General features: G+C 41.8%; 5 protein-coding genes and 1 long non-coding RNA gene across 22 annotated transcripts; 3 read left to right on the top strand and 3 right to left on the bottom strand.

The window, feature by feature from the left end:
• The first annotated feature begins 56,170 nt into the window (after positions 1 to 56,170).
• LOC130171557 (uncharacterized) lies at positions 56,171 to 92,900 on the top strand. Its single transcript, XM_056379633.1, has 5 exons — positions 56,171 to 60,034; positions 73,351 to 73,541; positions 85,613 to 85,757; positions 87,679 to 87,984; positions 91,432 to 92,900. Exons 1-5 carry the CDS (start codon positions 58,421 to 58,423, stop codon positions 91,579 to 91,581), a joined length of 2,406 nt encoding a protein of 801 aa, XP_056235608.1. The 5' UTR covers positions 56,171 to 58,420; the 3' UTR covers positions 91,582 to 92,900.
• A 2,471-nt stretch (positions 92,901 to 95,371) lies between these two features.
• taf4b (TAF4B RNA polymerase II, TATA box binding protein (TBP)-associated factor) lies at positions 95,372 to 122,635 on the bottom strand. Of its 5 annotated transcripts, XM_056377757.1 has the most exons (17): positions 122,222 to 122,634; positions 121,783 to 121,875; positions 121,390 to 121,683; positions 120,967 to 121,088; positions 119,148 to 119,252; positions 118,379 to 118,507; positions 117,842 to 117,967; positions 117,290 to 117,379; positions 116,888 to 117,031; positions 116,163 to 116,295; positions 114,399 to 114,483; positions 114,022 to 114,182; positions 113,406 to 113,536; positions 110,245 to 110,370; positions 110,010 to 110,066; positions 103,620 to 103,727; positions 95,372 to 95,783 (listed from the first exon to the last, which is right to left on the bottom strand). In XM_056377757.1, exons 2-17 carry the CDS (start codon positions 121,868 to 121,870, stop codon positions 95,655 to 95,657), a joined length of 2,028 nt encoding a protein of 675 aa, XP_056233732.1. In that variant the 5' UTR covers positions 121,871 to 121,875; positions 122,222 to 122,634; the 3' UTR covers positions 95,372 to 95,654. The 5 variants fall into 5 exon arrangements, with proteins under 5 accessions (XP_056233732.1, XP_056233728.1, XP_056233731.1 ...); XM_056377753.1 differs by having other exon boundaries at positions 121,390 to 121,875; positions 122,222 to 122,635; XM_056377756.1 differs by having other exon boundaries at positions 117,842 to 117,964; positions 121,390 to 121,875; positions 122,222 to 122,635.
• Positions 122,636 to 124,154: 1,519 nt separating this feature from the next.
• Positions 124,155 to 128,421, bottom strand: ddx10 (DEAD (Asp-Glu-Ala-Asp) box polypeptide 10). The gene is made up of 2 exons (XM_056379462.1): positions 126,962 to 128,421; positions 124,155 to 125,943 (listed from the first exon to the last, which is right to left on the bottom strand). Exons 1-2 carry the CDS (start codon positions 128,309 to 128,311, stop codon positions 124,759 to 124,761), a joined length of 2,535 nt encoding a protein of 844 aa, XP_056235437.1. The 5' UTR covers positions 128,312 to 128,421; the 3' UTR covers positions 124,155 to 124,758.
• A 6,381-nt stretch (positions 128,422 to 134,802) lies between these two features.
• Positions 134,803 to 245,747, top strand: szt2 (SZT2 subunit of KICSTOR complex). Of its 11 annotated transcripts, none has more exons than XM_056379065.1 (75): positions 134,803 to 135,138; positions 136,258 to 136,383; positions 148,220 to 148,393; positions 149,824 to 149,994; positions 150,080 to 150,202; positions 150,753 to 150,915; positions 151,592 to 151,698; positions 152,098 to 152,308; positions 152,742 to 152,912; positions 152,996 to 153,227; positions 153,325 to 153,454; positions 155,571 to 155,716; positions 156,007 to 156,159; positions 156,634 to 156,748; positions 157,285 to 157,490; positions 157,729 to 157,965; positions 158,357 to 158,435; positions 158,545 to 158,633; positions 161,001 to 161,169; positions 161,365 to 161,482; positions 161,975 to 162,088; positions 162,789 to 162,992; positions 163,132 to 163,229; positions 163,789 to 163,927; positions 164,025 to 164,348; positions 165,126 to 165,330; positions 166,364 to 166,491; positions 167,951 to 168,218; positions 170,786 to 170,957; positions 171,083 to 171,175; positions 171,441 to 171,519; positions 172,119 to 172,409; positions 172,631 to 172,766; positions 175,978 to 176,094; positions 176,185 to 176,254; positions 177,345 to 177,530; positions 179,205 to 179,435; positions 180,200 to 180,452; positions 181,201 to 181,275; positions 183,196 to 183,334; positions 183,651 to 183,783; positions 184,308 to 184,428; positions 184,619 to 184,771; positions 185,772 to 185,874; positions 186,719 to 186,833; positions 188,136 to 188,223; positions 193,718 to 193,836; positions 194,013 to 194,177; positions 196,166 to 196,250; positions 200,797 to 200,847; positions 205,360 to 205,539; positions 207,941 to 208,132; positions 208,723 to 208,922; positions 210,077 to 210,243; positions 211,697 to 211,794; positions 212,710 to 212,842; positions 213,182 to 213,312; positions 215,738 to 215,785; positions 216,698 to 216,819; positions 217,354 to 217,539; positions 223,456 to 223,711; positions 223,833 to 223,912; positions 225,034 to 225,159; positions 225,795 to 225,997; positions 226,623 to 226,719; positions 227,549 to 227,629; positions 228,070 to 228,144; positions 234,944 to 235,036; positions 237,243 to 237,456; positions 238,457 to 238,634; positions 238,718 to 238,840; positions 239,085 to 239,601; positions 242,065 to 242,175; positions 243,411 to 243,479; positions 243,564 to 245,747. In XM_056379065.1, exons 1-75 carry the CDS (start codon positions 135,115 to 135,117, stop codon positions 243,705 to 243,707), a joined length of 11,223 nt encoding a protein of 3,740 aa, XP_056235040.1. In that variant the 5' UTR covers positions 134,803 to 135,114; the 3' UTR covers positions 243,708 to 245,747. The 11 variants fall into 11 exon arrangements, with proteins under 11 accessions (XP_056235040.1, XP_056235043.1, XP_056235042.1 ...); XM_056379068.1 differs by having other exon boundaries at positions 170,783 to 170,957; positions 205,360 to 205,533; XM_056379067.1 differs by having other exon boundaries at positions 170,783 to 170,957; positions 215,741 to 215,785.
• Positions 245,748 to 247,336: 1,589 nt separating this feature from the next.
• Positions 247,337 to 273,447, bottom strand: hyi (hydroxypyruvate isomerase). 3 transcript variants are annotated; one of them, XM_056379078.1, is made up of 8 exons: positions 272,602 to 273,447; positions 272,331 to 272,442; positions 255,565 to 255,679; positions 254,293 to 254,371; positions 248,932 to 248,981; positions 248,775 to 248,844; positions 247,732 to 247,866; positions 247,337 to 247,646 (listed from the first exon to the last, which is right to left on the bottom strand). In XM_056379078.1, the coding sequence occupies exons 1-8, from the start codon at positions 272,798 to 272,800 to the stop codon at positions 247,552 to 247,554; spliced, it is 855 nt and encodes a 284-aa protein (XP_056235053.1). In that variant the 5' UTR covers positions 272,801 to 273,447; the 3' UTR covers positions 247,337 to 247,551. The 3 variants fall into 3 exon arrangements, with proteins under 3 accessions (XP_056235053.1, XP_056235051.1, XP_056235054.1); XM_056379076.1 differs by having other exon boundaries at positions 247,337 to 247,649; positions 272,602 to 273,446; XM_056379079.1 differs by having other exon boundaries at positions 247,337 to 247,660; positions 272,602 to 273,407.
• An 11,142-nt stretch (positions 273,448 to 284,589) lies between these two features.
• Positions 284,590 to 287,566, top strand: LOC130171193 (uncharacterized). Its single transcript, XR_008828097.1, has 2 exons — positions 284,590 to 284,898; positions 285,387 to 287,566. It is a non-coding gene; the product is annotated as an uncharacterized LOC130171193 (long non-coding RNA).
• The last annotated feature ends 792 nt before the right edge of the window (positions 287,567 to 288,358 follow it).

The raw sequence follows: 288,358 nt of genomic DNA, 5'->3' as shown, positions 1-288,358 counted from the left end.
GAGTAAATGCAAGGTGTAATAATCATAAAGATGAAAATAATAATGAAATGAGCAGTGTGATGAGTTGGCAATGGTGGGAGAGAATATGTTATGGCTATACACTATGGCTATACAGCTAATGATACTACAGCTACGAATTAGGTTTGATAATTAAATATTGCTATATTTCGACATCAACCCAGTCATGAGCAGAGTGTTAAGACCGGCCTACTGTGAGTTGCGCTGTAGCTGGAGACCCTCGGCTGGAACCCAGGTGGCTGTGGTTGCCGTGGTAACCCTGGAGACGCGGGATCGAGGTGGATTCTCCTGGAAGCCGTGTCCCGTTATCACGATGACGGATTCTGCCGGTGTCTCAGCGGTTCAGCTCTGGTGGAGTTTGCCAGGAGACTTTCTGTCTCGGGAACTCTTGATTTCTGCTCGGCTTCTCTGCAGGCGGTCGTGCAGATGTTATCTGCTGGTGTCTCTTGCGGGTTGATGCGAAATAAACTCTAATGCTCTTCACTTTGGTTGGATAACTTTAGAGGTGACTGGCGTTGACCAGATGACTCTAAAGTTGTCAAAATCTTCAAAAAGGAAAACTTGATGATGATTAAAAGTTACAAAATTACTCTGAGGCACTTCTGTTGCTTTGGTCCAGTTGGTCTCGACTTGGCTTATAAAAATAAAAGATCGCGCATGTAGATAAAAATCATGTTACTTGTAGCTTGTGGCAAAGAAAAATAAAAGACGCGAAAAGTGCCAAAAATGACTAAGAGCCATGAGTTTGTGGCGAGCAGCTTAGAGCTAAGAGTTTACATGGCTACAGAGCCGGGCTTTGAGCCGGGACTCTGAGCTTTGAGCAAAGTTCTCAGCTTCTAGTTTCTGCAACGTTTCTCGCTTCTCGCATCTTCTTGTCTGTGAACTCTGAACTGGTTTTCGTGGCTTCTGGCTTAGGCTTTTGGCAATGTGTGAATTGTTCACGACTGTTTTATCCCCTGGGGGCTGGTGCATGTTTCATGGGCGTCACCCATCTTCTCCTGTGTTTCCACTTGGAGAAGAAAGTCATTTTCCACTGAACTTTAGAATAATTTAAATCTAGAGTTTACTTATAAACTCGCACAGATATATAGCAGAGAGGAGTAATAGGAGTGTTGATTTCATATTACATCCTTCAAACCTGGAATTAATTATGATACAAGTGGTTAATTGATCAAACAACAATATAAACATTTCCCAAAGCTAATAATCTATACATATGGATTACACAGCAGTTCTTCGACTGTAATAATAATAATATGGACATTCTGGAGGTCATGTAGTGTGTTACCTTGTGTGAAGGATGCTGACAGTATGGTCACATGAAGGGCCTTGTCTTAAAATCTACATGTTATATTTCAAACATTCTATGGTATAGAAGTTTGGGATTAAACTATTGCATAGGAACATCTCATAAGTTACAGAACAGTTAGATATTTAATTTTACATTCATCCTTTGATCTGTGTCTGTGAAGAGTGTTCTGCTGGTCACTACCCAGGATTGGAATGTGGGTTGTAGTTTATGACTCTTATCTAGAGAGGGACAGAGGAAGGGAGGTTGGTGTGTGTGTTCATGCATGGCACAGACAGGCCAGGACTCACACTTTAGTGTTAATCAGTCCTTTTGTTGTTACTTGTCCTATACAAAAAACAATCAAATATCATTAAACAAAGTCTTATTGTTACAAACTGGAGATTTTGCCTATATTCTCCAGTTGTCTGGTGTCCATTGGTTGATCCTCTGGAGCTGACCCTTTGACCTTTGGTCTGGTTCTGTGTCGTTCGGACATGCTGAAAGCATGGTCTGTTTGTGAGATAAGGGTCCATGGTCTCTTTTTCCTATCAATCTGATAGTTTGATGGTGGGAAGAGTCGCAAAGTGTCAATTTGGGGTCCGTAACTCTGCATGTCCTTATAATGAACTTCCTTAATGGCTTGTGACTGATGTCAGGCCACGTATGTACGCTACACAGTTAAGATGTTTCACTGACAAGCCTCAGTTTGAAAGGGATATTTCAACTGAATCTCTGTCCCACTCAGTCAAACCAAAGAAGTTCAAATCACCAGAGCAACCTCTGAGTGCAGGAAAGGGGCCACACAGGTGGGTCAGATTAACTAATTAGAGACACCTCTGATATCTGTGGCATTTATCAACCACTTTACTGACATTTCTGTCAAAGTCCAACTACAGACTACTCCAACACTAAATACAGACAATGATTTACACACATTTCAACTGTTTTTACTGGAAATATGTTTCAGTCCAGTTATATTCAGGAAACATTCCGCAGTTAATTTCAGTTTGTCATTCTAACTGACTCTACATTACATATATTGTAATTGGTAGATTACTTTGGAGCTACTTTTGACTCCACAGACAAGTACTTTATTTCACTGCTTGAGCAGAGTCTCCTTTCTCAGAAAACACAAGGCTTTAGCTGATAGGATTTGATAGTCTTTGATTGGCAAGCCAGAGGTTGTGAGGTGTAACTCAGCTGAGTCCAGGTCTCACTCAGTAGGAATTGAGCACTTAAGATCACCATGGCAACCTGTACAGATGAACAGACAGAGGTGATTCAGATCAACTAATTAGACAAATTATGTGAAGTCTGTGGTGTTTTTCAAACATTTGGCAGTTTTTATGCCTCCGCACTGGCGAAAGCCAGAGCCCAACACATATTGGTTTCAGGATGTCTGTCCATCCAGAAGGACAAGCGTCGCATTCTGGTTGACAAGATATCTCAGTAACGCCTTGACGGAACTTCATCAAATTATGCACAATTGTTCACTTAGACTGATTACATTTTGGTGGTCAAAGGTCAAGGTGACATGTTGGTTTCAGGAAGTCTGTCCATACATAAGCACAAATGTCCCATTATCGTGGACACGACATCTCAGTAACACCTTGACAGAACTTGTTCAAATTTGGCACAACTGTTCACTTCAAGGATAAAATGATTAGTTTTGGGGTTCAAAGGTCAAAATTCAAGGGTGTGGTAACCTCAAAACACACAGTTTTGGCCTTGTGAACATAATATCTCCAGAACACCTTGAGGGAACTTCATCAAATTTGGCACAAAAGTTTACTTGGACTCACGTATGGCCTGATCAGATTTTGGTGGTCAAAGTTGAAAGGTCAAGGCCACTGTGACCTAACAAATCATGATTTTGGCTTTGTGAACGCAATATCTCAAAATCCCTTCAAATTTTGCAGAAATGTCCACTTGCACTCTCGTATGAAGTGATTGGACTTTGGCTGTCAAAACTCAATAGTCAAGGTCACAGTGACCTCAGAATACACTTGTTAGCCATTACTCAAGACTAACACAGACAGGCAGCAGAGTTAGTGGCAACATCAGTTTTAATGTTACTTGCCGGCATTTAACAATGAAGCTCAGCTTCAGATTATTCTTGGCAGCCATCAATGCAGTTTAGCTTCCACTTAGGCAGAAACAGCAATCCCACCGCAATTGGCTAGAGTGCGTGAAGCAGTAAAAAATAACCTTTATTTTTATTTTTAACTCGAGCTCACGGCCAAACCGTAAAAAGGAGACAAATAATTCTTTCTGAAAATGTAGACATAGTTGTTGGGATTCATAAAATGTAACTTTGACAGGCAGGGTCTGCACAAAATTTAAACGGGGGTGCCGAGTCCGGCAGCAATACCTGTCTCACTCTCATTGACACCTAATGTAATCGTCTTTTTTTTTCAAAAGAATCTCACTCTGTCTTCGCACTGAGCTTACTCACTCACTTTAAGGAATATCTGAATAAAATCGAGACTGTAGAAACTTCTGGCTTCAGTGTCTGGCACGGTCTTTTCGGTTTATGAAAAGAAGTAACGGTTTTCTCATAATTTGCAATAGTTTGAAGCCATGTAGAAGCCAAATTCTGGGCAGATAAAACAGTCGTGAACAATTCACACATTGCCAAGAAGCCAAAAAGCCAAAACGAAGCCTAGATCAGAAGCCTATTCAGAAGCCTATTCTAAGCCAAAACCAGGCCTAGGCCTAAGTCAGACAAGAAGATGCGAGAAGCGAAAAACGATGCAGAAACTAGAAGCTGAGATCTTTGCTCAAAGCTCAGAGTCCCGGCTCAAAGCCCGGCTCTGTAGCCATGTAAACTCTTAGCTCTAAGCTGCTCGCCACAAACTCATGGCTCTTAGTCATTTTTGCACTTTTTGCGTCTTTTATTTTTCCTTGCCCCAAGCTACAAGTAACATGATTTTTATCTACATGCGCGATCTTTTATTTTTATAAGCCAAGTCGAGACCAACTGAACCAAAGCAACAGAAGTGCCTCAGAGTAATTTTGTATCTTTTAATCATCATCAAGTTTTCCTTTTTGAAGATTTTGACAACTTTAGAGTCATCTGGTCAACGCCATCTGGTCAACGCCCTCTAAAGTTATCCAACCAAAGTGAAGAGCATTAGAGTTTATTTCGCATCAACCCACAAGAGACACCAGCAGATAACATCTCTGCATGACCGCCTGCAGAGAAGCCGAGCAGAAATCAAGAGTTCCCGAGACAGAAAGTCTTTGGCAAACTCCACCAGAGCTGAACCGCTGAGACACCGGCATAATCCGTCATCGTGATAACGGGACACGGCCTCCAGGAGAATCCACCTCGATCCCGCGTCTCCAGGGTTACCACGGCAACCACAGCCACCTGGGCTCCAGCCGAGGGTCTCCAACTACAGCGCAACTCACAGTAGGCCGGTCTTAACACTCTGCTCATGACTGGGTTGATGTCGAAATATAGCAATATTTAATCATCAAACCTAATTCATAGATGTAGTATCATTAGCTGTATAGCCACAGTGTATAGCCATAACATATTCTCTCCCACCATTGCCAACTCATCACACTGCTCATTTCATTATTATTTTCATCTTTATGATTATTACAAGTTGCATTTTCTCTGTAGATAGTAGTTTAGCTAAATAAACTCCTTTATTTACACCCAGCTGTTGTCCTGTTGTATTCTTTTGACGTAGAGACTGGAGATCCATTGAATCGAGAAGTCATGGCTTCCGATATGAGATTGATAAATTTGGCAATGAAGTAATTCATTGTTGTCCTCCCAGAGGACTGGTGCCCCATTTCAACGAGAGTAAATCCTTAAATATGGCTTAACGCTACATATTTAATGGCGCCCCCCGTGAGGCGATTTTTAACATCACCGTCTCTACTACAAAAGAATATTTGATTCAGCTGCATATTGGCTTGGCTGCCTGTTGCTTGTTGTGTGTGAGCACTTAATGGTTAAACCTGTAACCTTGTCTGTACCTTCACGATTCAAGCTTAGCTTTAAGATTGTGAAGTTGTCTTTATAATTACGTGGACGCACGCTGATTATGAATATTGTTGATTATGAATATTGTTGATTATGAATATTGTTGATTATAAATATTGTTGAAGCGGGTTACTGCGCCGACAGTAACACCCAGACCAGTGGTGGCTGTAGTGTAGCTCTAAGCAACTCCGCCAGAAACACTGATCAAAGTGTTGAGGCTACAGCCCGTAGCTTTAAGCTATTTGTCAGAAATTGCATGCAACAGCGTGATGAGACGCTCATAGAAAAGGCCTGTTGTTTGGTACCGGCTATTGCGTGTCCCAATAGTCGTTAACCCGCCCTGAGTGTGGCTAAATTTATCCGCGTGTTCCGGTGGATTTAGACCGTCTCAGACCCTCCGTGCTAACCAGTCAGATTAGCTACCTGACCCGCTAGCAGCTGTAGCCGGCGCTGCCGTTACAGTAAAGAGGTTATCTCCCCCGTGTGATCAGACACACAGCGTTTGTGTCCCGAAAAGGGTGAAAATACCCGTGTTGTTGGACTGGGAGAAAATAAAGTATTTGAACTACTTGTTCGGAGTCCTTATGCGGACCCGTGTTGAAAATATCTGTGTTGAAAAATAGCTGTTTTTGAATGTAACTTTGTTACTGTGTGAATACCCTGTGGTCTGAGTAGTAACGCAATATAATTGTGTTTGATTGCTTTAAGTCCCAGATGATTTGTGTTGCAAACAGCGGTTACTTAAAGTAATTCTGGCTCTGTAAACACCCCCTTTGTATAAAATGTGTTAATGAATAAAGTGCTTGCTTGCTCGAAGTTCCAGAGAGGACTTTTGTTAAAACGTTGTGGTTACTGAACGTAACCGAACCCGGTAAACACTTTTGCGGTTGAAATTGTGCATGAAAATGCTTGTGCTTTACTGAACGTCCCAGACTGGACTTGCAGTGATGTTACAAATTTATTCAACATAATACCCACTCGCAAAGCGTGCTGGAGGCCGCCGCGCCTCGCTGCTTGTTATTTGAAACTTAGCAAAGAAGTTTCTCTGTCCGCTCTCTGAGTGAAGTGAATCTTTTCTCACCATGCTAACGCAGGTCTATCAGTGGGCGGTACTAAGGTCATCAATACTGACGTCACCTCACCCCCTCTCCTTGTAAAACAAGCTGATAAAAATCTGGCGTCACCTGGTGGCCGATTTGGTTAACTGAGTTTGAGGATTGAATTATTCAAACAATGAATGTGTGCATGCAACAGATTGAAATCTAATGCTGCTAACTTTGTTAATTCATAAGTTGCTACGTCAAAATCTTGCTGCTAGCTACTCACACTATTGAATTAACCCAGATTCTTAATTCTACATTTGAAGTGATTAATCTAACACACTTGTAGTTGTTAAACTTAAGGTTTTGATTCAATTGAAGCCTAATCGTTTTAAAACTGCTTATGGTTCTATGAATCTAGTAAGCTAACACACTAGTAACAGCATTAAGGAAAACTATTTTAGACAAATAGATTCAATTTAGCTTTTCTTCCTTTAGTATAAATCCCTATACTAACTCCAGATTTAGATTGCATTACCAAATTCTTATCAAGTGTCGACACTATTTGAATTTGAGATTTCACAAGTACCCTTATGTGTTTTCACACTATTATATCACTTCAAATTAAATTGTTCTCTCCTTTCAAAGGCATTTTTCCCACATTCTAGTAGGCTACATCAGTGAACATCACAGACTGATTTTAAGTTTTTTAAGCTGTAAAAACTTGCCAATATCTGACTCTTTTGATTCTCTATTCAGTGTGACTGCCCTTTTGCTGATGCTATTCAGTCTGCAATGCTTCCAGCTTTGATACTATAGGGTGGGCTTATCAATTGGATGCTCCAATTTTGGAAGTTATTGCACCTGGATCTGTTCAATTTTGAGTTCTACCCATAAGGTGATCACTGCTCACCAGTGACATCTTAGGAGGGGGTTCCACTTTTGACAGTAACGTGGGTCTTTAACCATCCAATTTTGAGTTCTATCCCTTTGAGGTCCAACTACCTTAGAGTTACTCACTGCTGAGGAATGCTTACTGTGTGATAAGGCATTAAAGTGGCACAACTGAGACTATAGTTTTAAGAGTGGCTTTCTTTTGGTGATTGATTCTCTCCTCCAGAGTAACTTTTCCTGTCGCCTGTGCACCTCAATCTGCTCTGCTCTCAGCTTTGACACTATAAGGTGATCCCTTCAATTGGAGGTTCCAATTTGACAGTTACTGTACCTGGCACAGTAACGTGGGTCTTTATCTGTTCAACTTTGAGTTCTATCCCTTGGAGGACTAACCACCTTAGAGTTACTCACTGCTGGGGTTTGTTGATTGTAAAGCAAGGCAACTACAGGACTAGCTCCCTCTGGTGGCTACTATTATAGCTTAATACATCGCTAAACAAGAACAATTTAGATTGGGTCTCTCATAACCCGTGTTGACCCCAACATTTGTGAGAACTAACAGTAAAACATACACAGGAACTATGTAGTTGTTTACAGAACAACTTGAAGGTTATACAGAACCTACTAATCACTGCTTTTAAAATTAACCTGCTTGTTCACTGTTTTCTTTCTCTCTTTCGAACTTTGACATTATAAATTAAACTCAGTAACCAAACCACCTATATGTCTACTCCTCTCAAATCAGACATGGCAGCTTCAGCTGCATTGAAAGCTTCAGGCTATGATGACTCCTTTGAAAACTTGGAGATTGCATTGATGGACATGACTGAAGAGTTGCTACCTGGCTATGCAACTAGAATCCAAAGCACTAACCCTTTGGACCTTGAACAAATAATGTCAGCACTCGTAGACGAGTCCCTGACTAAGCTACCAAAAGACATGGCACTGAGCAAAATGTTAGGTAGCCTGGCTGTTGTGTTAACTGCACAGCTCAGACATGCACACCATCGGTTAGAATGGGCAGGAAATAAGCTGAAGTCCTGCGCCCAACAAAATTTACAACTAAAAGGAGAAAACCAACTCCTTCAACAGCTTGAACAATCAGAACAGTCTTCAACACAGACTGAAACATTTATCAATGAGCTAAAAGCTCATAACAGAGCCTATGACCTGCAGCTTGATGCTCAACAAAAGCAGACCCAAAAGATGCAAGAAAAGTTGACTGAGGCTAGAGATAGACTCTCACAGGCCTACCAGCAACAAGAAATTAAAGAAAGGGAACTGGTAGCCGTTAGAAGAGAACTGCAATATTCTCTTAAGATGGACCAAACCCGACAACCATACCTGACTGAAACTTTCCAAGAGGTAAGAAAAGACGAGCAACCTAATAGGGGAGTTCAAGGAGGCGTGTCTCCTCACCTCTTCACACCTCTTAAGCCGGACCCCTTCGGGGCCAGCAGAACGCCTCTGGACTTGACTAGAGTGATTCCTCCTTCGAGTTCTTATCTATCTTCAGGCACCCACACATCACAGGGTCCTTCAGATCGAGAACTAGATAAGATTGCTCGCAATATATCACACTTTGAACCCAGTCCTGATTGTTCTAATGACATCACCACTTACTTGAAGGACATCGACTTTTACTTGCGAAGGTTCCAAAATGCTACTGCTGATGACAGGATGTACCTGATCAAGGTGACATCTAGTCATGAGGTCAGCAGATTCATTGAGCGCCAACCAAACCATGTCAGAGTGAACTATGACCTGCTCCGCCAAGCATTAGAACAGGAGTTCTCTGACCATACTTCACCAGCTTGCTTAACCGCTACTATAACAGTTAAGCAGGGAAGACAAGAACCTCCCCAGCAATACTACTATCGCCTTCTTCAGGCATACTTTGGCTCTAGAAACGAACAAGGGATGGAGGAAGACTTGAACTTCAAAACCCTCTTCATCCAAAACCTCCATCCTGGTACCAGTCGTCATCTTGGTGTCTTGGCAAACCCATGCCCCTCAACCAGCCAACGGCTAAGAGAACTCGCCTCGCTTGGATTTGCAAAACAAGTGCATTCCCACACTAAACAGTCAGAGCCTGCTACCATTTTTAGCCTCAGCACAAAATCCTTGCCCAGGGAGCTAGAAGGAGCTCCTGGTGCTACACTGCATGGCTCAGGCGCACGCCCTTCCAAAACTTATTGACCTGCTAAACAGCAGAAACATTTTCTGCCCCAACCAACTTATGAGGACCATAAGTCTTCCAAACCACATTGGTCTGACAAAGGTCAGAGACACTCAAGATTTAAGTCCAACTTTTGTGCCTCAAATCCCCACCGAAGCAGGTTCCCACCTAACCAATGGGAAAACCGTAAGGCTTTTGAGTATAAGGGACAGAAAAGGCAAAACCAAACCAAACTCCATCAGCATCAATCTGATGAGAACATGAACAAAGGCAAAAGCAAACGATCCTTTCAGCAAAAAACCAACAAAGCTGAAATTAAAACTAAAACATCTAGTCTTAGCCAAGAAGACCTAGAAACTATCAAGCGTCTTTTCAGTGACTGGCTTAAGGAAGAAAGCAAGAAAGCTGATCTCTTCCCAGTCACATTGGTAGCACCAAAGGCTACATTTCAACACAGTCTCTCAAACCAGCCCATCGAGGTGGTTGAAGAACTTTACCATGGCCCCAGTGGACCAGAGTCTGCTCTGCCCCAGAGCCAGAACTCAGAAGTCCAAAATAAATCAGAACAGGGGGGTGAAAACTCAATCCCTCCCAGCGCAGTCTCGGTGGCAAAACTGGACTTAGAAGACAAGTCCTTTAACAAGGACATGTCAGGTGTCCAACTTGAACCACCTGTCCAACAATTCTTAGGCCCCCTTAGTGAGAAAGGTGTTATGCGAAAACCACACCTGTCTATAACACTTGAAGACGCAATTGTACATGATGCACTCCTTGACACAGCAGCAGATGTCACTCTGATGTCATCAGCACTGTTCAGTAAGCTGCAAATGATAACACGCCTGTCAAACAAGGACTTGAAACTTCAAACTTGTTCGTTGGAGGTGCAACCGTATGCCCCCACCAGTGCCACATTGACAGCAATGTCAATGATGCAACTGACTATTGGACCAATGAGCCTGGTCCATCCAGTATACGTGTCTCCTCTTGATGCCATTCCTTTCCTCATTGGCAAAGACCTCCTAAACCGACTTAAACCTTTGATCGACTTGAAACGCTTGAAAATCTGGGCACAAGTCCGCCAGCCTCTTCCTGTCTCTTTTCCCCTAAACACTACAGCTCGGTGCTGTGCTCTTGAGGTCAAAGAGAACAAAACACTGACTCAACATGTCCCATCTGACCAACCGACTGACGTTTCAACCAAACATGGCGCTTTGGAGGGTACATCTAGGACATCCACCCTGGGGTCTCCACCTGACCCCTACTTTTGTTCCCACCCTCCCACCCCTGATTTCTGCGCTGTCACTCAACCTCAGACAGCTGCTGCGCCTTCTATATGTCTTAATGGCTCAACTAACGTTGCTGCCACGCCCACTTTCTTTGGTTCCTGCCATGAGGTCCATGTTTCTGAGTCGCTCACTTCTCCTATGCTCGTGGTGACTCAAAACCACAGGGGGGTGATGCCAATTCAGACGCACAAATCACCATGTGCAAGACACAGAAGGACCAAGGCCATTTCTGCTCTCGCCCAGAAACACTTGGAAAAGAGCATAAGAAATCACATGGCCTATTATGACCAAAAAGCTTCCCATGACAAACTCCAAGTGGGGGACACATGGCTGTATCACGCTCTCACTCAAACAACTGAAACAGCCAGTTCAAGCACAGGAAGACTTACCTGTAAGTCCTGGCCCCACATGTTCTCAGATGAACTTTCTGTTGTGCAAAACTCAGGAGAAGCTAACTCCCAAATGTCTCAACTGCACACAGTGCAAACCACACAAAGCCCTCATGAGACTCTTCTGGGACAATCTTGTCCCAATTAGGTCATAAATACTAACAAAATCTGTAATCTATTACTAGTAGTTGAGGTTTGACAACCGCTCACTACATGCTTTATGACAATTTTAGAATCAGACTATGAGCTACAGTGCACACTTGAAACATCCTAAGGTGCCAGGTGCGAGTATAAACAGTTAATCTTTAGTATTGGTTGTGTTGAAAAGAGCTGGTGTTGTGTTTTCAGTCAAACCCACCTTTCACAATCCTCTCTGCCATTTAAACGTATGGTATTTGTCGACTGCGTAAAATGTGTACAAGTGGGGGTGATTCACCAGGCTGCAAATACACTTATAAGATCCTGCTCAAGACCACAGGTGCAGTGGACACACTGCTATGCCGCTATCAATACTATAGGTTTTCTATGCTCACACACAACTGGTAACCGTGCTATTGCCTGCTATGCTTTGGGATAATGGTCCCACAATTGCCTAGCCATTGCAACATTTGACATGTTTAACTAGACATATTTTTCCCTCTTTCCCAGTGCAAGACACCTTAGTCAGTACCACAACAGACTGAGTTGATGTAAATAATGTAATAAATGTTAGATAACCCTGTATGACTAGTTAACCCCTGAGAAACTAGGCCCAATTAGTTTTAGCAACGTAGTAACCTCTAGAGGTTCCCTGTTTTTTTCCTCTTCTCAGGTATATACATCTACTGTATAACACCATGTACATTTATTTAGTTATTGTTTTTATTATGTTCCATAGTAAGATATAGGCCCCTTTTTGTCTAACTGCTAACCTAGCTGCCATAACAAAAGGTAACTCTCTTCAAGGAATAAGAGATAATGATCCAACCGTAAACTTTGCCTAGATTATAGAATAGCTACTCAGTTCATAGTTGTTTTCATTTTTGAAAAAAAAAAAGACATCAACTCTGATCATGATAGCAGTTGTTATGTGCCATGTTCCTGATGCCACGATGTCCTCGATTCGGCGGTCCAACGGTCCCTGGACAGCAACCATTGGACCGAGTGGGGGATATGTAGCGTACATACGTGGCCTGGCATCAGTCAAAAGCCATTAAGGAAGTTCATTATAAGGACATGCAGAGTTACGGACCCCCAATTGACACTTTGCGACTCTTTCCACCATCAAACTATCAGATTGATAGGAAACAGAGACAAAAGGACCCCTCTTCCACAAACAGACCATGCTGTTAGCATGGCCGAACGACACAGAACCAGACCAAAGGTCAAAGGGTCAGCTCCAGAGGATCAACCAATGGACACCAGACAACTGGAGAATATAGGCAAAATCTCCAGTTTGTAACAATAAGACTTTGTTTAATGATATTTGATTGTTTCTTGTATAGGACAAGTAACAACAGAAAGGACTGATTAACACTAAGGTGTGAATCCTGCTCTGTCTGTGCCATGCATGAACACACACACACAAACGCACACACACACACACCAACCTCTCTTCCTCTGTCCCTCTCTAGATAAGAGTCATAAACTACAACCCACATTCCAATCCTGGGTAGTGACCAGCAGAACTCTCTTCACAGACACAGATCAAAGGATGAATGTAAAATTAAATATCTAACTGTTCTGTAACTCATGAGATTTTCCTATGCAATAGCTTAACCCCAAACATAGAATGTTTGAAATGTAACATGTAGATTTTAAGACAAGGCCCTTCATGTGACCATACTGTCAGCATCCTTCACACAAGGTAACACAATACATGACCTCCAGAATGTGCATATTATTATTATTACAGTCGAAGAACTGCTGTGTAATCCATATGTATAGATTATTAGCTTTGGGAAATGTTTATATTGTTGTTTGACCAATTAACCACTTGTATCATAATTAATTCCAGGTTTGAAGGATGTAATATGAAATCAACACTCCTATTACTCCTCTCTGCCATTATTAGTGCAAGTAGTTTTATGTTATTTCATTTAATGTTTTGTGGCCATGGTGGAAGACGGATGTGCAAGTTTATAAGTAAACTCTAGATTTAAATTATTCCAAAGTTCAGTGGAAAATTACTCTCTTCTCAAAGTGGAAACACAGGAGAAGATGAGTAACGCCCCTGAAACATGCGCCAGCCCCCAGGGGATAAAACAGTCATGAACAATTCACACATTGCCAAGAAGCCAAAAAGCCAAAACGAAGCCTAGATCAGAAGCCTATTCTAAGCCAAAACCAGGCCTAGGGCTAAGTCAGACAAGAAGATGCAAGAAGCGAGAAACGTTGCAGAAACTAGAAGCTGAGATCTTTGCTCAAAGCTCAGAGTCCCGGCTCAAAGCCCAGCTCTGTAGCCATGTAAACTCTTAGCTCTAAGCTGCTCGCCACAAACTCATGGCTTTTAGTCATTTTTGCACTTTTCGCGTCTTTTATTTTTCTTTGCCACAAGCTCCAAGTAACATGATTTTTATCTACATGCGCGATCTTTTATTTTTATAAGCCAAGTCGAGACCAACTGAACCAAAACAACAGAAGTGCCTCAGAGTAATTTTGTAACTTTTAATCATCATCAAGTTTTCCTTTTTGAAGATTTTGACAACTTTAGAGTCATCTGGTCAACGCCAGTCTCCTCTAAAGTTATCCAACCAAAGTGAAGAGCATTACAGTTTATTTCGCATCAACCCACAAGAGACACCAGCAGATAACATCTGCACGACCGCCTGCAGAGAAGCCGAGCAGAAATCAAGAGTTCCCGAGACAGAAAGTCTCCTGGCAAACTCCACCAGAGCTGAACCGCTGAGACACCGGCAGAATCCGTCATCGTGATAACGGGACACGGCCTCCAGGAGAATCCACCTCGATCCCGCGTCTCCAGGGTTACCACGGCAACCACAGCCACCTGAGTTCCAGCCGAGGGTCTCCAGCTACAGCGCGACTCACAGTAGGCCGGTCTTAACACTCTGCTCATGACTGGGTTGATGTCGAAATACAGTAATATTTAATCATCAAACCTAATTCGTAGATGTAGTATCATTAGCTGTATAGCCATAGTGTATAGCCATAACATATCCTTTCCCACCATTGCCAACTCATCACACTGCTCATTTCATTATTATTTTCATCTTTATGATTATTACACCTTGCATTTACTCTGTAGATAGTAGTTTAGTTAAATAAACTCCTTTATTTACACCCAGCTGTTGTCCTATTGTATTCTTTTGACGTAGAGACTGGAGATCCATTGAATCGAGAAGTCATGGCTTCCGATATGAGATTGATAAATTTGGCAATGAAGTAATTCATTGTTGTCCTCCCAGAGGACTGGTGCCCCATTTCAACGAGAGTAAATCCTTAAATATGGCTTAACGCTACATATACATAGACAGGCAGTTAGCCAAATGTTTCCTGAATGAAATTTTGTCACATTACATTTATTCTAATTGGTGGATTACTTTTGGAGCTCATTCTGATTGGTGGATTACCTTTAACCAGTGTTTTCCAGGTGCTACCTTTTTCAAAGAGAAAGACAGGTGTGCACCCAGTGAGACAGAATTGTCACCATGGCAACCTCTAAGGGGCACACATCATGGTCAAATTACCTGATTAGAGACTCTTCTGATCTGTAGTGTTTATCAACCACTTTATTGACATTTCTGCAATGATTTACACACATCTCAACTGGTTTCACTGGAAATATGTTTCAGTCCAGTTTTAATCAGGAAGCAGTCAGCAGTTAATTTCAGTTTGTCATTCTAACTGACACAGAAACACACGTAAATACAAACAAGCAGAGAGGTACACAGAAAGACAGGCAGGATATGCTTTTTTTGCAGATCAACTTCTGTTAGGGCTTGCTAGTGTTGTGGGGCCAAATTGGGCGTTTGAAACCATCAGTATGAGGTTATTGTGGCGTCATGACAGCTCAAAAGGCTTTTTGAGGGACACGTGCAGTGACTGAGGTGAGTGTCAGAATGAGTCTCTACGACATGAATGAAACTGAAAGCAACGTCCTTGGTACAGATTGAAACAAGAGGAGTGAAGTACACGCACCAAGCAGCAGGCACATTCAAAATTTCTTCAGGAATTTTCTAGTTATTATTAGTAATATTAATAACCTGATGTAAGTGATGTATCGAATTCTGTTTAATGAGTCCTGATCATCTGTGTGTGTGTGTGTGTGTGTGTGTGTGTGTGTGTGTGTGTGTGTGTGTGTGTGTGTGTGAACCCCTGCAGCACAGACATTTAGCTATCAATGGGATCAATTGATATAACTGCAGTGTATGATTCTCAGCTGATTGGGAGTCACTCAGCTCTTCTCCTACATCTGCCTTTTTTTCAGGAGAAACTGTAGCATAACGGTGTACCTGCCCCCGTCTCAGTGGTGCCCATAGATTTTCCTCAGCCCATTCCTTCAGATCAATGCTCCTGACTTGCTTTTCTACCACTGAAATGTCAGGTGTTAGGCAGCAGAGCATGATGGGTTTTTCAGAGGATGTTTACAGGAGAGGCTGGAAGCTGATGTTCTACACATTCACCCAGATGAACTGGCACACACACACCATCACTGTACAGTAATGAAGTGATGTGATAACTCAGTCTTCCTCAGTAGTTGAATACTATTTCATGGATCCAGTCTCCTATAAATGACTTTGATGCTACTGTTCTGCAGAATGTCTTATCCTGGGATTTATGTTCAGTAGAGTGAAATTCATGTATGTAGAGTGTAGTAAAAGTGTGCAGGTTGGAGAGGTGAATGTTGCCTGTGGGTGAGTGTTATTTTTCCCTCAGTACTGGCTCTGGACCTCTGCTCAGAGTGCATGATAATAACATGATACTGAGTGGAGGTACAACATTAAGCTTCAATATGAAACTGAAGTTAAAACTGATGATGTTACATCACTTACTGTGATAATTGTGTTGATGCTTTTACAGTAAGTAAACAAAATTCTGTGAACTCGTGTTTGTATTGTATCATGACAGTAACAGAAATTTAAAAACCCTCCTGTAGGCAATAAAAGTATTTAAATCAAAATGCAAAACAATTAACACTAAACATTGAGTAACTTACAGACATTGCTGCTTTTAGTCTCTCCAGAGTCAACAGGCAGCAGGAACCAGGTAATATCCAATGGCTTCACTAAAGAAGTACTCATATTTGGTCCCTCTGAATCCAGAAGACTCTTTGTACTTAGCCAGATCACCTCAAACTATATATGAAGTCATGCAGAAAGCCTTGGTGTCATCCTTGACTCTGAGCTCTGCCTTGATAAACACATCACCTCTGTTGTTAAAATAGTAAATATCAGTTAAGAACCATTTCCATACTCCACGATATGGAGAAAGTAATCCACACCGTCATCACAGCTCCATTGGACTAACGTAATTATTTATATTCAGGCCTTCAACAGTCTTCATTATCTCACCTGCAGCTGGATGTTGACTGTCAGTAAAAAGCTTGAGCATATCACTCACTCCCTTTCAAGGCTCCACCTCACATCACAGACCTTATCCATTCTCAGCCCCTGGATCTCTCAGACCTGAAAGCTCATCCCTCCTGTACATCCCACCATCACAACTGAAACTGACTGAAACATTTTTCAGGCTTCTGGTTGTCCAACGTGACTTTACAGTTAGGGTTATACCGGTTGATGGTATAACATGTGTTTACATGTGGACAGATTTTTGAAAGAAAGGATACATTTAATAAATATCTGTTTATGTGTACTAGAACTGTCTGCAGCTCAGCATAGCATGTAAACAACAGCAGCAACATGAAATGAGACAATACTCTTACTGCAGCACAGAAATAGGACCTTGTTAAGAACTGTCAACTGACCCACTAGAAGGCTTTAATTTGAAAAGGTTACAGGAAGTAGTAAGTTGGTATCAACACATAATGCAGTAACTTTACCAGGGTAAACTTGAGTGACAAAAAATTAGACCTCTCGCTAAAATACCACTCTGACCAACTCCACATATCAAACAGAGGGAGTTAGACATAAAGGCCCTGCTCCAGAAGGTTGGATATCTACACCTACTTCTGGACATCAATGGCTGCTCCATCTCTCCATCCCCGGAAGTCCACATCCTGGGTGTTATCTTGGACTCAACTCTCTTGTAGCGTTAAGCCATATTTAAGGATTTACTCTCGTTGAAATGGGGCACCAGTCCTCTGGGAGGACAACAATGAATTACTTCATTGCCAAATTTATCAATCTCATATCGGAAGCCATGACTTCTCGATTCAATGGATCTCCAGTCTCTACGTCAAAAGAATACAATAGGACAACAACTGGGTGTAAATATTTATTTAGCTAAACTACTATCTACAGAGTAAATGCAAGGTGTAATAATCATAAAGATGAAAATAATAATGAAATGAGCAGTGTGATGAGTTGGCAATGGTGGAAGAGAATATGTTATGGCTATATACTATGACTATACAGCTAATGATACTACATCTACGAATTAGGGTTGATGATTAAATATTGCTATATTTCGACATCAACCCAGTCACATGCAGAGTGTTAAGACCAGCCTACTGTGAGTCGCGCTGTAGTTGGAGACCCTCGGCTGGAGCTCAGGTGGCTGTGGTTGCCGTGGTAACCCTGGAGATGCGGGATCGAGGTGGATTCTCCTGGAGGCCGTGTCCCGTTATCACGATGACGGATTCTGCCGGTGTCTCAGCGGTTCAGCTCCGGTGGAGTTTGCCAGGAGACTTTGTCTCGGGAACTCTTGATTTCTGCTCAGCTTCTCTGCAGGTGGTCGTGCAGATGTTATCTGCTGGCGTCTCTTGTGGGTTGATGCGAAATAAAACTCTAATGCTCTTCACTTTGGCTGGATAACTATAGAGGAGACTGGCGTTGACCAGATGACTCTAAAGTTGCCAAAATCTTCAAAAATGAAAACTTGATGATGATTAAAAGTTACAAAATTGCTCTGAGGCACTTCTGTTGCTTTGGTTCAGTTGGTCTCGACTTGGCTTATAAAAATAAAAGATCGCGCATGTAGATAAAAATCATGTTACTTGTAGCTTGTGGCAAAGAAAAATAAAAGACGCGAAAAGTGCCAAAAATGACTAAGAGCCATGAGTTTGTGGCAAGCAGCTTAGAGCTAAGAGTTTCCATGGCTACAGAGCCGGGCTTTGAGCCGGGACTCTGAGCTTTGAGCAAAGATCTCAGCTTCTAGTTTCTGCATCGTTTCTCGCATCTTCTTGTCTGACTTAGGCCTAGGCCTGGTTTTGGCTTAGAATAGGCTTCTGAATAGGCTTCGTTTTGGCTTTTTGGCTTCTTGGCAATGTGTGAATTGTTCACGACTGTTTTATCCCCTGGGGGTGGCGCATGTTTCAGGGGCGTTACCCTTCTTCTCCTGTGTTTCCACTTTGAGAAGAGAGTAATTTTCCACTGAATTTTGGAATAATTTAATTCTAGAGTTTACTTATAAACTCGCACATCCGGCTTCCACCATGACCACAAAACATTAAATGAAATAACATAAAACTACTTGCACTAATAATGGCAGAGAGGAGTAATAGGAGTGTTGATTTCATATTACATCCTTCAAACCTGGAATTAATTATGATACAAGTGGTTAATTGATCAAACAACAATATAAACATTTCCCAAAGCTAATAATCTATACATATGGATTACACAGCAGTTCTTCGACTGTAATTGTGGCCCTTTATGACTTAACTAAAAAATAAAATGCGACAGTGTAATAAATTAGGATAAAAGTGACAACGCCACCCTTTTGTTTTAAAAGAGGTAAGGGTCCTCTCAATAAATAACTAAAAACAGATAAAAGGATCGGTACAAAGTTAAAAGAGCAAGGTCATTAAAATGCAGTGTTCTGTTACAGTTTTTTTAATAAATAATTAGGAACCGGAACAAACAATTAGCCTAGCCAGGCAACAGAATAACCAATTATAGTGGTACCACAAATAACCACGATTTAAATGAACCAAATAAAACAATGTATACAACACAGGGAGAGGTGTATGGGGAACAGGAGTAGCCACGCCTGGGCCGATCATCTGACGCGCCGCTTTTTTCCTCCACGGGCCCTGCGGGGGATAAGAGCGGCCAGATAACTTGTTCTCTACCACAATTAACACACGGTCTCCGTTCGTGCCGTTCACAGTGCCTGTTTGTCGTCGTACTCACCGCGAAGGAGGAGATTTTACTCTCCTCCACTGCAGTTGTTACACACGGCACTGACGGCTTCCTCCTGGGGTCGAACGATCTGGTCTGCACGGCTGTTATCCCTCTCTGTTCCCCGCGGCTGATCTCCTCCGCTGTGTCTGCGTCCGTTGACGTCTCGATGCAACTACCTCCTAGAAAACGCTGTTCACCTGCTCTTATGCCAAACCCATTGTCTATGGAGGTACTCTCCTCTGATTGGCTGAGAGCCGAGCTGTCCAATTAACCAGGTGAACAGGCTTTACGCTGATTTGACCCACTTCTAATGTCTCAGTCCAGGGGGCGCAATGGCAGAAATGTCATAAAAAAACACACATCAATAAGAAACACACAAAACACTATTAATAAAATCTCAATGAAACAACTCATGCAGTAAACAAATCATGCAACAAACAAATAACTCAAAATAATCAACCCATAAGGAAATCAAGAATCAAATCCAAAATGAAAAACAAACACATTTCTGCCCTCTGACATCTCCCCCACGCTTTAAGGTTAGCAGTCCCTGCTACCTGAGGTCAAGTTCTCTGTACCTGGAAGGTGGCTGTCCAAGGTTAGGCCTTGTGGAGCGCCGGGGACCCTCTTCTACCAAGGGGCCAGGAAAGAACCCATAGAACATTGGTCCAGGTAGTCTCTCTGTCCCCACTACTGGTTCTGCGGTTACCTGAGGTGTCTCTGTGGAGGGAGCTATGCAAACTTTAAGTGAATTTCTATGGGCTGTTCTCTCCCTCCCCCCTTTCTCTGGTTGGATTCTATAGACCACACCTGTATCTCCCACCTGCTCTAGGACAACAAACGGTTCGGGGTCCCACCAAGCCTGGAGTTTCCCTTGTCCTTGCCCACCCCGACTACGAACCCACACTCTTTCACCTGGCAACAATGGTAAGGTGTTTGCTTTCTGGTCGTAGTGTTGTTTACGGCTGGAAGCTGCATCCCTCATTCTTTGACTAGCTGTGCGGTAGGCTGCAGAGAGGCGTTGTTGATGCTGTTGGACCCAATCTCCCACCCTGACACGGGACTGTTGTGGCTGTACCCCCAACCCAACATCGACAGGACGCCGTAAATGGCGACCAAACATAAGGAAGGACGGGGCATACCCAGTTGTACCATGCGGGATGTTGTTATAAGCATGTACTAATTCAGGTATGTACTCTGGCCAACGACCTTGCTTCTCTGTCTCAAGGGTACGAAGCATGTTCAACAGGGTCTGATTGAAACGCTCGACTCCACCATTACCAGCAGGGTGATATGGGGTGGTCCTGCTTTTAGTGATACCATAGGTGTCACACAGCTCCTTCATAAGGGCAGATTCAAAATTGGGCCCCCTGTCGGAATGGAAGCGGGCGGGACAGCCGAAAGGTTGAATAATGTTGGCCCATAAGGCCTTTACAGTGGTCTGAGCGGTCTGGTCTCGGGTAGGAATAGCCCAACTAAAACGGGTAAACAGATCTGTAGCTACCAGAATGTTCTGATACGCATCAGTGGGTCGACCTAGTGTGAGGAAATCTATTCCTATTACCTCTAGGGGGTAGGAGACTGCAAAAGGGTGCAGGGGGGCCCTAGGCTCTACTCTGTCCCTCTGCAGGCTACAGACAGCACAACCCTGGTGGAACTGACGTACCTCCCCCTCCATGCCTGGCCAGTAGAACCTCCGCCGGAGTTGGGCCAGGGTACGGTCGGGACCGGCGTGAGCGGCAGCTACGTGTAGCTCCCTCCAGACCTCTTCTCTCCTAGAGCTTGGGCAGACAACCTGGAAATACACTTCATGGGTGTGTGGATCAGTCACTTGACGGTATAATATGTGGCCTCTGACCTGTAGCTTTCTCTGCTGCCGGAACAACGCTCTTGCCCCTCGGGACCAAGTGCAGCGTTCTGCCACTGACGGTACTTTTTGCTGCTCCACACACCTCGCCACCATTTGGATATCTGCGTCTTGGGCTTGGGCATCCCGCCACTCATTGTCGGCCCACTCCTCAGGCCCTGCTGCTGGTGTGAGCTCCTCTGCTGCTGAGGTTACTGGGAAGCGAGATAAGGCATCTGCATTGGCATTGTTCTTACCTGGGCGATATTTGACATCATATGTGAATGATGCCAACTGGGCAACCCAGCGTTGTTCCACAGCCCCCAACTGGGCTGTCTGTATGTGGGCGACAGGGTTATTATCTGTGTACACTGTAAATTTTGCACCCGTCAAATAGTCTTTAAACTTTTCTGCCACAGCCCATTTCAGGGCAAGAAGTTCCAATTTGAACGAACTGTAATTGGCATCATTCTGTTCTGTGGGGTGTAGGCTGCGGCTGGCATAAGCTATTACACGCTCTTGCTGGTTTTGCACTTGTGCTAACACTGCACCCAACCCATGCTTACTAGCGTCTGTGTAAACTATGAATGGCTGGGAATAGTCTGCATAGGCCAACACAGGGGCCTGCGTGAGGGCAGCCTTCAGAGCATCAAAGGACTGTTGACACTGTGAAGACCAGGTTACCTTGCGGTTGTGCGATTTCTTGTCGGCTGGAATACCTGTCAACAGGCTGTTCAGGGGGCGGGCAACTGCAGCAAAAGCAGGCACGAAGCGTCTGTAATAGCCTGCCAGGCCTAAGAAGGCGCGGACCTCCCGGATGGTTGATGGGACTGGCCAATCCCTCACAGCCACTACTTTGTCAGGGTCAGGTCTCACACCTTCGCGGTCCACTACATGGCCCAGGAACTTGACTTGGCTCTGCAGTAGTTTGCACTTATCCAGCCGCAGTTTCAGCCCATGCCGCCCCAGCTTTTGGAACACTTGATCTAGATGCTGCATGTGAGAAGAGAAATCAGGTGAGTATATGATAATGTCATCTAGGTACACAAGTAAAGATTCTGTCAACTGACCACCCAAGCATTGTTGCATCAACCGTTGAAAAGTTGCTGGTGCGTTGCAGAGACCAAACAGCATTCGCTGAAACTCATATAGGCCAAGCGGGGTGGAAAAGGCGGTCTTTTCTTGGTCTCTGGGGTCCATGGCGACTTGCCAGTAGCCACTGGCCAAATCAAGGGTTGAAAACCACTGGGCATTGGTAAGGCTGGTCAGGGTCTCTTCAATTCGGGGTAGGGGAAATGCATTCTTGTGCGTCACAGCATTTAGCTTCTGGTAATCAACACAAAAGCGCCAACTCCCATCCTTTTTTTTGACCAGAACTATTGGGGCGGCCCATGGACTACAGCTCTCTTTAATGACACCTTTCTCTAGCATGTCAGCCAACAGGGTTTTCATCTCTTGGTACAGGGCAGGAGGTAGAGGGCGGTGCCGCTCACGGGTGGGGGCAGCATCTCCAGTGTGTATCTGGTGTTTTACGATGTCAGTCTGGCCGAAGTCCTCATCGTGGACTGCAAAGACCTTCTCCCACCTGCGTAGCAGTTCACCCAGCTCTTTCTGTTGCTGTGTCGAGAGATCAGGTCGCTGGGCCAGTTCACACATCTCCTGTGGTATTGGTCGTGCTGCACCACCGTCCTCCATGCCAACTATGGCCACCTCCACTGTTCCATCATCATCCAGTGACAGGTCCAAGTCGCAGGCTCCTCTCACCTCTGCGGCATCAACGCAGTACAGCCTGCCCAGTTTCTGGTAACGGCCTATAAAGAGGCTGTATGGGTGAGGGTTACACAAACGTACAGGAATTTTGCCACCTCTTACCGCAACCAATGAGCGGGCCAGTCCAAAGTCTTTGTTGTCTGGTAGGGCTTCGACCAGTGCATCGTAATCAGTTCCACATGGGCCCTTCCGAGCACGCCCCCACACAACCACCTCACTCCTTGGGGGGAGTCGTATACGCTGCCTGCCAGCAGCCCATACGCAGCCCAGCGACCCATCCTCCTCCCGAAAGCGTCAATCCGTTGGCAGAGAGCGAAGGCATCTCTCCATGCAGCTTGGTCCAAGCCCTGTCGGGGTGGAGAAATAGACTTTCCGGGCAATTTAAACAAGGTATTCCAACAGGCAGTGACCACATTCATTCATACAATCAAAGGGTGGGTGCAATGTTCATCTTTTACAACAACAACCCCCCTCCCTGGAATCTTGATCCCTTCCAGCTCAAATTCCAACACTGCGTAGCTAGTGTAAGGAATTGGGAGGCCATTAGCTGCTCTCAATCTGAAAACCACAGGTGCCTTTCCAAGCTTAGCCTGGGAGAAGTTATCTTCAAATAGACTCTGTTGCATTAAGGTTACCTGTGACCCTGTATCTAACAGGCCTTGTAGTTCAACACCCTCGATCTTTGTCTTAATAGTTGGACATTGCCCAATGAATGCCTCAGTGGTCCTCAATGTTGTTTTGTTTACCTCTGCCCCTTGGACCTCAGCGACAGGGAGTTCTAGTTTAAAGCTGGCTGACCTGCTGAAGGTGCCCGACAAAACCTGGCTATGTGTCCTGCACGCTTGCACTGGCGACAGATAGGCCTACCTTGCTCATCCCGCTCATTCCTGTAGGGGGGCGTGTATCGTCGCTCTGGTCGGACTGTTGGTGGTGGTGGTGGCGGCCCACAGCAGGTTGGAGGAGTGGCCTAATTTCCTTGATCAATTCTGTAGTGAGCCCTTGCATTTGTGCTTTGACATCCTCCATTATTTCTCTCCTCAGAGCCTCTTTCCAGTCAGCTTGCTGTGTTTGTTTGGAAACATGTGTGGGATTAACTGCATGACAGGTAACCTCTGTTTGCATACCTCCATGTTCCTCGTCTAACAGGAGTGCTTCCTGGCGTAGTGTGGTGAAATCGTCATCGGGATTCCTCCGTGCATATACTCTGAGGGCCTGGGCGAGCGGACCTTCACGGGGCCCCAGTAGTAGCTGGTCTCGCAGAACAGCATCGGAGGGGGTGGTGTCTGGGTCGTGCCGCCGCAGCCCGCAGTAGAGCTCTCTCAACTTGAGGATAAATGAGGAAACATCTTCTCCTGCCTGCTGTTTACAGCTAAAAAACTGTGACCTTACCACTGGGGCCGGGGTTTTATTACCATAAAGGGAGTCTAAATACCGAAATATCTTAGCTGCCTGGTCTCGCTCTGCCTCATCCAAGACACTAACCTGCCGTTTAGCATCATCTGTTAATGCACCAAGTAAAATGGCTACTTTCTTTGCCTCAGTTAATTCTTGTGAACCCAGCAACCCTTTAATTTGCTCTTTCCACTCACCATACTTCAAATCCCCACCTGGCCCTTTAAACTTGGGTAACCAAGGGGCACCCGGATATACAGGCATCATCATCATCATTTTTGTTTATATACACCGCTAAAATTCCGTTGCTCTTTGTACTTTGTATCCTGCCGACAACGCCAAATTATGTGGCCCTTTATGACTTAACTAAAAAATAAAATGCGACAGTGTAATAAATTAGGATAAAAGTGACAACGCCACCCTTTTGTTTTAAAAGAGGTAAGGGTCCTCTCAATAAATAACTAAAAACAGATAAAAGGATCGGTACAAAGTTAAAAGAGCAAGGTCATTAAAATGCAGTGTTCTGTTACAGTTTTTTTAATAAATAATTAGGAACCGGAACAAACAATTAGCCTAGCCAGGCAACAGAATAACCAATTATAGTGGTACCACAAATAACCACGATTTAAATGAACCAAATAAAACAATGTATACAACACAGGGAGAGGTGTAGGGGGAACAGGAGTAGCCACGCCTGGGCCGATCATCTGACGCGCCGCTTTTTTCCTCCACGGGCCCTGCGGGGGATAAGAGCGGCCAGATAACTTGTTCTCTACCACAATTAACACACGGTCTCTGTTCGTGCCGTTCACAGTGCCTGTTTGTCGTCGTACTCACCGCGAAGGAGGAGATTTTACTCTCCTCCACTGCAGTTGTTACACACGGCACTGACGGCTTCCTGCTGGGGTCGAACGATCTGGTCTGCACGGCTGTTATCCCTCTCCGTTCCCCGCGGCTGATCTCCTCCGCTGTGTCTGCGTCCGTTGACGTCTCGATGCAACTACCTCCTAGAAAACGCTGTTCACCTGCTCTTATGCCAAACCCATTGTCTATGGAGGTACTCTCCTCTGATTGGCTGAGAGCCGAGCTGTCCAATTAACCAGGTTAACAGGCTTTACGCTGATTTGACCCACTTCTAATGTCTCAGTCCAGGGGGCGCAGTGGCAGAAACGTCATAAAAAACACACATCAATAAGAAACACACAAAACACTATTAATAAAATCTCAATGAAACAACTCATGCAGTAAACAAATCATGCAACAAACAAATAACTCAAAATAATCAACCCATAAGGAAATCAAGAATCAAATCCAAAATGAAAAACAAACACATTTCTGCCCTCTGACATAATAATAATAATATGAACATTCTGGATGTCATGTAGTGTGTTACCTTGTGTGAAGGATGCTGACAGTATGGTCACATGAAGGGCCTTGTCTTAAAATCTACATGTTACATTTCAAACATTCTATGGGATAGAAGTTTGGGGTTAAACTATTGCATAGGAAAATCTCATGAGTTAGGGAACAGTTAGATATTTAATTTTACATTCATCCTTTGATCTGTGTCTGTGAAGAGAGTTCTGCTGGTCACTACCCAGGATTGGAATGTGGGTTGTAGTTTATGACTCTTATCTAGAGAGGGGCAGAGGAAGGGAGGTTGGTGCGTGTGTGTGTGTGTGTGTGTGTGTGTGTGTGTGTGTGTGTGTCCATGCATGGCACAGACAGGCCAGGATTCACACCTTAGTGTTAATCAGTCCTTTCTGTTGTTACTTGTCCTATACAAGAAACAATCAAATATCATTAAACAAAGTGTTATTGTTACAAACTGGAGATTTTGCCTATATTCTCCAGTTGTCTGATGTCCATTGGTTGATCCTCTGGAGCTGACCCTTTGACCTTTGGTCTGGTTCTGTGTCGTTCGGCCATGCTAACAGCACGGTCTGTTTGTGGAAGAGGGGTCTTTGGTCTCTGTTTCCTATCAATCTGATAGTTTGACGGTGGGAAGAGTCGCAAAGTGTCAATTGGGGGTCCGTAACTCTGCATGTCCTTATAATGAACTTCCTTAATGGCTTTTGACTGATGCCAGGCCACGTATGTACGCTACACTCTCATTCCAGGCACATGTAAGTTGATCACCAAATGCTTTTTCCACCTCAAAAACATCTCTCGACTCCGGCCATCACTCTCTGACTCTGTAGCTGAGCTCTATCTCACTCATCTCCTACAATCTCCTCCAATCATTGCCATCCTTATTCTGTCTCATCTTGTTTTCATTTATTTGTTCTTTATTCATTTTGTGTTTCTTTCCCTGTAAAGCGGCCTTGGGTACCTTGAAAGGTGCTACAAAAATCCAAGTTATTATTATTATTATTAAGGACTTGTTTTCCTCTGCAAGTAGACAAAGACCCTGCCCACTTTTTGAGGAAATACAGTAACTGTTGTGGATCGGCTGTTACCACCTTGTGATGGTAATAGAAACTGTTCACATCAGCAGCCAATGGGAAAAGACGAACACTCAGCTGACCAATGATTTACCTTCAGTCAGTCAGTTATGGGTGACGTGACACAGGTCAAAGACAAATGGGGTGACAACCAATGAGTTACTTGTATGTGTCATAGAAATAATGAGTATTTTTATTAGTATTTTGTTTAACATGACTTTAGACAAAGAATTGAAAAAAAATTAATTCAGATTGTGTTCTCTATTTAAAAGCCCAAATATGGGTTGGATACTTGACTTGATTTTTCCAGCTCTGGGCCCGTTGGGAAATACTAAATGCCTCCAGTGGTTTGACTGGTTTACCTCAGCAGGAGAGCAATAAACAGAGTTTCTCTTTCTCTGTAGCAGTGTGAACACATCTGTTTAGACCTGCTGTAGGTTTCCATTTGGTAAAGCCATAGCTTGACGCTCTATCATCCCTCTCGTCCACTTCGAAATCCACAAAATTCCAGGAGACCACTTGTAAAGTTAAATTCTTTACTTTACATCAAAAGGTGATACAAAACAAAATCTTTTCCACTTTCAAATAATAAAAGTCAATATACAAAAAAGGAGAGATAGAGAAATAGAGTTAGAGAAAGAGGTCAAAAAACTGTGTGGCTCTACTCTCTCTGCTTGTCCGAATGCCTTAATTACCTCTCGGTAACGCCCCTTAACTCCCTTTGCGTGGGATCATTAAAGGTCTAACCAAGTTCTACACAGTCCAATCAATTAGAAATGAAATGTTACATATTTTAAATTATAACGACACATTTTTAATCTAAAGAATCATATATTTACCTTTTTGATTACTGTAAATATTTAAATTATTCAACAATCAATGAACTGTGTTATTTAACCACTTAAACATCAACAAAAATGCTTTTAGGCTCCTACACCTGCAGTAAAAAAAAACAACACAGCTGCTTCCAGACCAATGTAACATTTGCAAAGGAAAAACTGGTTATGTGACAAAGTCCCATTCAGGTCAGTGATGTGTAATATTTACCAGACTCTCTGGTGACAGATTGGCACTGTGACTGACTAAAACAAAGACTTTGGTCAGAGTCTGGGTCTTAAAGCTTCTTGTCTGCAGTTTGACATCCTGACTGTTGTGTTTTCATTTATATGTCTACAGCTTTATACCACTAGGTGGCACAGTTGTTAAGCCAGTGCTAGTTGAGACAGTGGATCATCCCAGTTCCCTTTTGGATGGTTCCTCCCTGAGCCTCACCTAAGCTACGAATCACATTGACTCACCCGAGTCCTCTTCTCTCTGCTGTGAGGGGCCATGAGCGAAGATGAAGTCTTCACTGGTCCAACACAGATCAGACGGACCTGAAACCATATTATAACATCACTGCAGTGTTACACTCAAGTACACCAAAATAAAAGTTTTAGTTTTAGATTTGATTTGTTTTTCAAATCATCATATTGCATCAAATTAAATATAATGATGTAGGGTCAGTGGTTAGCACTGTAACCTCACAGCGGAGAGGTTCTGGGTTGGAACCCAGGGCCTGGGCCTTCCCCGCGACTCCATAAGGATAAGCAGTATGGATAATAAATGGATGGATTTGTGTTGACTAGGTCAATAAAAGAACCACAAATAATTTCCTTTATTCATTAGAAATATTTGCTCTGCAGGATCAGTTATTTCTGTTTTGAATCTGTATCATGGATAAAATATTCAGAGAGGAAAGTCTGATGTGCTTCACAAAAAATCTTTAATCCTTCATTTTATTATTATTATAGGATTATTGATGAAACACAGACCAAATGTCAGTACATTTTACATACAATAATGAAGAAATAAAAAAAAACATGTTGCATCTGAAAGATATGTGTCAGTGACTGAGAAGTGAAGTTCATTTGTACACTGTGGTTTGACTGATCTGAGCTCAGTATAAATACAGAACATAATAAACGTGCTATTTCGCAAACATGATGCAAAAGGCAATTAAAAAAAAAAAACACCACTGTGCTGGTCATACCTGTGCACCTGTCTGTTTATGTGGACACAGGGGTGTTTCTAGGAGTATACTAGGTCTGGAGCTAAGTCTAGACCATGACGGGCTGAGGCCAGGGTGTGTGCATGAGCAGTGACCGCCTGTAACACTACTGCCTAAATGTCATTTATAGTCATTTATATGACTACTGGAAACATTACATTTCATTTCACATTTTTTGGGGGTATTTTTTCCTTTATTCAGATAGTGAGGTGAGAGAGAGACAGGAAAGTCAGGGAGAGAAGAGGGAAAGACGGAATGATGCAGCAAAAGGGTCGGTTCAGATTCAAACCCATGGTGAGACACCAAGGCGCCCCTGAAATTACATTACAACAGTAATGTTGACACAATTGCTCTGAACAAAATGGATGTCTGAGAATTCTCTATATGGCACCAGTGTTTAATCCTTACAGAAAAATCATATGATTTCCCCATGTTTTCCACATGAGGACACACTTATATTTACATTGGATTACATGTGGACAGCATGTTACCACATTTTGTAACATCTCACATTTACTGCAGATTTTCAAAGTATCACTGTAACATTTCAACAAGTGCAGTAATGTGAGTACTGACGAACATGCAAACAAACAACAATGTACATGGGTCTCACATGTAATAGCATAGATTTGACATGTAATCCCATAAATTTCACATGTAATCCCACAGGGTTCACATGTAATCCCATAGATTTTACATGGGAATTTACATGGGCTTCACACATTACACAACAAAAAAGTTCCAAAACCACATATTTTCTACGTGTTGGCACATGTTTGATACATTTCACATGTGATTATAACATTCGTTCATTCATTTCTCATTTGCAGAAATGACATTGACATGTGGTCACATGTGATCACATCATATGTGAAATTGAAATTCATGTGTTTTTTGGTAAGGGTTGGATGAGCTGCAGCTCTCTGGTTGAGGACAGTGAAGAAAAGCTTCACACACATTTTTTGGCATCAAAGTCACCTTCTGCACTGGGAGATGAATTACTGTGCAATGTCAAAGGCATGAGTTTTTGCTTGTGAGACACAGTGGAACAATATGTTCACTGTGCTCAATAAGGGTTTATTTCTATCATTTGTTTTCCTTACTTACATTGGTAGGACACATTATGAAATATTTTAACAAGAAATATATTTGACTGGGCCCTTATTCACAAGCTCTTGAAGGGTTAGGTTAGGGCCAGCTGCAACAGCAGGGCCAGCCCTAAAATCTGGAGTGTCCCTGACTTTCTGACTGACTGACTGACTGACTGACTGACTGACTTACTGATCATTTCCATCATTTCCACCCCTGATCAGATGAGTGCCTCATCACTGATTTGGAGTTTCTGGATCAAACAGGTTCTATTCGAGCGGTGTTTACAGTTGCAGTGTAGCTAACTTTGCTCACTGTCTCTAGATTTAGAGACTTTTCCAACAAGAAATGGAAATTAAACAATACTCTTAATGCAGCATAGCAATAGAAGCCCTGTTAAGAAATAAAAGGTTTCTTTTTACTGAAACGGTGGACTGCTGTTAATGTGAAACAGATACACGAAGTGTTGAGGCTTCGTACTAAAATACTGCTATGACCAACTCTACATATCAAACAGAGAGAGCTAGACATAAAGACTTGCCTCTAATAAAAGTCTGTTACGCTCTGGAGCTGAAGTAATTAAAGACTAAACTATTGTGGATCAAGACGGAGGCTGTGCTCTGTGTGAGAGACTGAATAAGAAAGATATTGTGTCTTTTCTAACTTTCTCTCTGAGTGATCATGTTACAGTAAATACAGCTGAAATTACAGCTCAGTCTTCACAGTTATAAAATCAGGATTTCACCAGAGGCGGTCCAGACAGACACTAGATTCTGACCTAGTCTTGTTTTTATGAACAATGAAAAAAATGACTTTAATTGCTGCTATAATTTAAAAACTGTGCTAATATTGAAATGCTTTGAGAATTAAATACCCAATCAGCAGGACTAGAAAAGAACATTGTTTCCCACTGTTTCCAGCACACTATCAGAGAACATCTTACCAATACATTCAGTATCACCATATTTGCGATTTGCAATATGAATAAATTAACATTTCCTCAATATGTTGATAAAAAAACATGATTTATTCCCAATTACATTTCCTTCAAAACATCTTTGCTGTTACAAATTAATACAGTGAATTTTGAGTTCTGTAAAACACTTTGAAATGCCTTGTTGTTGATGTAACGTGATTTACAAATCACATGGTAATGGTGTCATGGTTTGTTTTTGGAGTTTTTGCACTTCCTGTTTTATTTTATAATTGGTTTCCTTGTGTGTCAGTGTTTTTGCTTCCTGTCTTGGTCCTGTGTCTGTGGTGATTGTCTGCCCCGCCCTAATGTGTTTCACCTTTGTTCAATCACCCTTGCCTCCCTTGTCTATATAGTCTTTGTTCTTCCCTTTGTCTGTGTCGGTTCGTAAGTTTTGTTCTGGGTTTGTTCATGTCAAGTTCACGTTTGTTAATAAACCTGCCTGCACCGTCTCCCATGTGTTGGCGGCATTTGGGTCCAACTTACCCCTCAAATCCATTGACAGAACCTCGCAAACCTTGACAGAAAACCGTGACAAATGGTATGTTTCCCTTTGTGTCACACCTGCTGCGCCTTTGACCCACACATGTGCCAAACATTCGTCATGCTGAACATTTAAAGTGTTGCCATTTAAACTGACAAGGAAAAGAAACAAAAAAAAATAAATTAACAACATAATTAACAGTCAATAACACAATGTTTTTAATTAGCACACACCTCTGTCCCCAAAAGCTGAGCCCTAACAACAGTATGTTACAGTTGGATGGCAACAGTGAGTCAAGCATATAGGTGTGGTTAAATAGTTTCAAAATTTCAACATTTAACAATATTAAATTACCACACCCTAAGAGCTGTCTACCCAATAAAATGGTCAGCTATCCATCAGTTACCCATCAGTCACAGGAGGAAGATAGTATAAGCTGGCCTTTGTCTTTGTAAGTACCTTTTACTCTGACTTTATTCACTTATTCATTCATTTGTTATTGTCACAGATTTTTGTTTACCCATTCCTTGTATTGCCATACCTGCTCCAATGTGCAGTTTTCCAACTTGACATGCTTTTTGAGAGATCCTTGTAGGAAAATTGTTGTTTTGAGGCAAACTAAACAAATGTTTTGATTTCCTCTATTTCTTTTTAATTACACAGTGACAACATGTGTAAGCTAATTCTGACTGCAGGTAAGGCACACTGATCAAGCAAATGATTAAAAGGAACAGTTCACCCAAATCAGTATGGTTTTATTTATCCAGGTCTTGGTTTTGGTTACACAATATGTTAGAGATTATTTTTTTGCTGTTGTGTAACAGGTAGATGAAAATTCCATTCACCTCCTTTTTTTGTTTTTAATTTGATGATCAGTTAAGATATGTTTTCAACCTCATGCTTACCGACTCTCACTTAAGTGGGTAAGTGAAATCACTTTGGGTAAGTTTATAACATGCATTAATTAATCCTAATCAACAGTCTTACTAAAAGATAAATATGTCCCTAAGCTAACAATTGTTGGGAAACAAGGGATTTGATCAAACCTCTCTCTTCAAAAACTAATTAAATCCATTTAAAACAAATTTTCAACCTCAGCCTCAGCCTCCGTCTCAGCCTCTTCCTCCAGGCTGGTGTGTTACTATAACAGCTTGGCTGAAAACAGCGCAAACGGCAGTAAGTTCAAGATTTCAGACGTTGATCTGAACCATTGTACCCATCTGATCTTGTGTTAATACTCTGGTCCCCAAGACATAAACTGACTTACAACTGTATCAGTTCTTTAATGCACTCAAAACCAGTTCAGGCCTGTATCCTCTCAATATTTTGGAAATTATTTTCAATTTTGTGATTTGTGAAAAGTCATAACTAAACTGTGATGCTCCCACAGCAATCCACTGCTCAAGACCCTGTTGGCAGATGGTGACACACATAGGTAAGTTACGTACAAATATATGTAGGTATATTTTTGTAAGCAAACAGCATTTAAACATGTTGGTATTTTCTTAAACGTGATGTTTTGTCTATTCATGTTGTATTTTTGTGCATCGGTTTCACACAAATGAGGTAGCACAAGGTGAAGTGTTTTGGTATTTTGATTATATTAATAAGTTTATTTCATGATTACATCATCAAATATTAAATGATGTGCTGGCAACAATTGGCAACAAGTGGCAGGAAGTCCTCGTAGCTCGTAGTTTTTTGCAATATATTTGTATATACTATATGCGTATATTTCAATTCATGTTTTTTATTCTACGTCGTTGTTTCGTCTGACGATGGAGAAGATAATGTAGACAAAGGAAGAACTCCTGGCTTTAAAGTTTACCAGATATGAAGTTAAACATCCCATACCGGCTGAGCTGAAGAAGCTGTACCTTGGATACAGAGCCGGGGCTAAGCTAAAGGCTAGGAGATGGAGATATATTATCCTTTTCCACCATCGATCCTCATGGGAAATGTCAACTGGCTAACAAGTGTGATGAACTGGAGGCACTTGTGAAGAACCAGCGAGCATATTGTGAGTGTAGTCTCAGGTGTTTCACGGAGACCTGGTTAAACGACAACACTCCTGACCGTTTTTTTGGACAGAGACACCAGAGCAAGTGTGAAGAATAAAGGTGGAGGACTGGTTCTGCTTGTGAACAATAGATGGTGCAACCCCGGTCACATCACAGTGAAGGAGAAGATCTGCTGTTGGGATATTGAACTGTTGGCAGTTGGTCTTAGACCGTACTATGTACCGAAGGAGTTCTTGCACATCGTCGCCATTGTTGTTTACATTCAACCACGAGCTGAGCCTGCAGTCGCGTGTGACGTCATCCACGAGACTGTTGCGAGAGTACAGACCCAGCACCCTGATGCATTCATTGCAATATCAGTGGATTTTAACCATGTCACTCTCACCTGACTGGCTTCACTCAGTATGTTGACTGTCCCACAAGGGAAAATAAGACATTGGATCTGTTGTATGCAAATGTCAAGGAGGCCTACACTGCTTCAGCTCTACCACCACTTGGCAGATCAGATCATAATCTGTTTTTTCTTCAGCCTTTCTACAAGCCCTGTGTACTGAGGCAGGCGGCAACCATCCGCTCATTCAGGAACTGGACCCCAGGGGCCAGTGAGTGTCTAAAAGACTGTTTTGAGTGCACAGATTGGAATGTACTGTTGGAGTCACAGGAAAATGATAAAAGCAAGGACCCTGACCTTGATAGAATGGTAGAATGTACCACAGACTACATTAACTTCTGTATGGGCACTGTAATACCAGCAAACTATACACTGCTTTCCAAACAACAAACCATGGATCACCAGTAACATCAAGACCCTCCTCAGCCAGAAAAAGGGGCCTTCAGGGATGGGGACAGGGAGAAGCTCAGGTTTGAGCAACATGAGCTGAAGAGGAGATAAAAGCAGACGAAAGAGGACTACCTCCTCCACTGTAAAGTGGAGGAGGTGAGGGCGGAGCTCAAGAGGCTACATCCTGGAAAGGCAACAGGCCTGGATGGTGTCCGAGGCTGTTAAAGGACTGTGCAGCCTAGCTGGTTGAGCCTCTCCAGAGGATCTTTAACTTAAGCCTACAAACAGGAGGGTCCCGGTGCAAAACATCATGTCTTGTTCCGGTACCTAAAGTAGGACGACAGGCTGAGATAAATGACTACAGACTGGTGGCCCTCACATCACACATCATGAAGAACCCGGAACATGCTCTAGACCCCCTACAGTTCGCCTACAAAGAACATATTGGAGTGGATGATGCCGTCCTTTACCTGCTCCACGGGCCCATTCTTACTTGGATGAGCCAGGTGGTTACATGAGGATTATGTTCTTTGATTTCTCAAGTGCATTTAACACCATCCAACCCCCCATTCTTAAAGAGAAGCTGGAAGGGATGGGGGTGGATCCCTGCTTCACGTCCTGGACTGTGGATTACCTGACAAGACAACCACAGTACGTCAGGCTATCTATCTATCTATCTATCTATCTATCTATCAGATACAAACAAAATGTTTGATGTAAATTTGAAGCAACTGCATAATAATGCAAACTAGAAAATTCCAGGGAAATTTTGAGTGCCACGGGGGCTACTGCCGAGATGAGTACATGATTTATTTCCAGTGTTCAAAAGTCACCCTGATCATATTCTGGCTTTGAGAAATGTCTTGATATAAAAGACTCTGATATAAAACAATGTCACATCCCTCCATCATGTATTATGTGGGAAATATCTCATATTCTGTGTTGTTTTTTTTAATAAAACAAGAGGCGACATGTCTTCAAACTGGCATTTAAAGGGTTAAAATCCTGAAAACTAAAACATTTGGTAGGTTTGAGCAGAACTGAAGTGGTTTAAGAGATTTATGCAAAAAAAAAGCAGAAAAAAATATTGATATATGATGATTTTATAGCATTTTCTTTGTGTGTCCTTTTTTGGACGCGAGGAACTCCAGAGGATACAAAATGTGTTACCAGTGTATAGTAGACCTGTAACAGTAACTGACATTAGATTTTAAAAATATGTCAAAAAAGACACTTTCTTGCAGAAATCCATACCTTCAGCTGTAACACAGCCAAAATGATCAGCAAATCAAAAAAGAAAAGTGAAGAAAATGTCCAAAAAAGGACAGAGGGACCCCTGAGGGTTAATAAATCCCATGAACCGCTATCTAAATTACCACTATTATGTTTTTTTCGGTGCTAAATTTAACATTACTGGGGAGGAGAGCAACGCGACTAGAAGTGACAGCGAGAGAGGGCTAGTAGCTTCTCCTCTCCTCTGTCTCAGCGGAGACCGTCACAACTTCATTCACTCTTTTAACAAAACAAAACAAAAAAAAAGCAACCAAGGAAGCACTAAATGGACTTACATATTTAAGACCTAACTAAATGTAATTTAAGACCTAACATGCGGCTAATGTAAAGCTAGCGGAGCTTGGAGAGTTGGTTATCTGGTTGCTAGGCGCACGCACGCACGCACACAGGTCAGGAGCTGCCGTTGCCATGGCAATGTGAAAATCTGCCCACAATTTGGCTTCTACATGGCTTCAAACAACTGCAAATTATGAGAAAACCGTTACTTCTTTTCAAAAACCGAAAAGACCGTGCCAGACACTGAAGCCAGAAGTTTCTACGGTCTCTATTTTATTCAGATATTCCTTAAAATGAGTGAGTAAGCTCAGTGCGAAGACAGAGAGAGATTCTTTTGAAAAAAAAAGACGATTACATTAGGTGTCAATGAGAGTGAGACAGGGATTGCTGCCAGACTCGGCACCCCCGTTTAAATTTTGTGCAGACCCTGCCTGTCAAAGTTACATTTTATGAATCCCAACAACTATGTCTACATTTTCAGAAAGAATTATTTGTCTCCTTTTTACGGTTTGGCCGTGAGCTCGAGTTAAAAATAAAAATAAAGGTTATTTTTTACTGCTTCACGCACTCTAGCCAACTGACGCTTTCACTCTAACTTTGAAGAAAAAGTGATTTGCACTCCTCCTTTGAGTGCTCATAGTGTGAAAAGTTTACATGTTATGTAAAAACAGTTCTGTCTTATTGAGAGAGCAGAAGTTTTCCTCCGTTTTATAGTTTGAATCACATTTCTACGTGCAGGTATGAGAGAGCTGGGTGACTCAGAAAAAAGGTGCAATTTTGTAGAAAAAAGGTGGGTTTCTAAAGAAAATTCCAATGCATTCCTAATGCATTATTTATTCCCAGTTCTTTGGGAATAACTTTGGGAAAAATTTGAATTTTAACACCAAAAGTCATAGCACCGTTTTCGGGATCAAGACGCACGTTTTGATGTATATATTACCGGGGTTTTCTCAAAGCTGCAGGACGAGTTACGCGCCAAAATTTGGCGGAAGAATAATAAACCCGAAAGAGAATATTAATAGATGCCTCGGAGCTGAGCACCCGTGGCACTAATAAACACTTAACGGTGTAATGTGTGAGATCTGGCCAGAATTTTATTTTCAAATTTTCAAAGAAAGAACTAACACTATCAATTGTATGTGAAGGAGTGATGTTATGACCAAGACTTCCATTAATTGTATTTCAGAGATATCCACTGAAATGAGCATGCTAACCAACTAGCTTTGTCCTGGGCCGTGTTGTAATACCACTTTATGACTCTAGATACTGTGTGCCTAATACTTTATTTATTTTAGCATATTCATATCTATCCTTACACACACGACAGACCTAACATGTTTCAATATAAGAACTTGTATGATCTAAACTAATTATCCAATCAAATGTTTGTCTGTATCAGGACCAGAATTCCAGTCCAGTCATCCAAAGTGATGGACCAGCACCTGTCTTTTATTCTGTGTCTGGCCTCATCAATCATCAACAACCACATTACAGTAACACCTTGCAGTACTACTCCTGCACAGAACACATATTGTCTATGCTGTGATCTTTTGCACATCCTGCTCAGCAGGAGTTTTGTCAACACTTATTTTACCTTTTTATTGTTATTTCCTGTTAATATGTTTATTGGATACTGCACCAAACACCAAGCCAAATATCTTGTAAGTAAAAACCTACCTGGCAATAAACCTTATTTTCTGATTCTGCCTTTGTGATGATGTCACATCATCCCTTCCTCATGCAGCTGTAGCCTGACACCCATGTGTCATGCAGTATCCCCTTGTCTTCATAATTTTATAGGTAAATAAAAACATACTATTTGTATTACAAGTACTCGATAGTAATACACAGTAAGTACACAATAATTTGTTTCAGTGCTATCAACAATTTTAACTATCAACAATAAATGCACATATAAATAAACAGTGGTGAAGAGGTGAAGTGCTGCCCCCTGTGGAGGTGGAGCAAGTAGCACGATCTTACACATTACACCTTATATATAATATAATGTGATGCTTCACTGTTGTTTTGTTGGGAAAATACTTGTATATATACTGACTGACTGTTTTGCTTGCTATTTTTAGACCTCACTCATCTACATGTAAATTTGAAAACAACATCAATAGACATTATCAGATGGATTTTCATAAGATCTCTTAAAGACATATGCCCCCATCCATATCTGTAAATAGAGATTATGATTTAAATTTATCATCAATCAATGTATAATATGAAGAACTTGTACTGTGTATGTACTAGGGATGTAACGATGCATCGCGAGACAAATACAAATGTGTGACGATTCAAATCGGCTGAGATGAAAAATGAATCGCAGAGAAGCTCAAGTCACCACCGTCTGAGCGAAAAAAACAGTTAAAAGGACAATCCACGCTGACAAACAGATTCGGAACCCCACTCGCCCAAACCCGTGCAAGGGCCAAGGAGATTACGATGTGCATCGGTGTTTTCATGGCAAAAGATATGAGGCCGCTTTCCGTAGTTGAAAATGAAGGATTTCGGCTGTTGGTCAACACACTGGAGCCCAAATACGCCCACACTTCAGCCAGACGGTGATGCCAGCGCTTTACAGGGAAACCAAAGCAAAGGTGGTTGAGGCCCTCAGAGGGGCAGCGTATCAATCACAACAGACGGCTGGACCTCCAGGGCGACCCAAGGTTATATAACCATCACAGCCCATGTGATCACCGCCGATTGGGAAATGGCGAACTTTGTCCTTCAAACTCACCCTCTTTTTGAAATGCACAGTGGGGTCAACAGTGCTGAAGTACTAAAAGAGGCTGTGACTGAATGGGAGCTGGAAAAGGCTCAACATGGAATTGCTGTCGTTACGGACAATGCAAGGAATATGGATGTTGCGGTGAGGGAGGCCGGGCTGGCACCTCATATCAAGTGTTTTGCCCACACGTTAAACTTGGCCACCCCAGCAGGTTTGAGTGTACCCCGCGCCACCCGTCTGCTGGGTCGGGTGAGACGGGTTGTAGCCTTCTTCCACCGAAGCCCCACAGCCACCGCTGTGTTCACATCCAAACAGAAAGCGCTACTCAACAAGGACGTAAACGAGCACAAGCTCATCATGGACGTTGCAACGTGCTGGAACAGCAGTCTGGATATGATTGAATCTATCTCGAACAGCAACCAGCCATGGCAGCAGCTCTCCTCAGCACAGACGTCCGACGAAATGCCCGTGAAATCGACACACTGGATAAGTCAGACAACCGTGATGCTGAGGACGTGGTTAGCCTTCTTAAACCTCTGAAGACAGCCACCACCATGCTTAGTGATGAAAAAACCCCAACTGTTTCAGCAGGGGACATTGTGAATGTGCAGAGATCTCAGCTTCTGCCTGAGAATGTTGATATGCTGATCTTCCTTAAAAAAAATAGTTTATTTGAAGAGATTTTATCTATTTGTATTATTCATATAGTTATTTTGATGTGGATCCAATTTTTTATTTATGATAAAATATAATTTCAGTTGCACTTTTAAGAACAGGACATATGCATTGTTTTGCACTTTTTACCTTACCTCAGAGAAATAAAAATGGATTCTCTTTAATTTGTTAAAGATAAGAGAAAATATATTTTGTAGTTTTCATATATTTAAATATATATGTTTTTTAAATATGCATTTATTGCATAGTTTGTGTTTTGCAGTTACACCCTACCTCAGAAATGTGTTTTTTGTCTGAGAAATAATTAGAGGAATCTTTTTCAGTCATAATTTGTCTGCAAGCTTATTCTGTTAAAAAAAAACGTGAGAAAATCATATCGTTAACCCAGTATCGGAAATCGTATCGAATCGTGAGTTGAGTGTATCGTTACATCCCTAGTATGTACCATTGTTATGAAGCGTCAAGCTTCAATCAGGAAGACTATCTCTATTCTCCCTCTCTCACCCTACTCCTTGTAAACAGCTGATTTCAGGTACTCGTGAACCAATAACATCGCGCCACGATCTCAACCAGCCAATCAAATGCAGGGTTCTGGTTCTCCTTTCTGCAATGATTTGATCTAATAAGCCTTACTTGATTAAATGTTTCCTCATATATAGACTGTGTCATTGTTGTATGTATGCTTCTTGGTTTATATCAAGCCATTACATGATTGTTTTTGTCTCACAATGAAATAATGAATAAGAAAATACCACTTTTGTTCAAAGTTTGGTTATTCAACAGATATGATACAATATCTGTAATGACACAATACACTGTGGAAACAAGCCACTGAGCTGCCATTCAAAGAAAATCCATTCGAATAAAGTTATGAATTAGGCAAGGCGTAGAAAAGGCCAGCACTCTTTCTGACCAATTAACACATGACCAACCAACTTTTTATTTAAACATTTTAAACCTTTTTACAAAACATTTCCTGACATACGACCGTAAGAATGGGTGATAAACCGCACAGTAGAGTGAGCTGCTACCAAATACAAACAAATAGTTAAATAATTAATGAAATTAGTAAATAAGTAGTAAAAAAAAGTAAATAAAAAAAAGGTTGAAATTAAATGAAAAACAGGTACCTCCATCATCATCATACCCAATCATGCATACACATACCTGAAAACACATGTGTACATATATGTGTAATTGGACTAGGCAAGGGTGCGTATCTTGCTTGTTTAATGTGATTTCCGCAGTTTGTAGATGATTATGTTTCTCTAATCTTTGATTATTGGTGAGATATTGGATCATTTGAACATTTATTGAAGTGAAACATGTGAGACATTGGTGGAGCTGTAACAAGTACCTAAAGCAGCTGACTCTGGTTTTTATTCTCTTAATGTTTTTTAATGGTAAACAGCTTTTTGGCACATTACCGCCACCCTCTGGTGCGTGAGCACTGTTCACTCTTGTCAGAGTTGGTGGCTGATGTTCTCCTTAATTATCTGCAAAAACAATGAGCGTGTTACAGCACATTCATTCACAACGCTGCAGCCCAGTGCTTCTCAACGTGCACTGAGGTGTTGTTAGTCAGCAAGTGAGGGTGAAACTGGTATGAAATCTAACACAATGTATTGTGGTGATCACCAGAGATTCATTGTGGTTAATAGTAAGAAGGTCAGTGGTACATAGAATTTGATAACCTCACATAATTCCCAGAATTGGGAATACCCACAACTATAACAGTTAAATTAAAATTATTATTATTAATAACATTTTAAGTCAGTTTCCTTCAGAATGGACTGTTGGTCTCCGGTTGATGATAATATATCTTTAAAAATCAGGCAGGAATTTCATTTAAGTGATCATGAACTGAAATAAAAAAAAATATTCTCTATTTCTCTCTCCCTTCTCACCAAATAAATTGTTTCCATCAATAAAGCAAAATTACATTGAAACTGACTGGTCTGCACATGACGTGTGTGTGCTTCTGTCAAACAGCAGGTGTCACTAACAGCCTGACTAAATAAGCAGCATCTCTCTTATAATCTTGTATTGGGATAAATTGTGTCTTAATCACCTTGATTGATCTTTGTGACGACGTGGAATTAGGGTGTAATGGCAGCTTTTAATAATTAATTAGTAACTAATAGAGCCTTCACAGAGAAGATGGAGATTATTGAGAGAGGGGCCAACCATCCTGGATTTGATTGAAACTGGTAAAGCAAGTTCAACATTAGCAGGCTACACCAGGCATTTTCAGACCAGCCCACGCAAGAAATCAGCTTGGTTGACAGGGTTTGCTAATTGGAAGTCATTTTGCATTTTGTTCTCAAATGAGAAGTTTCTGGAAGTCCAAAGGTTACAATGACCTAGGTTAAATTAGTGGCATGCTTGCATTAATAACTTTGGGGAGCACCTGTGTGGACCTCCAGTTGAATCAGCAGGCTGTGCTAGGCATTGAGCAGTACAATAAAAACATTAGTAACAATAGTAACATTCCTGGGGAGTCAGGACACTCTGAAGGAGAATCCTCCACCAACAGAGGGAACTACGTACAGCTGATCAACCTGCTGAGGAGATATGACATGAGCAGGGCCAGGCATCTGGAAACGAACATGTTTTTTGCAGGTATGTCACATTCAGAACCACCTAATTGATGCTGTTAGCATGGTAATGCTAGATCAAATGGCCAGATTAAACGTGAAGCTAGCTGAAAGATGCCTACTTTTCATCACTGTACTGTTACAACAGACATGTTTAATGCTGCCTGGCTGTCAACTGTGCTGTGGTATGTTTCTCTAGAAAGGGTTTCACAGGAGCATTTCTTCGGCATCTTCAACATGTATGAGAACCACACTGCTTCTGCATTGTCTCGGCATGTCTTTGATTTCGTACATCAGCTTACCTGCAGAGAGAAATTGATGGCGCAGACCGATGATGGAGCAGCAGTTATATCTGGAAAGCTGAATGGCTCATAGGCCGGAGTAAAGAAACGATTCCTGTACACCACATTAGTACATTGCTATGCACACATTTTAAATTTAGTCCTCTCGCAGGTTTGCAGCAGGAATAAGCATTGCAAGCTCTTCTTTTCCCTCTGAACGGGCTGGCATCTGTTTTCAGTGCATCTGCCAAACAAACAGGCACAATATGAGATAGTATAGAGAAGATTTTCCAGGGCTGCACCAACATGATGTAATTATACATTTAGGCTAGTTAATATGACAGAAGAGTGTCACGGGTTGTTGAGGTAAGTTGGACCCAAATGCAGCCAATACATGGGAGACGGTGTAGGCAGGTTTATTTAACAAAACGTGAACGTGACATGAACAAAACGTGAAGACAACAGGACGTGAACAAACCCAGAACTAAACAGACGAACCGACCCAGACAAAGTGGAGCACAAAGACTATATAGACACAGGAGGCAAGGTGATTGCACACAGGTGAAACACATCAGGGCGGGGCAGACAATCACTACACAGAAACAAGACCACGACAAGAAGCAAGAACACTGAGACACAAGGAACCAAATTACAAAATAAAACAGGAAGTGCAAAACGTCCAAAATAAAACAAAAAGTGTCTGCCATTACAAACCATGACAAAGAGCACTATAGTTCACTGATGGAGCTTTTCAGTGAGATCAGAAACAACGCTCAGAACTGGGATGACAGTTCTGTGCTTATGGCATGGGGCTTCCTTCTCCATTTTCCGTATGTAAAATTCAGGGTCTTCTTGAAAATCTTTGCAGACATCTGCTACTATGCTGGAGAAGTGAGGAGGGTGACAGAGCTTCTGGAGAGCAAGTGAGGCGAGTTCAACAACCATGGAATGAACTGAAGAGATCCAGGCTTGCTAAATTTCACCAGTCGTATACAGATGTCTTTGACACAGCTGTGTCCCAACTACATAAAATGTTTGGATCACTCGAAAAGTTGAATCTGGCTGAATTCTCAGAGTTGAGCAGAGCCTTTCCTGACGCAGCTTTTGCATCACTGAAAGAGATATATGGGCATTTCTTTGATGTTGTTCTCCTCCTCAATGAGCTCAGTGCTGTATTCATCGCCCACCTTGGCTAAAAAGAAGAGCTGAAGCATGGGGCAGATCTACAACTGTTTCTCAACTTTCCTGACTGTTGCCACAACTACATCAGTGGAGAGAATGGTTAATCTTCTGAAGAGGACTAAAAGTTTCATTTGAAACGCTGTCAGTCACTGTCAGGGCATTTGTCTGGTCTTGGCTAATGGCAATAGAGCAAAAGCTGCTGCGTAAACAGAGGGCAGAGTACATATTCTATGATAAAGTAATAGAATTCTTTGTCAAGAAGAACCAGAGTTTGTATACAGATAGTGTGCAATATAGTGCTGCCAACCCACCGGCCCTTTATTACAGAGGAGTAATGATATCATGATTTTCTACATAATTTTCAGTCAGATGCCCTGGTACAAATCCTCTGTAGACCAGACTTCGTAGACTGGGTCCTCTGAATCGGGACAAAGCTCTAGTCTTTGTTGAAGTTCTCTACAATAGTGAACTTCAACAAAACTGGGATTAATAAAGTCAAACCACACCAAACATTCATGACCTGGATGTTTGGAAGTCCACACAATAAATCAAAGGAGGTGTAATAATGTCTGTTGTGTTTGTTCAACTCTGGGTTACAGAATCATTCTCCATAACATTCCCCATTGCATCCACATGTACATTATTCTGTGAGTTTCCTGCACCAATAACAGGACATATTTGTACTTTGCACCAGGAGGACAGAAATATCTAAAGTGTGAAAATGTCTAGGAGGGTAAACAATGCACTTACTACATGCGTACTACAATGACGCATGCATTCATACGTGTCTGCTGTTTCAGTGTCAGAAATCTTGATCAGACATGGACAAGATGGACATTCTTTTAAAAGAATGAACCATGAACCTTGACCTTTGACAAAAATCTAAAATCAATTCATCTTTGAGTCCGAGTAAACATTTGTACAAAACATTAAGATATATGAAAAGAGGAAAAAAGCCTATAAAAAAACAATGAAGGAAACTATTAATAATCAATTTAAAGAGTTCTATTCGACACTAGAGCTGAACTATTAATTGTTTTTACGATAATATCGCAATATGATAAAACGCAATTTTCTAATTGCAAAGGCTGCGATTACACTCTGGTCACATGACATGCAAGTGAGAGTAGAGCAGTGGGCTAAAAAAGGGAGCAACAACTTGGCATGCTACACTTTGACATGTTGTACAATGGCCCCAGGCTTGACAGAACCTGGCACTGCGGAAACTTTAGTGTCTAAGAGGAGCAATACGTCGTGTGTTGTGTGGAACTATTTTGGCTTTAAAAAAGAAGATGCTGCACAGCGTTAGGTGTTATGCAGAACCTGCCTTGCTACCAGTGCTACATCACGTAGCAACACTACTAACCTGTATCATCACAACAATGCCATTTTTCCACCTACACCAACTGCTAACAGCTGCGATAGTCAGAAACCTTTACTATCAATTAGAATGAAATGTCACAGTATGGTACTACAACACACAGGAGAGACTGATTGACACATTGAAATGGTTGGGGATCAATTGTCGGAATTGATGATGAATTAGATTCTTACACTCCTGTACTCACATCTTGCGGGGCAAAATGTGATTTGTAGGACTGTGAAGAAGGATGTTTAAGGAATGTCAATCGTCTTCATGGATCAAAATGAGAAGATGGACATGTATGGCTTCACATATGTCCTTAGGTGGGACTCCCCAGGGATTTTTGCCACTTATTCAGCAACCACACATAGTGCCAGTGTTACAAGCGTGTGAGACACATGCAAAAGCATTGTGCACTCTCCTTGGTGGTGAGGAGACAATGGTCCATGGAGGTCGGCAGTACATGGGCTATTGTAATAGAGTAGGATATAATTGGTCAGTGAATGTGATCACAAATAAAAATTAAAAAAAGACTTATTTACTATCTAAACATGATAACTAAAACTAATGTTTTTATGGTTGTGTTTAGGCTCCTCTTGGCACTTGTTTAAGGTTGGGGAGCGACTGGGATCTAACTGTACTGTACTCGGCTCTGAGGATATGTTTACTGAAATAAAACTCACCTGCACTGAGAGACAAAACAAAAATCATGGTTTGTGTTTCCTGGTTATCAAAACATGTTAGAGTCTGACTGATAACTGCAAGTTAAAGTTCATGATGCAGCCTCCACCATCCACTCTTCATGTGATGTACACAAAGACACACACTTCAGTATACTAACGCACTTTGATAGGTCTCATATCACTGCAGTGAAATAATTATCCTCAGATACATGTGCACACACACATACATATGTATGGTATAATGGTAAAATAGCTTGTTCTAAATGAACTCACAAGCAAATGTTTAAATACATCCTCTCATCACCTCAAGCTTTGTGCAGATCCTCGTTTGTTCCAGCTTTTACACCTTAGTGTTAATTTCTTCAGCTTTTTGACAAGCCTCCAAGCTACAGCTTGTTCTTTGTATAAGTGCTTTTTCTGAACTTCTCCCTATCTCTGCAGATTAGTCAGGGAGCAAATTACCTACCTGCACAAAAAAAGCATAGTCCTACACAATTTGCTTTGCTTGGTGTACAGATCTTCTTTTGAAGACAGGCCATGTTATTTCACCCCAGCCCTGCAGCAGTCCTGGATGCAAATCCTCATAAAATTAAATTTAAAAAACTGCACATGTAGTCCAGGTGCTCTTATCAGCGTCTGCACAAACTGCATACAAATCAGGCGAGGATCACACACCACAGCAAAGGTCTCATGTAAAAAGCTGGCTAATTGCTAATTGGGTAGCAAGGTTCTGAAGCAGGCTCAGTTAACAAGAATTAAAATGCAGAGGCTCCTCATGCCTGTGAAGTGTCTCTGGCTTCCTGGTGACATGCCCCCAAGCAGAAACACACTGACAAACAGCAGAGCCACAGCAGAGACGGCTGCTTGTTCAGCTCTGAACACACAGCTGCTTTACAACATCACACAACAGCAAGACATGTCAAACTGACACTGACATGCAGCCATTACACTGAGATGGGATGTGTTTACTATACATGCACCAGATGGGAAGTCATCTTCAGTATGATATTCACAGCAGACAGATCTGTTCCTACACCCTGCCTCCACATTTACATCTATCATGTATGCGAGCTGTTTTGGTCCCACTCCGACCATCATTGCTACTCTCTACTGTCACTTTTGTATTGTTTTTATTTTTATATTTCATTTTTATTGTTGTTAATTAATTCTTAATATGTTTTTAATCTCAATTTGTGTAACTGTGTACGGTGTCCTTGAGTGCCAAGAAAGGCGCCTTTAAATAAAATGTATTATTATTATTATTATTATTATCAGTTCAAATGTGTTTTATATCACAACATGTGAAACACCACCTTCTCCCCTTTTCCCGTTTATGGACAATTTTGTGATATTTGTGGGTTAAACTTAAAGTCAAACTGAAGGTAAAATGTATTAATCAGCAGTTTGTGTTTTGACTTGCATATCTTACTTATATGGCTGAAATGTTAATCAATACAAAACAAGGAACAGCAAGCAGCAGTTTGACTGTACCATCAGCACTAGTGTTCTCCTGGGGGTGTGCAAGTTTTCGTACTGACTGACAATGTTGGTACTGTACTGATTGGTGCAATATTTGTGTGGGTGGTCACTGTTTTACTATACTAATTTCACTTCAATAACAGCCACAGTTGGCTGGAGGCCGGCACTGTTAGCCTCTGCCCCATCTTTTCTTTAAGCTCTCCTGTATCATCACTCCATCACTCTGACTGGATTCAGTGACAAGTTAATATTCATCTGCTGAAGTTACACAATCCACCATTCACTGTGAGTTTTTGACAGTGTGGTCATTTTCCATTACCACAAGTGAAAGAGAGACAACTAAACACTAGACAGAGGGAACCCTTTTTATAATGTGGGATGGACACAGCACAATACCAGACTGTTCAATATTCAATAAACTACAAAATTCCAGGGAAATTTTGAGTGCCACGGGGGCTACTGCCGGGATGAGTACATGATTTATTTCCAGTGTTCAAAAGTCACCCTGATCATATTCTGGTTTTGAGAAATGTCTTGATATAAAAGACTCTGATATAAAACAATGTCACATCCCTCCATCATGTATTATGTGGGAAATATCTCATATTCTGTGTTGTTTTTTTTAATAAAACAAGAGGCAATATGTCTTCAAACCGGCATTTAAAGGGTTAAAATCCTGAAAACTAATAAACATTTGGTAGGTTTGAGCAGAACTGAAGTGGTTTAAGAGATGTATGCAAAAAAAAGCAGAAAAAAATATTGATATATGATAATTTTATAGCATTTTCTTTGTGTGTCCTTTTTTGGACGCAAGGAACCCCAGAGGGTACAAAATGTGTTACCAGTGTATAATAGACCTGTAAAAGTAACTGACATTACCACTATTATGTTTTTTTCTGTGCTAAATTTAACATTACTGGGGAGGAGAGCAACGCGACTAGAAGTGACAGCGAGAGAGGGCTAGTAGCTTCTCCTCTCCTCTGTCTCAGCGGAGACCGTCACAACTTCATTCACTCTTTTAACAACAACAAAAAAAAAAGCAACGAAGGAAGCAGTAAATGGACTTACATATTTAAGACCTAACTAAATGTCATTTAAGACCTAACATGCGGCCAATGTAAAGCTAACAGAGCTTGGAGAGTTGGTTATCTGGTTGCTAGGCGCACGCACACACGCACACAGGTCAGGAGCTGCCGTTGCCATGGCAATGTGAAAATCTGCCCACAATTTGGCTTCTACATGGCTTCAAACAATTGCAAATTATGAGAAAACCGTTACTTCTTTTCAAAAACCGAAAAGACCGTGCCAGACACTGAAGCCAGAAGTTTCTTACAGTCTTTATTTTATTCAGATATTCCTTAAAATGAGTGAGGAAGCTCAGTGCGAAGACAGAGTGAGATTCTTTTGAAAAAAAAAGACGATTACATTAGGTGTCAATGAGAGTGAGACAGGTATTGCTGCCTGACTCGGCACCCCCGTTTAAATTTTGTGCAGACCCTGCCTGTCAAAGTTACATTTTATGAATCCCAACAACTATACAGTCTACATTTTCAGAAAGAATTATTTGTCTCCTTTTTACGGTTTGGCCGCGAGCTCGAGTTAAAAATAAAAATAAAGGTTATTTTTTACTGCTTCACGCACTCTAGCCAATTCACGCTGTCACTTTAACTTTGAATAAAACGTGATTTCCACTCCTCCTTTGAGTGCTCACAGTGTGAAAAGTTTACATGTTATGTAAAAACAGTTGTTGTGTTTTTGAGAGAGCAGAAGTTTTCCTCCGTTTTATAGTTTGAATCACATTTCTACGTGCAGGTATGAGAGAGCTGGGTGACTCAGAAAAAAGGTGAAATTTTGTAGAAAAAAGGTGAAATTTTGTGAGAAAATTCCAATGCATTCCTAATGCATTATTAGTGCCACGGGTGCTCAGCTCCGAGGCACTCCTCTCAGCTATTCTAGCTGTAGAGGAGTGCCTCGGGGCTTCGGGTTTATTATTCTTCCGCCAAATTTCGGCGCGTAACTCGTCCCGCACCTTTGAGAAAACCCTGGTAATATATACATCAAAACGTGCGTCTTGATCCCGCAAGGGGTGCTGTGACTTTTGGTGTTAAAATTAAAATTTTTCCCAAAGTTATTCCCAAAAAACTGGGAATAAATAATGCATTAGAAATGCATTGGAATTTTCTTTAGAAACCCACCTTTTTTCGACAAAATTGCACCTTTTTGCTGAGTCACCCAGCTCTCTCATACCTGCACGTAGAAATGTGATTCAAACTATAAAACGGAGGAAAACTTCTGCTCTCTCAAAAAGATAACAACTGTTTTTACATAACATGTAAACTTTTCAAACTGTGAGCACTCAAAGGAGGAGTGCAAATCACTTTTTCTTCAAAGTTAGAGTGAAAGCGTCAGTTGGCTAGAGTGCGTGAAGCAGTAAAAAATAAACTTTATTTTTATTTTTAACTCGAGCTCACGGCCAAACCGTAAAAAGGAGACAAATAATTCTTTCTGAAAATGTAGACATAGTTGTTGGGATTCATAAAATGTAACTTTGACAGGCAGGGTCTGCACAAAATTTAAACGGGGGTGCCGAGTCCGGCAGCAATACCTGTCTCACTCTCATTGACACCTAATGTAATCGTCTTTTTTTTTCAAAAGAATCTCTCTCTGTCTTCGCACTGAGCTTACGGACTCATTTTAAGGAATATCTGAATAAAATAGAGACTGTAGAAACTTCTGGCTTCAGTGTCTGGCACGGTCTTTTCAGTTTTTGAAAAGAAGTAACGGTTTTCTCATAATTTGCAGTTGTTTGAAGCCACGTAGAAGCCAAATTGTGGGCAGATTTTCACATTGCCATGGCAACGGCAGCTCCTGATCTGTGTGCGTGCCTGCGTGCGCCTAGCAACCAGATAACCAACTCTCCAAGCTCTGCTAGCTTTACATTAGCCGCATGTTAGGTCTTAAATGACATTTAGTTAGGTCTTAAATATGTAAGTCCATTTACTGCTTCCTTCGTTACCTTTTTTTTTGTTTTGTTAAAAGAGTGAATGAAGTTGTGACGGTCTCCGCTGAGACAGAGGAGAGGAGAAGCTACTAGCCCTCTCTCGCTGTCACTTCTAGTCGCGTTGCTCTCCTCCCCAGTAATGTTAAATTTAGCACAGAAAAAAACATAATAGTGGTAATTTAAATAGCGGTTCATGGGATTTATTAACCCTCAGGGGTCCCTCTTTTTTGGACATTTTCTTCACTTTTCTTTTTTGATTTGCTGATCATTTTGGCTGTGTTACAGCTGAAGGTATGGATTTCTGCAAGAAAGTGTCTTTTTTGACATATTTTTAAAATCTAATGTCAGTTACTGTTACAGGTCTATTATACACTGGTAACACATTTTGTACCCTCTGGGGTTCCTCGCGTCCAAAAAAGGACACACAAAGAAAATGCTATAAAATCATCATATATCAATATTTTTTTCTGCTTTTTTTGCATAAATCTCTTAAACCACTTCAGTTCTGCTCAAACCTATCAAATGTTTATTAGTTTTCAGGATTTTAACCTTTTAAATGCCAGTTTGAAGACATGTTGCCTCTTGTTTTATTGAAAAAACCAACACAGAATATGAGATATTTCCCACATAATACATGATGGAGGGATGTGACATTGTTTTATATCAGAGTCTTTTATATCAAGACATTTCTCAAAACCAGAATATGATCAGGGTGACTTTTGAACACTGGAAATAAATCGTGTACTCATCCCGGCAGTAGCCCCCGTGGCACTCAAAATTTCCCTGGAATTTTCTAGTTTATTCCTAGTATTTTGGGAATAACTTTGGGAAAAATTGGAATTTTAAGACCAAAAGTCATAGCACCTCTTTCGGGATCAAGACGCCGATTTGATGTATATATTAACGGGGTTTTCTCAAAGCTGCGGGACGAGTTACGCGCCAAAATTGGCGGAAGAATAATAATAAGCCCGAAGGAATATTAATAGATGCACCGCCCCGGGGCACTCCTCTCAGCTATTCTAGCTGTAGAGGAGTGCCTCGGAGCTGAGCACCCGTGGCACTAATGAATCAATAAAATATAAATATGAATAAACTGTATAAAGAAACATTAACTGTGAAATGATTTAAGAGGTCATTAAAACTCAAATTAAAATTCTAAAATTTTCATCATTTTTATCTTCTAAACAACAATTTAATACAAATAAATTGTTGCAGGCATATATTATTATTCTGCATGCTTATCAGTCTAGTCCCACAACTTTGAGAAAATCCAGACAATATATATATCAATGTGTGTGGCTCGATCAGGAATGGTGTACTGTCGACATAAATGGTGATAAAAAATTCCCATAGAGAATGAATAGGGAGATGTCCTCGAAACTACCAACTTTGGAGCTCTACTGCAACATCATATATAAATGTAGAAAAATGGTTGAAAAGTTAAATGGCTCACAAGACTTGAGACTATTTTGGGTTAAATCTGTATTTTGACAACTATTAAGTTTTACACAAAATTGCAGTTTATGTTTTGTGTCTTTTTTAGACCATTTCAGACTTTATAATGTGTGTGTAGTGCACAGAATGTTCAGAGCTAGAGTGGATGACATCATCACTATAGTGGAGTACCCTCCACCTCTCCCATTAACTGCAATACATTTTCAGGAGCTGTTTTCCCAAAATTGAAGAAGTGACATTTTTCTGTAACTCGCTCCTTTATCCCCCTGCAGTCCTGTCAGGGGACTCCCGTTGTTTTGAGGTTCATGTTCTAATTCTGCTGTTCTCTGTGCTAAGGTAGACACATTGTATGAAACAGGACAAAATTTTCTACTAATGAGGAAGCCATGACGTGTGAAGATTGAAATATGTGACTGTGAGGACGAGTTGAACAGAATTTGTTCAGGAGTTCTAGAGCTTCTCCCACTCTAGCAAAGATGTCATCCACTCTAGCCTTGAATATTCTGTGCAATACACACCCATTATAAACTCAAAAATGATCAGAAAAAAGCATAAAACTAAAACTGTTATAATTCAAAAACTGTTGTATATATCAAAAAGTTGAACACAAGTTTAAAAGCGCAAAGGCTTGTCTACAGATTAACCACTGAATGAAGTCTGTAGCTGAAAGTATGCTGAAGTAGTTAAAGTTTGAAAGAGGCTGAACCTTTCAAGGATTTGAACATGGTCTCCATGCATGACTACACAAGATGGCGGTAAACAAGCTCATGTAATCTAAAGGTACAAGGTTAGAGGGAAAAGGTTAGCTGCATGCAGGCTCTAGAACTGAGACGTACTACAGGTATTTGTGTGAACATACAAGTACTCAATTAACTGTATGACTGACCACAGCCTAAGCAAACATTTCAACAACAAGACATTAATCAACATGTACATTAACAAAGAATTAAGAATTAACACTTCTGCTGCTTAGCTGTACTGTGCTATGCTATGCTGTGCTAGGAGAGGTTAGGCTCAGTCAGTTAACGTTACCCAGTCCTTGGAACAAACAAAGAGGTCCTTTCCAGTGTTTTTGTAAAGTCCAGTGAGTTGGGAGGCTTCCTGGTGGAGTAAAGTCCTGTCTGGCTGTGTTGCTTTGCTGTTATCTCCTTTGTTCTCCTCACAGAGTTAGCTGTTCCACGCTAACTCTGCGGTGACATCTGTTGCTTGGAAAATCAGCTGGCCTTGTGTTGTAGCTGCTGATTCTGAAGAGAACTTGGTTTACACTCAGTTAATCCTAAGCAGGTCGCTACTGTTGAGGAGAAGAGTGTTTGCAGGCTGCTGTGAACAGGCCGGCGAGACAGCTGGTTTCTCAAGTACCAGGGCTGACCTGGGCTGGGGCCTTGGTGCTCCTTGAAGAGCCAAGAAGGGAAAGCAGAAGCTGCTCTCCTGAGCAAGCTGAGAAGAGAAGAGAGGAGAGGATGAACAGAGAAGGAGATCTGGTTTCGTTTTGTGACACCCTGACTGGTCACTGACCAACACTGACTGGTCAGTGAGGTCCCTGGGGGAGGGTCAGCTCCAGGTATGAACAGTGAGGAACTGTGGGCAAGTGAGTTCCTTTGTCTGTGGAGCAAAGAAACACCTGGTCTTTTGAATGAGTCCCAACCCAACAGTATCTACCTAGCTGCACATGCTACCTACCTAGCTGCACATGCTACCTTCCTAGCTGCACATGCTACCTACCTAGCTGGCTAACTAGCCAGGCAGGGTTGTGAGGTCAGTTTATTTCTCAGCATCAAGCTAAGGCTTTCAGAGTTAAAGGGGTTCAGTCAGTGTGTCTGTGCTGTAGCTTGAAGCTGAACAGCAGTATCAACCAAAACAGCAACATCAACCCACACATCCAGTTCATATGTGAACAAGAAAAGCAGCATGAGAGTGGGCATAAAGACATAATGTAGAGGGCAAGTGCTCACACAAACCAGTGTCTTCATTTAACTTGAACCACCACTTACAATGTCAGCCTCCTACACAGAGTACAACATCTCATCGTTGAGGAGGAGGACAGGAAGAGGGAGGTGCAGCAGATCTGAGGGGCATTTCTCTAAGGCCAAGAGTGAACTTCTATACTCAAATACTAAAGTCCAGTGTGGTGCCCACCCAGTATCCCTAGGAATATTCAGAACCAATGAGAGGAAACTATGTCTCCTTTATAGAGCAAGACAGATAAGGGTGGAGGTTAGGTGATGAATGGACATTCACCTCCTCTGACTTTCAGCCTGAGGACCAGCCAGCAGACCTCCAGTCAACATCTGCTTTTACTGTAATCACGAACTGTCTAACCTTAACAGAGGAAGTCAGGTGACACTATTATAGAATGACCAAAGATCCTCTATACAGAAGATATCGCATTACAGCCAGTGCCAATGGTATGAAATGGGACACAGTTCCGGTGTCCTAAATGGGCGTTGTCCCCCAACCCCTCCCTCAAGCCAAGGCAACTAGCATGAAATGTGACAGTACCTAATATTAAAATCTATCCCTGTCTAGACTTACTTCTCTGCATCCTTTGGGAATGAAAAGTCAGATACATTTTTCTTGTTATCACAGCCTATTGCTGCACAAAGCTCAGGCATTTTTAATACTAACTGATGGATTACTTGTCCCTGCCAAAAGAATACAACAATAAATGGTACAACATGGATACAGTACAAATTTGTTCCTTTTTTGTCACTGATTTTTATCTACTGATGACATCTGATCAGCCCAGTACAAAGTCATGTCAGTTTAATAGGCTAATACTCTGTTTTTAGCGATTGTTAAGCATTGAAACAAGTTTTAAAGTTTAATCCATAGTTTCACGTATAAGTAAGTCAATCCAAAAATAACTTTGGTCCATCTAAACATCTGGTTATCGGTTGACTAACAATGTTGGCAGTTGACAGATCTCGTGAGAGTATGGCACTGAGACAGAGGCCTCCGATAAAGTTAATTTTCTTTTCATCTGAAAAATGTCATTTTGATGTGGCTTGTGAAAAATGGGTCCACTATTTATTTTGGTTACTATACAGCAAAAGAATCAGTCATAAAAATAAATAATTGTCGGAAATGAAGCATCTCGGTTTCTCTACTGTCTCTGGAATGACCAAGTCCAGGGGACAATGTGGTGGATGGATGAGTCAACAAAACATCAGGCAGCCGCTGTTAGTTTCCTCTTTCCAACCATGAATATTCAAGACTGCTGTTCTTCCCTTAAATGTAACCCAGTGGTCTCCAACAGCCGTGGACCGGTACCAGGCCGTGGTATAATCACTACTGGGCTGCACTGAAAGGAGAAATTACTTTTTTTTTTTTTTATTGGTAAAATACAACAAATGCCTGATATTATTGAACTTGTTGCAGTGAAAATTTTCATTGAAACCGGTCCTTGTTGAAAAAAAGGTTGGGGACTGCTGATGTAACCAAGTGGTTATTATTGTAACCATGACGATGAAGGTCCCCTAACCTTAACAAAGTATGTAAACTAACCCAAACCATGGTCCCTAAACCAGGTTCTCCTTGTACTTAAATGTAACCAAACCAGAGACAGAACTAGTGTCATGTGTTGTTCTGGAGGACATACTGGTGCTGTAGTTTCATTTTGACTTGTTGTTAAACAAATATGCTGACTTGCTATTCTGTAATGTATATATGGTAATGTAATTTAGATTGAGTTTTACTGTCCCAAAAGGAAACTTGTTTTCACAGCCTTTACATAGGTCACACACTAACATACAGATTTACGCAATACGTGAGATATGCACTTGTTCACATTTACACATTCAAACTTGTATCCACATGTATGAATTCACACAAATATGTCTGGATGTACACAAACAGTGTCGATAATGCAATCTGTTCAGGGCTGCTGTAGCAGAAAAGCCCTGGCTCTTCTCCATGTTAAAGTCCTTTAGCTGTGACCACATGCCAGTAATGTGACCAGTTGAAGTGGCAATCAATGTCATCTGCTATTAAAAGCTAGGCATGTGATGACTCTGTCATTCACGTCTGAGACAGTGGGTGCATTTTGGAGGCAGAGTGTGTGATGCTGAGGTAGGTAACTGTGGCTGCGCATCAACAGATGGTGGGAGTTTGTACTGTATAGGACATGGAGTTTTCTATGATGATTAATGGATAGCAGTGATGTGTTGATTGAAACTGAGTTTAGGATATGTGAAGTGGGGTGTGTTTGATGTGAAGGTACATATCAGTGCACCACTTTGTGAAGTGAGAAAAGGACTGTTGATAGGTGATTTAGTGTCATTTCACAGTGCAAGTGTCATTGTACTGTTTGAAGTGTGTTTTGATACAGTTGTTTGTGTAGATGGTGAAGAGAACGAGACTGAGTTCATCCTTATTTATAAATGTCCTATCTCTTTTGTCTTTCTCTGAATCACAGTGTAATGATATGATGATCATCACTGTGACTCTCAGCAGCAGCAGACACAATGGTTTAATGTGAGATGATAAGCTGATGTAAGTCAAACAGCAATGAGAGCAGCACACGGGGTGCAGACTGTATATCAAGGTCATGTTTGCCCAGGGGAGCAACCATTGCTCTTAGCTGGGAGCAGGCACAGAGCGTGATGGGATACTATATTAAGAAGCTGCTAATATAACTGCACATGAGAAAAGGGAGTTTCAGACAAAGGATCAATGTTACTGCCTTCTCCAGATAAAGGACCAAATGGATGCATTTGAACAAGCATATCAGTGTGTGTCAGTGTACTGTACTTTGTTAGATTGTGAACATTAACAATGTGTCCTTCATCTTCCCAATAATGGTGCATGTATTATGACTGTATTGTATGATCAATGCTGAATAATCTACCGGCATATGAAAAGTGGGTAAACTATGACTGTTCTATGACTTGAATAAAGATACAAGTCCAAAGTCTGACGACCTAAACCACCATTTATTTTTTCTTTCCCCTCTGATAAGACCCACAGGACCTATAAATCACTGTTGAACAATAAATAACTGGTAACACTTTTATGCTGTGACAGTAGTGTGGTAAAGGTTTAGTTAGGTTTAGGCACAAAAACAAATCGGTTGAGATGAGAGGTCCTGTGTCATCATGGTTACAATGATAAACACATGGTTAAGGTTACAGAATGGTCATGGTTAAAGGAAACTGTATGTAGAAACAAACAGCTGTCTCCTGTGTTAGAGTCCAGTGTTTAGTTGACCTGTAAAAATGTTGCTTTGGGGCATTTGCTGAAATGACTGATGACTGATGATGACGCAGCTGTTATACAAAGCTTCTTGCACCAAGCATCAACCTCTGGGGCTGAAAAATGAAGCCAACACTACAGTCCCAAAAACTGCAGTTCCTCTAATCACCACCAGAGTCAATTTAGGTAACTTCCTCCTTCATTACAAATGTTTATATATAATTCACCTGTTTACATTTTATTAAGGCTTAAAGTTATGTATACTTGTGAGCGTGGCCTCTTTGAGTGACAGGTGGGTGTCGTCACAGTCCTCCGTCTGTTTAGCATCCCCTTTGCTTATTCAGTCAGTGAACGTGACCTCTCGATGTTTTTGGTGTTGGTTCTTATGGAGGTTTCTTCATGTAAATATCACAGATATTTTGACTTGTTGGTTAGCTGACTAACAGAACACGAGGAAGTCTGTGCTCCTGCTTTTAGAGGTGAGTGAAATTCTGGTATTATTCCATTTATATGTTAGCACTAATTAGCAGGTATGGTCTGCATTCATACTAGGCTTGTTAGCTTAACCTTTCAGGCTAATTAGCCGACGAATGAATTAGCCTTGGGTTAGCCTTCGAGCAAGATGACCAGTTGTGCTAACAATGCCAACAGGTTCTTATGCTTCCCACAGTTATCAAACCAGCATCATGCACCGAAGTCTCAGCTCCACACATGCCCTGCCTCTTTATAGCCGTGGTCTACAGGAGAAACCAGTGGGTGATGTCATGGATGCTATGTCCATCTTTATTTACAGTATGTGGCTTTCACAGATGACCTAAGGGGTTGTCTTTTATAAGAAGACAGTGGAGAGTTAAAGTGTTACTCCACCAATTTAGTAATACCCCTTCATTAAACAGGGGGACTGAAGAATCAAAAGTGGTTCAGAGTTCACTGTTGATCTTAGAAACAGAAGTTGAGATCAAGTGATGCACCTTTGTAACACAGGCTGTTAAACATGTGTTAAGGCAGTCCACATGCAGAAGCTCCTGCAGAGCCACAGAACAAATCAATCACCTGTTTCCACAGGCTGAGTAGAAGCCTGCTGATGGTGGTGGGTAACTTTGTCAGAGGTTCTTTGCATTTTCATGATGACCCTGAGCAGTTGTTGTTGTAATGTAAGTAATTCATGCACAACTTCAGAAATGTCTTACTCCACTTAATTGACTAGTTCATTTTTAAATCATTTACAAATCTGTGAGTCAACAGCATGTTTCCTGTTAGCTCTCTCTTGACATTAGAATTTTAATTTTACACATATGAAGAGAGACTCATTGATGATTAGTGATGTGAAAAATTAATATACAAATACGAGAAATCTTCCAGGCTTGGCTGGACCATTGTATTGTTAATGCTCCTCTACTAATACTACCCCACCACCACTTATTATTTATTACACAACTAGTACAGTAAGTGCATTTTTCATTATATTTGCTTGTTGTGGTTAGAACAGTATGTGAACGGTGATTGTGTTTGTACTCTTGCATAGTTCAACTATTTATGTACACACACACATACAGTGTGCATGCTCACACAAACGCACACAAAATCCAAGATAATGCTAATAATGCTATAAATAAAGAAATAGCAGCTCCTACACACAACTATTAAAACAAGCAAAAAAGACTAAATACACACTGATTTGTCATAATGATTACACACACTCAGGATATTATTTGTCAGTGTGGTGTAAAAGTGAAAATAAAGGGCTTTTATTTGGCACATGATGATCCTGGAGGTCACAGTCCTGCAGTCCTCTCATCCACCACATCACTGCTCTGCTGCTGGTCCCATATGCAGTCCAATACTGCAGCCTTCTGACAAGGAGCGCGCTTCCAAATTTACCCTCCCGCTGCGCTCGCTCCCTGTACCTTAAAAAAGCGCGTGCACGGTTGAAGGTCACTTAAACACAAAAGGCTTTCAGCGCTGCGGTCCAATATAGCGCATGCGCGCTGCCGGAGGACTGCTTCACAGACCGCAATATGGCGAGAATGCCTGCCAGCGGAGACACAGAGCAGGAACAGATGAGCTGCCCCGAGAAGAAGAGGGATGAGGATGACGAGGAGGAAGATGAAGATGAGATCCAGGAGGTCCAGATCACCGGGGAGTCGGAGGATGAGGAGTCCGACAGAGATGGTGTGGAGCTTGAGTGGGAGTCGGGGAGTACATTGCTGGAATCCAGCGGTTCTGCCGCGGAATCACAAGCGGTCGTTATGGGGAGTATGGACCGAGAAGAGGAGGAGGAGGAGGAGCAGGAGGCGGACACCTTCAGCAGCAGCATCCCTGCTGGGCTGGAGTCTCACCTGGAGGGAGATCTTCAGCGCTCAGAGCGGAACAGGCTGAGCGAGAACACCCGCCTGGCCACCCGGTATGCGGTGAGGATCTTCAGGGAGTACCTCAGCGAGAAAGCCCAAAGTCCAGACTTTGAAACTCTGGACAAGGAGGCACTCTGCGCGGTGCTGCGCTCCTTTTACTCGGAGGCGCGCTCTAAAAGTGGACAGTTGTACAGCAAGTCGTCCCTCATCAGCATCCGGAGCTCACTGAACCGGTACCTGAACGAGCCGCCCTACTGCCGCACCTTGGACCTCACCAAGGACCCCGAGCTGCGCAGTGCCAACCTGACCCTGGCCGCGGTCATACGGAGGCTGGAGGAGCAAGGCGCCGGTCCCGTGGTGCAGAAACAAGCCATCACGCGCTCGGACCTGAGGAAACTGTACGAGTCCTCCGTGTTAAACACCGGCACGCCGTTTGGGCTGCTAAACAAAGTCTGGTTCGAGACCTGTATGTATTTCTGTACCAGGGGACGGGAGAATCAGCGGGAGCTGGAAGAAGACTCGTTCGGCCTGGCAGTGGATGAGGACGGGCGAAAGTTTGTGTATTTCAAAGCTCTGGGACCGTACCACAAGTCCCGCTCCGCCGCCTGGACCAAGAAGCGTCCGGACTCAGAAGAGGACACCTTGCCGCGGATGTACGAGACGGGCACGGAGCAGTGTCCGTACGCCAGCTTCGTCCGGTACGTGTCCAAACGGAACCCGCTGTGCAGGGCGTTCTTCCAGCGGCCCCGGGACCACTGCTGCGCGAGCGACGTGACTTGGTATGAGAACAAAGCGATCGGTAAGAACCTGTTGGGTACGAGGATGCAGATGTTGTCGCGCGCCTCCAAGCTCTCCAAGACTTATACTAACCACTGCATCGGCGCCGTCTCCATAGCAACGCTAAATAGCATCGTGGGCGCCGCGGGCTCTAGGCCTAAGACGCTTTACGTTGCCTCGGAAACGGTCAACGGTCACGCGCAATCCCACCTCCAGCTTGTGATCCCGTACCTGCGCCGGGTCACGGACTCTGGGGATCTGAAACCGCAGCGGACAACAATCGCAGCTGCAGCGACAACAACAACAAACTCAGAATCAACAACAACAGCAGCAGCGAGGGGAGGCAGCAGAGAGGAGCAAGCGGGGGCTCCGCGCGCCAAGAAGCTGTGCGTGCGCCCCGGGACACGCGCAGAGTCTCCTGTGGAGCGGAACGAGAGCGAGTCAGCGTCGGCGAGAGCTACGGAGTCACATCCACAGCCTGCCGTCAGGTTGTCCGCCACACAGGTAAGACTGGGCACGTGATCAGCAGTTTGTGTGCCAACAGGTCGTGCGTAAAAAGTGTGAGTTGTGTGTAAGCAACACAGAGACCCCCCCCCACCCCACACACACACACACACACTTTTTCAGGTGAACTGCAGTAACAGGATCTGTTGATCCACACAAAAATCAACTCATTTGGTTGCATTATTTAATCTATTCCCAGCTGGCACTGGACATCACATCAATGTAACGTCAGAGAGGCGTTGGAAATGAAAAATCGGGTTGACGTCAAACCCAACGTGTGTTTGTCATCAACATCCAACGTTGGACAGACGTTGAATTTTGGTTGGAAATCAAAATTGGATATTCGTCATAACCCAACATTAGCTGTAAAATTATAACTTGAAAGAAAGATGATGAAATTGAGTTAGTATGGATCTTGTTTGCATCACGAACGTTTAACAGAGCCACATTTAAAGTTTTTTTTTGTTGTTGTTGTTTTTTTTGTCATTTTTGCCTTTATTGAGATAGTGAAATGAGAGACAGACAGGAAAGTCAGGGAGAAAGAGGGTTTGACAAGCAGCAAAGGGCCACAGGTCGGACTCGAACAAAAAGCCCACGAACAGAGCTGCATTTGAGTTGTAAATGAAAAATCAACAAGCTTAGAAATTTGGATGTCATACGTTAGACAGATGTCAAGATGTCAGACAGACCCAAAGTATTAATTTTAATATATAAGCATACTTCAGGCAGAAGGCGACAGCTGTTTCTGCTGTAGTTCTCTGGACAGTCTCTGTAAGAAATTTTTGAAACTGTAAATCTATGAGAATGTAAGTAGGCTACAGTAAGCAGTAAAAGCATTAAATTTCAGACATTCTTAGAGGTCACGCACATTTACCACAGTCTTCCATGTAAATGCTGTGATTTGGACTTTGGATGCTGTTCACAAACAGCGAGCAGCTGGCTATAGGCGAGAAAAGTGCCAGCAGCTTTGTTTTTTAAAGACGCCAAAGAATGGAAAAGACACCTATCCAGCAAGTTCACACTACAAACAATTAAAAAGCGGGCAGGTGGCCACTGTGCTAGTGGTTCCTGGTTTTTAGGAGGTAGACCCCCCTTCATGGTGAAATTCGCCATGACTTAATTTGTCATCAACCTGTAGATACAAAAGGAAAAAGGATTTAAAAGTCCAAATAATGGACTGATGCAAAAGAGCAGTAAGAATGTGAATGTGAAAAATCTCTATGTCTCTAAACATTTACTCACATTTACTACAAAAAAAAAAGGCCTAGAATACGAACGCGCTGGATTTTCTGCCTGCGGAAGGAGGCGACGACCTGACTTCGCTACTCTTCAAACAGGTGAACAGGGTTGCCACCCGTCCCGTATAATACGAGACAATTACGTATTTGAAAATAAAATGCTGACGTCTCCGCCTCCCGACAAAAATTGTAGTGCTTGTTTTCTCTGTACTTGTTGGATTTGAATCAATACGGGACAAAATTTGTCCCAAATTTTCGTTCATGTTATGTCCTCAAAGTGCTGTGAACAATTTTTTTTTTTTCAAATAAAAGGTGGCAACCCTACAGATGAATATTATCTCTTTTACATCCAAGCACATCCAGCTTCTTGAAAAGTTTCCCTAAATCAACGGTACATCCCATCGTGTATGTTCTTGCGGAAATGTCTCAAATCACAGATTACTCTGAAAAGAGAGTTCGTGAGGAGGAGAATCGCGAGGACTGGTGAAACAGTGCAGAGTGCAGACATCAGACATCATTCATTGTTCTAATATGGGAAAAGAAAAGGTGCCAGTGGAGGAGAGTATCAGAGGCCGAGTACCAAGTCTCTACACCTAGCAGTGTATTAACAGTGTATTAAAGCCGACTTTATCAAAATTTGCCAGGAAAATCCTCAAATTAAAATATTTCAACTGAATAGCATTCAATGATTAAAATGTTGCCCTTTCTATAAAAGTAAAACAAAACTTTTATTAGTCTACTATGTGTGAAGTCAAGACCAATCCCAACAGGCCATTTTACATTGCCTATGGACAGATGCCACATGAGAAATACAGAGGAGACTTGTTGATAACAATAATGATTTAGTGAGGAATAAAATTTTTCCCTATTTCCTTGTAGCCTGTCTCTTTGTCTCTTGTTTTTGTGTCCTGAATGTTATTAATGTTAAAGCCTAAACAACATGGCCAAGTTTTGAAAATAATGGTTTTACAAACTACAAAAAAAATGTTCTAACTAAAGCTACTCAACTGATTTTCAAACTTTTATTGTAGGCTAATTCGCCCAGCATTCTGTGTTGCTATAGTAGCATGTCAGTTTCCAGTTTGTGTACAATGCTTTATCAGAGTTTAGACTGCAGATGCTGTCGGTGTGTAATTTCATAACAGCAGATGTTTTTCTATTAGGACTAGAAGTACTTACAAAACAGTGTAGGTAAGACGGGAGGTAGAGCTTAAAATTCTGCCTGACTTTTCTGTTGAGACAAGCTTATGAGCCAACAGCGCAGTGCGCCACTCTCTCCCTTGTTAAAAGTTAATCTAGCTCACCCAGCAATCAACCTCTCTCTGTCTATGCAATCAGCAAATAATATTCCAACTAGATCATTCAAACAAGGTGGGATTTCCTAAAACTGGATCAAAATGTCACTGTTCTAAATTAAACTTTTATTTTCGCACAATTTCAGCAATGCCTGTGTGCTTGTAGTAAATACTAACTGTTGCAGGTAAATAATAATCTATCTCGTCTCTGAAAATGTAAAAAATATTTTTAAGTGTCACAGTCAACATAGTCGCCCTGTACTGCAGGATATCAGTCATTTCTGTTTTAGAGAAACAGATGTTTTAATAAACTTAATTTGAAACTGGTATTAACTTTAGTAATTAGTAGGCCCAGCCAAAATTGTCTCATCAAAATATTGTAACACTTTTCTAATACTAAACTAATACTTTTCTCTTTTTATCATGTTTAGGCAAGCACCTCTGAGCTCATTCACTGGGCTTTTGCTTTCTGAACCAGGCAGTCCTTGGAAAACTCGGTGAACTCTACGGCGATTTCCTGTCACTGGTTTTAGAAATATTTCTCTCAATTTTATGTCTGTAGACAAAACTCTTACATCATTTTTAAGTTAGTATTGCAATGCACTTAAGTCAAACTTTAGTAGGCCTATTTTAAGCTAGGTGGAAATGGTGCGAGTTCACAAAAACCCATAGCTGATCGATACTTGAGAACGCTAGCTTGCTATGTCCACAGAAAAAATAAAACTAATAAATGAAAGTTATCATACCAAAAAAAAAATTATATAACCTTACCTCTGCTCACGGTGACGGTCACGGTCCAAAACAGGTAGTCCAGAGAGAAAGGGAAACTTACCGACAACAGAAACCTGCAGAGGGAAACTTGCAGACCAAACAATCCTGACATCATGATCATACAAATACATAAACACACAGCTGTGGTTTCTCAATGGGAATGTCTCTCTGTTGCCATTGGTAACTATACCTGCTGATGAATTTACCCACCATGCATTATGGTAATGGCTGCAGGGTAAAGAATGCTTGTTCTCCTATCATCAAAGGTGCACACACACACACACACACACACACACACACCCTGAATAAGCATGTATACATGCATCCTGTGTGCAGTGTTTGTGTCTCTCTGTCTCCCTCACTCACACACACACAGATTTGTGTACTGTATGCAGCTCTACAGTTTTGTTGTGTAGCCTTCGTGGGGTGACTGGACTGTGTGCTTGTACACGCTGTCATTTTCAAATTTGTTGATATGATTTAAATAAACAACCACAAACAAAAGCAGTCAAAATGGGAAATAGTCAGAAACTAATATAATCAGATACACTGTCTTCAGTCATCATCTCTGGGTCCAGTGATGTCTAGAGTCTGGTCTTTATTACACAGTCTCACAGTCCGCACCTTCCTCTCTCCATCCTCCTCCTCCTCCTGCTCTGTGTGAGTCTCCTCACTTCTCATGTGATGGCTGGATTTGAAAGCATTTTAGAGACTTGGTTTCTAGTGGGAGGAGCTTTGAAGAGACCCATCACCTCTGTATTTGGAAAATCCTGGTTAAGGCCCTGACAGATGCTGTGAAGCGTTCATGTACTGTGGGAATTTTCATGTTCCCTGACTGGACAGAGTGTTTCATAGAAGAAACAGACAAATTCAGTGAAGACCTTCATGTTACAGCTGCAATGATGCTTCATAATGGACAGCCACAGAAAACAGTACACACTGGATGTTTTTGGCTCAGGACAACCACAGTCAAATCTTCAGAAAGATCACATAGTACTGGAGCAGCTGCACTGGGGGCTCTTCAATGTCACTTCTCTCTAACCAATCAAAATCAAGAAGGGGGCAGGACTTACAATAATATAACTGTCCACAATGGCAGAGGAGAAAATGATCCTGGCCGTCACTGAGCCTATTTATTAATGACCTGAAAGTCGGGGTCATGCAGGGATGTTGTCTGTCCGGATATCAGGTGAGTGTCATATTTCTGATCAGATAGCTACAGGTTAGGTTAGCTAACAAGTTAGCTAGCTGGCATTAATATTTACTGTTACTATGGTGACCAATAACCAATGTAGTTGGGCACACTGTGATGGTTAAGGTAGCAATGGATCTTGTAAGAGTTTTATATGGATCCTTTCGCAGTGGAGGACTGTGACAGGAAGTGGAAATAGTTTTAGATTCAGAGAGATTTAGTTTTAGAGACATATGCCGAGAAGATGCCTAAGGAACAGCTGAAGAAGAGTGGATCAGCCAGCAGGTTAAAATTAAGTGCTCAGCTTCCTGGAGCCCCATTCAACAGAGAGACTTCCCACCTCCAGCCTCTGTTCACAGAGGGAAGTAGCCCCCTCTGTCAAGACTGTCAAGTGAAATATCTGTAGCAATACATCTGAGTTCTACCATAAGAACTTAACAGTTGACCATAAAAGACACATAATTATGTTTTCTACAGACTTTGGACAGTGAGTTGGAGCTGCCACCCATCGCTTCCCAAAGATGTCTGCCTTAACACAAGTCACAGACAAAAGGATTATTAATCATATGTCTAAGTAGGGGGTGCCAGGTGTTGAAGGAGCCTTTGTTGTTCGGGTGTTCAGTGATGTTCACAGGAATCTGTCACTCTGTCAAACCTGGTGATGCTCTGCACTGCAGCTGGTGTGTGGGCCACATCAACATCTTAAGAGTCTTAGTGGAGAAACTTTTGGCCTTTACCTCAGGTGACACTCCCAACACCCTCCTGTACAACCTCCACTGGTTGTCTTCTCCTCAATCTGATGTTGTCCAGGATGCCACCGTCACTGCTCCTAGGACAGAGACATTTAACACTGTGTTGTATTTTAAAAGCTTCTTATATTATCAAATCTTTATCTGAAAAGTATCTAAAGCTGTCAGATAAATGTAGTGGAGTAAAAGGTAAAGTAAAATACTCCAGTAAAGTACAAGTACCTCAACACTGTACTTCACTACTTGAGTAAATGTACTTACTATCCACCACTGCCGGAGATAAAGCACACACTCTAACATTGAAGATGACGCTGCTTCCTGTGACGCAAAAATTTTTCCATGAGATCGATAATATTTCTCTGCTGTCTTTCCTGACTCTCCTTACTCTACATCTTCTAAATCTCTCTGATTCTACAATTGATTGGTTAATTGTCACTATCTTCTAACTTCACTGGGTGATTTTAAACAGAATTCTCTCTTTTTAAGTGGTTTCTTGTTTGCTTAGCTTAGTCTAGCTTAGCCTATCCCAATGGCCTTTCAGCTAACAATACCTCGCTGTTGTAACTATGGCTTGTGCTGACTGTTCCGCTTTCACAGAAAGGATGTCTCAACTAGAGAGACGTGTCTGTCAGCTAGAGCAGCTGTCTGCAGTCACCTCTCCTGACTGCTAACTGGTTTGCAACCCTTGCCAGCCCTGTTGGTAATCCTGTTGGCCTGGGTTCCTCTTCCACCTCTGGGGACAGGGTTAAGCTACGCACACTAGTTATAGGGGACTCCATTACCCGCAATGTTAGACTAGCTTCACCAGCCAGCGTTTACTGCCGACCTGGGGCCAGAGCCTCCGACATTGAAGCTAATCTTTGGGTGCTGCCATTCACACAGGGAGAAACAGGGTACCCAGGCACACTCCACTAGCTCCAGCTACAACCACATAGTTATTCATGTTGGTGCCAATGATATACAGATGAAGCAGTCAGAGATCACTAAAGCTAGCCTTACGAGGACGTTTCAGTTTGCCAGAAAGATTAGTTGGCATCGATTAACTGTCTCTGAACCGCTGGCTGGCCTGTCACTGTAGAGAGCAGAGATATAGTTTTGTAGATAACTGGCCTTTCTGGGGCTGCCCTGACCTGCTGAAATCATCTTACCAGAAAAGGGGCTGCTGTTTTGTCTAGCATTGTAGATAGGTGTTTACAGCAAGTTTGACACTTGGGACTTAGTGCCCAGCAGGTTGCAGGTGATTGGAGAGCCTGTTACGGTTTTAGGAAGTGCGGTTTTGGAGTCCACTAGTCTAGAATCTAAGTCTAGGGAGGAAAATCCCCATAGTATAGACAATCTGCCTGATTTGCCATATTTATAATATTGAGACTGTCTCCCTCTCCCACCACCATTCCTATAACTTGTGGCAACAAAGTATCACACAAAGCATCTGACACATTTCTCCAAAACAAGATCACTACTGTATCCTCCAACCATCACGTGCGCAGGCCCTCTAAAAAAGATGTCTTATTCCTATTAAGGCTTTGTCTACCAGAAGCCTCACTGACCAGCCTGTTGCTAGTAACTCCAGCCTTAAGAGGACCCTCAAATTTGGTTTCCTGAACATTAGATCATTGTCCAGTAAAGCATTACTAATAAATGACTTGATTCTTGAGCATAAGCTGGATATGATTGGTCTGTGGAACATGGCTTAAACCAAATGTTATCCTTCCTCTTATTGAGACTTCCCCACCTGATTATACCAATGCACATGCTGCTTTAGTCACTAAGCAAGGTGGGGGTGTGGCTTTAATCTATAAATCAGATTTCAGGCTAGTGACTAAACGGGAAGGGACCTTTAACTCTTTGGAAGCTCTTATATTGAAATCTTCTTCATCAGCTAAGATTAGCCCTCTCCAGGATGACAGACTACGACCATTTCATCTTGTGATACTTTACAGACCACCCGGCCCTTATTCACAGTTTTTGGAAGAATTTGGTGAATTTATCTCAGGTCTTGTCACTGACACGACAACATTCTAATAATTAGTGACTTTAATATTCACTTGAATAAGGCCTGGGATCCTCTAAGTAAAGCCTTTGAAGCACATATTGACACTTTTGGGTTCACCCAGTTTGTGGCTGAACCAACACTCTGCACTGACAACACAGGTATGTAGTCTGACTGTCTCCCGTCACTTCTGCAATCTCTGATCACTTTTTTATCAAGCTTGAGGCAACACTAGACTGTTCTCACATTACTAGTTTAAATGTATTTACCACACGACCGAGCATATCAAAATCTGAAGCACTCTGCTCATAGTGGCGTGTGTGTGTTAAAATATATGCATGCTCTCTCCACTGCTAGAGCAACCCACTTCTCTCAGTTAATCAGTAACAATAAACACAATCATAGATTTCTTTTTGACACTGTAGCTAAGCGGCAGCCGATTACTTTCTAGAATTTTTCAGTAATAAAATAGACGAGATTAGACATAAAATGTTTCTCAAGCTTCTACAAAACCAGCAGAGCATTATATTGAGTCCCTGTTAACTTCTCCTTTTCAAATTATTTGCAGTCATGGAATTTATTTAAAACAAAACTGAGATGCTGGTTTGCCTGACCCAACATAGACACCAGTTTGATCAAGTAACAATAAAGTCTAAGACTAATGCTGAAATCTTAATTCATGCTTTTGTTTCATCAAGACTTGATTAATTTTAACTTTTTGTTTTCTGGCCTGCCACGTGCTCGTATTAAACGTCTTCAAATGGTTCAGAATGCTGCAGCTTGAATTGTTACCAAATCCAGAAAGTTTGACCATATTACACTGATTTTAGCCTTCATTGGCTTCCTGTCCATATCAGATCAGACTTTAAGGTGCTTTTGATGGCATATAAGGTTCTAAATGTACTTGCTCCTTCATACCTGTGTGATCTGCTTAAACCTTATAGTCCATCTCATGCTCTCTGTTCCCAGAATTTAGGGTTCCTGTCTGTTTCCAGAGTTCAAAAGACATCAGCTGGCTGCACAGCCTTTTCCTATCGGGCCCCTCTACTCTGGAACAACCTCCCTGCTGATATCAGACTGTCTGACTCCATTCAGACTTTCAAATCTAAACTTAAAACATATTTTTATGCCTTAACTTCCAGCTCGCTTCTTATTCTTTTTCAAGCTCAGGCTCTGTACCTGTTGCCATCCTACCACCGGCGGATGGGCCTCAATCTCAATAAACCAGTAAACTCAGTACAAAATAGCCCAGGTTGTTCTGCCGAAGAGATCACTGTAAACTTCCTGAAAATCACTGCATCATTCTAACCATTTGTTTTTTCCCTCAAGCACATGAGCGCCCAGGCTGTGTGTCTCTTTCTCTCCTTCTCTATCTCCTTCCTGTTACTCTCCGCAGGTCTTCCCGCCTCCAGAGCTGTAGCTGTAGAGTCTGGATCTGGAACTGTAAACCACCTACTGCCCCCATGATCCTGTTTAACACCTGCTGCTAAACCTGCTAGAATTTACCAAAATTTACTATCATTAATAACAATGATTATTAATGTTGTTAGCTGTCATTACTATTTTTATCAGCAGGACCACTACAGTTGCAATTACATTACTACTGCTGTTACTGCCACTACTATCACTATTATTAATATTGCTATCATTGCACATGCTTGTTCTTTTCCTTTGTGCGATCTCTTGCTCTCACTCTTTCTCTCTTGCTTGCATGCTCTCTCTCTCTCTCTTGCTCTATCTATCTCTCCCAACCCAACTGGTTGAGGAAGATGGCCCCACCCACCCTGAGTCTGGTTCTGCTCGAGTTTTCTGCCTCTTAAAAGGAAGTCTTTCCTTGCCACTGTTCTTGGTGGGAATTGTTGGGTCTTTGTAAATAATATTATAAAGAGAAGGTCTAGAGCTGCTCTATTTGGAAAGTGCCTTGAGATAACATATGTTGTGAACTGGTGCTATACAAATAAAAATGATTTGACTTGACTTGACTCTGTGTCATTAGTGATTGAATGCAACCAAACAGAAATTAACCTTAAAAACTGAATGGAACATAATGTGACTGTAGCCACAGCGACTGTTGACACAACTCATCAGTTGACTAAAGGTAAATACAGAGCTGTTCAGAAGGGTGGATGGTCTGTATATACCTGGTCTGGACCAGTCCTCTAAACCTACCTCAAACTGGATCCTGTTCAGTTTGAAATGCCAGTCAGTGGTTCAGCTTCTTTCCTGCACAGTTTCAACTTCAAAGGTTCATCAACGGTCATGTCAAGAATTGCTACCAATGCCAGGATGCAATTTCTACTCATCATTTAGCCAACCTTTCTAAAGTAGACCTGATGTTCACAAAGAAGAAATGTTTGTAACCTAGCAACAATAAAAGCTTAAGAGAAGCAATCTGAAAATTAGGTCACAGGCGCCTTCAGCACAAACAATAGCGTCCTGTGGACAAAGCCTTTATAGCAGGCGCACCTGCATGTCACCTGTGCAGGAGAATCCATTTACCTTGACTCCTTCTACGATTGGTGGATAGTCCAGTAGATCAGCTAAATAAGTTATGACATCAAAATAAAAGTGGGTCACATGAGCAGGTGCAGAGAAGCCTGTCTATACACACACTGCTCATTTCTTGTTGTGTTGGCTTCTTTAAAGATTAAAGGATTTATTTTCTTTCCTGGTGGTGATGTGATTACTGGCATAAATATGGAGAGTGCTGCAAAGACTTCGGATGACAATATTGATAACTTATATTTTTATGAGAAACTCTTGATTTTTTATGTGTGGACTAAATGAATATAAATAATGGAGGAACAGACAGAGAGTCGGCAGGTAGAGAGTCTCCAGCACTTCACTTCCTGCTGGTTTAAGATGCTGGTAAATCTGTGTGCATAGTTACTGTGCAATGAATTTAGCAGTTAAAATATTGATAATTTATCCAAGCGAACAAGGTATAGTCAATATTGACAAACGTTTAAGCATTTATATCTTTGCTATGCTGCTTCTTACTAACATGATCAGGTCGCGGTAATGCGTTAAACATCAAAGATCCACAATAACAATGCAGACTGGCAGACTGACAGACTGAGTCTGAGTCCCCTGTTCAGCCGCATTAAGTGTGAATTACAGAAATAACTGTTGTGAAAATGAAACATCTAACTGTGCGTGGTTTCTGAAGCAGTCCTCCTTGAAGTGCAGGCGCACACTATAATGTTTGGAGCAGTGGAGAACCGTGAAAAAATTAAGTAGAGGACAGTTCAGTTTAAGAAAAGTTCTGGCAAGTCCTGGACTAGATGTCAGACCTCAGAATCAGAACTGAACAGGACCAGCTGAATTATAGCTGAACAGGTCTGAAAAGAGCAGTTTGGATGTTAATGAAAGAAAACAGCAGAACCGTGTAGAAAGAGCTGAGTAAGAGCCCAGAGGACCTGTGTTTCAGCCCACCACGCTGCCAAACAGCTTCTCTCTGAGCTTGTTGCTTTTATTATTGGCAGGCAGCTGGTGTTAGTGAGTAGCCTACAAGGCAATCTGGAGCAGCAGTCATATCTGTGTGGCTGACAGGCTGTCTTTGTATTTCCTCTGGCGTTGTCTGACAGTCCTGAGGCTCAGCTGTGATTCTCCAACATCAACACTCAAAAAGTTCACCTAGTGGAACAGTTCAAAGGATGTCACAAGGGGCATTGTGATTGGCTCATTGCAGAACAAGGTAGCCTTGGAGACACTTGGACTGGATTGAGAGGAACAGTCGTCCCACAGACCTGACATATATAATCTAAAATAAACTTCTGTATGAGCAGGGCATGTTAACCCCTCTGGGATCGTACTTACAGCTGCTTCTATACAATAAGACAAACAGCTCCTCTTCTCACATCCAGCAGACATGAAGCATCAGTATTGTCTCTGGACACCTGATAAACAAAAGTCCAGTATTCACTTTCAATGCTAAGAAGACAGTGTTCCTGAGAATATCTAGATCACACCAACCTTTTCCAACTCATGGCCCACTTGAAAATCTCAAAAATGTTGGCAGGCCACATCTGACCCTGTGTACAGAGGACAAATAATGTCTTGTCAGAGCACTTTTTATTTTAATGATTATGGTCAAACATCCAGGATTGAACTGAAAACAGGATATCAGATTTACTTTTTTATTTGATGGGGAGAGATCACTTGTCAATTCACCATCTATCTCTAGATTCTTTTTCCTCTTAATTCCTCCTGTTGTTAACTAGCTATCCATTTTGATACTCAAGTTTTTACTCAATCAGACTGAGATCGCAAACATGTGTGGTCTGTGGTCTGGCTGGCGATTATTATAGTGATAGGCCTTAATACGATGAACAATGTTCATTTAATTTCAAAACTTTAAAATAAATTTTTTTATAACTACATCGTTTGACCAAAATTTTACTGTTTTGTAATTGATTTGTCGGCCCGGCCCACAGGTTGGGAACCACTGATCCAGGTCCTCTAAATGCTTCGCTGTGTTAATCAACTGCTCTCTGACTGTGTCTGTCTGCTCTTTATCAATTATTTAAGTGTGATGCTGAACCAAAACAGTAATACAATTATTTGGAAGATGCAAAAATTTTCTGCAAAAAATTGTCTGTGGGTTTGTCTCTATGAGTGACATAGTTAATCTAAAACTTTTCACTGTGCAGCTTTAAAAGAGACTGAAGAGATCAGAGGTGAGGACCCTCCTACCCATGGCAGAGAAAACAAATCCTCCAAATGAAATGACAGCATATGTTTGTTGTCCATGTCTTTCGTTAAGGTTATGTGAGATGGTTAAATTAAAATCCAGAGGTTGTAGTCACCAAGAACCTGACACCTGGAGCCGGTTTCACAGAGATATCTCAGACTAGTCTGTAGTGTTGATCCAGTATGAATGTTGCTCATAGATGCAGCTCATAGGGTCATTTTAAGCCAAAAACATTAGACACCTTACCCCCATGCTACTTCAAGACCAGTATTATCATGATAATAATCAATGACATTGATACGGGTGACTGACCAGTCAAACCCAACAACAAAAAACAGGAAAACATGTCTGATAATTTGTGGTTTGCTAATATTGATATGGAGAGAGCAATGAGAAGGGAAAGAGTTTTTAGAGACTGCAAGATTTGTTTTTCCAAATCTGATTTTTTTTTTTTTTTTAGACTCTTCGCTGAATTTCCAAAGTAAAATGTCCTTGTTACTGTTGAATGCTTCCAGTAGACAAACATTTTCTGCTGAGGTAAATGAAGCTCAGTGTGGGTCCTTGGTCAGCCTTTTTTTTATATTGAAAAAAGTCTTAATTTACCCAGAATTCATTGTACCACAGGCTTTAAGAGTTTAAGAGAGTCAAAAACTAAACTGCTTTGTTCAACAGGTAAATTTAGACTCAGTCTATCTGCCAGTGTGTCTTACTATTTGTTCCATCTAAGACACAGCCAAAGTCTATCTTTGTGAAACTGGTCTCCTGTGTGAATGTGATGCGCCCTGATCACCTGACTTCTTCCTTCGCTACCCTCATTAATACCATGGTCACCAGGGGGCTTTGTCACCTGAGCATGAAGCGTTGCTCCTCTGTGGGAGGTCAGTCTGTAATGAGAATGTAATGTCTTGTGCTTTCTTCATATAACTTGTTTTTTGTTTTGTTTTTTGGTCATGAAACAGCTTGTGTTGAGGTGGTGCACTCTCACAGCCCACAGTAAAACATCAGCTGTGACTCTGCTGCATTTTGAGCCCATCATCTCTAACAAATGAACAAATGCAAATGTCTGACTGGTCTCTTTGATCTGACAACAACACTACTGCTAATAACACAATGGTCATTATATACTGGTAATAACACCACAGTCCTTGTGTGTGTGTGTGTGTGTGTGTGTGTGTGTGTGTGTGTGTGTGTGTGTGTGTGTTTGTGTGTGTGTGCGTGTGTTTGTGTGTGTGTGTGTGTGTGTGTGTGTGTGTGTGTGTGTGTGTGTGTGTGTGTGTGTGTGTTGTGTGTGTGTGCGTGTGTGTGTGTGTGTGTGTGTGTGTGTGTGTGTGTGTGTGTGTGTGTGTGTGTGTGTGTGTGTGTGTGTGTTTGTGTGCTTTGTGTCCCAGGACAGCTCTGGCAGTAGCAGCAGCATGTCCAGCCAGCAGCTGGTCTCTGTGCCTCCAGTGTCTCCTCTGGGCTCTGCCGGCATCCCCACACCAGCCCAGCTCACCAAAACCAACGCACCTGTCCACATCGATGTAGGAGGTCACATGTACACCAGCAGCCTGGCCACCCTCACCAAGTACCCTGAGTCACGGTGAGAGACACTCTAAAAATAAAAAACTTTATCTCGTGACAACATCTCACTTCAACTCATCATGGACATCATCCTTTGATTTGACCATTACTTTGAAAAGGCCTGAAGGAAACCCATATAACCTGAAAACCAAGCACCTGAACTAGATTTTAACAGGTGCATATCTGTCCCCTAATTTGCATATTCATTTGAAATATTTAACTTTAATTATCAAATTGAAGTGTTATTAAGTTTAGGATTTAACATTAATTAGGGATCTGAAATAATTTCAGTATTTGGACACTACAATTAATTCAATCAGATTTTGGGAAAATCAATGGATAAACTAATAGATTCTAATGTACTAAATGCCTCTTAAAATTCACAAAATAACATTACCTCCGTATATCGCTTAATTTGTGTTGCAAAGGAATTGAATTCTTCAGTCAAGGTGCAAATTAAGGGATTTAATTAATGGATTATGATACATTAAGAAATCTTTAATGGACTTTCTCTACAACTGAAAAGCTGTCCCTGAATTTTCACATCAAGTGAAAATTAAAAATATATATATTATAGTTATAATTATTTTCATTTTGTTTGTTACTTGTACACCACACAAATAATTAAAATCATTTATGTTACATTTATCCATTAATTGTAAATTAATTTAGCTGAACTTGAAATTGAGCTGACTGCCCTAAATTCTAATTACAATACATGAATCACATCACTATTAATGGGTAAAATTTGAAAATTAAATGATGCAGTCTTGTAGTGAACCACAGATACAACACTGAAGACTTCTATCTATCTATCTATATCTCTATCTCTATCTATCTATAAAAATATCAAACCACATACACTTCCTCTGAGAGTTGTCAGTGAGCTTCACTGCTCTCCACCGTTTCTGGCTGGTAGAAGTTCACATGACTCACTGCTCATCTTGACCTACATGAATGATTTCTATACATCCCAATGCTCCTGCAGTTTAATGACTGTAGCCTCTGTTGATCACTGCTGCTTCACAAACTCATATATAACAGAGGTCCGATCAGTATATCGGTCACAACACACAATTAAGAATAAAAGTTAAAAGGTTCTGGAACTTGGACCGGTTAGGAACCACTTTGAGTTAAAATAACCAAACACAGGTTTCTGGTAAAAAAGGGCAAACACTATTTATTTACACAAATCACAAGGATGCATTTCTGGTGGACTTTAAGATGGTGGTAGCACAACCGTCAATCGGGGGGGAGAGGGACCCACTCTTCCACAGCCTCACACCATTGCAAGCCTCCTGATATCTGGGAGAGAGTCAGAGTCAGAGTGAGAGACACATAGAGAATATTATTTACTTTCCTCTTCTTTTATTTGCCAGTGATCCTCCAAGGGTGAGTTTCAGGTAACTGGGAAGTCCATTTCCTTCAGGTGCCAACAATCCTCTAAGTGGGGGGGTTCCAGGTAAGTAGGGGAGTCCTCTTCTGCCCAACACAGCCCAGCACAACAGTCCAGCACAGCAGCTTCCTCCTCTCAGCCTCCTCACACACCATCTGAAAATCAGTTTTTCAAGCCACTCCACTCCACACTAATTAGTTCATTAAATTCACCTGTCACCTCAAGCTCCTCACGGTGCATTCAGGTGCACTGCCACTGTAGGGAAAATAAAGGACACCCACCTTTTGGAAACAAACTGATTGAGACCACCACATTATGACACTCCCCCACTTTTTCCTGTCCACATCCTCGGGGACCCAATTGTTCCTGTTGGTCCCAGTTGCAACGTCCCCCCTTCAGTTATATTTTGCACTCACCAGCCATAGCACTCTGGTGGCTGGCCTAGGTTTGTCCTCCATGAGCGTCGGGCTGGAGAAACCCGAGGATCATCTTCTCTGGCGTCATGGACCATCCTCTGGGGGGCTAACATCAGCCATTGAGTTGCCATGTCTGCAACGGAGTCACCGGCATCATCGTTGGCAGGTTGGGTTTCTTCCTGGACAGGGATATAGAAAGTACACAGACGTAACCTATTGCAGTGGATGGTTCGGAGGGGACCCTCCTTACCTTCTGGCCGTACCTGATATGTTGGCCCCCCAGGTGAGGCAGGTTGCTTGACTACCACATCAACATGGTGGACCACCGCTGCTGTAGGGGGACAAGAATCTGAGACATTACTTCTTTAGAAGCAGGGTCCTGGACCCACCGCATCAGCACTCCATCCACCATTGCAAGGCGATCCCACTGCCCGAGGAGCCGAGTCACTGCTGCTGGTTCCTTGCTACGCTCTATTTTTGTAGATGGCTGTCCTCTGCTGGTATACCTCAAGCGCTGAATGATAGGATCTTCCTCCTGTAATGGTTGCCAGTGACCAGGGGTCCGTACAGCATGCACTGTACATGTGTCGACTTCAGAGGATGGGAGCTTTGGACCTGTGGTGGAAGTCGAGATAGCACATCAGCATTAACATTTTCCTTTCCTGGCCTATACTTCACATCAAAGTGGTAATTAGCAAGCTGAGCCACCCAGTGTTGTTCAACGGCCCGCAGTCTAGCTGACTGGAGGTGGACAAGGGGATTATTATCTGTAAACACGGTGAACTGCGTGCCCCAGAGGAAATCTTTGAACTTGTCAGTTACAGCCCATTTTAAAGCAAGAAGTTCAAGCTTAAACGAACTATAATTGGCATCGTTCCATTCTGCTGGATGGAGGCTGCGGCTGGCATAGGCTATCACACGTTCTTTTCCGTCCTGAACCTGTGCAAGCACTGCACCCAAGCCTGTAAGGCTGGCATCAGTATAAACCCTGAAGGGGAGGGCAAAATCTGCAAAACCAAGGACCGGGGCTTGGGCAAGTGCCTCCTTCAGGGTTTTGAAGGACTCTTCACACTCTGTGGACCATTGTACCATAGCTTTCTTCTCACCTTTGGGGACACCGGTCAAAAGGGCATTGAGTGGCTGTGCGATCTTGGAAAAGTCAGCAATGAAGCGGCGGTAGTAGCCAGCAAAGCCAAGAAACGACCTCACTTGACTGACAGTCTGTGGTGTGACCCAGTTTTGTACACAAGCTATCTTTCCAGGGTCTGGCGACACTCCTTCCCCACTCACCACATGTCTGAGGAACTTCACCTGCCTCTGGAATAAAGCACATTTGTCAGGTCGTAGCTTCAAACCAAAACTAGACAATCTTTTAAATACCTTTTCGAGGTCGTTCATGTGGGTGTCGAAGTCAGCAGAGAAGACGATGACATCATCCAGGTATACTAATGCAGATTCAGAGACAAGACCCCCCAGGCACCTCTGCATCAGTCTCTGAAATGTTGCTGGAGCATTGCAGAGGCCAAAGGGCATGCGTTCAAACTCATAACCAAAATGGGGTGCAAAAGGCAGTTTTTTCTCTGTCTGGAGGTGCAACTTCCACCTGCCAGTACCCACTGGCCAGGTCAAGGGTGGAGTAGTATTCTGCCTTGGAAAGAGTGGTTAATGCCTCTTCAATGCGTGGTAATGGGTGGGCATCTTTATGGGTGACAGCATTTAGTTTGCGGTAGTCAACACAAAAGCGCAACTCACCACTCTTCTTGCAGACAAGGACGACGGGGTCGGCCCATGGGCTGGAGCTCTCCTTTATCACTCCGGCTTTCAACATGTCCTTCAGGAGGCCACAGACTTCCTGGTACATGGTTGGAGGGATGGGCCGATATCTCTCTCAGATCGGTGCCGCTACACCAGTGGGGATGTTGTGTTGCACCTGTCCTGTACAGCCGAAGTCCTCGTCATGCTTTGCAAACAAATGTCCCCAGTTCTGCAACATGGCCTGCATTTTCTCCTGCTGGATGTTAGTCAAGCCATCACCTTGGAAACATAGGTTCTGTACAATCTCATCCTTGCAGTCAGTGCTCACCCGTCCTACACCCACTTCCACAACACCAGGGCTGACTTCTTTTAGAATGAGGTCCTCCATTTCTCTTATGTCAGATGGGCAGGCTGAAGAAGTGGCAATAGGCTGGTAGCACTTTAACCATATAGGGTAAGGGGCCAGGTTTCTTACCCATACTGGTATTCGTCCACGGGTTGCAGTAGCTAACGCTCTAGCAGCAGAAACCAGCCCGGACTCTTCCAAGGGTTCTACCAATACACTATGCCCATCGAGGGCACTGGATGGCGCTCTCGTCCAGAGTAAGATCTCACTCTGACCTGGAACACAAACAGGAGACCGGTATGCTGGCCGTAGGGTCCCACTAGGGGGTGCCAAGTCAATGCATCTGCAAACCTCAAAGGACATTTCCCAGGCCCTTTCCACTGGGGTTGGGGCAGAAGCAAAGTTGTGTTTCACCTGTGGATCACATCCAACAGCACTGGATAATGTTCATACCCAACAAAGGTGGTTCATTTGGGTCACCAATTATATCTTTAGTGATGACGACTCCCAACTCACCCAGTGCCAGGTCCCCCACTTTCACATCCATCATGGCATAGCCTACATAGGGTATCTTGGTGTTGTTTGCGGCCCTTAGCCTCAGCCATGTCAAGTCTCCGACAGAACCTACTTCCTTCATGGGAAAAAAATGGTTAAAACAAGTTTCAGACATTAAAGTCACTGGTGAGCCCGTGTCCATTATACAACTCAGTTTTACCGTTAAAGGTCACGGGGACTTTAGGGCAGGACCCAACTACAGCTTCTCTGACAACTTTATTCTGGGCCACTGTATGGCTACCAGTCACTTGGCCCGTAGTGACTCGGTTCAGCAGTTTAAATCCTGCTGTTGGCATTCTCTAGCATAGTGGCCACTTACTCCACACTGCTTACATATGGGTCGGCCCTGCTCATCCCACCTTAAACCAGAACTTATAGTGTCTTTGTTGGAATTATGTTGCTGTGCATGTGCTCTTGGAGTGACTCTCGACCTCCTCCCTGAATCTCTGGCTTGGAGTCTCTCCTGCTGGTGTGGTCTCCTAAGGGTCGGGCTACACGGCCTCTGCTCTCCCCTTTGCTGGTAAGGTGTGGGACTACGAGGGTAACGTTGGTGGTTAATTGGGCTATTATGGGGAGGGGTTACCTGTTGCAGTGGAGAGGGGTGGAGTCTCTGAAATTCCTGTTGTATGACCTCACATATATGTTCCTTTACTTCCTCCAAGATTTCTTCCTTAAAATCCACCTTCCAGCCTACTGTCAGGTTGGGCACCAACCTCCTTTCAGTAACAGAGGCACATGTCGACTCTGGCCAATCTCCCTCCACTTGGTCCATCTCCATGTCCAGGGCCATTTGTCGAATCCTAGTAAATGTTAGATCTGGGTTTTCTCTAAGTTGCTTCCTTACCCCACTTCGAATGGCTCCTAGTTGTAGCCCTGTGACAAACTGGTCACGTAGCTGGACATCCATCCGTCCAGGAGCATGAGGGTCTCTGGACTGTAGCCTCTTACCTAGCTCCCGAAGGCAAAGAGCATAGGCTCAGACAGTTTCTGCTGGTTTTTGTCTGCAGTCAAAAAACATAGATCTTAGTGAACCAATTAATTCTCTATCACCATACAGTTCATTGAGAAAGTGAAATAACATTGCAGAAGTGGCCCTCTCAGCTTCTTCCAAAATCAAGACTTCTCGTCTGGCTTCTCCTTCAAGAGTGCTTATGATGAAGTCGCATTGTTGTGCTTCAGCCCATACCTGTGCTCCAAGTATGGCTTGCATCTGGCTTCTCCACTCATTAAAATCCAGGCCGTGACCAGTGAATTTTGGGGCCCAAGGTGCGCCTATGAAAAAAGGTGCCACCATGGCAGGTGCTGGATTTGGCATAATACCTGGTATGGAAAATTAGCCCAATGAGGCCCCAACACAACAGTCCAAGTCCTGCCAAACAACGCCAAAAATATGTCACAACACACAATTAAGAATAAAAGTTAAAAGGTTCTGGAACTTGGACCGGTTAGGAACCACTTTGAGTTAAAATAACCAAACACAGGTTTCTGGTAAAAAAGGGCAAACACTATTTATTTACACAAATCACAAGGATGCATTTCTGGTGGACTTTAAGATGGTGGTAGCACAACCTTCAATCGGGGGGGGAGAGGGACCCACTCTTCCACAGCCTCACACCATTGCAAGCCTCCTGATATTTGGGAGAGAGTCAGAGTCAGAGTGAGAGACACATAGAGAATATTATTTACTTTCCTCTTCTTTTATTTGCCAGTGATCCTCCAAGGGTGAGTTTCAGGTAACTGGGAAGTCCTTTTCCTTCAGGTGCCAACAATCCTCTAAGTGGGGGGGTTCCAGGTAAGTAGGGGAGTCCTCTTCTGCCCAACACAGCCCAGCACAACACAGTCCAGCACAGCAGCTTCCTTCTCTCAGCCTCCTCGCACACTGTCTGAAAATCAGTTTTTCAAGCCACTCCATTTCACACTAATTAGTTCATTAAATTCACCTGTCACCTCAAGCTCCTCACGGTGCATTCAGGTGCACTGCCACTGTAGGGAAAATAAAGGACATCCACCTTTTGGAAACAAACTGATTGAGAACACCACATTATGACATATCCACCCTGTTTTCATTTACATTTACATTTGCAGTAAGTGCTGGTGCCTCTCATTTAAAATGCTTCCCACACTTCCTTTGCCTGGATTCTGGATAATACAAATCTAACCTCTGACAAAATCTTATAAAGTTCCTTCAAGCAAGACTTTGTAACATCAGCTATAAAACGCAGCCTAACTCATTTCAGTATACCCACTAATGTTAATAAAATGTAGCTAGACTTTGCTGTGTAACAGAATACAGACTGACTGTCTCTGACTGTCTTTCACAAAATTAAAAGAAGATGTCTACTTCACCTGAAGTATCTTGAAAAACTTCCCAATGTACAGTCAATTAACACTTTATTAGGAACAGCACACTGACACTGGGTCGTTCCTCAGTTCTTCATGTCATGGATCCACCAGATGTTGAAACTTTCCTCTGAGACTCTGCTCCATGTTGACATGAGGCATCACATCATCTCATCAGATTTGTCAGGAACATGATCCTGCTGGAGAGCAATTAGAAGATGGTGAACAGTGGCCATGAAGGATGAACATGGTCAGCAACAATACTCAGATAGACTGAGACATGCAGACCATGATTGATTGGTATTAAGAAGAAAACATTCTCCACACCATCACACCACCACCACCATCCTAGACTCCAGGTACTCAAGGCAGGTTGGCTCCATGGATTCAGACTCTGACTCTACATTCTGTTGCCTTAGCACAATTCCAGATCCATCAGACCAGGTCTTCAACTGTCCAGTGTTGGTTAGTCTGTGTTCACTGCAGCCTCAGGGTTCTGTTCTTGGTGACAGGAAGTGGAACCTGACGTGGTCTTCTACTGTTGCTGTTGGACGTGTTGTTCACTCTGAAGCTTTTTTGCTCAAAGAGTGATTAACTGAGTGACTGTAGCCTTTTTGTCCATTCTCCTCTGACCTCTGGCCTCTATCATCAACATAAAGCTGCTGCTCACTAAATGCTTTTGTTGTTGCTCTATTTTGAGTAAAAACTCTAGAGACTGTTGTGCGTGAAAATCCAGGAGATCAGCAATTTGAGAAACACTCAGATCAACAATCATGAAGCTCCTCACCTGGATCCGCAGGAGTTTTAAATGTTGCTACATGATTGGCTGATTGGGTAACTGCATGAACAAGCAGTTGAGTGTACACTGAGGAGTGTTATGTCCTGTCCAGAGGTGGCCGAGACACAACATGAGTTCCTCATCTTCCCCAAGTCCCAGAAAGCCACAGGAACAGATACTAGTGGATGTTATCTGTTGTATTTATTTATATATTTAAGTCCTCGGGGCACCAGCCTAAACTAATAGGCAAAATAGCCAATATGGTTTTAGTCTCAATTTATTATCATTAATCTGGAACTCTGATTAACCATTAGCTTACTAACTATAACCAAATTACCATATCAACAGTAAGTTAAAGTTGAAGGATTGGAATTCTACCAAGTAGAGGTGAAAAAACTATGCACATTGGCTAAGACAGGAAGTTTATTTTTTGTTGTGCTTTTATTTTGGGAACCCCTACTAGCCACTCTCTCTGTTTGAGGTCTACTTCCGGGGGGCGTGTTTTCATGCAGTGCACACATGGGAATGCTGCCAGACTCGGCAGGTGTCAATTACCTCATCAGGCTGTACCAAGTGGGCAGGAAGGAGAGAGGGGAGTGGGTAGAGGGGTTTTACTTAAGTTTGGCTTTTGTTGGGTATTTCTTTAGTTTATTATGTATTCTATTTTGATCTGTGTTAGGCCAAAGGTTAGTTTATGTAAATATCAGTGTGATTAAATTGTAAAGGTATTCGATATGTGTGGTGCTAGTGTCTAGGGTCCCTGCACTAGGTGATATTTGGTAGAGGCTAGGGGTACTCATACCAGGTGGGAAAGCAGGGTAGTGTGTCAAAGAATGGGGGTCAGGTTGGACGTCACCGCCGCTATCCAATGTAACCTGCTACACCAGTCAGACTGCTTTGGTTGTCCAGCCATCCTGTGACCTCTATGTAACAACTTTTGGACTTTGTTTGTGTCATTTGCCTCAGCTCACCAGTAAACTAAGAGCTCTGCAACCAACTTTTGTGTGACTGATTCTGTCCTCTCTCATGCTTGCACTCCAATCCTGCTGGCCTTCATCCTGATTGTAAGGATTCACCATCATCCAAACCTTACAGTCAGCTTCAACGACAACCAGAAAAACTGATCTATTAGCAGAGGATCAACTGGCACAGCTTGATGCAGCTGTTCAAAACGCAGTATGCATATCCTTAGCCATTGATGAGCCCAGAGATGTAACAGATAATGCCCAGCTTTTGGTGAATGTGAGATTTCTTCACAAAGAGAAGAAAGAGATGTGTGGGGACCTGTTGGGTTTAATGCCACTAGTTAATACATGGTTAAAATAGGGAGTGGGCAGCTCAAAGGTCTTTTGTTTAGAAGAAGAAGAAGAAATTCAGTTACTTGAAATGTAGTAAAGACAACTACAGTAATGTTTTCCATTCAAGTGCCATACAAGTTCAGACTTATCGGTATGTTTAAAGTATATAACACTTAAAATTTGACAATAAATGACAGAAAAGTATGTATGTTGTTTTTTTATTTACATCAGGGTGCACTATTTCGAGTGACAATAACCAAACAGAGGTTTCTGGTAAAAAAGGGCAAACACTATTTATTTACACAAATCCCAAGGATGCATTTCTGGTGGACTTTAAGATGGTGGTAGCACAACCTTCAATCGGGGGGGGAGAGGGACCCACTCTTCCACAGCCTCACACCATTGCAAGCCTCCTGATATTTGGGAGAGAGTCAGAGTCAGAGTGAGAGACACATAGAGAATATTATTTACTTTCCTCTTCTTTTATTTGCCAGTGATCCTCCAAGGGTGAGTTTCAGGTAACTGGGAAGTCCTTTTCCTTCAGGTGCCAACAATCCTCTAAGTGGGGGGGGTTCCAGGTAAGTAGGGGAGTCCTCTTCTGCCCAACACAGCCCAGCACAACACAGTCCAGCACAGTAGCTTCCTCCTCTCAGCCTCCTCGCACACTGTCTGAAAATCAGTTTTTCAAGCCACTCCACTTCACACTAATTAGTTCATTAAATTCACCTGTCACCTCAAGCTCCTCACGGTGCATTCAGGTGCACTGCCACTGTAGGGAAAATAAAGGACATCCACCTTTTGGAAACAAACTGATTGAGAACACCACATTATGACATATCCACCCTGTTTTCATTTACATTTGCAGTAAGTGCTGGTGCCTCTCATTTAAAATGCTTCCCACACTTCCTTTGCCTGGATTCTGGATAATACGAATCTAACCTCTGACAAAATCTTATAAAGTTCCTTCAAGCAAAACTTTGTAACATCAGCTATAAAACGCAGCCTAACTCATTTCAGTATACCCACTAATGTTAATAAAATGTAGCTAGACTTTGCTGTGTAACAGAATACAGACTGACTGTCTCTGACTGTCTTTCACAAAATTAAAAGAAGATGTCTACTTCACCTGAAGTATCTTGAAAAACTTCCCAATGTACAGTCAATTAACACTTTATTAGGAACAGCACACTGACACTGGGTCGTTCCTCAGTTCTTCATGTCATGGATCCACCAGATGTTGAAACTTTCCTCTGAGACTCTGCTCCATGTTGACATGAGGCATCACATCATCTCATCAGATTTGTCAGGAACATGATCCTGCTGGAGAGCAATTAGAAGATGGTGAACTGTGGCCATGAATGATGAACATGGTCAGCAACAATACTCAGATAGACTGAGACATGCAGACCATGATTGATTGGTATTAAGAAGAAAACATTCTCCACACCATCACACCACCACCACCATCCTAGACTCCAGGTACTCAAGGCAGGTTGGCTCCATGGATTCAGACTCTGACTCTACATTCTGTTGCCTTAGCACAAATCCAGATCCATCAGACCAGGTCTTCAACTGTCCAGTGTTGGTTAGTCTGTGTTCACTGCAGCCTCAGGGTTCTGTTCTTGGTGACAGGAAGTGGAACCTGACGTGGTCTTCTACTGTTGCTGTTGGACGTGTTGTTCACTCTGAAGCTTTTTTGCTCAAAGAGTGATTAACTGAGGGACTGTAGCCTTTTTGTCCATTCTCCTCTGACCTCTGGCCTCTATCATCAACATAAAGCTGCTGCTCACTAAATGCTTTTGTTGTTGCTCTATTTTGAGTAAAAACTCTAGAGACTGTTGTGCGTGAAAATCCAGGAGATCAGCAATTTGAGAAACACTCAGATCAACAATCATGAAGCTCCTCACCTGGATCCGCAGGAGTTTTAAATGCTGCTACATGATTGGCTGATTGGGTAACTGCATGAACAAGCAGTTGAGTGTACACTGAGGAGTGTTATGTCCTGTCCAGAGGTGGCCGAGACACAACATGAGTTCCTCATCTTCCCCAAGTCCCAGAAAGCCACAGGAACAGATACTAGTGGATGTTATCTGTTGTATTTATTTATATATTTAAGTCCTCGGGGCACCAGCCTAAACTAATAGGCAAAATAGCCAATATGGTTTTAGTCTCTGACCTTGTTAGCTTCATGCAGGTTCTAGAACTGAGACGTACTACTATGTGTGTGAACATACGAGTACTCGATTAACTGTATGACTGACCACCACCTAAGCAAACATTACAACAACAAGACATCAATCAACAAGTACATTAACAAAGTTAAGGCTTCTGCTGCTTAGCTATGCTGTGCTGTGAAAGGTTAGGCCCAGTCAGTTAACGTTACCCAGTCCTTGGAACAAACAAAGGTCCTTTCCAGTGTTGGTGTAAAGTCCAGTGAGTTGGGAGGCTTCCTGGTGGAGTAAAGTCCTGTCTGGCTGTGTTGCTTGCTGTTATCTACTTTGTTCTCCTCACAGAGTTAGCTGTTCCACGCTAACTCTGCTACGACTCCTGTTGCTTGGAAAATCAGCTGGCCTTGTGTCGTAGCTGCTGATTCTGAAGAGAATTTGGTTGACACTCAGTTAATCCGAAGTAGGTCGCTGCTGTAGAGGAGAAGAGTGTTTGCAGGCTGCTGTTAGCAGGCCGCCGAGAGAGCTGGTTTCTCAGGTAGCAGAGCTGACCTGGGCTGGGGCCTTGTTGCCCTTTGAAGAACCAAGAGGAGAGAGCTGGAGCTGCTCTCCAGAGCAAGCCAAGAAGGGAAGAGAGAGAGAAGAGGTCTAGAGGACTGGTTTTGTTTGGTGACACCCTTGGGGGTCACATGTCACATGCTGACCTACACTGGCTGGCCAGTAAGGTCTGTGGGGGGAAGGCTCGTCCCCAGGTGTGAACGGTGAGAAACTGTGGAGTGTGAGTTCCTTTGTCCAGCAGAGCAAAGAAAGATCTGGTCTCTTTAATGTTGAGCCGCAACATCTGTAAAAAAAAAAAAAAAAGTTCAGGTTATTTGAAATGGATCAAATAACCTGAGCTATCACTTTAAAATAATATTGAAAATCACAGCTTTTAATGTGTGAAGAGGGTGTGAAGGTTGAGCTGCTGCAGTACATTACAGGTCATGTGGTGTGGTCTTTGATGAGGATCCTCTGTGTGGTATTCTCTTTTGTCTCTGGCAGGATCGGCCGTCTCTTTGATGGAACAGAACCCATAGTGCTGGACAGTCTGAAGCAGCACTACTTCATCGATCGAGATGGCCACATGTTCCGCTACATACTCAACTTTCTCAGGACTTCAAAACTCCTCATCCCTGATGACTTCAAAGTGAGTGTCTGTAGAGCTTTGATCAGGTACTGTCTTAACAGTCCCACATCAGAAGGGGACAGACTGTCAGAGGAGGGATTAGTCCAGAGACACTTAGACTTACACACCATGTCTGGGAAGTTACATGAGAACTGTCTGAAGTGTTACAGGCTCCCCTGAATCACAACTGTCCAGACACCCCGTACAGTCATAGTGTTGTACTGGCAGTGCCTCGTTAAAGGGTAATTCCATATATGAACTTTTTTAATTAACTGTGCTGTGGATTTGCACAATTAAACTGCACTTCCATTCAACAGCCTGACTGCACTCTGACTGACTTCCTGTCAACATTCACAGTATTTACAGAAGCTGTTGCCAACATGTTCTATCACCTCAGTGCTGTCTGTCTGTCTGCCTACCTGTCTGTGTGTCTGTCTTAACTTTCTTGTTCATTATTTGTTGTCAAAATTACAGGACACCCACTGAAACCATCTACAGACTGTTTAGTTGCTTTTAGCAACTCTTCTCTCCGCTGAGACACAAAGTGGCTTTAACCATGTATTCAGTGGGTTAGCTGCTAGCTAAGGTTTAGTACCTCAGCAGTATCTCAGTTAAACATTTATTGATTGATTGACTATGTATTGGTGCATTTATATGACTTAGTTTTGGACAAAAATACAGGAGTTGTCTTTCTTTGCTTTGACACATATTAAGTTCTGTGCTAAATGGAAGTTTTCTCTGCCACCAAACATGACCTTTTGTCAGGTTGAGGTGGAGGTGATAATGATGATAATGGTTGCTTGCCAAGAGCCTCAGACATGGTTGTGTTGGCTGAAGACAAGAGGTTGGAATACACCCTCTGGGCAACGCTATGTTTTCATCCTCCCATGTTGGTGACCGGCTATTGCAAAGTCATATTATGAGCTGGGACAGAGAGAGGCTAGCTGATTAGCATGCTAACTTCAGTGGAAGAAAAGAAGTGATAGAAATAGAACAAAACAAGATATAAGATTGGTGTTTGTTTCCACCTCTGGAGACAACTGTTTGATGTTTCTTCTAGACTGTAAACAGCTGTTAATGCTAATGGCTATGTAGTGATATCAAAAAATTTACATGTATACTTAAATGAGAATGAATATATCTCTGTGGTGAGTATATTTCCCTTCAGCCAAGAATATTTATGCCACCATGACAGTACAGAATCAATGTTTTATAATTGATCAACACAGTCTTCAATAACGTACACTACAATTCACTGTCTTCAGTCTGGTGCTTTATGTGTTTGATAACCTTATTTAATTCACCTAAGAGCAGATTACAGGACTACTTTCACTATCTCAGATTCGCTGTGTGGTTTTTTTTGAGCCTGACTGTTTCCATGTTGACATCACCATGCACAAATGCATTTATACAATTAATATTGTTATTCCAGTTGAAGGGGTCCACAACTGAAGTGAATGATAGCAGTATTTTGTGAAACCAAGAAAGAAGTTATTGCGTGTGTGTGTGTGTGTGTGTGTGTGTGTGTGTGTGTGTGTGTGTGTGTGTCTGGTCACCACCTTTATTCCAGTTCTCTGTTGTGTTATTGTCAGATACGGCTCATAGCTTGCCTCAGACTTATCACTGAAATGTATCAGTTACAAGTTCAACCATGTTAGAAACTGTCTCAGATGGCTCACCTACTCCAGACCTAGACCACCTAAGCTGACTCAAAGGTTCTGGACTCAAATCTTACAAGTTTGCCTGTGAAAGACAAGTTGCAGCAAAAGTTGTGTAGTCAGCATCTGTTCTGTCATGTTGAAATAATAACTGAAATGACAATTAAGTAAATTAAAATTGTTCTGCTTAAAGGTGACACATTTCTCTCTCACAAATGGTGAATTTTTGGTATATGGTGTGTGTGTGTGTGTGTGTGTGTGTGCGTGTGTGCGTGTGTCTGGAGGAATACTCCCTGCTGTATGAAGAGGCCAGGTTCTTCCAGCTGGCCCCTCTGCAGGCCGAGTTGGAGCGCTGGAGGATTGAGCGGGAATGTGGGAGTGTGTGTCAGGAGTGTGAGTGTGTTGTGGTTCATGTGGCTCCGGAGCTTGGGGAGAGGATCAGTGTGAGCGCCCACCGGGACATCATTGAGGAAGTTTTCCCTGAGGTCAGAGACATCATGTCCAGTTCCCTGAAAAGCAGCTGCAACCAGGACTCGACACACATCATTTGCTTCCCGCTCAACGGCTACTGCCACCTCAACTCTGTGCAGGTACAACACACACTCAATACCACGGTCAACAAGGGATCATACTGTAGACTGACCTGTTTGTAGCTCAAGTTTCACATTTTTGTTCTGTCCTTCTGCCAGCCGCTCAGTGACATAGAAAAAAACCACAGGCTCAAGTCACAGTGCAGGCAAATGTTAAAATATGGAATAGCATGTGACTCATTAGGCTATGACTTGGTTTCTGTTAATGAAACACCTTTAAAGCCACTACAGGAGAAAATTATAAAAATAATTGGTATTATTACTGGTATTGATCATATTATTATTAAATAAAAATATAAAATATAAAACCTCAGGGTTTGGAAGTTTATTTGTGTAGCATCTTTCAGCTACAAGGTAATTCAAAGTGTTTTACGTGAGACACAGAGGCAGAAACACAAGGCAAGTTAAGATGCCGTCCCACTGATATACGATGAAAAGAGTCGAGAGTTTTGATTCTCTAAAAAGATCTAACTGCAGGAAGATGGGGGGGATCCGAATAAATAAATAAACTGACCCAAACCAACCCTAACCCCTAACACATTTGGTCCGTGAGGTTACTGAACAGAAACATAACTAAGGTCCTTGGTTCAACTAACTGGACATATTGTATTTACTAACGGAATAACAAATAGGACATAGAGACGAGGAATGATGAACTGCAGCAACAACTTCTTTATTTTTACTGACACGTGTCACAAGAGAGGCCACAATACCTCAAACATCAAAACAGTGTGTTACAGTGACAGGAAGTCCAGAGTATGGATCAGAGTGTGGATCATTTCAAGAGGCTAGAGGACGATCAAAAGAAGGTGACATGCAAACAATGCTGGTTGAACTGTCCCAGTCTTCATTACTCGCAGCAGCCCTCTCTGGAGTTAATGAGAAGTTCATCAGAAGGAAAGTTTACCTGTGATCTCATCACAGAAGTGAACGTCTGAAGTCTGCAAAGCAACAGCTGGATCACCTGGAGTCAGTGTAGGAAACGGAATTTAATACGAGTAATTATGTTTTTGTGAGTGTGTAATCACCTGAAACTAGGAATCGTTGTGTTTTCATTTATTGAAATGAGTCCTTCATATTTACACAGGGAACAGGTCCTCTCTACGGAGCCTGCTATGTTGAACCGCCATGTTTCTACAGTAGCCCAGAGCAGACAAACCAAAGACTGGCTGTAGAGAGGGCCTTTTGAGTTTTTACATTACCTGAAAGCCACCGGAGGTTCTCCCCATAGACTAAATAAAGATGGACGTAGCCTCCATGAAATCACCCACAGGTTTTTGAAGAGCGGTTTTGAAGCTCAAAGTGAGCCTGACTCCGCGCCTGACTCCCAGCTAATCCAAAAACGATCAAAGAGGTAGGGCGTGTGTTGAGCTGAAACTTTGGTGCATGCCGGTCCCAAGCACTTGGAAAGGGAGGGGTGAAGGAGGGGTATTCAGTTGGTTGCAATCTACAACCTCACAACTAGATGCCACCAAATCCTCCACACTGGTCCTTTAAGACGCAGTATCAATAACGCACAGATGTCCTTTCCAAACAAAAGATGTCTATTAACTTCTCTCTTTGAATACAATAAATCTTTTTCTGTGAAATATTCCGGATTCATTATTGAGAATCCATGTTTGACATAACCAAAACACCCTAGACAAAGCATTGAAACAGATCGGTTAAAAAATCTCAGAAACATTTACTTTAATATCATATTTTTATATGACATTGTGTTTTCGATGGGAAAATGTTTTATGTGAAATATTCAGGTGGAGACCTTTTAATATACTGAACATTTTGACAGTTAGCCAATAATTTTTCTGTGTGGAGACACATTTCATCAGTGTGTGTGTGTGTGTGTGTGTGTGCGTGCGTGCGTGCGTGCGTGCGTGCGTGTGTATGTGTTTATTTCCTGTGTGTAAACATACACACAGAGGAACTGCAGAGCACCAGGTACAACAGAGAGGTCTTCAATTAATCAATTATTGATTATTTGGCTTTCACATGCACATCACCTAACAATCAAACCCATCTGTTCCATCATGCACTGCTGCAGACAGAGGGTCACCAGCCTACCCTTTACCTGTGACATTCACATCAGCAGGTGCAGGACCCCACCCACCCTGCCCCTCCCTTAAGGCAGGAGGTGACGCAGCATCAGGGCCAGAAGCACCTAGCTGATGATCAGCTTCTTCTAGAGGCTGTGAGACTACCAACTCTGTACAACACTGAGGAGGACAATCGCTGCCAAGACAACAGCTGTTCATATCAGGGCATGTTGCAGTTATCCTCACAGGGATAACTGACTCTTTTATCGTGTTTGGCCCAACCTCTAAGCCACTTACATGTTCCCTCTGGGCCACACATACACAGGCATAATATCAGTTTCTATTTCGATGCAGATAATACTCAGAGTTATTTAAAACACTGCCAACCTGCTAAACTGTGGACATGATATCCATAAGTGGACATCACAAAATCCTGCAGCTAAACACTGATAGACTGAGATTTTCATTATATCCACTATCTCATTCAATGACTCAGCACTGCAGAAATCTTGGTGTCATTTTGATCATAATCTCACTCTAGATAAACATGTTTTTATCATCCGTAACATTCTGTAACATCTCTCTCTGGCCTCCAGCTCATCTAGGACTAACAAACACATTTCACAGATCCTCGTGTCTCTTCACTGGCAACCTGTTGCTTTTAGAATCCATTTTAAGATTTCATTGCTTACTTACAAAGCCACAAGCAATTTTTTGTATTATGTTTTTCATTGTTAATTTTCAGATTTTTTTCTTCATGCCTGTTTTTTTTCGGTTACAGTTTTTTTATGCTGTCGGTATTTTTTCAGTGTTTAGGTTTTTATTATGATCTGGCCTTCCTGGCTAAGGCTCAATGCTGACGACTCAAACCACAAAGAGTTTTTACCACAGTTTGACAGAAAATCACTTCCTGTCCATCCGCAAACTGTTGACTTGGGTTCTGTCCAATCACAAACAAGAAGTGTTTACAGAAATGAAGGGACATTTCTGTAATCTGAAATGTTGTTTTGTGAAATGTGTTTTGACCTTCATGGCCACCATAGTTAAGTCTCCTACGTTCCTGTAACTGGACTGCTTTTCCCAACATGTGAAATCCATGAAGGTTTTCTGTTCTCTGAACACTGATTAATTACTGACTGAATTCATTTCCTATGACATTCGCTGTGGCACCTTCACTATAAAACACTGCAGGGACGATCCTGATGAACAGCAAATGTGTTGTTTTGAGCCTGTTCAGTGTCGACCATACTTTTGAAAAAACCTCCACATACTGACTTCAAACTGATCATAAATGTTGAAGATGCTCCATCTAGTCTCACTCCAGCACTCTATTGGAGGAAGTGTCTGAATGTCTTGCTCAAAGGTTCCTTGTCAAATCTCACTCAGGTGTGTTTGGTGTATTGTGTGACTGCAGGTGTTGGAGAGGTTACAGCTCAGAGGCTTCCGGATCACAGCTTCCTGTGGCGGCGGAGTGGACTCTTCTCAGTTCAGTGAATACATCCTACAGAGGGAGAGCCAACACCCCCCTACACTCACAATGATCAAACAGGAAGTCATGGACTGACCTCAGAGGAGCTCAACCCAGTCTAACACATTACCACAGCTTCACTTCAGCAGGACAGACATCAAGAAAGAGAACACACATGAACACTGAATCTTCTGTGATACTTCACCTTCACGTCATTACAGTAATAATAGATCCATCAGAGCAGACACTGTAGGAGATCATGGGAAGTGTATTCGTTCTCGCATGTCTGTTGATATGAAACAGACGTCAGTATTTAGGGCTGAACAGTGTGGATAAACTCTTTTATACAGTATGAATAAAAACAGACATATTCAGAACAATACAGATACTTCCACTGACTGACTACTGTATGGTTTCAGTTGGTCGAACTAATGAAAACTGTAGAAAATGATCTACTCATTAAAGTAAAATCCATTGAATTAAATACCTGACAAAGGCGCTTCATGACACTGATGTTAGCATCCACTAAAACAGTCCTGCTCAGTTACTCCCAGCAGGGCCAACATTGGAGGTCTTCCAGGCACGTCCACCTGGTAGACCACGGGTAGACCACTGGTAGGGGGCCTCAGGGTAGACCCAGAACATGCTCCATCTGGTCTGGGAATGCCTCTGGATCGTAATTCACATGGAATTATTACTCGTCTGTCAGGAGTTCTGCTGACTATGGTTCATTTAAAAAAGGTAATGATAAATGACATATTTAGAGTTTGAGTTTAGATTTCAATAACACATGCCAATTTGACATGCCATGGATCCACATCAGAGAGCAGCGAACTGCTCTGACTCCTCAGCATCTCCTCCTCTGTCGGACTCATCAACAGCACAAAATACTGTTTACCTGTTTAAGAGGTCTACAGGCCAGGTCAAAGACTCCTGTTTGTAATGAACTGTATATGTTGAATGCAGCTTTGAATAAGTTGCAGTGTATAAATCATGAGGTGTGAGCCTCATTTGCATGGACTGTTTGTATACTTGCAGAAACCATCAATTACTTTTACCTGGATGTTTGCATTTGGTAAAGTAAGACATTTGAGCACAAACACTGAGTTCTCTGTGAAAAATAACTGATTCATTTCAGCCTTAATTCAATTTTTGGTATGGGTTAGCTTTATTGTAGAAGCACATTTTCTCTCCTCATCCTGTCGGAAAAATAAAGGCAGAGGAAGAATCTGCACAGGTAGGATCTGAATGTATTTTCCATGTAAACTGATATATTTTCGAAATATGTTTTATTGGTTGAAGGTTAGCGTCATGGAACAGCAACGCCAGCAGCATTGTTTATTTCTATATCATGTTTTGGCATAATTATAAATTACTGTAAAATAATTTCATGATGAATAAACAGGAACTCAAACAAGAAATTTGTTTGACTTTGACATATGAAACTGTGATAGCTGTTTCAGCAAAAGCCCAAAAATGACATGTTAACAGGTGACAAAGCCTCTAGTGGTCAGAATATTTATGACAGAGCAGACGGAAAAGGAAGTCAGCTGACGTTATAACAACAGACTATGTTAGTGAGGTCATGGTGAACTGGACTGAACATGGGAGACTGCTTTTCATTTCCAAATGACAGTCAGCGTTGTTTCTGTGAACCTTGATCATTCTTTAACCTTAACAACAACAAACACCGTCCAACCTTAACACAGATCCTATTTGAACCCTATTCCGATCTCTCTCTCTGAACCTCTGAAGTTGTTTTTGTGCCTAAACCACACCAAACTTTTTCTGTTTACATTATAAGAAGGTTATTGATTTTTCAACAGTGATTTTTAACACTTTATCTGCAGCATATCTCCTGTAGACACTGATCACAAAAAAGGACAAATAGATGAACATTTTGAGACATACATCTATTTGCTTTCTTGTGTTCAAAGGAGAAGATCGAAATCAAGCTCAGGTCTGTAGCTAAACAAACTTTTTCCTGTGTAATTTCATAAACTGCATAGAACATGTTAATTAGTTAAATGTAGAACAGCTGTGGGTTGAGTTTCTAACCTAGCTAGCTTTTCCCCCGTGTTTCCAGTCTTTCATGGTAAACTAAGCTAACTGTCTGCTGGCTTTAGCTTCAGTGTTATACATGGGATCATGTATAATGGCATCAACCTGAGTATCAAGCTCTTAGCAAGAAAGCAAACAGGTGCATTTCCCACAATGACAAAATTTTCTTTTGACAATATGAATATGACACACAGATTGATCGATAGAGCTATAAATCAATAGACCAATAGATAGACTATTGATGCTATAAGAGGAGTTTAGGAGTTTATTTATTTAAAAACAAGGGACAGTACATATTAATGAGCATATACATGTAAATATGCCAGGTTATAACCAAGCGTCTAATTTCCATCTGCAGTCCCTTTGGCAGATTGATGTTAACAACGTGAAATAATAAAATCACAACGTGAAATAATAAAATCAAGAGAAATGGTCAAAATAAAAGGAACAGCACTGCTGAGGCACTTTCCTGACGATTGATTGTAGACAGACTGGTCTTTAATGGTTGTCCTGCTTTTTAATTGAATCTTCATGAAGCTGACTTAACATAGAGACTGCTGCTGTGTCACTCAGCATCTAAACAGTTTAGCTGTAGTGTAGAACAGGTCCAGGTCCAGGTAAACCAAAACCTGCTAGGTTTCATAGCTGTGAACTCAATTGGATCCAATTGTTGTGTCAAACTGAGTTGATTGAAACCAGTAAACCGCTGCACATTATTAGTAATACAAACGTTAATCACATTATTCAACATCTTTATCACTTCACTATCAATAATCTGTCAAATATATTACTGCAAGATCGACTCTAATCTATTTTACATCTGATTTATTTTTTATTAGACTGTGTAATAATGATTTACTGATCCTGTGGGTAAAAAAAAAAAAAAAAAAAAAATTATGTCACAGTAGTGTTGATTAATAAATCAATATATGGGAGACACTGTTTGTGTTATTATGAGAAGTGTAAAATATTTTAGACCACTATGACTGTTTCTGTTTTTTGTGCAGCTTCAAAATTTTCAAGCTCAAACTTTGTCGACCTGGCAACAAGTTCAGAGTCACCTGCAGCCGGGTCACATTACCTACAACACACAGCAGAGCTAATTGTGTTAGTCGTCAGCAGTTCTTCTTCACTGGCTCAGTCAAGGCTCCCTGCCTGCACCTGCTCTTTCATCATCAGGTGTGTCTGAGTCGAGACCTCTCATTGTCTCTCTCCTTCATTTCTGGAACACAGTAACAGCTGAATGGACTGTTTCAGCAGAGTGCAGCTGTCAGTGTGTTGGGCAGTGTGGAGGCCTGTGGTCTCTGCACTCATCGGTAACCTGTAAGCTGTTACAGTAATGACACCATGGCCTTGTGAACTGTGATGACATCATGAGGTTACAACATGAGCCTTACCATATGAACCACATCAAGGCTAGTTGAAATAACTCACCAGCTATCCTCACCATGCTAACATGCTAGGAGGAATAATGTTCACCATGTTCACAAGCTGAGTTTATTAGCATGCTAACATTTGCTGATTTGCAAATTAGCACTAAACATAAATTTGAGGCTGATGAAGAAACAATCTGATCTCTAGGATGAGTGAGGTGGTAACAGACAGACTGACCTGACAGAGCCTGAAGCTTCACTATAATCACTGTGACTGTGACTGCAGAAAGTCCAGTGTTTAACTCACTCCTCACCTGGTGATGATGCTGCATGAAAAGTAATCAGATCATCTTGTGGTGAGGATCAGTGTGTGGTGCGTTGTGCAGTCAGCCGACAGACCACCATCAGCTGCTTTCATGTTAAAACAAGCAACAACACATTTAACACTGGGATGTGATGAATTCACAACTTTTTAATGGTCCAACAAAAATGCAGAATAATGATAAACTCAAAATACAGTTGAGAAACAAACTTTGAGAGTCAGTAAAAGCAGAGCTTTATTTCTACACATGAAAATCTTTCTTCTCAAAGAAACAAACAACATCAAAATCAAAACTTTAAGTGCTATTAAAGACTCATTAGCACCATACAACATAGAGATACTGAAATAAACAGCACAAAAGAAAAATTTCCCAAACCTGGGTATTACAAACTGATTTGTTTGAAGTGCTGTAATCAGAGCATTGCTCTGTACATAGTGAGAGAGTGACGGACTGAAGAGTCTTGCTCCAAGCACAGCAGCAAGTCCTTCAACATCACCCGGGTCACTCTGTGAACCCCCAGTCTGGTGGACAGCAGCGGTACCTGAGAGCGAGAGAGAGAGAGAGAGAGAGCGAGAGCGAGAGCGAGAGCGAGAGAGAGAGAGAGAGAGAGAGACACACACACACACACACACACACACACACACACACACACACACACACACACCTGCTGCCTCTCAGCCTGGGTTTTTGTATCGCTGCTTCACAGTCATGATTGTGTGTGTCCTGGTTGTTTTGTATATCTATGCTAATTAACTCTTTGGACTGGTTGTTTTAGAGATGTCTTTTGTGGTGGAGTGTTTGCGCCCCATAGGGCCACCCAAGGTTGGGGCATAACATGGAGTATTTGCAAATTTGCTCAATTTCCACACTTTTCAACATAAAATCATCCAATTCAGAATCACTGACACCAAACTGTTTTCTCATAGTAAAATTATAATTTAAAAATAAAAAATAAACAAAGCTTACTGTGGTTATTGTGTAATTACAATAAGACGTACATTTATTGATCCCCGTAGAGGAAATTCAAATTGACACAGCAGCACAAAAGAATAGCAGCACAAGGGGAAAAATAAATAATAATAAAAAAAGAGTTACAAAGACAGATGTTGAGAAGCTAGCACTCCTCCATCCCTCTATCATTAGTGTGAGCTACAGGAAGCCCTGTGGCTGAGGAGAGAGAGGCAGCAGGCAGCCGGCTCCACTGGGGGAGTTCAAAGGCAGTGGGAAGTGTGTTCAGTTAACATCTTTAAACCTACAGCCTGCAGGCCCATGACTTAAACACACACAGCTACACACTCAGTGAGCTAAACCTACAGTCGCATCACCTCAGGAGTCAGAGCTGGGAATGATGTCACACGTGACTGCATCACACAACAACAAGCTTGTTGTTGCTGTTGCAAGCAACACCTGCTGATAACAACACAGCTTGTGATATTTTGTGCAACATGTCACAGACAGTTGTATGTATACAACTGATAAACACAATGAGACAGAGGTGCTAATGTAATAAAAAAAAACACAGCTGTCATTGTGTTGAGGCTCAGAGGGGCCATCTTGGTTTTGAAGTCGGGGTTGGTGAGGTTCTTCTGACTTTTTGAGGCAAGGGACATTCCAGTTGAAATTTCTCCCTTGGGGGGAGGGGGGAGCATGAAAGAGTGAGACGCACCTCAAGATAGCTCATCACAAACTCGATTACTGGGGAGACTGAACCGGGCCCAGATGCCTTGGACTGGCCAGACTCAGAAACCCAGGATGCTGATAACAGAAGTACGAGAGAACCCACGAACAAGACAGCACTTGCAGCCATAGCCACCTTGAGGTCAGAGGTGAACTCTTTCAAGTCAGATGTGTGTACAAACCCGCGTAACTGAAATATCTGCTACCATTAGGGATTGAGATTTCATCATTAAATAAAAGCATTCAGAAGTCTATTTCGGAACTGAAAACAATCTGGCTGCACACAATGACATCCTGACGGACTTGGAGAAGTGCGCTACCACCCACTCGGATACTCTTTCCACACTTCAAGCCACAGTGGACAGCTTGTCAACGGAGATGAAGCAACTAGTCAAACAATGTGAAGACCTTGAGGTCCGATCGAGAAGGAACAATATCAAGACCATGGGAATACCGGGAGGAAAAGAAGGGCCAAAGACGAGAGACTTTGTTTCCCGACTCCTGGCTGAATCGCTGATAGACCAGGCACATAGAATGAACCGCCAGTGGCCCGAACCAGGAGCCCCACCACGACCCATCATCCTGAGGCTTCACTACTACTATGTTTGTGAGGAAATACTGTGGAGGGCTGAAATATGCATATTTCCAGACTTCCCCCCTTCTGTGGTCAAGTGAAGAGCTGCATTTACCAAATTCAGAGAGATGCTACGAGGAGTACCAGACGTCAAATATGGACTGATGTATATGGCCAGACTGATGGTGACGCACGGAAATGTGAGGGTGTCTTTCACCGACTCGAAGGAGGCCGAAAGCTTTGGTCCGCCATCGTAAACTGCAACACTGAAAGGGACACATTGGACTGATCAAACAATCTGTTGCCGGACAACGTGATGTCCAACCCGACTTCCCACTCCAACTGGAAAAATTATGACACGGACGCTTCAGTGAAACACCAGCTGTACAGTAAACTGTGTTTTTATGTTTGTTTTTCCTTTTTATATAGGGAGGGCTCCATAGATAACTCACTCGAGAGACTAACCATACAAAAGAACTGTGTAAGCGAACCAAGTGAGCTGGGACAGTGTTTACTTCTTATTAACCTGCTGGTCTGATTTGATTTGTTTACATAAGAACTGAGCCTCTTCAAGCCATTAAGATATGCTCCTTGCCCCACGGTTACCATAGCATAACAAGTTTCTAAGAAAGCTGTCTTGCTGCTCTGTGATTCGATTAAGGGGAAGATATGTCGAAATTGTGACTACTGGAACTGTCTGTACTGTACAGTTAGCAGTTATGTGTTTTTGTTATGCTTAGATTTCAGTGACTTGATGAGTTATTTGTCTGAGTGTATAGATAAGTATTTACTAAGGTTAACAGTAACAATTTGGAGAAGATATAGATTTTGATTTACTGCATTATAATTTATTTGTACATTATTGCAATCCTTATTTGAATACTTCCCATAGTATAAAGGTACTCGTGCCATACTTGTTCTGTTAAGTATTGGCTAGAAATGTTTCTTATTTCTGTTTACATAGAGCTTTTTGCCGAGGGAATTATTCAAGGGTTCAAAGGGAAGGGAGGGGACCCAGCTGTCTTATGCTCCTTATTTGGAGGCCTAGGTAAAACGGATCTTTGCTCTGCAACTCCTTGTGATGCCAAAACAGAATAATGTGAATATGGAAGGAGGGAGAGGGGGTTTGACCTTAGACGCTTCCAATATCATTATCAGGCAGAATTAATGCTATTAAAATGGTCTTTTTACCCTAATTATTGTATCTATTTCAAAATGTCCCGGTGTTTCTGGCCAAATCTTTCTTCAAACAATTAAACTCAACTTTAGTTCCTTTTTTATAGGGCTACAAAACTCACAGAATTGGCAGGAAACACCTTTGCAAATCTAAAAGAGAAGGGGGACTCTCACTCTCAAATTTCTTAGCATGTTATTGGGCCTCAAATATTAGAATCATGACATACAGGCTAGATGACAATGCAGATCCACCAAACTGGTTGAAGCTGGGATTAGAAGCATGCCAGCCTTATTCCTTAGGAGCCATCCTTCTATCTCCTTACACCATTGAAAAATATTGTTAAAAGGGCAATTTAGTGATTCATTGTATGGTGCGTATTTGGAAACAAATTAAATCACATTTTATTCTAACACCCATATCATATGCCCTACCCGTTGCTGGAAATCTGACTTTTACGTCATCCATTCTAGATAATACTTTTAAACTCTAAATAGCCGGCACCCATACAATAGGAGATCCATCAATCCTCATGGGAAATGTCAACTCCCTGGATAACAAGTGTGTTGAACTGGAGGCACTTGCGAAGAACCAGCGAGCATATTAAGAGTGTAGTCTTATGTGTTTCACAGAGACCTGGTTAAACGGCAACACTTCCGACCGTTGTGTGGATTTACCCGGCTTCACTGCAGTACGAGCGAACAGAGACGCCAGAGCAAGTGGGAAGAATAAAGGTGGAGGACTGGTTCTGCTTGTGTCCTTGACTGTACTGTACAGTACTGTTGTGAGCGTACAGACCCAGCACCCTGATCATTCATTGCAATATCAGGGGATTTTAACCAGATCACTCTCACCTCTCATCTGACTGGCTTCACTCAGTGTGTTGACTGTCCAACAAGGGAAAATAAGACACTTGATCTGTTGTATGCAAATGTCAAGGAGGCCTACATTGCTTCAGCTCTACCACCACTTGGCAAATCAGATCATAATCTGGTTTTTCTTCAGCCTTCCTACAAGCCCTGTGTACTGAGGCAGGCGGCAACCACCCACTCATTCAGGAACTGGACCCCAGAGGCTAGTGAGTGTCTAAAAGACTGTTTTGAGTGCACAGACTGGAATGTACTGTTGGAGTCACAGGAAAATGATAAAAGCAAGGACCCTGACCTTGATAGAATGGTTGAATGTACAACGGACTACATTAACTTCTGTATAGACACTGTAATACCAGCAAGGACTGTATACTGCTTTCCAAACAACAAAACCTGGATCACCAGTAACATCAAGACCCTCCTCAACCAGAAAAAGGGGCCTTCAAGGATGGAGACAGGGAGAAGCTCAGGTGTGTGCAACATGAGCTGAAGAGGAGATTAAAGCAGGCGAAGGAGGACTACAAAAAGAAGAGAGAAAGCTGCAGCACAACAACACCAGAGGTATGCAAGGGGAGAGGACCATCACTGGCTATAAAGAGAAGAACAGCCAGGCAACATCAGGTAATGTGGACAAGGCCAATGAGTTCAACCTGTTCGGTTTGACACAGCCTCACCTGTTCTCTCTCCCACTGCTTCAGCTGCAGCTTCTCCTACAGCATGTCCTTCACAACCTGAAACTGCAGCTGCAACTCCCTCCACACTGGGGTCAAGTCTCCTGTCCTTTACAGTGGAGGAGGTGAGGGCGGAGCTCAAGAGGCTACATCCTGGAAAGGTAACAGGCCCGGATGGTGTGTGTCCGAGGCTGTTAAAGGACTGTGCAGCCAAGCTGGCTGAGCCTCTCCGGAGGATCTTTGACTTAAGTCTACAAACAGGGAGGGTCCCGGTCCTGTGGAAAACATCATGTCTTGTTCCGGGTACCTAAAGTAGGCCGTCCATCTGAAATAAATGACTACAGACCAGTGGCCCTCACATCACACATCATGAAGACCTTGGAGCAGGTGCTTCTCCTCCTTCTGAGGCCACAGATTGAACATGCTCTAGACCCCCTACAGCACGCCTACAAGGAACATATTGGAGTGGATGATGCCGTCCTTTTCATGCTCCACTGGGCCCATTCTTACTTGGATGAGCCATGTGGTTACATGAGTATTATGTTCATTGATTTCTCAAGTGCATCTAACACCATCCAACCCCCCATTCTTGAAGACAAGCTGGAAGGGATGGGGGTGGATCCCTGCTTCACATCCTGGATTGCGGATTACCTGACAAGACGACCAGGGTACATCAGGCTGGGTAACTGTGTCTCAGGGACAGTGATGAGCAGCACTGGGGCTCCACAGGGGACTGTTCTGGCTCCGTTCCTGTTCACCCGGTATACGGCTGACTTTAAATACAAGTCCTGCCACAATCCAGAAATACTCGGATGACACAACTGTTGTGGCGCGTATCAGGAACGGGCAGGAAGAGGAGTACAGGGATCTGACGATGGCCTTCAGTGAATGGAGTGACAAGAACTGCCTCCTTCTGAACACCTCCAAGACCAAAGAGATGGTCATGTACTTTCAGAGGTCTACGCCCACCCTTCAGCCAGTCAACATTCGAGGGAGGGACTTTGAGGTGGTGCACACTTATAAATACCTAGGTGTGCACCTGGACAGTAAACTGGACTGGTCCCTGAACATGGATGCCATCTACCTGAAGGGTCAGAGCCGGCTCTTTTTCCTCAGGAGGCTCAGGTCCTTAAATGCCTTGCAGTGAAATGCTGCAAATGTATTATCAGTCAGTGGTGGCCAGTGTACTCTTTTATGCTGCAGTCTTCTGGGGCAGCAGCATGTCCGACATGAACACAAAGAGACTGGACAAGCTGGTAAAATAGGCTGGGTCAGTGCTTGGCAGGAGTCTTAGACAATACCAACAATCCTCTCCACAACATTCTGGCAGGACAGAGAGGTAGCTACAGCTGCAGCAAACATCTCATCTCACTGCACAGCAGAACAGAGAGGTTCAGGAGAACCTTTGTTCCCACTGCCATCAGGCTATACAATACATCAGCCAAAGAAAGTGGACTAATCTAATTATTATTTATCTATTTATTATTAACTATTATTATTATTATTATCACCATCAACAACAACGAGCTAATCTATCTATCTATCTATCTATCTATCTATCTATCTATCTATCTATCTATCTATCTATCTATCTATCTATCTATACATACATTGGGGGTGTGTTGAGCTTGTTTACACAAATACAAGAAAGTATAAATTACCAAGGAACGACCTCTTTAGACTTTTGCAAATAAGAGATTACATTAGAACATTTCTGCAGAATTTTGAGACTTTTAGTGGCTCTAGTCTTGATGAATGCCTTCGACTCTCACCATGCTCAGAAAAACTTTTATATCTCGTATATATGACACCTTACAATCAATTGGTCCCATTGACTCCACTCCTATGAAAACAAAATGGGAGGAAGAAATGGGCACTAAAATCTCAGATGCTCAATGGAAAAAAGATGCGAGACATTGTTTAATCCAATTTAAAATCTTACACCGTCTTCACTATTCTAAGGAGAAGTTGCACAGAATATACCCTGAAATTTCCCCTACATGCAACAGATGTTCTCTGGCTGATGACACCCTGCTCCATAGCTTTGCCCTATGCTCTAAAGTTCAGAATTACTGGTTCAATATCTTCAATTTAATATCCCAAATACAATTAGAACCAAAAACCCCTTACGATCATCACTGACCAAAAACATCCTCTCTTCGGCCATGTACCAGCCAAAAGCCGCCTTAAGTCCAGAAAAAGTTCCCTGAAAAGTGTCCCACCCCTCGGAACACCGAGCACAAGCAGTGAAAGAGTCACTCGGTGGGAAAAAGACTTGATAACCTTCCACCAGAAACAACAATGGAGCTAAAGGCGAGCGAGGCACTGCCCCCCGGAGCAGACACCAACTACGCAATGTGGAAATGCTGAAACAGATTAAGATCTGGTGTTGGACGTGCAAAAGACACTCTCGCCAAATGGGGACATCTGAATGATGGGGACACCGTGTGTGACTGTGGCACTGAACCACAGACCATGCAGCACCTCCTGATATGCCCCCTGCTGGAACAGCCCTGCACAGCATCGGACTTAGCAGAGTTTAATGAGAAGGGACAGAAATGTGTTCAGCTGTGGCTGAACCACATCTAGCCAAGCCTTGTAACTAAGTGTCTTGTGGACACGATAAGATGAAGAATCATAAGTGTATCTGATGACCTAAATAAATTTAGCAATACGCAACAGTGTTTCCTATCTTAAAGCCTCATTATTGCAAAGAAATTGCATCTTACGCACTGGAAAAAAAAAGAGGTCCCTAATATTAAGATATGGCTTAATGACCTTACAAATACACTTCATTTAGAAAGAATAAGGTACACGCTTCTGGACAAGCTTCAGTATTTCAACAGGATTTGGGCACCCTTTATTCACTTCCCAATGAGCTGGGCGGGATTGATGGGGGGAGTGAGGGTGGTGGTTTATTTTGTCTCGCTTTGTTTTTCCTTCTCTTGTTGTTATGCTATGTTTTGTGTTCTCTCTTTTATGTCCAAGTAAAAGAAGCATGATGTCATATCATTGTATGCATAGCTGTCTACACATTTAGATGTCTGTATACCCATGTATTTAATTTATATAACCATGCTTGAATAAAAAATTATCTTGAGAAATTTCTCACTGGGAAATAAGCCCTTGGTTATGCTTTCCCCTTAATAATTAGCAGCAGACAGGTAAGCTTTTTATGTGAAATACCTGCAGTCCAAAACTGATTCTGACACTGTGATCAGATGTTAAGAAAGTATTTATGAATGTTTTATGAATTATTACTGTTCCTGATGCTTCTCCACCATCAGCTGAATATCAACTCAAGATATTCATTTCTGAAATAGTCAATTAGAAATAAAAGAAGTTCCACCTGTCCGTCCAGGTGCTTCTCTGGCTGTGTTTTTAACAGAGCTGAGAGAGCGGTTGTACCCACCTGGCTCTCGGTGTGCTCCACAGGTCTCTTCCTGCGAGGGCCGATGGCAGCCAGGGCAGCCAGGTTGGCCTCTCTCTGCTGCAGCTGAGCTTCTTCTATATGCTGTAACTGAAGACAAAGAATTAGTTGAAATGTTGTGAATAAAGAGCTGCAGACCTTTGATCACTAGAAATCAACCTGGGTGAACATGTTACATACTGGACACCGACTGAAGAGAGGGGAGATCATTACTTATTTACTTTCTGGGTGGGAGTTAAATGAGAAGATCGATACCACCGTCGTGTCTGGACAGTAAATGTTAGGCCAACAACAGCACCTGGTTAGCTTAGCTTAACATAAAGACAGGAAACATTTGATAGCCTGGCTAGGTCCTGGGTCTTGGCTTCTCTGGAGAGAGAGAGAGAGAAGCAGGTTCTGTTTAGTAAGAAGACTCACAGTTTTAATTAGCTGTTCATTTGGTTCGCCTGGTTTTTATTTAGTCAGTATAATGTTCAATTTTTACATCAGTACAACAACAGAATCATGTCACCCTCATCACTCTTAACTCTGAAAAATCTACAATAATGTATCTCTAAATTTGTTTTTCATCCCCCCTGACTGTTACTTTTAACAAAAACTTGAAACTAAGAATCTGTGTCTTCTGGACATTTCATTTATAACCTGAGTAAGATCCACAGTCTGCTAGAAGGAGGATTCACACCAGTGGCAGCTGCTGGTCTTATAAGGAGGGGAAGCTCATTTTTAGCCTACATCATAAAATGTGTCCGTTTATTTATATGTAAGTTCGCAGAGTGACAGAAGAGAGTCGCCAAACACAACGCTAGTCGTTTTTAACAAAGACAAAGTCGCTGAGGATCAGTAACGTCTCCAGCTCCGAACAACGGAATGAAAAACTTGAAACAATTCTCCGGTGGATGCTTATACTTCAAGATCGATGATTCGCTCATTTCGCTGTCAATCAAAAAGGGACTCAGCCTCAGACAGATCATCCAATCATCATGCAGAAGCCGAGCGTCCGGGCCAGCCCACTGTCCCATAGACCCCCGGAGACGCTGAGCGTCCGATGGGCGGGACAAAGCCCAGCATTTATCCAATGACCGTCTAGTTTGGCTGCAGTGGAACAACCCACTCTCTGCTTCCCCATTGAAGTCAGCAGACGCTCGGCGTCTACACTGTGTAAAGCTCTGTGGCGCTGCGGGGATGAATGAGAAGAAGTCGTGTCGGTTACCTGTGATAAGGAGCTGATTCTGAACAAAAGATGAACGTGTTCTAGCGCATATTTAGTCAATGAAATGTTCACACAACAGAACATATTTGACCACTTATTTTGTTGACATTTAAGGGGAAGCTGAGCTTCCGTTGCAGTCTTAGAGCAATCGCCACTGATTCACACTATGAGGCAAAGACAATGCATGAGGTGAACAGTGACAACTACATGAAATTAATTGTTGTAGCTGCTGTGCCACACATTATGGAGGACATTGAGGCACTTCAGATTCTTCTCTGAGTCGTAACTCAGTCAAATCTATGTACAGAGACACGACACATGTATTGTATTTTAAGGTTCAGTGTGATTTGTCCTGTGGATCATATCATATCTCCCATCATGAATCTAAGTCCAGGAAAAATCCTCCCCCTAACTGCAGGACTCACCTCAGAACCATCAGGTACTAACACTAAGTGCTGAACAGCTCACTCAACATGTTTCAATGATGCTAACTGATGCGAACTGAAGGGAACACTTAAATCACAAATAAGATCTTGATGAACTTATTGAAATTATTCAAGTTGAAAATCTTTACTGATGTACATTGTATAATTTGTTGAGAACAAAATGAAGTAACAACAGTCAATGGCAACCAAAATCATCAACCCATTGAGGGCTGGATTGAAAATTGAAATCACAGGCTGATCCAACTTGCTTGAATTTCAGCATGGCAACACATAATGTGACCTGACAATTCTGGTGTTCTCTGACGAATGCCAATCAAGCTGCATGGTGCTGGGCTGTGAGCACAGGTCCCACTAGAGGACGTGGGGCCCTCATGCCACCCTCATGGAGTCTGATGATTAAGTTTAACCTTCATTTTTTTGAGCAGTGTATAAAGAGATACAGGATAAACAGCCCAGAGCTAAATAAATCCACATCCTGTTTACATCCCTCAGTCTTATGGGAGGTGAAGCTCCAAAACCTAAACATGATGATCATCCAGACAGAAGTCAGAGGGGATAACTGAGAGTTCCTTGTTGATCTGAGCTGATAGTTATTATATTTCATACATCAGATGTAGGAAAGTATAGACACTTTGGGCAGCTGCCCTCCTAGCAAAACTATCACAGGTGAATTGTAGCAGCCAATCGGCGGGCTCCTATCCCAAATACACTCAAGAGATGTCACCACAAAGAGTGTTGTTGTTTCATTATCTGGGCGATTTAAGGTCGCCTGGCTTGAATGAAAATATCCCACTGTCCTATTCTATGCAACACGAACTCTGGGATATGATGTGAATGTTTAGTGAGGTTTGTTTTAAATAGAAAGGTCCATCTCATGTCAGGCTTCTTCTGCATCTGTACTCAATGCTACAGTGTGATCACTTCATGACTAAATGTTTTACAGATAACAGTTTGGTTGGTGGCTGGTCAGAAATTGTGGTTGGGGTCCTGCTTTTGGATTCATGATGTCAGAATTTCATAAATCTTCTATCACCCAATCATAGTTAATCAAGTGTTTAACCTTGTTAACATCCACATGATGTTTTAATAAATACAAGACATATGATGAATGAAATAATCATCAACACCATGACTGAGTGTTTCCACCTTGAACTGCAGGGAACCAATGACAGTCTAATTAAAACCGATTCAGACAGCCAGGGTTTCATACATCGCAAACCTAAATAACCAATCCTGTCACCTTGTGGGGATGAGGGGTGGGGGCTAAATAAACCTGAAACCTTGTCAATACAGAGATACTTAGCATTAGCACAACCACTAACACTGTGTCAGCCACTGCCAGTTACAAGCTAACATACAACATAAACAAATAAAAGATGCTAACTATGCTAACCGTTCTGATCTGTCTGCTAGTCTCTGGTTCTGGTCTCAGACTCCTCATCTGAGTCTGGGTCTGACTGAGGCTCAAACATGTGGCTGAGTCTCTCTGATGTTTAATCCTCTAACCATCTTGATACTCTGCTCTTTCACCTGCTCACCTGGAGCAAGCAGGTGGTGGGCGAGGCACAAGGCCTGATCCAGATTTCTCAATCAGGAAGTAAGAGGAGATGATTTAAATATGAATCATAGCAGAAGATTTGACAGAGTTTAAAACTGGAGTGGAACTTTAAATTAAGTGATGATCCAAACTATGTAACCAAGATCCAAGGTGTGATAAACCAAAGTTATCCTTTACACCTGAGATCAGAGGATGTATTCTGTTTGTGTGACTACAATATAATGTGTTCAGTGTCTGAACTTCCCCAGCAGGAGGAGAAACACGGAATCACAAGTGAAGTTTATCTGTTAAAGTTGGTTCTTTTTTATTTTATTCAGACGCTTCAGAAACTTCTGGGAGCATGATGGCTGAGAGGCACACACCAGCCTGAGCAGGAGTACAAGGCCTGCATGGTGTTACCGCCTCCGTAAATAGCCACACTGCAACTGCTTCCTTTCATCTGCCCTGCTGGCAAAAAACATTACACAAACCAGCGCATTACTAAATGAACAATTAGCATGAAAAATAGCAGGGGTTTCAAGAGTTCCCAAACAACGCTTCTCAGGAGTTTACATTAGAAAAAGGTCATGAGCCTTTCTCTACCATAGAGAATCGAGATTATTGATGTGGGGGCATCGGGTTGGATTTCTCTATTCCACTGTGTGAGTTCACTCATTCACACAAAGTACCAAAATGTCCAAACGTAGATTTGGACCAACACTAACTCCTCTCTTCATGAAGTTGCTGACTCAGCTGTGATCAACATGTTGGAGGCTGCAGTCAATGATGCTGTTCTATACTCAGTCATGTTTCTATTATTTTGTCCATCCCATTCAGATCAATGGTGGCCGGCTAAATAAGAACATCACTCTCTGCTACCTGAAGGCATTTAGAGATGGAGTTTTTTTTTCTGCTTTGGTTTTGCGTCTTAACCTGTCAAGGTTTGTCCAACAGAGGGCACTGGTTGGTCTTGGTAACACTTTTTTTTTTTAAATTCTTATGATAAAAATCTTTCTATTATTATCTTTGTAATTAACACTGCATATGTTTTTACCTCTCAGATATTGATCCTTGGTTACCTGCTTCACTGAACCTATCATTTATCCTGAATAACTGGTTATCTCATTCGTGGATAATTTTTCTAATAAAAGACATCAGATGTTTACTTTTCATTTCCACTTATCATCAGAGTCTCTTCACATTATTCTGAGCTGCAGTAATAAAGGAGAGTGTAAAAACATCAACACTGTCAGGAATCCTGTCGGGAATCAAACTCACCTGTTAAAATACAGCTACCACACTCATTATGTATTTAGTGTGTTAATCTATCTGTTGGTTTGTTAAAACCAGAGGAAAGTGTGGAACAGCTAAGGGACTGGACTAATCAATAAATATATATATTGATCTGTATTACTGGTAATTTCATTATGAACTCTTTTGTCCCCGTCAGGATTCTGTAGGAATGAACACTCAGTTTTTCCAGTGATCTGAATGGTCAGTAGTTGCTGCCGATAAGTTTTCATCCGATTGTCTGTGAATCATGTTAGCTGTGCAGTGCGGCTTACCATTATGATCTGCCCTGGTTAAAAGTGAACCCGCTGTGTGATACCTGAAAACCTGAGTTAAAGGTTCTGTAAACGATCAAAACTAATGCTTAGTCGCCACATCTCCCCCTCCCTTCACTTTCTCAGTCAGGTGTTATGATACTCAGAGAAATCGTCCACTAAACACACAACAAGAAGCTAAACTGAATAAAGTTTTCCTTTGAACACGAGAGCCAACAAAAACAATCCAACCCTAGCAATGCTGACAGTTAGCCAGCTAATGATAGCAACATTTGCCGAACACATTCATAACATGGGTAACAGCAAGTTAGCTGATGTTATCATGCAATTGTATCTGTCACTAATGAAAACGGACAAGTAATATTTTGAACCATCAAGTTAGTGACACACGTAGGAGAAGAAATAACATTTCTGAGTCAAGCTGGACCCTTTTGCAGCTGATAGGGGTCTCCTCTCTGTAAACACAGACCAGTATTGACACCACAGTCAGACTGGGAAACAAATTCAGTCTTGGACTGATCCACTGCGGCCGGCCGCTCAAATGACACTAACTGAGCAGGTAAACACAGTCTTGATGGTCCAGCGGTTGACCAGGATTTGAGCTAGTAGTCCTCATGTCCAGTCCACCTGTGCTCTGGTCTCATCTCTTTCTTTGTATGAGCCCTTTTTAGAAAATTCTCACCATCTCACCTGTGGGCGGGGCCTGCGTCATAATAGACATAGGGAGGGCCATCTGTTTAACAGGATGGACTAACATGCACGCGAGTCCAAACTCAGTACCATAACAAAGATTACAAACATTCTCTATTCACGATGCCATCATTCCACTATATCTTCAGTCATGGGCAAAAATATTGGCACCCCTGCACTTCTTTCAGATAATGCACCATTTGTCCCAGAAAATTGTTGCAATTAAAAATGCTTTGGTATTCACATGTTTATTTCTTTTGTTTGCATTGAAACAAGACAAAAAAGCATAGAAAAAAAGTCAAATGTGATATCATTCCATACAGAATTCCAAAAATGGACTGGACAAAATTATTGACACCCTTTGGAAAAAGGAACTGAAATCAATCGCTTCCTGTAACCATGAATGAGTCTATAACACCTCTCTACTGGAATTTTGGACCACTCATCTTTTGCCAACTGCTCCAGGTTTCTCAGATTTGAAAGGTGCCTTCTCCCAACTACCGTTTTGAGATCTCTCCACAGGTGTTCTATGGGATTTAGATCTGGAATCATTGCTGGCCACTTCAGAACTCTCCAGCACTTTGTATTAAACAATTTCTGGGTTGTGTGTGGAATGATGTCAGATTTGACTTTTTTTCCTTTACTTTTTTTTGTTTTTCCAATGCAAAAAAAAATAAACATGTGAATACCAAAGCATTTTGAAATGGTGCATTATCTGAAAGAAGTGCGGGGGTGCCAATATTTTTGGCCATGACTGCATATATTGACAGTAACACACTAATCTGGCTTCATGGTACAGGCTCGTTTTCCAGACTTGAATATTGTAGTGAAGCCTGAGCTCATGAGTCAGTGAGGATGTGTTAATTAACAGTTAATCTAACAACAAGGCTGGAGAAGAACACACAGAGAATTAAAGATACACACCTCTTTGGCCCTTTGCTTGAGTTGTTGAAGCTCTGGATCCTCAGTGTGTGAGCGACTCTGATCACAATCATACACACACACAAACACACGCACACAGATCAGCTACAACATTAAAACTGTTCTTAATTTCATATATGTATATATAAAAACATATTGATCTTGTTTTACACTCTGTATCTGAGTTAGAGAAGAACATTTCTCAGTCAAACTGCTGCTTCTTTCTGTCCAAACTCACTCTTGCAAAACGCTGCAGTCTCTCTCTCTCCTCTTCATCTTTCCTCTTCTTGTTCAAACTCTCCACTTCCTCCATAAAGCGAAGCTGAGACCGTACATCACTCACTTTGGCATACCACAGGTCCTCCTGTTAACACACAAACACATTAACTAGGTTGAGGGGCCCCGTTTTAAAACAGCTGAGAGGCAGCACTCAGCAGTTCTCAGACAGTTGTTGTATTTTGGTGTAAGACCTATATACACTGCTCAAAAAAATTAAGGGAACACTTAATCATCACAGTATAACACCAAGTCAGTTAACTTCAGGGATCTCAATCTGTCCATTTAGGAAGATTGTGAATCAGTTTCACCTGCTTTTGTGCAAATGAAAGTGACAACAGGTGCAATGGAGAGACAAAAGCAAGACAACCGCCTAAAATAAAATGGTTTTACATGTGGTGGCCACCGACAGTTGCTCTCTCGTGATTCTTCCTGACTGATTCTTCTCTAGTTTTGTGTTTTGCTAGTGTCCTTGTCACTACTGGTAGCATGAGGCGGTACCTAGTCCAGCTCCTCCAGGATGGCACATCCATACATACAGTCGCAAGAAGGTTTGCTGTGTCTCCCAGCACAGTCTCAATAGCATGGAGAAGATACCAGGAGACCGGCTGTTACACGAGGAGAGCTGGACAGGGCCGTAGAAGGGCATCAACTCAGCAGCAAGACCGGTACCTGCTCCTTTGTGTGAGGAGGACCAGGAGGAGCACTGCCAGAGCCCTACAGCATGACCTCCAGCAGACTACTGGTGTGCAAGGAGACAACCCTGAATCAGCATTGAGGAACCATGGAGCAGTTGCAGGACGAAGTAAGCAGAACGCTGCTGATGTGGAGAAGTCCGAGCTCATCTCTCTGTGCGAGCACCTTAAGTGTAATGAGCCAGTAGGAGGGTTTGCAAGCCAAGCTCGACATGCCCTCATCAGGTTGGCAGAGGAAACTTTAGACGACAGAAGAGGAGACAGATTCAGAACCAATTTAACAGTTTCTTCAGCGTCTGCTGTCTTTTGTGAGTTGCCTCAAACCGCCAAGTTAAAGTGCATCAGATACTGTACAAACAGGGGCAAGTTAGTTAGACACCACTAAAGACAAGTATCAGAGATTCCAGCAGGAACAGAATTAAGCCTGACGGTGTATAGAGGAGGAAATTGGGGGGTTAGTAGGGATGGGTACCGAAACCCAGTATCAAACAGGCCATGGGGCAAAATTTTAAAGACCACAGTATCGATAAGCTCCAGCAGTATCGGTTATGCTTTCAGTACTTGAGAAATTAAGAAAATAGATTTCCTGTTTATATTGTGACATAAAAGTTCTCTTGCACATTTTATCTCACCAACTCTGTTTCTGATTAAGACATTCGTCTATGAATGATGCATTTTCACTGTTCCCAACCCAGAGGAGAGATCTCTCTCTCTCTCTCTCTCTCTCTCTCTCTCTCTCTCTCTCTCTCTCTCTCTCTCTCTCTCTCTCTCTCTCTCTCTCTCTCTCTCTCTCTCTCTCTCTCTCTGAGTGAGGGGCGGGGGCAGCTTTGTGTCATACGCCAGAGCAAAGTGCAGCACAGAGACGCAAACCCTGCTCTTAGTGTCAATGGCAGAGAGAGCTAAACGTTTTTTAGTGTGGTTCAGACTTTTGCATGTGAGAGCGGAAACATGAGCGATCTCTGGAAACATCCAGTGAAAGTCTGTTACACACAGACGGAATAGTGTACAGTTTACAGTTTTCGACCAACTAGCTTGTAGTTCATCCGTCCTTGTGTCATGTGTGTTCTGTATGCTGCAGCCTGGAGCCACATAGCCATAACCAATAGCCATCTGACTGTTTTTTCTTAAAAAAGGACAAAAAAGTACCGTTTGATTCCAGATAGATAAGTGGTATCAATAAAAGTAGTAGTACCATTAAATTCTTAACAATACCCATCCCTAGGGGTTAGAGGAAAAACTGAAAATAAAAACATTACAGGACACCGGGACAGCACCTGCACAGCCAACCACATTGCCAGAGGTGACACTGAGGCGGGAGTTTCGAATCTTTTTGAAGCAGGTCAGAGAGACAAACTATCCTACACAAGTCTCATCAACCAAACAGAGTCTGGCCAGCGTGAAGGACATTCTGAGTCTGAGATTTGGTGGCATGAGGGCCCCATGTCCTGTAGCGGGACCTGTGCTCACAACCCAGAATCATGCAGCTCGATTGGCATTCGCCAAAGAACACCAGAATTGGCTGGTCTGACATTGGCGCCCCATTCTCTTCACAGATGAGAGCAGGTTCACACTGAGCACATATGACATGTGTGAAAGAGTCTTGAGACGCCGTGGTGAACGTTATGCTGCCTGTAACATCATCCAGCATGATCGGTTTGGCAGTGGGTCAGTGATGGTCTGGGGAGGCATACCCTTGGAGGTGGAGACCTCCATGTCATAGCCAGCGGTACCCTGACTGCTGTTAGGTACCAGGATGAAATCCTCAGAGTGATTGTCAGACCTTACGCTGGTGAAGTGGGTCCTGGGTTCCTCCTGGTGCAGGACAATGCCCAGCCTCATATGGCCAGAGTGTGTAGGCAGTTCCTGGATGATGATGACATTGATGGCATTGACTGGCCTTCATATTCCCCTGACGTTATGTATCGGTACATCCGAAGCTGCCAAGTACCACCACAGACTGTCCAGGAGCTCACTGATGTCCTGATCCAGGTCTGGGAGGAGGTGTTCCTTTAATTTTTTTGAGCAGTATACGCACGCGCACGCACACACACACACACACACACACATACATACATATATATATATATATATATATATATATATACACATATACGTATATATACATATATATATACATATATATATATACATATATATATATATATACATATATATACATATACATATATATACATATATATACATATATATACATATATATACATACATATATATATACATACATATATATACATATATATATATATATATATATATATATATATATACATATATATATACATATATATATATATATACATATATATATATACATATATATACATATATATATATATACATCTAATCCATTCAAAAGACAAAAGGTGATCCACTGCTGTGGCCTTGGCTCAGGGTCTGACTGCTGTACCTTCAGGACTGTCTTGCGGTGCTCTGCCATCACAGCGAGTCTTTCCAGCAGTCCACGGAGACACTCCTGAGTAGCATGAGAAACTAGAGCAACCACCTCCGGACCAACATCAGTTACTCCCAGTGCCTGCCCTAACACAGGACACAAAACATCTGGCAGTAACACCGAGAGGTCTAGTGCTATGTGTTCAAGAACCCGAACACAGCTATGACAGGCTTTAGTGATGATCACATCTTCAAGTGCTTAAAAATGTATATACATTTCACCTGGATTATGTGAATCGAATGAATGAATGTGAATATTTTATTTAATCCCTTGAAGAATAAAAATGGCGGAGCATCGTTCCGGTGCGCTCTGGCAGCACTACACCTATGTTAATACCATAACGAGAGTCAAATACAAAAACACATTATAGCTAAACTTGTCTGGGCATTCCCATAAATTCAAGTTAAAAATGGTAAAGACTCAATACTTTATTAAATAAGATTTTAAAAAATATGAAAAACAGCTGAAATTGTGGCTGTTAAACTCCTGTCTAGTATGAAAGGTTAATTAAAGCTTTATAGTCAGAATGTTAAAAGACGTGTTGAGCTCTGCCTCAGTTTGGCTCCTGTACCTGTGTGAAGGATTCTGCTGAGTACTGTGTTAGGTGAGAGGAAGGGCTGATCCTGGCACGACTGCACCACAGAGCCAACCATGGTGGTCAAGATCTGTGCATTCTCCTCCCTCAGGTTCACTCCAGCCATGAAGGCTACGTCATTAATGTCATCATCTTCTCTGGGAAGGAAACACACATGTGCGCACACACATGCACACGCACACACACACACACACACGCACACGCGCACGCGCACGCGCGCACGCGCACACACGCACGCACGCACGCACGCACGCACGCACGCACACACACACACACACACACACACACAACTGTTTAACTTAAAAGTCCTCACACTTAAATTTGAGTGTAAAGAAGTGAACGTTATGTGTTACTTGTAAGATCCTGAACAGTCCTTGAATGCAGATTTTGTAGAATGAGGTGGATCCTGAGTGAAAGGCGGCCTCATCAAAAAAGTTCCTATAAAAAGAGAAACGAGTTATATAGAGAGAACACCTCCAGAGACTAAACCTGGTAAAAACACCTGTATCTGGATAATGACGTCTGCTCACAGGGCCTTTGTATCTATACCTAGTGATGGAAAACGTGCTCAGATACTTTAAGCAAGTAAACATACCAATGCAGCAATATGAAAATACTCCATTACAAATAAAAAAGTCCTGTCTGAAAATACTACTGAAGTAGTACTTACTACTGAAAAGTACTAAAATGTCATTCAGTATAAAAGTAATGGTTTGATCCTCTGACTGATAATATTTTTATATACTGTATAACATCATTAGATTAAAGGTGGAGTACACAACTGTTAATATTTGGACTCAACAGCAAAACAAATACACCACTTCAGGGCTCCTTCAGAAGCTCCGCCCCCCAAATTCATGGCTGTTGCCCAGGCAACGACACAGTGATGGAATCCAGAGCATCTAATACAGCGTGGCGCTGGATACTTTCTCTCATAGCTGAAGCAAAACAAATCTTATAATATAAAACATCATCAAAACAAATGACAAACACAAACACCGCACCTTGAACACAAACTGTAAACTAGTTAGAGTTAGTTATTTAGACAACTGCAGTGACAGAGGAGAGGACTGCAGTTTTGAAGCTAACCTAACAAGGAAGGTTAAAATAACCTAGCATAGCATTTATAATTATGCATCCAACCTAATAAATCCACTTTGCTAGCAAACGTGTCTTTTCAGTTCTAAATGGCTATAAAACCCTTGACATACAGACAAATAACATGATACAGAGAAAAGAAAGAGAGAAAAGACTGTAGCTACTTTGCTGCTGCTAAGCTAACATGGAGAGAGGAGGAGACAGTTTCCCAGAGCCAGCACACTTGCTACAGACAGAGATACTCACAACTCTCCTGCTACTACAGCTAACATCATACCAACAACACATCTTGGCAAACTATAAATTCAACCAAACGTCCATGAACAATAATTTGATGGTACCGGACACACAGATGTCACACCAGTACCTACATGCTAACTAAACAATCGGTATTAGCTATGACAAACATCAGCAAATGCTACAACACAATGTTGACCTATTGACTCTGTGAAACATAGCAAAGCTAATGTAATCCATAGAGCAGAAACAAACAAACAAACCTCCACATTCCTCTCCATAATAGTCAGACTGGCCATTGGGACCACAGAGACAGATCCCTGTCAGTCACTGTCCAAGCCCTCTCTGTGTGCCTGTCATTTGGGGTGCATCACTACTTCCATTCTTTAACTAAGTGTATTCATCCTCCTTGATCTAGATCAGTCGGACTTTAAGAGTAATCACTCCACTGAAACATCTCTGTTGTCTGTGACAGAAGCTCTAAGAGCAGCACCTTCTCTTTGCAATATAATCCACCTCCTTGGGTCCTATTATCCACGCACATAGCTTCTTATATCACTGCTATGCAGACGACACTCAAGAATACCTGTCATTCCCTCCAGACGACCCCATGGGCTCTGCGCCGATCACAGCTCGTTTTTCTGACATATCCACATGGATGAAGAAACGTCACATTCAACTAACCCTCTCTAAGACTGAACTCTTAGACTAGGAGATAAGTATAACACTCTCCTTGCATGTGCAGCTCAACTCTTCAAGTGATCATTTTCCACGCCTGTTACCTGTGAAGTGTTTTCCTGACTGGATCACTGTGTGCTTGGGGTTGGGTCTGTTGCTCTTAGATAAGTAATTTCTGGACGGGGTTAATGCAGTCAACCCAGGTCTCAGAATCACTCCTCGAGGTTGTTGAATAACCTGCATTTTAAGAGAAATCATTAAGCATTATATTCAAGTGTTATACAGTTGACACCCAGCTCTTCAATTCTACTGACAACATTGATGAACACATTTCAGGAGACTGGACATCTCAAAATTCGAAGCAATTAAATAAGAACAACAGTTGACTTTTTATTACTGTGCAACATTACCATTAATTTAAAGCGGCGTCTGTGTTTTGATGACTCAAAGTCCAAAATTCACTATGTTTTAGCTCCGTTTTTGGTCTCTACCAACTCCTGAGGGAAATATGTCTGCCTGTTGTTTATTGAGCAGTTAGTGTGCAATGGGTTTTTAGAGGCTGCTGCCGTGACGTGATGAGAATGGAGAGAGTGAACCAAAGAGAGAAGCTGCAGTCGAACAGATAATCACTGAACTGAAAGAAAGCTGAGGGGAGATGCAGATACAGCTACTTACTACTACCAGAGAGCCCTTTCAGTTTTTCACAGTGTCATTTGATTCAGTGTTAACGAAAGATATTGATTATAGCCACTGTAAAGTGCATGTAAACACAGTTTCTGTCCCTAAACATCACTCTGACTGCTCACCTCATTAGACAACCCTTCTTTACCTGCTGGCTGCTCTGGAGGGTTTGTCCTGTATCAGTGATGGACGGCTTCATGCTGGAAGTACTGGGGTTGCGGGCGGAGGTTGAAGCCTGTTGAATAAATAACTGAGGGTCTGCAGTAAGACGACGGACTGCAGGAATACTTTTCTAGAACCAATAAGGGAGAGACGAGAGGAGAAAAAATTATCAACTAAATTACAATTTCATAGGGACATTTTTATATGAACTACTTGGAGTTAAAATAGAGCTCTGGTCAAAGATGTGATGAAAGCATTCAACACATACTGTAGCATACAATGACCACACAGTAAAAGTCTTCAGTCTGGAGTTTGGTTCATTTTTGAATCAGTCTGAGATATTTCAGAGACTTCCTGCAGAAAACCGCCATGTTAGATTTCTGGTCACCTTGAGGAAAGGCACCAAGCACGGCTGTGGAGTGGACTTCAGCTCATGATACAGCTGCTCTGTAAACTCCTCTGCCTCTAGCTTCCCTTCCTGCAGGTAAAACAGTACAAATATCTTAGGAAGTAAAACTCAACATGTTTTTATGTTACCTGGAATGGTTGTTCAAAACAAAATAATATGAGATGATAAAGTCATAAATGAAAATAAACATCATGTAGCTACAAATGGGCAGTCGAACGTTTTAGTTATCCAGTCTCTTCTAGAGTAAGTCCTGTAGATCTGATACATGTAGTCCTGGGTCTCCTCTAATTCAAGAGACAAGCAGAGTAAAGAATTTCTAATCCAGGTCAAAACAATGAGAAAACTAAAAGGATTTAGATGGATAGATTCATTCTTTATTGTCATTGCATAAAAAAAACACAACAAAGTCGTCTTGGCATATTTGCTTTCCACTGACATTCTTCCATGTATTTTAGATAGTAAATGATTTCATTGGTTGACTTCTCTACTATGTGAAACTAGCTCCTGTGATGATGAACAGGGGAAACATACCAACAGACTCCTGACCAGCCCCCTGACGTTGTTAGCCATGTTGGCAGACCTGGAGTCACTGGAGGCCAGCTTGATCAGAGTCACCAGGAAGTTTTTGCACTTCTTCACACTTTCCAGAGTCTCCTGCTGGTGAGATGTCAGTTAACATTCAGTTTACTTACTGTAGCAAGGGAAACATGTAGGATCAAAGTAGGTCCTCAGAAACAACTTGCACATCTAAGTACCTCAACCCAAGAAGTCCACAATCTGTGGGACGTCACTGGTTTGAACAGCAAGACATACACCACAACTAATTGTACACATCTTAATAAATATTTCCTCTTCATTTACAACATGACATTACTTCCGGTGTTTTTAAATGAAAACCCAAAATTAAAATTAAAACCAGTAGCCGTTTTTTAATGTGATGCTGATTGGTGTGATGATACCTGCAGAGGGGGATGATAGGTTTATTGGTCAGTTGGCCAGGTGAACAGTTTCACACTGACGTGAAGAGGAATCCAAACAGAGGATCAGAGCTGGACTGGTTAGGCTCACCTGACTGAACGTGGTTGGAGGTTCCTTTATCGTTTCTGTGACAGCCGCCTGCATGCGAAGCTGGCTCCCCCGCTCAGAAACAGCACTCAGGGTCTGGACTACAGCCGGTTTGGGAGCTACACTAATAACCTGAACAACAGAACATAAGCTGTCAAAACTACAAACAGAAGCAGATAAAACTCACCAAGGCTGAGATGAGAGGTGGACTGGTTAGGGTACACTGTTGAATGATATACACGACTTGCTCAATTTGTGTCCAGCAAGAGGACCATGTGATAATGAAGCTAGTAACTGAAAGTAATCTCTCATTCAGCATTTCTTTCATCATGAGCCATGATCCTGAAGGTTAAGGTCGATGTTCAAAGACAGATCAGCAGCTGATACAAGAAACTGAAGCCCTGGTCATTTACACAGCACCATGAACCATACCTGTGGCAGAGCAGGTATTTCCGTCATTGTAACGTGGCTTTGTCAATGAACACAAAACTCACCAATACTCTTAACTGAAGTCATTGTTTCTCCTCTGTAGTTCTAGCATCTATTTGTCGTCATCATTAATGACATCTAGTTATGGAGCTTCCCAGTACTGTGTGGATCAGACAGACTTGAAAATTGTAAAAACTATTGTGTTGCTCCATGTATTTTGGCAGTCCCTAAATAACATAAATTACCTTTTTCTTTATTTTACAGCAGGTTCTCCATCATTATTCAGTCATCATTATCTTTATTAATGACAGGTGAAGAGATTGATTAGCAGTAACAGTTGTACCTTCACAACAGCTGTCTGGACAGGCGCTGGCTGCAGACTGGTAGGGGCCGCCATCGTGATCACTGTCACCTTCTCATTGCTTTTACTTCCAGCTGCTGTAGACACCTGGGGCCAGTTGCACAAAACACCTGAAGTTAAGATTTTCCTTAAAGTTTGAGTTAAGGTTTCCTTAAAATAAAAACTGTTGCACAGAACACCCTCAAGTCTTCTCCTTAAGGTTTCATTAAAACCTTCTTGGTCATTAATGATTGCTCGACAGTTTTATCCTGGAGGACCTTTGCAGTTAGTTTTAAGTGAGGCATTTCATGTCTACAGAACAGCAGCGCCACATCATTCACAGAGTTTCTGCCTGAAGTGTAGTTCCTGTCGAAACAAGGGGAGGAAAACCCACTACATGAAAGTCTCTCCTGATCGATGAAATCCTAAAAAGATATCAAACACCCCTGAGGGATTTAGTCCTCAACATAGAATATTGGCTCTCACAGAAACCAAACCCCTAAACACTGCACCCAAATCCGGAGCAAGATCTGGACTGTATTTTTGATGATGGGGACTGGGAATCACTATGCGAGAAGGCACTTACCTTCTCATTTAACAATATTAAACAGCAGTTTAATATTATCTACAGAACTTACTTCACACCAGAAAGACTCCATAGGATAAATCAATCAATCAATCAATCAATCAATCAATCAATCAATCTCAGAGCTCTGCCCAAGATGTAAAATAGAGACAGGTAACCTTATTCACATGTTCTGGAAATGTAATAAATGTAAACATTACTAGTGCTTGATATTGGAGATTCTTAAAGAGATTACTGGGTTTGAGATCCCTGGTTTACCTATACTAGCCTTACCAGGCGACATATCTGATATCCCTCTCACCAAAAGGAACAAGGTGTGGTTTAAAAAACTGGCCATGATTGCTGGCAACAAATGCATCGCTTTGTCATGGAATAGTAAAGACCCTCCCCCTGTCTTTATGTGGTTTAAAGAAATTTCCTATACAAGGCATCAGAAAAAAATAATGTTTAACCTCAAAAGAGAAGAGAACCACATCTCTATGATAAATGCTGGGCTGATTTTAGTAGCTAGTAGCTACATGGGTAATATTTCACAATCTGCTGTGGGCTGACATCAAGATATACTTGACACAGGCACATCGGCATCAGTATTAGATTAGATTAACTTTATTTATCCCACAACTGGGAAATTCATTTACCACAGCAGAATAATAAACAACTATAGAATAAACATCTATGGAAATATACAACAAAAATATACCAAATATACACCAATAAATACAATATACACAATACACACGACATGTACATGAAAAAGTGCAAGTTTGCACATGGTCAGTGTATATGTATGTATATGTTGAATTTTTGTACCAATGTATGGAATTTATGTTAACCTCACTACATGCCCCCCCCTTTTTTTTTTAAAATCTTTTATCTTTATTTAATTTTTTTTCACTCCACTGGTAACTGTATTTCTGTCCCTTTGTAATAGCTCCTGTCTGGTTGGAGTGACTGGCTGAAGGGATTACTTTAACATGTACATTTTTGTCTCGTATATTTATTTTTATTTTATTATTTTCAATTATTTGTTTGTTATTTCTCTCTTTCAATATCTTTGATGTTTTACTCCTATGTTTTCCCTTGTAGACTGCTCTGTATCTTGAAAAATTCAATAAATAAATTGTTCCATATAAAAAAGTGTCAAACTTAAGCACACACACACACACACACACACACACACACACACACACACACACACACACACACACACACACACACACACACACACACACACACCTTATGGGTCAGAATTCTGGGTGCTTGACCACTGGCAACTCTTGGTCCCTGCTGAGCTTGTGCCAAAGCTTGCTGGGATACGAGCATCAGCTGTCCACTGTCACTGCGGATCAACATCATACCTGCAACAGTTAGGACCTAAATCACTTACTGCTCTAATGAACTGATGATTTGTCAGAGAGGATTCTGGGTAAAGTTCATGTATGTTCATTGTGGACCAACCATAGCTCAGACCTGTTGTCAGTGACTCAGAGCTCCACATAAACAGTAATACATACACTGGATTTAATATAAAGATAACTAATTCAAGATGTGACAGTGGCTGAGTCTGTAGCGATGAGTTAGATGAATACAGCCATCACCAGTCAGGGCTTGTCAGTCACTCTTGACTCACCTGCTAGACAGAGGCCTGCTGGAGCTCACCTGGGGGTATGTGGATATTGGCTGGGAGTTGAGAGGCAGTGGTCTGTGGCAGGCGAGGGGCTACGGCAACTGGCTGTGGAGCTGCTGTCCTGGGTACAGTTATCACCACCGTCCTCCCTGGGGTCGTGGCCTGGTTCATGGGGGCCACCTGGCTCAGAGCAGGTTTTGTTACCTGTAGTTGTCTGTTAGCATTGACTCCTCCTGGGGTGGCTACCTTTGCTACCACGACAGAGGGAGAGGACGTCTGAGGCCCTGGAACTGATGTAGGCTGCTGGCTCCGACCAGTGGGGAGGACTTTAGGTGGGGCAGGGGCAGAGTCAGTCTTTGAGAAAGCTGCAGCAGTGGGTGGGTGCTGTATTGCAGAGATCACTCCACATTTGTCTGGGTACTGACCTGTTTTGACTTGAGCGGAGTCTCCATCCCCCACTGCCCCACAGGATTCCAGGTTTTGGGCGTCAGTGACCAAGTTATTTTTGGCCATAATTTCTGAAGAGAAGAACAATGTGATTTTACACACAAACAAAAATAAAGAGTTCGTTTTTTTCTATCTGCTGTGGTGGATTCATACAAACTGAAGAAACACAATTTCCAGGTGGGGTTACGTCAACAGTAGACTTTTCTCTCTTTAGTTTCATACGTGAAGTTTATGTTGTTGTTTCCTCAACATGAACAGACCGGTTCACTGAGCAGCGGTCAGTGTTTGTGCTGTGGACCAGGAGCCGACACAGAGTCGGTTGGTTCCGGTGGACTACTACCGTCAGGGCTACACTGGAGACAGAGTCACCTGTATCGGTCAGAGCCACGAGGAGAACAAGCGACGTGTTGCGCTCACCTGTCGGAGGTGTTTGAGAGGCAGCGTGAGAACAGCTGCTTCCTCTTCCTCCGTGATTAGCGACGGCTGCGGAAACACTGATTGGCGGATGATTTCAGTCCCGTGTTTGTGTGTTGAATGTATGTTTGACAATGAGCTGAAGGATTAATAAAGTTCACTTTGACTCGTACGGTTAAAACTAGCGGTAGTTTCTCACCACAAGATGGCGCCGCCTAGAAGAGCATTTAGCACAGTTTTCTGTTGACTTGTATTTTCATGAGTCAGATTTTAAATGTAAAAGGCTTCACATGTTCAACAATCCAAACTTTTTGTTTGACACGAGAAGTTAATTTAATGTGATGGTTTCTGTATGATTTGACACGTGTTGTCCACGTTCTCATTTATCTTATCAACATATTCTTCTTGTGCTTCTTTCACTCACACCAGCAGCCCGACTCCTTTCACTACACGACACCACATCATGACGTCACGTTAACACAACACAAGCTGTTCTGTCTGAAAACGTGTAAATGTCCATGAGATTATAAGAAATAATCAGGACAGAATATAATCAACAGATGTGAGTTTTAATGAATGGATGAGTTGCTGCTGCTCACTGTTACCATCACTTCTGTTGATGGACCTTTGAGCCACCTGCTGGATACAGATGTGTCGTACTGGGGTATTGGGAGAGGCAGTGGTTCTCATGGTGATAATCAAAATCTAAGATTTTTTGTCACAATGTCTGTCTGCACTTCAAAATTAATTTAAGTAGAGATTTGGGGAATTGTACATTGTTATTATTTTCTAATAACAGTAAAAATGAGTTTTTTACAAGATGCTCCATCCAAGGTTGTAGAAATGTAAAATCATCAAGTCAAATGACCAAGAACCAGAGTCCTTTACAGAGTGTGTAGTTAGTTTTCTGATGCATGTTTCTTCATGAACAGTTGTTTCATAAGCTTGAGGATTAGAACAGATAAATCATATCAGTTTATTTATTGAGCATGGAAATGTCAACCTTTATCTCAACAACCATCACTGCAGCAGGAGACTGAGCTGAAGCATGATCATTTTTCTAGATATTCTAATTTTATAATGGTGATGTAAGAGCCATATTAATAATTGGTAAATTTAGTAACTTAATAGCAAAAATGTTGAAATGCTCATTTAGTTATGTTGCTAGTTACGTGTTGTTTTGTGTTGACGGAACATCTGCTTATCCACTGGTTTTCTTCCAGTTTTTTTATAAACTGCGGACATGAGCCCCTGCAGTGACCTCTGACCTCTGTGAGGAGTGAAGGATGGTGAGACATGTTCACTTTAAACTCTACAGGCTGCTCATAAAACAAATGGGGTGATGACACAAATAGTACTGTTAACTATGTTTGCAGAGATTTTATCTGTTATATTTTTTTCTCAGATTTAGTCACAAGAATAAAATCATGTATACTTTATACAAACAGTACAGGTTGTGCACAAACCAACTGATCCTCTGGAGACTGATCTAACTGGTGGATTCACAGAAGAGAGTTTATTCTCCTCTGTATTAAAGGCCTCAGTGTGCTTCAGACAACGTGTTTGTTGGATGCTGCATCTGAACTCTACACAACAATGTGACCACCAGGCCCACGTTGAGCTGTGATTGGTCAGGTGACAGTGAGCACCTATTTTTTCATTCTTGACACAGCTACCCGTCACTCACCGTGAACAGGTGAGTGCAGCACTGTGAGGCAGCCTGGCTCAGCATGTTAGATGAATCAGTTGATTAGAAGCAGACGGAGACCTTCACTCATGACAGTGGCTGACAAAATCAAACCATTGAACTGAGCACTGAAATGACAACTCCATTTCCAAATGAAGTATTTAATACATGTCATTAGATTATATGATGATGATGTAGATGATGAGATAAGAAACCGGAAGCTCTTGACAATGGATGAGGAGTCATACAGAAGAAATCTTACACATTTATCATCAAAACCTCTGAGCTACAAATTCACTGATGTCAACAGCAGTTACATTAAATAGGCAGCTCCTCAGTCTATGTTAGTGAGTGACAGAGTCTGATCACATATTCATACATTTAACTCAGCAATGACATCAAAGTGAAATCATCTGCTTGGTCAAAGTTAATAAAGATTAACAGGTCAGGGGTTTGTCGTTCCAGCCCTCGTCTGTGGAGGGCAGCATCATCCGTCACAGTGTACAACCTGCCTGAAATTCAATAGAAGAAGAAACAGACACTCCTTTAAACTCAGAGCTGCAGTAATGACTTTTGTCAAACACAACATCTGCCGCACCAGACAGCCTCAGACAGCTGTTATCCCCATCACTGTGAATCCATGTTTACACACCGTGGAAGTAGTAGTTCTCTTCATACTGGTTGTTTGTTTGAAGGACAGTTGGTGGGTTATGAGGCAGGTCTACTGAGTGTGAATCTTAACAATTTCTGTGATTTAGTCCTGTCTATTTAATGTGACCGACAAAGAGGCTTTAATGAAAAGACCATTATGAACTCATCAGTTAAACAAAGTTCTGACTTGTCCCTGTTGTCTCTACCTCCGTCCTCCCAGCAGATGTAAGACTAAATCCTCATCTTCAGCCAGAGAGAGACCTGTGTCCAGAGCTGAGTGCTCATCATCCTGCTGTCTCACTTTCTTCCTCCTCGCTGCTGTGAGCTCCTCATCTTCCTCATCACTGCTTTCACTGCTGTGCTCCCGTTTAGTGGACCTTATCTGATACTGCCCCCCGCGCCCAACCCCCTCCTCGTGGGCCTGTTTGTCGGGGTCCGGCAGGGTGCTGGGGTCAAACTCATCATCGCTGTGATTGGCCAGGTACGCCACCACCTCGTCCTCGTCGTCAGACTGCTGCCTGTGCTGCTTGCTGGCCTCCCTCCTGGCTGCCTTTTCCTTCAACCTCTTCTCTGTGTGTTTGGCTTTCACTTTGCGCCTGTACTCATCCTTGTCAAACTCCTGGTCTTCCTTTTTCAGTCTCTCCCTGGCCTTCTCCACATTGATACCTGAACCTTCCTCCTCTTCCTCCTCTTCACCAGTCACTGCCCGTTGAACTGGTGGCCACAGCTGCATAGCGTCTCCCTCTTCATTAAAAGTCACTTTGGTGTTGACTTGGAAGTTTCTCTTAAGCACCTTTTTGGCCTCTTTGAACTTTGTCTCTTTTTCCATTTTCTTCTTGGGGCCATTTAAAGGTTCCTCCAGACTCTCCTGGTCCTCTGTAAGACTGAAGACGTCCTTTCTTTTGACCATCAACAGGTCCAAATCTCTTAGATCATCATCATCATCGTTGTCATCTGAACCTAGAAGTAGTGCCCTGGACTGATCCACATATTGTTGATCACCGCTTTCCTCATCATCATCATCCGAGTCTTCAGACTCAGAGTTTTGATCTTCCACATGAGGGATGTTTCCTCTCAGCTGGGCCTTAAAGCTCCTCAGCTCCTCTTCTTCTTCAGGCTGCTCCACCTCTCTCTGCCCACCTCTCTCACCTCTCTGTGCCTGAACTTTATTTAAGAAGCGCACCCTTGGAGCCACAGCGAGGCCAAGAGAAACGGCGTACTCCTGAAGCTGGAGTTTAAAGACGTCAAACACATCTTTGTTCTTCATCAGATAAACGGAGCGCAGGTAGGAAACAAAACACCTCTGGGCCCTCTCCTTCTGCTCCTTCTCCTGGGCCAGGAAGGCCTCCAGCTTCTGCTGGACGCTCTGCAGTTTGTCTGGGTTCACCTGGAATTCATTACACAATGAAATTAGTCAGTACACATCTTGTCTGCTGCTCTGATGTTGTTGTTTGTATTATTTATGGTAAAGGCACCTGAAGATTATATGACCACTAGTGTCACTACAGAACAATATTTTCATGTTGTTTGAATCTTGTGCTCTTATTATTTCCTCCACAGATTCCTCTGAGACAACTTTATTTTCTCTTTTGGACCAAACTCCACTCTGGGAACTGAGAGGACTGTGAGTCTCATTTCAGTGTAATCTCAACTTTGAACAAACATTTTCTTCCATCTGTTGCAGGCAAAAGCTGAGAGAGCACTGGGAACAACATCTATATTTAAAATTGATTAATGGGTTCATTGACCTCTGGACTAAACTTGCAACTACTTTCTACTGAAGAAATAGTCCCTGTAAAAACTGTTGATAATGAGGCAGAAATCTCAGAGCCAAATCTCAACACCTGGACAAATCAAGCCAACCTCTCAGCATCAATCAGTGACACGGGAGAAGAGAGACCTTGTTTTGTTGTTGCTTTGTTTCTTTTCATATTTTGTTGTTTCTTTGAAAATTTGAGTTGACTGGCCCTTTAAATACATTGACATCAATCCTGAGAACAGATGACAGCTGCAACAACAAGGTAAGGACCGGAATATCTTCACTACGAAACATCTTCCTGTGGATTCTCACACTAAGAAAACTCTACAAGTATAATCCACCAGTTCTGTATGACACCGACCCTGAAGCTGTCAGGTACAAAACCACTCTGCTTTTTTATCAACGTTTGTCTTGGACATGGTGAGTAACCTACTTTATCCCGCCAGCGTTTTAACAATATACAGCATCACAACAATCAGATAATGGCTGAGAACACTTTAATGTCCTGGTTTTTGAGAAATCCAATACAACATCACCACAAACTACAGCCTAGAAAGTGACCACAGAGTAGAGTGGTACTGCACTGGGTTACATCACATCATACACTGTGAGAACAGTGTGATGTAGAGTATGAACAGGGTCTCACCTGGATCTTATTGATGGGAACCTTCTTCTCCTGCAGCTGGCCAACCATGCCCTTCTCCTCTGATGGAAGCAGCAGCAGCAGGGCTTCTCCCCCCTCCTTGTACCTGGCAGTGCGGCCCACCCTGTGGATGTAGGTGTCTGCATCCTCCGGACAGTCGAACTGCAGCACCCAGTTGACAGCGGGGAAGTCCAGGCCTCTGGCGGCGATGTCAGTGGCAAAGAGCACAGCATTCTGCTTTCTGAGGAAGTCGTTGTAGACCTCCACCCTCTTCATCTGCTGCTGCTTTCCATGCAAAGCCAAGATGGGCATGCCAGGTCTGAGGCGGCAGCAGGCCCGGAAAAGGTACTGTACCTCCTTACAGCATGCAAAGAAGACAATGACCTTCTTCTTCAGGTGGCTCCTGATGAAGGAGTAGAGCATGTTGACCTTCTGGTGAAGTTCACACACCACATAGCTCTGCTCCAGGGTGGCTGGCGTGCTGAACTTGGCCTTCTCGTGAACCCACACGTACGCTGGGTCTTTGAGGCTGAGCCGAGCTAGGTCTTTGACGGACTTGGTCTGCGTGGCGGAGAACAGCAGCGTCTGCCGGGAATTCGGGAGATTCTCCAAGATTGCGTTGAGTGTATCGGCGAAGCCCATGTCCAGGATGCGGTCCGCCTCGTCCAGGACTAGCATGTGGAGGTCGGAGGCGTGGAAGGTGGCCGTCTCGTCCATGTGCTGGAGCAGCCGGCCAGGGGTGCAGATGACGATGTTGGTGCGATGGATCCTCTCCGACTCACTCTTCAGCTCTTTCCCACCTATGATGAGCCCCGCGGAGAACTCGTGGTTCTTGCCCACCTTGCGCAGGACTTCGAAGGTCTGGTAGGCAAGTTCTCTGGTAGGGGATATGATGAGTGCACCGAGGCCATCCATGGAGCTCCACTGCTGCCGGTAAAGACACTCCAGCACCGGGATGAGGAAGGCTAACGTCTTCCCGGAGCCAGTCTTAGCCGCGCCGAGGACATCTTTCCCCTGCAAAGCGAAGCCAACGGTCTGTCTCTGGATCTCTGTGGGCTGCCGATACTGAGCCTCCTGCAGCCCCAGCAGGGTCTTCTTTGAAATGGGGAAGTCTGAGAACTTGACGGCCTCTTTTGTGTTGATGTGAGGGTACCTGCTAACCAGCCTCTGGATGTCCTCCCTCTCGACCTGCCACTCCGGCTTCTTCTTCTGCGCTTTCTCTCGCTTCACTCGCGCCTGCGTCTTCTTGTATTTTTTCTTCCATTTCTCGAAGTTCTTCACTGGGTCGTCTTCCGCTTTCATCTTCGCGGGTTTAGGTTTCTTCCCCAATGATTCTGAGCGTTTGCTCTCCATGATTCAAACCAAGCAAATCAACACACACGAGTTTAGACCATACAGACTATGAACAGCGTGGAGAAGACAGCTTTCTGTCGCGTACAGAATGACGTCATGACACGTCATCAAGCGACGTCTGTATTCTTCTTCTTTGTGGATTACAACCAGACGAATCACTATCGCCACCTGTTGTAGTGTTATGAATCGCAGTTCCTGATCCTGCAGATGTGATGAACATATGTCCCACAATTCTATATGAAGGGTATTTTAAGATTCATGTTTAATCCTGTTCTTGCTCCTTAAGTGTCTCCCATTAACACACACACACACACACACACACACACACACACACACACACACACACACACACACACATGTTCCACAGTCTCCGTTCGACTGCACGTCTCCAGAGGTGGACACAGTTCACAGCTCCATTACTGGAGTCAGAGTATAGATCCTCCTGGTCAAATATTAATCCAATACAAGTGGAAGTTGCTCAGTTAAACTTTTACTTGAGTTAAAGTACTGGAATACTTGGGAGAATTGGGAGAAGCGTGCAGTGCTCCCAATCCCCCCACTCTCCAATCTCACCCCAAGTACCCATTTTCTGCCTGGTGGAAAAGAAAGGAAAACAAGACCTTATTTGTTTATTTCCTATATTTTTTCCTATAGTTGCTCTCTCCCTCTCAATAAATCAAAAATATAAGTCATATATCTAAAACAATAGAAATACCAAAAAGCTTTCAGTTGTTCTCTGTAGTAGTGTATGCTATTCATGTTAAATGTCATTTTGATGTCAGAATGTTCTGAAGACTTGTGGCTTGTGAACAATGGGTCCAACAATGACCTATTTCGGTCACTATGGAGCGAAAGAATCTGTCATAAACTGTGATCTCGTTCACTTCTCCCATTGGAATGAATAAACTCAGACCTGTGGGGGTTTAAAGATGGCGCTGTGAAAGATCTTGATCTCGAGTGCAGCTTTCAAATCGGACATTTACACGTGGGTGCGGCTTTTGTACGACCGACAATATACTTTTTCGGATGTAATATTGACTCGTCTCCGTTATTCAATTGTTTTACTTAACTTTTAAGGTAATTTTAGCAAGTTATGTCGAGCTCCTGTGGAAAGAGAAAAGACACGGCGAGGAAGGTTGAGATGGAGGTTGTCGCCTGTGCTTCTAATGCACTTATTGATAACTGCCACGACTATGCCACCCATGACGACACCCCAACATTTTCTGTGATGAATGAAGAGGATTTTCCTTCTCTGCCCTTCACTCCAGAGAAACCCCCTGTCAGGTAAAAGTGAAATGGCCAATGCTGATCTTGTCACTACGCTGTCAGAGTTGATCAATGGTCCAAAATAACACTGTCCAAATCACGAGTCTGAGGGGATAAATGGAAACTGTCTGCAGACAAATGACTGAAGTGAAGTGAACTGAAAAGTTTCCCAACTCGAACTTTCTCCTGATGGAGAAAAAAAACTATGCTGGATTCGAGCATCACCGAGATGGACAGGTATTCGATGCGATGCAACTTGAAACTACACGGCGTAGCCGGGCGAGTGGAAGACAAAGATGTTCGCCACGAAGTGATCCGCATCTGCCAGGTGCTGCTGCCGTCCGATGCTGAACGTCTCCCGGATGTTATCGATACGTGTCGGCCTGAAGAAACCGAATGGTACTAGAGGCATCATCCTGCTCCTCTCGCATGTACAGAGCAACAGTGTGGGCTGCAGCAAAGAATTCCTCCTACGAGACAACGGTTTGTGCTTCTGGGAAGATCTCTGCAAAGCCGACAGAGAAACCGGAATTAAGTTATGGCCACTTGTGGACAAAGTACGAAAGGTTGGGAAAACTGCCTACTTAGTAGGTGGTCGCGCCTTCATTGAGGAAAATGAGATTCCTCTTCCAGTCTGAGTGAAGGAGCATGACAACTTGTCAGCAAGAAGTTAGGACACCTGCACCATAAGTTACTTTTGACATTTATTTTATTTTTTTATTTTTTTTTATTTTTTTACAAGAGTTTGTTGGTTGTACATAGGGTTGCAAAATTCCGGGAATTTTCTAAAATGGAAACTTTCCATGGGAATTTATGGGAATAAACTGGGAATTTTCAAAATTGAAGGTTGGCTCTTCATAGGGAACTTAAATATAGTTGAGGAAAGTATATTTTAGCATAATCTTGACTAAAACAAACAGATGCCATTCAAATACACTTGAATATCCATGCCATTCCTCAATCACATGCACAGAGCACACTGCTTACTGCATGGCTAACGAGACCACGCCCCCTACTGGCACTGTGCATGCCTCCATCACATGTACAGAAGATTTCTACAAGACTGGACCAAACTTTTGAGCCTGAAGCACAGACACTATTGAAGGCAGACATTTGAGCCTGTGGAATAAACATATATAATATATGTACATATATAAATAATATATTCCCAGTTAGTTCCCCTAAATTCCCATTAATTCCCAAAATTCCCAAGCTTAACTTCCCATAGAAATTTACCGGAAACTTTCCAGAAATTTACCGGAAATTGTCCGCCCCTTTGCAACCCTAGTTATACATGAGCCGTTTTTCACTGTGTACTTTAATACGAAGCTGTTCTCGCGTCATTCCACCATATAGTTTTCAGAGTCTAAGCTGTGTGGCTGACGTTTCTAAGTACAACTTTGTCGTTATCTATTGTTTCTCTCAACGCCAGGGGTTTAAAAGATCATTTGAAGCGCAAAGCTTTATTTTTATTTGCAAAACAATGTAAAACATATTTTTGCTTTTTTCAGGAGATGCATACCGTTAATGATGATGTGAATTTTTGGAGGGCTCAGTGGGGAAATGAGGCCCCTTTTTCTCACATGCGTCTGCCGGGGTTTGCACACCTAAAAATAAGTTCACAGGGGCCTTACTGGATACAGAGTGCAATAAGAATGGTCACTATATCTGTCACGTTTTTGACATTCACAAAACCAACTTCATTATAACGAACATTTATGGATATAACAAACACAGTGATTGATAACAATAATTTAATTAATGATGTGGAAAATAGAATTATCTATTGGCTGACCAGATTCCATAATGCTTATTTACCTATAGGTGGTGATTTCAATATTACTTTGGACAACACAATGGATATGTGGCCACCAGGTTTTCAAACTAATGCCAATGTAAATTTAAAAATGCTTATGCAGAGATTTGATGACTGGAGAGACAAATATCCTTATGACAGAGTTTTTACATGGTGCAATAAATCAAGGTCTCGACAGTCTAGAATAGATTGTTGGTTAATCTCGAACAATCTTAAAGATAGTACAAATGTTAAAATTCTTTCTACCTCTTTAACTGATCATAAGGCCATTCAAGTTCACATTTCTTTACTCCCCTCTTGTAATTGTCCACATAACTCCTACTGGAAACTTCTGTTTGTTTTATATCATGAAGCAGTTAAACTCAGGGTTAAAGAGCTAATACAAGTTTTCTGGAATGAGGCTCAGGCTGAAGGAGTATATGACAGTAAATGGGAACTTTTAAAATTTGAAGTCGGTAAGTTCTTTAGGAAATATTGCAGTAATCCTGCAAAGGAAAAATGATTTGAGCAAGAAAATGCAATTTCCATGATAACTGCCTTGTCCTCCATATGTCTTGATAAAATCTCAAAAGAAAAAGAGACACTATTTGAGTATCAAAACAAACTAGATAAACTTTATCAATCTAAAGCTGAAGGGGCCTTTGTGAGATCCAGGAGACGATGGCTGGAAGAAGGTGAACAGAACTCGGCATATTTCTTCAGGTTAGAAAAATCCCAGGCAAAAAATAATACTTTCCACCAACTAAGAATAGAGAACATAGTATGTGATGATGTAAACCAGATTGGAAACTTCTGTGCCAACTTCTATAAAACTCTATATAGCTCCCATTCTTGTGAAGATAGCACTGTCGCATTTCTGGATCCAGTAATTAATACTAAACCAATCAGTACTGCTGACCAAGAACTCTGTAATCGTCCAATCTCTCTTAAAGAAGTAGAGGAAACAATCAGTAGTTTAAAGAACAACAAATCTCCTGGAGTGGACAGTATAATGTTGGGTCTCATCATTCAAGATGCCAAATGTTTCTTTGCTCCACTGGACAAAGGAACTCTCACTCCACAGTTCCTCACCGTTCACACCTGGGGACGACCCTTCCCATTCCATCAGGTGTTATCATGCTTTATAAGGGTCATTCTTTTCCACCTTCTGATGGGACACCTTCACTTGATCCAGTTGACACACCTATCGGAAAACTGTGTTTTATGCCTGCTTCCTGTAAGAGAACAAACAATAGGAATATCCACAGCTTGTTCCAGGCTAGTTGTATCTTTGTTCCTTATGTGATCACAATCTGGAATGGTCTTGTTCAGGATATAGAATGGGACAAGACATTGACTCTTCCTAACAGATTTCTACCAGTTAACAAAGTTAAAGAGATTTCTTTTAAGATCATCCGTCGTTGCTATCTTGGCAAATCATTTTTAGTAAGATTAAAGTAAGACATTGATGTAAACTGCAGTTTTTGTGATATGCAACCGGAGACTGTCTTCCATCTGTTTTAGACTTGTGAACACACCCGTAATCTGTGGCAAGGCATCTGTCGCTTCATTTTGGACTTTATCTATGATGCTTTTTTACTTTGTTTGTAGGATGTATTGTTTGGGTTCACGAATATACAAGAGATCTAGAAAACACATTTTTTTCTATGCAATCTCATCATATTACTTTGCCAAGTTTTATATCCATAAATGTAAGGTGTGAAAAACTAAACCCTCTTTTTGTACTTTTAAGAAGGAAGCAGAGTCCCTATATCAGAACATTATCTACCTCATGTAACAGTAAAGCTGTGAAAACCCTCAATCTGCTCTCCAAATGTAAAATATTGATATAATTTGTAGTATACTTTAAAAAAAAATATATATATATATATATGTATTTGATTGTGTCAAACTGTTGTTTATAACCCCTGGCGCTGTGCATATTTGTTGTCTATCTTTATTAATTTTGTTGGGCTACTTCTTTTCTGCCTTACTTTGAATATGTAATATAATTAATAAAATAAATAAAAAAATAAACTCAGACCTGCTTCTAGTCTCCTAAAGGGGCGGGGAAGTGGAGAAACCCACGTGACACAGATACAGGAAATAATCATTTCTTTTTTTTTTCCCCCCAAACTTTATTGAACAATTCAATTTTACAGTTCAGCATAGGAATCTTCGTTTTTCATTCTTAAGAATTATATAAAACATGTTCAAACTCTGTTCAAAAAAGCAAGGCCATACCGACATAAAATAAAATGCATATATTTAAAAATAAATATCAGAAAAATAAAAATAAACTATGACATGTTATAAGAAAATAAACAAATTAATAATAGGCTACAGGCTAATCTTCCTCACCTCCCAGCAGTCAGGATTAAAAAAAAGCATATCTCTATTAACAAGTCAATCAAAGCACCAGGTACCTTGACATATTCTGACACAGGTCTTGTACTGGTTTGTAAGTATCCGCCAAAAACAACAAAGAGGAAAAAAAAAATCTTAATTTCACTTTTAAAACATGTCAGTGAGGGTTTCTGATTCCTCCATTTACATGTATGGATATGATATTTCCCATAGTTATGATTATATTAACCATATCAGATATTTCTTTAGTGAGATTATTTTTGTAAATTAAAATTTGTTGTATATCAAATGGTGTGATATTCTCCATTTTAATGCTTAACCAATTATGAAAGTTCTGCCGAAATTGTTCGGTAACTTTGCAAGAGTAAAAGAGATGTTCAATGGTTTCTGGTTCTTCGAGACAGAAACTGCAAGGGTGAAATAATCATTTCTGTACTGTCTCTAGTAAATCTTCTGCTGTTTCTTGCGGACGTAAAAGGGAAGCGGCGACACTTCCGGATCACATGCCGCTCAAAAACAACATCCACGGAAGTTTACCAAATGTGATTTCAAAATAAAAAATAAAATAGTTTTTTTAAGAATAACATGTTTTAACTAATAGAAAATTGAAATCCTTTAAGTGAGCCCACAGTTATATTCTCCAGATGTAAAAGGTTAGATAATGATATGATTTTTTTTTTTACACATCCAACAAATGTCTTTTCTTTTTTTTTTTTTTCAGGGAAAGTGAAATGCAAAAATAACCCTTCTAAATTAAATCACTATTCATATCGTAATATCTGCCAAAAGAATTGCAATATGATTTTTTGTATATCATTCAGCCCTAATTCCTATAAAACAATAGGCTTAGCAATGTTTACAGTATATAATTTGTATATAAGAGCCTTCTAGGTGCACTGGTTTCCTTCAAAAGATTATGTTGCTAAAATCCACAGGTTACTCCACTAGACAGTCTGACTGATCTTTGTATGAAAAATACAGGTGTTACTGATAATGTTAATGATCAATAAGCTCTATTTAAGTGTGTCAGTGAAACATGACAGTGTTACAATGTAACAGCATATACCATATCAGGACTCTGGAGGTGAATGGCAGCTAAATGGCATTCAGTAACCATCACTTTTATAATCCACACCTCTTGTTTGTCTGTGATGTTATATTTTTCTATGTACGTCAAACACGTTTTATTTTGAAAGGTTTGACGGGAAATGTATGTGTTGTTACCCTGTCTGAACTGACGCTGGTCTACGGTCCTTCTCAATAGACCAGACAGGTGATAAACAAGTATTGGGACAGATTGTTTCGCACAAACCAAAGTGAATATTGGTCAGCTGGAGCTCGTTGACCTCCCTGCAGTCCGTATGCTACACCGAGCATGGCCGAGAGGCAGGACACTGAGGTAACAGCAGCTTTAACCTGCAGGAAGAAACACAGCGGCTGTGTCGGTGGAGGAATATTGCACATTTTCTCTATGGTTATTCGTCCTAAATGTTACAATTCGACAAAGTGCGGTTTAAAGCGCACCAGAGCTAACAACAGTCACCAAACACAGCTGTGCTGACACATCTGGAGAGATAGAAACTTGCGATAGCGGCACAGTAGCTCAGAAGCTAGCAGCGCCTGCTACACTGTAAGTTAACGTGATTAGAAAGGTTAAGGCTGTAGCTACATGAAGTTTGGACATGTCCTGTTTGTCTGGCCTGTGAGCAAAGGGCTCAGATGACCGCAAGTAAGATAGTCCTCTGGGTGATGTAGTCCACCAAGAGTCCTACCAGGACAGGTCTCATCCAGCACCAAACCAGCGGAGTTAATGTAGAAATCTAGTGTTGTGTTGTCTACAGTGAACACGTGTTCCAGCTGAGACGTTATGTTTGACGGTCTGTATATCAGTGAGACCTTCTAATGAACTCGGCGCATAGATTACTCAGAAATATGTTTAAAAACTGAACTTGAAATGCTGCACACTGGTGTCAGCTTTTTTAGCTAACAGTGAAACGGTTTATATGTAGTCACTTGACTGAAGAATTTGCTGCTTGGTGAATTGTTCCTATACAGAATACAGCAATGAACTTCAATATGAATTAAAGCTCTCAAACATTCATATGGCAGCAGGACGGAAAAGCTGTAGATTTTAAACTACCAGAGTTTTAGATCGAGCTCAGTTAAAATGTGCAGATATTAAATCACAAGCCTCTTACTGTATTTATACTGTATTTCAGAGCTTGTAGAGACTCAAGAAGACTGGAGGCTGTACTTGCTGCTGAAGAGGCTTAGACAAAGAACAGAGCTGAGAGTTGTTAAGTTTGTAAAGGAGAAACTTCAATTTTTGAATTTTTAATAAATTAGCAACATTTCTAAAAACATGTTTTCTCGGACCTTGATCACTTTGTCTTCATAGATCACTGAGTGTAAACTGATGGGCAAAAACTGCAATGTTATCAGTATAAAATAGTAAAATGCAAAAAGAGAAGGGGTGTGAATACTTCCTGAATTCTCTGTGTATTTTTCTCTTTATCAGGTGGAGGAGGCTGACCAGATCTACTTGCTGATGAAGGAGGAGTATCGGATCTCTAGGAATGTGCGTCTGGCGTGGTTCCTGGGTAAGCTGAACCAGGTCATCTGGCCAGCCTCAGCGCCTGAACTGGTGAGTTCATCTTTCTTCTCACCTCCCCCTCTGTCCTCGTGGTGGTCGAGCAGCACCAACGTTGAAAGGGGCTGATGTGTATACCACACATGTTTCAAGTGACATGGAAATTCTCAGTGGCATGTCACTGTTAACTATTGTATGGCTTGTGTATTGCTGCTTTTTCACTGGCATTTCTCACTTGTGGTTATGGCCTGTTGCTGCTGTGTCACCGTCATACAGCTTGGGTGCCACTCTTTGTTTACCAAGAGAAAGTCAGTGAACTTTATGTCTACATTAGTCTAAAAATATGATCAGACCTTTTGCAATCATGAGCAAACACAATCTATTTGAACCAATAACACACAAATCATTGTGTTGTTCTTGACCATAAATTTTTTTTATTTTTTTTTATTTAAAGTTAACCATAAAGAAGCCAAAGAAATCTTATTGTCAAGACCAGTGATGATCTGCCTCTCCAGCCAATTCCAACTTCCTACTGAATAAGGGTTATCATAAGACCATGCAATAGGATATCTAGCATTGTAAGATAGATAATATTGGTAAATGTCTGGCACAGCCAAACCCCCCCTTTGTCTTGTCAAGAAAAGTTTCCTCAGGCTGATTTTAGGTTTCTTATTACACCATAAAAAAGACGAGAACAAAGATTTTAATTCTTTAAACCAGCTTAATGGAAACTGTATGGGTACGGCTGCCACTAAGAATGACAATCTTGGAAGAATATTCATCTTCAGCACCTCAGCCCTCCCCCACAGAGAAATTGGCAGAGAGGACCATTTTTTTTATATTATCTTTTATTTTCCTCAATAAAATAGGTGAATTCAGTTCAATGATTTTAGAAATAGGGGCTATGATGATAATACCTAAATACTTAATTCCCTTTGGTTTCCATAAAAATTTTACATTACCCAAGTCTGAAGAAAAAGTATTACAATTAAGGGGTACTGCCTCGCATTTACTTCAGTTTATTTTATAACCAGAGAAATTACTGAATGTATTGATAAGCCTTAAAACTGATGAAATAGACTGCTTAGGTTTACTTAATATTAATAAAATGTCACCTGCATATAAACTGGATTTAAAGTCATAACCTCCTATTTTAATGCTCTCTATTTTTTGGTTGCTACGTATAGCGGATGCCAGGGGTTCCAAAGCTAAAATAAAAAGAGAGACTGGACAGCCCTGGTGTGTAGAGCGAGTAAGACCAAAAGGTTTAGAAAGAATACCATTAGTTTTTACAGAAGACATGGCGCCTTTATGCAAAGATTTCATCCATTTTAAAATATTTGGACCAAAGCCAAATTTAGACAGCGTAAAAAAATAGGTAAGACCACTCTATTCTGTCAAAAGCTTTTTCTGCATCCAGTGACACAGCCACAGCTGGAATACAGAGAGAGCTTGCTTTATAGATAATGTGATAAAGTCTTCTCATATTTACTAGAAGATAAACGCCCCTGCACAAAACCAGTCTGATCTAAATGAGTCGGAGAAGGAACAGCTTTCGATAACCTCAAAACCAAGAAATTTTATAGTCATTATTAAGGATACTAATTGGGCGCCAATTATTAATTTCCAAAAGATCCTTCCCTGGTTTGGGCAAAAGTGAAATATTAGAAAAACGCATGGATGCAGACATTTCCTGGTGTTCTACACTGTCATTATATATTTTACAGAGAAGATGGGATAATTCACCTTGAAAACATTTGTAAAATTCTATACTAAAACCATCTTCACCAGGGGATTTTCCTGAAGATAGTTCCTTTAAAGCCTGTTGTATCTCACTTTCTAAAATAGGTGCTTCTAACACTGATACGTCATACCCCTGAATAGTAGGAAGGTTTAAATCAGTGAAGAACTCTTCCATTTCTGAGCTTTTTGATTCACATTCTGCAGTGTATAACTTGGCATAGTATTGTTTGAATGCCTCATTTATACCCTCTGTATCCCTGAAGACTGATCCATCATTCCCTCTAATTGATGATATAACCTGATTATTGACTAACTGTTTCAATTTTAATGCTAACATCCTGTCAGCTTTATCACATGATTCAAAGGTTTTCCTTCGCGACTTATATAATGCGAACGCAGTTTCTTTATGAATAATGGTTTGAAGTTCAGACTTTACTAAAAATAATTCTTTTTTCAATTTCAAATCTTTTGGGTTCTCAATATGTTTACATTCCACATCTTTAAGCAATATCTGCAGTTTGTGTTTCTTTTCTATTCTTTGTTTCTTTTTGGCAGTTGAGTAACTGATAATCCATCCTCTGCAAGTTACTTTAAATGCTTTAGAGTGATGAATTCAGAGATCCTGTTCTTAACAAGAGACACAAATTCCTCATCTCTAAGAAGAAAATTATTAAACTTCCATGATGTTTAGTTGCTTCTCTGTCTGCAAGGACAACAGAGAGTACCACTGGGGCATAATCAGATATGATAATGTTCTGAATTTGACAGTTAATGACATTCTCAAGCATGTGATTTGATATGATAAATTGATCTGTTCTAGAATAAGAATTATGGACTTTAGAATAAAAAGTGTATTCCCGAGAGACCGTATTTAGCATACGCCAAACATCAACTAGTCCCAAAGTGCTTGAAAATTCACTAAAGGCAGAAGAGAGGGATCTATCAGAAGGAAGAGGATGATTTGATCTGTCTACTTCTGGCTCCGGCACTAGATTAAAATCTCCACCAATGACCATGAGTAAATCTGAAAACTTTGATAATAATGGACAGAGAGATGTTAAAAAGGTTACTTGTCCAGTATTGGGAGCATATATGTTTACCAGTACAAATTTTACATTTTGCAAGGTGCCTGATAAAATCAAATATCTCCCCTCTTTGTCTGTAAACAATTCATTTAATTGAAAGGAAATTCTTTTAGCAATAAGAATGCACATGCCCCTTGCATTTCCTTGTACCAGGTGAGAAGAAAACCTGTCCCACCCATCTTTGTTTCAATCTAAGGGATTCTACCTCATTCAATGTGTTTCTTGAATCATTGCAATATTACAACCAAGAGACTTCAGATGCATCAAAATTTTATAACTTTTCACCTTATTATTTATCCCATTTACATTCCATGAAATTAAGTTAACATTGTTCCACACCATCTAATTACTACTGGGGGTATATCAGGCATGATTAAATTATGGATTAAGGGAAGGAGTAAAGATTTAGTCTGAAAAATATTTTCATCAATGCCATAAAGGGAGAAGGGAAAAAAAGAAGGGGTCAACACACACAACATAACATAAAAGACATTGCCAGGAGGCAAAACGACGAAGAGTACATTGAGATAGAAATCCATCTCCATCCGTGGCGAAAAAAAAAAGCAGGTGAAGAGCAGCATGGGCTCAGTTGCAGAAAAGTAATCCAGCCATTTGAAATGTCATATTCAATTATCCAACCTTGAACCAACTTATTTATCAGATCTATACATTTATAAGTATTCTAGACTGAAAAAGTTAAATAAAAATAACAACAAAGTATGTTCAACAAAGGGCCGTCCCACAACGCTTCAGTATTATAACAAAGAGGACTGATGGCTCATTAAAAAAAAAAGATTCATAATGATTGACAGCAGCCATACAACATTTCTAGAAATCAATGTAGATAATAATTCATATTTTCCATATTTCATGAGAGAGCGAGAGAAAAAAAAAGAAAGAAAGAAAAGTGTTGGGTTAGGGTTCTTGACCATATTGAAACATTCAAACATTGACAGTGCAGCTGAAACAGTGTGTAAACCTCGACTAATGACACTAACAGAGGCTTACTGGAGTCAGGAGTTATCAGACCTGGAGTCAGTCAGTGAAACCAGATTGGAGGTCCTGGGTTAGAGACAGTTTGACTTGGAGGAGGTGAGGGCCGAACTCAAGAGGCTACGTCCTGGAAAAGCAACAGGCCAGGATGGTGAGTGTCCGAGGCTGTTATAGGACTGTGTAGCCCAGCTGGCTGAGCCTCTCCAGAGGATCTTTAACTTAAGCCTACAAACAGGGAAATACTCAGATGACACAGCTATTGTGGCGTGTATCAGGAACGGGCAGGAAGAGGAGTACAGGGATCTGACGATGGCTTTCAGTGAATTCGAATGACAAGAACTGCCTCCTTCTGAACACCTCCAAGACCAAGGAGATGGTCATGTACTTTCGGAGGTCTAGGCCCACTCTTCAGCAAACAACATTCAAGGTAAGGACATTGAGGTGGTGCACACTTATAAATACCTAAGTGTGCACCTGGACAGTAAACTGGACTGGTCCCTGAACACGGATGCCATCTACCTTAAGGGTCAGAGCCGGCTCTTTTTCCTCAGGAGGCTCAGGTCTTATGACGTTTGCAGTGAAAAGATGCACATGTTTTATCAGTCAGTAGTGGCCAGTGTACTCTTTTATGTTGCAGTCTGCTGGGACAGCAGCATGACAGACATGAACACAAAGAAACTGGACAAGCTGGTCAAAAAGGCTGGGTCTGTGCTTGGCAGGAGTCTAGGCTCAGTCAGGACTAGGGTTGCAAAGGGGCGGACAATTTCCGGTAAATTTCTGGAAAGTTTCCGGTAAATTTCCATGGGAAGGTACGCTTGGGAATTTTGGGAATTAATGGGAATTTAGGGGAACTAACTGGGAATATATTATATATATATGTACATATATTATATATGTTTATTCCACAGGCTCAAATGTGTGCCTTCAATAGTGTCTGTGCTTCAGGCTCAAACGTTTGGTCCAGTTTTCTAGAAATCTTCTGTACATGTGATGGAGGCATGCGCAGTGTCAGTAGGGGGTGTGGTCTCGTTAGCCATGCAGTAAGCAGTGTGCTCTGTGCATGTGATTGAGGAATGGCATGGATATTCAAGTGTATTTGAATGGCATCTGTTTGTTTTAGTCAAGATTATGCTAAAATATACTTTCCTCAACTATATTTAAGTTCCCTATGAAGAGCCAACCTTCAATTTTGAAATTTCCCAGTTTATTCCCATAAATTCCCATGGAAAGTTTCCATTGAGAAAATTCCCAGAATTTTGCAACCCTAGTCAGGACTGAGATGAAGAAGATGGAGGCCATCTTAGACAATACCAACCATCCTCTCCACAACATTCTGGTAGGACAGAGAAGCAGCAACAGGTGCAGCAAAAGTCTCATCTCACTGCACAGCAGAACAGAGAGGTTCAGGAGATTCCACTGCCATCAGGCTATACAACACCTCAGCCAAAGGAATTGGACAAATCTAATTATTATTGTTTATTATATTTATATTATTATTATCAACAATGGACACATGGACTATCTATCTATCTATCTATCTATCTATCTATCTATCTATCTATCTATCTATCTATCTATCTATCTATCTATCTATCTATCTCTATCCTCATACATTTAGAGAAATATCAGCTGATGTGAACCTGGCCTCATACCTAAGATCTCAGAGACTGGGGATAAAGAAGAGACGATGAGCATGAAGCTGATTAAATGGAAACGATTCACTTCTGTGGCTGCTCTCCCTAATTTTCAAAACTATTACGCTTTTTCTGTTCAAATCCTTGAAATCTTCAGCCTCTTTGACCTTCAACTACTTCAGCATACTTTCAGCTACAGACTTCATTCAAACATTAAAATGTTCCCAAGACTTTCAGCTATTAGACTTGTTATCAACTTTCTGATACCTTGTACAGTTTTTGAATTATCACAGTTTTAGTTTATAATGGGTATATATTGCAAAGAATGTTCAGGGCTAGAGTGGATGACATCATTGCTAGAGTGGGAGAAGCTCTAAAATTTGTGTAACTCGTCCTAACGGCTACATATTTCAATCTTGACACATCATTTCTTCCTCAGGAGTAGTCAAATTTGTCCTGTTTCATATAAAGTGACTACCTTAGCACAGAGACTAACAGAATTTAAACTGTCAGCCTCAAACTGATGGGAGTACCCTCCAACTCTCCCATAGACTGCAATACAAATTCAGGAGCTGATTTCAGGAGAAAACCAGAACTGACCCATTTTTGTAACTCGCTCCTATTTCCGCATTTTGGCTCTAGAAACACCAAAACCACATCAAGGTGTTCAGGGGAGTCTTGTGGCGCTGACCATGTGATAATTTTGCTGATATTATGTACAGTTTAGTATGAAATGGCAGGAGTTTGAGAGGTTCGCTATCCCCTTTCTCCAATAGATTTGTATGAACTCTGCCTTCAACAGCCAGACTCTCTCTCTTACACACACATACACACACACACACACACACACACACACACACACACACACACACACACACACACAAACCAGAGACACACACATATACACGCGCTCACACAAACACACACAAACGGACACATAGAAAGGTAGACAGACAGACGGACAGATAGACAGGTAGATAGACACAGTTTCATTCAGGAAACAACTGGCTGTTAATTTCAGTTTGCAATTTTAACTGACGCCACATTACATATATTCTAATTGGTGGATTACCCTTGGAGCTCATTCTGATTGGTGAATTACCTTAAACACATAAATACGGACAAGCAGAGAGGCACACAGATACACAGGCACACAAAAATCACAAACAGACACACACGTACACAAACAGATACACGTATACACACAGAAAGCTGGTCACAAGTTAGTACTCATAGAGGGAGACAACATGACAACAACATGTTTCAGTTCTCAGCTTTTGCAGATAATGGAGTTCAGCTCCTCCAGTTTAACATTTTGGCATCTACCTTTTCAAAGCACTTTCCATCAGTTAATATAAGCTGCTTTTTCAACTATTTTAGCATTGTGTCAGTAATCTCCTCCAGGTGTGAGATTTCAAGTTTTGATTGTAGATGTCTTCTTTCTTTGGTTTTTATTTTCAACCAATTTATGGCATTTAGCTTTAAACTAACATGTTTTTTTACATTTAGTATATTTTGTACAATTTTGTGCTGTTTATTACACCTTACATAAACTATTCAGGTCTTTTTCAACCATTTCAGGACATTCAACCTCCATCTTACAAGGTCTGCTTTTAATCTTCAGCTATTGCTTCAGCAACTTTAGCATTGCTTCAGCATTTGCTCCAGCTTCTTCAAAAGTTGCTTGAGCTACTTCAGCATTGCTTCAGCAATCTCATTCAGCTCTCATCATTCACCTGCATTTTCCAAAGGAAATGCGTTTTCTTGTTGGTGGGATTGCTGAATGAAGCAAATCCACTATATGTTGTTGTCAGGTCAAAAACATTTCTCTTTATTATAAATTTCTTTCTTCCGATAATTTCCTCTGACTTTTTTTTTTACAATGGAAGTCAATGGAGAGAATGTTCAAATCCTTGAAATCTTTCTCTTCTAAACCTCAACTTCTTTGCCATACTTTTTCTGATCTTTTTTGAGTTTACAATGGGTGTGTATTGCGTGAAATGTTCAGGGCTAGAGTGGGTGACATCACCGCTAGAGTGGGAGAAGGGATTAAACTGCTCCAAAAAAATCCGCCTAAACTTGTCCTCCAGGCCACAAAATTAACTCAATGCTCATGATTATGTCCCACCAACTAGACAAACTTTCAGACAATGTGACTAACAAAGCACAGAAACTCACGGGATTTGAATTGTGCCCTTCCAAAGTGGCAGGTTACCATCTTACTGCCCCTTTTACTCTAATGCAGGGGTCCCCAAACTTTTTCCTGTGAGGGCCACATAACTTTTCCCTTCTCTGATGGGGGGCCGGGTTCAGTTTGTAACAGAAAAAGTGTGACGATCGCAGGGGTGCCTAAACGTAAAAATGTATTGTTTTCCAGAAAGCCACACATAACCAAATAACCCTTTCTGGGTTCTTCACAGAAAAAAAAAGTCAGGAAATAAATAATAACACTATTAATGAAATAAATAATAACCAAATAACCCTTTCTGGGGTTTTCACAGAGAAAAAAGGCAGAAAATAAATAATAACACTATTAATGAAATAGATAACAACCAAATAACCCTCTCTGGGTTCTTCACAGAAAAAAAGCCTGGATATAAATAACACTATTTATGAAATCAATAATAATCAAACAACCTTCTCTGGGTTCTTCACAGAAAAAAATTCCATGGAACATTAACTTTCTGTTGTGCCGTGCACAATCTTAACAGGTAAAAGTTCAGCTTAGTTGTCAGAGCAGAATCTCTTACTTAAATGACTCATATGAACAGTCTCTCAAAGTTCTTGTGTTCCTTCCTTATAATCCTTTTGTAGGTTCCAGTGGGCTTGTAGACACCGCTGTTTGCAGCTCTCTCTCATCAACTTCCCTGTGAAAACCACAAAGCAAGCAGGCTGAGAAACAGAACTATTATATTATATATTATATATATATATATATTATTACTATTGTGATTATATTTGTTTGTACTCAGAATGATTCATTCAAGTCAGAAAAGTGAGCTTACATTTGTATGTTCATCAGTGTGAACTGTGGGCCTGCATCTGGCTGGTGAGAAGTTGAATGTTGGGTTCCATTCTAGTCACAGCCAGTCTCAAACACTGATGCAGATGTTCATCTGTCAATCTTGATCTCATCGCAGTTTTCAGCAGTTTCATGCGTGAAAAGTTTTGCTCGCAGGTATACGTGCTGCCAAAAAGTGTGGACATCTTCATTGCGTGTTTTTTGATGTTAGGGTACGTGTCGTTTGGGAGGGCAGCCTAGAAGTCAATGAGACTGTTGGGCTTGAATGCGTCTTTCAGAACATCACAGTTCTGTAACTCGGCCAACTCAAACTGATAAGAAGGCTGGGCTTCATCAATGTCGGCAACAAAGGGGTTCTGGATAAGACGGATTTTTTTTGCATTAACATGTAGTTCGCGGAATCGCACACCGAACTCCGCCTTCAGCATTTCCAGTGCTTCCACACACTTTTCAGCTGGAAACGGGACCGCTGGGTTCTCTGCAGAGAGGTTTTGGGTAGCAGGGAGATGGATGAAGTTGTGCTTTTTCACTTGTTCCAAAAGCAGCGCTAGTTTCACCTCAAATGCTTTTATGTGGGAATACATGTCGCAAATGAGTTTCCCCTGGCCTTGAAGCTGCAAGTTAAAGCTATTCAGCATTTCCGTCACGTCTGTTAAAAATGCGAGGTGCCATTTCCATGCTGGGTCGATCACCTCTGGGACCGTTTTGTCTTTTGAATGAAGAAATGCGCTAATTTCGGGTTGCAGCTCGTAAAAACGCCTCAAAACTCTGCCCCGGCTCAACCATCGGACCTCTGTGTGGTACAGCACATCTCCGTGCGCAGACCCCAGTTCAGACAGGAATTCTTGGAACTGCCTGTGTTTAAGTCCCTTTGCTCTAATGAAGTTTATGCATGACACCACAACCTTCATGAAAGAATCCCACGTCAATACTTTGCAGCACAGTGCTTGCTGGCGAATTAGGCAGTGGACTTGCAGCGGGGTGGTGAGACCCCGTTCTTCCATCTCTTAGACCCCGTGACACGCCCACCATACTAGGAGCCCCGTCAGTCGTGATGCTGGCCAGCTTTGACCAGTCTAGGTCCAAGTCTTCCATGGTTTGGCACACTTGGCAGAAAATATCCTCCCCCGTCGTAGTCCCTTTTAGACTTTTGAGGGCTGCCAGCTCCTCGCACATCTCAAAGTTTGCGCTAACTCCACGAATAAAAATGAGCAGCTGTGCTGTGTCCTGCACGTCCGTGCTCTCATCTAGTGCTAATGAAAAAAAGTCAAATTCTTTCGTCTTCTGCTGCAGCTGGGCATGTACATTACCCCCGAGTTCTTCAATGCGTCTGGTGATTGTACTCGCCGATAGACTCACGGCATTTAAGACATCTTTCTTTTCGGGACACACCTCCTCCACGACAGCATTCATACATTTCTTGACAAACTCTCCATCAGTGAAAGGTTTACCGCTGCTTGCTATCAGTTGAGCAACCCGATAGCTGGCCCGAACGGATGACTGGTTCAGCTGAGCTTGGCGTACAAATGTAGTCTGCTGAGCTAACAATCCACTTTTTAGCTTCGAGAGTTTGTCTGCTCGCATTTGGCTGTGCAAGCTATTATACCTGTCTTTGTGACGGGATTCATAGTGTCGGCGAAGATTGTATTCTTTGAATACCGCCACCGTCTCTTGACAGATGAGACAAACAGCCTTTTCTTTGCATTGAACAAAAAAATAATCGTTTGTCCACTTCTGGTTAAATACCCTGCATTCTGAATCAATTTTTCTCTTACCTAACATTTTCGCCATTATTCCGTTATCTCTGGAATAGAATGTCACGTAACTGACAATATTGCTCTTGGTCAATGCTCTTTTTTTCCCGCTCCTGTGTCACACACCAATGGCAACTTACCACTCTAGCCGGGACACCTTTTCAGCCCCGTTCTCAGTACAACTGCAATCAGATCAATGCGCGTGTACACAAAACAGTCACTGGATACCACACTCATATGACATCACGTTATATGCGTGTACGAAATAGTTACTAACTAATAGTTAATAATGAAAATAGTTCATAGCTAAGGAACATTTTATTGCAAAAGCCCAACTTTATCATTAAATACAAATACACATATAAGAAAAAAAAATCTAAATGCGTCTCTGGTATTGTTCAGGGGGCCGGGCCAAATGTGGGGGCGGGCCGTATCCAGCCTGCGGGCCTTAGTTTGGGGACCACTGCTCTAATGTAAAATGAGAGCAGAATCAGGAGTTAACAGGAAGGGAGGCATTTTTAAAATGTCAAACTGTCAAACCAAAGCAGTTAAAATCACCAAGGCAACCTCTGATTGCAGGAAAGGTGCTACACAGGTTGATCAAATGACCTGATTAGAGACTCTGATATCTGTGGTGTTTATCAACCACTTTGCTGACATTTCTGTCAAAGTCCAGCTAAACACTACTCCAACACTAAATACGCACAATGATTTACACACATTTCAACAGTTTTTACTGGAAATATGTTTCAGTCTCATTTTATTCAGGAAAGATTTGGCAGTTGATTTCAGTTTGTCATTCTAACTGATGTTCGTCCATCCAGAAGGAGAAACGTCCCATTCAGGTGGACACGATATCTCAGTAATGCCTTGACGGAACTTCATCAAATTTGGCACAATTGTTCACTTAGATTGATTAGATTTTGGTGGTCAAGGTCAAGGTCACAGTCACCTCACAAATAATGATTTTGGTCTCGTGAACGTCATATCTCCAGAATCTCCTGAAGGCAATCCCTTCAAATTTTGCACAAATGTCCATGTGGACTCCCTGATGAAGTGATTAGACTTTGGTGGTCAAATGTCAAAGGTAAAGGTCATGGTGACCTCTGCTTACACTTTTTAGCCATTACTAACACAGACAGAGTTAGTTGCAACTCCATTTTAAATGTTAGTTTCAGGCATTTGACAATGAAGCTCAGCTTCAGATTTTTCTCAGCAGCCAGCAAAACAGTTTAGCTTCAGCTTGGGCAGAAGCAGCAATCCCACCGCGATTTCTCAGGATATTGCATTGTCTAGTGTTATATGTAATTATGCCAGCATAAAAGATGGTATGCCACTAAGAACTGGTATATGAGAATAAAAAACTGGTATATACTGAGAATATACTGAGAGAGGAGCCAGAATTCAGTCTCAGTGTGACTGGTGGCCTGTGTCCTCCACGCTCATGTTAACAATTAAAAAACTACATGTTATAAACTTGAGTTCTCCCTGTAAAGGCACCAGATGTGGAATCCTCAAACTTAGTATAGCTGCTTTAATATTTATGAGACATAATATTAACATAAATAAAAGTGAGCTTGACTAATAATTTGAGAACTTTTCTGAACCTCATTAATGTTGTGAGTGATTAGTTGTTGATATCATGTTTGTCATTTACAGCTGAACTCAGAGAATGAACTGGACCTGTTGAGCATCTTACCAAAAGGATGGCAGCCGGATTTCCCCCCCACTTTTTACCCCTACATGTTGATGCCATCTACTCGGGCCACCTTCCTGGCCCGGAGGTACCGCTTCATCATTGAGCTGGACCTCAGCCCCTCCACTGGGATTGTGGTGAGACTTTAACACAGTGTGGTTGTTTGTTAGCTTGTTTCCTAAATTAATGCTGTCAACAGATGAGAATGTTCAGGAGTGTGTCAGGAGTGTTCTTTATCCCAGCAACCACAAATTCATCATCACATTTGTGTCAGTTATTTGCTTTGTTTTTCACGATGGAAAAGTATTTCTTTTTGTGTCTGTAATATCTACAGAATATCTGGTATTAGCAATTACATTAAAATCTCAGTAAATTTCCATTCTGTGCTTGAGTTGTAATTATAATTCTATAGTTTGTATTGTACAGGTCAGAGTCACACTGCACTGGAAAAAATCATTTATGTCTTGGGTCGTCTCTTTTTTTTTTATTTTAGGCATTTTTGCCTTTATTTGGATTCCTTTATTCAGTGAAAGATAGACAGGAAGGTCAAGGAGAGAGAGAGGGGATGACATGCAGCAAAGGGCCGGGGGACGGACTAGAACCCATGGGCAATAGTCATGGTTAGGACTAAGCCTGTGGTACACGCTCTACGCGGTGAGCCACTGAGGCGCCCCATGTCTTGGGTCTTTTTAAGAATGCAGGCAGCATGACCACTTTAGTCCTGACTAAAATGTTGGATTTTGTGCAGACATTCATCCACACAGGATGAACTTTTATCTGGTGCCATCATCAGTAAAGAGGTTCAGATTTGTCCGGTGCTCAGAAGCCAGAGCTTTGGCTTTGCAGTGAGACTTTGATGAAAATGAGCCACAGAGGAGTTGGTAGATGAGTAGATTTATGTATGGAGTCTGTTGTCCACCAGAAAGAAGTCTTTTCTCAAATACAACTGATGCACAGGGGGGAAAAGGCAAATAGTTTACTCTCAGGGTTTTTGAATCTTCAGGGGTTCGTCCAGAGAGGGGGGACAGATAAAGTCTCCTCCAGTCTGGAAATGTCACTAAAGAAATTAGCATCATCCCACATAGAGCCATAAACACAAGCTAAAACCACTGGTGTGTTAGAAAGCACCACTTCAGCAAGAATACTCTAGGAGGTGGAGAAGTACAACATCTGTTTATGGAAAATATGCCAAAATTGCAGAGTAAATTTAAAATGGCCGACTTCCTGTGGGGTTTAGGGCACAGCTCCAAGAGGTTTTTTCCAGAGTTTTGGGTTGTTACATGTGTCTACTGAATTTCACACATGAAACATACTGTGTGCAGGTGTACTTAAAAGAGCAAATACTGATCTGATTCGGGTTTTTTCTCTTTACTGCACTTTAATAAAGAAGCTAAAATTATTCATGGCATTAATGAAATGAAATGTTTGCTCAGTACTGTGTAAGTAGCAAGAAATGTTTGAGGTCATTTAGAGAGTGGTACAATTATAAAGTTTGTCCACCCGAGGAAACTGAAAACTCTCACTACCGATCTTGGTCACAGTTCTTCTCTTTACTTGTGTTGTGCAGGATGACAGCACAGGAGAGATGATCTTCGATGAGGTGTTTCACGCCCTGTCCAGGTGTCTGGCTGGTCTTGCTCTACCATTCAAAGTCCCTGGAACTGATCAGCTCTTCAAGCCAAAGATCTTCATCACCATCTTGGCATACTCATCAATTATTGACCTCACTTCCCATCAGGTCTGAGGACAATAGCTCACATGTGATCCTCTTCTTGTTTACAGTAGATGTTATTTCAGTCCTCTGACAGCCTGGTTCCCTTCAGGTTTTGGTGCAGGGCTGTCAGCTTGATCGAACAGACCTGGATGAGTTCCTGCACCACATCTATCAGAAGCTCAGAGCAGTGGAGAGCAACATCGCAGAAGTCTTGCATCAGCAGCATGAACAGGCAAGTGCACATCAACAGTATCTACACTGTCTTTCTGTCTTTTAAAATCCCCTTAAAAAATACATATCACAGTTTTTACAAAACAAATGTAAACAGTTTGAAATAAATATTTTATATTATTATATTTAATATTAATGTTACCAGCATCAGCCTCTCCAAAATCTTTATCACTAGAGCTGGTGATATTCTACATTCTTATCTCAACAAATCCCGTGTGCAGGCTCAAACCAACTAACATGTACTGTGTGTATTCACAGTCTGATGTATTGTTTGACACAACATGAAGCAGTGAAGCTATGTGTATCGTTCAGTTATTTATTTGTCACAAATTAAATTATTTGTATTTGAGCAGCTTAGATTCTGTATTATTATATTGTAAAGAAGAAAGGTAACCCCCACCCTGCGTCAGATACTACCACTAATAGAATCAGAGTAGAATAGAAATAGGTTTTTCTAAAGCCCTGCTGACTTGCAGCCTGATGTCACCATCCACTGGTCGTGAATGTTGATGAAAACATAGACCAACGTTTTTCTTTTCCTGTGCCTTAAGTCCATGGAGCCATTCCAAAACTCAGGTCTCCCTAGCAACAAACTGGATGACCAGCCCCACAGGAAACAGGGTGTTTCCATGGTGTCAGCTGATATGGGTCTGGTCAGCATGGTACGCCAGGGCATCCTGGCCCTTCAGTTGCTGCCTCCAAATTCCAGTGCAGGTATGTTTGCTTCAAATGCCCAGGGTTGTCGTTGTGCCAGGTTCTCCATCAAGGGTTTTTCTAAAGAGTTCGAGTCCTTCCCTAGAACCTCTTTGACCAAGTTCAAACATCCTCCAATAGTGAAAGTTTAGAAAACCTTTTATTACAACTTCAAACTCCACCACATACCAGAAAGTGTGCTTAGAGATGACAATAGAAACTCCTCTGTACACTGAGTGTGAGTGTGTGCGTTCGTGAGCGTCTACTTGCATGTGATTTCTGAAGTTGCAGTGTGTTGAACCCTCAGGGCAACAGTGTGATAGTGACATTGTCGTGTCATCACTGAGCGTGGTACGAGCAGGAGTGTAAATCTTCAAATGAACTAGGCCATCCAGCCACTTCTGAAGTGTCAGAGCTTCCTACTGTCTGCAGCCAAGGAACACTGTCTTGTTGTAGTCTTGACATGATGAGTTGTACAGTTGGAAGTAACAGTGCTCACTCTCAGACAGTCTGTCTTTGAGCACGTTCATGCCGTTGCAGTCACTTCCTCTCATGACAGCAGTATCATGGAAAAAGAATGAAAAGCTTGAGAGAGAAGTTCAGATTACTTTCACACAATAGAAGCAGATTGGAATTCTATCAGAGTTCATCATTCATCACTCAGAATTGAGTTATGAATTTAATGTGTGTGTTCCAGGTATCATTATAATCACAGACGGAGTGACCAGTGTTCCTGATGTAGCAGTGTGTGAAACCCTGCTGAACCAGCTCAGGAGTGGAACCATCGCCTGCTCCTTTGTGCAGGTACAGAGGATAACACGTTAATGTTGTTTGTTCAGCTTCATTTTTCAAGTGGAATGTCACAAAATATTCATGAGTGACTGTTGCCAGGTCTCAGTTTGGTCCTGTAGGTGTATGCTGTATTTGTGGGGTTGTCTTTTTATTGGTGCCTTAAGACATGTTAGGAATGAAAAGAAATGCTTACACACTAATATTCTTTACAGGTTACTCTGTGCTCTATATTCCATGTAAACACTTCCTGAATATGATGAACATCAGGGTAGAATTCATAACATTGTACTCAATGGTTCTGTCTGTTATAGAAAAAAGGTTCTGCAATGAACATGACTCTGTATCTTGATCCAGAGTGGAGGAGACTTGTAGAAGCTGCCAACACTCTGAATTGTGTTTGTGCTTTCCCAGGTTGGCGGTGCGTACTCCTATGACTGCAGCTTTGGATACATCCCCAACGTGGAGTTGATGAAGTTCATCTCATTAGCCACCTTTGGCTCGTACTTGCCGAGCTGCCCTGAAGTGGACCTGAACAGCCAGGAGATGAACGCCTACCACAAGGCCTTCTTAACCTACTCCTTCCTCAAGACCCCTGAGTCCATGAATTCAGAGTATTTCTGTGGTGAGACAGCTACACATGAGATAAGCTGTGACACTGAGTCTGTTTCTAGGTTATTACTTGACTGACAGAGAGATTTATTTTTTGATTTGTCAACTTTCTTTATTTAACTAAAGTCAATTTTAAATTTACAATGTGTGAAAAAAAGAAATATTGCACTCACCAAATAAAAAAACACTGACAAAAAAAACCCCCAAATAATAAATAAATAATATCATATAGATATGTACACAAATAGAGACAGAGAGAGAGGCATACAAAGGTAGATAGAAAGATAGAGAGAGACGGAGAGAGAGACAGGGAGGATTTCTTTTTAGGACATTTCCATTATCGTTACTTTACATACAATTTATTGGTACTGATGATGGTGATGATGATATTGATGATGATGAAAATGATGATAAATAGGTCTCCTAACTACGTCACTGTGTTGTAGTTTCCCAGCACAAACTGTTCAATGAGCACCTGGTGTCAGCCAGTGGAAACCCTGCCCTGGTGATGAGGAGGAAGAAGCACACAGAGAAGGAAGTCCATGCTCATTTAATCAGCATTGTGTCTGTGCGACTGAGAGAAGGCTACACCATCAGAGAGATAAGCCTCACCAAAGGTAAACACCTGTCTGTAGTGCAAGATGAAAACGAAATGAGAGCTTGGATCCTGACATAATAATGAGGCTCATGATCTCTGCAGGTGGGACTCAGCTGGAGGTGAAGCTGGTGTTGTTATGGAAACACAACATGCATATTGAGTACCTGGCAGCCGCCTGCTGGCCACTGGACCCCGCCAAGAGAACCACGAGGGTGGAGGTGACAATGGAGGGAAGCTATGACATCCTCCATGACATCAGCTGCACCCAGAGGAAACCCATCACTAGCCCATACCGCACCTCTGTCATCCGCCGCTTCTGGAACACACTGCAGAGGTAAAACAACACATGTCTGCTCCAGCATTAGAATACAACATGTAATGATACATTTCATAGAGATTGATTGTCCACCAATTAATGTGTGTCCTTACAGCATCAACCAGACTGATCAGATGTTGGTGCACCTCCAGGCGTTTAATTCAATTCCTGAGAACTACATGATCCCTGAGAGCACCAAAAACGGAGTTCCTCTGTTTTACATCCCCCCTGGATCTACTACTCCGGTACTGTGCAGACCTTTACTGATCCTGCGTCACCACAATGTTGAGAACCTGGGCTGTCTGGTCTGAGAGAGTGTCTTTTTTGGTATATACTAGAGTATGAATTTCTGCACATAATGACTTTAAGCTGTAGGTGGAAAAAAGTGCAAAATCTACCAGACATGATCTAAAGCAGCTGCCACTTCCGGTTTATGAAACTGGACTGTAATTCAATAGGTTTCAGTAGCAAAGGTGTCAAAAGTGACACCTTGGGGTTTGAGAGGTTGCTGTTGTTATTCTAGTCTTAAAAGTATACAGGATGTTTGACCTGAAATCCATGGTCCAACTCTGAAAGTTTCCAGGAGCTTTGTAATTCTTTATTAATTTCCTGATTGGAAAGTAATTGATATGAAGGGATTTTGTCTTATTGTCAATAAATATCATGCGCAGACTCAAACCAACAGTGAATATCTCCCCTGCTGTGTGAGTCTCACCTCCTGATCATCTCAGTCATCTGAACCACAGAGCTCCTCTGTTTCCAGAAACTATTAGAACCCATCAGTGAGCCATTGTTACACATGTTCCTTCATCACCATGAACACACACACAAACTCTGGTTTACATTGACTTAATCCCACACACAAGTCCTGCTGCCATAAATAATCAATGGAACACCAGGGCTGGATGGAGATATAAGCCTTTTCTACCATCGATCCTCATGGGAAATGTCAACTCCCTGGCCAACAAGTGTGATGAACTGGAGGCACTTGTGAAGAACCAGCGAGCATATTGTGAGTGTAGTCTAATGTTTTTCACGGAGACCTGGTTAAACAACAACACTCCTGACCGTTGTGTGGATTTACAGGCTTCACTGCAGTACAAGTGGACAGAGACACCAGAGCAAGTGTGAAGATTAAAGGTGGAGGAATGGTTCTGCTTGTGAACAATAAATTTTGCAACCTTGGTCACATCACAGTGAAGGAGAAGATCTGCTGTTGGGATATTGAACTGTTGGCAGTTGGTCTTAGACCGTACTATGTATTGAGGGAGTTGTCGCACATCGTCGCCATTGTTGTTTACATTCAACCACTAGTAGAGCCTGCAGTCGCTCCACGGGACTGTTGCGAGAGTACAGACCCAACACCCTGATGCATTCATTGCAATATCGGGAAATTTTAACCATGTCACTCTCACCTCTCAACCTGACTCACTTCACCCAGTAAGTTGACTGTCTCAAAGGGAAAATAAGACACTTTTTTCAGGAATGGGCAGGAAAAGGAGTACAGGGACTCGACAATGGCCTTCAGTGAAACAAGCGACAAGAACTGCCTCCTTCTGAACACCTCCAAGACCAAGGAGATAGTCATAGACTTTCGGAGGTCTAGGCCCACCTTTCAGCCAGTCAACATTTGACAGAAGGCCCCCCTGCTGGGGCGGCAGCATGTCCGACATGAACACAAAGAGACTGGACAAGCTGGTCAAAAAGGCTGAGTCTGTGCTTGGCAGGAGTCTGGACTCACTCTGGACTGTTGTGGAGAGATGCATTCAATGTAAGATGGAGGCCATCTTGAACAATACCAACCATCCTCTCCACAACATTCTGGCAGGACAGAGGAGCAGCAACAGGTGCAGCAAACGTCTCATCTCACTGCACAGCAGAACAGAGAGGTTCAGGAGATCCTTGTTCCCACTGCCATCAGGCTATACAGCACCTCAACCAAATGAAGTGGACTAATCTAATTATTATTATTATTTTATTATTATTATTACTATCAACAATGAGCTAATGGACACATGAATTTCCCCTAGGGGATAAATAAAGTATCTATCTGTCTATCTATCTATGAGGAGTTTTTAGAGATTTTCATCTTCAGTAGGAACTAGTGAGCTCAGAGCTACAGAGAGGGCGGAGAGGTCAGAGAGTACAAAGAGACTAACACACTATTGGTTTTGGTGTTTTGATGAGACTTGTTGACAATAAGAAAAATAAAGAAAAATCCCATCATTATGACTTTAAACACCAAACAGCTGTAATGACAGTAATGAAATGAATGATGCTAATTCGCACCTTAATCCTTGTGTTCTCTCTGCTTTTCTTCTATTTACAAACCTCCCTCAACCGACTGACCTTTGGTTCCAGGTTCTGTCCCTGCAGCACAGCGGATCCAAAGACTCCCCTCAGTCTCAGTTTGCTTCCTACTGGAAGCCCATCCTCTCCATGGACGCCAACTTCTGGCAGAGATGGCTGCACATGCATCGCATCGCTATCATCCTCGAACATGACATGTGAGAAATATGTACTGTCCTTGTGTTTTATTTTGTAAAGGTGATGTGCACAGTCTGGATCATACTGTAGGTAACAGCTTCACTGGTACAAATTTGATGAGATGGAAGAGGGAGATCTGAAAGAGACAACGGAAAAGAATGTGTTTGTGTGGATGTAGGTCCATACAGGTGTATCAAGTTTCTATCTGCTGTACAGACTCATGGTATTTATCTAGTTATCTGCTACATATGTTTGGTTTTTTTTTTTGGTCTGTCAGTCCTTCATCACACTAATAGCTCTGTCCTTCCAGGCCTATCCCCAAACACCTGCACACAGCTGGAAACAACGGACGCTACAGCACCATTCAGTGTCGTATCTCTCACACTGCCCTCACGTCTCTGCTGAGGGACTGGAGCAGCTTTGTGCTGGTGGAGGGTTACTCATATGTTAAACTCATATACAGGTGAGACAGCAGAAACAGCATCAGCATCATTTTCATGCTCAAAATATATATCCCCATTAACTGGAACTGTGTTCTCCTCAGGGTATAGGTCTGTGGGTCACTGTTTCCCTACTTTGGTGTTGTGACCCCTCTAGAGATCTTAAGATAAATCTGAGGGGGAAACAAGATGATTGAAGGGATAGGAAAGAAAAATATGTATTTATGCTGCAAGATGTTACTCAAATGTTTTTTTCTTATGAAAAATTAAATATTCTCTTCAGACATTTAAATATCATTAAAATGCAATAATCCACGAGGGAAAAATAACTCTTTTGTTGAGCTGCTCTCAGTTCATGTCCACAGTAAGGCAGAGGCCAGGATGTTGATGACTTGTTTGGGTTGGGTATGACTGTCTAAGGTCACAGTCGTAAAACAGTCTTTAAAATGGGAAATTCATGTTGAGAAACAATAATTCACCTAATTCTGTCTCGACAGTTCATCTGACCAGCCTCCCACATCCTTCTACCTGGTTCGCCTCATCTCTAAGACGCCCTGCATGGTGCTGCGCCTAGGCTTCCCTATTGGTACTCCAGCCCATGTTAGAAACAAGGTACAGAGAGTGGATTATAATTATAGAATCAGCACTTTTACTAACAACTGTGTCTGCAGCAGATCCTTATGAACATGGCGCTGTTCAGTGTTTGCTGTAGACGGTGTCAGAGTTGTTGGTGCCAGCCTGTTTGTGGTGGTGATGTATTGGATGACATCAGACTGCATAATGTTAATAGAGAGTAACTACAGGCTGTCTGATTTTGATGATTGTATGTCTGATTGTATTTATTTTGCTTCACAGGCTAAATATTGTCTGTTAGAAGATAATACAGCAGCTGACAGACATGTTAAGTCAAGGACGACTTACTAGATTTTTCTGGGGCTTTCATGGTCTTTATCATATGAAGACTGTTGGTTAGAAGGTTTGCCAACTCCATCTGCTGATAAAGATCTTACAAAAGTTAGCAAGTGCATGTTAAGATTCTTTTGTCAAACTAATGTTTCCAGGTGTGACCCATGACGCTCAACATCAGGTGCATTTAACTTTACATGCTGAATGATTTGTCCTTTCATAACATCTCTGTCTGTCAACAGATTGTGGATGAGCTGCGAGAGCAGATCCTCAAACTCCGCTTCCCTCACCGTGTTCAGAACAAAGAGGCCACCCCCAAGACCAAGAGGAAGATTGTTGGCCATCCGTCTCCATCTAAATCCCCTTCCATCCCTGCTCCCAAACTAGCACTGTCAGACAGACCATGTGTGGTGGTGCTCAATAAGCCCCTAGAGAAGCTGCTCATAAGGTCAGTGCATGATACAACATGAAACCAAATAAAGACCCAGGCTCCACAGGACATGTGTGCTCTGCCATTTATCTCTCTCTTTTTTAATTTTACTGTACTGTTAAAGGTTTTGGCATGGTTACTTCAAATGAGTTCACCTGTGATGTGTACCTTGATCAAAGACACCACATTGTGTCCTCTGTGAGGGACGAGGCTGAACCAGTTGTAATGAACTGTGTGAACTGTGGATGCTTTGCAGGTACGAGAAGTTGCCCCTGGACTTCAGGACTCCCTTCATTTTAAACATGGAGAATTTTCTGCAGCCCTCCAACAGTGCAGTGCCACTCAGCATGGCAGCCAACCGGACCGCCTCCTCCACCCTGGCCTCTCTGTCCCGCTACTTCCTGCACCAGCGCTGGGTGTGGGCCGTGCAGAGCAGCCAAGGTCCAGCTGTTGCCATGCAAGCTGTTGCTCATATCCTGTCCATGCTCTCAGAGTGAGTTCACACACTTTGTTTGTTTCATGACATATTCAAAGTCGGTTTGTTCATATGAGTGTCAGAAATGTTTACCCTTTGTTCTATTTTCTGAATCATTCTAGAAATTAAAATAATCAATTCTAATAATCAATAATCAGTACTGTTTTCATACATTAATAATTTTCAGTTCATTCAGTTGTGCCATGTTTTTCAGATGCTGTTATGGTAATATTAATGAAATTGGCACTTTCTTCAGTTTTTCACTGATACATTCACTGATGCACTGCAGCAGACATATAAAGAGTTAAACAACATTTGTTTGGTAAAGACATAAAGACAACAGCTGTATTGGTTTCATATGTGATGGACAGCTGCATTTGACTGTGTTGCTCTCTTCATGTCTGTGCAGCATCCGGATTTCAGAAGGCTTTCACTTTGCTGCCAGTGGAGAGGGCATAGTGAACATGGTGATCGAGCTTCCGATGAGGGTAAACAACAACACCACATCAAGTTTTTCTCCTCAGTTCTGTCATGTTTTTGCATGTTTTATTAGCAGTGGTTGTAATCAGCTTCCACTGAATGTGGTTTTATCCTCAGGGGATGTCAGAAGACACGGACAGAGAGAGCCACTCCTGTATCGTTCAGTACATCTTGTTTCCTCCTCACTCCACCTCCACCAAGGACAGGTGAGACCAGCAGCCATCACCTGCATAGAACACCTGCATAGAACTCACTACTGACAGTACAGTCAGTAGTGAGTGATGTATCAGTCCTGCTCCAACAGACATGGAAGCTGTTGCTTGAAGCAGTTCACATTCTTCACAATGTTCAAAGAAACATATGTCCGTCTTAGTCATGCTTTTCCACACGTAACTGAAAATTGACATCCCCCTTCTTAACTCCACCATCAAAGCTCTGATTGGTCAACAACACACTGCATCGCTGTCTGCCACAGTGTTGCTTTTGATACTAACATCAGAGTCCCACCAGACTGGCCAAACCATATAGTGTACAATTCAGACCCAAGAATACAAAAAAAAACTCCCCTTACTGATATACAGTCCCTCAAGTAGAGCCAGGAACCAGGTGAAGTCACCTGCTGATGTGAACACCTAGAGACTGTTGGCCACCCCCCGAAAGAGTGGTTATAACACAAACGTTTGGTCTGCAAAGCTTAGCCTCCACACTGACCCACCTACATGAGTGCTGGCAGTGCCTTTGTATTATGACTGAGCTCGAGTCCAAATAGACAAGAAACATATTTCACTGCTAAACATTTCCTGTAGTTCTTTTTCATAATGTTCTGTTCGGCGACGAGACAACTTCTCCCAGTCTTCCCGGAGCTGCTAATGGAGATGGCGCATCCATGGAAAGACTGCCCGAATAGGAAGCCGATACCCGGTGCCTCATCCCTCGACTGTGAAATGATGGAGAGCCTGGATCTCTTGCATATGCCTCCGATGGAGCTGCTGGTCACGGCACACCTCCATTCTCGGCTCTCATTGTCATCCCGAAGCCCTACACTGCCCTCTAAGTTGGACCGGTTTCAGGGAACCTAATGTTCTCTCACCCCTCACTGCGTACCAAGCGGAGATATGTGATGAGTACGAGAGAACCCAGGACCCATGTTCACTGGAGGAAATACCAGTCATCTTTGACTTGTTCAACGCTGCGTGGCCTAGGCCACGGGGAAAGCACTGGGAACCATGGTTTTACAGGAACAGGCGCGGTGGCTTAACCTCGCCAACCTGTTTGACAAAGAAGAAAACGATATCCTCGACATGCCAGTCGTCGTGGAGGGTACCTTCAGTTCTGCACTGGCCTCCATGAAGTCAAGTCAATTTTTATTTGTATAGTGCCAATTCACATGGCAAATTCAAATAGAGCAGGTCTAGACTTTCTTTTTCTGAGAGAGAGAGAGAGAGAGAGAGAGAGAGAGAGAGAGAGAGAGAGAGAGAGACCTTTGCACAGGCAGGAGAATGGACAAGATTAACTGACTTGATTAAAGGGCGTAAGGCATTTTTCACGGTTAAAGGTTACCTGGCAGCAATTGCCGCCAGTCATGTGGGATTTGGAAGTAAAACTGTGAGCCAGCACCCGCTGGTGGGCCGTTTTATGAAGAGGGCTTGCAGGCTTCTCCCTGTCTCCAGTACGCTGGTGCCCCCATGGGATTTGCCTGTGGTTCTGGAGGGACTGAAGGGCCCCTTCGTTTGAACTGCTGGAGGAAGCAAACTTGAAACATCTGTCTCTGAAGACAGTATTGTTGCTAGCGCTTGCTTCAGCCAAACACACAAGTGATATCCATGCGCTCTCAGTGGACCCTTCATGCGCTCAGTTTGCCCCAGGGAATGTACAGATGACATTGAAACTCAATCCAGCCGTTGTGCCTAAAGTGGTTGGCTCATGTTTTCCTGTTAACCTTGTGGCTTTAGCTGTCTCACCTGGAGAGCAGAAGTCACACACATTGTGTCCGGTTTATACTGTGCGCACTTACATGGATGAGACGAGGGATTTCAGATGCAGCAATCAGCTGTTCGTTTCCTTGGCTAATCCTCGTAAGGGAAAAACTGCTACCTATTCAGGGGAGTTTCTGTTCAGGGCATTTTCTGCGGCAGCGAGTTGGTCCTCGCCTCTCACTTTTGTCTGCTTTTATATGCTCATCCTCGTGCGTGGCGCGCAATTTTGGAGTTCTAACTGGACTCTCCTGCAGGTTGGTGGACGCTAGATAAGCTTGTCTTGCTACTGCATCCCATAGTGAGACATCCAACGGAATATTATGAAAAAGAACTTTGGGTTAATTACATAAACCCACTTCTTTGAGTAATATGAGTGAGATGTCTTGCTTGGGCGGGTGAGAAGAGGTTGCGTATTTGAATGGTGCTGTGGTCACCAGCCAATCAGGTAATAAGATGAGTGCTTCTGAGGGTCGCAGTGGGGCTTGCTCCCATAGTGAGACATCTGACTGATATTACTCAAAGAACTGGTGTTATGTAAATAACCTTAAGTTTCGGTTCATTTGTTCAGCTTGCTGTTTGTCATTCATCACTCTCCAGCTTCTCCACTGACGATGACAACGACACTGAGGTTGAGGCTGTAGACATGGACACAGAGCTGAACCTGGTGACAGAGTGCTGGGTGGAACCACAGAGCGGCACAGTGATGAACTGCATGGACCAGCATCGTCACCTCCAGGGCCTCAAGTACCAGGAGATCCCTCAGGCAGTGTGTATAACTAGTTCCTACAGCAGCAGAGTGATAGTTTTCCACAATCTGAGGGCAACAGTGTGAATCTGGGTGCATGCAGAGATCTGACTTTACTCTTACTGTGCATGTAATCTGCATGTTATCTATATGTAAAGTTATTTCTAATAAGAAGCATTAGAATTTGTTTAATAGTGACCCACTGTGTTGTTATAGATCTTCCCGAGGGACCTGACCTGTATGTCCACAATGATGACATTTGAGTATCTGAGCCAGCTGTGTCAGAATAAGGACCAGGTCTGCTCACTACCAGCTGGACTCAAGGGTGTGAGAGGTAATAAAACACTCAAATTCTCAACTAAAAACTATTATTAAAAGAGTCATGGCCAACACACACAAATAAAATCAGGTCACTACTGATGACCAGGTGAAAAACACTGAAGGCTCACAAGATAAATTCAGTATCATGTACTTTTTCACTGTTTCTCTTCTATCACAGAAACACCATTTTTCACTAATACTGTGTTTACACATGTTATTCACTAAAACTACTAGCAAAGGCATGTATAATTACTTATAAATATTTTAGTCAGTTGATGGATAATGAAGTTGAAGTTTATAGTGAAACATATTTACAGGAATTTTTTAGGTTTATTAAAATGGAGGCAATTAGAAGAAACTAATGATTCCTGAAGTTTATGCTAATTTTACCAGTATATACGTGTTTACCAATACATGCTCCTCGCTGCTGCTGGCTTGGTCAAATATTGCATTCTTCTTGCTCTGTTTGAAAGTCTTTGACTTTCTGTTTCCTGTATGTATGCAGCTGAAGCTCTGGCCTCTGAGGACAGCATCCACATCGTTCCCTTTCAGTTTGACCTCATTCAGCTGCTCCCCAAGTGTCAGCAGGTCGAACTCTTCTTCCTCACATTCAGCACAGGTACTGTTCTCATGCTGTTCATCTTTCATAATGTTCTCATTCTGTTGATCTGTCATATTGTTCTCATACTGTTATCTGTCATACTGTTCTCATGCAGTCATCTTTCATACTGTTCTCATGCTGTTCATCTATCATACTGTTTTCATACAGTCATCTGTCATACTGTTCTCATACTGTTCATCTATCATACTGTTCTCATACAGTCATGTGTCATACTGTTCTCATACTGTTCGTCTGTCATACTGTTCTTATACAGTCATTTTTCATACTGTTTTCATACAGTCATCTGTCATACTGTTCTCATGCAGTCATCTTTCATACTGTTCTCATGCTGTTCATCTATCATACTCCCTTACTGTTCATCTATCATACTGTTTTCATACAGTTATCTGTTATACTTTTCTCATACTGTTCATCTATCATACTGTTCTCATACAGTCATCTGTCATACTGTTCTCATACTGTTCGTCTGTCATACTGTTCTCATACATTCATCTCTCATGCTGTCCTCGTACTGTTTATCTGTCCTACTGTTCTCATACAGTCATCTGTCATACTGTTCTCATACATTCATCTCTCATGCTGTCCCCGTACTGTTCATCTATCAGACTATTCTCATACAGTCTTCAGTCCTGTGTCTTCTCTTTGTTGTCCTGTCCTTTGACCTTGTTTTTCTGTGTCTTCTGCTTGTTGTCCTCAGTGCTGGAGAATGAGGAGCAGGTTCACAGCTCCACCTGTCTGCCCAACGAGCTCCTGCTCAGCCTCTTCCACAGCAGCCTGGAGCACGAGCTCAGTGACAAAGAGATCCCATTAGCTGACAGTGACCACGTCGCTTTCATGCACCACATCTTAGAGCGAGAAAGAGATGGCCACATGGCTCCTTTCTCCTTACCTGTTATTAAAGGTCAGTGTCTCAACTCGTCTCACTGTTAACAGACCTACCAGGTGTGATGTCAGATATCTTGTGGTGTCCATTTTATCAGACACAAATAGAGGCTCCTGATGAGTCTTTGTTTCCTCTTATCTGTTTTGTGTGTTGTCAGAGGAGTGTGTGAAGCCTCCAGACAGACAGGACACAATGACGTCATTCCACACCACTGGCAGCAGCAAGGAGGTGATGGGATCTACCAGCACTTTACAGGTAATCCGCAAACTTGATGTATGTGAGTGTTAAACCATAGTTGAAAGTCATTGATTTTATATAAATATTAAATACAGTGCTATGTCAGTACTTCATATATCACTATATATTCATACCGTATATATGTTATATTGCAGTAGGCAGCCAGCCCCACCTGGCATCAGATTTGTACCATCTGCTCTATATTTTTTTTGTTGTTGTCCCCCTCGGGGCTCTTGACACTGGCCGAGTGGGGATCCCCGACATAGAGACCTCCAGCCAAGAGCAACTAAAACACCACCGACTTTAAATTGTACAATGGTCTGTCTTTACATCTTCATATTGGCCTATTTACAACGTCTCCCTCCTACAGATCTGGACTTACTGTAAAGATCTGAATTAAAATGAGGTTCATGGTAAAGAGGAAGGTTGAAGGTTCAGCGCTGTGGTTATCATTAGAATATTAACAGAGCCTTTCTCAGATGCAGAATTATGTTAATCTTGAGCTACATGTTTATTTGTTTCTCTCTTAATGAGTGTTTACCACTGCATTGATAAACATGTTACCTGTCTGTGGCAGAGCTTCAGTAATGCAGACCTGGTGGATGAAGAGCCCCTGCTGGTGGAGAGCAGCTGCTCTATGCCACAGTGGAGATGCTATGCCAAGTACATCAGCGCCCAGCAGATCCTCCTTACCTTCCTCCCTGCTTCTTTTACAGGTACACCTTCAGTGTCAGTGTAACATGGTTGTCTGGGTCCGAACCACATTCTCATAATGCGAAGAAGTTAAATGTGGGTACTGTATTTGTTTCGCAGATGTTCTGATGCTGATGGCGGCAGGGCTGGAGACAGAACCTCACAGTAGCATCAGCATGCAGGAAGATGACACTCTAACCCCCAGCATCAAGTCTCAGGCTGACACCCTGTCTGGCTCCACCAGTGGGCTGGAGAAATCTGAATCTAGCCTCAGTTTGGCCAGTAAATTGCCAAGGAGCTCCAGCAGCGGACATTTCACCACCAGGTCCCCTGTAGTCTCACCTCAGTCTGAGTGCCAGACATGGCCCGCTGACTCACTGGTTCTGGAACAGGACAGCTGGGACAGCAGGGTTTCAGAGACAGAGATTGGGACCCCCGGCTCAGGTCAGTCTAATGATCATGTCCAGGGCTTTAGTCAAAACCACCTTGGTGTGGTCCAGTCCAAAATGGGCTAAGGCAGTGGCGCTGGCAGGGCTATGTTTCATAGTCGGACAAGAATCACCTGTCCACTTGTACGCTACCTTTAGGATTCCCACACACGCATATATGTGAGATTTGTGTTTTTTAGTGATAAAGTTAAGACACGTCACCACAATAAAACTCTGATTAGCCTGCCACAAAAAACAACAGCAGCTAAATAACACAACATATACACACAAACGCATACACACACACACACACACACACACATACACACACACACACACACACACAGAGGCAGCAGAGAAGCTCCTCCTGACAGACCATCACACAAGGTGATGCTCCTTTAACTTGTGTTGCAGATGAAGCAATGTCCTGCTGATCCAGGAACATGTGAAAAGCTTCTACGTTATAAAGTCATGAGGTCGTTATAAAGACCAGCTCCACATGTGATAAAAAATAGCAGAGGAGCAGAAGGACCTTCTGGTGTGAACAGCCAGTCTACTGTTGGTTCAACGCAGAGTCAGACTGGTCAATGGTCTCTGTTGTCATGACAACATGTCAATGTCAACAGTTTCATTGTGAATCCAGCTGTGTTAAAATACTGTATATGTGAGCACAGAGAGGAGGAGAGAAGAGAACAGATAAAATGCTAAAAGCTGAAATGGTGCTGTTGCTATGTATTTACATGTATTTCATACATGTAGGGTTTAATGAAAATCTTGTTTTTAATTTTTCCAGAGTTGGGAGAAAAAGAGGGAGTCCAGTTCTCTGAACCACAGAAGACAGATTTCCACATCAGCTTTGGCAGGCAGGTTTCCCAGCACAGCACCAGTGACAGCAGCCAGTTAAAGTGTCCAGTTTATGTCTACAACTGCTCTCTGGAGCACCTGAAGGAGCAACTGGTTCACCCCAACTCCAGCCGCCAGCCCAGGGACATCTTCAGGTACTGAGTTCATGGGACAAAGACACAGACAGTCCAAACTAAGACAACAGGCGCCCATGTGAAAAAGACTGGTTACACCATAGTTAGTGTTCTTCATCCCTTTCCCGTTTTCTCTCTCCTGCTACTTCAACTGCTTCATCATACAAATTCAAGCCAGCAACACAGTTCAGCTTCTGCTTTTCCAGAAGTAGCAATCCCACAGATAGTCTTCTGGTCGTGTGACTCTGTGTGGCGTCACACAGTAGAATTATTACCAGACTATGCTGCTATGCTATGCAACACTGTCACCTGTAGCAGTATCACACAACAGCACATTGTCTTTGATGTAGACACACAGGGGATTCTGTCCTCTCTGTTGTCTGGCAGATGAACCTGCTATGATGATCGAGTTAAACAGACGACAGGCTAATTCCTGGTTTATACTCATGGTAAATGGAAGAAAAGGAATTAATCTTCTCATTTTATTTATAAAGTTTGAAATATTTTAAATTTCTAATTTTGGAATTTAATTTAAACTGCAAATTTATATTCGTCTTTAAAAGACAGAACAAAGACACAGACAATATTATTGTGTTGCAAATGTATTTGTTTTATAATTTGTATAATGTTTAATAATGCACCATTTAAATGCACAGTTTAATTAATTGTTTTATCTTTATAAAATATATAACTAAGTATTTAACTGGGTAAGACTTCAGGCTTGTTGCTGTGTTTTTAACAGATTCAGGGATCATTTATTCAGAAGGTGATGAAGTCAATTTGCTCTGTTTATCATACTTCAGTCAGTAGAGCTGTGCAGGTGATTGTGTTGCAGCACCGTCAGTTTTTCCTTTTTAATCAATTTGCAGACATGTCTAAGACTCTCTTTTCACTTTGTCATTGTGGTGTACTGAGTGTACACTGATGAAATTAAATTAAAGGATTTAGCATCAGGCTGCAACATAATAATATGATAAAAAGTGAACCACTCTCATACTTTCCAAATGAGATCTTCGTAACAGTGCCTGTTTGTCCCCGCCTCTGTCTCTGTCAGGTCACTGTCTCAGGACCGCAGTAGTCCGTCCCCGTGGACCGACCTCCTGGCTCAGCCTCACAAACACAAGGAGCTGGCCAACTACTGCAGCCTGCTGCAGGAGCATTACCACCAGAGCTATGTCAAAGGTGACCCCCTCCTCACCTCCACACACCAACATACACCTGCTAAGGAGTTATTAATAACTGTTTTCTTGAGAAAATGAAAAAGTAAACATTCAAAGTGTTTATCTGTAAGTGTATTTCTCTGCTGGTGCTGTATCCTGTCCAGTAATTACACAGTGATTACTTTATTAAAACCTGTAAAAAGAAAATGGGTCATCTGCTGGGAGCTCTCTGATGTGCTGACGTCTTTACGTCACTAGAGGGAAATCACAGGAAGGTATAGTAACTGTACACATTTAAAAACGTAAAAAAAAAAGAAAATAAAAGAGACTTCATATATATATATATATATATATATATACACACACAGTATCACTAATGAACACACAGTATCTGTGATGAACAGCTTCTAAATTTTGATTCTGTCTGTCGGTTCATGGTTGAAGCATTTTACCACTTTTTGCAACAATCATTTCATTGGTGTGGTAATTTCAATTTCAATACGAGCATCAGTTCCCTGACTGAATAGTAATAAAACTTTATGCTGCATATTTCAAAGACAAACATTAAGAACAAAGCAGCAAGGATTTTTAAATAGACAAGAAATCAGAGATATTTACATAAGAGGGATGACTGTTGGTCTGTTGGTCCACTGATCTCTTCAGATGTTCATGTTCATGTTCCCCTGAGGATGACCTGTAATAATTTGCTGATCCTCTGACTCTGACTGCAAAACAGATGAAGTTCCCTTCAGCCTGCTGTACTTTCTGTTTAGTGCTAACAGGCTAAACCAACATGGTGAATATGGTAAACGTTATACCTGTGAAGCATCAACTTGTTAGCATCATCACTATAAGTATGTTAGCATTAGTTTTAGCTCAAGTACAGAGTTGCTAGCGTGGCTGTAAACTCTCATTCTTGTCAAGAAAGTCTTAGTCATTTCTTAAAACATCTGCTCACTTTAGTTCTTTACAACTGTCACTCAAGGAGGAGGAAATGGATTATTCTTTTTTTGGAGACTATTTTCAGATGCGGATGAATCCACATGTGTGTTTAGTGAAGCCACATTCAGTTTTAATGAGTATTTGGGGCATTAGGACAACATATCTGAGACTTCAGTAAAAATAAACCACAGTGTGTGTTGATGGTGATGAAGGAACATGTGACCCAGTGACAGTGAGAGTCACTGATGTTCAGTCGCTGTGTTTTAATGGTTTTGGAAACAATGAAGCTTAGAGGAAGAACATACATCAGACTGATACATGTTACAGCTTTATTCTCAACAGTCTGAGTCTATGAAACACGTAGTGCATCAGAAAAACACATAAATATACATGTGTTGGCTCCAGGTTGACTGTAATTCAGTGAGCTGCACTGTTTCTCTTTTCTAAGACACAGCTGTACGTTAAGCGTGTTCTTTTAAAACACAGATGAGTCCGTGGATCTGAGCATTAGTTACTGATTGGCTCCCTGTGCTCCACAGGTGTGTACCGCAGCCTGCAGCAGTCCTGCAGCATCAGCTCCCAGGACGTCCTGATGGCTATGGACTACTGTGAAGAGTCCCTACAGGAGATTGACATCACCTCTTTCCTGCAGACCCTCTGTGGACACATCAGGATCTTCAGGGATCATGGGGAGGCTCCAGGATGGGGAGCAAATCCAAAACCTTCAAGGAGTCCTGCCACTTTCATCATCGGAGAGGTTGAAGAGGACCGGCCAGGTGACAGGGTTGCAGTGGCCTCCATGTCCAGGTAAGACCGAGGAGTCATCAGGGTCAGATAAAGTGATCCTGAACCTTGTGTGAAACTGAATGAGGAATGTTTATTCAACATGAGCAGCATTAAACATTCAGTGTTTATTACAAACATTAAAGTGTATATTCAATAGAATGAATATCTGCCTATAAAATGCAGGATCATTGTTGCTCTTGTCCACATTGAAAACAAACATTGACAGTGCAGCTGAAACTGTGTAATCCTCAACTAATGACATTAACAGAAGCTAACTGGAATCACGAGTTATCCGACCTGGAGTCAGTCAGAGACACTTTGTGCTCTATTTTAACAAACCAAAGCTCATGGTCTGAAGCATGTGATGTGTCCATATCTTTATTGCTATTTTAATGGTGGAAAAAACAGTCTCTGCTCCAGGCACATCGTTCAAAAGGGTTGTACTTAGTCTCTTAATTATTCATGGGAGTGTTTTGGGCGTAACATCCAATAAACCAATCACAGTGCCATCTTCCATTCCCTTTGAAAGCCAGGCACCTGCACCTTGGCATATCGCTATTATAATGGGGTTAGATTCTATTTGCGGTCAGTTGATCACATATTGTGACCCCACATCAAGTTTATCAAGGTTCCAGAATCATTTCAGGGTGTCTGTCCACCTGCTGAAGCTCAGGAGAAGTTGCTGATGCAGCTGGACAATGACCCCATCCATCAAAGAAAATCCACCATCTGAAGTGGTCCAGTCAGAGCCCAGACCCTAATCCGGTAGAGATACTGTGGACTGAGCTCGAAGAGCCAGACATCCTGAGAATTTGTCTGACTGAAGCAGCTCTATCAGAAGAATGGTCGAAACTTCCTTCTGTCATAGTCAAATGACGCGCCGACAGCAAGTTTGCATAGCTCGTAGTTTTTTGCAATATATTTGTATATATTAGTATATTTCTTGTTGATCTATGTTTTTTATTCTACGTCGTTGTTTCGTCTGACAAAGGAGAAGATAATGTACACAAAGGAAGAACTCCTGGCTTTAAAGTTTACCAGATATGGAGTTAAACATCCCATACCGGCTAAGCTGAAGAAGCTACAGTATAACGTGGATACAGAGTAGGGGCTAAGCTAAAGGCTAGGAGATGGAGATATAAGCCTTTTCTACCTTCGATCCTCATGGGAAATGTCAACTGGCTAACAAGTGTGATGAACTGGAGGCACTTGTGAAGAACCAGCGAGCATATTGTGAGTGTAGTCTCATGTGTTTCACGGAGACCTGGTTAAACGACAACCCTCCTGACCGTTGTGTGGATTTACAGGCTTCACTGCAGTACAAGTGGACAGAGACACCAGAGCAAGTGTGAAGAATAAAGGTGGAGGACTGGTTCTGCTTGTGAACAATAGATGGTGCAACCCCGGTCACATCACAGTGAAGGAGAAGATCTGCTGTTGGGATATTCAACTGTTGGCAGTTGGTCTTAGACCGTACTATGTATCGAAGGAGTTGTCGCACATCGTCGCCATTGTTGTTTACATTCAACCACGAGCAGAGCCTGCAGTCGCGTGTGACGTCATCCACGAGACTGTTGCGAAAGTACAGACCCTGATGCATTCATTGCAATATCGGGGGATTTTAACCATGTCACTCTCACCTCTCACCTGACTGGCTTCACTCAGTATGTTGACTGTCCCACAAGGGAAAATAAGACACATGCAAATGTCAAGGAGGCCTGGACTGCTTCAGCTCTAACACCACTTGGCAGATCAGATCATAAACTGTTTTTGTTGTTATTATTATTATTATTATTATTATTTTTATTATTATCAATATCAACAATGAGCTAATGGACACATGAATTAGTAAAGTGTCTATCTATCTATCTATCTATCTGAACATTGAGCAGCTCTGATCAGCAGCTACCTGAAGAGCTGGTTTCAGACCAGTTCAACCAAATCCAAATCCAAGCTTCACTGACTTTCCACCAAAGCTGTGAAGTTTTAATGACAAAAAAGATTATGATCCCTCATTTGTCAAGTATCTCTAATAAAAAGAAAGCGAGCTGTGAATATTTTGTGAATGTGGACTATTCTAACATATTCAGATTTGCATAGGAATGCACACAATGAACTGACTGATCTTGACTTTATGTGATGTAAAATCATCTAAATATACCTTGATGGTTGACGGGTATTTGTTTCTGATAAATAAAACATCAGTGATGTTTGTTGCTTTTGACTCAATTAATAGAATTATCCTTCAGCTTTAAAGCTGCAATGACCAATATGTTTATGTGAGCAATGGGTGAAATGACCATGTGTGATATGCCAAGGGTCACACATGGTGATGAACACTGACTGTACCCACCCTGCTTAGCAGCCAACAGAACAGGCTGGCAACTAAACAGTCTGATCAGATCAGTTTTTTGTTTACAACATGGCAGCATTTTGATGGCAGTCTCAGTCTGATGGCTGATTTCTCTCCACACAGTGACTAACATCACAGTGAAGGCTGTGAATTTACTGAAGTCTACAGGCAGCAATCATTTCTCAGTTTCAGAGAGCTAACACAATTATTTATGTTGTGATATTTGTGGCAGTAGTATTGACATGGAGGATTCCAGCGAAGCTGAGTCTAGAGGGAAGTCCTCTGCTCCCACATCTCCTCTGACCCTGGATGAATCCAGGACAGCCAAGATCCCAGAGTTCCCTCTGACTCTGCTCCAGACACAGCCGAAGTGTGAAGTGTATCCAGACCTGCACAGAATCATACAGGTAGCGTTTGCAGTCGTTCACCATCCTAATGTCACATTGTGATTTCATTATAGACTCGGTCATTAATGAGTACATGATTTAATTTCCACCATGTGAAACTGACATTTAAGTGAATCATTTCACAGGATAAATTCATGGAGATCGTGTCTCACTATTTCAAAACTGTGCCCTCCAACCCACACTACTTCTTCTACTGCCCCCCGTCATCCAAGAGAGAGGTAAGATGACAAACTGCTTTTATCCAGACTGACTTTGCTGTGCTCATAATTCTCATTATTACTCATGATGAAGTTGAGTCAAAGATGGTCAACATTGGCTTGGCTCATTCTCAAACCTCAAAGATGAATGAATTATGTGTGAGGGTAAAGACCAATTAGAATCATATCAGCTGTCGGATGGAGGGTGAAGCCACTCTCACAGCCCACATAAGTGCTGCTGTTGATTGGCCTGGATTAACCTTTGACCTGTGGCTTGTCTCCACAGGAGGACTCGGAGGACGATGAGATAGAAAGAAGACCCAGTGAGGAGCTGGTGTCAGAAGCTGAGCCGGCCACAGAGGACGGTGAGCATCATTCAAATCATTACAATTCACTTTTTCCCTCATCATATAAACAGGTGTGAGTCCAATCAGCTGAGTTTACCACAGGTCAACTCCAGTCAAGGTGTAGAAACATCTCAGAGATGAGCTAGAAAAATGGTGGACCCTGAGCTAAATTTACAGTCATAATAAAATGTGTGAATACTTATGTCAATGTGATATTTCAGTTTTAAATTTTTTAATACATTTGGAAAAAATATTTCTAAAATCCTGTTTTCACTTTGTCATTGTGGACTGAGTGAAGACTGATGAGGGGAAAATTAGTTTAAATGATGTTAGCATAAAAACAGTGAAGGGTCTGAAGACTTCCTGAATGAGCTGTAAATTAAAACCAATCAAACAAAGAAATATAGTGATTATTTGTATTTGCTTTATATGGATACATTTACAAACATTTGTTAAATTGAAATTATATAGTCTGTTTTTTAATAACTGAATGAATTGTTTTTCATTGTGACATGATTTTTCTGTGCCACATAAAAATAAAGTTTGTGTGTGTGTGTGTGTGTGTGCGTGTGTGCGTGTGTGTGTGTGTGTGTGTGTGTGTGTGTATGTGTGTGTAGAACATATGTCAGGTTGCTGTGTCATGACGGAGAGCGACACAGACTTGGTGGTAGAGTATGAGGAGTATGCAGGCCCCAGCTCCCACGGAGAGGGTGAAGACCAGTCCCTGTCCGACTCAAACACTGTCAACCAGGACCAGGACTCCTTCAGCATCCTGGAGGGAGACTCCCTGCTGGACCCTGAGGGGCAACAGCTGGACATGCCCCCGCTGTTTGTTCATGTCACATGTTCGGTCAATATGAAAAGCTGCCACGGCTCTATGCCCATACAGACTCTGCCTACCTGCCTCGGTGAGTACAGCCCTGGTTACTCACCTTGTTAAATCACATTTGATCTCTGGGTCCCTTCTCTATTTAAAAGGCCTTCATTTTTTACACCATTCTAAAGTGATAGTCTTGATTCATTCATCATAACAGCATTTGTTTTCTCAGCTGCATCTTGATTCTGTATTATTTCATTGAAAAGTTGAGACATTGTTGTTGCAGTTCTCACTCCAGGTGTGTAATTGCAGGGGAGATCATATCCTGTCTGGAGAATGCGGAGGCCCTGCAGTCTGTGGATTTGAATGAGCTCTCAGTCACTTTAGATATTTTTGTCCTGACATTACCTCTGGAGATCGAAGTCATGGCTGATTTCCATCACAACAGGTGAGTCACAACATAGTGAGAGAGGATTATAGACGTGTGAATTCTAGTTTTTAATATTGATTCAGAAGCCTGTGATCAGATCACAGCATGAAAGTGATTCTCATCATTAAAGTTAAAAAATGTGTTGAATGCATTTCCTTTATTGCAGAACCTGAAACACTGGAACAGATCATTTGTTTAATATTTATGAACCTGTATTGTTTACGTCCAGTCTTCTTCTTCTTCCTCGTATTTATCAGATCATTGTTTATTGGTATCAATCAGTGGAATATTAATCCATCAGTCTATCAACAGAAAAATAATATTCTTTGTTCATTGATTAATTGTTTCGGTCAGAAATGTTAGTAATTCTACTCCAATGTGAGTAGTTGTTGTTTTACTGTCTTTATATCGTCTTATTATCTATCATCTCCATAATGCCATTTTATCGGTTTTACTGTTTTTGCTTGTGTGTGTTTCTATACGGTATCTGCTCCCTCTAATTGTCCTTACTTATATTAAATCATGTTGTTTGTCCTCCCTCTGTAACTCTACCTTATTTCAGCCCTGCTTTTGACAATCATTGCTTTTGATTTGTTGCTCAAAGCACTTTGTAAACGGTGTTTTTAAAGGTGCTAGTGTTACGGGTCCCAAGACTAGTACCACAGTAACAAAAGGAATAAGGTTCGATGCCTTTCAGCTCCTGAAAAACAGATGAAATGTCCGGAGAAATTAAGACATGAACCAAACATTTTTCTTCCCAAGTTTTCTCTGATTTATTACAATTTAGTCGAAAACATAAAATATTCATTCCTGAACGCTCCCTAGTGCAATACTGTCTTTGTTTCAATGTCCATTGTTTCTTTAAATGTGCATTAATATGGTTTCTCTTGCTTTCTGACTCTTTCACACACTTTGTCAGTTTCAAAACACTTTAAACCAAATTAACATTATTTGTTCAAGTGCATCACTTTAGCATGTATTCTGTTCCATAACTACCATAACATAGAGCAAATAAAATAAAACACATAAGCTACAACTTTAATGTACAATTAATTAACTGAGCAGCGTGTAGTATGTTAACATACTTTCACTTTAAAATACTCTTTGTAATTTAAATGCCTGATAGATGACTGTTCTCATCCAAAACATTCAACACTTCACATAGGGAATGTTAATGAACTTAAAATACAGTATAAGTCTGATTCAATCTCTCAACACTAAGAAGTTACTCTTTAAACTTTAACCAAGTCATGAAATGGGAATATTCACAGGTCTTATAAACATCATATCAACAGAAATAACACTATTCAAAATATCCGTCAGGTGTTCAGGGCCCTAGCATAAAAAATTTACACCGTACAATGTACACACATCTCATACTATGCCCCTTTCACAGCGCGGCATTTTCTAACAGTGACGTCATGTACAGCCCTGCACTCGCGCTCTTTTAAACTCTATATTAAACACTTCATTATGTCAACAACCTCGTCACACTCGTGCTACGTTAAGTTTAACTTTAGGAGACACTTGTTTTTTTGTAATTTTCGCAGTGTACTGACCTGAAAAACAGATGAAATGTCCAGAGAAATGAAGACATGAACCAAACGTTTCTCTTCCCAAGTTTTCTCTGAGGGGAGGGGGGAGCGTCCCTCACCTCAGTGACCTGGGTGCAACATCACCTGAGCATAATTGGTTCCGCTCTTCTATCTTCTTATAGACATACATTTTCTCCTAGCTTTGTCTCCTAACAATTGTAAAATTAAACTATTTTGGGTCTCAAACTCAGTACTGAAATGTTTGTGTTATTACAATTAGCAAAACATTAATTAATATGATAGCATCTAAACAATACTTTCAAAAATGCATACATTAAGTCATCAACTATTTTTGAGTATACCACACTAGGTAAATAACGTTATTATTATTACTGTACAGCAGAATAAACTGAAGATTTCAGCTTATTCTGTTTGATGAATGTACGCCTCAGACCTAGTTGTCTTTTGATTTGAGATGATGATACAAGTAGAGGTGGGTAATTAACTGAATTCTGACGTGTAGAACGTCTCACCAACTTCATCTTGCTCATGTCGTTTCATTCAGTTAAAACTTTCTCTAATGATGCGTTCATGAACTGTCCCCTCAAAAATACTACCTCATGTTCAGTCACCTGACACTGCCCTGTTCAACTAACGTTAGTCCATGTTCACTCAAAGTAAAGCTGTGATATGGATGACACAAACACCGAGCCTCAACCTGAGCAGCTTCTACCTGTCAATTGGACTCATTTTGGTTTCAATGAAGAGGACACCGAACAAAAAAAAGTCAAATGTAGACACAGCAAAAATCAATCTCACTGACCAAAGGTAACACCACCACTTTATTAAATCACTTGGACACAATCACACTGCTGAATATGAATAGAGCATGGCTCAAAAAAAGAGAGGGAGAGATGAGCACCTAAGTCAGGGGTGTGAAACTCAATCACAGAGGGGGCTAAAAGGCCAAACAGCGTCAATATTTATTGAAAAACACACTTAAATTGACCATGTTTTTCATGTATTACAACAACATGTTTTATGTGAACATAATCTGCTGTGACACCGGACTTCTTTTCAACTCTTCTACCTTCTGGAGCTTCTGCTGTTTGTCCAGATCCTTGCACTTGTCATGATGTTTGGTTTCATAGTGTCGTCTTATGTTATATTCTTTAATTATGGCCACATGATCTCCGCACACAAGACAAACAGGTTTACCTTTTATGTTAGTGAACAGATACTCTGCCTCCCACCTGTCTTGAAAGCCCCTTTTGTTAGAGTCCACCTTCGTTTGGCCATTTCTTTTGGGGGCAAGCTTAAATTTGACTCGAAGTGACTGGATGAGTATGTCAATAAAGAGGGGGAGGGGGAGCTAGCGCTTGCATGCCTTGATTGCTGTGCCAACATGCCAGCTATTGCAGTGCAATATGGGATTTGTAGTATCAGTGGTATGAGTGCTATATACCAGCAGGGAAGTTCTGATCCACATATGAACTTGTGGTCCAGATACAATTTTACGGTCCTTGAGTTTGACATGTATGACTTAAGTGAGATCATGAGAGTTTGAAATAATCATGACATTGATTTGAAGTCATGTCACCCAGTTCTAATACTGTAAATGTTCTCCTTAGAATAAGTGTCAGTGATGAAGCATGAAGTGTCAGTGTCACGTCAGAGCTCCTGATTGTGTGCAGGTACACTTCAGAGAGCAGTGTGTCCCTGAACCGCTCACCGGGACAGCCGTCGTCCTACCGCTCTGATGAGGAGCTGATGGCGGTGTTGGACAGTCTGAGGGGAGCTGGTGTTAATGGGTGAGTTTGTTCTACAGGATGAAACTCTGCTCTGCTTTCTCTTATTGACTTTGATTCTGTCAACAACAGAGGTTGTTTTTCTTCCATCAGGGTCTCTGGTGATCCTTTATCCAAACTCCCAGTTCCTCACAAGTTAGCGATCCTGGCCACGATGGATGAGGTGAGTCTGTCAGTGTGAGCTAACAAAACAGCAACACAACAAATAAGAAATACAACTTCAGAGGAGACACAGTATATCATGTACTCCTTGTCAGTCTGGGCCTTCACATACTTCATAAGTACAAATAAGAACACGTCATGTTGAGTTTACGTTTTTTATTGAAAAGAGTGATGAATTCTACCTTTAACACTTCACAGTAACATTCTCCCACTGTGGATGCTTACAAGCTCAAACTATAAGTGAATATTCTAGATATTTCTTACTCTTAATGATTCTTCAGTCATTTTCTAAAAAATCTGCTGACTGTAGTTCTTAACAGATGTTACTCAAACAGTAGGACATTTTTGCGGGACTATTTTCAGAGGCAGATGAAACCACATTTGGTGCTGTAGTGATTTGGGGCAGCAGGATGATGTATATGTCAAAATAAACTACAGTGTATACAGTGTGTTCATGGTGATGAAAGAACTTGAGTGAGACTCACTGATATGCTTTAATAGTGAGAGAGTGAGAGGAGTGAGAGACATCAGGCTGTGATACACACACAGAACCTGTTAGTAGGACACACTCACTGTTGGTTTGACTCTGTACGTGTGATTTGTTGAAAATAACAAAAATACAGAATGTCATCAGACTGTAGATCTGCTTGTGTACAAAGGAGAGAAATCTGACTGTCAGGACCTCCAGAAGCCTAATGGTTAAAACACAACATATATTGAGTGTGTGTGTAGTACTGGGGACCTCTCTCTGCTCCTGTCCTTCTGCGTAACCGATATTAATGAGCAAGTTTATGTTCTCAATGCAAACACTCTCTTACATCTGAGCATTTGAGAGTTTCTTTCACACCATCTTCAGACAGTGTGTGTCAAACTTTACAGTCAAAGCCCCTCTGTTGGTAAGACAAAAACCACCAGGATGTTTTTCACTCTGTCAAACACTGTAAGGATATTATAAACAGGAGGAGCTGATAGAAAAGCTTCAGTCTTTTAGTCCTGTTGATATTGGGAGGAGTTGGCTTACTCTTCACATCAGTATTTATGCTGTTACTGTCGACACACAGCAGTGATAAGTGTGTATGTGTGTGTTGTAGATCCGCTGGCTGCTGGAGGATGAGATTGTCTCTGCTCTGCGTCACTCTCGGGTCATCAGCTCGGCCACACTGCAGAAAGTAGCAGAGCATGTTTTACGCTCCAGTGGTCGACTGCACTGTCACTGTGAAGATGTCCCACTGCAGTTTGTCTTCGGGCCAGACCAGTCTCTGGAGAAATTTAAAGAGGCAAGGACACACACACACAGACACACAGACACTCAGTTGGTTCTTCTTCTTAACCAGCTGACACTAGGCTGAAACCAACTGATACTAGACTGAAACCAGCTGACACTAGACTGAAACTAGCTAACACTAGACTGAAACCAGCTGATACTAGACTGAAACTAGCTGATACTAGACTGAAACCAACTGATACTAGACTGAAACCAGCTGACACTAGACTGAAACTAGCTAACACTAGACTGAAACCAGCTGATACTAGACTGAAACTAGCTGATACTAGACTGAAACCAACTGATACTAGACTGAAACCAGCTGACACTAGACTGAAACTAGCTAACACTAGACTGAAACCAGCTGATACTAGACTGAAACTAGCTGATACTAGACTGAAACCCACTGATACTAGACTGAAACCAGCTGACACTAATCTGAAACTGGCTGATACTAGTCTGAAAACGGCTGACACTACACTGAAACCAGCTGACACTAGACTTAAACCAGCTGACACTAGGCTGAAACCAACTGATACTAGACTGAAACCAGCTGATACTAGACTGAAACTAGCTAACACTAGACTGAAACCAGCTGATACTAGACTGAAACCAGCTGACACTAGGCTGAAACCAACTGATACTAGACTGAAACTAGCTGATACTAGACTGAAACCAGCTGTCACTAATCTGAAACTGGCTGATACTAGTCTGAAACCGGCTGACACTAAATTGAAACCAGCTGATACTAGACTGAAACTAGCTAACACTCGACTGAAACCAGCAGACCCTAGACTGAAACCAGCTGACACTAGACTGAAACCAGCTGACACTAGGCTGAAACCAGCTGACACTAGGCTGAAACCAACTGATACTAGACTGAAACTAGCTGATACTAGACTGAAACCAGCTGCTACTAGACTGAAACCAGCTGACACTAGTCTGAAACTAGCTGATACTAGTCTGAAACCAGCTGACACTAGACTGAAACTAGCTGACACTAGGCTGAAACCCACTGATACTAGACTGAAACCAGCTGACACTAAACTGAAACCAGCTGGCACTAGACTGAAACCAGCTGATATCAGATAACACCAGCTGACACTAGACTGAATGATATCACAGCACAAAGATGTCAGTAGTTCCTCAACAGTTTTCAACTATTCTTCAATTTCATACATTTACCATACACAGTCTCTTGTTTCTTTCAGTGTGAAGTTGTCAATATTTCCTGCACAGATTTTCCACATTAAAAGCCTTCCAGATGCTTAAAGAACATGATAATCTGCAATTTGGTACAGGGTTTTGGGGACATGGTTTTTATGATGTCTTTTATCATAAAAGACTTAAATATCAATAAATATGAATAAGCGGTAGAAAATGAATGAATGAATATAAATACATATTCTTCCATTCTGAACCAAACATCTTGTTTTAAAAGGTTGAAGTTGCATTCCTGATAGACTTTTACTGTGAAACATCTGCAGGAAGTGTTGACATTTATTGACAGAGAATGAAAGAGATTGTTGAGGCAGTCCTTGGCTTACTGTGTGAGCCACTACAGTAGAACTTAATATGTTTTCACCCAGCTGTCACTGAGGAACAACCTGTTTTGAAAATGCACAATAATCCAACACTGATGCACTTCATGATAATTATCCTGACCAGATCACGTCTGATCTTGCAGGAATTCCGCAGAATCTCATTCTCTGGCTATGTCCTGAATGGGCAACAGGACAGTTTCTACTACATGTCCCTGAGCAGACTCCACCCACAGAGGATCCACGCAGCCAAGAGGCTTTCTGAGAGCACCGCAGACCCCCCACTACACACCAACCCCTGCAGCACTGCAGCACAGGTGGAGGACGTGATGCTGGAGAGTGAAGCAGAGGCTCAGGCAGCAGAGGGAGACAGTGAGGTGTGACATGTCGTTTCACTGTGATGTGCAGAGTAACAACAACAAACAATCATTTTAATTTTCTGTGACCTATCTAATGATCCTCATGGCAGAGTGAGACATGACAGTCTGGGATCAGATGTTAGAAACAACAAAACTGGATCTCCACCTGACTCTGACGTACTGAGACATTTCCCTCTGCATGTCTCTGTTCTTTAAAACAAGAGAGATGGAATGACTCCTGTCACATCAGTTATTAGAATACATATGATGCTAAAGCAGATGAGACCCCTGTAGCACTCCTGCCATGTGTTTGAAAATTACTTTATTAAAACAGGGCTCTTGTTTAAAAATGCATTGAAAAGAACATGTGAGGTGATTGATAATCAATAGATTCTTCTGATCAATTAAGTGACATGATGACAGTTAAACCTTTGTCATTAAATCTGTGGTTTTTACAGTATGATATGGTGTCCCTTGTTAGTAGAGTTAGATGAGAGTGGAAAACAGTGGATCTGTGATATGAGCTTTAGAAGATGAGACGTTTGCAGCTGCAGTGTGATATCATCCTAATCACAATATTTGGCAGCACAGAAAATAACAGTAAAATCCTCTCTTACAGAAAGATTATTTATCACATTTATTCTTCCTGATCCTTGTGTGTGTGTGTTTATTTTGTGATGTGAGAGCAGTTAAACATTCCTCACTATGTGTTTGTTGAAAAGCTAACCCACCACTGTGTCCAGTCCTGTCATATCCTCTTCTGTACCTGTGTCCCACTGCAGAGTCAAGACAAGAGGTCCATCAGTGCTGCTGCTGACGCTCCCAGTGACACAACTGCAGATGCCAGTGAGCCAATCAGAGCCCTGAAGCCTGAGCCTGACAATATTGTTTATCAGAGCTCAGTTAGCATGGCGGGGGACCGAGGTCAGCCCAGTACCACCCAGCTCCAGACTGACTCCTGCATAGAGCCCACGTCACCCCCCAAAACACCATCCAGTGTCAGCCTGGCTGAGTCCGTGCAGTCCGCCTCTCACAGTGAGTCCGATGGACACAGTTATCACCTGTGGTTCAGAGACCTCTACATCTGTGTTAAAACCTCATCTGTATTAGTGAGGTATTTATCTGCATGAATGATCATCGGTGCTCTAAGCCCTGCAGTGGATTATAATATCTGTCTAACAGTAATCATCATTACAAGTATGACCATAACGCTTTTCCAGAGTCAGGTATCACTCTGCTCATGTCTCACTATAATGCCTCAGTGACAGCAAGTAAATAAGTGTGTTTTCATACCTGTCACATATTTTCATGTCTTCAATGTCTGTGGGCACTTTTATGTGCTGAAATGATCAATTACAAATCACTTAATTGCACAAAGAAATAAAAAATCAACAACAATTTTGAGAAGTGATTAATATTCTCAAACAAGAAGATTTGCTGCTTCTCTTTGTTTTATATTGCTGTGCACTGAATCATCAGTTTGGCCTCTGATAAACTGAAGAGGAGATTTCTGCAACTGTCTATTAAAAGAGAAGAAGTGTGAATGGTAAATGACAGTAGACACTAACACAGCTACCAGACCAGGTGGAGCCTCTTTATCACATGTCTGCTCCCTGCTGTTTCCTCCTTCCTACATCACATCTATCACTGACAGATTTACATGAGCTGATTACTGTCTGGTGTTATCTTCTCAGCAGAGACAGAGTGACTGAGACTGTGATGTGGCAGAGATCTGTGCTGACACTAAATTTCCTGACAGACGTGTCTTATTGTCTCTCCTCAGGCTGCGGCAAACTCAGGCCAAGTCGAGTCCAGAGCGTCGTGTCCAGCCAGGGCAGTCTGGACTCAGACATGCAGGGTAAGCTGAGTTATGGTTGACAGCAACATCAGTGTCTGAGGAGTGAGATGGTCATTGGTCATTGTCACCAACTTGTTAGGTTTACAAAAAAATCAAAGCTCCCTTTAAACACAGGTTTACTCCACATTCAAAAAAACCCTGTTGCGTTTTCTCTCCCAGTGTAAGATCACATCACCAGGTGGCTGTCACCTGGTCGTTGTTTCCTCTAGCTGAGGATTTCAGATGGTACGACTGTAAATCTAAATATTGTGTATGTGCCAGAAATCATTTTACTGACCTCAGCACCTCCAGTATACGGTCCATTATGAAGTCAGTCCCCCTGATGAATAGCACCATCTGGTGGATAATTCACATCCTTACATTTTCTATATACGACAGAAAGATGTTAAGTCAGCCAAAATATACACTGTTGTGACTTTTCTCCTCTGTCCACCTGGTCTTTTAGAAACACCATCTGTCTCTGCCTCAGCTCTCCTGTAATGCATCATTCTTCTCTGACTGCACTCAGTAGTTTCACTGCCTGTCTGAATGTCAATTACCTGTAATGATTTAAACAGTGAAAGTGAAATAACAGACATTGTGATACACCATCAACAGACAAAAGAAGAGCTGTGTCTGAGTCTGATGTCAGATGATGAGTTGTTAAGGTTATTTGGTTGCTCAGGATCAGACAGGATCAATCAGTGTCAGGGTCATCAGTGTCAGTCAGGATCAGTCAGGGTCAGTCAGTATAAGTCAGTATCAGTCTGGGTCAGTCAGTATAAGTCAGTGTCAGTCAGGATCAGTCCGGATCGTTCAGGATCAATCAGTATCAGTCAGGGTCAGTCAGGGTCAGTCAGTGTCAGACAGGATCAGTTCGGTATCAGGCAGGATCAGTCATTATCAGTCAGAGTCAGTCAGCATAAGTCAGTATCAGTCTGGGTCAGTCAGTATAAGTCAGTCAGGATCAATCAGTATCAGTCAGGGTCAGCCAGGATCAGTTAGTATCAAGTCAGGGTCAGTCAGTGTCAGTCAGGATCAGATGGGATCAGTGTGTGTCAGACAGGATCAGTCAGGGTGAGTCAGGATCAGACAGTGTCAGACAGGATCAGTCAGTATCAGTTACAGAACCAAACACAAAGCAGAAATAGAAATGCACAGTAATAGGAGGATAACATCACAAATCACAAATATATTGGTATCGGCGCATATATTCTACGATATGTGCTGATATGCATACTTTTATTAAGAAGCAATAATGCAGTGGAAATGCTCGGGTCAAGTCAAGTTATATAGGCAGCAATTTATGTATATTTGAGCCTTTGTTTTCATTCAAAATATATATTTATATATATATATATATATATATAATATATATATATATATATATATATATATAATATAAATATATAATATAAATATTATAGTAATATATATATTTAATTTTTATAGTTATTTTATTTAATTCCCCATGAAAAGCTCAAAGTTCAATAAACAACAGAACATATCAGACACAACAGCCACACATTTAGTTCATAGGAAACCCACAGTATTAGAATAAAGTGCCTGGCTGGTAGAAAAAGCTCCAATGAATCAATGAACTCAGCTAAAGGAACCACATGTTCTAGCCTCTGCACCCTGCTGAGGTTTAGGGGGGAGAATAATGAGAACGGGTCTTCTTTTGTTTGACAGTGTATCAGCATAGTGTCCTCCATAACTTCCACAGTAGTATAGAGATGAAGCTCCAGACACAGTGCTTGTTTTTTTTAACACTGACACTGCTTGTTATCATTATTACATAATGTATATGAATGTAGACGGAGCAATCGGCGGTTCATCTCTATGTGAAATTCAATTGTGTGTATGTATGACCACCCAGCGGTGGAGCCTGACTTTAAGGATGAAGATGATATAAAGTGTTCTTCCACTGTGTGTTTGAAGGTTATGATGGCGGCAGCAGCGACTCTGAGTGTGAGAGCCCCACCCTGGATGAGCAGGAGTGTCAGTCACCACTGATGCCAGACTTCTGGCTGATTGTTAAGATCCACCAGGACCGGGTGAAGGTCTACTCCCACTCCAGGTCAGACAAACCTCAGGAGAAGCCTGGAGTCTAAATCATTTTTGAGTCATTTCTAACTCATCTATCAGTTTCAGTTGTTGCTTTAGGTTTAGAAGTAAAAGAATTGTATCATGTTTCCCAGAAAGTTCCTGTACCCAGCTGCTGTGACGAACTATCAGGCCTCAGCATTCACTTCAGTTTAAAATGAGGATGTCATTTATCCTGATGGGAAAATGTCTTCTTGCTAAAGAGAATAACAAAGTCAGAGTCAGTATTTGATTGTTTCTGTGACTGGATCTGTTCATTTCATAGCTTGTGTCATATTCTTTTATCCAAGGGGCTTCACAGAAGGAAAGGAGGGCAGTGCTGAGGAGCTGAAGAAGGAGGAGGAGCAGGAGCTGCCTGAATACTTACAGCTACATCAGATGGTCGTCAGGAAAATCGGAGAGATCTGCAGGGTAGTCAATCAGGTGAATACACCTACATCACTGATCTTTATATTTATGTTATACATATATTTACATCAGAACACTAGAACATCCAAAACATGAGAACACCACAACATCCCGAAGATCAGAACACCAGAACACCAGGACATCTAGAATATCCAGAACATCAGAACACTAGAACATCAGTACCCCAGAACATGAGAACATGAGAACATCAAGGACATGAGAACACTAGAACATCCAGAACATGAGAACACCAGGACATCCAGAACATGAGAACACTAGAACATCCAGAACATGAGAACACTAGAACATCCAGAACATCAGAACATCCAAAATTGTTAGTTGTGGTTCTGGTTTTGTTTTCATCAGATTTCACTTTTAGAAACAATTTTTAGGTATTTGAGTGCAAAAAGATTGTGATTTGATGTAAATGTATGTATGTATGTTTCAACTAACACATACTATATATGTGATGACAGTCCTGTGCAGTGCTTCCTTTACTTGCTGCTTACTCTCTGTTGTGTGTATTTCTGTATGTGTAGCGAATGCTGCTGCAGGACCTACATGACAGCCATGTTTGTAACTCTCTGCTGGTCGCTGAGAGTGAGGAAGACATCTGGAAGAGCGAGTCTCACTACAGGCAGAGGCTCAACACCTCCGACGGTGCGTCAGGAGAAAATGATTCGTGTTGGTTTGATGTGTTTTTGAGATTTGTTTTCTGCAGCCCAACACAAGGTTGTGGAGGTGAAAGAGTTTGTATGTGGGGGAACAGACCCTGTCATGTCTTCTTTGATGTCATGTCTGCTCTCTGCAACTGTCACATGCTTGTGATTCTCTGACCCTGACCACACAGATTACAACACAGAGGAAAGCTACCAGGCCAGGGATTACTTGGCCGCCACTATGCAGTTCATCCCTGGACATTTTGCCTGTGATGTGGTGTGGAGCACAATCATCCACATTCACCCTCGTCTCAAGATGGGACCCAACATGGGGGTGTCCAGAGGTGAGTGGCAGATCTGAGTTTGAGATAAATAAACATACTTTTGTTTAGGCGAATGAAGGACAGGTTTTAATCAAGTTGATGATATATAAAATTCTGACTATTTCTTTACTTCTGTGCTGGTTGATATTTTGGAAAAAAATGAGCCATAATTAATACTTTGAATGAACTTTGTAGAACTAATTGTGATGACTCGTATTAATGATGTGCTTTGTAAAGTGTCATTGTGTGTGAATCTGCTCTTGTTCTTCATTTTACAGGAGAATTATAATATATTTCCTGTCCTGTTTTGATTATTGTATATACAGTAAATAAGTAAATACATGTTAAAAAGTAAGTGAAAAGAGAAGAAGACAGTCATTTGATGAAATCAGACATAACTTCCACTCACAGCACTGTGGCACCCAGTTAAGACACCCTTGATCAGTTACATGGAGAAGCATATTCTCCTTGTTAGCTTGTTGCATGTGTTGCTTTTTCACCTGACCTGAATCAGTTGAGGCAAGTCTGAGCTTATGTAAGAAATAAATTGCACTTTACTATAACTATAAGTTTACTCCTTGAATACTCTCTCAGTTTCTCCTCATGTTTTGCACTAAACACAGTCCTTCCCATGTTCTTCATTGGAAATTACACTTACATATCCTTTATAAGTGAAGAAACTAATGACCTGTAAAGTTAAGTGTCACAAAAGCTGAGATTATATGCATGTTGCCTTTCATCTGGACAGGTGAGCTGATGACTGATCCCTGGTCTAACAAGAGACATGGGAACAATTCTACTCAACAAAGCTTTTACAGTTGTAATGTGCGGGAAGTTATTTCTCAGCAGCACTTGTGTTCACATGACATATTCACATCAACCACCTCTCAGTTTATTGTGTCTTTAGAACAGAGCTGTGGTCGTTCTCTCTAACACAGTGATGATGACATTCTGAAAACCAATAGATTTATTTAACAAACATACTAAACCTCTCATCGTGTCCTCTGTCTCCCTGTTATAGCCATCCAGGCCCTGCGCTCAGTGCTCAACTCTTTCTGTGTGGTCAACAGGAAGAACATGTTTGTCTACCAGGAGAGAACAACTAAATCAGTCTTCTACCTCAGGTCAGACTTTCTCATTGCCGTTCATCTGTGTTTCTTCACTTCATCTTTGGATGGGCTTCACATTTTTACTCAAGTGTTTTCAGCATTTTCACTGTACACGTTTGAGAGGACTGTTGCAACACAACTCATCTGTAACTGAGTTATTGAGATTTTTCTTTCAGTCAGGTGCCACACATGTGTTTAAGGCAGCAGTCTAGTGGAAAGGAATTTAAGCCCACTAGAAACTGCTGTCAAACATGGCATTGTAATGGTAGTGTGAGGTTTGAAGGAGCACTTATGTGTCCTCACAGTTTGTGTTTACACAGTTCACTAATCATTTCACCACAGCAACAAGACCAGAGTCAGGGCAGTTCATCCTGGGGGGGAGCAGGAGGAAGAGAACAGATAGGAAGTTATTGAGTATGTAACACAAATTAATCATGTAGCATTGTCAACCAGTTTCAATTTAAATACAGCACAGCTAACTGGTTGGGTCAGAGTACAGTTAGGTTCTGGTTAAGGTGAAAGGAAACACCTTTTCCAATAAACCCTGTTTCTTCATGAAACACCCCATTGGTAGTTTAGAGGGGTCAGCTCACACATTCATATGAAACAGTTTGACCATTTACTTTGAGCAGACAGGACACATTGTTTTTACTTGTGTATATCATCAGGAATGTTCAGCTTTGTCTCTGAAACATTCGTACCTTTGTGAAAGTGGCTTTCAAATGAAATAGATAGAAATACTGGGGAGGGAAAGAGGGAAAAGAAAGATGAGGATAATCAGTGGGTGAACAAAAAATGACATTGTTCCCAAAGAATCATAAGCACATGACTGTGTTCTTGTGTTCTTTCCACTTCCCAGACTTTGTGAAACATCGCTAACAGGGAAGTACTCTGATGTGGATGGAAACCTCCACATGACTCGCTCCGTTGGGCTTTTCAGGAGTCAGGAGCCGCTGTTTTCTGATGACCTCACGGTGAGTGTACAAATACAGGAGCCAGTTTGACCGAAAACATAACGTAATGTAAATGAGAATAATGTTTATGAGTGAAGTTTTGAATGAAGCAAACAAAAACTTGACTTGAGACTTGAAGAAAAAAAGAAGAGACTTGAGTCTGATTAATAAAGACTGAAAAAACTCTATTCAAATTAAACAGCCCAGTTGAAACATGACTGAGATGAAATATTTGTATATTTACTTGACTTGTACTTGTCCTGTGATGACTTGGAATTCCACTTGTCCCTTAAAGACCTAAGGCCTGACTTTCACTTTGGCCTCAAAGTCTCAAAGATACAGAAAACATCTGTGAACATGTGATGTTACTGAAAACATTAAATACCCACAAAAAAAATCTGATTTTCATAATCATGTTGTCGGTTGCCATGGCAGCACACAATCATTGCAAGCTATGTAAAAGTAACATAGGAACCTCACAGCCATGAAGTGTACATCAGGTCGGGTTGAACTGAAAACACTACAGAGCTGCAAGAGACTGAATGAAGAGTATCAATAATCACTAACCTGAATATCATTTCATAGATCCACTCAACAACCCCCCAAACAATTGGTGACAAGAAAACAAACTTACATAACTTACACCTTCTCAGGTACAAATTCACAACATTGAGTTTCCTGTAGCTTGAAAACTTGACTCAGATGAAACATCAGTTTAATCATGAGAACCTCACTGCTGAAGAAAACAGGTTTTTCATTTACTACTTTTCAGAAGTTGTCTGTGGCCAAAGACACAGAGGATTCACAGGGAGGGTTACAGAGAGTCTTAGTTTGTTGACTATAACTCTGACCCCTGAACCTCTGTACAGCTCATCTGATGAGGAAGAAACTTTGCTTAGCCAGTTACAATGTATCGTCAATAAGGCAAGAGACCGCAGTGTTTTCACCTGCATCCCTATCAGATCCATCCTATCAGGGCGATGGACTCCCACCATTTTTCACCATCCTGTGTTTGTGGAGTCAGGGACTGGGATACTATGTAAACATGCTAACATGTAGCCCCATCTGTAGAGCTGAATCTTCACAACTTTTGTTGTCTGCAGACAGACAGAGGCAGAGAGACTAAAGCAGATGGGATGGATATGGGTACACACAGGTGCTCTTCAAATCTCCAATTAAGTTGCACAGTTCATTAGTGAATAAACAAGAGCAGGAGTAGAATTTTGGTATGTAGATTTGGTATGTGTATAATTCTGGATCCTGATTAGCGATATCAGAGGACTGGTGCCAAATTGTTGACATCTTTGATGTCTCTGTCTTCAGGGGTCCAGGTCTTCTGTGGAGGGCTCTCGACCAGTTGGACAAGTAGACAAGCACATCCTGCTGCTAGTGCATGGAGTGGGAAATGCAGGTAAGAGTTGCAAAACATGAAGGACTGATAATGATTTCAACGTTAAAATTAGCCAAAGGTATTCAAAATAAACTGGTCGTGGAGTAATAATAACAAATACAAGATAAACCAAGCTTCCAGTTTGAAGGCAGTTTCACCTCTCTGTGTTTGAGCTGTGGGAGGTGAAGAGTCAGTGGATGGGAGGAGGGCCATGAAGCAAAAAGAGCTATTTTCTTTGTTCCAGCTGAAACTATGGCAACAGCATTCTGTCCAAAGTTGAACTGAGTTATAGATTTTTTGGGAGACCTGAAAGCAGCACAGGAGATTGAAGTATTTGAGCCATGTTTTGGTTATTTTTTAGACCAGACCAGACTCGATGGTCTTATGTGTATTATATTATACAGAGTTAAGTGTCATTGGCATAGTAACAAAACTTTACTGTGTCTGGGAATGATCACATTTAGTGGAAACATAAAGACTGAGAAGAGGTAGGCCCAGAATTGAGCACTCCACGACAGCATGTTTCCACTTCAGGGTCAGAAGGTGTGATCACTGTGACTGTGATCCAGGCTGCAAAGAAAGAGCAAGATAGAAATCAGTCTGTCGCTAAGATAGTGCTGAACTTAGTTGAACCCAAATAGTACCCAAGTGTGTGTAGACCTGCAATTTTGGATGTGTGTGGGGAAACACCCAGTCTGCAGTGCAGCAGCCAACAGACTGACCAGGGTCCATAAGACCTTTTATTGGACTCAGTACTTAGTTTGTCAGTTCTACCGAAGGTTTTTATGCCTCTGTGCCGGCAACAGCTCTGCATGTGATTATCTGACAGACTGACATTTCATAGTGGTATTTACATGTCACCCTCTATCTGTGATAATTTGCTCAGTCCCTGCTCTCTGAGGCTGTAGAGGAGGGAGGAAGAAGAGTGAGGCAGATTATGCATTAATGACAACAGTTCTCAATCATCCCTAAGTGCCTTTAGCCAACCGCATTTCCTGTAGTGTTATGGGATTTGGCATTTTGGAGCTGGGTAGAAGTAAACACAAATGAAGGCCTGAAGCAGCTCAGTGCTTCTCAGTGGAACAAGCTGCTGACTGATGCTCTGCTGCACTGACAGTGAGGACGAGAAGGAAAACATCCTCTGCTCTCAGTGAGTGTGGGACGGTACAGCCCAGACATGTGTCCCCTCCTGGTTCAGACATCTTTTGTGAATTAGATTAGATTAGATTAACTTTATTTATCCCACAACTGGGAAATTCATTTACCACAGCAGAAAATAAACATCTATAGAATAAAACATCTATGGAAATATACAACAAAAATATACCAAATATACACTAATAAATACAATATACACAATACACATGATATGTACATGAAAAAGTGCAAGTTTGCACATGGTCAGGAAGAGCAGGAGTTGTGGAGTCTGACAGCTGCTGGAATGAAGGACCTGCGGAACCTCTCCTTCTTACAGCCAGGATGTAAAAGAATTAGGGCTGGGAGAACCAGATTAGGTTAAAAAATATGTGGTTTGTCATTTCAGTTATGTGTGGTCATGTTTAGACTTAATTAGATAAATGAGAAATACCAGTGCACACATGATCACTCTTATATGTCAGGGGCAGGGAAACCCTGCTGAGTACTGTACACTGTGTGTTTATATGTGTTTCTTCTCATTAGTGCCACGGGTGCTCAGCTCCGAGGCACTCCTCTACAGCTAGAATAGCTGAGAGGAGTGCCTCAGTGTTTCGGGTTTATTATTCTTCCGCCAAATTTTGGCGCGTAACTCGTCCTGCAGCTTTGAGAAAACCCTGGTAATATATACATCAAAACGTGCGTCTTGATCCCGCAAGGGGTGCTATGACTTTGGGTGTTAAAATTCCAATTTTTCCCAAAGTTATTCCCAAAAAACTGGGAATAAATAATGCATTAGAAATGCATTGGAATTTTCTTTAGAAACCCACCTTTTTTCTACAAAATTGCACCTTTTTGCTGAGTCACCCAGCTCTCTCATACCTGCACGTAGAAATGTGATTCAAACTGTAAAACGGAGGAAAACTTCTGCTCTCTCAAAAAGATAGGAACTGTTTTTACATAACATGTAAACTTTTCAAACTGTGAGCACTCAAAGGAGGAGTGCAAATCACTTTTTCTTCAAAGTTAGAGTGAAAGCGTCAGTTGGCTAGAGTGCGTGAAGCAGTAAAAAATAACTTTTATTTTTATTTTTAACTCGAGCTCGCGGCCAAACCGTAAAAAGGAGACAAATAATTCTTTCTGAAAATGTAGACATAGTTGTTGGAATTCATAAAATGTAACTTTGACAGGCAGGGTCTGCACAAAATTTAAACAGGGGTGCCGAGTCCGGCAGCAATACCTGTCTCACTCTCATTGACACCTAATGTAATCGTCTTTTTTTTTCAAAAGAATCTCTCTCTGTCTTCGCACTGAGCTTACTCACTCATTTTAAGGAATATCTGAATAAAATAGAGACTGTAGAAACTTCTGGCTTCAGTGTCTGTCACAGTGTTTTCGGTTTTTGCAAAGAAGTAACGGTTTTCTCATAATTTGCAGTTGTTTGAAGCCATGTAGAAGCCAAATTGTGGGCAGATTTTCACATTGCCATGGCAACGGCAGCTCCTGACCTGAGTGCGTGCCTGCGTGCGCCTAGCAACCAGATAACCAACTCTCCAAGCTCTGCTAGCTTTACATTAGCCGCATGTTAGGTCTTAAATTACATTTAGTTAGGTCTTAAATATGTAAGTCCATTTACTGCTTCCTTCGTAGCTTTTTTTTTGTTTTGTTAAAAGAGTGAATGAAGTTGTGACGGTCTCCGCTGAGACAGAGGAGAGGAGAAGCTACTAGCCCTCTCTCGCTGTCACTTCTAGTCGCGTTGCTCTCCTCCCCAGTAATGTTAAATTTAGCACAGAAAAAAACATAATAGTGGTAATTCAAATAGCGGTTCATGGGATTTATTAACCCTCAGGGGTCCCTCTGTCCTTTTTGGGACATTTTCTTCACTTTTCTTTTTTGATTTGCTGATCATTTTGGCTGTGTTACAGCTGAAGGTATGGATTTCTGCAAGAAAGTGTCTTTTTTGACATATTTTTAAAATCTAATGTCAGTTACTGTTACAGGTCTATTATACACTGGTAACACATTTTGTACCCTCTGGGGTTCCTCGCGTCCAAAAAAAGGACACACAAAGAAAATGCTATAAAATCATCATATATCAATATTTTTTTCTGCTTTTTTTTTTTTTGCATACATCTCTTAAATCACTTCAGTTCTGCTCAAACCTACCAAATGATTATTAGTTTTCAGGATTTTAACCCTTTAAATGCCAGTTTGAAGACATGTTGCCTCTTGTTTTATTAAAAAAAACAAGACAGAATATGAGATATTTCCCACATAATACATGATGGAGGGATGTGACATTGTTTTATATCAGAGTCTTTTATATCAAGACATTTCTCAAAACCAGAGTATGATCAGGGTGACTTTTGAACACTGGAAATAAATCATGTACTCATCCCGGCAGTAGCCCCCGTGGCACTCAAAATTTCCCTGGAATTTTCTAGTGTTAAAATATGGTTTATAAAACCTAGGTTTTTAATAGAATTATAAATGGCATTTGTAGTTAGTGGGACATTTTACAGCTGAACAATAAGTTTTCACTTCGCCCCGAGGCTCTCCTCTCAGCTATTCTAGCTGTAGAGGACTGCCTCGGAGCTGAGCACCCGTGGCACTAATTAGTCTGGACAAACCATGTAATAGAGACAAACATATATTTGGTATTTCTGTGTTGTAGTTTCTTGTTAGTTTCCAGCCAATTTATACGCTGATACTGATGTAACTGCATCAGCTAATATCGGCTGATATATTTGGTCTACCTTGTACTTCTGTATGGATATATTTTCTTGTATTACAGCACTAGTGTGATTAAAAGCTTCACAACCTGCATTACATTATATATAGTACAAAATGAATGCCATGAATAGTCTTTATTTATCAGTTGATTTCATACTGTGTGACTCGCTCTCCAGATCATTCAGGCCATTCAATAAGCTTTATGTTCATGAATTATACTAATTATACAACCGATAGCAATTGTATAGCATTGGTGTAGTTATGTTTGGAATAAGACCGGGTGTTAACACAATGCCTGGGCCATAAAGGCAATAACACAGCAGAAAGCAGTAGTAAAGGCTTCACAGTCAATAGGATCAGACAGGCTAATTATTCAGAGGTGTCTTGTGAAGGTCAATGGTCTTTCATCACAATCCTTCAGAGGTGAGGCTGCTTCCTCTATACAGAACAAGTCTGTGTGCAATCACTTCAATCACAGCTATTCTTGTGTCTTTACCATGAAAACTGTCAATCACTGACAGGCTAATATTATCACTGTTGCTAGTAGCAGGATGTCAGAGGTGTCAAGAATAAAGAACAGAACATTTACTGAACCTGTGAGCTCATGGTGCAGCAGCTATGAACACATGGGTCAGTAAGTTCTACCCTGTGTCCATATCCAGACCTCAGCCGGGAATAAACTCATATCTGGGTTTTAATAAAAAGAGGCGGCAGCAGGATGCCGTTCCTCATGTGATGTCTTGATGGCGTTGTTGTGCTGGGAATATAGGCTGCCATTACATCAATGATCTCTGAGATCCACTCACTGTATTTGAACTTGCCATCTTTAGTTTTTAAGATCACTGACAGCCTTTGTGTATTTGTGTGTTTTCATAAAGTACCACAAGATCTCTTTAGTCACAGAAGAAAAAACTTAAGTTAGAAGAATACATACCACTTAATATCATAACCCTCTGAAGCATCAACACATCATCTGTATAAACAATTATCACTGTGCAGCACAGTGGTGAGCAGGATTTATTAAAAATGTTTTTTCGTACTTTGGCATGAACATTCATTCATTAACCGAAGCAGCTTTTTTCCCAGAGCTTTCAATCACATCTCATGATCCATCTCAGTGGATGGAGTCTATTCAGTTCAAATACTCAACACATTTAGGTCATGTAATGACACCTGAGTTATTTTGATATACTGCTGAGGAAGCCCATGAGATGCAGTTGAAAGCTCTACGAAGTGGACTATGAGTTAATTTTTTACATCAATTTCTAGAAATAATTAAAAACTGTCCTGATGGTTAATCACACCTACGCTGCTCACATCCTGTTTCTGCGTCTGCCCTACAGAGTGTCATTGAATGTAGTGAGCAAATGTCCACATTCAATGAAATCATCACAAACTTGAACTTGAAAGTTTGTGACATAAGAAACCAGAGTCAAAACTCTGAAAAATCTTAACTCTTGACTTTGAATCAAGTCCACCTGTTGTCATGCGATCAAATACTTAGGTTCAAAACATATTATTTCACACCTTTATACACCTTGCTTTGTTTATACTGAGGCAGTTAACCCACTAGATTCAGTCACATTGTTGAATGTGAAGGTTTGTGTGTTTGCAGCTTGAGGGTGATACAGGGATATGTTGTGTTCAGGTCCAGAGATCACAGATGAGCTGGTTAAGGTTCTGAGGAAGCGCCTGGATGAGACAACGTTGGACATCATCACTGTCATGCTTGTCAGGAACTGCAAGCTGACACCAGCTGATGTGGAGGTAAATTCAGGGGAGGGGACTTTTAATTACTTTCTTTGTTTTCTTGGGGTTGGTGGTTCTGTGTACATGGACCTGTGTACACCACCTTACACTACCAGTTATGTTTTTTTTCTTACTTGTATGCACTACTTGAAATTGCTTTTGTTTAAAACCTTCACCAAATGTTGTGTGTTCAGTTCATCCAGCCATCAGGATCTCCAGCTACTGAGGTGATGAACTTCAGCCTCCCCCAGTACTGTCTTCCCTGGCTGCCTGCTGTGGCTCACTACCTGAGGCAGAACCTGCTCATCTTCCTACATGTACCCAAGTACACGGACAGCAACACTGCGCACCATTTCAAGGTACGATCCAGGCTTACTTCTGTCAGAACAGGTGACATGTTAATATTGTTTTTTGTGTGTGTGTGTGTGTGTGTGTGTGTGTGTGTGTGTGTGTGTGGACGACTTAAACAGAATTTTTTCAGAGGAGTTCTAGAGCTTCATCCACTCTAGCTCTGAACATTCCGTGCAACACACACCCAGTATAAAGTCTGAAACGGTCTAAAAATGACACAAAACGTAAACTGCGATTTGGTGTAAACCATAATGGTTGTCAAAATACCAATTTAATGAGTCTCAAGTCTTGTGACCCGTTTAATGTTCCAACCCTTTTTCTACATTGAAATATATATAATAAGCAGTAGAGCTCCAAAGTTGGTTGTTTTTAAGACGTCTCCCTATTCATTCTTAAAGTATTTTTTTTTTTGTGCTTTTGTGCCTTTATTGGACAGGATAGTAGAGAGAGACAGGAAATGGGGAGGCAGAGAGAGGGGGAATGACATGCAGCAAAGGCTGTCTGATGCGGGACTCAAACCGGGGCCGACTGCAGCGATGACTGTAGCCTCTACACAATGGGGCGCCTGATTAGACCACTACGCCACACGACGCCCCGTCCCTATTCATTCTTTATGAAAATTTTTCTCCTTTTATTGCCATTTATATAGCACACCATTCCCAATGGAGCCACACGCATTGGGAGATATATATATATATAGTCCGGGTTTCCTCAAAGCTGTGGGAATAGTTACGTTCTGAAATTTTCTGAAATTTCCTGAGTACTTTTAGGAAAGAAATTAACAAGTACATCCCACAATACAATTACACACGGACCATAACGTGTATGGTCTTCTGTCCTGAATAAGTCTGCAGAATAATAATATATGCCTTCAATGCTATTGCATTGCACAAAAAAAAGTCAGAAGAGAGTGATGGAGTGAAGTTCGCCTGCACATGAGGATGAATTAGAAGTTTTGTGATGTAGTGACTTCACACAGGACCGGTTTATGAATGACTGTCAGACACCAAAACTCTCTAAGGTAGCTTGTTAGCTAAACTTGCAAACAGTATTCATGAGAGGTATTTGTACTATTATATATAACTGCCAACCATCACTCTTTAGTCGAGTTTATATCAAAGCAGATAAGTGAAGGATAAATATAGGAATGACAGTTTCTCCCCTCTGTTCTGCACCGTCAAGCTTTGGCTTCAGTCAGATTACATGTCAGAGTTGGATTAGCTTCAGCATCACACAAACAACTCCATCCAAATGAGCTGATTTCGTTTTAAATGCTGGTGTGACCAGAAAAAATAGTTTGACATTTAGGGAAATTTTTGACTCACTTTACAGACAACAGTTAGATGGGAGGATGTCTATTAGTCAGTTAGTTTAGCTTAGCATAAAGAGTGGAAGCAGGGGGATAGAACTAGCCTAACTCTAAATTACACCCTTACCTCTAATGCTCACTTTTGCTGTATCTGATTTGTTTTATCAACACATTTGAAAGTTGTGGTTTTACTGTGCTAAGCATGAAGCTAATTTTCTCACTCACATCAGCCTGCCCACTGTACCCCAGCATTGGGCATCACTATGAGCCATTCTGAAGTTCCTTGAAGGAAAAAAAGAACATTGCAACAGTGTGTGTATTAGTTCAGCGGGAGTCACTGATCACAAGAGGATCTGTGGTAGCTCTAACTCGCATGTCTCACTAGGGGTGAAAAAAGTCTGAGTAATTAGATATTCAGTTTGACTCTTCAACTTCTCTGAGTGAGTTAAAACTTCTGCTTGCAAAGCAGAAATGCCTCCTGTACGATCGCTGACAGATACAAACGGCTCTGTTTAAAGTGATCGGGATTAAATGAATAAATTGTAGATATGAGAGGCTCCCAGCTCTGCAACACTGTGGAAGAGACTAAAATCATTTTGACAAGTCTCATTGAGATGTATGAAATAAAGGCTGACCTGTGTGCTTTGAGCCTCCAGGGGCTGATTCCCTCTTCTGCTCTGTCTGCAGCACTACTTTCATTTGAGCAGTGACTTGGCTGACGGTGATATCTACCTCTACAACAAACCTGGAGGCCAGGGGACTGGAGGCAAAGGTAATCACACTGCCCCGGCCCTGTGTGTGTGTGTGTGTGTGTGTGTGTGTGTGTGTGTGTGTGTGTGTGTGTGTGTGTGTCTGTGTGTGTGTCTGTGTGTGTGTCTGTGTGTGTGTCTGTGTGTGTGTGTGTGTCTGTGTGTATTCATGCATGGCACAGAGAGGCCAGGATTCACACCTTAATGATAATCAATCCTTCTGGTATTACTTTTCCTATATAAGAAACAATCAAATATCAATAGACATTCTTACATTCTTATTGTTACAAACTGGAGATTTTGCCTTTGCTCTCCAGTTTGCCTGGTGTCCATTCATTGATCCTCTGGAGCTGACCCTTTGACCCTTGGTCTGGTTGAGTGTCTCTCTGACTTTGTCTCTGTTTCTATCAATTTGATAGTTTGATGGTGGGAAGAGTAACAAAGTGTCAATTTTGGTTCCATTGAGGGACAGACAACAGAAGAGAAAATGACATTGGTTTTGTCTTTCATTTTTATGTGGGCATGAGGTGAAATGTTATTCACCAAAGGAGAATCCAGGACCATTGTTGTGTGAATTCATTAGTTTTTCTCACCTCAACCTGAACCCAATGTAACACTAAAGGTGGACAAGGCAGCCAGACCGCACTCATCGCCTCATTGTAGCTATTGTACCTTGACTAATTCTTCTGTCCGTATGAGGCATCCACTCCTGTGGGTTGAGTGTGTCTCATGATGTGACGCTGCTCATGTGTGTTGGACTTAACCCCAGCCTGTCATCTGTAAACAAGTACCCACCTCACCAAGGTGGACAGCACCACAGGAGACACTTTGACTCAAGATCACTACAGGCTGTTGAAAGCTTTACACATTGAATCACATACAACACTGCAGGTATCAGGACCTTAATCTTTCTAGTATCTGTTTTCTTCTTCACTGTTTGGCTGTTTGTTGTTTGCTCACATTTACCACACACTGAGAAGGATTCTGGTCTTTATAAGTCCCGACTCCAGTTCCTTCTGAATGATCCCTCTCTCTTTGCTTGGACATGTTGGTGTGTGCACTGTTGTCCTTTGTTGAAGTTTTGGGTGCAGAAGATGCAGATGTACAGTGGCAAGAAAACGTATGTGAACCTTTTGGAATTTCATGTTTTTCTGAGTAAATTTGTCATAAAATGTGAACTGATATTCATCTAAGTCAAGGATATTGACAAATAAAATGTGTCTAATAATACCACAATTAAAAAATTGATCATGTATCATGTCTCAACTGCTCTGATGCTTCAGTCAGTGCACTGTTTATGATTGAGCACCTTGTGAGATCCAGATGAGTGGGATTGTATCGACCTGAGTGAAACACTCTCCACATGTTACTTCAGATGCTTCCTGTTCACTTGGTTGAATAAGTTTGTGCCAACCGACAAAGTAACATTTAGCTGAGAAATATCTGGCTGTGTGTAGCTGAGCTGCTGATGTCAAGTCACCAGCTCCGCCAGGCTGCTAGAGACACATGATATAATTTGGCCAATCAGCATAGCCATCTCCAAGATGGATCACTGTATGAAATCAAGAGGAAAAGGATCTTTGAAAGAGAGTCATTATTGGGACACAGAGCATTGGCTTCTGTCACAGAGATGCTCAGCTGGTGTTTCCATAGGAACAGAGACTAAAGTGACATCTGCATTAAGACATTTAGACAGACTTACATGTGATTACTGTGATGCTCGTACATTAGTGTGGTGTGAAAGACAAACAGACTGAGGATGTGAGTGTGATCAGATTGAGTCAGCAACAGCAATGGTCCACAGTCACATACAGAGGGATGGTATAGTAGAGCTGCAGTGATAAACCCTCATTACAAAGACCACATCTGAGGGTTCAGTGGAGCAGAAACCATCGACATTGGTCTATGGAATGTGGATGTGGAGAGAGCGATGTGGTCAGATGAACTGTCGTTCACTATGTTCTCCACAGCTGGGTTGGGTCATGTGTGGCGAACTGAATGCTGGACCCCTGGCTCTGTTCTGCTGTGGGGGGCATTTTGCTGCCATGGTTTGGGTCCACTTGTCCCCTTAGAGGGAGGGGTCACTGAGTGATCACCTTTATCCTATGATGAAACATACAATATAATACATAGATAGATCCAGTCAGCCAGTCATATGGCAGCAGTGTATAAACTCCTGCAGATCCAGGTGAGGAGCTTCACGATTGTTGGTCTGAGTGTTTCTCAGACTGCTGATCTCCTGGATTTTCACACACAACAGTTTTTACTTAGAATGGAGCAACAACAAAAGCATCTAGTGAGCAGCAGCTCTGTGTTGATCAGAGAGGTCAGAGAAGAATGGACAGAAAGGCTGCGGTCACTTAGATAACCACTCTTTGCAACTGAGCTGAGTGCAAAAGCTTCAGAGTGAACAACACGTCCAACCTTGAGGTTGATGGACTAGAACAACAGAAGACTGCGTCAGGTTCCACTTCCTGTCAGCCAAGAGGTCTTTGACAGCTGAGAGAGACCATGTGACAATGTGCTAAATGTACCATGTGCTAAGGAGAGACAGGATTTCATTAGCAGTAGTGTTGAAGAATGACAGCCTGTAATTAAGCATCTACTCTGACTGATGTTGACATTTGAGTTTATACAAGGTGGTATGACGAGGTGTTGTACAAGATGTGCCCACGCTTTAAAGGACGGTTGCTAATGTTGGTTGTTGCTCATGTTCATAGCAGGTGTTGTGCTGTATTGTATCTTAAGCTCTTAGTCTGTCACAGAGTGGCCTGTTACTGCTGCATGTATGCAGTTCCAGATTAAATGAAAGTCCTCAGTGTACATGGAAATAGTTAGTGTTTGCTGTAATGATTCCTTCAGCCCTGTTTGCGCTAATGCAACTCTACAGTGAAAGACTGGACTAAATCCACTACTCTTTCCATGGGAAAATGCATTTCAAATTTCAGCTGAAGTTGATATGAAGCTTCAATCTAGATAACCAGATCACAAGGATATCCTCCAAAGTTACAGTGTATTTAGTGCAAGATTCCCTTTTGAATTTCTCCACATTATGTTGTGGAGAAATTCCACTCTGGTGGAAGGAAACGTTCTGCTCGCCTTGTCTAGATTTGGCTCCGACCAAACTTGAGTTCTCACCTTACAAAAGTCAAGCGAGTGTTTTTCTGTGTTACTACCAATTGTAAACTATAGATGTAAACTTTAAGAGAGCTATTAACATACACAGGTGTCTGTATGTGAAGTTAGTCTCAGCCTGATGTCAGAACTTACCTGGAACTTCAATTTTCAATTCAGTTTTATTTGTATAGCTCCAAATCATAATATCCATTAATTCAAGGCACTTTCACTTACTTTATTATAGAGAGAACCCCACAAAGAGCAGCAACAGGGGGGAGGAAAAACTCCCTTTTAACAGGAAGAAACCTCCAACAGAACCGGGCTCAGGGTGGGGGAGCCATCTGCCTAAACCGGTTGGATTTAAGAGGAGAAAGAGGAGATGAGGGAGAGACCATGAAAAGCAGTATATACGGTTGATTGTTATTTGTAACAGTGAAAATAATAACAGTTATAGCCAGAGGTACCATTATTTCTGCCACTACCTCTTATCGTATCTGCTGTTAATCATTAATTGCTATAGTGGAAATAATCATACTAATACCTTCTAATACCAGTGTTATCAATAATACTAATAAATAAAAATAATGATAGTAATGAGTGTTGTAGTGGCAGATCTGGATCCTGCTGCTCCAGAACAGAGATACCTGCAGAGTGTTCTGTTAGGATAATAGGGAACTATGAGCTCTCTAAGATACGATGGTGTCTGACCATTAATGGCTTTGTAGGTGAGGAGGAGTATTCTGAATTCTATTCTGGATTTTACCGGGAGCCAATGCAGAGAAGTCAACATTTTAAATCCTGACTGAAAGTCTTTAGACAAACCATTCGTATCCAAATAATCACATAACTGTTTAGTAACCACCTTTTCAAGGATTTAAGAAATAAAGGGGAGGTTGGATATGGGGGTGTAATTAGCTCAAATATCTGGATCAATAGACTATTTAAGTACAGGTTTAATTATTGCAACTGTAAAAGCCTGTGGTACATAACCTGTTAATAAAGATAGGTTGAACAGACCTAGTACAGAAGTGTTGATTAAAGGAAAAACATATTTGAACAACCTCTTTGGAATATGGTCCAGTTATTGACTTTATTTTCCTTCAGACGCTTCTTCTTTTTTACATGTTGTCTTTGTATGACCTTGAATTGGACTGGTAAATATTGAGACAGTAGAGTCAATGCTTGCGGTGTAGGAAATAGACTAACATTAGTCCAAAACAGGCACATGCGGGTAAATAGTGGAAATGGAAGAAAACCACAGCACATGAAGGAATACTCAGACAAATACATGCAGACTCCACATACACAGGTCCTGACAGCCTTTGGACCTATGAGGAACACTTCCTGCCAGCGGCCACCCCTGCCTGGAGCTTATTGGTGTTATTGGAAGTGAATAAATAATGTTGGTACATCCCTAATGCTGTCCTGTCGGTGTCTCTAATGTCGGTCCAGGTACCATGTCGGAGCTGGTTCAGCACCTCTTCCCGCCCTCTCAGTTTAAAGGTACCGCCAAATGTCTCACTCTGTCTCCTTTACAACCTTCACAGCCATCTTGTTGAGTGAATAGCCCACGCTGCTGCCGGCCCTGTGTTCTCTGCTGCTAGCCTTTTTTCTTCATGGTATTTCTTTGCAGTTCTGCGCCTCCTTCAGTTCAGGCTTCACTCAGCATCATTTTTTATTAAACTGTGTTCATCTTTGAATTGCCTTCAGAGTTGGCATGGACCTCTCAGGTGCATGAATTGTGGTGTTACTGGTGATTGAACCAATGTTTCTCTGCTGTTGAGCTTACTGTAGATGTGTTTAGTGGCTTTTGTTGCACTGCCTCCTGCTTTAAAGAACATAACAACCACCACATAAACAGTCCTGGCTTAAAAGATTTAAGTACAGAATTCAGAATATATTCAGAAACATGCAAATAAACCAATTTTGTATAATCAGAATATTTTGATAAAATGTCCAAAGTTACTGAACAAAAGACAATCAAAAAACAAAACTTGCACAATAGTCAAATAATACAAATATAAAATGTACCCAAGACACAATTATTGGCAGCCTCCATTAATATTTGGGCGGAGAACCTTTAGCAACAATGACAGTGTCTGAACATTTCTTCCAGCCATCTAGAAGCTTCTTTCACATGTCTACAGGTAGTTTCTCTCTCATTGCTATGTGTTCAAGCTCTTTTAAGTTTGTCTTTTGCAATGGCAGATTTCAGCTGTCTCCAAAGTTTTTTTTAAATGGGATTTGGGTCAGAACTCAATTTAAACCAGTACATGTTCTCCTTGTCAACTTTATTTTGTGTTGCTGGATTTGAGCTTTGGGTCATTGTCCAGATGAAAGACCCAAGACCTCAAGACTTCACCTCAGACCCTGTTTTTGTGACCCTGTCACATTTTGCTCTAAAATGTCTTTGTAATCTTCAGATTTCACCATTTCCTTGAGATGTTTAATACTTGCAGTACCAGAGGCTGCAAAGCTGCCCCACAGCAAGCCAGAGCCTCCAGCATGTTTTACTGTAGGTACGGACACAGGCACAGAGCACTGCCTTGGTTTCATCTGTACATAGAACATTATCCCAGAAACACTGTGGTTGAGCTATGAACCATGGAGCCCTCCTTGATTTAGTGTGTGGTGTATGGTCCGGGATGAAACCACCACTCCAGGTTGCTCCAGGTTGGCTTGAAGCTCTGTAGATTCTTGTGTGGTGCCTTGTCTGATTGAATTTATTCTTAGCTCCATGTCTTGGAGGTCATGAGGCAGAAATATTTTGAGCTCATTCAACTTATTTCTGTTGGACAATTGGGCTTGTTGAATAAGCCTAATGACATTCAGCTTATTCAACAATCTCCATAAATCTACATTAGACTAATGTAGATTTATGGAGATTTCTAATATCTCGCAAAAGTTATCACATAGATCACATAGATTTTTGACTTTTGAAAGTGTCCGTCCATTACAGCCAATCAAAACCTGGAAGTGAGGTCATATCTCAGCAACAGTTTCTATGTATCCAGACCAAACTTGGTATATGGTCTTAGGAATTCATTTTGAGAAAGCCCAAAATCACTGGCATCATTTGCCCTCTACAGGGTGTGGCATTAAGAAAAATGTGTGTTTGCCTTAAAAACACAACTCTTGTTTCTGGTAATACCATAAAAGGTCAAGACATGGCAACTTCCCACATAATCCTAATTGATGCAGCTGTCATTTTGGATTTTATTGGAAAACATTTTTTGCTACTCATTGGACAATTTTTGTCCAATCTTTACCAAAGTTGGTACAGATGATCTTTAGACCAAGATTCAAATTATAAGATGGATCTTTGATTTTTGATTTGCGAAAGTATTCAACCTTAACATCAACAACAATCAAAATTGGCAAAAAAGAGGCCAAACAAGAAATCAAGTCATATCTTTCATCACCTGACATGAAACTTGCTGTGAGTGCTTAGAATTTTTTGATGAATCAACCTTTTATGATAATGTCACCCTGTGTTATACAGTGGCAAGAAAAAGTATGTGAACCTTTTGGAATGTCATGGTTTTCTGAATAAATTTGTCATAAAATCTGATCTGATCTTCATCTAAGTCAAGGGTATTGACAAATATAATGTGTCTAAAATAATAACACAAGAAAAAATCTGATCTTTCATGTCTTTATTGAACACACTCTCTGTGTTTTGGGTCGTTGTCCTGTTGCATCACACACTTTCTAGAGAGTTTCAGCTGATGTACAGACATTCTCAGATTATCCTGAAGAATTCTCTGATAAACTTGGGAATTCATCTTCCCCTCAATGATTGCAGGCTGGCCCAAATCATGAGGTTTCCTCCACCATACTTTACGGTTGGGATGATGTTTTCATGACGATATGCCGTGCCCTTTCTAAGCCAGATGTAGTGCTGGGTGTTTTCTCCAAATAGTTCAATCTTAGTTTCATCAGTCCACAAAACATTTTGCCAATAACGCTGTGGAGTGTCAATGTGCTCTTTTGCAAACTTCAGGCGTGCAGCAATGTTCTTTTTAGTAAGCAGTCCATTGTGGTGTCCTGCCGTAGATACCCTGCTTGTTCAATGTTTTACGTATTGTAGACTCATGAACAGAGATGTTAGCCAGTTCCAATGATGCCTTCAAATCATTCGGGGTTGTTTTTTTACCTCATTGATGAGACTTCTTGTGCTCTTGGTGTCATTTTGACTGGGCGTCCACTTCTTGGTAGAATAGCAACTGTCCCAAAGTGTCTCCATTTGTAGATTGTTTGCCTAACTGTAGACTGGTGAATTTCTAAAGTCTTTGAAATCACTTTGTAACCCTTGCCAGCTTTATGTAAATCAATAATTCTTGATCGTAGATCCTCTGAAAGCTTTTTGGCGAGGCATGGCACATAAACGTGTTCTTCTTTTGCAAAACAAACTCCAAAAGTTTGAGGGCTTTTTATCAGTCAAAGTAGCTTTAGTCCACAACCCCAAACTCATTGTCTTAACGAGACTCCAGGTATGTTAAAACCTGACACCAATTAGCTTTTTTGAGGTCATTAATTCAAGGGTTCACATACTTTTTCCACAAGCACTATGAGGATTTTTTGGTTATTCTCAATAAAGACATGAAAGATTCATTTTTTTTGTGGTATTATTTAAGACACATTATATTTGTCAATACCCTTGACTTAGATGAAGATCAGATCACATTTTATAACAAATTTACTCAGAGAAACATGAAATTCCAAAAGGTTAACATACTTTTTCTTGCCACTGTATATGGTACAGCTATGGACCAGACTGGCCTCAGATTGGTGGAGTAAGCATCTGAGTGCTGGACCATGTGTCACATATTGAGTGACACATATTCCATCACTTTTAGTATTAAGGCTGTGTTGTTGCAGGTTGCCATGGTCAGCCATCTTGAGCAACCACTTACTAAAGGCAGCATGGGTTGGATGGGGTAAAGACTAAACTAAAACTCCTCTTTAGAAGTAGATTCCATTTGATACTGTGTGGAGGCTTGAACTCGGCTTGAGCTGTATTGACCAGTCATCAGGCCCCTCTGTCTGAACCCTCTCTCTTTCTATATTGATGGAACCCTGCGCAAATTAAAGCTGTGACTTGACAATGCAAAGTAGTATCAATTATTTTATTATAAATTGCCTGAAGAACGAATGGACATGTAAGTGTCCAAATACTTACGGCCTGTTTTAGTATTCACTTGTAGTAGCACTGAAAATGTCTTTGTGTGCCTACACACAGGTGTCATCGGTTGCTATAGTGTAAGACTGAGACTACGATATGATTGGATCTTTATGCCTTATACTGAAGAATTGTTGATTTTATTCGGTTTAGTTTTTTGTCATTGTAATTGTTCAACTCTAATACTGTGAGATTTCCATATCAGTGACATTTGCTGGTGAGCTTCCTTCAGTATCAGCTGTAATAGAGCAGCTTTCCTCTCAGTGTGATGGACTTTTGGTGAAATATATATAATACTGAAGCATGTATGAAAATGAATACATCTCAGTTGTGGCACAAGAAGCATTTTTTGTTTCAAATGTTTTTTTTGAACTGCTTCAGTCTCTGCTGTCTCAACTGCCTGTGAGGACAGGACACGCCTCCCTCCATGCATGGTGCTGCTCGCTCATCGTGTGCATTATTAGCCAGTGCCATGTCAAACGCTAACACATCCAGCAACACTGGCCGTGTGATAGGGCAGCTATGCTTTCTGGTGAAGCATGTGCTGCAGCATCAGAGGGTTCAGACGGGACACTGAGACTCACATCTTCACTGTCACTATCAGGCTCTACAGAACAGAGGGATGAGATGACAGATGCTGTGGTAATGAAAACGAAATGTTATATTTACCAGGTTTACTTAAGATAAATGCAGTTTACTTTGTATAACTGTAAAGGAAAATGATTTGTGACTGGGGAGGTAGAATCTGACCACCTGATGTGTTGACTGTGTTTGAGATTTAAGGCTCTACAGAAGTCTGTAGGTGGTTTGAACATGTTTTCCTGCTCTCTCAGGTATCGCATGCATCGCCCTCTCATTCGTGGATGCCCGTGGTCACCCCCTTCAGGTTCCAGCTCATGACGGTGCCGCACTGCAGAGGTCAGAGAACTGCACCACCCCCCTTCACTCGGACCATTTTGATGATCTGACCACTGTGGTTAAAGTGGACTCCGTCACTGTTGGCTCAGGTACAGGTAAACACAGCTCTGAGCTATTAGTTTGGCCTGTGTTGATGGTTGATGCTGGTTCTTAGAGGGGGGTTGGAGTTAGAAAAGAAGGGTCAGGTTAAGAGTTAACGATTAGCTGAGGGATTCATCACACACAGGAAGCGCCACAACAAAACAAAGTTCAAAAAGACCCTTCTGGAGAAAGACAACTTTATTTTCATCTATAGTTCTTTAGTTTAAAGCTAAAGCTGTGGTCAGGCTGGTGAACATGCTCAGTTTACTGATGGAGCAAGGGTCTTGAATTAATGGGGCCTTGAAGCAACAGTGCCCTTGAAATATTAGAAAACACAAAGCAAAGCAAAAGTGAAGGTCTAAAAATTTCTCAAACCATTAAGAGCTTCGTTTTTCTTCTTTACTGTGTAATAATGATAAAGATGAAAATAATAATGGAATGAGCGGTGTGATGAGTTGGCAAGAGAGAGAATATGTTATGGCTATACAGCTAATGATACTATGTCTACAAATGAGATTTGAGGAGTAAATATTTTTATAATATATTTCAACATCAACCCAGTCATGAGCAGAGTGTTAAGACCGGCCTACTGAGAATTGCGCTGTAGCTGAAGACCCTTGGCTGGAACCCAGGTGGCTGAGGGTTGCCGTGGTAACCCCGGAGACGCAGGATCTAGGTGGATTCTCCTGGAGGCCGTGTCCCGTTATCACGATGACGGATTCTTACTTGGGGCATCAAGTGGCGCAGTTGGTTGAGCAGGCGCCCCATATGCAGAGGCTAAGGTCCTCGCTGAAGTTGGCCCCAGTTCGAGTCCCACATCGGACTGCCCTTTGCTGCATGTCATTCCCCCTCTCTCTGCCTCCCCATTTCCTGTCTCTCTCTACTGTACTATCAATAAACGCATAAAAAGCCCCAAAAAATAATAATAATAAAAAAAAATGTTACTTGGAGCTTGTGGCAAAGAAAAATAAAAGACGTGAAAAGTGCAAAAATGACTAAGAGCCATGAGTTTGTGGCGAGCAGCTTAGAGCTAAGAGTTTCCATGGCTACAGAGACGGGCTTTGAGCAGGGACTCTGAGCTTTGAGGAAAGATCTCAGCTTCTAGTTTCTGCATTCAGCTTTTCAGCCTCTAGCTTTTAGCTTTGTTTCTCGCATCTTCTTCCTTCTTAGCATCTGGGTTTCTCTCCTCTTCTCTGACTGACTTCTCTTCATCTGACTTCTGACCTCTGGCCATGTGTGAATTGATCACAACTGTTTTATCCCCTGGGGGCTGGCGCATATTTCAGGGGCGTCACCCGTCTTCTCCGTGTTTCCAATTGGAGAAGAGAGTAATTTTCCACTGAACTTTAGAATAATTTAAATCTAGAGTTTACTTATAAACTCGCACATCCGTCTTCCACCATGACCACAAAACATTAAATGAAATAACATATAAACCTACTTGCACTAATAATGGCAGAGAGGAGTAATAGGAGTGTTGATTTCATATCACATCCTTCAAACCTGGAATTAATCATGATACAAGTGGTTAATTGATCAAACAACAATATAAACATTTCCCAAAGCTTGTAGTCTTTAAATGTGGATTACACAGCAGTTCTTTGTCTAATAATAATAATATGAACATTCTGGATGTCATGTAGTGTGTGTTACCTTGTGTGAAGGATGCTGACAGTATGGTCACATGAAGGACATTGTCTTAAAATCTACATGTTACATTTCAAACATTCTATGGGATAGAAGTTTGGGGTTAAACTATTGCATAGGAACATCTCATGAGTTACAGAAATCATAGATATTTCATTTTACATTCTTCCTCAGATCTGTGTCTGTGAAGAGAGTTCTGCTGGTCACTACCCAGGATTGGAATGTGGGTTGTAGTTTATGACTCTTATCTAGAGAGGGACAGAGGAAGGGAGGTTGGTGTGTGTGTGTGTGTGTGTGTTCATGCATGGCACAGAGAGGCCAGGACTCACACTTTAGTGTTAATCAGTCCTTTTGTTGCTACCTGTCCTATACAAGAAACAACGGCACTTAAAGTATGTACAGTGTGTGCATTGGTGTCCACAGTAGACACTCAGTGTACGTCTCTTTAACATGAATATTATTTTTGATAATCGCTCTTCAGATGTGGTCTATTATCAGCCCCTAACCCTATCTCAAGGTATTGTTACTACTGCTGACACAATATTAAGAACACATTTCTGAGAAACCCCGCCCACCCAGAATACTAACCCTGCCCCCAGAGGCTGTCTGGTGTTATCTGTTTAAAAACCTAAACATTTCCAGATGCCAATGATCCTTTCAGGAACTCAAAAAATATTATTATGTTTGAGTCTCTGTTGTTTTCTCAGTCACAGACATTAAAGTATTAAAACACACTCAGTCCTGTTGTGTCTGCTTGTCTTCTCACAGAGCCACAGCTGTATGTGCGCTTTGACATCTGGGAACAAGGCAACATCAGCCCCTTACAGCTCAGTGACAGACTGCAGGGGGCACTGCGCCACGCACTCTGTGACGTTGTCATGGAGCTGAGAGTCTTACCAAATCCTCTGTGTCTGGGCATGGTGTGCCCGGCAACCAAGGCACAGAGAGAAGAAGCTAAAGGTGAGGTCTCTGTTCATCTTCCTCTGCAGCCAAACTTCATATACACATCATAATACTGTGCGATGTAATCCAGTATTCATGTCATTAGATTCATGTTTTTATCTGTTGGTGTAGATTTGCTGATGTTGTTTATTTTGATTTATTTGTTGCAGTACAACAAAACCAGTGTCCCTGTGTCACTGTGAGCTTTTTGGTTTCACTGTAGAATCACAGAGAAGTGAAACCAAAAAAATAAACATGTAGTCATCTGCCTGCTGAACACACCAGTAGCTTAGAGAGCTACTGCTGCTGATGGGACAGCTGGTTCTGAGGATCAACCCAGTTTTAGTGTGACACCTCACCTGAATTTGGGATAAAAGTGCAGGTTATATACACAATTGACAGATTCTCACTTCACTAGTTTATTTGGCCAAATCTAAAAACAGCAGCTGTGATGAAGAACTTTTAATATGTTCACAGGAACAAACATAAAGTGGTGATGTCTGAAGACTGATGTCTATACAACCTTCATCTCAGGCTGCTGAATTGTTATATATAAACAAACAGAGAGATCAACTGTGTTTCATGTTTGTGATCATGTGTGTTTTCAGGTCTGTTGATTCCTCTACCTGAGGTGAAGGAAATGAAAGACAGCCCCCGGCAGCGCAGTGGCTCACGGGTCTTTAAAAGCAGCCCCTCTCCCATCACCTTAACCCAAGCTTTGGGGAGCACCCCCGTGACAGGGACCGGAACCCCCGAGTCCACCACACCCACTGGCAAGAGCACCCGCCGGAGTTTCTGGGACATACTGGTCAGTTCCTCCAGAGCTAACAAAGTGTTGTATATGGGTATAATTGGGTTAAATAAACATTAGTTATCATGTGATGTCTTCTAATTCATCGTCTGGACTAAGATCTGAACTAAAGCCACCTACTGACATTATTCAGTGTTTTCTGTCTGTTCATCAGTAATAATTTAATAACAACAGACCAAAACATGAAAAACTGTTTCAGTCAGGTTTAAAAGGGACAGGCGTTGTATGAATTGTTTGCCTCATATCTGGAGTCTGGAGTGTTCAAAATAATAATTACAGACATGTTTAATTATGATCAAATCATTAATTGATAAATATAAAAGTATCATTCCTTCAGTTGAATCGTGCATAAAGAAATCAATGTCAATCAATTTGCCAATGATAATCATTTCATCTTTAAATTATATATATATATTTTATTATATTTAAAATAGAATGAATCAATACATTTTAGACGTTTTTTAAATGATTGTGTTTATTAATGTGTCCGTTATATTCCATCTTAAAAGTTTAAGTCCTAAAAGTTTAAAGATCTGGAATCACTTACAAATGAAATGATGTCCATCTCACAGATCTGATCAACTGATCAGTGTATGAATTGATTTGAATTAAAAACCAGAAAAGTGTATTTTTGTTATAGTGACACACTCCAGACTCTGTACTCAGAGATTGGTAGCAGTGACCTACAGATCAGATTCTGTCAGCACACACAGTACATTCAGTTGTCAGTTTATTAGGAACACCTGGCTAAAACTAAGTCAGTCTAACGCAGGAATCCTGCAGGAAATCCTCCTTCATTGGTTTTAATGTTCAGTTTGTAGAGCTGATGATTCAGATGTAGGGTGATGAAACAGTGGTTATTCATGCATTATTTATCACATCCCACTTGAGCCACTGTAATACTCTGAGTTTATATACAGTATAAAACAGATCACATACTAGCTGTTGCAGAATTCACTGGCTACTGAATTTTAGATGATTTTGATTATTTATAAGTTTTTGCATCTCACTTTTGAAGCACATGTGCATCCTGGTAACATTTTAGGCTTTATTCCTCCATGAGCCAGTGAACCAGGTGAGATGCTCTGATGAAGCCCTGTTGGTTGTTCCTACCACCCACAGAGCTAAGTTAATCCCTCTCATCCTTGCAGAGTAAGCCAGACTCATCAGAGCTGGGGAGCCCAAAGACAACTGATGACATTGTGCAGGAGAAAGGTGAGGAGGGCCGAGCAGCACGGCGGAGACACAAGACAGAGACCATAAAGCAGCAGTGGAGCCAGGAGAAGGCTGTGGCTGTGGAGCTAGAGCAGGCCCAGAGGTGGGGTACAACTCAAACCTTAATCAGTAACATCACCGCACTGAATTCTTACTAATGACGCTGCAAAGGTTTGAGTGAAATCACAGAAACATCACCCTGGTGTTCAGAGAATCTCTGATAAAATACAGGTAGAGTAGGAGCACATGTTAAGCTGGCCTCAAAAATCCTGGGAGTCATTTTTTACCAACTTTGAGTTGCATGTAAATAAGAAGATCTGATCACATGACCAAAATCAAATATGTACTATCCTTCCAAGAGCTGGAACAAAATCATTCATGATGATTCATGTTTCCTCACTGTTCACCACTCAGTCACTTCTCTGTGTCCCAGCTCCAGTTGGTCCAAAATGCAGTGACGTAGGTCACACATCATATCACTGCTGGCCTGTTCACATTGACTTCAGAGGGGTTTTCAAAATTCTCTTAGTCACCTGTAAATCACTGCATGTACTGAGTTAGTGGCCACAGCAGATCTCTTTCTGACCCAAACACTACGTAGACACCACTGGGGACACACTCTCACAGTTGTAGCTCCACCCTCTGATAGTTTTAAGAAGCTGTGAAAAAATTGTTTTGTTGGAATATTACATTTTCAGATGTATTATACAGGACACAGAACACTCCTGGTCAAGGGGGGGGGGGGGGTTACAGCTGTTAATTTCTGAAGACCGTCTATCAGTGAGGAGAGGGCAATCAGATTTCCATGTCAGTGTTTTCCTGGCTACGCATAAAGATGTTTCCATAACTCTGATTTGGGAATTAGTTGAAAATCTACTGACACCTGTGAGCAAAGCTCAGGCCTAATGGGAAGGTAACTCCTGTCATCTTGGTCAAGGTGTCGACGTTCCAAAACAACCTCAGCTTTATAAACAGACAGGTCCAGTGCAGGAAGGAGCCGACATCTGCACCACATCTGAAGAACAGCTCTGACAGTTCAGGTCTGGATGTCAGTAGTTTCTGTGGGGAGAAGTTCAGTTTATGGAGGAAGTCATTGTGAAACAGCCTGTATCTGCCCTGACTTAATTCTGACCAGACCTGTTCATCAGTTGGTATGTTCAAATCTGACATCCACCTCAAACGTGGCTTTGAGCCGTTGTTCAACAGTGAGGACAAACATGTAAAAAAAATAATCTATCCACCTTTCCCTCATGAAGCAGTTTCTCCACATTAGTACAAGCATGTGAAGTCAGAGAAGATCTTAACTGAAGAAGGTCTCACTGGTCAAGTCTCATGTTTCCTCTTCAATTGTTGAAAGTTTCAGTTTTATTCTTTTTTATGTTCTACATTGTTTTTAAACTGTCTATTTTTTCTTCCTGTTTTTGTTGTACAGCTTGTAACTCTTGTTTCAAAAGGTGCTTTATATACAAATTCACATATTCTATATGATATGATATCTGATATGATCAGATATGGGTTTTTTTTTCCAACTGTGTGGATGTTTTGTGCCTATGTAGGAGGCAGGTGTCTCATTTGGAGGAGGGAGATGTGGGCACCCTTCACCCCATCTACCAGGTCACCTGCCAGCCATGGATCACTTTCATGGCTAAACTTGGTAAGTGTTTTCTTATGGGCTCAAATTAGGGTCAAAAAGACTCTTTTTAATACTTCTAATACTCTTTGAACTTGTAAAGTGATGTTCAGAAATAATGCCAAAGTTTGTAGTTGTAAATCAACATTTGTAAACCTGTAACATAAATTTGCAGATATATTCAATATTGTGCATGTGTAGAAAAGATCTGTATCTGTTAAAAAAAGAGAGAGAATAAAATCTGTGACACAATGAAACATCTGTGTACAGATACAAAGCAGAAAACTGTAAAGTTCCAACACTTTGTGTGACGCTGATTTTACACGTATGTATTTTGACCATCTTTACACTTGAATCTGAGTGGACAGTGAACATCCCAGTGTTTTTTTTTTTGTTTTAAACATGCACAAACTTTATCCTGCAGATTTATTTTACAGGTTTATAAAGGTTGATTTAAAAACATGGGAAGTATTTGTGAATATAACTGTACAAGCTCAGAATCTAATTTGAGCCCATATTATTTAATTCTCTCATATTTTCTGCCAGAATGTGAATCACGGCAGCTGAGTCTTCTGTCAACATGTTGATGATCTGATCCAGAGCTCAGCAGTCATTACTACAGTATCACATGACCACTCAGTAGATATTACTACATTATTAAATAACTACTCAGTGGTCATTACTACATTATTACATGAGCACTCAGTGTTCATGGGTCAGACCACACCCATCTTTGAGCTCTGCTTCATTTTGAACTCAACTACACACCTGTAAAGTTTGGTGACTGTATATCTTGCACAGCTGTTATGCTGTCATGCTGATAACTGGTAGTTATTTCAGACAGACTGACTCTCCTGACGATGAGAGCTTTCATATTCTGCCGTACCTCTCACTCTCTGTATCTGTTTGGTCCCCTCTGACTGGATGGCTGATGAACAGGCTGCCCCTCCATTCAGCAGTGCACTGCTGAAATAGCTTCACACTTCTTGCTGCCTTCCATCTTAGCAGAGATTGGCAGTTTGGTCAGTTCCCTGGCCAGTGATACAGCTGTGAAGGCATTTGAAAAGACCAGGTGAGTGTTTTGTGCTCGGTGTAAAATGACTGATCATTTTGACTCTTGATTACATTTTGTGGTGTGAATAAAAACTGTTGCTGTATTAATGTTAATGTTCTGGTATTTGCTCGTTATTGCTGTTGCATGTTGCCCAGGTCTAAATGATCTTGCTTAGTCACTTGACTTTAATTGATGTTTTAACACCTCTCACTGTTTACATGCTAACTGACTTTCCAGCTATTTACTAGCTTCTCCTCCACAGCATGTAGACTAAGGTGACTGACCACCACTGCACTCTTTTTTTGTTTATATATGTCCATCACAATAATTGTTTTCTCCACCTCTAAAACTTTTTAGCTTCCCCCCATCTGGAGATGTATTTGTACCATTTGCTCATGTCCAGACCCTCAGCCAGGCTCCAGACGCCACAAGGAGCTTCATTCTCATTGGTCGCAACTTTCATCAGTGGCATTGTAGCACAGAGCAAGGTAACTGTCAGCTTCTGCCTTGATGCTAATCCAGTGCTGTTTACTAAACTGTATAGTGTAAACAGTGAATGATTATCAGTCCATAAAGCAACATGATCATCTGTGGTCAGTAGGTTTTCTTTCAGATACCTGCTAATGACATGATGTTTACTTCTTTATTTCTGGTTCGTAAGTTGCATGTATAAGCTTAGAGGTACTAACATTCAAAGGCAACTGCAGCAGCAGATGAATTTGAACTGTTAGATGTCCATGACCTGGGAGACGGAGAAGCCAACGAGTACTGAGTTAAACAAGATTTTGACCTTTTGATTGTCATGAAATTTCATGAAACTAAACTGAACCAGTTAGAGTCCAAAGTGGACTTGGAAACATTATGTTCCTGTAAATTGCCATTTGATAGTGTCATCTGTAATAAGGATTCTAACCCCTCATAACAAGTGCAGCTCAATGTGCTCTACAAAAAAGCCTCTTGGACCATAAAAGTTCATCTTAATGCTAATATAATGTGTGTGAAAAACAGTGAATGAAAATGAATGAACTTTTTGGATTTTAACTTTATGAACACAAAATTTTGTATACAGCCTTGATGGTGTGAGGTACATATTTTTGATATAAATGAGCGAGATCAATTGAAAAACATGGCCGCCATCAACCAAAATATCTTTGCAAAGGCTTAGCTCCTTTACCATTTGTCCAGTCATCATAAATCTTGTAACATAACTTCAGTCCATTATTTTTACCAAGTTTACCAAGTTTACCAAAGCATTTGGAGCACGACCTACAGGTGTTCCACAAATGCCACAAATGTGTATCTGAAAAGCTGGTGTACAAGTACTATTCCAAATCTGAAGTGCCATATCGATTGGTACAAGTGGGCGTGGCCTATCACATGTCTGCTCATAACTCTGATGCCTTTGAACACTCCTGACTTCAGTGGAGACATCCTGCAATGTCTGAACATACACACTGAGTTTCATTCACATCTGATGAAAGGGGGACAAATGAGTGCTCAGGCTGTGTGATGACTCAGGGTGTGATTGGTCCCATTCCTTTAAACACAATCAAACTACCTGAAGTGACTTTGCTCAGCTTTGTAAAACCTGAAACTCACCCGTTGCTGCTCGTGGCTTTAACTTTTGGCAATTGAGCTGCTTCCTTCTGTTATGGCTAAGAACCTGCTAACTGATGCTTGCGGCTACATTAATAGCATTGTTTTTTCTCCGTATGAGTTTTCTTGACAGTGTAACAGTGCCAGAGGATCCTGGCTGCGGCATATTTTGTTTGACTAGTCCGCTCCTTTTCAAAACTCTGTGTCTTTGGCTTTGGAGAAGACTTACCGTATGTCACACACACCAAATCAATCAATATATTATTGGATTATAATGACAGGACAGAGGCTTTAATGTTTAAACTTGACTTTAATGTTGCAGCTGGTAAAGGTGCTGCTAATAGTTTAGATACTGCTGGGGCGGATTAATCTGTCATAATAATAATACATCATCATTTAGTAGTACATTTTTAGCATCAATTATAGGTAACTTATATGACAGATACATTCATAGAGTAAAAAGTAAAATGTAGTGATGTATAAAGTAACATAAAAAAGAAATACTAATTACAGGTCAAGGAAATTGTATTTGAGCAAATGTACTTAGTTACTTTGCTCCACTGACACTGAGCGTTGCTGGTTTGATTCAGCCTCTTGGTGTTTTAATGCAGTGAAGATGGAAACAACATCCAGCTGCTGAACTTATCAAATAACTTAAACTCTTCTACTTTATTCACCATTAGCAGCACAGTGGCTGCATTTAAAACTCTGTGATTGGATGTTTGGTACAAGGCTTTCTCGGACTTGCAGTTCTCTCAAAAAGTCTTCTTATTCTCTTTAGTCTACCACTGCACCAGTTAAATGTCATTCCAGATGTTGGAAATGCCTCAGACAGTCTTCTAACCTCGTCTATGCCTCAGATTAATATGACCTTTATTTTGAAAGCCCGGCAGCTGATAAACTTCCCCTCTCTCTGTGTCAGTGGTGACCTCTTTGTTTCAGTCATAACTGGGATGAAATCAATGGAAATAAATCCTCTGATAGTAAAGAAACAGTTCACAGTGAAGGTAACTGATAGTTCACTGTAGCTGAAACTGAGAGTGGACAGTCTGAATCAACCTCTAACAACAGTATGTTGCTAACACCTGTCTGACCTTGTGTGTAGTGTAAAGGATGAGGACCCAGCATGAGTGTTTGTGTGGAAGCTTTCATCATGCTGTCCTCACTGCTGCTCTTTAATTCTGTTTCTCTGTCCATGCCAGCTGTCTAATATACCTGTGTTATTTTGCAAGTCTGTGCTTACATCATTTTGTGTTGAGCTGTGTGTTTCACTGTCCATGCCGCCTTGCTGTTTGTACCATCTCTGTCTGCCTACAGAAGACAGTTCAGATGAAGAAAACACCCCAGTGCTAAATAGGTTCACACGTAAGTTTGCCTCTCAGCTTGACACATTGATGCTGATGGGATGTTTTAATCAATGTTTTTATAGAGATGATATATATGTTTAATTTACTTTATTTAATGTGTGTGTTAGTTAACAAACCAGCAGCTTTCAAACACAAAAGTGATTCAAAGTGTTTCCCGGTTTTACATGAGACAGAAAGCAAAGACATCAGGTTCTGTTTCTGTGAGTCAAGGTGTGAGGTACGAAGTTTGTGTGTGTGTGTGTGTGTGTGTGTGTGTGTGTGAACACTTTGTCAGTGCAGGGCTGCACTTTGTGCTTCACACCTGCATAAGAGTCCAATGACTTAATTTAAAAGATAAAAGGAAAATAAAACACATTAACACTGACGAGATAAACAGAGGTATATAAATCATAGTGTAGTTTTAGTGCAGTAACAAATATCCAGTAAGCTGCTGCTGTAGTTTAGAGACCTTAGATCTTGTGCAAACTGAAACACTATTATCTCTGACATCACTGCATCATTTCCTCTTTCATTCCTGCAAAGACACAATGTCCTGAACATATAGATAAATAGTGGAATGCAAAGAATAAACTCTCCATGTTTCTTCTCTCCCATTGATTATGTGCAGTACATTTTTCTCCAACAAATGTGTGAATTTAAAGACCAGCATTACTGTTTCCTCTAAAGCTTTTACTGTATGTATGTAATTCACTGCATTTGGCCTCATGGCTTAAAGACCCACTCAGTATTTCTTCAGTAAATGTACAAATGAAAACTACTTCCATGTAAAACGTGATCTCTAAGTGATGGTCCGGTGCTGTTCATTGACTGCACGCCTACACTCTGTAAAGAAGAGATGAAGGAAGCCACAGCTTGCTGTGTGGTTTGATTCATATTTCTTTGTTGTCTCACTCAGTTCCTCTCTCTTCAGCTCATAAGGGCTTCCAGCGCTTCGAGGCTCTCGAGCAGAGTGATTGGTTCAGTCCAAGCCAGGCCGGGGCAGGACTTGCTCCCCGCCAGAGGTTCCTTTATATCAGTATCCTGGATAAAAAGGTGACTTGACATATGGGAGCCTCTGTATTGTGAACATCCCTCAGGCCAAGCAGAGAATTAAGATATCCTGTTTGTATTTAAATGTGATTACTTGGAGATGCATCATACCCTCACTGAGCACTTTATAAGGAACATCTATAAACCTGCTTGTTCATGCAGTTATCCAATCAGCCAATCATGCACCAGCAGTTATAAAATCCTGCAGATCCAGGTGAGGAGCTTCATGATTGCTGGTCTGAGTGTTTCTCAAACTGCTGATCTCCTGGATTTTCATTTTTTGGGGGGTTTTTATTCAGGAGGGAGGAACAACAAAAACATCCAGTGAGCAGCAGCTCACTGAGGAACTGAGAACTGAGGAACTACACAGTGTTAGTGTGCTGTTCCTAATAAAGTGCTCACTGTGTGTATACTGCTAAGGCTTTACTTAGAGTGTATGTTGTTTTACCACTTAAACCTCATCATTGTGGGAGTGAATCAGGACTTTACTCTTAAGTTCATCTGTGCTCAGTGAAGTTCTAACCATCTTCCCTGTAGGTGACTCTCTACAGCTACAACTGGTCTGTAGACCTAGGCGCCTCTCTGAATCGTGAGCTTGTCCGCCTTGTGAAGTGGCAGAATGCGAGGGCTCATGTTGTCCACTGCCTGCTCAACCAGAAGATGGGCCTCTTCCACCACTACTGCTTCTCTGATGCACCTCTCCATGAGATGGACTCCAAGCAGGTAAAAACACTGACATAGTTCATAATAGGATGTAATATGTCAGAACTTCAGCATGGTGTAACACTGAACAATCACTCTTTAATCCTCTGACAGCGATGGTCTCATCTGCTTTTATATCCAACCATTTACCATAAGTCATAAGATCTAAGTGAAAACTATGGTGGCCCTGAGAGTTCAATGCACTGTAACTCAAAACACATGCAAACAGACAAATCAAAAACATCTTCCGAAAACATCTTAATCAGTTTGACAGCACACGAGCTTCAAATACTCACACAACGCAAGTGTTTCCAGAGGACACTAAAAATTGATGAACCCGGCAGGGACGCACTTGCATGGATGTATTATAATACATGTTTGTACATCACAGCATGAATATATATGTACAGTTAGGCCCAGAAATATTTGGACAGTGACACAAGTTTTGTTATTTTAGCTGTTTACGAAAATATATTCAGGATACAATTATATAATCAATATGGGCTTAAAGTGCAGACTCTCAGCTGTAATTTGAGAGTATTCACATCCAAATTGGAGTGTTGTTTCTTCTCTTGCGATGATGTGATGATGATGAAGGAATCTCTGCTGACACCGGCTCAGTTGTATATAAAAAGGTTTATTACAAAAAGGCACAGCATCGTTGAACAAGCATCAAAAACAGCCTGTGAGAGGACCCAAGGCCAAAAAAGGATCTCCCCCCGTTTGTCCCAAACTCATACAATTTATAGGCTGAATATTCCCTTGACACCTCTTAGCCAAATCCTAACAGCCTATAGAAGAGTGAAACCAACATTTATGTCCATACATGGTCATTCTCTGGGTACAGATAGATGAAAACATAAAACTTGCCACGTTGCACAAAGGTTCATGTTGAGCAATGCAAGGATGTGGAAGCCAGGAGAGGTGCTCCCCCTCTTCAGGCCCCCTGCCTTTACTCCTAGAGTATCCTCCATAACATTTCCATCCTGTATTCATATCTCAGCCAAGATACCACAGGAGCAAGGGTTTAGGAATTACAGCTCTTTAATACGTAGCCACCTCTTTTTCAAGGGACCAAAAGTAATCGGACAATTGACTCAGAAGGCTGCAAAAAAAAAATAACAAGGCTGCATGGGCTCTTCCCTCGTTAACCTGTCATCAATTAGGCAGTTAAAAGGTCTGGAGTTGATTCCAGGTGTGGCGTTTGCATTTGGAAGCTGTTGCTGTGAACACACAACATGCAGTCAAAGGAGCTCTCAATGGAGGTGAAACAGTTCATCCTGAGGCTGAAAAAAAGAAGAAATCCATCAGAGAGATAGCAGAAATGTTAGGAGTGGCCAAATCAACAGTTTGGTACATTCTGAGAAAAAAGAGTGCACTGGTGAGCTTGGGAACTCAAAAAGGCCTGGACGTCCACGGAAGACAACAGTGGTGGATGATCGCAGAAACCTTTCCATGGTAAAGAAAAACCCCTTCACAACATCCACTCAAGTGAAGAACACTCTCCAGGAAGTAGGTGTATCAGTATCTAAGTCTACCATAAAGAGAAGACTTCATGAGAGTAAATACAAAGGATTCACCACAAGGTGCAAACCATTAATCAGCCTCAAAAATAGAAAGGCCAAAAAACACCTGGAGAAGCCAGCCCAGTTCTGGAACTGCATTCTTTGGACAGATGAGACTAAGATCAACCTGTACCAGAATGATGGGAAGAAGAAAGTTTGGAGAAGAATTGGAACAGCTCATGATCCAAAACACACCACATCTTCTGTAAAACATGGTGGAGGCAGTGTGATGGCATGGGCATGCATGGCTTCCAATGGCACTGGGTCACTTGTGTTTATTGATGATGTGACAAAAGACAGAAGCAGCCGGATGAATTCTGAAGTGTATAGGGATTTACTTTCTGCTCAGATTCAGCCAAATGCAGCAGAGTTGATTGGACGGCGCTTCACAGTACAGATGGAAAAAATGATCCAAAACATACTGCAAAAGCAAACCAGGAGTTTTTTAAAGCAAAGAAGTGGAATATTCTGCAATGGCCGAGTCAATCACCAGATCTCAACCCAATTGAGCATGTATTTCACTTGCTCAAGACAAAACTTAAGGCAGAAAGACCCACAAACAAGCAACAACTGAAGACAGCTGCAGTAAAGGCCTGGCAAAGCATCACAAAGGAGGAAACCCAGCGTTTGGTGATGTCCATGGGTTCCAGACTTCAGGCAGTCATTGCCTGCAAAGGATTCTCAACAAAATATTGAAAAGTAACATTTTACTTAGGGTTATTTTATTTGTCCAATTACTTTTGAGCCCCTGAAATGAGGAGCGTTTGTATAAAAATAGCTACAATTCCTACATGTTTAATCATATATTTTTGTTCAACCCCTTGAATTAAACCTTAAAGTTTGTACTTCAGTTCTGTTGTAGTTGTTTCATTTCAAATCCAGTGTGGTGGCATGCAGAGCCCAAATCATGAAGATTGTGTCACTGTCCAAATATTTCTGGGCCTAACTGTATATGTGAGTTTATTTACCCTCCTGCTGTAAACAGACAACCTTGCTCAGACTGCAGTTCTTCATCCAGATGAGACTTCATAAAAACTGAATCAGGTCCAGGTGAAAAAAGTTTTCCAATCAGCAGTAGAAGAGATGCTGGAGGGCGGAGGTGTCAGTGTCACTGCAGCTCCATCACAGATTGTTGCTGCTTTATTTATGCCTGATTTCTCTCTTCAGTATCTCAGCAGAACTGCTGGACCTCCTGTATTAAATGTGGGGCTGTGGATCAATAGGTGACCGATGATATGAACAGCATAACAAAAACAAGATTCGTCTGTGACGCATATGACTAAGCATTTCTATTCTTCTTGATTATTACCCCTGTATTTTTCTGCCTTCTTCTGTTGTCCCGATCAAACCCTGGAAATGAACCCTGTCATGTATTTTTCAGAATGAAACATTTAACTCCCTCAATGCAATTTAGCCCTTGTCACTTTCCATTTATCCTTCTGGATTATTTATGATCAGCTCTGGTGTAGAAGTCTGGATAAGAAACTTTGAACACTTTGTAGTTTTTTTTTAAGTGTGCTGCCTGATACAAAACAGTTTTCTAAGCATATTTAACATTCCCCGTCCCCCTCCACCCTGATATCATGAGTCAGCTGTCAAATCAACCTCACTGTTACAGGGGAGTGAGAGGGCAGGGGTGCACAAAGACTCCATTTCTAACTTCAAGTCCAGTGATTTATTTTTTACTTTATGACATGATTACAAAACAAGTGAAGACAAGGGTAACAATTCTGAGACGGGGACAGGGACCAGATCCGGCCAACCAAGGGGCAAGCCCAGAGGCCAGGTGGCTGAGTGGTGGAGAGGGAGGCCAGGCTGTAGTTCTTTTTTTTGTTTGTTTTGTTTTTTTCCGTGTTTTTTTCTTCCTCCTTTTCAGGAAGGGGTTTGCTCAACCTGGTTGGTTGATTGTGGTGGGGGGTGAGAGTTTTGGTGGGCAACCCTCAGATCTAGGGAAGACGTTTTGCACATCCTAACAACACAACACTCCCCTGTTGTTATTTGGGTGGAACCCACGCAGCACCAGCATCCAATCCCTGTGTAACACCTAGTATAATAATTTGAATTTCAATAGCCACTGGTCAGAAGCTGGAGAGTACTTATAATACAGTATATATAAGATTTGTACTAAGGGCAGTTTGTGTTTGTCCAGTTTTGGAACAGGCTGTGAAAATGTATGTAGAGAAAGCACATGAGTAACAGTCTTTAGCAGCTGCAGTTGCAGTAAACTAACAATGTTCCCATTTTCCCCATCACCATTAACATTCATTTGAAGTAAAAGGTCATTGTTTAAGGAAGTAATCAGCCCCCACGGTTTCTAAAAGTCCATTGAACAAGCTGGTAGAGACAAACTGCTGCGAGATAAAACTTCCTGTTAACACATACCACATCAGTTCAGATGTGTAATCTATAAAATGATTTTTCACTGACATAGTCTTTGCAGTTGTATCAAAAGTAGCTGTGTTCTGAGTTGTGTGCAGAGATGCACTTCACATTGTTTAATTTAACCTATAGTAACTAGATCAATGATAGCATTGTTAGGAAAGGAGGGACTGACCCTCAGAGTGCTGCAAGAGCTCTGCTATGATCTGCAGGATGCACTGAGCATGTACGTACATGGTCGATGGTGAATGTTGGGAAATGATGAATTAGAAGCAGAGTGAATTAACCAACCAGTGAGCCCAGAAATCTCCATGAATAATCTGTGTCCAGTTGTTTGTAGTAATTTGAAGAAATAAAAACTTGTTGGTAACACGCACCTCTCATCTCATCTGATGTGATCAGGGCCAAGTGGAAGGTCTCTGTGTGGACATCTGCAAGAACGCCTGTGATTTAATGTATGTGCAACAGTGGCAGATGATGACACGATGCTCATTACTGCACGAATTAGTGTTTAATCAAGTAGCCGCTAGTTTAAAGAATAACATCCAGAATGAGTGGGGGTTTTATGGTTAATAGAGGCCCAGCAGAGCATTTTTGCCCCTGGGGCCCCCTAGCAGTTGAATGTGGTCATGGTGATGTGGACATGCAGCATGCAGTGCAGTTGAGTTTAATTGAAAAAAGGTTAAAAATACAGAAAAATGTCACACACTGTGTTTTCCTACATTGTTTTGTGTAACAGGCGGAAGCAGGGATTTATTAGAGCAGCACTTTACAGCAGAGAAAGACACCAAATGCCCTTTCAGCCCGACCCCTCCAGCAAATTACAAAACAAGCTCAAAGAATAGAAAGAAGCAAACTTTTGCTTTCCCTCCAACGGCCCACTCTTCATCACAGCATCACTAATGAGTGCGGACAGAAGGCAGAGTCAGAGCAGCAGAAAATTTGCCTGAACAGAGCTTCATCTGTCAAGGTCCTGATGAGAAGCAGAGGGAGCACCAGTGCACAGTTTGACCCTCCAGCCTGTGGGCATGGTGCACTCTGCCACACTGGGGCATCTGGTCCCTGAGCTGCTTCACTGAACAAACTCGCCCAAAAGTTCCTCTCAACAGCAACCAGGGAACACCAACACTTCTCTTGACATTCAAGTATCTAGTTATAATGGCAATCAACACTAATGTGCACTGCTATGAATATACAATGTATAAACCTCTCCTCTCTACCGTACCTCCACTGGACCACCTTAGTCCTGTGGTCATAGCCACAGGTCATGGCAGTTACTCAGCGTGGGACCCGTAGCATATAAGTGTTAAAGCTGACCGTGCAGACACAAATGCTTTAACCAGCACAGGCTGAGCACATACAGAGCAATCACAAAGTATCAGACCCTTCACTCTTTCACATGTTGTTATTTTGCAGCCTCATGCTAAAATCATTATGATTCATTTTTCCTCATCAGTCTTCACACAATCCATGAGGACAAAGTGAGAACTGAAGTTTAGGCAAATTTAGTAAAAGGGAAAAATCTTAAATATCACATTGACATAAGTATTCAGACCCTTTACTCAGGACTTCGATGAAGCGGTGATCACAGCCTCCAGTCTTCTTGGGTGTCTGCCTGATAGCCGTTTACATCTGGGTTTGTGGGTTCTCTGGTTCCCTGCCGTTCTCTGCAGATCCTCTTAGACTCTGTCAGGCTGATGGGAACCGTCAAGAACATTCACAGAGTTGTCTCTAAACCACTCCTGTGTTGTCTTGGCTGTGTTCTTAGAGTCATTGTCCTGTTGGAAGAGGAACCTTTAGACCCAGTCTGAGGTCCTGAGCTCTGGACCAGGTTTTCATTTAGGACCTCTCTGTACCTTGCTCCATTAAGTTTCCCCTCAGTCCTTACCAGTCTGCCTGTAAGCACATGGGCCAGCTTTTATAGTATTTTTTCAGCAGTTTTTATTAAGTCATTCCACTGATTCTTTCTTTCACTTTATCTCCATCTTTGCAGAACCCCAACCCATTCCTAGGCCCCTCCACGGAGCCTGATGCGTTGCTGCGTAGTGCGGTTCCTCCTCTGCCCAGTAAAGAGCAGGGCAGGCTGGGCAGCTCTGGCCGGAGTCTTGCTCCACTCCACTTCCCCTCTGAGCTGCTTCCCTTTGATGAGGCCCTGAGGGACATCTGCACCATCCGACCATTGATAGAGGGGGACGCGGTGGCCCGACATGGCGGGCAGCTCTTGGACATCAAAGCTGCTGAACGAAGAGGTTAATCCTGCTTCTACCACAACTAATACTAATACTAATGATGATGATGATAATAATAGAGTTTCTGTCCAGTGATGCAGTCAGAGGAGGAGTGGTAATGACTTTGAATTTGTGCTGACAGAACTGGAGAAGCAGATGAAGATAGAGAACCTGTTTGTGACTTGGCAGCAGAGGTCAGCACAGTCTAACATGCCCATCTCAGTAAGTCCTGACAAAAACATTTCATATATTTAAATACACTATTGTAATAGTTGAAAGAAATATTCATTCTGCAGGGAAAGTGGACAGAATCAGATATTTCTTCTCCTCATATAGAGTGAGTCAGCTTCAACAGTTAAAATCACAGTAATAGCCGACATAACGTTTGTCATTTGTCTGACATCATCATCACTGTGATAGAAATCTAAGCAGCCTCAGTCAGAACAGTTGTTTCACTTCAGTGCATCATAGTTCATGGGTAAGGATGGAGACAGTGTTGAGGAGAGGGACACTGGGCCCTCAGCTACAGTTTCTTCATTTTTACTGTGACTGGAAACATGAAAAGACTGGCTGCGATACCAACACAGTCTCAACTCTTGCTCTTCTTGAACCTTTCTGGTTATAGTTATGAAACCTACAGTCTCTTCTAAGAGTTTTGCTATAAAAACTTTACATCATATTTCAAGCAAAGTCTAGTTTGTCAAAGTTGAGTGAGGATGACACCCACCAGTCCCAACCACTAAAGTGGTTCTGAAAGCTAAACACTGTTGGTACTTACTGTATGTAACAGCACCATGTGTGATGATGAATATCAGGCTCAATTACAACTATACATACATCAGCATCAGTGGTATTAAAACAGACCTGCTGTATATGAACAGTGACCTCAGATAACCTCTGTTGTGATCAAACTGACTGGACTTTGCAGTTATTCTTTCCTCAAGTGTTAGTGAAGTTTAACATGGTGTTGGACAGATTATAAACATGATTTCAACAATCTTACAACAAATCGGATGAGAAGAGGGTGCCAGACTTGATTATCAATTCCTATAGTGTGACAGCAACCTAATATCAACAATAGCTAATGGGCACCAGCAGGACCTGGGGATGGTGCCTCTCACTGCTCTGTGGTTTTGAGGAACTACAATTACAGTTCACTACACAAGGAAATCATTTAGTAATGCTGTGTTTCAAAATGGGGAATATCTGGCCTAATTAAAAAGGTTGCTGTCTGCCACACTGACATCTCGGCAGAGGTCACATGCTAGCATCGTGCTTAAGTGTATCCTCTGCAGTATCATCATCTTATCTTATTGTGACAATAACCATGGGTGTGTGAACAGGGGGTAGACTTGGAGACCCTGAAGCAGTCGTCCAGGCTGGTCCACTACTGTGCCACCCCTCTCCTCTTTGACCCTGTCTTCCGGAAGCAGATCCAAGAGGAGCAGATTGTTCAGCCTCCAGTGAAGGTATGTTCACTCTGACTGACACTCTGCTCTACATTGTTGTGGTCCTGCTTGGTACTCGAGCTGAGCATGGCCGACCCATCAACCAGATATGGACATACCCTGCACTGTTTGCTCTTGTTGTTGTAGGGAGAAACTATACAAAATAAAAACCCAGTGACAGATGGTGTGACATCATCATTACCTTGCTATGTGGTGCAGTGGAAAAACAGCCATGCTAGCATTGCTCAACTTCCTCATGGCTGTTCACAGCAGGATATTTCAGGGCCTTCACACACAGCTGCCTGACTACATCCACAGTTAACGTCCCCTGTAGGAGGAAGCCTCAGCAATGAGACAAAGACTTTGAGCATGACACATATGTTTTCCAGGACACAACCAAGATACTCCAAGAGGACAACAGGCAGCCTTCTTGTTGTGTGGTGAAAACTCCAACATAGTCAAAGGAGTCAAAAGGTTGTTCAGTTGTTTGTAGTCTCTCAGCTTTGGTCACTGTGCCCCACACAGAGCTCAAAGGGTCATGAGGACGAATCACATTAGGACACTAACATATTTGATGTCAGCTAACGGTTTGTGTGTTTAAGTGGTGTGTTCTGTTCTGTAAATGTTAATGAAACTGCGATACTTGTGTGTGACAGAAACGGCATCGCTCCAGTGACTCCACAGCATCAGGACGGGACCGAAGCTACAGCACTGACTCAGCAGATATGCTGCCCAGCCGCCTGAAGGAAGAACCCTGGCTGCTTGAGATTTCCAGCACCTTCCTCCAGCAGTACGTCCAGTACCTGCAGAGCATGGGCTTCATCCTGGTCCAGGTCCGGCCTCAGTCTCCAGCTCGCAGGTCTGTCTGTGAGAAAGTGTTATTTTCATATTTTGTCTACTTGACCACTGCCTCTGTTTGCTGGTGTTTGGAACATGTTAGGATGATTTTGTAGACTTGAACGCATATGACAGGATACTGCTGTAAACTGTGAAGCAGGACACGTCCTGCACATCCAGTCCTATTGACAGATGATAAATTAGATACACTTAAACTCAAGTCCTAAACTGTTTTCATCCAATACAACAGCCCCAGCCTTTGGAAAGATCTGATTCCTTTAGTAAATCAATGACACTGTATGTTAAAGAGCGTCAGTGTTTTTCCTCATGTATCTGATCATTCCATTTCTGCCTCTCTACCAGTCCCTTAGTCTCCTCTCTTCCTCCATTGTAGCAGCATTCATCCATTAGTCATCACATGTGTTTTGACCCTCCTCTGACCTCTGACCTCCTGGCATTGCTGCCCCATGGCTGATGGTTGGGGCATATGCCTGTCCTGCCTGCCAGTCACTTTCTAGGCTCAGACCATGTGACTCATTCTGAATTGTGTCTTATGGCTTGGGTATGTGCTGGTCCATCAGCCCCTGGGCTTAGACTGCTCTGCTTTGACCAGACCCCAACTGACTCCACCCCCCGCTCTCTTACAGCATCGCCCGGGCCCGTGCGGCCATGCTGAGCTCGATGTCATCAGAAGCCAGGATGTCTTTTTCTTATGTAAAGCAGAAGAGTGAGGATAGCCCTAAGGTTAGTGGTCACCTTAGAGATGCAGCGATCTTCAGCCGGGCCGTGCTGTTGAAATGACTACAATTACAAGAAAATGTCTAATTTTCAAAACTAAGTCCATGGATCCAGCTGTTCCCCAAAGACTTTCCTTCATTCCTCCTAATGATTTTTATTTTTTTTTCATTTTAATTTATTCCCTGAGCCACATTCAATTTGTGAATATATTTGTAGAGGCTAAACAGTAGTAAAGGTAGGAACAGTGAGGTTAAACAGTACTGTATACATGATCTAAGAAACAACCTGCACTGCCTGCAGAAGGAATATCTAAAGAGGGACTAAAGTGCTGTGATATGGATGAGGTGAGGCAGACCATATAGACTGAAGGCAGTGCTGTGAGTCAAAGTGCTAACTCAGTATAAACCGGGCACTAAGAGTTGTGTAACTGCACTAAACAGTAGCAGCAGGAATTGTCCTGTCAGACAGTTTATATTTAATGATGTTTAATGATTTGTTGATGCACAGATGATAAGTCACAGAACCCACTTTTGAACTGGAACCAGTACTGCATTTATAGGAACCTGGAGATGTTTGAAGTTCATTTTTATTATCTGCACTTTAAGAGAACATAGCCAAGCAGAAAATACGTCATGTGTGCAGCCTCTCCTCTGTCTTTAAATCTTCTGCTCATCATTTGGTGTCTGCATGACGACAAACTTTTACATCCAACTGTGTACTGTAACCTGCAGGGCAGAGTCACAGCACAGAACATCAGTAGCATGACTTAAATTACCTACAAACAGCTCTACTACACCAACAGGTTGTAAGATTTTTCTGTGAATGAACCTTGCAGACAACAGCATCTTGCACCACTGCATATCACCTCCAGAGGGCGTTGCCAGGTGGGATCGTCCTCATGGAACTGGCTTTTCAGGTGAGATTAGGATGATGAAGGGCACTCATCACTATGCTCATTAACTTACTGTGTTTGTTAACACCACAAAGGTCTTTTTCCCCATGATACATAAGTGTTGCTCTGTAGGCAAACGTGATACAGTTCATGTTTGAATTTGAGTGTCAGTAAAGTAGGTCTGCTTCCACTATGCATCTTCTGGCCTATAAAGTCAAGAATGACAATTTGTTCCCTGGTTTCTGTTTATTTATTTATTTTTAATTATCTTTTGACCTGTTTGTTGTGCTTGTGTGGATGGATTAATCTTAATTTCCATTAATGGCTGTTTCAAAGGTCTTAAAATATCACCTGTCTCCCTGAAACCTGTAGCTCTGATAAACAGTAAACTTACTCCCTGTGTTTTACGTACTGGTCATAATGATTTTTTTCGTTAATAACCATGTGTCTCCCCCTCCTGCCAGGGCTGTTACTTCTGTGTGAAGCAGTATGCACTGGAGTGTTCCCGCATTCCCATGGGCCAGACAGTCAACTCTCAGGTAAATTTTGGCTCTGCTGGGTGATACACACACAGCTGTTCATATTTTTCTCTGGGGTTTTGTATGGACTGAAAGGATAAAGCTTGAGCAGGTTTCTACAGTTTGGTGCTAAAATACACCTCAACTCTTCAATATGGGGAGAACTATAATTAGAACTATAAACTAATACCATTAAATGTCTGTCAGGGTATAATGTGTGTTTACCATGAGGTCTAAGTGCAGACCAGCTGGAGACCATTAGTGATTCAGATACTGCAGACAGTTTAATCCAGAGTTGGTCTGTGACAGAAGCTGGTCAGGATGTTTGATGTGAAGAGGTGAAAATGTCTCTGCATCACCCGCCCATTGTGCAACTCTTTAGAATAGTAATCTGCTGTAAGTACGTGTCACTGTAGTAGTACTTTTATTGTGCTGCAGTGCACAATAAAACACTGCATCTTCAGTTCAGTTAAAATGAGCAATCTAGGCCTCCAGAATTCTAAATCAGATTCAGATATTTTAAGCCTCTGTGTCGGTGACCGTCGTGCGTCCCATTCTCATGAGGGAATTTCTTAAAATTTGGTCCAATTGTTCATTTGGACTCAAAGATGAACTGAGTGAATTTTCTTGGTTGAAGGTCAAAGATCACTGTGACAACAGAAAACACATTTTTGGCCACAACTTACAAATTCATGCTAATTAACTACAGCTGGACTGGTAATTCTATACAGGACTCATGAGCCCTGGTGATCTGATGTTTCCTGTCGAATACTGAGTCATAATGGACCAGTGTGTGTATAGAGGTGTGAGTGGTTATTCTGTAGCAGTCTGGTGTCACTGTGCTGCTGCCTTCAGATGGCTGCAGGGATTTAAGAATGTGAAAATCACTTATTAATTAACAGATTTACTGATGTCTCTGCTCTAACTACAGTGAAAGTTCATTTTTGATGCATAATTTAAATCCATGATTTAAACACAGGAGTGTTTAATTACATTAGTTAAATTACATTTTAGGCATTATTCAGTTATTTCTGCACATTTGCTGCAACGGTTTTGTTTGCCCTTCACAAAGCCAGGTTCAGGGTCAAGAAAACAGGACCATAGTACTGCTTGTTCTGGGTAGTGTGCTGCCGTGAAAATAGTGCCCTTGGTGCTCCACTGAGTCTTTGGAGTAGCCGGACAGTGCAGTAAATAAACTACAGTGTTCATGTTGATGAGGGAACCAAAGCAACAGTGTGACTCACTGATGTGGTTTTAATAGTTTTTGGAAACAGTGGAGCTCAGAGGAATAATTCTGTTGAACACAGAGCTTACAATGACAATAAAGGCTTTCTAATTGTAATAAGATGTATCAGGCTTTGATACTCACACAGTACTTGTCAGTAGGAGACGTTCATTGTTGGTTCAGGTCTTTTCATGTGGTTTATTTATTGACAAAGAGAAAAATACTGATCTAGCATACATGTAGATATGAATACATGTCTTTAGCAGCACGATTCTGTTGACTGAACACTTGTTGTCAGTGATAAGCACAGCGTGAGACTGTGATTTCAGCACACATACCTACTGTTTCTCAGGTCCCCAGGGTTCAGCTGATGGACTTGTCTTCCTCTTTCTCTTCCTCCCTCATTCTTTCACACTTGCGCATATTAAAGCCCAACTGAGGCCATGCTGGTCAGAACTGCTTTGCATGACTTTCAATGTTCAGATGTTTCTTAGCATTTTTTTGCCCTTACCATTTCTTACCATGGTTCAGTACGTACAGGCTCATCATTCAGTAGAGCAAAGAGAAGAAAGTTACATTAACTGTAAATGTAGATGACAAAATCAGTTCTTATTCACAACTTAAACATTAGAGTGATCAAACCATATGATCAATAAAAAAAAAAGAAAATTGAATATACAGTGCCAAGAAAAAGTAAGTGAACCCTATGGAATTACCTCCATGTATGTATAAATATTTTCTTTAAATATGATCAGATCTTCATCCAAGTTACAATTATGAACAAACACAATCTATTTAACTAATAACGAACAAATCATTATTTTGTTCTTGTGCATATTGAAAATATCATTCAAACTGTCACAGTGGAGGTTGGAATAAATATGTGAATTGGGTTAGGGTTATCAAACCTGGAGTCCAGTCAATAAAACAAGACTGGAGGTATGGGTTAGAGACACTTTGGCCAAAAATAGAATATTTAGAGTTTGCCGTTCACAAGAAGTATCTGCTGATGTGAACCATGGATCACAAAAAAAAGCTCTCAGAAGACTTGTGATCGAGCTGAAAGGGTCACAGAGTTTAGATCCTCATCAGTCCACAGTCAGACAAACTGTCTATAGATGGAGATGATTTAGTTCTGTGACTACTCTCCCTTGAAGTGGACATCCAGCTAGGATGACTCCAAAAACTCAACACAGATGCTCAACATAACATTAACAAAGAAGCTCAGAGTAACAGCTGAAGGCTTAAAGGAATCGCTGGAGGTGGTTACCATCTCTGTTCGTGAGTCTACCACACACACATCATGGAGCATGGTGTCCTGCCACAGACACAATGGAGGAAGCTGTTGCTCTCCAAAAAAACATTGTTGCACCCCTGAAGTTTATCAAAGAGCAGCTTTCCAAATTCCAAAGGGTTTACATACTTTTTCTTGCCACTGTATGTCATCAGTATGTCTGTAATTGTTACAACAACGGACTCTGACTCTCATTTTTCTAAAATAAAAAATGAAAGTTGTCCATTAAAGGTGCTTTATGTGCTGTTAGGATTAACAGCAGTTTACAACAGCTTCAGCCATCGTTGGTGTTTAAAAGACGAGAGGTAGCGTACGTCCGCTGAGCAGCTACGTCTTCTTCCTTTCATGTTGGACTGAGTGCAGATAGACACCACGGTCACTCACTATCACCAATAGCAAAAACTTAAATATAACACATTTATTGGACAGTTATCAGACCTTTTTTTCTTACTGTTTCTGCCCCATGATGAGATAACATACAGTAAGCTCACTTTTATTCCTACTGCCTGGAAAGCTGAACATCTTGCCTCTGCGTAAAGCAGATAGAAATAGTTATCATCCATTTTCAAAGCTATCTTGTACGGCAAAACACTAACCAACTTCCATTCATTTACATTATTATATAGGTACCCACGTTTTAAAATAGATGGAATCACTAGAAGCTAAAATAGATGGAATCACTCCTGTGCACTGAGGTACGCCCAAAAAAAGCCAAAAAAAAGTTTGCACCCCCCACCCCACAATTTTCATTATTTACTAATTAAAATGGAAGCAACAAATAAAGGATCAATGTTGAATTTTAATGACTCTTGGCTACATGAATCCTATTTATTCAACTTACTTTCACTCCATATTTCTCCCCTCATCCACGCCCGCCCCCCAGTTCTAGAAGCAGTGGGCTAATTGAACAGTAATAATTTGGTTCTCCCTACACTAAAGAAAATTGTGTTCCCAACCAAAAGTCCTTAACCGGTGGTTCTGGGGTAAAACAGCTGATAGAGACCACTACAGACATGGTAAGCCTTTACTGGAAGTATTGTAAGAGCATCTGTCAGTGTCCACATGTGTTTCTACATCTGCAACTCAAACACAGCTCAACGATAATGATTATACTTTTATTATTCATTCTTTTGGTCTGAACCACTGACTTCACTTACATACTTCATATTGTCTGGCCTTCATGTTAATCTAGTGAGTTAAGTCACAGTGATGAAGAATATCTGCTCAGTCACTTCACTGCCGAGTTTCTATTTAACTTCTATCCATAAAATGAACAGGTAATTTGGTGTGTGGTGAAGTAGAATAATAGACAGAATAACAGGAACAATAGTTGATCTGCAGCTGAAACATAAACACATGTAGTTTATTTGAACATTTGAACAAAGGAATGGTGCTGTATTTTTCTAATGAGGAGAATCTTGAGAACCAGGCAGCGTCAAAGCACAGCACGAAGCAGGCTGCTTTCCTGCAGGGCCTCAGGCATGAGTCAATACAGTTGGTAAAAATGTATTGACCATGTTGACTCATTTATTTATGCTACACAGTTGTCACTATTGTTACTATTAATTTGACTGTGATATATATTTTTTTAAATAATCCAGCTATCATGACAATGAATAACATTTATGTATGTGAAAAGACATTTTAAATATTTCTAGTATTTCTGACATAAATATATACTATAACTTTCTGTAACTTCCTGGTGCTGGGGGAATTTTTTTTAGTTTTCAGTTCAGATGCTTTTAAAATTCGACCACCTGTGAGGATGAGATCTTGTTGCTCTCCAATAGTGACTCTTCATCTGGAAAGAAAATAGCTCTAATACTAGTACTTTAACTGTTCAGGATGTTATTCACACGATATCACTCTTCAGACTTCATCGCCTTCTCCAGTCCATACTTATTCATGCTGTGCATTCCCAGAGATGTTTTTTTTTTTTAAAAAGTGTACTGTGCAAGAGACAAAGCTACAGAGCTGCCTGATCTCTGAGCAGGTGAAGTCATATATATGTAAGGAACAGCAACATACAGTATATTTATATATTATATATCCATGTGTCGATATGTGGACTGGAGGAGCTGGGGATTGAACCGCTGACCTTCCAATTAATGGGTGACCTGTTCTACCTCCAGCCACAGCCACAGAAATGTAATTGATGTATGTGGTTCAATTGTTCCCATGTTGATTCTTTACTTAAATCATCATCTGAACTGTGTTGGATGCAACTGTGTTTCATCACAGGGTAAGAAAGGTCCAGACTTGGAACTCTCTCTCACCTGGACATCTCTGATGTATCACTGACAGTGTAAACTATTACAGGAGAAGCCTGATATCTGCCTGGTGAAACCAGCATTTATATGATATATTAAATGAAAATCTGTGGCAAACTCAGTTTCACTTCAATGGAGCTGCTCCACAGAAGGGAATTGGTTTGAAGACAGTTAGGGTTAATTTGGGGCGGATCCCCACTTCCTGATATTCAAATCCCACAACTCGGTCTCCTTCAGCATCTCAGCGTTCAGCTGCCAAACTTATGTGTCCAAACATCTGCTTTCAGACACTGACCAGGCACATGACGATTGTCGGGTCCTTTTCTCGGACTGAGAGAAGGGCAGTGTGCTGGTAACTTCATTAAAGATTCAGAATCTTCTGATGTGGCATTGTGACAGTACTGTAGCCTTAATAACCTGAATGTTTCTCTGAGCTGTTCCACAGATGTAAAAATGACATGTAAAAAATTCAACAACGACTGATCGAAGCAGCTAGTTTGAAATAAAAATGCTCCTGCGTGACTAGCATATTAGCATTTTTTACTTCAGTAACATACACTGTACATACAATATGTACATAAAACATACAGAACACACCAGCAAAACTTACTAGTATACAAACGTCCATAGTAGTTCACCTGTTACACCCAGGACAGAACATGTTGGTTTTCTTTTTGGCGCCCATGCTAACAGGTTAGGGCGTCTCAAAGCCTGGGTGTAGCGCTCAAGCCTCACAGCCGCTGAGCATCATCTAGAGATTCAGCATCTCACTGGCTCCCAGCAGAAACGGACAGAGAAAATCATACCAGCAACATGACATAAACACCTTCCACTATAGTTTCAATGTCTAGACTGAATCTGAATGACATGAAGAAATATAAATATAATATGCAGACAGTGTCCTGGACATCAGCTATGTGAGAATGTCAAAGTTCAAAGTATCATTATGCACATACAAAAATACACACAGCACCAACACTCACAGACAGCAACAGGCAGTAAGAGTTTGAGCTAGAGGTGAACACAAACCAAAGAAGCCTTGTTATTTCCACCAGCTCCCTCATTTTATTTCCATCTAATAGAAATGTCTATAAATTCCTGGGCTCTGGACCATCAGATCATCTCCATCAGAAAAGTTAGAATAATTTAAACTGTTACTTTGATATATATGTGAGGGTCATTTCTAATTGCAGTTACTGTTTATCTGTTGTCCTCATGTCCAAGTCAGAACCAGTGTTGAAGTGGGTTCTGATTGGATCCACTGTTACTTTGACTTTCTGACCCTCCGTTAACACAATATCAACGCTGCTGTGTGACATGAGAAACAGTATGGACAAGTTCAGCCATTAAATACTGCTCCTTCATTAACAGCACTAACAACAGCTGAGCTTCTCCTGTTCTGAGTGTCAGACTCTGAAAACGCTCAATGATGAGAAAATATTGACTGTTGAAATGTAGTAGCTCAAGAACAGAAGAGTCATAAGGTCAGTACATTTCTATTCTGTTAACAATAAATAACATTAGCCACAATAAACTACTGGTGAACCATCACATCTGAGTCAAATCTGAGCCACATCTGAGCTACATCTGGGCCAAAACCAGTCTCCCAAACGACATTACATGGATTCATGCAGCATGTCAAACAGTATTCATGTGTTGTAAAAAAAGGCCAAATCATATTTTATGATAAACATTAGAGTCACACATCCATCAGCTGACATGTAGCATTGTCAATATATTATTAGGTTTTTTTCTAATAAAAGCCAACCACTGGCTGCACATTAAAATGCATTTATAATGAAACATAAACTATAGGAAGCAGTGGGGCTCCTGCTGTGACGATGCACAGGTAAAACAAGGTGAGGGTATGGTCCACAACTCAATGAAAGTATGAAATATGTACAGGCATTGTAAATGTGTGTGTATGCAATGTTTGTCTCATTGGATTTGTGCAGATGGAAAAGGTTTGACTCCTGTAGGATTTCTTGAGTCCTCTTTCTCATCCGTCTGTGTGTCTGTATGTCTGCCTAGTCCCACCCCATGTCATCTCTCCATCAGGGCAGCCTCCTCACCAAACCTCGTTGCAAGCCGTTTCCAGATGCCACCCCAGTATCTGACTGTGCGGTATGTCCCAGCCATTCTCAAGGGAGGGGTGTCTCATTCCAATCAGGCGTCAACCCTCCCTGCCGCTCTGCTTGCTGCCATCAGTCCTGGTCTCTTCCTTTCTAAACCTACATGCCTATCTTTTTGTCTCTTTGGGAATGAATGGGTTTCAGTGTTTAATGAAGTCTGCTTTCAAACCTGTGGGAGCTGCAGTATCAAGTATCAGGTCTGGTTGGATGTAGGGTCTCAAAGACTGGTTTTACTTTCACAATGGTCAGGTAATAAAGAATGTCATCAGTTTTTTTGAAGTTCAAGGTTCAAGGCCTGAGTCAAGCTCCCCTTTGATTACCTTTTCCTCCTTGACTTTCAACAGGCTGTCCATCTCCGTGCTTGCGGGTTTGGGTGTCATGGGTGTCTCAGCTTGTGATTTTCTTAGTGTCAATGCAACCACTGTTGTCCCCTCTGCCCTTTCTTTGACAGTCTGACACTGTTTCCTCTTGCATCTTAGCAGGGGGGTAAGTGGAGCGAGGACTTTCCTCCCCGCCCTTGGTTTTCCCTGCACTGAATTGATTCAAATCCTAATGAAGTGATAGAGATCATTCTATGTTAATGACTGATGCGGTGTTCCCCAGGGTTCAGTCATAGGGCCTCTTCTCTACATCCCTAGATTAAGCAAAAGTACTGAGTGAGAGCAAGTCAGTGATTGGATGTACTAAAAGGAGGACAGAGGCCAGTAACCTTAAATTCTGAAGCTACCTGAAGACACTGAGGTCATCTGTGCAATGTGAAGGGAGCTACCACCTCTGATTGCAAACATACATACTGGGGATAGTTCATGTAAAACCGATTTCACCAACTGTTTCACATCAGGAAAAAAATAGATACATGTGGTTTTCAGGCATTTCATATGTAACCAGCTGTGCATGTGAAATATAATATGTAACATTATTTATAATGTATGTCATATTACATAACTTGGACTAATGGCCTCTGTATTTCTAAAATCCGTGAAGACAATCTACCTCTTACCACCTTAAAAATGTGGTAAGAGTCTCAGAATTTATTTTTAGAGGTGTCAGATAGTTTTAGACAGTTGCAGTTGCTCATGCCAGAATTATAGGAGCACTCAATGTTTGTATGTGTATAAAATACATCTTTATTTATTCCTGTTTGTCCAGGACAGAGAATGCAGGGCTACAACCTCAAAGTGAAACATCTCTCTCCTATCATGACTCTTCTTGTCTTTTTTCAATCAACCTGCTTTGTGTACTCTCTTCTTCCTTGATGACCTCATGATTACAGCTTCAACCATCAATGTAGCCACTGTCATTAATTCCTCTTCCACTGAGGGAGGCAGGAGACGAACTGCAGCCCCATGACTCAACCTAACCACTCGCTCTTGTCAAAGTTACACAGGGTGTTTAATTAGCTAGAAGATGAAACCTTTGGGATAACAGGTTAGGAAATAATAAGTGTTAGCTCGATAGTCTTGAGCCCACACAGAGGAGATGTAGTCCCAGTGGCTTCCTGTCTCCACAGAGAGCAGGCTAAAAGGTCACACTTAATTTGTCTGGCAAACTGCAGGAAATCCATCAGGGAGAGAGAAGTTAATGTTCATCTTTTCATACAGAATATTCTTCCTCTTTCTTGTCTCTGTGGTGAAGGGACTGATAAACGTCTTCTGCCCTTTTGGTTTCTGGACAAGTGTTGAGGCGGGAAAAGGTTCCAGACAATGACACAGACGAATGTTTCCTCAGCTACAGAGAGCTGGTACTTTGTTCTTGGCTGATGGTGCTGTCTGTTCCAGATGAAAGTGAAGCAGTGAAACACTGTAAACTTGTATTGCGCTGTAAGAAATGTAATGAATGGCACAGCGGAGCCTCTCACTGCAGCCATTTGCATTTGCAATTAATGCTTTTGTCAGCCGCCTTTTGATTGTGGATTTAATTAAATAAGATACAATTATGAAGCAGATTGATATGAAAGATGCTCACAAAAGGCTCTCACCAGAGGGCAGAGGGAGTCACCGAGCAGCAGCTCAAAGCTAGGAGCAGCTGGAACAGCAAGGTGTCCTATTCATATGCAAAGCAGAGCACAGATAAGCACTGAGAGGACATCCTGCTCATCTCACAGTGACTGCTGTAATGGAAAAAGACCTGAGTGTGGAGGTAGAGTATGTCTGAAGACACTGTGTGCTGGTAATGTCTGTGTCCGCCCTCTGTTGTAGCTCTCCATGCTCTTCACTGAGGAGTGTGATAAGGTGCGGGACCTGATGCACGTTCACTCCTTCAGCTATGACTTCCACTTGCGAGTGGTTCACCAGTACTTGGTTGGCTGCCACATGACGCTGCGCCAGGGCTACCAGCTGACTGACTTCCTGGATGACTTCATCTCCCATCACCCGGACATTCCCAAGTTCGGCCGCAACCACGTCTTCCAAGGTGACTTTAAATTAAAACTATCATCAGAGAACCAAGTCATTAACTCAGTGGCTAAGTCAGTTATTGGTGTTATAATCTGCTGTTATACACAACCAACTGTATGTTTTTCTTATGAGTCAACAAGTACACACCCAACTGAACACAGATCAAGATCCATTTCACTAACACACTCACGCTGGCTTCCCCTAAGTTCAGGCCTTTCACATTGGCTCTTATCAGAAGTAGATTGTCCATTTAAGAGAAGCCTCTATCATTAAACATCAACCTGTTACCAGACACCACTAAAGTAATGTACCCAGAGTAAACAGGTTCCTGTTGTTCAGTTTTAGCCCTGCTCTCTGACAGGTAACTCCCACATTTAGAACCAAAGACTCAGAATGAGACTCAGACATGCTGAAGTTGTTTTTGGCATAAAAAAAGAACATAAGGCCTGTATAGATCTTTTGTTTGGAAAACACACTAAAACACTTTGCACAGACAGAGTCAGAAGACAAACAGTGTGTAGTGTGTGGAGGCTGAGTGAAGACTGAGTTCAGTTCAGACCAGCAGCTGAGGTGGTGCTGCTAGATGGGACAGTGCAGTTAGAAGATTATACACTGTGTCTGGTATCAGTGTTGCAGTTAAAATCATTGTTGTAAAGACATTGTTTGCACCACAACATGATTTTCATACATTCCTCAGTGACCTTAAAAAACATTTCTGCTCTCTGGGCTGAGTCTAACAGTAAACGGTGCAAAAACCCTGCACATTACCATCACATGCATTAAAGTCTCAAAGCCTCAGGCTTCCACCCATCTGTCCACATCTCAGTCCTGATAAAGTTAATCTGCTTCAGACCATGTTTAGAAGAAAGATTCAGTTCCCACAGCAGTGCTTTGGTTTGAGGACATTTATATGTTTTAATTCTTTAATTCATTCAAAAATATCGATCAACACATAAGAGTTAATTGAAGAAGTGAGAAAAGTTAGATTCTTGAGCCTTTGTCCTTGTGTACATTAGGGAGCTTCTCCATCTCCACCGGGATGATAACGGCTCACCAGCTCTACAACTACATCACTGACCACGCCAGCACCTACAGCATGAAGCCGCTGCGCATGTCCAAGACCGCAGTCACCACCGACAACAAGAAAGGGACACCTGACCTCCATGAGTACGCCCTGGTGGCTCTGTGGAACAGGTACACACACCTCTGGATAACAGAGTCAATCTGTGCTCCTACATGAGCCGCTTCCTTCAACTTGCGTCTCCTTCCTGCTTTAGTTCTGGCTCTTACAAGGATCTGGAGGGTCTGCATCACCATGACGACTTTGATGTATCCCTGGTGGTGTGCCATAATGCTGCTCCATTTGAGGAGCAGTCAGACGGGGAGAGGCATTTACTGAGGTAAGAAGATCTGATAAAACAGAACATCACTACTGTAACTCTCTGTAACACACTCTTCATCACTCTTCAGTGGTGTGCACTGTGTTTGGATGCAACATATGCAGGGTGTATTTTACACTTTGTTGGCCCCTTGTTGTTACTAACCGGCCGGCACACACATACAGATATAAAAGGTTATTGTATGTGTCAGGCTGTAATCTGTAGAAGTAAAGGCCCTTCTGAATCCTCCCATACCTGTGTGTAGGCTGCGATTCTATGTGATCATGACCAGCCAGAGGGAGCTCTTCCCCCGCCTCACTGCTGACATGCGTCGTTTTAAGAAGCTACCACAGATCCACCGTGAACCTGGTGAGCTGAGTGGTCGGCTGCCCCCGGATCGAACGGAGGCGTGCGGGTCACGTGGCGCTGAGCAGGATCTCTGGGAGGAAACGTCGTCCGAAGCCGCAGTCACCTCGGGCCCCAGTGATGGGAATGAGTTTTACCCTCTGGCAAGGGGTGGTCCAGAAGCTCAGGGGCTGTTCTACCCGTCCCCTGTGTTCCCTCTGCTCAACAACGAGGTGGCGTCAGCCCGCAGGCAGATCCAGGCCAGCGTGGAGCAGGCCATGGGTCACTGCCGCAGGGACAACCTGTGGAGGAGACTGTTCCATGGAGAACACCTGGCTCTGGACAAACTGAAGCTGACCAAGCTGTCGTTCAGCGAGCTGGAGGAGCTCCTGGAGTCTGTGCAGAGCCGCTCGGTGGGGGAGATCGACCCACAACTGGTAAGGTGGCAGGTAAACTGTCAGAATAATTTCAGGGTAAATTTGGTTTATTACAAGTATTGTTTTACATTTTTCTGGTTATAAAAACGACTGGGATACTCTAAATTGACCATAGGTTTGGCTGTGAGTGTGAATGGTTGTCTGTCTCTATGTGTTTGCCCTGCGATGGACTGGCGACCTGTCCAGGGCGCCCCCCGTCTCTCGCCCCAAAAGATGCTGGGATAGGCTCCACCCCCCCGCGACCCTACTAGAGGATAAGCGGAAGAAAATGGATGGATGGTTATAAAAACACTTTATTCACCAAGTTCATTGCTGAGATCTGAGCAGCCGGATGATCTGGTCGGAAATAAACCTCCATATGAGCTACACTGACTTGTTAACCTGAATGGAAACATGACCCAGTGTGTCTGTTGCAGTTTACAGCCACTTCCTGCTTCAACTTTGACCCCTTGACACTGTCAGAAGAAAGTTTCAAGTCTTGGCTATAAACGATATAACGATCCAAAACACATGGTCTGAAGAATGTGGCATGTCCATGTCTTTTTCGCTAGTGAAAAAACAGTCTGTGCTCCAGGCACATGGTTCAAAAGGGTTGTATTTAATCTCTAAATTATTCAAGGGAGTTTTTTGGACGTAACATCAAATAAACCAATCACAGTGCAACTCCCTTTAAAAGCCAGGTGCGCTTGCACCTCGGCATATTGCTATTATAATGGTTCAGTGTTTCACACAGAGTTAGATTCTATTTGTTGTCACATGCCTGACCAGTGAGTTCAGTGCTGACACAGGCAGCAGATCTGTGACACGTTTTTCACCCGTCTATGTTGACACATATTACTCTGCTCATAATGTCCCTTAAAATAACATTGAACTGTGCTACTGACTTCAGACCAGGTTTTTGTTGGTCAATCACTTTCTGCTACCTCAAGATAGCAATGCGCCAACAATGATCCTCACCACACCTCATTTTAAGAGCATGTTTTAACAATGTGGATGCTGGACGGGAAAAGGACAACTGTGTCGTTCTGAAACTTTGCGCTGGGTGTAAGATGGGGCCCTAAGCCCAATGTTAATGGTCATATATATGTATTCACTGCCACTAGATGTCGCACTAGACCATCTCAGACCAGAACTAATGGTTCCCTCCCTTCTTGTTCTGAGTCAATAACAACTGAATAGTTACTGTGTGGAAACAATTTAGCTATAATATCAGCCCACGCTAGAATTGACAGCTCCACAGCAATGGTAACCGTCAGCCAGCTAGCGATAGCAACATTTGCTGAACTCATTCATAATAGCTAACGTTAACAAAGAACAGACACACAGAGAGGGTATCTGCTCAGAGCTGTATCACTAAACACTACCCTACACTATATACACTATATCTGTACATGGCGAACAGTTGTTTGCTGCTGTGTTATTTTTTAAAATCTTGCATATATAATCTATAAGACCATTAAGCCCTTAGTCAAGATCACCAAGTCCCAAGTCAAGTAGTAAACATTGTGTTTGGTCCTAATTATTTGTCCTTCTGCTGATGTGTGAGCTGATGTGTGTGACCTCTCTCTGCTGTCAGACATTGACTTTATTTTTTTTATAACATCATTTTTCATCTTTGAGCATTACAGGTTATTAGATCATTTTGTGTCAGTGGCTAAAGTCCAAGTAAAGTCATGAGTCATAGGTGTTAAAGTCAAAGTGATAGATTTTTAAGATATACTACACATGGCAATAGCCAGGGGATTAATGTTTTATTAATTGGTTATCACTACATTATAACATTAGTACTCAGTGCTCATAGGTCAGACCACACATCTCTAAACTCCACCTTCATTTCCATCTCAACTACACACCTGTACAGTTTGGTGGCTGTTATCTTGCAGGTTGTGACGCTATCAAGGTGACATCTGTCCAGACACACAGACATAGAAACACCTCAAAACCACTTCTGTGCCAGTTCCTGTTACTGTAGGAAAAGACACACACACACACACACGCTGTTGCAGCTGGTAAATATGAGAAGCAGGAAGATCCACAGATCTAACTGAAAGGAACTACTTGCTACTGAAGAAAAAAAAACTTCCATATCAACCATCAGCACAGAGAAATACCACAAGAGGGAAGTGAGAAGACTTTTTAATGTAATTTGCATGAACTGTAAAAAAATAGAGGCGGACAAAACAAGAGGAGCACCGTTCAGTGTAACACCACAGTCTGCAGAGGAGCAGAGATTTGAGTTGTATTGATGGTGTATTGTATAGTTGAAATCCTCCCATCAGTAGATGTTTAATGATGATTTATTCATTAAAGAGAAGGAGATTCATCAATAAAAAAGCTTTTATATGAATCAGCTGTAATATTTTAACTTGATGTGTCGGTGCAGTAGAGTGAAACTCTTCAGATGTAGTTCATGATGAATGACTGGCGGTTGTTATGATGACAGTGTGTGATGTGTTACTGCAGGACTGCTTTCTGACCATGAGTCCAGCCTGGTACCAGAGTCTGATCAAAGTCCTGCTGAACCGCTTCCCTCAGAGCTGCAGACACTTCGACGACAACAGCATCCAGTACCTGGTGAGGAGCTGCTCTTTACTTCCACTCATGAAGCTAACTGGTGTTTTCTGTTTTTTATTGGGCCTTAGGTTTTTCTGGATCCTGTGAAACACGGGATCAGTTCAATTCATTTCAAAACTGAGAGCTGAAATGTTTAAGTGTAAAATCATTTTATCTTGAAGGGGATCATGTTGAGGGGATCCTTCAGTTTATGAGGCGACTCGTTCCATTAGTGAGTGAGTAACAGTAGATAGAGACTGACAAACTATGAGCACAGCGTCACCTATGACTCTGTTCATAGTTTTATTAGCTGCATCTTTTTTGGTCAAATCTAAGCTTCTGGTTCAAAGGCAGATGTACGGTGAGTATTTATGATCCAGTTTGGATCAATTCAGTAACTAAGGAGTTATTCTTTATATGACAGTGAAAATGACAGTTAGGGACGGGTATCGTTAAGAATTTAACGGTACTACTACTTTTATTGAGACCACTAACCGATCAGGAACTTCAGCGGTACTTTTGTAAGAAAAAAACAAAACAAATGAAGAACAGAGTTAACATTGCTTATTTTCTCATGCATTGCTTAACAAATGAACAAAGAACGTGGCCATAGCAATCAGATGGCTATTGGTTATGGCTATGTGGCTCCAGGCTGCAGCATACAGAACACACATGACACAAGGACGGATGAACTACAAGCTAGTTGGTCGAAAACTGTAAACTGTACACTATTCCGTCTGTGTGAGATCGCTCATGTTTCCGCTCTCACATGCAAAAGTCTGAACCACACTAAAAAACGTTTAGCTCTCTCTGCCATTGACACTAAAAGCAGGGTTTGTGTCTCTGTGCTGCACTGTGCTCTGGCGCCCCTCACACAGGGAGAGAGAGAGAGTTGCAATAATAAACAGGAAATCTATTTTCATAATTTCTCAAGTACTGAAAGCAAAACCGATAACGCTGGAGCTTATCGATACTCTGGTCTTTAAAAATTTAGCCCCAGGGCCTGTTTGATACCGGGTTTTGGTACCTATCCCTAATGACAGTAAATGTGGTGGGCCAGTGACATGCAGTAAACGGTCCAGTTGGCCAGGAGTCGACCCAGGAACCTGCTGCTCAGGGCATTTTACCACTCGGCCATCAGGTCATTTACTACTGTCAGTGTTTTAACATTTGACCTGTGTTTTACTGTTAAACATGGTAAAGGATCTTCACTTTTAAAATCTAATCTGTCTCCATTGTGTTTGATCTTGTTACAGGCTGTTCTGAACCAAAAGTTCACAGACTGCTTTGTTTTGGTGTTTCTGGACAGCCAAGCTGGAAAAACAGTATGTTCTTACACCTGTATGATTAATATTGTTAATATAGCGTGGTTGTACAGACGGCTCAGCTGTGTATTTTCTTCCTCACAGAGTCTGAAGGTGGTGTTTCGGGAGCCGCTGCCGTCACAGCCACAGGCCAGCAGCAGCCCTCCTCCACAGCTGGTGTCCATGTATCATCACCTGGAGTCTGTCATCAACACCGCCTGCTACAACCTCTGGACAGGACTGTTATAGAGCTGATCAGACTGTCATGTGACCACAATCGACACATAGAAACAGGAAGCAACAGGAAAACTGAAGACAATAGGCTTCTGGGATGCTTCTCGCTTGCAGTTCTCCTGAGCTGCTTTGTTGCTGTGATAGAGGAGGAGATGGGTGACGTTACTGTGTTTATGCACCTACACATTTATACTACACATGATGCAGCAAATGCCTCAAGCCAGTCAGAAAAAAAACTAAATTACTCCTAACTGTGTCAGTCTTAATCCTCTGATGTACTTGCTTTTAACTACAGCCACCATCACCACACTGTGATGGTCTCACAGTGATGACCTCACAGTGATCTAAGCCTGAACACATGTAAATACTCATCTCTCCGTACAGCTGCATATCTGCTCTGTTAAACAGCAAGTACATCACAAGTATTAGGGCAGTGCTTGACCACACCGTTGTTCCCTCACACTGAACATTAACACTGAACCCTGGTTGGTTTCATTCCTTGACGGTTCCAATAAAGTTTATTCAAACAAGAATACATCCTCAAAAATGGACAAAGAACAAAGACAGCAGCCTCAGTCAGGACACTTCACTGTAGTTTATGAGGAATTAGGAGATGGGAACAAACTGCTGACCGTCAGAAATCCAATCAGCTGTCCATCGATCATTCAGGTGAATAGTGGGGCGTCATGACCCCACCCCCCCACCCCATCCGACTCCGATATTGGATGTCGAACTACTACAGTTGCTTCGAGGGCGGGGGCAATCAGGGTTAAAGTCAGGTTTCATCTGTACAATATCTACTCAGCCGCCACGTTTATTGGGAGATGCTCTGATTAATCAGAGCACATCAGAGTAATTTTACACACTGAGAAAAAATAAAGGAGCGGAATTTTCAGGGATCAGGACTGTTTGAAGACCTTTAGCACAGGTTGGAAAGCAGAAAAGAGGTGCCCATCTCTCTGGTATCTGATCCTCAGCAAAATACTTCCAGACTGTGGAGGAGGGTCCTGGTCCTTTAATGCTGTGCTGTGACACAGACTCTGATGAATTGATGGATCAGGGTCTGTTGAGGTTTTTACCAGTAGAGAAAACAACACTTCTGTATTTATTTATTTTTTCTCATTTGTGACTGACAAACATTTTAAGAGTATGTCAGCTGTTTGGATTTACTCAGTCTGATGTTTCATGCTGAAATGCATCATCATCATCATCATCATCATCATCATCAGTAGTCATAAACAACCAACAACCCCTTCCTGGTTGTAAACCTGCACAGTTTCCTCGGTTCTTGTGCCTTCTAATAGTATTATGCTGGCTCTTCAAACCACATCAGTGTTTTAGAGGCGTGAGAGACAGCTGAGGTGTCAGTGCAGAGTGGGAGGGCCTTTATGTTTATGTTCTCCAACAGTATCAGACCTGCTCCTCTCTTAAACCCCACTGCCATATCTGGTGCCCTGAAGTGCCTTCCTCTGTTCATTTCTCCTTTTTTAAAAAACCTTGTAAGTGATACTGTTGTCATTCCATCAGCTCTGCAGAGAGGATCTTTGGAAACACAGTGAAAGTGCCTGAGTCAGTCTGGATAAATGTGACTAAAATTGCCTTCCGTAAACAGGAAAATTAGTCATATTAACTTTGATGATTTGCATAATGGCATGTCACATCATCAGCATTTCCACAGCACGCTGAGGGTGATGAGTGTGACTTGTCATGTGTGGGTGGTAATCATACCTCAGTTTACAAGAGGGCGTGAAGCCAGCGTCACTACATCACCACAAACATGAAGGCTTGATATGGCAGTATCTTCATTAATGACAGGCCTCACAGCTCTGCACACAAACCAAACACGTCTAAACCTCTGGATGTAAAATGAAAAAATTTTGAATTCAGTCTGAATGTTTAACACTGGAAATGTGACCTGGAAATAGTTACCCCTTAGCATTTTTACACTGTACATAAACACTGCATTGTCTCTAACTGTATCATGTATATGATGTATATACAGAACACTTTATACAGTATGTGAAATGCTAAATAAACTAGTGGGATAAATGAGAATGTGATGAATCATTCTTACATCAACTCGAACTGCTCAATATTATTACTTCAATTCCACTGGCCGAGCTTGGCCATGAAAACACTAATGAGCATGTGCACAACACTAAAGTAAACAAGGAAGTGAACAATGTTTTGGCATATGCACGTCTCTACCATAGACTGTAAATAAAGATGGACATCTGGGACCTTACACACAGGTTTCTGAAGAGCAGTTTTGAAGCTCAGAGTGAGCTGCTGCTGCACTGTCAGCAGTGTCTGACTCCACCCCTAACTCCCAGCTAATCCACAAATGGTCATAGAGGTGGGGTTTGTGTGGAGCTGATATACACTCACCCACCAGTCACTCAAAGAGGCCACAACACGTGTTACTCCGGGTACAAGTTAAAGTTCCTCCAGTCATGTTTTAAACTCTAAAATCCTCTGCTATGATTCACATTTTAATCATTTCCATTTGCTTCTTGATTGAAACATCTGGAACATCTCTCTCTCTCTCTCTCACACACACTCACATTCACACACACACAGAAAGCTGTTTACAAGTTAGTACTCTGAGGGAGACAACATGACCAACATGTTTCAGTTCTCAGATTTTGCAGCTAATGGAGTTCAGCTCAACATTTTGGCATCTACCTTTTCAAAGCACTGTTCATCAGTTAAAATGAGCTGCATATTTCAACTATTTTAGCATTGTGTCAGTAATCTCCTTCAGGTGTGAAATTACAAGTTTTGATTGTGCATTTCTCCTTTCATTGGTTTTTATTTTCAACCAATTTATGCCATTTAGCTTTCAACTTTTTACACTTTGTATATTTTTTACAGTTTTGTGCTTTGTCACACATTACATTAATTATTCAAGCCTTTTTCAACCATTTCAGGACATTCAACCTCAAGCTTTCAAGTTCTGCTTTTAATCTTTAGCTGTTTTGCTTCAGCTACTTCAGCAGTTGCTTCAGCTTCTTCAGCATTGCTTTAGCAATCTCATTCAACTCAGCATTCACGCGCATCTTACTTCTTCCGCCTTTCTACGGTCTCTACCTACTCCTTCATACTTTTTCGTACAGAAACCATTCAACTTTCAAAATGTAAAGCCTGTTCTGTAGATTATCGAATGTATACAACTTTTTTCTGCTTATAGTTTTCAAAATATTAATCTCTTTCTGTGATTTTTTTCTGCCACTCAAATGAACGGAGAGAATGTTCAAATCCTTGAAAGCTTCAGCCTCTGAGCTTCAACTACTTCAGCATACTTTCAGCTACAGACTTCATTCAAACTTTAAAATGTTCACAAGACTTTCAGCTATTAAACTTGTGTTCAACTTTTTGATATCTTGTACAGTTTTTGAATTATAACAGTTTTATTTTCATGCTTTTTTCAGATTTTTGGAGTTTATAATGGGTATATATTGCAAGGAATGTTCAGGGCTAGCGTGGATGACGTCTTCGCTAGAGTGGGAGAAGCTCTAAAATTTGTCTGGAAAAAAATCTGTGTAACTCGTCCTTACGGCCACATATTTCGATCTTGACACATCATTTCTTCATTCATCATTAGTAGACAAATTCGTCCAGTTTAATTTAAAGTGACTACCAAGCACAGAGCAACAGAATATTTTATTATTATGGGAGATCTAACTGACTCCACATTACATATGTCTGAATCTGTTTTTATGAGACTGTCATGGGTTCACTGCAGTTCAAGGTGGAAACACTGGTGTTGACGATTATTTCACTCATATGTCTTGTATTATATAAAAACATCATGTGGATGTTAAACAGTTGATTTTCATCAAAGGGTCTTTAACTGTCATTAATCGCTCAGTGACTCGGATTCACAGGTTTGTGGTTGAGTCACCTGTGTCCTCACTTCCTGTGTGTCCAGTAATCCTTGATCCAAGCCAGACCCTGCTGTGTGGAGCCTGCAGTAATGAGAGATGATTATTGTTTTTTTTATTGGGTTTCATAATTGATAAATAAAAAGCACACTCACCTAGTGGTTTGTATTCACAGCCGATGTATCCCTGGTAGTCGTATGTCTCCAGAGTGTTGAACAGATAGCTGTAGTTGAGCTCTCCGGCGCTGTCAGGCTCATTCCTGCCTGGAACCTGAGCGATCTGAACATGACCTGAGAAACACAAACAAGAACAACACCTCTGTGTTTCATCTCTATTACCTCCAAAGGCTTGACTGAGCATGCTCTTTACATTCGACTTCACATCATTCTGTGAAGTGAAGTAGTTTATCCTGACTAGCTGAAGAAGACAATCTGCAGCTCCATGACATCGATGACTCAAGGTAAGTTTAAATTTACGTGTGAAATGTTAAAATGAAAACAATCTGGTAATAAAATCCTTGTGCTGCTAATGATTCTTGCAAATCAAAACTTTGTGCTACTAAAATAAACTGTTACAGTTTCATCATCAGAAATCAAAGTTTGACCAATAAAACCTGTGTGTATTTATAATCTGAGTCATAAACAGGTGAGCCTGACAACAGTCGGAAGATAAAGGTGAATGAGAAGATCTGATGAAGCCATTGTCCACTTCCTGCTCACACAGACTCAGTAGAGAGCAGCTGCTGAACATAGTGGAGCATTCAGCAGCTGAAGAAGAGCTGGTGGAGACCGAACAGAGCTAAAAAAGAGGGAACCGTGGATGTTAAACACACTCCACAAGAATCATCATGTCTGCCTGACATGTAGAACTGTTCACTAATGCAGTTACCATTGTAACACAGTCACCATGTCAACTTTATAAGGTGCGTTAACAGCTTGTTCTGCTGAGGGTCAATCCTGCTATAACTGCTGTCACAACATGAACACACATGGCTGCCCTCCCCACTTTACTGAACCATGTAAGAAAACACTTCAAATTACTAATTAATGTAACTTCCTGGTTTCCCCTGTTTGTTCCAGGACAGCAGCTGCCTCAGACCCAGCCCCCCCCCCAGTAAGGGTGATGATGAAGGTCAAAGTCCGACTCAAAGACACACCACCACTTTTACCCAAAACAACACCATCACCATCTTACTCACCAATCATGGGGAAATACTTGTGTATGTTCCCTGTCAGGTTTCCGTCCATTATTTGCCAGTGGAAAAGGTCCTGAAACAGTTCAGACATTAGTTCATTAACAGCTTCATGATGTTTTCTTTTCATTTCCAAGTTAAGACACATAAACAGAGCACCCACCATTTGCAGCTTGATGTTCGGCCTCCCAACCTTCTCCAGGATTCCTGCCGCTGCAGATGCAAACATGAGACTCACATTAGACAGCCACACAGTCTTTATTATATCAATTATTATTACCATTACTACACCGGAAGTATGGTTTCTTTAAGTGGTAGAAAATTAGACACACACATTCAGTACCAAACATTGTGCATTGCATCAAATCTGCTTCAGTTGAGTCAGTTTTACAACATGACAGACTATTTCAATTCAGGAGACTTTACAGTCTTTAACTCTAGATTCAATGATAGTCTGTGACTTCTGTCAATGGCTCTCGTATAAAATCTTTTCTGGGTGTCAGAATGACTTATCACAGGCCAACTCTTCTAGCATGGAAGAACACCATTCATCAAAAAAGCTCATTTTAACTCATTCATACACTCACATCCAATATGGTGGCCAAAAAGGTCAAAAGTTGTGACTGACTAAAAATGACACCAGAGGCAAGTGCAAAGATGAGACTGGAGTTGTTCTGATACCAATATCAAACACCTGCCTAAAACACTGGATCACGTATAAATCACTCTATGCACCCTGCAATTTTCCCAGAGATCAATTCTTCTTCTCTGCTCTAAAACAGTAGCCTACACAGGAAGTTGCACTTTGTAGCCACTGGCAGCTACTGTTTTAGAGCAGTGAAGAAGAACTGATTTCCAGTAAATAGCAGCCATTAGCAAAACATCAGTAACTTATCCCAGTAGTAAAAAGGCAACATGTCCAGTATGAAGGCTTTCATTTGGAGATTAAATCATAAAAGAAAAGATTCTATGGCCTTCATGTATCTGTTCATTTTTTTTTTTTTTTTTTTTTTTACATAGTTTAACCTGAGCCATACAACAATGAGAGCAATCATATCACATCCACACAGGGTCAGTAGTATACAGATGTTAAAATGATTTTTAATACAGTGGTATCAGATCAATACTCGATATCAGCTGATACACAAGTTCAGGAATCTGAGTCAATATCAGGAAGGAAAATAATGTATTAAAGCATTTCTAGATCAAACTTGTTTCACAGAAAATCCTCACAGCACTAAGCACACAAGTTCATTCATAGAAGTTACATTTTCTTCATATTCACTGTTTTACTCAGTGGGTCTGATCCACGTTGGGCCCCAGCTAAATCTAAAATGTGGGATGCATCAAAATTTGGAGATTTTTCAGAAATATAGTGTAGAATTTGAAATGTAGCAAATCTGAAATGTTCAATGAAAACTATCTCTGAGTCACCATCTAATAACTTAAGGTTATTTACATAACCCCTGTTATTTGAGTAATATGAGTGCGATGTCTCACTATAGGAGCAAGCACTTCACTGCGACCCTCAGAAGCACTCATTACACCAATCCTGATTGGCTGGTGAACATGTCCATCCGCACTCGGTAATGCCACCTACCATAAATACTGCATGCGGACAACACAGAGCCATTCAGATAAGCAACCTCTTCTCACCCACCCAACAAGAAGGCTTGTCTGGTGAGACATTTCACTCATATTACTCAAAGAGCCTGGGTTATGTAGACAACCTTAAATTCTTTTTCATGATATTCCGTTCGATGTCTCACTATGGGATGTGTTAGCTCCTGTATGCCAGACAAGCTTATCTAGCATCCACCAACCCGCAGGAGAGAGTCACTCTGTTTCAGTTTGGATTTCAAGACTGCCCACGCCACGCACAGGGTTGAGATGTCCAGCATATAAAATCGGACATTAGTGAGAGGCGAGGACCAACTCACTACCGCACAAATGCCCTGAACAGAAACTCCCCCGAACAAGGCAGAGGATGTGGCCAAGCCACGAGTGCACAAGCAGACTTGCGCTAGGCTGCTGACCTTGACTCGTATAGGCCAAAGCATTAGCCTCCACCAACCAGTGGGAGAGGCGTTGCTTTGAGACAGGTTTTCCCTTATGAGGATTAGCCCAGGAAAAGAACAGGTGTTTGTTCCCTCTGAACCCCTTGTCTTATCCATTTAAGTGCGCACAGCACGAGCCGGACACAATACACGCGACCGCTGCTCTCCAAGTGAGCCTGCGAAAAGCCACAAGGTTAATAGGAGAACATGAGCCAACCACTTTAGGCACAAAGGCTGAATTGGGCTTCAATGTCATCCATACATTTCCTGGGGCAAATTGAGCAGATGAAGGGTGCACTGAGAGCGCATGGATATTGCTCACGCATTCGGCCGTAGCCAGTGCTAGCAACAATACTGTCTTCAGAGACAGAGGGCCATTCAGTCCCTCCAGAACCACAGCCAAAAGCCTTCAAAAACGGCACACCAGCGGGTGCTGGCTCATAGTTTTACCTCCAAATCCCATGTGACATGCAGCAATTGCTGCCAAATACATCTTAAACGTGGAAAATGCCTTAAGTTTGTCAATCAAGTCCGGCAAGAATGACAAAATCCCAGCCATCGAACACAGGAAAAACAGGACTGTGTCCTCCTGTGCGACACCATTCTTCCAACACTCTCCACTTACAGTCATATTGAGAGGAGGATGCCCTACCATTCTGAATAGTGGCAGTAACCCTCTGTTGGAGTCCCACAGTAGTCAAATCGAGCCACTCACAGGCCAAACCCATAGTGCCAAGCACTCTGGGTGTGGGTGGAACACCGATCCACCCCCTGCGACAGCAGGTCTCTGTGCGGCGGAAGTTGAAAAGGCTGAGCACAGAGCATCCGATAAATCTCCACTAACCAGTGCATCGCAGGCCAGTGTGGATCTATCAGAATCAACATGTGGCTGTGTTCTCTCACTCTGGACAGGATGGAGGGAATCAGGGACAGGGGAGGGAACACGAATAGCAGCTTGTGTGGCTAGAAGTGCATCTATGCCCAGGAGAGCATCTGGTGCAGAGTCCATTCCCCGTATACCGAGGTGCCCCAACAGGTCCGCACCTGTGTTCAGGACTCCTGGTCTGTGCGTGGCTCTGTGGTGAAGGAAGCGCTTGCTGCTCCTGAGAATCAGGTTGTTAACATGGGTAACCCACGGAACGCAAACCCCCCTGACAGTTAATATACACCACTGTCGTCATATTGTCTGTCCTCACTAAGACATGATGACCCATGAGTAATGGAAAGAAATGTTTCAGGGAGAGAAGCACTGCCAAGAGCTCTAAAAAGATTGTGTGAGATTGTTGAAGACCCTTGCGACAGCGGCGTCTCACAGGCCTTCGTGTATACAGCCCCAGCCTGACAGACTTGCATCTGTAGTGACTACTTTCCTGGACAGGACAGAGCCCATGGGCATGGTCTAAGACACGATCTGAATTGAACAGATTTGCATGGACGAAAGAGTGTGAGACACACTCTGAAAGTCTGTATTGAACATTGAGTCCTCTGGCCGAAAGCACTGTCACCTTATAAGCCTTCTCGGTCAGGGCTGACTGAAACCAGTCTGACTTAAAGGTGCGCTATGCATTCCTGCATGACGTTACTTCTGTTGACGTTCGAAGTAAATACCAAACAAAACAGAGCAAGCTTGTCCCTCCCCCCCATGTTTGCATTGGACTGGAAGCCCTTCTGCAGGCGGAGTTCTCGCCACCTTTGACTTGATTCCCCAATATAAATGTGGGGTCTTCATTCGTTCCTTCTCCATTTCTCTCCTCCTCACCATACATTCATCTGACCGTCTTTTCTTTGATCGTGTCCGTGCCTCGCCCATTTCCCAAAATATATCGTTGAGTCTTTAGACCTAGTTCACGGCGACGTCCAGCTATCTACTCTCAGATGCTCACGCTACTATATCAACTCTGCTCACTGCCAAGTTAAAGTTGAAGGATTGGAATTCTACCGAGTAGAGGTTGGCAATATTCACGCTTGTGCAACATTAAACACACCAGTGGTTACTTAAAGACATTTATTTACAATGGAGCAGAGTAAAACACAATGTCTAATCTAGTATTTACAGGTGTGTGTGTGTGTGTGTGTGTGTCTGTGTGTGTGTGTGTGGGGACACAGACAAAGGCAATATGGCTGATTCAAAGTGATCACTGTGACCACATGACCTGAACAAAGAAGACTACACAAGATGGCGGTAGACAAAGAAACTACTCAAAATGGCTGCTGAGACCACCTAGTGTGTGTGAGAGGGAAGGTGTGAGTTTCTTTGTTAGCCTAGCTCATATAATCTAAATGTACCAGGTTAGAGGGGGGAGGTTAGCTTCATGCAGGTTCTAGAACTGAGACGTACTGCTATGTGTGTGAACATACGAGTACTCGATTAACTTTATGACTGACCACAACCTAAGCAAACATTACAACAACAAGACATCAATCAACAAGTACATTAACAAAGTTAAGACTTCTGCTGCTTAGCTATGCTGTGCTATGCTGTGCTGGGAAAGGTTAGGCCCAGTCAGTTAACGTTACCCAGTCCTTGGAACAAACAAAGAGGTCCTTTCCAGTGTTGTTGTAAAGTCCAGTGAGTTGGGAGGCTTCCTGGTGGAGTAAAGTCCTGTCTGGCTGTGTTGCTTGCTGTTATCTCCTTTGTTCTCCTCACAGAGTTAGCTGTTCCATGCTAACTCTGCTACGACTCCTGTCGCTTGGAAAATCAGCTGGCCTTGTGTCGTAGCTGCTGATTCTGAAGAGGATTTGGTTCACTCACAGTTAATCCGAAGCAGGTCGCTGTTGTGGAGGAGAGGAGTGTTTGCAGGCTGCTGTTAGCGGGCCGGCGAGATAGCTGGTTTCTCAGGTAGCAGAGCTGACCTGGGCTGGGGCCTTGGTGCCCTTTGAAGAACCGAGAGGAGAGGGCTGTAGCTGCTCTCCAGAGCAAGCCAAGAATGGAAGAGAGAGAGAAGAGGTCTAGAAGACTGGTTTTGTTTGGTGACACCCTTGGGGGTCACATGTCACACGCTGGCCCACACTGGCTGGCCAGTGGGGTCCGTGGGGGGAAGGGTCGTCCCCAGGTGTGAGCGGTAAGGAACTGTGGAGTGTGAGTTCCTTTGTCCAGTGGAGCAAAGAAACATTTGGTCTATTGAATGATTGAGTCCCAACACGGCCAATCAGGATTGGCGTGATGAGATAAGTGCTTCTGAGGGTCGCAGTGAGGTTTGCTCCCATAGTGAGACATGGAGCAGAATGTATGAAAAAGAAATTAGGTATTTCACATGCAGAGAGCAGTGAGAGCTGATACTGAGCCAGTTAACAGGTTATGATCTGTACCACTCCAAAATGATAAAACAAAGACAGGACGTGATGATTCAGCATCAGATCTGTTGCATTTCTTATGTGACAGCATTGTTGTACCATGTGAGTAGTTTGTACTGAGGGTTGTACATGCTGGTCAGTGACTGTGCTACCTCAGTGGGACAGTGTCTTACCCTGATGAGGAGAGTCCAGGAAATACCTGGGATCTGTGATCCTCGTGTTAATTGGTTCAATCAAACCAGTGATTCCTTCCTGTGAAGAGCAGAGACATGTCACAACACTAATAAGAGACACATTATACATACAACATTTTAATAAGCAATACATGTCCATGTACTGTAACACTACAGAGACATGCAGGTTATGATGTGACATTAACATGTTTTTTAATCCATTCACAAACAGAAATGTAAATTTATGGACGTCATGGTCGTCAAGTGGTTAAGACAGGGCTGCAACTAGGTATGCTGGAGAGTGACACTGGACACTGAAACCTGTAGAAGCAATGTTCTAAGTGGATGGCTAAACTTCTATCATTGTGAAATAATTCCAACATATTACTCCCATCATAATTCGATTCTGTTTGATTAAACACAGCCCACTCTGACGTGGTTAAAACCCACATCGGTGTCATGATCCTCTCTGGACTAGCAGTTGGTGCAGATTCAATGTAATTCTCATTTCTATCAGTTAAGTGTATGACCTCCCCTCCTGCTGACAGTGAGGAGCAGGATGACAGCTGTCTCAGATGAATGGGTCCAGTAAAGTCCCAGTGCCTACCAGCCAGTGGGTGTGTCTGCTGTGTTTAGGTGGTTGGTAGAGGTGTTGGTATGTCTACTTCTGAACTTTGGACAAAGCCAGGCTAGCTGTTTCCCCCTGCTTCCAATCTTTATGCTAAGCTATGTTAACCACATCCTGACTCGCACACACTCTAGGAAACAAGCATTTCCTGAAATGATCCATTCCTTTACAGATGAAGTAACTGAATTATTCATATTTCTTCTGGAGATTGAATATATTTGATAAGTTGTATAGATAAGTTGTATTCTGTGGACATACTTTGATCATATATAAAGTATGAACATGAACTTTTATTTTCCTTGATCATTTCAAGGAATACTCATTCAACAACATTCACTCTTTAAACAAACTTTGTTTTGCTGTTGGATGGAACTGTGTGGCTACATTTCATCTTCTTTGATATCCATTAAACATTTATCAGAACAACACAATATTGTTCATTATTGCACACATTCATCGTGCACAAATCATGAATTCAGAACAATTTAACATTTGGTGCGAAAAGATTTTTTTCCCCTGAGCCTGACAGTTCTCAATCTTGTTGTATATCATATGGTATATACATGTATGGTATATCTTGGAGTACATTCAATTCTAGTGTCACTCTGCTGATGTTGTTATGCTGAACAGAAGAAGACACCGACCTTTGAGAGGACATCAGCAGCATAATTTAGGTTCTGTACAAAGATGGCCTCCATCTCCTTGGCAACTGCTGTCCTGTGTGAGCCCACAGGAACCCTCCCTGCCATCAGGTGGATCCTGATAATGGAACATAGAAAAGATGACTCACTGCTTCTACTGCTGGTGCTCTGAAACCTGTTGTTTTACAGCCTGTTGGGCAGGTAACAGGTAACACGGACTCAATTCAAATGACATTATATGACTTTGTTAAAACCACCAGCAAAAGTTGACTTTACTTTATCAAACACAGAGTCGTTTGGATGCAAGTGTTCGACTGATATGGGTTTTTCAGTGGCCAATCTTGATGCCAACAAGGCAAAGCAACTGAAAACCGGTATTTTTCCTGTACATTATGCACTTTCTCTTGAGTTTGGCTATTGCTGCATAGCTAATGTTATCATTAGCAGCTGTTTACTGGCCAGTCTAGAAGAAACGAGTTCAGCATCAAACTTCATTCTTTACTTACCAACAGCTGTCTCCAGAGGTAGAAAAAACACCAATGTTAACTCTTGTTAGGGCACAAGCACCGACCGGACTCGATAGTGCCACCTATTGTTGCACAAATCGGACAGGGTTTCACCTACATGCGCGAAAGTTGGTATTTAAATTTACCATATCAAGACCTACAAAAAACATAATTACAATCCATAGCCTAAACCCAACAGGAAGTGAGATATTTTGCCGTCAATCTGCAATTTTTGCGATTTCAGGACATCATACTTTAAACAAATTCCTCCTAGGGAATTGATCCGATCGACACGGTGTGCAGTGAATGTCATCTTAAGACCTTTTTGAATAATAATTAAATTGCGAAGCTTTTGAGTTTTCACCATTGGACCAGCCCACTACGGCGAAACGAATTTGGATCCTTTGCCATGAAAATTCAACATGCTGTCATTCCAACACAAAATTTCCAAATGACCCCAAAGTTCCTGTGTGTGATAACAGTCCAGCCCTGAACACACTTTTATGATCATATACGGTGATACTCATACTGCCCCCTTGTGGAAACAGGAAGTGTCCAGTTTTACGCTTTGTTATACTGCACATAGCAGGATGATCGTATCTTGACCTAGACATGATCAGGAAATGCTTAACAACTAGATGATGTATGTGTAAAACTGTGAGTTTTCGTGGAACATCTTTCCTGTGGTGGCGCGGCGAATTTCGATCCTTCGCCATGAAAATTCAAATCACTGTAACTCCACCGTGCACGGTCCAGAGTCCCACCCTGAACGGACGTATACGTCCATATTTAGTAATACTCATAGCGCCACCTAATGGCAATATGTGATGTTATTACCATGGCAACAAGAGTGAACGCTGGCGCAACTTGCTGCCGCTGCTCGCCGGTAACCTAACTTTTTAACTTTTAATATTTTTTTTTCAACTTTTCAGAAGTTCTGACTTATTTTATAGTTTCTATAAACCTAATCGGACCTTGTAATTGCCTTCATTTGGAATATTTCTACGATCTACTGGCACTACGTCCGTGTGAGTCTTAACTAGCCGACCGTTAGCTCACCTGTTCTGTTCCGGCTTGAGCCTCACGTGACGTTTATCTGGTGAACACTGCCTGAGTTCTCGTCCACAATGTGGACGGTAGGACATACATCTTGTCCGTATGTGTCTGGCTCTTTCTACTGCCCGTCCACCTGCCAGTGCTGGTGATGCTTCAGTGCTCGGCCGCTGACCTGCTCCGGCTGCGCTGTCGCCTGCCTGGACCTGCGCCTGGGGCACTCCACCTTCACCCGGACGTCGCCTTCCGGCCCCGCCGGAGATGCATTCACCGAGGGTCCCGCCGGAGTTTCCACTGTGACATCTCGGCAGCAGTGGGGTCCATCTGGTCCAGCTCTCGGCGCCCTCCGCGCTCCACCGGCCGGGTTGTCGACCGCGGTGTGTTGACCCGCCTGGCCTCGTCGGCTGGCACCACCACCGGCTGCGACGGCACCTCACTCGGCTTCGCTCTGCTGGACATCCGCTCGCTGACGGGCGGGGGACATCTCGTCCAGGACATCATCGCAGACCGTGGGCTAGACTTTCTTTGTTTGGCCGAGACATGGCAACAGCCCAGCGACTTCTCCCGGCTGGTTGCGAGCTGTTTTGGTCCCACTCCAACCATCTTTGCTACTGTCTACTGTCACTTTTGTATTGTTTTTATTTTTATATTTCATTTTTATTGTTGTTAATGTTTTTAATCTCAATTTGTGTAACTGTGTACGGTGTCCTTGAGTGCCAAGAAAGGCGCCTTTAAATAAAATGTATTATTATTATTATTATTATTATTATAGTGGCCAAGCCCACGCTTTAGGCCACTGAGGTGCTCCACCACGGATTAGTTAATTGACGCACATTTTCACCTTCCGATTAAATGAAATATTGTCCATTCAGTACTTGCCGGTTGTAAATTGTCCATTTATTCCATGTAGTATTTCTTTTCCATTCAAACATTAATAGTCCAACAACAGTTCACAAATTCACAACTCAACTGCAGCTCCTCTGCCTTGAGTTTCATGTCACCAGGTGAATACAGAGTAGGTTCGGTGAGTGTGTGTGTGTGTGTGAATGCGGGTGTGGTCAAAAATCTGTTTCCCTTTCCGGGTGGCACCTGAACCTACACAGGTTAGTTCCTACTTATAGTAGATGTCTGAATTGGCTCCTACACACCGGCCCCTAATTGTAAGTGGTAGACAAACATTACAATTCAACACAATAATACAGGAGCCAAATGTGAAAATCTCAAATATGTACATGAGTATGCAAATAACATCATTCAATTTACCCCTCTTGTATTAAGCAAAGCTTAGTTACAGGTCTCTCAATAATGTTGCTTTTAGTCTGTAGCTTGACAGAACGCACTAGGCCCCTTTTGTCAGGAAAAACCTCCAACACCTTTCCAAGAGGCCAAGAACCACGTGGAGCTGATGAATCCATGATGACTACTACATCACCAGGAACTAAACTCCTTTTCCTCTGGTTCCACTTCTGTCTCTCTTGCAGCAATGGCAGATATTCCCGGACCCAGCGCTTCCAGAACAGATTAGATATGTATTGAACTTGCTTCCATCTGCGTTTCACATACATATCAGATGGATCAAAAAGTCCAGGCGGCAAAGCTGGTTTTCCTTTCAGAAGCAGGAGATGATTTGGTGTGAGAGGCTCCAAGTCATTTGGATCGTCAGACAACTTGGTGATAGGACGATCATTAAGAATTGCTTCTACTTCACACATGACAGTGTGGAGTCCATCATCATCCAACATCTGCTGGTGCAAGACTGACTTGAGTACACGCCTTACTATGCGTATCATGCGCTCCCAAACGCCACCATGATGAGAACCCGCTGGTGGATTGAAACTCCACTCAATGCCAGCCGGCATGAGAGCTCCTTGAATCTGCTCATGATTCAATGCAGCAAGAGCCTCTCTAAGTTCTCTTTCCGCACCGACGAAGTTGGTTCCATTGTCTGACCTGATATGGACGACTTGACCTCTCCTGCTAATAAACCGACGAAGAGCATTTATACATGCGTCAGTCTCAAGGGAGTTGGCCACCTCCAAATGAACTGCTCTACTTGCCAAGCAGGTAAATATCACTCCATCCTAGCAGCCAGAACTGCAGCTGTTAGTTCCAGTCGTGGAATAGTTACAGATTTTAATGGTGTAACTCTGGCCTTTCCTAATAAGAACGCAACATGAGCCGTACCTTTGGAGTTCTGCAGCCTGATGTAAGTTACAGTGCCATAACCATCTTTACTGGCATCTGCAAAATGATGTAGTTGCCTGTGTATGGGTGCACCAAAGTCTTGCGGCTTTATGCATCTATCAACTCTGAACGATGCTAACAACTCCAGATCTGCCAACCATCTTTTCCACTGACTTTCGATATCTGGTGGCATGACATCGTCCCATCCACAGCTTCTCCTGCAGAGCTCTTGTTGCATGATTTTTGCAGACAAAGTGACTGGTGCCAACATACCTAAAGGGTCGTACACTGAGCTGGCTGTGGACAACATGCCACGTCTGGTTAGAGACTGCTGCTTCACTTCCAACTTGAACTTAAAGGAGTCTGACTCGACGCACCAAAGCAGACCTAAAGCTCTTTCCATAGGAAGATTGTCTCGATCCAGATTCAGCTCTTTCAGATCTTTAGCCCGTTGCTCTTCTGCAATTGTCTGCAACACTGCCCGACTGTTGCTAATCCATTTCTCCAAAATGAAACCACCTCTTTTACAGAGAGCCGAGAGATTTTTTATGATCTGGATGGCCTCCTTTTCTGAGCCCAGGCTCATCAAACAATCATCCACATAAAAGTTTTGATTGACAGCTTGAACAGTCTCAGCAGAAAAGTCAGACTTGTTGTCATCAGCAGTCCGCCTCAGCGCATAACTAGCGCAACTGGGTGATGAAACAGCTCCAAACAAATGCACCGTCATCCTGTATTCCTGAAGCTCTCTGCTCATGTCCCCTTGTGGCCACCAGAGAAAGCGCAGAAAATCTCGATCCTGTTCTGCAACCTTCACCTGGTGAAACATAGCCTGTATGTCACCCATAACTGCTACAGGCTCCTGCCTGAATCGAGTGAGAACTCCAAGCAGTGAACTGGTAAGGTTGGGTCCTTGCAACAGTTCTCCATTTAATGATGCTCCTTTAAATGTGGCACCACAGTCAAATACCACTCGTAAGGAGCCTTTTCTGGGATGATAAACACTGTGGTGTGGTATGTACCAGATCTTTCCACTTTGCAAATGCTGCTGAGGAGCTTGCTCCGCATATCCTTTATCAATAACCCCGTTGAGAAAGCTTGAATATTCCTTGTGCAGTGTTGGGTTACTGACAAACCTTTTCCTCAATCCAAGTATCCTTTGTTTTGCCACTGCAAAGTTGTTTGGAAGAAGAACATCAGGTTTCTTAAGAGGCAGCTTCAGGGTGTACCTCTCATTCTGTAGCTCTGCAGAGGATTCCATGACTTCCAAAAACTTAAGGTCCTCTCGAGACATTTCTTTGTCCTCTGAGGTTTTTTCATTAAAGTCATGCATATACTGATTCTTCAGCATGATTTCCAAGTTAGACACTGAAATCCTGTTCACCACAACAGAGGAAAGCTCCATGTCAAGACTGCTGCCATTTCCACTTCCAGTTAAAGGGCCATTGATAACCCATCCCAAAACTGTTCTTATAGCGTATGGGCTATCTCCAAAACTGTTGACAATTTCCCATGGTTCCAATAACTTGGGAGCGTTGGTTCCTATCAACATGTCAACATTGGCGTTTATACTTGGAATATGGACTTTCGACAGATGAGGCCACCTTTTAACATCTGCGGCAGTAGCAATATTGTCTACTGTGACTGGCATCTTCTTCTGTGTGAGGACTTCTGGAAGGAGATAAAAGTTGTTTTCCTCAAGACCAGACACCTCCAAACCCAATAAGGAGTGTGCAGGAACAACTTTTTCCTCTCCCATTGTTTTCAAAAGAAAATGGGTTCTTTTCCCTGTAATGTTCAACTTCTGCATAAGATCCTCTGAACAGAATGTAGCTGAACTTCCAGGGTCCAGAAACGCATAGGTCTGTATGACCTCACTTCCCTTGGTGGACTTAACCTTCACCGGCACAATAGAGAGAATGCAGCGATCCTTTCCGGCCCCTGTATGCCCACATGTCTGAGGGAGAGTTGATGGTTCTAACTCCACATCTACCTTCTTGATATGGAGCACGGTGGGATGTTGTTGCTCACAAACTTCACAAATCATGCGCTTATTACAGGTCCGGCTAAAGTGTCCGGTGCATAAGCATCCAAAACAAATGCCTTTCTCCTTCAGAAAATTAATTTTGTCTCGGTGCTTCTTTCCTTTGAACTGTTGGCATTTTTCTAAAGGATGAGCACGTGAACAGCAATGACAGTTTTGGCTTTCCTGTTTCTTGAAGTCATTTTGAGTAACCTTGTTTTCCACGGAGTACATGGGTGCTACTGTAGTGGCAAAACTGCTTCCTTTCGCTCCACTCCTTGACTGTAGCTTTAGCTTGTTGGTAGGATTTAAACCAACAGATTTTGGTGTTACGACTTCAAGATCTCCAAAGATGGGGTCAGAAAGAATCCTCACATGCTTTTCAAGAAATAAAACCACATCCAAAAAATGAGCTCTGTCACGGGAGGCTTCCATAATGTCATGGGCCTTAGTTCTCCATCTTACCCTGAGCTCGAATGGCAGTTTGGAAATGATCAGTCTCATATTAGTTGGCAAATCCAACTCGTACATGTAATGAAGTTCTTCCATAAGATTGCAACATCCACGCAGAAACAAAGCATAAGCTTGTAGAGCTTTGACATCCTCTGACTTGATTGTTGGCCAAGCCAGAACCTTTTCTGTATATGCAGCTGAAATCTTGTAATCATTTCCATAATGTTCCTTGAGAAGACCCTTTGCCACAATGTAGCCACGTTCAGGAGCCATGTGTTGACAGCTACGAACCAATTCCTTTGGCTGTCCCCTTGTGAATTGTTCCAGGTAATATAAGCAGTCAGCTCCACTAGCTTTGTCCTCCACTCCTTGTTCGAATGCTTTAATGAAAGCTTTATATTGAAGTGGATCTCCTTCAAATACAGGAATGTCTCGTGTTGGAAGAGACAATAAGCGCTGCTGGTGAACAAGAGTAGCTGTGATTTCATTTTGCTTGTGCATAATAGCAATAACATCTCCAGATGTAATTTCATCACCTCGTAGGTTTGCATGTTGCCTGTTTTCCAAAGCAGTTGTTGTACCAGCTTGCAAACCTTGTGATGTTTTTCCATGTTTTTCATCATATGCATCAGCATCTTGTTTTATTGCACTTGAATCATGTATTTGAGTTGGCTTTGGGTTAACGTCCATTGATGGCTGTTTGTGCTGTGGCAATGACCAATCCTTCTGCTGTGATTTGCTTGCAACGGGCTCATATTCCTTTACTGTGGGGTTAAGAGTGTTAGGTGGTTTCAGCTTCCTCTTTTCCCTTTCAAAATATGAGTTCATGCCATTTGAGGCACGAGAGGAACGTCCATCTGAAGCCTGCAAAACTGCTAGCTTAGCAGTAGATGCTGCTAACTCAGTTTCCAACTTGAGCTGTTCCTTTCTCCTCCTTATTTGTTGCTCCTGTTCCTCCAATGCATGTTGTTCCTTTAATGCTGCCATCCGAGCAACAAGTGCAGCTCTTTCTGCTGCTGCTTTAATTTGTGCAGAGGAAGTGGTACTTGATTTGTTACTGATGTAACTTTTGTTTGAATGTTTACCCACATTGGAAACACTATCATCAGGATTAATTTCATCACCACAATCACCATTTTCATGATTACCTTCATTTTCAGGCACACACTTTTCATTTTTCAAAACCCACTCTTGTGTATTGGCAATAAATTCATCATTGAACATCATTTTTGCTTTGAACCATGTTTCATGTCTTTCTTTTTCATCCTGGGGCAACAAACTCATTATTGAATCATGCACGCATTTTATATCATCACACAATTCAATGAAACCATCAAGAGCATTTTGTACCTCAGAACCGTTTCCATTTTGCATTAAACCTTGTATCGTTTTTCTTAAATTGCTAGCCTTATTTAGCTTAGATTTTCTACCATTTTGTAACCTGTCTAACCTGTCAGCAAGAGCTTTAGCAGTAAGTTTGACAACCCGCTTGCCTTGCGTTTCACATTCAGCAACAGTGTCCTGTTTGCCAACAGCTGGCGCGCTCACAGCTGATGTTATGTCCGTGTCCGCAACGCACTGCTCCATGTCCATTTTTATAGTCCGACGGTCAATACAATTGTTACAAAATTACCAACACAAAGTTTTGATCATCCCCTTCAGCAACCAATGCATTGGACTTACGCCTTATTTTTTGTGTGCACACAACTAAATGGCCATCTAAACTTGCGGTAGCGCTACCTTACCTCCGTCAGATGAAACAGCTGTTGTGTGTCTCCGGCGGCGGGAAACTCCGCGACGTCCGAACCGAATCCTCCAGTCAGCAGCCTGTTGAGATGAGATGTTCTCCGGTGTCCTGATCAGCCGATGAGCAGATGGACCTCAGCAGATGAGAAGATGCACCGCATCTCCTCTCCGGCGTCCCAATCAGCTGATCAGCCGCAGCTGGCTGCGCGCTCCAATCACGCGATCCGTCTGCTCTCCCGGGTTGCCGCAAATCATGGCAAACTTCTTCTCGATTAACTAACAAAACGGACAGATTTTTGACTGAAAGTATAGTGGCCAAGCCCACGCTTTAGGCCACTGAGGTGCTCCACCACGGATTAGTTAATTGACGCACATTTTCACCTTCCGATTAAATGAAATATTGTCCATTCAGTACTTGCCGGTTGTAAATTGTCCATTTATTCCATGTAGTATTTCTTTTCCATTCAAACATTAATAGTCCAACAACAGTTCACAAATTCACAACTCAACTGCAGCTCCTCTGCCTTGAGTTTCATGTCACCAGGTGAATACAGAGTAGGTTCGGTGAGTGTGTGTGTGTGTGTGAATGCGGGTGTGGTCAAAAATCTGTTTCCCTTTCCGGGTGGCACCTGAACCTACACAGGTTAGTTCCTACTTATAGTAGATGTCTGAATTGGCTCCTACAATTATTATGATTTTTCCTTTTCTTTAACATTCCTCCATTTTTGACCTGGCACTCAACAAAAGGGTCAACAAATAATTTGTTGAAGATGCTGATGATCCTTGATTGGCAATTTTTACGTTTCACATAAGGGCGTGGCTCTGGCGGCGAGTTAACTACGAACCAGGAAGTGGCTTTAAGGTCAATGAAGCATTTTTCGAATTTCAAGATCACTGGTGGTTTATCCTCATCTTCTGACCAGCGCAATCCCACCCTGAACGGTGTTTGCTTTTTTCATCAAAAGACACCTGTGGCGGCGTGGCCAAATTTCAATCATTCGCCATGAAAATTCAACTTCCTGTCATTCCAATGTACATATTACAAACTGCTCCCAACACTTATAGGTTTGACAAGAGACCCACCTGAACTCATATCCATGCTCATATTTTGTGATACCACCTCATGGTAATATGCAGAATTTTGAAAAAGGAAGTGGTTATAAATCTGACATACTTTGTCTTATCTTCTCCAAAAATGGTCCCAGTATGCAGCACACCTACACGATGCATGCCTACTAAAATTGTGAGTTTACACTGAATGGTGTGGAATCATTGGAATCACCATGGAACATTAAATTTTGATTTAGAATTCAATGTGCAATTTTGGCACCCTTTTTGCCACTTTAACGGGTGCATACTTTAACTAACTCCTCCAAGGGAATTCATCTGATCGACATGTAGATCGGTGACTCTCATCTTCAGACTTTTGTGAATTTAAATTGTGTTCGTTGAAGGACCCGCCTGCAGTGACACGGCGAATTTCGCTTCAATTTCACTCGCTCTCATTCCATCACACGTTCCAAGCTCTGGAACTCTTACATACTTTGTCCTATCTTCTCCAAACGTGGTCAGAGCATACATCACAGCTAGGTGATGCTTTCCTGTTAACATTGTGAGTTTACGCTGAACTGTGTGGAATCCCCAGTGCATTACATTTGCATGTTTCATGTCCCCTCTGTGGCTAGTATCATAGTCCCATCATTGCATGGTCTCTGCCTCCACCCGGTGGACGTACTAGAGAATGCTAGCAAAAATCCAATATATTCAGTGGGTTTATCTCTATTGTATATTGTCCATTCCTCCCCAAATTTCACGTTTGAAGAAAGTCTCACACAGTAGACATCTGCATAGTAATATGAATTTTCACAGAGTCACATACTGGAAACAGGAAATAACTATTGTGTGACAATCATGTAATTTACATGATATTTTAAGTATAAGTTCTTACACAGAGCCTTGTGTTTGCCCATTGTGTGGACTCTGCCTCCACTTTGTACACACCATTAAGACAATTAAGCATGAATAAAATATGCTGTACTATGCTGCGCGGTCTGCATGACGAGTCTCATCCCGTGAGTGCTTTGTCTGGCAGTCATAGCGCCGCGCGCTGCCCAGGTGGTCTGTCTCGTCACTTTCTGATACCGAGTCACTGTAGCCTCCAGTCTCTCTTGAAGAAGCAGCTGCTCAGAGGACGTGTCATAACCACTTGTCTTGTTAATGCAGCGATGGCTGAAGCTCTCGGCAAGACTGGTCAGTAAACAGCTGTTGATGCTAACGTTAGCTATGCAGCAATAGTGAAACTTACAAATAGCTCCTTTAAACACAATACATTTACTTTACCATGCTATAATGATCAGTACTGCTTACAGAGAAAACCCACACAGTACTAATATTATTGATACTGTAGGTCTGTCTGGAGCTTCTCCTCAACATCTCCATGAAAAATGCATACCGTGAGCTGGACTAAAGATCTTAATGTCATACAGTAGAGTTGTCTGTTTGTCTGAATACTTGTGTCACTTCAATTTTTTTGTTTTTAAATTTGCAAACAGTTCTAAGGTTCTGTTTTTACTGTGTATTACAGACTGAATGTAGACTGATGACATAACATGTGAACAAAGTGAAGGGGTCTGAAAACTTCCTGAATGAACTGAATGTGCTTGATTTATATCTTAATTTCGAAGAAGACAGAACAAAGATCTGTTAAGTCTCTAAACTAATCAATGTATTTCAGTTTGCTGTGTTTGATCTGAGAGGCAGCTGCTTCAGCAGCAAGAAGACACATCTGTGTTTACATGTACTGTATCTCCAGACGCAACCTGGCTCACCAGTGTGTGACAAAGCGGGAGACAGAAAGTCTGTGCATTTGGCAAATGATTTAATCAAGTAAAGTACAAAACATGAAATGGGGTGTGTATGTCTGCAGAGCAGTATGTTTGCAGTGTCTGCGTGAGTGAGTGGTCAGGAGTATGTGTATGGGTGTGAAACACAATATACAGATTGTGTACCATGAAGACAGCAGGCCAGGGAAGAGAGACACCTGAGCCCAGCCTACCCAGGTGTGCTGCATCCCTGACAGGTTCACAGCTACCCCCCTCACTTCCCTTGAACAAAGAGAGCCAGCCAGAAACAAGGGGACAAGATAGAGCTACCCCTGAGTCCATCACTCTCTTAGGTTTGTCTCTACAAGTGACACACGAGTCGTCTGATTCATTGTTTTTTTTGTAAACATATCTTTATTGGTTTTTGTATTCATACAACAACATCCAACAGTTTAAACATATGGCAGTAATGAAAAATATGAAATAATACAGAAAAGGTAAATAAATTAAATGTCCTAATAAAATAATTTTTAAAAAAAGAAAAAAAAAAGGTAAATTACGTCAACAAATAACTGAGCAATAAATAATAAATTAAAATAATCATACAAAAAACTAACAATAATAATCAATAAATATTAATAATAATATTCTTAATATAGGTTACATCGTACACTCCCACAAACACATTAACTATTTTTATTATCTCATTCTCCCACTGCCTCCTCCATATCTCCACCTTTCAACAGTTCCAGAAATATCTTCCAAACGTCATAAAATTCAGATACCCTCTTTCTAATAATATAGGTCAGTTTCTCGAGAGCCAAACTCGATGTTAAGTTATTCACCAGTGATTAAAAGGGGGGCAACCAACATTCTTCCAACATAATGCAATACATCGTTTGGCCTGCAGTCAACAAAGATCAGTCATTTTTCTTTCTTTGCAAGATAAAGAACAGTCCTCTGGATAAATGCCTAAAATACATAACTTAGGGCATAGAGGTACAGGGGAAGTTGTGATTTGAGAGATATACTTTAACACTGAGCTCCAAAATTTTTGAATCTCTTCACATTTCCATTGACAGTGAAATAATGTACCCCGGTGATTGTTACACTTATAACATAGATCAAGTACATTAGAATCAAATTTATTTAATTGTACTGGTGAAATATATGTTCGCATTATCCTATTAAATTGTATCATTCTCAATCGAGTGTTGATGGTTTGAGTATGTGTTTTTAAACATATTTTACCCCATTCACTGAGTGAAATGTCTTCTTGTAAGTCACGTATCCACTCCCGTCTCTTACTATCTGAGTTTTCCTTATGGTTTTCAACCAGCATATTATAAAACCGAGAGACCAGCCTTTTCCAAAAACAGTTTTTTGTGACATATGTTTCTAAGGTAGATAATGGAGGTTGTTGCACTGAGTTGTTTAAGTGTGCCAGAATGAAACTTCGAAGTTGTAAATATTTAAAGAAGTGTTTCTGCGGTATATCAAACTTTGCCTTTAACCCACTGAATGACATTAGAGTATAATCCTCATATACATCCTGCATTTCTACTATGCCCTTGTTCAGCTATGTTTTAAATCCCATATCGTTCTTTGCCGAAGCGAAGTGATCATTACCCCAAATCGGGGCGAAACAGGACAGCCTTGGAGAGTTACACAACAATTTTTGTACTACATGCCAAACAATAATAGTGATTTTACAAAAGGATTAGTAGTATCTTTCTTTAATGTTTTAAAATATGCTGAGTATAGATAACTATTCAATGACAAACCTTTTGAGGACAGTTTTTCCATTTCTAACCAGGGCATGAAAACATCTTTAGAAAACCAAAACATTGTGGCCCTCAACTGAGCAGCCCAATAATACCATTCCAGATTTGGCAGCTGTAGCCCCCCCCCCCCATCATAAGGTAGCTATAAGAGGGAGAGTCTGAGTCTTGGCTTCCTATTGTTCCAGATGAAATTGGAAAGAAGCTTTCTGGTCTTGGGAAAAAAAGAAGGAGGAGGAGCTAGTGGAATTGATTGAAAGACAAATAAAAATGTAGGTAGTATAGTCATCTTTACTATATTTATTCTTCCCAATATAGAGAGAGGTAGTGTTGTCCATCTCGCGATCTCTTCTGTCACATCAAGTACCATGGGCTCATAATTGGCTGAGCTAAGATTACTTATCTTTGGGTTTATTTTGATGCCCAAGTATTTAAATCCCTCTGAGGCATTCACAAATGGATGAGATACTAAAGGTTTCTTCCTCTCATTTCCATTTAAAAACATAATAGATGACTTTTCTTTGCTCACTTTAAACCCAGAGATACTCCCAAATTGATTAAACAACTGTAAGAGAGATGGTATCGATTCTGCAAGTTGTGATAAAAACACAATAGTATCATCAGCGTACAATGCTGTATTTTGTTCTAAGTCCCCAATCTTAATACCATGAATTAAGGGGTGTGACCTGATCGCTATTGCTAATGGTTCCATGGCTATTACAAAAAGATGAGGTGAAATTGGTGACCCTTGCCTTGTGCCTTGAAATAACTCAAAAGGCTGAGAGATGAGACCATTAGTAGATACCATTGCAGAAGAATCAACAAATAAAATTTCAACCCATCTGCGAAAGTAGTCATCAAATCCAAACCGCCTAAGCACCTCGAGTAGATAGGGCCATTTGACTCGGTCGAACGCCTTTTCGGCGTCGAGTGATAATATTGCAGTGTCAGGGGACTCTTCACACTCGTGAATTATGTTAAGAACTCTTCTCACATTGTGGAACCCCTGCCGCTTTTGCACAAAACCATTCTGGTCTCCATGTATAATGGCTGGAAGAACCTTCTCAAGTCTCATGGCTAGAACCTTAGCTATAATCTTTGCATCTGAATTTAAAAGTGATATGGGTCTATAAGAACCGCGCTGGGTTGACACATTGCCTGGTTTTAGAATAAGAGTGATCAGAGCACTACGTAGCGAAATGGGGAGGCAACCTGTTTTAAAGGATTCCGAATAAACATGTAATAATGGGGCTATTCATTTTGTTTAAAATAATTTGTAAATATCTATCGGAAGTCCATCTGGACCCAAAGCTTTACCTCCTCTCATGTTTGTAATGGCATTAGAGATGTCATTCAAATTTAATTCCCTCTCCATTTCAGTTTTTGTACCCTCGGAAATACAGGGAATGACCAATCCATCCAGGAAATTGTTTTGGTTTACCACGTCTTGAGGGCTGTCAGAATTATAAAGGGTTTTATAATATGAGACAAAGGTGTTATTAATTTCTGTGGGATCTGTAGTTAATTCTCTTGCTCATTCCTAATTATATTGATGGCTCTGTCAGATTCAAGTTTCTTTATCTGCCAAGCTAGCAGTTTACCCGGCTTTTCACCCTGATCATAAAAAGGTTGTTTTACTCTTATTATACCATCCTCAGCCTTAAGCATGGAGAGCTCCTCAACTTTTCCCAGTTGTGGGATTAATAAAGTTAATCTAATCTAATCTCAAATTAAGGGTCAGTAATTCCTGATGTCGAATCATCTATGCTAACCTCTCTCTCTACTTCTCTAATTTTAGAGTCTAATTCATTCATAGTCTGTTTGAATTTATCAAATTTAGAGCTGGTGAAGCTTATCATTTGTCCTCTAATATATGCTTTAAAAGCTTCCCATCTAATGGCTGCAGTTGTTTGATTCGTATTTATAGAGAAGTAGAGATCGATATGTTCTCCTACAAATTTTATAAAGTCAGAATCCTGTAGCCATTTAGGATGTAATCCCCAATTGGTCCAATGTCTATAGTCTCCTGGATAAACTACTGATGACTTAAGTTGTTTAAGCCTGGTAATCACCTGTTTTAATTTAGTCAACTTTATCATCCCTCTAACATTCCATGAAGTGACTTTAAAATTCTTATTTGCAGTCATCTAATCTTAATAATACACCAGGTTATGCAGCATAGCATCATCTTTTAGTTGTTGGTAAACCTGATGAGTGTCTCTATGTGACATTTTGGAAGTGTACCAGTAAAATACCACATGATGTGAAAAAAAAACAACAAACAAAAACAAAACCCCTTAGCTGTCCACCTGAACAAGACAGCCCCTCTTCTTTCCCCACCCTCCCCCTGACCTTGGGGTGCAGTTAAGTGCACACACTGATCCAGTGTAAACAAGGGAGCAGTTAGACCAAACCAAGCAGTCATTACAACAGTCCAACCAAAACTAACAGGACAATTGTGTCCCCTGGCAAAATAATATAATCTACACAAACAAGTATATATGAAATGTTCATCATTGTCTTTCTTGCAGCTTAACTCTCATCCGGGAAAGCCGACAGTACACTGAATAGCCACTTTTCCAAAAAACAAAACGAATGAAAGCCCACTTAAAAAGGGCGCGTGGCAGTTTCTGTATATAGAGTAAATGAAAAGCGCATTTACATCTGAGATTGAAGGAATAACTAAATGATGTAAACAAAACAGAAAAGTCTTCGCAGAAAAAAGAAAAGAAAAAACATAATCATTTCACATGTGTGTTACAGGCCCATAAAGCCAGCAATATCAAACTATAGCTGTTATATGTGGATAATAAAGGATTCAGCAGTAAGTTTTAGTTCATCTGTGAGTCCTCTGTGTTCTGTAACCCTTGAATGAATTTTTCAGCTTCTGCTGGGATTTCAAACTCACGTGTTTGTCCATCAGACGACACTAGTAGCTTGGCTGGGGAAATTATTCCGTACCGAATGTTCATTGATCTCAGCTGTTGTTTTACCCGGTCGAACCCCCTCCGGAGACGGTGGAGCTCCGTCGAAAGATCCGGGAAGAACATGATCTCCTGACCGGCGCAGATAACTTTGCCTTTGGCCCTGGAAGCTCGCATCACTCGGACTTTATCCTGGAAGTTTAAAAACTTCACGATGATGACTCTCGGTGTGGTTGATCGATTAGGTTGTGTCCGGCCGGGCAATCTGTCTGCTCTTTCAATGATAGGTGGACTCGGGAATGCTGCTGGTCCTAGCACCTCAGGGAGCCACTTCTCCAGGAAAGCTACCGCATCATTTCCCTCCATCTTCTCAGGCAGGTTAACTATCCGTAGGTTGGAACGACGAGAGCGGTTTTCGAGCTCGTCAAGTTTATTAGTGAGGAGAGTCACTTGTTTAGCTAGCGCATCAGCCTTGCCTTTCTCTGAGATAACTGTGTCTTCTACGGTGCTAATGCGCACTTCTGCTTCATCCATGCGAGCCGAGAAGTCCTGCACGTCTCTCTTAACATCTTGAATCGCTTTCAAGACCACATCAATCTTTGTGGATAAGTCATTTCTGATCCCGTCGAGTATCTGAATGACGTCCATGTTTTGGGCCGATCCAGTGACGACGTCGTCCACCCGAGGCACGGGGCTAGCATCACACTCTGAGTTAGCTTGGCTCATAGCATCTGAGACGTAGTCTTCTTCACTCTGAGAAAAGTGGGCTATAGCTTTGTTCTTCTTCGGCATATTGTCGCGGGTATGCAGTAATAAGTCACCGCGAATGAAAGTTATCACTGTTTATGCAGTTAAAGGAAAGTTTACAGGATTTTACTATAATATTGCCAGGAGCTCACAAACGTGTGCACTGTTTAGCGCCATAACCACGCCCCCCGAGTCATTGTTTCTATAGAAAATATTTACGTTCACACAGTCAGCTACTATCACATTTAATATAATGGATGAACTTATGTCTCAACAACTTTTAAAAGACGTATTCTTTTGCTTGGGGATGTTCATCTAACACAACTGTATTTTTTCTGCTGTTTTATTTCATTCTTCTTTATTTTATTCTTTAGTTTATTCTTTTTAAATCACGTCAATATTTGTTATTTTGCTCTGTGCATCTTTTATAACAGTATAACTGTCCTGTGTGTTATGTTTAAAGTGGCTGCACCAGTCCCTGCATAAGGACACTGATACTCAACAGGTGTCAGCGTGGAGAAGTGCCTCACCTTTTGCAGTCCAAAGCTTTTGCATACTTCACAGCCAGATCCAGACCCTGTCTGAACTCAGCCTCTCTGCCGGGAACCGCTCCCAGACCAAGATCCCCTGCCTTTACATCTCCTGCCAAACACACACACATTTTATCTTCACCACCATCGATGGTGATGGTCATGAGTGCTGATCAGCGCTGCCTGGTTAAGATGAACCTCTGTCTGTGTGTGTGTGTGTGTGTGTGTGTGTGTGTGTGTGTGTGTGTGGCCCGTGTTTTAGACCGTTTACCGGGCGGAGTGTTGATAAGGACCACGTCCACTCCTGTAGCCTCTCTAGCCCTCTGGAGCTCCTGCAGTTCGCAGTCGTAGAGCCAGGCTGCCTCCACAGCCTGAAAACCAGCCGCGGCAGCCGCGTGTATTCTGTGGCTGAAGTCTTGCAGTTCCGTGAAGAGCCAGGAAATATTCGCACAGAACTTCAGCGGAGCCATGTTGATTTCAACGAAGAGGCCAACGACCCTGCGTTCAGCTTCCACACAGACAGCTATGAACTCGGGGAGCTGTGTGAAGAAACCCGACTCAGTGCTGGACTTCAGATTTCTAACAGACACGGTAAAGCAGCGAAAGAGCGGACACGGAAGCGGAATCCTCCAAAATAAAACTGCAGATACGAGCCAGGGGCGGATATACCGGGAGGCAGCTGCCCTCCCTAAAAAATGCCTTGCCACCGGTGGCAGCCGGTCAATAGAGGGCGCTAGGGCGCCGCTCCACCTCTCCACACATAGTACAATTTCAGTGAATAAGACTTAATTACTTCGAAATATTTTTATGAGCAATCAAAATACTAATCGGGTCATTCCTCGCAATTGGTAACTTTTCAAGGTGTTAAGTTTTAATATTAATATTGTGAATTTTTGATGTTTTTAACATGTCATAGGTAGAAGACATGTTTAACCTTGAGGAATTTGTATTTTTAGAGCTTAGGCACTTAAATGATAATAATTATGGACTGATTGCTGAGACATGGACTGTGCTAGAGTTCCACCCTGTTACGGACTTATACATAAGTATTGCTAAATGTTAATAATGTAAATATTCAACAATATTTATCAACACCTATACCTTATGTGTCCCTTATTTCATAACATATGTTTCTTAAATTTGAATAATGAAGATACAGGAATTATTGTGTAGAATATGGGCTTTTTGTTTAGAAAATGTACATGTGCACACCCAATTTAGCCAAAATGCTCAAGATAAATTGATATTTGCACAATAAAACACATGTATTCTCATTGTCTCTTTCAGGACTGCAAATTAACATAGGAACATTCTGAAAAAAATACAATTGTTTTTAGATAAGAGAAGAAACTGTGTGTAACAGGGTGGAAACAAGCGCAACAGGGTGGAATTACCAACAATGATTAGCTTTTTTAAAAGAACTTGGTATTTATTGAAAGTTTTCATTATATCCACAATACCATCAAGAAAATAGTGCATTTGTATACCCCCCCCCCCCCCCCCCCCCCCCCCCCCAACGACACCGCCACCACACACACACACACACCCGCAGTACTAGTCAAGGTTACAGTGAAAATGCTTGGGTTGTATAAACAATTCATATAATCCATGAACAATGCAAGAAATATGAAGATTCTAAAATGCCAAAATTTAACATGGATTGTATATAAAAACAGGTAAACATATTTACAGAAGATTAATTCATTCATTTGGAGTCTAAAGAGAGAGTAAATCATTAGAGTAATTCATTCAGTCTTTCATTTTCATTTCATTTATAACCATATAATTCATTTAGAGTAAATAATTTGGTATTTCATTCCATTTTCATTTCTAACTGTAGAGATATTCATCCATTTTGAGTAATTCATTCAGTATTTAATTTCCATTTCAGGTATAACTGTAGACCAATTTGTTTAAAGTAATTCATTCAGTGTTTCATCTCATTTTCATTTCATTTTTAACCGTAGAGTTGGCTACGAACATAGTGTCTGTCTCTCTATCTATTTAATTTTATGTCTGCCTTTGTCTGTTTCACAACACTCCATCTGAGCCTCTGTCAATCTCATCTGTCTACACTTCCCAAATTGATTGGTCAACATATCTCCATGTTTCTGCATCCAGTTGCACAGACCTTTTGTTCAGTGTCCGAGGCTCATCAATCAGGCAGAGAACCTGACTGTCAACATACCAGCTCAGGTCTCTTCGTGGGCAAGGCCAGAAGAATTTGTTGATTCCATTTCGGTGCATGCAGTTGACTTGTACGTTGTTCTCTTCAACAGCGATAATGATACCAGGGTAGGGGTTATCATCATATAGGACCACACACCACCTCCCAACATGTTCATTTGTAATGACATCTGGACGCCATCTCTTGGGTTTTGTAGGGGCTTCTGGAGGGGCCTCTGTAGGGGCTTCTGGAGGGGCCTCTGGAGCCACATTGTGAAGCGTTGCTTCTTTCAGCTCAAAGCATGGGCAAGCCAGCACCCCCTTCTCCCTTAGGCAGAGACAAGTTATGTCTCTGTACTGGACTCTGCCTGGTGAGGTGCTGAGGATCTGGTGAATCTTCATAGTCCCTTTTATTGCAGTCAAAGGGGGCAGCTGTGAAGACCAGAACAAGGTCATGACTTATTAGGCTATCAAATAAGGTAGGTCAAATCATTTTTATCATTTGAGATAACGCTGCACAATCTGGTGGCCAAACATGAGTTATAACAGCTATTCTCAACCTTGGGGTCCCGACCCCAACTGGGGTCGCGAGATGATTTCTAGGGGTCGCCAAATCATTTTAATCATTTAATAAATTCAAGTATACCAATGTTAAATTACATCATTTCAAACAGGGAGTTTTTTTTTATTTTTAGTTCATAACTGCTTCATGGTTTGTCTCTAATTCATTGTAGCCTATCAGCGGCATGATCTGTAGCTACTGTGCGCGTGAGAGTGGTCAGTGACACAGAGCGGGAAAAATAAACAAAGCCGGCGTTATTGTTTTGGTAGCAGCAGCAACAGTAGCAGTTTCGCTAGCATATATTTGTAAAAAAAAAAAAAAAAAAAAAATGGAGCGATGGCTGAAAAGAAAAAATACTCTATCATCCCAAGATGATCAGCAGCGGGGGTCCCAAGATGAAAGCCTACCACCACCTGAAAAACATATGTCACTGGGGCCGACACCGGCTACTACACGGCTACGAAAATACCAGGCATACTTTTTAAAATATGGTTTTTCATTCATTACCAAAAATAACATCGAACAGCCCCAGTGTGTTGTTTGTTCAGAGGTTCTGGCGAATGAGAGCCTTAAGCCAGCTAAACTGAAGAGACACCTGGAAACCAAACACGGCAGCTTAGTTCACAAACCCTTGGATTTTTTTCAGCGCAGGGAGCAACAGCTGAAAACACAAAAATCAGTGGTTTGTGAATTTTCTACAGTCCCCGCTAAGGCACTTGCTGCTTCATATGAAGTCGCGTATCTGGTGGCTCAGTCTAAAAAGGCACACACTATAGCGGAGACTCTCATCCGTCCCGCAGCTGTTGCCATGACGAGGGCGATGCATGGGGAGAAGATAGCCAGCACCCTTTTAACCATCCCTATGTCAAATGATGCCATGGGGCGCCGCATTCAGGAGATGTCAAATGACATTAAAGATCAGCTCATTAACAGAGTGAGAAAGAGCGGAAGGTTTTCCCTTCAAATTGACGAATGCACAGATGTGTCGGGAGATGCGCAGCTGCTGGCATTTGTGAGATACAGCTATGAAAGGAAAATGCACGAGGATCTATTATTTTGTTCATCAATGGAGGGAACATGCACTGGACGGGACATTTTCAACAAACTTGACTGTAACATACAAAAAGAGGGACTGAAATGGGAGAGCTGTGTGTCTGTGTGCACAGATGGAGCTGGAGCTATGCAGGGGGCAAGGAAGGGTTTGAGGGCCTGCGTGTTGGAGGTAGCTCCCCACGTAAAATTCCTCCACTGTGTGATCCACAGGGAAGCTCTCGCTGGCAGGTGCCTCGAGCCAGAGCTTCGTGACGTTCTACAAACATCAGTTAAGATGGTGAATTTCATTAAATCACGGCCGCTCCAAAGCAGACTCTTTGCCACACTGTCACGAAATGGGATCAGACCACGAAGCACTTCTCTTTCACACAGAGGTTAGATGGCTTTCTCATGGAAAAGTTTTAACTAGGTTATTTGAACTGCGTGAAGAGGTGCGCATATTCTTATCGGACTGTGGTTCCCCCCTTGCTGACTATCTGACTGACCAAAAGTGGGTCGCGAGCTTGGCATATTTAGCCAGCATTTTCGACAAATTAAACAGCCTAAACCTGTCCCTACAAGGCCCAAACACAAATGTCCTTATTCTCTCTGATAAGATCACAGCGTTTAAGAGAAAGCTAGAGCGGTGGGCTGTGAGAGTGGAAGGGGGGAGTGTTGACATGTTTCCCGAGCTTGATGACTTTATGGACAGTTACGATATAACCATTCAAGCGATGAAAGGAATAATTGCCTCTCACCTCAGAAGCCTGCTTGAAAACTTTAATAAGTACTTCCCAAGTGATGACACTCCGGAGAAGTACGACTGGATACGCCAACCTTTTGTCACCTCCACCGCGCACCACCTCCCATCAGAGCTGCAGGACGCCCTGCTGGAGCTCTCCTCTGACCGGACACTACAGACCGCTTTCACGGCATACACGCTGGAGGAGTTCTGGTTGTCAGTAGCAACAGAATACGCAGCACTGTCAAAAGCTGCAATGGATGTACTGTTTCCATTTGCATCAACGTATCTGTGTGAGAAGACATTTTCTGCGCTGACATATATGAAAAACAAATATAGATCACGACTCCTCAGAGTTGAGAGCGATCTGCGTGTGGCTGTGTCTAAAATAAAGCCAAGAATGCAATTGCTCTGTTCAAAGAAGCAAGCCCAGCCATCACATTAAAAGAGAAGCCTAGTTGGCACAAAAGTGAGGGTGAAACTATAAATTTGATTTTTTTGGAACTTGGAGTTTGTTAGGCCTAATTATTATTATTATTAATTAATTAATTATTATCTTCTTTTTCCTGTTTAACGTTTCAGCAACACAATGTTTGAAATGAGTTTTGGGCTGTTTTTCTCCCCAAGCTGTTCTGTTTCGACTTCCTACGATGTTAATAGTTTTTCTTTAAGAAAAAGAATAGTAAAGGTTACTTGTTTGCATTCAAGCGGCTATAACACTAACAATTAATAATAAGCAGTAGCCTATGATGGGATGTGGCGAAATCTGTCTGTTATCTCGTTTGAAAAGATATCGATGCTGATTTATGTTTTTCATCAAATTCAAAATTGTTTCAAAATAAAATAAGGAAACTATTACATGTCATGTGATCATACGTGCTTCTTTTGTAAATATAACGGTGTGGGTTTATTTTATTTTTTTTTTTTGGGGGGGGGGGTCGCGAACAGCAGTGCATGATAAATTGGGGTCGCTACTCAAAAAGGTTGAGAACCACTGAGTTATAACACATTTAAGGTTTGTACTAAAGACATTCAATTTAGAACACTACTTATACAGTTCCACTTACCGCCGACATTTCATCCACATTTTTTTCAGGGACATAGTACAGCTGAATGGTCGACTCTTGCATCCTCAGCTTCTTGAAGAGTGCCTCAGCATTGGGGATGTCTTCTCCCAGGCGGACAAGTTTGTCAGCTGTTCTCTTCAGGGACCCACCAACGCCATCTGGGGCCCCCTTACCATGACTCGCTTCAAAAAAGTTCCAGTTACTGCCGGCAAATCCCATCCTGAAGGGTTCAGTGGACAGAAGGAAGAAGTTTCCCTTTTGTTTGTACTGAGTCGCTGGCCCGTCGCTAAAGAAGTGCAGCCTTTGAACTTCTGGGAACTTGTCCTTCACCATCTCCAAAACAGGCTGAAGGTGGGCCCAGATGGCGGGTGGGTCGTGCCTCCGAGATGGCGAGATAGTACAGAAGCTCTGGGGGGGTCCTGATGAGGTGTAGAGCACACCAGTGTGGAGGGTCGCTTGCTAGTGTGACCCCCCGAAGTGGGATGACTGCACCTCATTGTGATTCTTACACCCATAGTTCTCGCTAAAGTCAACGTGAATCAGACATTCCGTTTCGGCCAGGTTGTCCCTCAGCTGCCTGTAGGCCTTGAATTGCCACCGACTGTTAAAAATGTGGTGCCGGAATTTGGCCATTCGATTGTGGAACTGGTCCACAGCTTCCACTTCAGGGAGGAGGATCTCTTTTTTGATGGTCACCATGGACATGCTTTCATCGTTGCTGACCTCAGTTGACCACTGCATGTGAGGAAGTTGATCGGTTGTTGCTGGCCTAACCAATGGAACAGTTGTTGATTGGCACTCTGCACACACACCATAGGCACAATCCTTCTCACTGGAATTGCAGACGATCGTATCCGCCATCTTCTCAACATCCTAGGAGGACGGAAGTCCACTGTTGAATAGGCTGTAGCCATAAACTGGAGGTTTTCATGTGTCTTGCACTGACAGGTGTCCCTGTCAGCCTCTGTGGGTGCAACTACCCAAAATGGCCTCTGATTACAGAAGAAGGAGTATGACACTTGGTGTCATTTTCAGCAGTAAATTTGTCGAAAAGGTTTTTGATGGTGTCTGTCAGCAATCTCTTCTGCATCTTCTTCTTTTGTATTGTTATGGTTTGTTTCTTTCCTGTTGTCATACGGCTGACTTCATCTCTTAGGTAGTATGCTACGACCGCCTGCTTTTTTGATAGTCTCTGTCGAGACGTTCTCTTGTAGCTGGAGAGCGTTCCAGTCAGCTTTGCCCTTTTATTTGAGAAGCCCAGGGTTTGTTGGCTTAATTTCTGAAGCCTGTATTTCTTCATTACCATCCCCATGGTGGCTCTTGCAAGCACCTGCTTGTCCCTCTGTTTTTTGGAGTTCCTGTACTTCCTTTTTAGTTCCTCAACCACGCAGGCATGGAGAAGCAGTTGTCTGCGTGAGCTGGGATGAGCAGGATGCTGAAGCAATTGGTTCAGTTGTTTTCGAGGGGATGGGGTCTGTTTGTTTTTTTGACGTTCCCACCTCTTCTTATACTTCTCAGTTTTTCTTTTCTCGTCAGACAAGGCAGCTTTGAGTTTTTCAATTTCTCTTTCCATCATCATCTTCTTCTTATTTCTAAGGCGCTGACCATGTTGTTTTTGCCTAAACACAAAAATCAGACAGTTAACACACAAACTTAGTTTGAAGTTAAAGTTTGTAAGAATTGACCCTAGGTTCCAGACAAAACACATTGTTTAAGAAGAACAAAGAGAAAGTGAGTCAGCTCAATATCTGCTACAGCCACAGCATGCTCATGTCACGGGGAGGAAAGATGGAGTGGTAGAGGTATAAAAAATAGCAGGGGATGAATAGAGGGAAGATATAGGGGAGAGATGAACATACACGAGAAGGAGAGATGAGAGGAGGTACAGACAGGAGGGGAAGAGAGGAGGTAAATAGACACAAGGGGGCAGGTGTATTAATAGAGGGGATATAGAGGAGTGTAGAAGGGTAGAGTGAGAGGGGATGTAGAGGTAGAGAGAAGAGATATGGAGTAAAACTCAAATCATGTCCTGTTTCATGTCTATATTGTGCATTGCAAGATTTTGCATTTCTAACCTTGAGGACCCTGCCACAGGTTGCAACTCAGGTGGTATAGGTGGTGTTAAAGGTGGAGATGGAGGTCCTACAGCTGTTTCTCTCCTGCCTTTTGCTTCCCTCTTCCTCTCTCTCCATTTCTTTCTCTGGACTCGCCTCTCACGCTCACTGAGATCATTCACTTTTTTCTTTTTCCCTGTGTCTCCGTCTCTCTGCCATTTTTCCCTCTCTTTCTGGAGATACTGTGCTCGTCTGTCAGGATCTGCATCACGGTTAGCCCTGTAGCGACGTTGCCTCTCTGCAGCACTTATTGGAGCCATTTCCTAATGCCTAAACAAGTACAATTTAACTTAACTTATATTATGGTGCACATTAAATCAACTTTATAATGATTAATTACCTTGTGATGCATCTACAAAAGACAACAATCAGTTTATGATCAAAATTATAAAGCCCAATTTTGATCAAAATTATAAAATTATAAAGCCCAATTATGCCCACATTCCCCAAAAAATATTCTATAGACTTTATATTGGCAAAGAACAGATTCATTACAAATTAGTTCATTATATCATAATATATAATAATGATAATGAAATGTACATATATCATATTTTTATTATTAAATAATAACGATATAGTTATGCTAATATAATAATAATAATAATAATAGCCTCGGAGCCCCGAGGCACTCCTCTCAGCTATTCTAGCTGTAGAGGAGTGCCTCGGAGCTGAGCACCCGTGGCACTAATAATAACCACAAAATAAGACTCAGAGTGAAGGGATTTGAACTGTGATGTGCTCATCCTCCCAAAGTCAGACATTACCCAGCTGTAGGGATGGGTATCATTAGTGCCACGGGTGCTCAGCTCCGAGGCACTCCTCTACAGCTAGAATAGCTGTAGAGGAGTGCCTCGGGGCTCTGCCTCGGGGCAGGCGCCCCATGTGTAGAGGCTACAGTCCTTGCTGCAGTTGGCCCCGGTTCGAATCCCGCATCGGACGGCCTTTCACTGCATGTCATTCCCCCTCTCTCTGCCTCCCCGTTTCCTGTCACTCTCCACTGTGCTGTCCATTAAAGGCATAAAAGCCCAAAAAATATACTTTAAAAAAAAAAAAAAAAAAAAATTCGGCGCGTAACTCGTCCCGCAGCTTTGAGAAAACCCTGGTAATATATACATCAAAACGTGCTCACTCATTTTAAGGAATATCTGAATAAAATAGAGACTGTAGAAACTTCTGGCTTCAGTGTCTGTCACGGTGTTTTCGGTTTATGAAAAGAAGTAACGGTTTTCTCATAATTTGCAGTTGTTTGAAGCCGTGTAGAAGCCAAATTCTGGGCAGATTTTCACATTGCCATGGCAACGGCAGCTCCTGACCTGTGTGCCTGCGTGCGCCTAGCAACCAGATAACCAACTCTCCAAGCCCTGCTAGCTTTACATTAGCCGCATGTTAGGTCTTAAATTACATTTAGTTAGGTCTTAAATATGTAAGTCCATTTACTGCTTCCTTCGTTGCTTTTTTTTTGTTTTGTTAAAAGAGTGAATGAAGTTGTGACGGTCTCCGCTGAGACAGAGGAGAGGAGAAGCTACTAGCCCTCTCTCGCTGTCACTTCTAGTCGCGTTGCTCTCCTCCCCAGTAATGTTAAATTTAGCACAGAAAGAAACATAATAGTGGTAATTTAAATAGCGGTTCATGGGATTTATTAACCCTCAGGGGTCCCTCTGTCCTTTTTTGGACATTTTCTTCACTTTTCTTTTTTGATTTGCTGATCATTTTGGCTGTGTTACAGCTGAAGGTATGGATTTCTGCAAGAAAGTGTCTTTTTTTACATATTTTAAAAATCTAATGTCAGTTACTGTTACAGGTCTATTATACACTGGTAACACATTTTGTACCCTCTGGGGTTCCTCGCGTTCAAAAAAGGACACACAAAGAAAATGCTATAAAATCATCATATATCAATATTTTTTTCTGCTTTTTTTGCATAAATCTCTTAAACCACTTCAGTTCTGCTCAAACCTAACAAATGTTTATTAGTTTTCAGGATTTTAACCCTTTAAATGCCAGTTTGAAGACATGTTGCCACTTGTTTTATTAAAAAAAACAACACAGAATATGAGATATTTCCCACATAATACATGATGGAGGGATGTGACATTGTTTTATATCAGAGTCTTTTATATCAAGACATTTCTCAAAACCAGAGTATGATCAGGGTGACTTTTGAACACTGGAAATAAATCATGTACTCATCCCGGCAGTAGCCCCCGTGGCACTCAAAATTTCCCTGGAATTTTCTAGTTAGGATTTTATCTTTAACTTATCCATAGCCTTATTGATTAAGCTCAGACTATTACTGGTCCTTAAAAAAAAAAGAATAAATTCAGAACAGGATTTGAATTGATTGTTCTGGTTTGTTTCAGCCAGTCGCTCAATTTACAACAATCTGCCACGTGTTTCATCATTAGCTTAATCAGTGCAATGTTGTTGTGTAAAAGACACCGGGAGTCGAAAGAGAAAATATCTATTTTCTGTTTGTTGAACAGGTGATTGGATAAAGTTCTTATTGGCCATTTGTTTTATTGCACTTACAGTAAAGTTCCGTAATAGTTGTCGTCACCTCCAGTAATCTTCAGTTATCGTTACTTCACCTGGTTCTGTTTCTGGCACAGCCTCTGCTGTGCTGTTTGCTGTGTGTGTGTGTGTGTGTGTGTGTGTGTGTGTGTGTGTGTATGTGTGTGTGTGTGTGTGTGTGTAGCAGAGAGAGCAGGCCAGAGGACAGAGAAGCAGTGTGACCATAAAAGACAAATAGAGAATATATAGCGGTTAACAGTGACTTGCCACCACAAATAAATCAATGTATGTATGAGAAACGATTTGTTGACACATTTTCATCGTCGATGTCGCGGCAGCCCTACAAAGAACCACAAGCAAAACGCACACAAGATTATGTAAATACACCTCGTTGAATTACCTTAGAGTTGTTCTCATACCGGAATTAAAAGGCTAGCCAATAGAAATAAGCTTTATCTATTTCTGCTCAGTAATTGTCAGTGGCACCTGCTGAGACACTGGTTGCTATTGTGACTGTGGCCACCGAGGAAGGAAACACACACACACACACACCTTTTAAGATGAAAATTGTGTTCAAAGGTCAGCACACCAACACATAAAAGGCGTCACTACTATTAGGGAAAAGACATCAGTAGAAGTAAATCACTGTGTAAAAATGTTGTCAGATAAAAGAACAAAGTAAGTCGGTTAAAATTTTTCTGAGTAGACGTGTTACTGCATTACATTTGAATTATTTATTTATTTATTTTTTTCATTTTTTATGATGTTTGAAGACTGAAACATGTGGCTAGAGTTACATAGAATTTTTTCAGAGTTCTAGAGCCTTCAATGCAATAGTACGGAGCCCCTAAAGGGACATGGGGAAAATATTTTTTTTAAATATGTTTCTCGTGCGCACGAAAAAACATTGGATGCGCGCGCATGTTTTGTGGGAGATCCACTGCTTATGCTTTGAGGTCTGTGTGAAAATACCAGTTCAGGAGTTAATTCGGCTGTATTTCCAACTAGGACTTCATTGTCCGAAGGTATAATCAACAGCAGGAGTTGTGCTCGCTGTGATTAAGACAAGCACAAAGGATGGCAGCAGAAGTAGATTTATTCTCGTTCCTGAAAATGCGGCATATACCTGATAGTGTCATCAACCAACTAAAAGATGACAAGGTGAGGATAATTGTTAACTTTCACATTAAGTAAGCAATAGCCTACATTTAATGTTGCTAGCTTGTCATTTTGCAAACGTTTGCCTTTTTACAGATCGACATCAACGTCATAGGTGTTATGACAGATGAGGAGTTAAGCAAGTATATCGTAAGATATGGGGACCGACTTGCTCTCAGAGCATTTTGTCGTCAAAGAACTGTGACAAACGAAGAGCCGGGAGGAGCAGAGACAGTGAAGTCCTCTCTCATGCAGAAATTAAGAGACAGATTAAGAACTCATAACAGTGACAGAGAAGGCCCCGGTATTGGCAATAAACATGCAGCCAAAGGTTGAAATGGGATGGCTCCACTTTGAGAGCGGAACTTATCACCAGGTCAGAACGAGAAAAGGAATCTGTCGGTCCAGAAATCAGTGACTATGGGTGAACTGCTGGAGACAGGCAAAGGCTTGTTTTTTCCAAATGGGCATTCATCCAAAGGACCGACGGAAGACTTCGAATTTGACATTTGTGATTATTGTCACAATTCTGTGTGCCATGAAGTCACGGTGGGCCAGCTGTACGAACAGACCAAACTACGAATGCTGCGCATCTACACAACCACCAAGCTAAAGACATTATACTTCTCTCTGATGAATCATCGGACTTCGAGCCAACACATAAGAGGCCAATGAAGGTAATTTATCCTCTGCCACATTTGTGGTATCAATATATAGGCTACTGTAGATATTTAATTTATATTGATTGGTTGTTTATTGCTATGGTTTTAAAACGGCGCAGATTGTGGGTGAAAATGCTGCACTATAAGTAGAACTTCCTTTATGATTGGTGTGGTTGTATACCACACCTGTCTCATATGCTGAGTATGATGTGTGCTGTACAAAGATATGCGTTTGACACATATTTATTGTTCTCAAAGAGTAGCCAATTTAACAAGTTTCACCTTAGCTTTCCTACCTGTGCTCTTATCCAATGTGACCTGTACATTCACAGATGTCATTCATTTTTGAGGACAAATCTATTGTCTTAAGTCTATGTCAAGTCTGTATAAGCCCACAATTTGCTGATTTGCTCACTTTTTTATAGGCTAGGACAATGAAGACACGATCCTTGAGGAACAAGACCAGGAGATGTCATCAAGTGGATCATCCAGAGAGCTCCTCTGATTTAGATCTAGCTCCCAGTGGCTCAATGCAGGAAAACCATGAAAATGTAAGCCCTAGTATTGCAATTTTATGGACCCAGTCTGTGCTATACAGTACAGAACTTGTGTTGTCTGAAGATTTTATTGTACCAAAATGTTCAGTATTCTTTAAAATTCAAACAAAAATTGATTAATCAAAAGTTATAGTTTCCTGTAGTGGCATTTGAGTTACATCTGCATGACACATCAGCTATGTTTATAATAAATCACAGGTGAAATCTATGAGGACAAAGAAATGGCCTTTAAGAGACCACAATCTTGTTGCAAGTTGTAAATCTGCAGTTAAGATGGGAGTCTGCGAATGCTTTTGTGTTTAATGCTACATTAAGTAAAAATGCATACACCAAAAAATGTACTGTGCAAAGGTGCAGAGTTTTATAATCACATGAATATACATAACAGCTTCGACCAGATTATTCAAAAACATAGGTAATATAATAATTACACATAAATACATTTGTTTGTTTTGTTGTTTTTTATATTTAATTATCAATAGAGAGGAGAGACAATCAGCCAGTCAAGATCAGCAACTCCTGAGATGGGTAACACAGAGGTCCTGCATCCACGACCTTCTGATGATGTTGGCAGTCATACTCAACAGTCAACAAGAAGGCATGGATCTGAAGATGACTGTTTAAAGTCTTTGCCAAATCAAGATGCAGACCAGTTGTTAAGTGATGTCTCAGATTCCCTTCTTGCTCCTGCCATTCAACAATCTCTTGAGGACTTTGAAGTGAACTTTGGACCCATTGTTGGTGATGATAGTGATAATCAAGACACCACTCTTCCCTGGAATCCACATGACTTGAGCAGCATGCAGGGACAATGTAGAACTAACTTCTAACAGTACTGTAAAATTATTAGTGCCATTGTCAATTACTTTAAATAGTTTTTCTTATTCATTGTTCTGTTATAAAATGTACAAAATCTGTAACTTATGTTTTTAAATTCATTTTTCATCCAAACATTCCAAAACTCATTTCCAATTTCATGCATCGTAGTATGAAATAAAAAAGTAGCAAATCTAAAACCACAACATTATCACAATTTTTTCATGCTAATTGATATATTGATTGTCAAAATCTTTGATTTTTTTCTGTTCACTAGTGATTAATCAATCAATAATCACACCTAATTACCTTTTTTAAATATCTTGCAGCATTCTACATTCAATGATGGACCGGTATCATCAAGCTGTCTTCCAGCATCACCAGATCCATTTGACAAAGAAATCCTCCATGTGAAATTAAGACGAGTAAACATAGTTGATGATGTCCTTAATGTTTTCATGGATCCAAAAGTACTGAATGCTAATCTAAAAATGGAGTTTACGAATGAAAAAGCTATGGACATTAATGGTGTGTCAAGAGAGGCGTACTCCGCATTCTGGGACCACTTCTTGGACCAGTGTGAGGGGGAAGATGAACGAATACCCAGACTACAACCAGACTATTCTGAGAAGAAATGGCAAGCTCTCGGAAGAGTGTGGTTGAAAGGATACCTGGACCACAAAGTCCTACCAGTCAGACTGTCACCAGCCTTTGTTCTTACCTGTTGTCAAGGCGTTAGCTCAGTGGATGAAGAACTCTTGATGATGTCATTTTCCAGGTTTCTTTCAGAGAATGAGCGTGCGTCGCTTGAAAAAGCACTACAGGGCAACATTGATGAAACTGTTGAGGAGGACTTACTTGATGTCTTCTCAAGAATGGGCTCACGCTGCCTGCCCCCAAAAAACAATTAACGGGTTGCTATTTTAACAATGGCACACAAAGCTCTTCTGCAAGAGCCGAAGTTCATAATCGACTGCTTCCACTCCAGTGTTCACGATGCTATGCCAAAGCTCATAACCAAAGACAACATAATGCAGCTCTATGAATCTAAGAGGCCAACTAACAAGAGAGTGGCCCAGATGATAAAACCATCAACTGAAAGCCTAAATCCACAAGAGCAGACTGCTCTTAACCACCTGCTACGGTATGTGAGAAGCATCGACCAAAGAAAACTGGAGATCTTCTTACGCTTCTGCACAGGATCTACTGTGCTGTGCAATGACACATTCGAAGTAACTTTTAATGCATTGTGTGGTTTAAGTCGCAGGCCTGTAGCACACACATGTGGAGCAGTACTTGAGTTACCATGCACCTACAGCTCATACCCTGAGTTTCGTAAAGAATTTGATAATGTCTTGTCTGGCAACTGCTTTACAATCATCCGTCTTCTACACTGAGATTATTATGGCATTTGTCTGATGCAAAACTGTTTCTATAGATTTACATTTATTGTTCTTATTAAAACAGAAACAGTTGACATTTTTTTATTTTTTTAATTTTCTTATTGGAAATGATTTTTCAGTAATTTGTTAGTACATACAGAATTTTTTCCACAAGACAGTTAAAGTTTCATAATTTCGATAAATCAGCAGGGTCTGCCCTCACAGGTGAATGTCCCTTTTTGTACAATTATTACATTTTCATGTGCATCTTTTATGCAATTGTTATTCTGAATGAAGTTCAACATTCAGCATTTTTGTCAGCATTCAACAAAGAAATACCTGTTCAATGCACATACAGTACAATTTCAAATGGCTGTTTTTCTTTGAGCCTCATGTGGCGAATATGCTGACAGTTAACTACGAAGAACATAATATTCTAAAATAAAAATTCAGTTCCTCTTTCATGTCCTGCCTTGTTTCTCTTTGTAGTCAGTGTGCATATAGTGACATATCAGTCATTTTTGCCCCTAAATATTGCTGCAAATGTTCTTAATGTTTGTGGCATAGCACTGTTCAAGTGTATACAGTGTGCACATGTTGTACCCGTGAATAATCTGAATAATAATCCATCTCAAATTAGAGAGCGGATGTTATCTCATTCCTCAAATGCAGATACAAATCCAATGCTTGATAAGCATCAGCTGGAAGATGCAGCTGTGACTCTGCCATCAGAATGTTGCAGATCTTGTAGATGTCTGTGTCACATGGCACTGCTGGTCGAAATGTGCAGTTACTCTGACACAACTGTACATCAGCTCTGTCCACTGGGGAAATGCAGTCATAAGTTCTGTAGAGTTCTGGGAACATGTACATGATTCGGGGGCGACCACTGGGCACCCTGTCATTCTTTGATGGTCTGATGACATGTGAATCCCATACATGGATGGTCTCGTCTAATTCATCCTGGAAAAACAGTATATAGAGAAAGAAAAGTTAATTAATATGCAATTTGTTATTCTCATCATGCGCTCCTTAAGTAAGTTATGAGATGACTTGAAAAAAATCATGTTAAATCTTGAAGTTTTTGATGAAGTTAGGAGAAATTGAGTGGAAAGGGACCAGCATAAATAACTTAATAAATTAATAAGAATAAATGAAGAAACGCGATCAAGAGGGGGATACACCAAGCAACAAAAATAAAATAGCTTTAGGCTTTTGCTGATAATTTTCGGATGTAACTAAAATCTTAATCATGA

This window comes from Seriola aureovittata, chromosome 6 (genome assembly GCF_021018895.1).
Source record: "Seriola aureovittata isolate HTS-2021-v1 ecotype China chromosome 6, ASM2101889v1, whole genome shotgun sequence".
Lineage (NCBI taxonomy): Eukaryota > Metazoa > Chordata > Actinopteri > Carangiformes > Carangidae > Seriola > Seriola aureovittata.
Note: the sequence above shows the minus strand (reverse complement) of the source record. Positions and strands in the feature narration are given on the sequence as shown.

Excerpts from the sequence above, each read along its gene's own strand:
- LOC130171557 (XM_056379633.1), top strand. The coding sequence starts at position 58,421 with ATGGCGAGAATGCCTGCCAGCGGAGACACAGAGCAGGAACAGATGAGC. Across the intron at positions 85,758-87,678 it reads TCATCCCTGATGACTTCAAA|GAATACTCCCTGCTGTATGA; the intron begins GTGAGTGTCTGT and ends GTGTGTCTGGAG. Across the intron at positions 87,985-91,431 it reads GCCACCTCAACTCTGTGCAG|GTGTTGGAGAGGTTACAGCT; the intron begins GTACAACACACA and ends GTGTGACTGCAG.
- taf4b (XM_056377753.1), bottom strand. The coding sequence starts at position 121,870 with ATGGCCAAAAATAACTTGGTCACTGACGCCCAAAACCTGGAATCCTGT. Across the intron at positions 119,253-120,966 it reads CCAGAATTCTGACCCATAAG|GTGTCTACAGCAGCTGGAAG; the intron begins GTGTGTGTGTGT and ends AACTGGCCCCAG. Across the intron at positions 118,508-119,147 it reads TCCAGACAGCTGTTGTGAAG|GTTATTAGTGTAGCTCCCAA; the intron begins GTACAACTGTTA and ends TCTGTTGTTCAG.
- ddx10 (XM_056379462.1), bottom strand. The coding sequence starts at position 128,311 with ATGGAGAGCAAACGCTCAGAATCATTGGGGAAGAAACCTAAACCCGCG. Across the intron at positions 125,944-126,961 it reads TTCCCATCAATAAGATCCAG|GTGAACCCAGACAAACTGCA; the intron begins GTGAGACCCTGT and ends AATGAATTCCAG.
- szt2 (XM_056379064.1), top strand. The coding sequence starts at position 135,115 with ATGGCCGAGAGGCAGGACACTGAG. Across the intron at positions 172,410-172,630 it reads GACTCTGCCTACCTGCCTCG|GGGAGATCATATCCTGTCTG; the intron begins GTGAGTACAGCC and ends GTGTAATTGCAG. Across the intron at positions 238,841-239,084 it reads GGGGAGAGGCATTTACTGAG|GCTGCGATTCTATGTGATCA; the intron begins GTAAGAAGATCT and ends ACCTGTGTGTAG.
- hyi (XM_056379076.1), bottom strand. The coding sequence starts at position 272,800 with ATGGCTCCGCTGAAGTTCTGTGCGAATATTTCCTGGCTCTTCACGGAA. Across the intron at positions 272,443-272,601 it reads CCTTATCAACACTCCGCCCG|GAGATGTAAAGGCAGGGGAT; the intron begins GTAAACGGTCTA and ends TGTGTTTGGCAG. Across the intron at positions 247,650-247,731 it reads CTGTGAATACAAACCACTAG|CAGGGTCTGGCTTGGATCAA; the intron begins GTGAGTGTGCTT and ends GGCTCCACACAG.